Raw genomic sequence first — 255,188 nt, 5'->3', positions numbered from 1 at the left:
ATTAGGGGCCTTTCCCATAATAAGAAGTTATCAAAGATAACATCTTATGACCTATCTATAAGGCAGGGCAAATGTCTATTTACTAAACATTTGCAATGACCCTTTGAAGCCCCCAAGACACCTTGCCTCATCCCTAGCTCAGAACATCTTATATAACTCAATAGCCTTTTCTATATCTAAACCTCTTGTGCATGTGGCATTGCTGACTCCATGTATGTGGGGTTCCCATGCATATGCATGTATTAAATTTGGTTATTTTCTATTGCTAATGTATCTCATGTCTATTTGATTATTTGACCAGCCAGAAGAACCTTGAGAGTAAAGGAAATTTTCTTCCTCCCCAACAGCAACTTCCTTTGAGCCAGAAGAAAATGTGAGATGGACTGGGATCAGGGTCCCCACCATCCCCTATGAACCTAGGCTAGAATCCTTGAGCCAGTCTTGCCCACAGTGAATCTACCTTCCATTGCAATGACTTATTTCTCAGGAGACTCCAATTCATTTAGTACACTTACAAGTGGTTCCCCCTTGCCAAACTCTAGCTGTGCCTCAGAATACCAGATCCTGGGAGACCAACCTCTTCCTCATCCCTCCTTCATTCCCTTTTTCTTCTTCTCATCTTTTTCCCTCCACCTCTCTATTTTGTTTCTGTAAGAGCTTCGTGCTTTCTCCCCTCCATCATTCCTTTATCAGTGATTTCACAGTGGCCACCTATGCCAGGCCCAAGAGACACAATAATAGACCCAGTGAGCAAAGCAAGTCTTAGTTGCTTAGAGTCTAGTAAGAGACATACATGAAACCAATGACCACTAAAAGAGTGAGATAATTTCACTTATGATCAGTGCTGGAAGGTATTTACAGGTCTCTGAGAACCTAAAAAGGGGAAATCTCAGCTTGACTGGGGACTCATGGGAGGCCCTGCTAAGGAGTGATGAATGGGGGAAGCCCAGCAAGAGAAGACATTGGTAGACGTGGTCCAGGCAAGAGAGAGATAATGAGAAAGTACAAATCTCAAGTGGACGGGTTGATTTTGGGGATTAAATCCAGTGTCCCTGCAAAATATGACAAAGGGAACTATTTTGGCAAGGAAAAAAGCTATACAGTCTATTTGATACATAGTTAAACAGATCATCTAACAGATTTCATGTATTTTTACATTCCCCATTGGTTGGGGGTGGCAAAGTCAACAAAATGTGATTTTTCTTAGTGCCAGAAAGCATGAGGTGAATGGAGGCTCACCCAGCTTTAGTTTGCTGTGCTCTGGACTGTGCTCAGAATGGACTCTGAACTGCCCAAGTCACATTCTTGTCTTTTTCTTTTAAATGTTCTAGGTATTTTTTCTTAATTTATTGGGGTGACAATTGTTAATGAAATTACATAATTTCAGGTGTACAATTCTGTATTACATCGTCTATAAATCCCATTGTGTGTTCACCACCCAGAGTCAGTTCTCCTTTCATCACCATATATTTGATCCCCCTTACCCTCATCTCCCACTGCCCACCCCCTTACCCTCTGGTAACCACTAAACTATTGTCTGTGTCTATGAGTTTTTGTTTCTCATTTGTTTGTCTTGTTCTTTTTGGTTTATATACCACATATCAGTGAAATCATAGGGTTCTCTGCGTTTTCTGTCTGACTTATTTCACTTAGCATTATACTCTCATGATCCATCCATGTTGTCACAAATGTTCCTATATCATCTTTCCTTAACGCCAAATAGTATTCCATTGTGTATATATACCACAACTTCTTTATCCATTCATCTATCGAAGGACATTTTGGTTGTTTCCATGTCTTGGCCACTGTAAACAAAGCTGCAATGAACATTGGAGCACACGTGTCTTTATATATACCAAGTCACATTCTTAGACTCAGAGCTAGGGTGACAAATCTAACATTACTTTCAAGAGCAGCATTATAAACACATTGTCCAATCAAAGTCTGCGGGCCTTACCATTTACTGCGGAATTTTGGACAAGCTAGCTAACTCTATGCCTGTCCCCTCAACTCCAAAAAAGGGTGAAGACAATAGACTATTAACTCATTAGGTACCATGAAAATGAAAAAAGCAAAGGCAGGTAAATTGCTTAATACTAGGTCTGGTACTTCATAATATTCAATAAATGATGACTGTTATATAGTAAAACAACACCTATGCTTTGTTGATGGAAGTTTAGGAGAACCAACTTAGGAGAAAGGCTAGGACTTCAAAAGTGGAAACCATGGATACTTAGGGAAAGGATAAAGGTGATAACTCAGGTCCTGGAAGTAGAGCCTGAAACACTGACCCAGAGAAGGTCTAGTAAGAAGTAGGAAGTCATTTTCACTTGTTTCTTCAAGTTTTGTTTCAACATGTAAGTCATATACTGCAAGTATTGTCTGAAGAAAGTGAACGGAGATTGGCATGGTATGTTTGTTTCTGGTGTTCCCACATGTTGCTGAACTGAGAAGGACAGAGTATTTTGTGAAGGAGAAATGGACTCTGCTCTCATGTGGAGATTGGTCATGGTCGGCTGAAAGGATGTGAACCCCTTCCCTGTGTTCTGACGTGGTGGCCAACGTGGAGGGGGACTGGAGAAACCCAAGCCCTTCACGTGCTGAGGAGCAGGAAGCCAACACTCCAAGAGACGTGTGTCTGTGTCAGGGCGCGGTGGCTGGTGCTTGCTTTGCCCTTCTCAATGTTCCAGCTTCCCCGAGGGTGAACGCCTTTGATGGACACCCAGGCCCATGACAGCACTGTCCGAGGGTAGTCACTGTCATTGCAGCTTGAGGAGGACACGTGGACCAAGACTATATCGTGTCATGGGTCTATAAATGGATGACGGGATAAGATGTGGGGCTAGGATTGCTACTTCCTTCTTTGATTGTTCCCCATCCCCAATAAACAAGTTCTCAGGAATGGAAGCAAGAAGGCTTAGGTCAACCGATGCAGGTGAGTGGGTTAGGGGGCGTTGGAATAAGCTGTACTCTCTATTTTCGTTTTTTATCTTAACCCAGAGGCCTTGTGGAAAAGACTTCCTTCTTCCTGACAGGTGACAAATGTCACCTTTTGGTAAACTGCTGGGGGAAATTTTTCACTTGTCCAGAAGAGTCAGTGACCAACCTTGGGAGTGAGCAGACCTTGGGGAGGAAGAGGCAGTGTGCCCAGGACAAAGGATTGGCAGCAGGTTCTTGTTGGGTCTGCGAAGCAACCATATGTAGTGGCAGTACCAACAAAATTTCACATGCAGCTACAGCGCGACTGCTTACTTCTGAGTCAGTTGTCTGAAAGGAGGCTCTCAGTCCCAACAGGAGAGACCTCCAGGGACCTTCTAAGAAAATGATCTTGGAGAGCCTGGTTAAGCCAGTGTAACTTCTTTCTATGGATTTCTGGACTTCTCCATCTGCACCCCAATGTAAGGGACAAGAAAACCAATTTAAAAGGGTGCTTATGTTCATGGGCAGCAGTGGGGGGTGCGATTCAGGAAGAAAGGGATGTCCTGAGGAGACTGTCTTCCTCTAAGCCATCTTGGGATGACAAAAGGAACTGAACAGAGCAGAGAAATGAATGACCAGTGCAAAGGAGGAGAGCTGGCGGGGGTCTTAGAGAGGAAGAAAGGAGAAACCTCGGGGCCTGGACCAGCAGAGGATCGCATGGGGCTCCTTACAGAGCTAACTGCCCACTGGCACACTATCTATGAAAGATAATCACAATGATTTCATTTATATAGAGTAATTAAGTGAGGAGGTTAAAACTGCCAAGTACTACTGTGTGAGGAACACACTGAGATGCCTCACAGAGATCAGACTTCAGTCAAGCTCAGATATGCCACATATGATTACAAAAGAAAGGCAGGTAAGTGATCAGATATGTGGCTGTGCTTCCTTGACAAGAAGATTCTACTGGGGAGGTGCATACAAGACTCTTAAGATCTATTTTCCTCCTTCTTAGAGCCATACTGACATCTTGAGAGGACAGTCAGTAGACAATGGACCGCGGGTGAAGAGAAGCACAGTGTGCTCAGTTGTGAACTCTGGGGTGGCACAATCAAGCTGTATTCATTTCTTGTTCACTTCTCATGTTAACCTTTTATTATCTAAAACTATCAATTCAATAGCACAAAACAAAAAAAAATAAATATATTTGGGACCATTCACAAACGATATAGACCGTAGCTGCACAAAGGAAAAACTAACTAAAGAGAATTTGAAAATAGAATTCTCAAGATCTGCTCAGATCATCATTGGCAAACTGATCTGGTCATCCAGAAGTCACCTCCTCTTCTCCCTCCCCATGCCTGTACCCCCACGCCCAAGGCCGCCAGACACCAGGCTACTAAAATACTGTAGAAGAACATGAAGGGAATTAGGAGCATAACTTAGAAATGCTGGACTCCAGCATTCAGAAGTTCATTCTAATTCTGACCTAACAAGAGTTCAAAACCCTAGGCACAGCTTTCCCTCCCAGGGCATTTTGCCCTCTAGGATATCATCAGTAATTGCAACCATGACCCTCCCTCTTTACCATGTCCTCCTCTTCTTCCTTCTCCAGATCACAAACACAACAATTTTTTTTAAAGCTACAAATCAAGATAAAGAATTATAAAGAATAAAATTCCCTTTCTAAAGAAAATCACTATCAAAAGTCTAATCTTACTTTGCAAACAGGGTAAGATCATGAGCACATGCACCCAATTCCTGGGAAACACTTATGTGAGTAGTAAAGGTGTATTTCTTTTTGAGTGTGGTTCACCATTGTGATAAATTCTCTCACTTCAGATAGGCAGACTGATATCAGCAGGACCTGCAAATAGTTTGGTCTTGACTCTTTAGGGACTTGCATACTTTGAATACGTGCTTTTTTCTGGTTGATTCTGCGATAAAATTGCCTATGGACTATGGGATGAAAGAGATTTCTTTTAGTTTCAAAATGTTACTGTGAGAATCAAGTTTCTAGAAAGTTCCATATCAAGGATTTTTTTTTTAAAGGAGGGCGTAAGTGAGTCAAACATGAGAACTCAAAGAGTTGTAATCTAATGACAGAAATCGTTTGAGAGAAACTTTAATTTTCATCATTAATTTTTTATTTTATTGTGTTTGATTTTATCTTATCTAATTTTATTTTGTTTTGTTTCATTTTATAAGATTAAGTAAAATTTTACTAGACTGAATTTGGTTGGGCAATATCCCATTTCTGAAAACTTGTCTTAAAATGTGTTTTCTAATCTATCTATGTACTTAGGAAACGAATATGCAGATAAGAAGGTACAGCCCTGGTTAACATGCAGGCGATCCCCTTCTAAATGTTAGATTATCTTTTTTGTGATGATTCCAAGTTTGGGGTCACCCGCATGCAAATGCCTTAAATGGAGAGTCTAGCAGAGAGAACTCGGTTTTGGAGAACACTAATTCGAAAAGTGTTTATAATCTGGGTATGGACACAGCATTATTTATATATGTATACTGAAATTTGTGTCCCTCTGTTTTCTTTGTCCCTCTTGGTTTGCATGAATATTTAAATTCTAACTGGATCGGAAGATCAGAAAGTGTTTAGTAGGTGAATTGTGTCAAATGGGATCAGTCAGGGAAAGCTTTCAGGAGAAGGCACAACATGCAGACAGTGATTTTAAGAAAAAAGACACCTGGTTCAGCAGGGAAAAATAGGAACTTTCCAGGACAGATTTGGCCATGGTTGGTGGGTATAGTAGGTTAGTTTGTTGGAATCCAACAGACTTCAGTGGAATGAAGGGCTTTGTTTAAAATCACCACCACTGATGATTAGCCCTTTTCTGTCTTAGCCTGGTTTATAAAAGTGCAGGGGAAGAGTTATTTTAGGAGGACTGCCTTTTGTCTTATTTGATTTGATATCTGCAACATTCTGGTGAAGTACATGGATCAGACAATTACTTCTTCATTTCATTTTCTTTCTATAATGTAAAAACTGAAAGAGTTTTTCATTTTTCTCCAATTAGAAAAATAAAACATGTACTTTTCCCAGATAATATAGAAAGTTATAAAGACAAGTTCAAATACCAGCTGTAATTGCACCACCTTGACAAAACCGCAGTTAACAGTTTCTATTTAGACTTCCGTATTTTTAAATATTGTAGAAAAAATAGGTCATCCGAGGTCTGACAATTAAGTTTGTGAAGTTGTTGCAATGATGTTGCTCACCTTTTTTGATATACAGAGGGATTATTCATTATGAATTTGTACCAACCGGACAGTTAACCAAGTTTACTTTTTGAAAGTGCTGAAAAGGCTGTGTGAAAGTTAGACGACCTGAACTTTTCACCAACAATTCATGGCTCTTGCACCATGACAATGCACCAGCTCCCACAGCACTGTCTGTGAGGGAGTTTTTAGCCAGTAAACAAACAACTGCATGGGAGCACCCTCCCTACTCACCTGATCTGGCCCCCAATGACTTTTTTCTTTACCCGAAGATAAAGGAAATATTGAAAGGAAGACATTTTGATGACATTCAGGACATCAAGGGTAATATGATGAGCGCTCTGATGGCCATTCCAGAAAAAGAGTTCCAACATTCCTTTGACTACGTGGACTAGGTGCTGGATTCCGTGCGTAACTTCCCAAGGGGAGGACTTCGAAGGTGACCGTAGTGACATTCAGCAGTCAGCTATGTAGCTCTTTTTCTAGGATGAGTTCTCGAACTTAAATGTCAGACCTTCATCAGACACTCTGACACTGTACATAGTTTTTCTTTTCACTTTATAAGACGTGTATTTCTCCATGTCAGCAAACACAAACACATTTTTAATGTCTCTCAGTGCTTCATTATATGAATAAGTTATTTGGCCATTTCCTAACTGATGGTTATTTGGTTTGTTTCTAGTCTTTCGCTATTTTGAATACAACTGTTATTATCACCTATATGCAAAAATATTTATTCATTTGCCTGATAATTTTCTTAAGATAATTTCCGAGCTGTGGAACAGCTAGGTCAGATGTTATATAGATTTTAAACTTTTGATACAGGTTGTACATTGACCTTCTGAAAATATTTTTTCAGTTTTGAGCTGTAATTGATGTATAGCATTATACAGCTCCAAGGTATACACCATAATGATTCAACTTGCATGTGTTATAAAATCATTATCACAATAAGTTTAGATAACATCTATTATCTCAACAAATACCACATACACACACACACACACACACACAAAAGGAAAATATTTTTTTCCGTTTTGATGAGAACTTGCAGGGTGTACACTCTGAGCAATTTTCAAACATATCACATAGCAGTGGTAACTATACTCATCCCCTTGTATACTATATCCCCAGCACTATTTTATCTTATAACTGGAAGTTAGTTTCATTTTGATGTTTGTAGTCCCATCAATATTTTCTGAGTGTCTGTCATTCTAACTCTATCCAACACATACTAAGGAATAATATTCTCTTTAGTTCCTTTGTTAATATGAAAGGCATAAAAAGTCTTTTAATGTTATTTAAAGTTTTTTCACATATATTTTTAATTTTATGAGGTTAAATTAGGTTTTGCTTTATACGAGTATGTCACATTTAACACAAGTTGAGAATAAGATTTACTCATTTTCTCTGTAAAATTTCCAATGCAAAATACAAAACTAAAATCTCACTTGACACCTGACAATTCCCAGTCTTCTTCCTAGAAGTAAATACCATTGTCAATTTGGTATACTTTCATGACAGACTTCAGGTGTTATATTTTAATCATTCAGCCATCTGTAGTTCATTTTGTTATAAGTTTTAAAATAGAAAACTCGTCCCCCAAGCTCTGTGGGGTACATCTCCTACCCATTGATCAGAAAAGCCAGTCTTTTACATATACTAAATTCTTATATCAGCTAGTGTCTTTCTCTGTCTTTCCACTCCTTCTGTGGACATTAATTCTCCTCCACTAATCAGGCTCTCACTCTTTTATTATTTATGTTGAATGCCTGCTATGCTCCAGGCACTTGTCTACTATAGTAAAACAAACAGACATCTCTTTTTTTTCAGGGAATTCGTAACAAATGTTCATATGCTTATTTAAAATATATTTTACAAATAATTACTTAAATATAAAATATTCGATACTAAGAAGCCACCATATTTGTCAAGGAAGCACAGCCACATATCTGATCACTTACCTGCCTTTCTTTTGTAATCATAACTGGCATATCTGAGGTTGACTGAAGTCTGATCTCTGTGAGGCATCTCACTGTGTTCCTCACGCAGTAGTACTTGGCAGTTTTAACCTCCTTACTTAATTACTCTATATAAATGAAATTATTTTAATTGTCTTTCATAGATAGTGTGCCAGTGGGCAGTTAGCCCTGTAAAGAGCCCCATGCAGTTGAGCAGACCTTGGGGAGGAAGAGGCAGTGTGCCCAGGACAAAGGATTGGCAGCAGGTTCTTGCTGGGTCTGCGAAGCCACCATATGTAGTGGCAGTACCAACAAGAATTCACATGGAGCTGCTGCAGGACTGCTTACTTCTGAGTCAGTTGTCTGAAAAGAGGCTCTCAGTCCCAACAGGAGAGACCTCCAGGGACCTTCTAAGAAAATGATCTTGGAGAGCCTGGTTAAGCCAGTGTAGCTTCTTTCTATGGATTTCTGGACTTCTCCATCTGCACCCCAATGTAAGGGACAAGAAAACCAATTTAAAAGGGTGCTTATGTTCATGGGCGGCAGTGGGGGGTGCGATTCAGGAAGAAAGGGATGTCCTGAGGAGACTGTCTTCCTCTAAGCCATCTTGGGATGACAAAAGGAACTGAACAGAGCAGAGAAACAAAAGACCAGTGCAAAGGAGGAGAGCTGGAGGGCGCCTTAGAGAGGAAGAAAGGAGAAACCTCGGGGCCTGGACCAGCAGAGGATCGCATGGGGCTCTTTACAGAGCTAACTGCCCACTGGCACACTATCTATGAAAGATAATCACAATGATTTCATTTATATAGAGTAATTAAGTGAGGAGGTTAAAACTGCCAAGTACTACTGCGTGAGGAACACACTGAGATGCCTCACAGAGATCAGACTTCAGTCAAGCTCAGATATGCCAGTTATGATTACAAAAGAAAGGCAGGTAAGTGATCAGATATGTGGCTGTGCTTCCTTGACAGGAAGATTCTACTGGGGAGGTGCATACAAGACTCTTAAGATCTATTTTCCTCCTTCTTAGAGCCATACTGACATCTTGAGAGGACAGTCAGTAGACAATGGACCGAGGGTGAAGAGAAGCACAGTGTGCTCAGTTGTGAACTCTGGGGTGGAACAATCAAGCTGTATTCATTTCTTGTTCACTTCTCATGTTAACCTTTTATTATCTAAAACTATCAATTCAATAGCACAAAACAAAAAAAAATAAATATATTCGGGACCATTCACAAACGATGTAGACCGTAGCTGCACAAAGGAAAAACTAACTAAAGAGAATTTGAAAATAGAATTCTCAAGATCTGCTCAGATCATCATTGGCAAACTGATCTGGTCATCCAGAAGTCACCCCCTCTTCTCCCTCCCCATGCCTGTATTCCCACGCCCAAGGCCGCCAGACACCAGGCTACTAAAATACTGTAGAAGAACATGAAGGGAATTAGGAGCATAACTTAGAAACGTTGGACTCCAGCATTCAGAAGTTCATTCTAATTCTGACCTAACAAGAGTTCAAAACCCTAGGCACAGCTTTCCCTCCCAGGGCATTTTGCCCTCTAGGATATCATCAGTAATTGCAACCATGACCCTCCCTCTTTACCATGTCCTCCTCTTCCTCCTTCTCCAGATAACAAACACAACAATTTTTTTTTAAGCTACAAATCAAGATAAAGAATTATAAAGAATAAAATTCCCTTTCTAAAGAAAATCACTATCAAAAGTCTAATCTTACTTTGCAAACAGGGTAAGATCATGAGCACATGCACCCAATTCCTGGGAAACACTTATGTGAGTAGTAAAGGTGTATTTCTTTTTGAGTGTGGTTCACCATTGTGATAAATCCTCTCACTTCAGATAGGCAGACTGATATCAGCAGGACCTGCAAATAGTTTGGTCTTGACTCTTTAGGGACTTGCATAATTTGAATACGTGCTTTTTTCTGGTTGATTCTGCGATAAAATTGCCTATGGACTATGGGATGAAAGAGATTTCTTTTGGTTTCAAAATGTTACTGTGAGAATAAAGTTTCTAGAAAGTTCCATATCAAGCATTTTTTTTTTTTTAGGGAGGGCGTGAGTCTATGCATGAGGTCTCAAAGAGCTGTGATGTGTTGATAGAAATCCGTTTGAGAGAAACTTTAATTTTCATCACTAATTTTTTATTTTACTGTGTTTGATTTTATCTTATCTAATTTTGTTCTATTTCATTTTATAAGATTAAGTAAAATTTGCTAGACTGAATTTGAATGCTTTCAAATCTTGCTTGCTATGATAGAGATATAGTACTCAGATTTTCTACTGGACAATTTTCCATTTCTGAAACTTGTCTTACAAATACGTTTTCTAATCTGAGTCGTTGGAAGAGGAATACGCAGATAACGAGATACAGTCCTGGTCAACACGCAGGCGATCCCTTTCTAAATGTTAGATTATCTTTTTTGTGATGATTCCAAGTGTTGGGTCACCCACATGCAAATGCCTTAAATGGAGAGTCTAGCAGAGAGAACTCGGTTTTGGAGAACACTAATTCGAAAATGTTGATAATTAGGAGTGTGCACTCAGCATTATTTATAAATCTATCCTGAAATTTGTGTTCCTCTGTTTTTCTTTATCTTTGTTGGTATACTTAAATTCCATCTGGATCAGAAGATTAGAAAGTGTTTAAGTGAATTGTGTCAAATGGGATCAGTCAGGGAAAACTTCTAGGAGGAGTCAAAACATGCAGGCAGTGATTTTAAGAAAAAAGAGACCTGGTTCAGCAAGGAAAAATAAGAAAGAACTTTCCAGGACACAGTAAAGGCCATAGTTGATGGGTAGTAAGTTAGTTTGTTGGAATCTAACAGACTTTGACTTATAAGGGTCCCAAGTCAGTGGAATGAAGGGCTTTAAAAGGGTGATTTTTGTTTAAAATCACCACCGCTGATGATTAGCCCTTTTCTGTCTTAGCCTGGTTTGTAAATGTGCAGGGGAAGAGTTATTTTAGGAGGACTGCCTTTTGTCTTATTTGATTTGATATCTGCAACATTCTGGTGAAGTACATGGATCAGATAATTTCTTCTTCGTTTCATTTTCTTTCTATAATGTGAAAACTGAAAGAATTTTTCATTTTTCTCCAAGTAGAAAAATAAAACATGTACTTTTCCCAGATAATATAGAAAGTTATAAAGACAAGTTCAAATACCAGCTGTAATTGTACCACCTTGACAAAACCACAGTTAACAGTTTCCACATAGACTTCCATATTTTCAAATAGTGTAGAACAAAATAGAAGGTTATACTCAGAAACTGTAAATAGTTTTTCTTCTCACTTTATAAGATGTATATTTCTCCATGTCCGGGAACATAAACACATTTTTAATGGCTCCCAGTGTTCCATTACATGAATAACTCCTTTGGCCCATCTCTGACTGATGATTATTTGGTTTGTTTCTGGTTTTTCCCTATTTGAATAAAACTGTTATGATCACCTATATGCCAAAATATTTATTCATTTGCCTGATAATTTTCTTAAGATAATTTCATAGCTGTGGAACAGCTGGATCAAATGTTATATAGATTTAAAACTTTTGACACAATGTGTACATTGTCCATAGAAAATATTTTTCAGGTTTGAGATATAATTGACATACAGCACTATAAAACTTTAAGGTGTGCATCATAATGAATTGACTTACACATATTATAAAACAACTACCATAGTAAGTTTGGTTAACATGAATTATCTCATATAGATAGAAAAGAAATATTGCTTTCCTTGTGATGAGACCTGGTAGATCTACTCTCTTAGCAACTTTCAAATATATCTTACAGCAATGTTAACTACAGTAATCATCTTGTATAGTGCATCTCCAAAACTTTTCTATCTTATAACTGGACGTTTGTTTCTTTTTTTGATGTTTACAGTCCCATCAATATTTTATGAATGACCCTCATTCTATGCAACATATATTAAAGAGTAATATACTCTTTAATCCTTTGTTAATATGAGAGGCATAAAAAGTCTTTTAATGTTATGTAAAGTTTTTAAACATATGAATATTTTAAATTGTATGAAGTTAAATTAGATTTTGCTTTATACAAGTATGTCAGATTTAACACAAGTTTAGAAAACTATTTACTCATTTTCTCTGTAAAATTTCCAATGAGAAATATAAAATTAAAACCTCCACGGACACCCCTGAACTTCCAGTCTTCTTTCTAGAAGAAACTACCATTGGCAATTTCTTCTAGTTTCATGACATTCTTCAGGTTTTACGTTTAAATCATTAAGCCATCTGTAGTTCATTTTGTTATAAGTTTTAGGCTAGAAAACTCACCCCCCAAACTCTGTGGGGTACAGTACTAACCCATCTCCTACCCATTGATCAGAAACGCCAGTTTTTTACATGTACTAAAGTCTTATATTGGCTGGTGTCTTTCTCTGTCTTTCCACTCCTTCTCTGGATATTTATTCTGTTGTGTTAATCAAGCTCTCATTCATTCATTTATAATTTATATTGAATGTCTACTACGTTGTAGGCACTTGTCTACTGCAGTGAAACAAACAGACATCTCTTCCTTCTCATGGAATTCATAACAATTGTTCATATGGTCATTTAAAATATAATCATGAAGTTACTTAAATATAATTCAATAGTAAGAAGTAAAAGTAGAGGGCACTTGCAGAATTCCTTTTCTTAGTAATACTAACATATTTCAGAAAATAAGGTTTATGATATTTTGTAATGATATTTTATAATGATATTACATATTATTGATATTATGATGATGTTTTATAAACATTATTTCATATTTTGATACTTAGGAAAATAAGTCCTCCTTTATTATGCTTCCTTTTCACAAATGTTTTAACTTATTTATTATGTTTATTCTTTGTTTTTTCCCTAAACATCTGACCTTCACTTTAAACGAGACAACTAAGTCCAGGAGAGCTACGAATCAGTCCAGGACAGTGGTGTGCTGGAGATTGTTCTATCACTCCTGTGAGCCAATCATATACGTCTATTCTCTAGTCCAAGTTCAGTGGTATCACAAGGGTAACTTCAAATCACCCATGAGGGGAGTATTTATACCATGGAAACTGGCAAACTGTACAATCAGGGTTCCTTCCTTCCCATTCCAGAAGCCATCTACTACCACACTACTGGCCCAGGGTTTATAATCTGCCAAAATATGTAGCTAAAAGTTGAGCTCAGATCTTCTGACTAAGTAACTGTGAATTACTTGATTTCCAGAGGTCCTTAAAGGCCTGTGGTTCCAGGCTATGAAAAAATAAGCACATGGAATCCATATTTATATGTATATAAAGTCATCAGACACCCCAAATAATGTATGTGTAAGCTGAGTCTTAAAAAACAATTTAGAAAACACATTGAGAGTCTTAAAAATGCTTACACGAATTGGCCCATATTTTAACTTCTAGCACTCTATACTGAGAGAATCATCCCAACAATAAACAAAAAATTGTGCACATAGTTCATATTCAACTTTTATATGTGCTGTGGTGTTTTATTGTGACAAATTAGGAGAAGTAAAAATATTCAACCATAGAAGATTGGTAGGTAAATATGTGACATGCCCTCTGGGTAATAGTCTGTAGCCATTACAATTAATTTTATGAAGACTGCAGCATGGCATATGTGCATATAGTTTTATAACAGTTATGAAAAAAAAAATAAATAACAACTTAGGAGGTACAAAACAAAAACTAAGTTTTACTTAGGCATTTGGCTGGTAGATAATTTTCCTCCCTATTTTTTTTTTTAATTTTCATTACATATTTCTTCAAGATGAAAACAATTATTTTATTTGTTTTCAAATCAAAGAAGTAGGGGATATAGGAGCTAGGCAGAAGCTTTGAGGTTTAGAAAAGCCCCGAATTTTTAAGGTTTTAGGTATCTGTTGAATTTTGTATACTTACTAATGTCACCTCCTCTATGAACAAACTATAACTTTATACAATAATGCATTTTAATAGGCACTTCCCTTGATTTAATTTAGCTGTGTCCTATTAATAATTGTACATTACCCACTGGAATAACGTATAGCCATTCAAACACACACACACACACACACACACACACACACACACACACACACATTTAAAAATAGTGGGTAATTGGGAAATATAACATGGAGTAAAAAAAAAATCAAAATTATAGAGACAGGTCTATCTAAATTATTCTGCTTGAAGAACACAAACAAATAATATCAGGTCAAGCCCATAAATATAAAGTCACAAAAAGAAAGATTATAAAGAAATATTTCAAAATATAAACACTGATTATCTCTGAATGGTGGTATTATGATGAACCTATTTTCTAGTTCAGACTTTTCTGTATTTTCCAAATTATCCACATGTACATATACTATCTAAAAAATACTGAAAAGATATTCTTGAAATGTTTTTTTTCTGCGTAAAAAATGTTATGGTAGTTTCTCATAATTTAAATACTATATGATCTAGGAATTCCAATTCTGGGTGTATACTCAAAAGAGCTGAAAGACGGGACTCAAACATACTGTATACCCATGTTCACAGAAGTATTATTCACAATAGTCATAAAGTGGAAGCAACCCAAGTGTCTATCAATGGATGAATGGATAAACAAAATGTGACATATACACAAAATGGAATATTACTTAGCCTTAAAAAGGAAGGTAATTCTGACACAAGTTACAACATAAATGAAATTTGAGGTCATTATGCTAAGCGAAATAAGCCAGTCACAAAAGGACAAATACTGTATGATTCCACTCATAGGTGGTAACTGGAGTAGTCAAATTCATAGAGATAGAAAGTAGAATAGATGTTACCAGGGATTTTGGGAGAGGGGGATGGGTAGTCAAAGTTTACTGGGTATGGAGTTTTAATTCTGCAAAATGAAAAGAGTTCTGGAGATGCATGGTGATTATGGTTGCACAACCATATCATGTACATATGAATGTACATAATGTCACTGAACTATACACTTAAAAATGATTACAATGGTACATTTTATGTTATGTATATTTTCCCACAATTTAAAAAATACTTTTTTTTTTATCTCATTTGAGTTAAAATCCAGATCATACTAGAGTCCCAGATAAAGTGATAAAATTGGAAGGCAGTGGGCCAAATTGTGGAGGCCTTAACAGCCCAGTGCAGCTGTTAAGTAAGAGAAGCCATGGGGAAAAGATGTGGAGAGTGGTCCTGCAGGAGAACCAGTCTGGAATCATGCTCAGGCTGAACGAAGCAGGGGTAGCAGGAGAGGGGAAGCAAAGTTATCAAAAGCCTCTTGTATCCTAGATGCTCTACATATACCTCCATATTTATTGTTAAGGAGATTAAGGCTAAGAGAAGTGACTTGCCCAGCGTCCCAGGGCTGGCAGATGGCAGATCCCTGTCCTGAGCTCAAATGTCTCTAACCCTACATCTCTGATCTTTTCTGCATACCATGCTACTTCCATGTATTATAAATGAAAGAAAGGAGGGAGAATGGTAGAAGAGGAGAATAAGACAGAAGGAATGGGCAGAAAGTAGGAAAAGAAAGGAAGGAAAGGGAATGCCGGGAGACAGGAAGATAAGATTCAAAGCTGCAAATAAGAACAAACTTTTAAATAAAGCCTTAAGTTTCCATTGAACTTTTGACAATTATGGTTTGTCAGCATGGTAACTGATTCATAATTATTTTATGGGAGTTTAGCAACTCTATATGTAACTGGCTCAGAGCTGTTGCAGAGCTGTTAATCCTGAATGTTTATTACCCACCATTCAATAAATAGCTTAATAAATCTAAAGAAGTCCAATTTATGGGGATGGTTATGGCATACTATTCAAATTCCAAGCAATTACAATAAAACCATGTCTATTGAGGGTACTGCATTTTTTTTTAATTTGATATTGGAGGATGTGGGAACTTGACATCATTTTGAGCTATTCTTTGCTTTCTATTTGGACCACAGGGGGCCAGAGCAGGACAGAGGACAGAGACTGCCTCTCGGTTGCTGTCTACCAAGGCAATAGAGGGAGATTAGAAACAGGCTTATCATTTTCCATGAGTTTTAGGGATCTAGGTTCCTGGTGATGGTGACATTTCAAATTTTTTTGGTTCCCTATTCAGGGCTCACCTCTGATCCTGATATGGTTGAGTACGCCATAGCCCACGTTGGGAGGACTTTGGGAAACTTCTAGAAGGTGAGTGATTTGGAAGGAGTCAGGAGTGATGACTTCTCTCCTCACACCTCCTGTTAAGATCAGGGACTTCTCTCCTCATTTCCAGGAGCCTAAAGCAGTCACACAGAGGGCTGTAGGCAGAACAGAAAGGACACACACACACACACACACACACACACACACACATGCACACACATACGGGCACACACATACTTCATGGTATTACCTATTGGCCCATGGATTTCCTCTTACTCACATTTTGCCTTCCACTGTCTCCCATTAAGGAAGCAACTGCTTGAAGGTGATGCAAAAAGGGAGCAGAGAGAATTGCCAAGTGGAAAAGATACTGGCCTAAAAGCTCGCAGATCTGGTCCTGACCTTGGCTCTTACCTTTTCTGTGTGGCCTTGGACAAGTCACTTCAACTTGAGCCTCAGTTTCCCTTTTCAGTTCTAACATTCTGGTTCTATGTTTCAATAAAAGAGAATAGCAGGTGAACTAGAAAGAGAGGCAAGAGAGGTACTCTGCAGAGGACAATCCCTGTCCAAATTGGAGACAAGACTCTACGACATCAGAAGGAAGTCTGAATCCATGTTCTTCCAGCTCAAATATTGGTCTATTCAGTGTGAAGTTCAGTGCTTGAAACTGCATATAAGTGAGACTCGTCCCCGTCTCCACTAATAGTTCAAATCTAGTGAAATAGGAGACACATATTTAAATAACTATAGTACAAGGAGATAAATGCTAAACTGGCACTTTAGAGAACATGTTTTAGGGGCACAGAGAAGGAAAGTCACTCATTCTGAATTGGGAAAGGATGTGTGTAGGTGAGACTCAATGGAGAAACTGATATTTGAACTAGGTCTTAGAGATGGATGAATAGACATTCACCACTGAAAAACTGGGGAAGGGCACCCCAGATAAAGGGAATAAGAAAAGTGAAGAAGCATGGAAGTGCATTCACTCACTTGCAATATGCCAGAAATGATTTGGGGGTACTGGGGATACAACAGTAAATAAGACAGAGTCTCTGATTTCATGGAGCTTATAGACAAAGTGGGTGGGGACACGCACTGAACAGTGAAACATACCCATGAATAAGGTAGTCTTAGGAAATGGATAGCCCATGTGCCTGACATGCGGGGGTGCACGGTGAGGAAAAACTGGACGTGAGTTTGAAAAGATACAAGCTTAAGAGATGGTGGAGGGTCATAAGTGCAGTGCTTCAAAGTGCATACTTTGTCCTTAGGTAGTGGAAAACTAACAAAGGTTTCTTTCAGTGGGGAAATATTACCAGATTTATGTTTTAGAACTAAAACCAAGGAAAGAATACATTAGTGGGAAAGAGACTGGGTGCTGTGAAAGCAAACAGAATTTTATTACTATCATCTAAGAAAAAGATGATGAGAATGGATGTAGGTCCATATCTATGGGAATGCAGACATGGAGAGAGATGTGACAGGCATTTCAGAGGCACAAACAAGATCTGGTGACATGAGCAGTGAACGAGAAAGAGACAAAAATGATACCGTTTACAAACTGAGTGACTTGGGAAACATTTATGCCATTGTCGAAGGTAAGTCACACAGAAGAAAGAGGAGTTTAAAGGAAAATCACACAGTTGAATTTGAGATGCCTATGGGATAGCTAGTAACTTGACAGTTAGACGTGTCCACTTGGCTCTCGTGAGGTAAGTGTAGGCTGAAGCTAGTGATTGCAGAATCTTCAATCTAAATGTATAATTGAAGCCAGGAGGATTCATGAAGCCACTCAGAAAAAGAATGGAGAAGAAGACTAAGCCACACTGATGAAACTCATTCCGATGGGGATAAGTGAAGGAATTTAGATAAACACTCAGGGAGAATGATTCCTAGAACCAACGAAAGCAGTATAAAGAGGAAGGGGCTTTACCAGAGAAATGCTGCCTGAAGGCCAACCAAAACCAAGGGGAAAAGGGTGCCATTTAACAATTTGGCAGTGAGAAGGCGATTGGAGTTGGAAACTTTGGGGTAAGCCATGTTACTAAAGGGATCGGAGCAGAAGGCATTATGTAAAAGATTATGAGGAACCAAAAGTCCAGGATGTAAATAAAGCAAGCATAGAAAACACTCCGAAAGAGTACTCCAGCAAAGAAAGACGTGGAATAATTGGATATCAGAGTCATGACATTCATTTACTCATTCAATAAATATTTTATGAGCTCCTAATACATTCCAGATACTAAGTTGGGAGCATTATAGAGACCAGCAAGGTACAATTCCTGCCTTTAAGGTGCTCATAGTCTTGTAAGAGAGACAGATGCGAACACTGCAATAAAAACAACAGTGGAGGTATATAAAGGTGCAGGTGAAGGTAGGAGGGAGAAAAAGAGTTCTATTTGTTGGAGAAGTCGAGGGAACTTCCTACAGAGCTGCCATAAAGCTTTGTTTTGAGAGATTAAAAGGAGTTTGCCACGTGGAAGAAGATGGGAAATTCATTCCAGAGAATGGGAACGGTGCATGCAATAAAATGAAGGCAGGAAAGAGAATGCAATGTATTTTGGGCCTAAAAGGCATGAATGGCTTTAGAAGACTTGGGGTTTTGAAAAATCTCTTTGATTTTAATTTTTCTTTTTATTGATACTTTTCTCTGATTGTTTGGCTTACTTCACTGTTCTTGTAGTTTAAGATGAGCACTTGGTTCCTTTATTTTTCAGTGTCCTTCTTTAATAATTAAATACTACTTTTATAGTGTCTTATGATTTTTGTATGAAGTGTTCTATTTTTCACTGGTATGTAGGTAGTAAGTAATTTCGTTTTTAATTTCCGCTTTGAAATCAATGAAATGGAAACTTAAAAAATAGGAAATATAAATAAATCTAAAATCTGATTCTTTGAGAAAACCAATAACACAATGTACCTCTTGTAAGCTTAATTAAGGGGGGAAAGAAGAAAGCATAAAAATAGACAAGATTAAAAATTAAAAAGGAGACGTGTCACTGTTACATGCTTGAATTGTATACTAGCAAAATTTAAAAGTTAGAGTGAATGTATTAATTCCTGATAAAACATATCCTATTAAAATTGATTTTAGAGGAAATGGAAATCTTGACTTGATCAATTATTAGAGAAAAAATAGACAAACTGATTAGTGAGTTACCATTGAAAAAGTCACCAAGCCTATAGGCTGGGATTTTATATAATTTAAGAACAGGTAATTCCCATTTAACTACTCCAGATAATAGAAAACACCTGACAGAGACAACAAAGAAGAAAACCATATTCTAATATTACTTACATATCTATAGGTACAAAATTCTAAATGAAATATTAGCAAATAGAATCTTGTAATGATCTAAAGAACAATACATTATGATTAAGCAGATTTTTTACTAACAGTGGTTCAATATGAAAGAATCCATTAAAACAATCCATTATATCGTGTATAATTATATCGATATATAACATCAATAAATTGAATATATATGTGTGTGTGCATACACACAAATATGTATACACACAAATACATATATTGTTTGTATTATATACACGTGTATATTTATATATACATATATAATATATATGGTATTAATATATATGGTATTTATCTATATCTTTATATATTAACCCAGGAGAGTTCGATCTAAGGTTGAGGAGATTCTACTAATGAATAGTGGACACTCAGAATTAATAAAATAAAGCACAGACATATTTGACTAAACACAAATTAAGGTAAGCCTTTATATGAAAATACCAATTAAAATAAACTTTTACATGAAAAAAATGATACAACAGAGACATTGGTAAAAATCTCAAGGTAAGGATCTCCAAAAATTCTCTCCTCCATAAAGGCAATAATAATACTAGCAAAAACGGTCAGAATCAACTTTTAGAGAACTCTGAAAGTTAACCAAAGGTTTGCAGAGAATCAATGGGCATTTTATATAAGAAAACTGGCTGAATTTGGTAAAAAATGAAAGCATATGGCATTTTAACTTGTTCTCCCCAGTTTGGCAGTAGCCATAAAAAGTAACAGCTCACAATCACAGTGAAAACCAGCATCCTGGCAGCCATCAGAGCAACTAATTTGAAAATAACTAAAAAATATATAGTAAACAAAGTGACAAAGGAATTAAGGTATATATTAGAAAACATCTATTTAACACAAAAGGATACAGTAATGGAAGAACACAGTAAAACAAAAAACCCATAAGGTATAAACAAATAACATACTAGCAGATATAAGCAATACCTCATTAGTAATTCCATTAAATTCAAATGGATTAAATAGTAGATGTAAATTATTAAACCTAAAGGCAGAGATTAACAGCATGCATAGAAAGTAATCCTACTATATGCTGCCTGTAACAGATACACTTTAGAGGCAAAGATATAAATAGGTTGAAAATATGCAGGCGGAAAAAATATATTATGCAAACAGTAACCAAAAAAAGCTGGAATGACTGTAAGAAAATAGTCTTTAAGACAAAACTGTTACTGAAGACCAAGAAGGCCATCTTACTAGGACAAAGAAGAATAAACAGTATAAACACATATGCCCTTCACAACAAAGCCTCCAAATACATGAAGCAAATTACATGACATATCAAAGGGAAAAATATAGAACTTAACAATAACAGATGGAGTCCTCAATATCCCACTTTTAGTAACGGATAAAGCAACTAGAAAGAAGATCAATAAGAAAATAGAAGACTTCTATATATAGGACAACACTATAAATGAACTAATCCTAGCAGACATCTATAGCACATTCCACCCAACAAAAGCAGAATAGATATTCTGAAGTGCACATGGGATATTTTCCAGGATAGACAATATGTTAGTTCCTAAGACAAGCCTCAATACATTCAAAAAGATTAAAACATACAGAGTATGTTCCCCATCCACAATGGAATAAAATCGAAATCAATAACAGAAAATTTGAGATATTCACAGATATGTGGAATTGAAACAACACACTCCTTAATAACCAATGAATCAAAGAAGAAAGCATAATAAAAACTAGAATATAGTTTGAGAAGAATGAAAATGAAGACATAATTTTCTAAAACTTATGGGATACAGCAAAAGCAGTGCTTGGAGGAAAATTTATAACTGTAAGGTGCTATACTAAAAAAAGAAGGTTTTTAAAAGATTTCAGAACAAAATCTAACCCTACCTTAATTAAGAAATTAGAAAAATAAACGTAAACTAAACCTAAAGCAAGTAGAAGGAAGAAAATAATTAAGGTTAGAATGGAAATAAATATAGAATTTAAAAAATAATAAAAATATCAATAAAACCAAAGTTGGTTCTTTGAAAAAAAATCAACAGAACTGACTAATATTTAAACAGATTGATTAACAAAAGAAAGAAGACTCAAATTAGTAAAATTAAGAATGAAAAAGAGGACATTAATATTGACTTTATAATGAATAGTATTATAAGGAACAATCAAACTAAATGACCAGCAAACTAAATGACCAAGATAAAATGGACACGTTTCTAGAAAGATACACACTGACTCAAGAAGAAATTGAAAATCTCAGAAGACCTATAACCAGTAAACAAATTGACTTAGTAATCAAAAAACTTCCCATGAAGAAAAGTCCAGGAACAAGCGACTTCACTGGTGAATTCTACCAAAGTTTTAGAGAAGAATTAGCACTAATCCTTTCACAAACTCTTCCAAAAAATAGAAGAGGAAAATTGGAACACTCATACAATACTGGTGGGAATGTAAAATGACATAGCTTCTTTGGGAAACAACTAGTTTGGCAATTTCTCAAAAGTTAAACATAGAGTTACCAGATGACCCAGCAATTACACACCTAACTCCTAAGTATAGACCCAAGAGAAATGAAAACATGTTTGCACAAAAACTTGTCCATGAATGTTCACAGCAGCCCTGTTCACAATAGCCCACAGGTGGAAACAACCCAAATGTCCCTCAACTGATGAATGAATAAACAAAATATAGTATCAATACAATGGAGTACTGAGCCATAAAAAGGAATGAAGTTTTGATACATGCTATAACATGGGTGGACCTTGAAAACATTACACTAAGTGAATGGATGGAGCAGACACAAAAGGCCACATATTGTATAATTCCATTTACATAAAATATCAAGAATAGGAAAATCCATAGAGACAGAAAGCAGACTTGTGGTTGTCAGGGACTGGGGGAAGAGGGGAATGAGGAGTGACTGATAATGGGAAGAGGATTTCTTCACACTGATGAATATGTTCTGGAATTAGATAGTGGTGATGGTTGTAAAACCTGTGAATATACTAAACATCAATGAATCGTACATTTAAAAAGGTATTATTTTATGTACGCAAATTATTTCGCAATAAAAATTTAGTTTATGCATATTGGCAAAAAAGATACAACAAAAATAATAGAAATGAAATAGATCCATAAAAATGTTTGTAATTCAGAGAGTAGATAAAGCGTTAATTCTTCTACTAAGCAAAGAGAAATTATAAATTGACTAAAAGACTAAATCACAATAAATAGAACAAATTATAACAAAATATAATTCATAGAAAGTCATATGCAAATGGCATTAAATATACTCAATTCACTGATGATCACAGAAGTCTAAATTAAAATAACAGTAAGATATCATTTTTTTGCACCCATCAAACTGGCAAAAATTGAAAAGAATTATCATATCTATTGCTGGCAGGGATGTCAGGAATAAAGAGTATTCTCATACATTGCAGACTGGGCTACTGATATAGTTACAGCTATTTTGGAAGTTAGCAAGCAACAATTATTACTATTCCAAGCACATATATACTTTGACCTAGCAATTCCACTCCTGTGACTCTATTCTAGTTCAGGACACAGGCACACGTGTGTGTGTGTGTGTGTGTGTGTGTGTGTGTGTGTGTGTGTGTGTATTTTTTCTGAATTCATTATTGGTATTTATAGAGGTGCCAAACTGAATAGACTGTGGTACATCTATACTGTGAAATATTATGTCAACACAAAAAGGTATGAATTAGAGAACCACCAGGAGACTTAGAGGGAATTCCATCGATTTTATTGAATGAGAAAAGAAAGATACAGAAGGGTATGTGTAATATAATCAATCCCCTTTTAATAATACAATTACAAAAAAACTATATATATATATATATATATATACATACATATATTGAATACATAAATCTATATATAATTATACTTTTATATATCAATAAAAACATAAGGGAAAAAATCATTTGGTGGTGGTGTGAGGGGGGAAGATACATAAAAGAAAGCAAAAATGGATGGTACAGAGACCAGCTGAGATGCTCCCTGCAACAGTCCAGGAAAGAAATGACAAAAACTTTGGCTAAATCAACATCAGAGCCCAGGGGATTGAGCCTCTCTCAAAAGTCCTGCTGGGACATCCTCTCTGGGACCTTCTTTTGGATGTTAGAGTTCCTGCTTGACTTTTCTCCTCCAGACTGCTGAGAGGCCCCTGCTGGTTTCCTGCTCCACTGCTAACACCCATTCCCCCATCTTGGATTCTCTTTTCCTCACAAGGCCAGTGCAGAGTGAAAGCACCTTCACAGCTTCTCCCGAACCCCACCCTCGCCCCAGTTTTTGTCTTGAGCATGCCCTCATATCCTTCTGATACTCTCCATAAACTTGGACCATTAAATCTCCCAAAAACAGACAGGGTCAATAAGATGTCTAAAAATGATTTGTTAATGGCCTTTCCCCCCATATTTATCATTGGTCTATATGGATAATAAAGACATATAGCTGTGACCTTCCTTTACCTCTGTTCTGTCCTCTGCATGTTTTCTGCCTTCATCCTTACCCTGGGAGTCAACTCCATTCCTTTCTTCAAAAATTGTCTAGCGCTCCTAAATTCTCCCAGAATTCCATGTATTTCTCCATTCCAACCCAACTCTCTCTTCTTCAGACCTAGACTAGAGATTTTGTGTTGGGAGTGGGTTAATATATCAAACACCTATGGAGAAAGCATTTCAAAATACACGTGGCTTCCACTCTCCATCTTGTTCTTCTCCCCCATCTGTCATAGGTTCTGGAAAAATAAGGGGAGTGTGTGTGTGTGTGTGTGTGTGTGTGTGTGTGTGTGTGTGTGTGTTAGTATTATAATGGTACCACATACTATCTGCACTTTTCAGGTTAGGAAACAATGAGATTAAGGACCAATGAGATGAAGTGATATTCCTAGGACCTTTTGACTCCAGAGTACATGTTACTTCTATTGTACTCCCACCTTTACAGGTACATTTACCAAAGGCTCTGAGGAGGTGACTTTACATCTCGGAAGAACCCCAGGGAGTCTAATGCCCAGGAGCTTATTTTAGTTTTCACTTTTTTGAAAACAATTATTGAGTTTCTAATATGTGCCAGGCATTATGGCAGGTGCTTGGATTTGGGGAGGAGGAAGTTAGAGGAGACACATGGAAATAAAAAGATGGACACAACAGAACATGTGCCTTTGATGAGCTCACAGTAAGGGGATGAGTAGATCGGTGAAAAGAGGCACTTATAATCAACGTGATGGCTACCTCCCCAAGCCACGGGAATTTGGGATCTGTCCTACTTGTGAAGCAGGTGTTCAAAAACCTACTTAAAGTCAATGGATCTATCTAGGCTTACCTGTTTCTAAAAGGGAGTAATCTTTTTTTTTCCACTTTTTTATTAGTTTCAGGTGTACAAAACAATGTAATAGATATTTATCATATATATCTAAAAGGGAGTAATCTTGACCCCCTCTGAACATGTAAAGCCTACCTTCTTGCGGCCGATCATGTTTCACATTTAACTTGGGGGCCACCAAAGTAGAACAAAGTCTACTATTTTCTCTGATCTCTGAGGGCTCTGCACGACCCAGGCTGCCATGAGTGTATAGCAGCACAGTCTTCTACACGTCCTGGCCTCAGGAAGACGAAACAAATGATGAACAAGCACATAAAGGGCGTGGGTCGTTGAAGTATTTAAAGAAGCGAATGTCATCTTAGAGAAAAGAGGAGAGGTTCACCAGGTGAAGAAAAAGGACGGGCAGAGAATTCTAAACAGATGGAGGCATATGAGCAGAGGCAAAAGTTCAAAATGCTTTTCAAGTCATAGACCATGGACTATGGAGCTCAAGTACCCCGCTTGGAGCCCCGGCTCTGCCAACTATGCCATTTCCTAGATGTGTGGTCTTGGGCCATTTATCCAGAAAGAGCAGGATATTTCTGATTCTGAAACAGAGAGAAATGTGGGGGGTGGGTGTGGGAGGCAATGGTGATACTCAAATTGTAGGTTCGTCCAGATTGTAAAGGATCTTACATGAGTTTGGGCTTTCGTTGGGAAAAATTGGGAGCTAGAGTAGATGTTTAAGGTGAGTGTTACAAGGTCAAAAAAATTAGTTTCAATCGTTTCTTCCTAACTCTCTAGTGGCTTTCCTGCCTGGCAGGGATTTCTGCGAAGCATTTGAAGGATGCCTGTAGGTGGAATCAGTCACAGAGAGATGGCAAGAGAAACATATCTGACTGACATGGACTGAATCACGTATCTCTTCAAAGCAGAGTGGAACCCAGGGAAGGGGAGCAGTATCCTACGGTGAGAGAGTGGGAGAGGCCTGCAAAGCCAAATGCTTGTGTAGCTTTTGCCTTTTGAGCCCAAGAACTTCTGAAACATCTGCTCTCCCTCTGTGCTTTCAAGTTATAAAAACTGCCTCTTTGATCTAAAAGAAAAAAAATGGATTCAGCCTCTAGGTTAATGTGGTTGGCTAAGTATTTCAGAAAGGCTGCATAACTTAAGCATGAGCAGAGAGCCAGGCATCAGAAGAAGCAGCTGTGGAAATAAAAGCAATCCATTTAACCTGTGTGAGTCACGGTATTCTCATCTCTAAAATGGGGATGTAACCTCTGTCCCACATTCCTTCCCCAAAAGGGGACACAGGAGGTCATGCCAAACAAGTTTCTTCATCAGATATCTTTTGCCAGATTAGTGATACTTCAAAACTACTTCAAAACTACGATGGCATACAACAGTAAAAACCGAATAAGCTCCTGAATCTGTGGGGTCCAGCAAATCTGGACGTAGCTGTTCCTGACTGTGTCTGCTCATGTGACTGGTCAGTTGTAGGCCCCCAGAATGGTTCTGCTGATATGGGCTGGGCTCACACACATGCTTGGAAATTGGTTAGCTATTGCCAATCTAGAATGGCCTCAGGACAAGAGTGATGCCTTGATTCCGCTCCATGGGCATGTTCTTCTAATGCCAATGGCATAGGACAAGAATGAGTGAAAACATAAAAGTGCTTTTCAAGCCTCTGCTCATGTCACGTCTTCTAACATCCCATTCACTAAAGCAAATCACATGGTTAAGCCCAGCGTCAGTGCGGGAGGGCTTTGCAATGTTCTAATGGCATAAGATGAGAATGCAGGGAGTGGTGTAGAATTGGGGCCATTTTTGCCATCTGCTATGGCTTCTGTAAACTGTACGCTATGCAAGAAAATGTAAGGTAGTGATACTATCCAAAGGCAATTTAATCAGTGGATGCTTGTTGGATTGAGTTACGTGGGCACTGCCCTGTCTCAGACTCATTACTTCCACAAATTTTTCCAATTGCCCCCTACTTTCTTAGAGCTAGAATAAAACTCCATTTAAAAACTATCTGTAAATTTTTCTTGGACAGCCGAAGCTTTCTGCTTTTTCTCTGATAATATAGTGTGTGTGTGTGTGTGTGTGTGTGTGTGTGTGTGTGTTGGGAGGTGGGTATTAGTGGAGATTTTCTGTTTCCATTTAGCTTAAGTCATCAGCAATAACTTTAACTTGGCAGTTTCATCAGGGCTTTTTCTAAATGTGCTGACATTTCAATGAAATGTCAGTGGCATCATTCTGTTTACTAGCTGGAAGATTTGTAATGGGGAATATTGGTAGTGCCAGAGACTAGAGATTTCCACTTGGTGAAATGCCAGCCAATGTCTTTTGTCTCTACTATACCCCGAGGGTCCTCTGCACGTGTGTTTTGACAGATGGATTGTCCCTTCAACATGTCCCTGGTGCTCTAGGTCAAAAATTTTCAAACTGTTCCCTGAATCCTAATGGGGGTGCTTCAGGCATTAGATTATTTATTTATATTTCGTTAGAACATGGAATAAAACTTCGTTTGCCCTCCAAGTTTAATTACACAATAGTCTGAGTTTGCAGGGCAGGCAATTAAAAAGTTATTATTTACAAATACATATTGTTATATATTAGGCTTTTCACTGGGAGTAGCAAAAAGAAAATAGTTATTCTAATCATGGACTCTGGAGCCAGTCTGCCTGGGTTGGAACCCCAGCACCAGCCACTCCCCAGCTGTGTGAACTTATTCAGGTTTCTGCGCCTCCATTTCCATACCTGGGAATTATAATATTATCTGTTCTGAGGCTCTCTGAGCTAAAATGTTGGAAGCACTCAGAACAGTGCTGAAGTATTAGCTGTTATGTATTATTAATACGACACAACCAAAATAAGATACTGATATAAATCAGATGCAGAAGCTGATAAAAAAAATGCAACTGTCATCCAGGGTTCCTCATTTAATCTTATTTGTTCATGAAAACAATCTCATTATCATCACTGACTGATTTTGTAAAAAGGAAATATTGTTAATTAGAAAGTATAAAATAAACACATAAGTTCCAGATGAGATTTCATTTGGGGGGAAAAAGATATTCTGCTGCTTAAAAATTTTGAAAGCCACTGTTTTTAGCCACCTCACAGGATTCGGAACTAAGGGATTAAAAAGTGAATCGGGTAAGGATCCAGGTCCCAACCTGTGTCGCCCTGGAGGACACTTCAGACTGAGTGTTTAGGCATAACAGTGCAGAGCCAGAGTCATTCCACAATGGTTTCCACTAGCACAACTGGTTGAACCAAACAATTTGTAAGAACATTTGGTGACAATAATCTATGGAAATGGCGCATTGACCAGGGTCTGGAAATGTCCTCTGAATGGTTGCTTAAGCCTGAGAAGCCCCAAGTTAAGTGTGGCTATTGCCATCATTGCTGTTAGGGCCAGTTCTAATATTCTGGTTCTGCAGAATCTTCAAGGACAGCAGAACTCCAGGGGGAGAAACAGCAGGTTCTTGCCTCCCCACTCCTGCCACCATGTGGACAGATTGCGGCGAATCGCTTTGGTTCAAGTTAAGGAAAAACCTGGTGCACCTGCGAGTCCAAACAGAGCGGTGGTTGTCCCCTTGTTCTGCCAGGGTGCCGTGGTTAAGCTGCCCTCACCCTGTGCTTGGACAAAGCACGGGATGGTGGCGCTTCCTCACCGAAGGAGCAACGGGGAGACCCACTAGCAGGGGTGCTACCAGCTACCAGTTGTGCTCAACACAGTGGATAGAATCTGTCCAATTCTATAGATGGGCACAGTGAAGTCTCAGTGACTCAGCCGGTCCTAAAACTAATGGTTTCTGACTGCAAGTCCATGGTGGCTTTTCCTCTCCCAGCCACCCCAAGACAACTTCAAGGAGGCACTGGCAAGTGCTGAAGCTTTAACTTATAAATAAATACAAAGCTTAATTAGCCCATATTATCACTAGTTTTGTTGTTATCATTATGATTATGGGGCCATTTCAGCCGTTTCCAGTTTTGCTCAATGCTATATAGGCCCAGGAAGCCTCAGAGAGGTAGACTCTATTTTCCTTTAGCTTTTCCCATTGGGAGAGCCAAATCCTCCCATGTCATGGGCTTCTACTTCCATTTTAGTGACTTTATATGAATCCACAGAATATAAATACTTTATTCTTGACATTTCTGTTATGGTTGACCATGCACGTTGTTTCTACTTTTCACATTTCACTGTTTTGTATATTGCTGTAATAAACATCTTTTGTTTAATGCCAAAACATCTTTGTCAGAATACAGGTATGTAATTTGCTTTTACATATCTTTTCTATCTCAGCAAGAAAAAAGCTCAATTCTGAAAGTGCAGAAGAAACACAAACGTTGGGCTTCCCTTGACTGAGCGGGAATGAGAAACGGTGCAGGGAAGGCTGGCACCAAATTATGGAGGGGCTTGAGTGGCAAGTGAAGGTATTTTGACTCCTTTTCTGGGAAAGAAAATGGGTATTGCTCAAGAGGGAGGAAGGGTTATATGTGCAAGCTGATGGCACTATGTGTAAATCTGAGATCAAAGGATAGAATTGAATGGAGCAAAAAGACATGAAGTGAAGCCCTGACTGCTATAATTATTACAGCTCTCTGTGTCTCTATTTCCTTGTCTGTGAAATGATTGGAAAGCTTAGAGTACAAAGAAAGAGTCCCAGCCTCGGATCCAGATAGGCCTTGATGTAAATTCTAGCTCAGCTACTTATCCATCTGTAAAATGGGGAGAATTTTACATACCCCAGAGGACTGTGGTATTGGCTACAATTATGGTATAGAGAACACAGTCCATTGGTTGCACAAGCTCGGATGAGCACTAACTGTTTCATCCTCATCAGTTTTATGGACTGGAAGTTTCCTAAGCTGTCTTACAGCCCAGATGTACCATGGTTCTATTATGGATGAAAAGATAATTTAGAAGAATAAAAGTCTGGGAATTACATCACTGGCTAATGAATTCATGGCTTAATCTATTTAAAAAAATTTTTTTTTCTCCTGCCTAACCCCCCCCCAAAAAAAAAATAATAGTAAAGATCTAAACATTTCACTGAGAAATAAAAAACTAATGTTGACTAGAGAGGTTTTCTTTAAATTGTGTGTAATTCACATCCCTTGATGCTGTCCAGGCCTTACGGGTCAGTTTCTCCCCATTCCCAGGAGAGGATTGGAATGACATGAGGAATACACCTTGAAATTCTTAGATGATAAAAAAGGATTAAAAATCAATAGTCTTTCTGCTTCAACTCTTTCAATTTTGTTTTCATCTCCCTTGTGTAGAATGAAGCACAACTACTGAAGAATGACTGGTGCATTTGTGGGGACTTGGTATGTTTTGCCAAGGGCTATAGAAAAGTTTTTCTAAGTTTCATTGCCAATTGCCAAATTCTACTGTATCAATGTTTGCAGAAGTTATGGGGCTGGGCCTTGGGGAAGGGAAAATGCTAGAGCTGTGCTGTCCAACATGGCAGCCACTAGCCACAAAAACTGAAAACTCAGTTCCTCAGTCACACTGGCTATGTTCCCAGGGCTCCATAGCTACGTGTGGCCACTGGCTACTGTATTAGCGGAGGTAGAAAGCATTGCATCATTGCAGCAGAAGGTTCTACTGCACAACGCTGGCCTAGAGACGAGTTTGCTGATCCCGAATCTGAGTCTCCAAATATTAGAGAGCACAGAGGGCTATCAGAGACGGTCTAATCTTGCTCCAAATTAGACTAGGAAGCAGAAGACCTAGTTCCAGTCCCAGCTCTGCCATAACTTGTATGCTGCGTTGGTCTGTCAACTAAGGATCATCATATGCTTTGGTTTTCTCATCTATAAAACGGGATTCATCATTCATTCAGTCTGTCAGCTAATTATAATTTTTTAAAAATCTACTAAGATTAGGCACTGTGTTACAGACTGTGAGCAAGAAGACAGGTTCTATTGAGTTTCTAGCAGCATTCCTCAGAGATGACTGAAACACACCACTCTGTCACAGCACTGCCAGCGAGTACCACCCAGATAATACGCATTGTGTACATTTCACCAGGCTTGGCACACAGGAGAGGCTCAATAGGCTGTCTAACTGTGCTGTCAGAAGCCACTGGGGATAAAGAGAACTCCTTTCAGGTTCTCCCTTCACATTTTGCTGGTCTTTTACACATTTTGGCAAACTGAAAATGGCTTAAAGCAGAAGCTGTATGTCTGGGCAAGGTATAATCCCAGGCTCCCGCTCCCCTGCCACACCCATCCATCAAGGTTATAGGATCCAGGATCCAATGGAAAGAAGCAGCCACAGAGGCCCCCACCTTCTCAGGTGAATGTGGAGTATCTTCTCCTGAGGGAGAAGCTGGGGGAACTGTCTTCAGATCTCTTCTTGGCCCTACAGCACCTTAGCCATGCTAGCATCTCCTATTTACAGGACACAGACCAGGAGGTAGACGGAAGAACGTAAGCCCAGGTAGGATAGAAGACCGGCCCACATTCACAGCGGCTGGTTCTCAGGCCACCTGCCGTCGCCAGCACGGCCCTTCCTGCCCACATCAGTGCTGTCTGTGTTTCTGTCATGTGCATGTCCAGGTGAGGGCACCTCAGCCCCACAGCCTGGTGCTCCCAGGAGAGTGTTCTGAGCTAGAGAGCAGACCCAAGATTCTGTCTCAGACCTACCATCAACTTAGCTGTGTGATCTTAGGCAAGGCAACCAACTCCTGAGAAGCATGTGTCAGTAAAATGACCATGATACCTAACTCTTGTGTGTGTTTTAATGAGAACCGGAAATTGAAAGCTAAACAAAAAGAGTATGCACAAATCAAAGCCCCAGGCAAAGTATTTTGTGACTAGGATGGACACTCTGGAGAACTGTTGATGCCTGCAGTGATAGCTCATGTAAGGAATATGAAGCTTCAAGACCATGGAGAAAAACCAAAGACCTAGGACAAAGGCTCTTAAACCCTACCGCTATGGTTAATTGAAGCCTGATCTAATGCCCTCGCGTCCTTCCCTAGCCATCTATAACCACACAGATCTTAGGGACAGTCAGGTCTCAGCCTTCACCTGTGAGCACATCTCCATGACAACATCTCTGTGCATGGATCACACAGCCTGTGCTTGGACACTGCCAGGGACCAAGAGCTCCCTCCTCTTAAGCCTGTCCATTGTATCTTTGGGCAGTCCTGGCTGCTGGGATAGAAGGATGAAAGGTTCTTTTTGAGAGCTGTCTAATTTATTGTTAGTGACTGCCTAGATGACCAAGTTTAGAAGGAAGATGAGGCTGTCCAGGCTCAGTGGTAGAAGGACTGATGAATTAACTATGTCTGCCATTGCTATTAAACTAGGCAGCTATGAAATGAATGCAGCATGTCTGCCCCCCAGTGTCAGAAGCTCTTTCTATGACCTCTCCTTCTAGCTATTGGTCCTTATGTGTAGGACTTGCTCCAAATTGAGTCATGATTATATTCTTAACCAACTAAAATAATTCTACCTTCCAAACCACAATGATTGATTTAGAAATGAACATGTGACCCAATTCCAGCAAGTGAGATGTGACAGGAGATGTTTCCTGAGGGCTTCTAAGGGCTTTCCTCATTTTTCTGAGAGTCATGGGGAGTCAGGTCTTGTATTCCTACCGGATGTGAGCAAGAGAGCGTGCAGCTCTTATTGCTCCTGATGACCATCTGGAGTAACCAATGTCGGATGAGGCTGACACTGGATGGCAGAATGCAGGAATGGAAAGAAACTGAGAGCTAGATGATATCATTGAGCCCCTGCATCAACCAGCCTGAAAACTATCTACTTCAGCACCTTCAGTTACGCAAACTATAAATGCCCTAGTTATTTAAACCTATTAGAGTAGGGTGTTCAGTTGTCTGCATCCTCCCTGACTATGTAGACCTAGTAAGTCCAATTCATCTTGAAATGCCTGGAGATGGCCACGTTCTGCTCCCGTGTCGTCTCTTCTCCGGGTTCCACGTCTTTGGTCTGTTCAACTCGTCCTCACATAGAATGGTTAGGAGTATTTCAGTATTTTGCAGGCTGTCTTCTGACTGCATTCACATTGTTTTAAGTAACTTTCTAACACCTGAATATAGTTTCTGTCCCACATCTAGGCATCTGGTGAAGCCAGCGGAAAAGTGAGCACCAACTGTGTCCTCTGCCACCCTGCCTCCTGACATTGCTCAGGGAACCCATATGCTGCTAGTGGTTGCACAGGGATTCTCTTTCCTCAGCTCGGCCGAGGCAGCCAAGTTCTTCCTGGCTTCTGGGTAAATAACTCATGTTCTCGTCACTGCGCGTCACAGATAGAGAATTTTCAGTGGGGTTCAATGTAATTGCCACCATCTATCACTTTAATAGCCTAATGAAGGTGAGAAGTAATTAGAAAGGGTGTCAGTAGAATATGGAGTTTGTTTTACAATTATCTATACAGCCAGGGGGGACCATCAGCACAGAACATTGGCTTTTAAAAGCCCAAGAAACATGTGGCATCCCGTTCATCACTAAATGTCTTAAAGGGACCCATGGTCAAATTCCACCGTATTTTCTTTTAGCTCCTTTGAATACTGATGCAGGTTTGTTTGCGTTGGGCCACAGATAGGCTCTGAAGAAAGTTACATAAAAACTGAGTTTTTGTAAATCACATCCTCATTTCCTATTGAATTACATTAACATTGCAGAGCTATTTCTCTTCTCTTGTCATGTCTTGAGTGTCTTTGGCTGCCTTCTTTGATGAGTAGTTAATGATTTTTAAGCAAACATTATAATCATCCAAGACTGGCTAGTGAAAATAACTCTGGTAGCATAACATTACTTTTCTTCAAGTGAAGGATTCCTCCCTGAGGGTTTTGGTTTTTTTAATTGTAGTAAAATATACATAACATAACATTTATCATTTTAACCATTTTTAGTGTACAATTCAATGGCACTAAGCATATTTAAAATGTTGTGTAACCATCACCACTATCCGTTTCCAGAACTTTTTCATCATTCCAAACAGAAACTCTGTACACATTAAACACTAACTCCCATTCCTTCCTCTCCTCAGCCCCTGGTAAGCTCCATTCCACTTTCTGTCTTACGAATGTGACTACTCTAGGTACCTCAGATAAGTGGAATCACACCGTATTTGTCCTTTTGTGACTGGCTTATTTTTCTTAGCATAATGACCTCAAGATTCATCCATGTTGTGGCATATCTTAATTTCCTTCCTGTTTGAGGCTGAATACTATTCCATTATGTGTATATACCACATTTTGTTTATTCGTTTATCCATTGATGGACATTTGGGCCATTTCTGCCTTTTGGCCATTGTGAATAATACTATTACGAACATGGGTATACAAATACCTGTTTCAGTCCCTGCTTATAATTCTTTTGGGCCATGTACATGTAACAAGTCTAAGTTGCCTAAGGTCCAAAACTAGGAATGGGTGGAATCTGGACTTGAACCTAGGTCTTCTGATGCCAGGTCCAGGGCTAGTTTGATGGCAGTTCATTCTGAGCTTGACTCAAACCCATTCCAGATTCTGGTCTGATTGTAGAAAGACCAGGAACAGAGGTCAAGAGCTACAAGATCCTTTCACCTTCCTCACACCCAGAGCTTCACCATCCAGGTAATTTACTGGATGCTCTATGTGCATGAAAGTTTGCTGAAGTGGAAATGAAGATTCACTCTGGTATTCTCTTCCATATTCTCCCAATATTTGTACATCAAACATTTGTGAAAATCAAAGCTCAGGAGAGTTTTTCTGACTCAACTGTGGAACACCCATCTGTAACGTCCTTCTCTCTCCATGCTCCCCATGCCTGTGCCTCTGATGCTTTGATTTGAATGTGGTTTATCCCACAGGAAGAAATCAGTGGCTGGCAGACCGCTGGATGGCTAACCCTTATTTAGAAGATACTGTCAGTGGGAAGAACATTGCCACCAGATAACGATCACTTGCTGCTAGATAAATGCCAGGGCTTGTCTTCTGATGGATGCTGTACAAGAAAATAACAATTACTCACTGTAGCTTTGTTGGACTGCTGCAGTACTCACCCTTGCTAATGGACAAAGGCACCTTTTTGGGAACTGAGACACTAGGGACCAAGAACAGCCTCAGTTTAGCACTCAATGCCCAGATCAGGAGGCAGGAGATGCTAAGTGGGCAAGAAGGAGGGAAAGAGGAGACTCTATCTCCAATCAACTGTGTGACTTTTGGGTATCTGTTTTTTTGCCAAGATGCTGGAGAACAAAGCTGTGACTTGTGCAGTGGTGGTGGTGAGGCCATTAGACTGGGAGCCTTAACAGAGGAAGCAATACCTCAACTGGAGTTTCATTTGACCATTCAGGTCACAAATATGCAGTGAGCGCCTACTTTGTATCAGGCATTGTGTTTGGGTCTGCAGTACCACAAAGATGACAGTCAAGTTTCTTCCTTCATGGAGCTTACGTTCTAGCCATGGAGATAGTGAACAAGTAAACAAGATAATTATGGATTGTGGAACATACTCTGGAAGAGGGAAAGAGGGTAGTGTGATTGTTCATATGTGGAGGAGGCCTGTTTTAAATTCAGTGGGTGGACAAGTGTTCTCGGAGGGGCATTTGAGCTGAGACTTACAGGATGATAACAAATCTCTTCCACATGCAGAGCCGGTGGAATCTCCCGATGGAGGAATCAGCGAGTGCAAAGGTCCTGGGATGGTAAAGAGATCATGTGTCCTGGGTACTGAAGTAGGTTGCTGTGTCTAGAGTCTGCTGGGCACTGGGAGAAGCTGCACCAGGATGGTAAATAGCTGTCTTGATGCTTTTGGGAAAAGGGGAGGTATTTAAGCAAGAGAGGGGAACTCAATTGGATTTTAGCATTAACAAGAGGTGCATGGCCTGGGAACAACCTCAGTACTTCCCATCCAGTTCAGGGCAACTCTCCCTATCTGAATGATCCTACTGATCCTGTCTTTATTTACAATTTTCATCTTTGGTTCATGATGAATTTTTATATTAGTTTTGATTTTTTTAATAGTAGTGTATTACAATAGGATTTGTCTTCATTACTGAATTGTTGGTAACCTCCTACATTTTGTGCATGAAGTGCGTGCTTCACTCTTCTCACCACCATTGCAGCGCTGCCTCCCAGGTCCTTACCTTCTTCTTTCAGGTGGGGCTCAGAGGGTAGGGTCTGGGAGATGCCTCAACTTTTATTTTTCTGTCAACAATGTTAGAAGCCTCCTCCCCAAGCCCATACCTTTGTGTGGTACGTTCTCATGTGAGCACGGGCTGTCCTTCATCTAATCTCTCTGGAACGCAGAGGCACTGGGTACCCACAGTCAGCCCCAGAAACTGGTAGCCCAGGAGGGCTTCAAAGCAGATAAGAACGAGAATCCAGACCCTCAAACACTTGGCAGCACAGATCTGGCTGAAATGCCCCATGTCCGATGCAGGGGACAGAAGTCTTAAACGGAGGCTTTGCTTTCTACCTGGAAGGGCTACGGGAACCAACAGAGTCTGGAGAAGGGCAGAGAACAAAGACATTTTAATAAGGGGACTTTGGGAAGCTCTAACCCGGCAAGGTTGTGTCAGGGTGAAATTTGGTGATCAATCATGTAATTAAACTTAGTGAGTTTGCAGTTTGATCCATCCTGATATTCAGCTGTTTCTTCTTTGTCTCTCCTCCCACTGATTAACTGAAGAACTCTGTTCCCTTTTTCAAGGCTACCCATACCTTGTTAATTAACAAACATCCTAACCTGAACAGAGCAGCTTCTTTAATCCTAAGGCGCCTGGACTTGGGGACCCAAGATCACAACTCGGTAGCAGTTTTTCACAACTCCTAGTAGATGGCTATGGACAGTAAGATTTAAGACAACATTGAAGCCGACCTGAGGCCTGCTTTCCTTTGTTCTTTCCCATTTACATGCCTATAAAACCTCTTCATCATTTTGGTTCAGGGGAAGGTAGTTTTACAGACATGAGGTTGCCATCTTCCCTCGCTGCCCGCATCTAGAATAAAAGACGCTTTTCTCCTCACCAACCCTCGTCACTCTAGGGTTTTGGACTCTATGGACGGCAAGTGGCACTGAAGCTGAGTTCAGTAACAGTAGCTGCTGGCACACTAGCCAGGTGCCCATTTTGATGTTTATCTGGCTTCCTCTGAAGCTCTGGGATACTTCCTGATGCTGGGCCAAGTAAGGCACCCCTGTGAAATAAGAGCCCCTGTTTGAAAGGCCCTTTGAGGCAGCCGGTGTGTGGGAGGAACCTCGGCTGGGTCAGAGGATTGGGGCTCAGCTCTAACCTCCACACCAGTTCACACCTGTGCCCTTCTGTGATAAATTCCCCAGAGAGACTCCCTAATTCTCTACTGGACACTGACTCCTCCACGGCTGAAATGTGTCTTAATCAATTTTTAGAATCTTATCTCTAGCACGTGATACGTGCCTGGTACATAGTACCCCCTTAATAAATTGTAGTTGAATGACATGTTGACTGATGTGTAAGATTTTAAAAAATCAGAAATGTGATGTCAAGTCTTATGCTAAAGAGGGAGGGACTGGATGGGTCCTGGGGCCCCTTAAATTGTCCTTAACTCGTCAATCCTTGTCTTCTACGCTTTGCCTTCTCAACTAGATTTATTCTTACTGACAAACTCTTCCTTCCATCAGAAGCTAAATTGGAAAATCCTTCATTGTTCTTGTAGACCTTTTAATCATATTTCAAATATATTTAATATACTGGAGAGAAGACTGGATTTAGGGAAGAATATGGATTTCATGTATAACAGACCTAGGCTTGGAAATTGCTTTTACTTTAAAAAAAAATAAAAGGTTTTTTAAGTGTTATATAATTTTTGAGTACAAAGGGTATGCATTCACAAATTCCGCAAACGCTGGCCACCGTCAATGGTGACTTGTGTATGGGAAATCTGGCGCATAGTATTTTGTGTGAAACCTTTTGCTCTCCTCATTAATACATCGTCTCTGCAGCCTGTGACATCATTAAATGCTCTTCCTGGAATTCTCTCCTCTCCTTTCTTCCACGATTCACTCTGATTCTTCCACTTGAAGGGTTCCTTTTATTTATCTCTCTGTCTTTGCTATCTCCATTTCCTCCTCCTGTCCCTTAAAAATTTAATTCCCTGAGATTCTCTGCCAGAATGAGCTCACTGTCCCCGTGTGCTGGCCTGTCACTTCAGTGGCCTAAAACTTCCACATCTTTCTCTCCACATCTTCACCCTGGGCTCCAGGTTCAATTCCCAACCTCCATGGATAATTCTACTTGGATTCTTATTGTGCCTGAAACTAAATTTGTCTGTGAAAAAAAACGTTTGCTCACTTCTCCCCTGGAATCCTCATCTCAATGAAAGACTTCCCCACCAATTTTGGCATGCTAGAACAATCTTTGAAGCTTCCTGCCTGCTCCTCTCTCATGTAAATGAATGTAAATGCTAAGGGTTGTCTTTGGGAATTTGTCTCCTTTGTCCCTTCCTTTCCATATCCATTAGCTCTGATCTAACCCTCACATCTTTTTTTTTTTCCCTTTTGCAAAAATATTGCAAAAGCCTCACATAAGTTTCCTCTCCTCAGCTTCCTCCTTCTCCAATCTGTCCTCCACACCCTAATTGATGTCATTGCTCTTTCATTGTCAGGCATCTGCTGCTAAAAGCGTTGTCTTCCCCTACCCTATGAGTGGACCTGAGGAGGCCTAGGATGGGCAGGTGGCTGGGACAACACTACCCCCACTGCAGATGGCACCTCCCTCCCCCTGCCTGGGGAGGTGGGACGAGGGTGCAGCCTTCACCTTCCGTCCACACCGGTCTAGGCTTGGCAGGAGCTGACAGTAAAGCCTCCTGTGGTTTTTCTCATTCCCTCTCTAAGCTCCCACTCAATCGGACGCCAAAAGCCAGCTCTTAGATCCAGCTTCAAAACTAGGACTTAAAAAAATATTTTCTTTTAATGTAGGAAAATTTCAAACACATATGGAAATAGAAATGTAAAATAAATCCCAATGAGCCATCACTTAGCTTCAGCCATCAATTTTTAACTAATGGACAATCTTGTTTCTTCTCGACTCCAGGCAATACTCCTCTCTGCACCCTGGGTTATTTTGAAGCAAATCTAAAACGAAGACACTAAGTTCTAACAGAGCAGAAGCACCAGGGGCACAAGCCCTTCAGTCAGTAACAGACTTGGTGCCCGCATTCATCTCTTCTCATCACCTCCCAACGTGGCAGTTCTTGAGAGCAGGGCTCAATGAGGGACGCTAGGACTCAGCTATGGCTAATCATGGCTAATCATAGCTATGACCCTCTGCTCCACTGTCATGGATAGGTGGCACCACCCCTCTCCATGGGAGTGAAGTAGTTGGGACCACATGCTTGGTATCCCTGCACTGTGGCTAGGTTCCCCACCCAAGACCTTCAACTGCCCTCTGCTGGAGGGATCCGGGCAGCTAGTGAAGCACTACCCACTACCTCCCCAAGTGGTATGTCTCACCAGCAGCGCAAAAGTTAGATCCATTCCTGAGCTTAATGAGGAGCTGAGGGAGAAGGAGCAGCAGCAAAACAAAGGGAAGGAACCCAGATTCTAGAGATTCAAAGTAGACAATATGGTATTCATGTTCCTAGGGACCCCGTAGGGTGACCCAACAGTGTAGTTTGGGGCAGGAACAAGGGTGACCATGCCACAGGTGGCACAGCCAGGGGATACTGTGTCCAGGCAGCTGGAAAGGAGGGGGGTGTCAGGCCAAAAATTGCAGTGGTTTGTGTTTCCGAGGGCCTCAGCAGAGCCTTTTTTATAATCAAAAACATTTGCAGGGCTCTGGGCTTAAGATACAAATTTGCATATTGCTTTACATAAGTCAGCATATGGAGTTCGCTCACCCCTAACACCAAGAAAGGGAAATTAAATTCAATTAGATTAATTAGTGCAACTGATTGCAAATTGTTTTCAGGCCTAATATTAAGGGTGCCAAACGCAGGAAATAGAGAATAGATGTTTTAATTGGGATTGGTGGGAGGATGGGAGGAAGGAAGGCAGCTTGGGCAGTTCGGCCAGGCTGGCTAGAGAGGAATGAGGGAGAGAAATAGCGAGGGCCGGAGAAGGGCATGCCTGTGCTTCTGTGGGATTCCTGGATAGCTTAGCAGTGTTCTAGAGACTCTTCTGCCTGACTCAGGTTGAAAAATTCATAAATTCATTCATTCATTCGACGAACACATATCCTCTCTCATGTGTTAGGCCCTGCACTGGTATGAGATGCAGAGTCTAGTAAGGGGGATTATTTGTGGCAGAAATAACCATAAGACAAGACAGAATAGAATAAGCCTTCAAGAAAGGCACAAACAGGTCCAAGGTTGTTTAGAGGGAGCGAGAGCATATCCGGGTGGGTAATCAAGAAAGACTTCAAAACAAAGACCATGCAAACTGGCCTTCCAGACAAGATGAAATGGAAACAGTGAGGGATGGAGGATAGGGTCCAACATGGAGGGACCAGAAGCAGTCACAGGAAGAGGTGGAGGGATCTCAGGCCAAGAACAAGCTGAGCTTAGCCTTGGAGTGTTGGGTAGGGAAGAAATTGACCAGTCTGGAGAGCTTGGTGGGCAAAAGGCAGTCTAAGGGGAAATGAGATGTAGCTAGGAAGGAAGTGGGGGAGGGCAGAAACATGGAGGTGGATATGTCAAAGGTCTCTTGTCCCTTTTCACAAATTCCTCTCCTTTCCTGCTACTCCCAGCTGACAGCCTGGGAGGCTGGAAGACCTCAACTCACTTCCTCCAAAGCTTGGCTCGGCCCAGTCTGTGCAGAGGCCTCCATGCAAGTTTCATCCTAACAGCTGGGGGCTACCCTGGGAGCCCCAGAGTTCTTCAGTTGGGCCTTGGGCTTTCTGGACACCCTGCCTTGGGCATCCAAGGAGGAGCGGGGCTCTCCTTTCAGGCAGTGGCCTGTTGTATGTAATGACGAGCACACCCTTGACATGGCTAACTGATTCTAATAAACCCCATGCTGGTGGGTGCAGCGGGGAGAGGTAATAATCGCTCTTCCTGGTTCACTCACACCGTCGTCTGGATTAGAGACACATGAATCAGAGATGGCAACCTGTAACAACAGCTTTACCTCCAGCTGTTTGTTTCATTTTCTAAACAACCACCGAACATTCCCTCCTGTTCCACCCCTCCCATTTGTTCCTTTGTGTTTGAGATCTATTATCAGCCAAATGCATTTGTCTAAACCTCCAGGCTTATACAACTTGAGGGAGGGAGGACAAAAATATCCAAATCACAGGAAGCTGCCCTGTGTTCTACGGTCACATGCTTTTGCCTCTTCTTGCGGCTGATAATTTCCCACCTAGAAAGGGGATCCTAGGTCCCTCTGTGCCCATCTGGACACAGTTCATCTCTCCTTCTGACTCTGACCCTGACTGGGTCAGAGCTCTCTCCAGGGCTGCACCTGCTCCGGGAGCCCTGACCCTCTATGCTGAGGCTGGACACCAGCCTCTGGCTAATGACTACGCTCCAGCCTCGTACTTGTGCGTGGGCCGCAATCATTTATATTACCTCCATTCATGTACTTGAGAACCTGTCTTGGTCCCTACTTGGTGCCATGCTTGTTCTAAGGTCTCAATTTATTCTTTCTTTTTTTAAAATTGAGGTGAATTTCACATAACATAAAATTCACCATTTTGAATTAAATTTATTGGGGTGACAGTGGTGAACAACATTATACAGGTTTCAAGTGTAAAATTCCATAATACATCATTTGTACATTGCATTGTGGGTTCACCCAAAATCAAATCTCTTTCTGTCACCTTATATTTGACCCCCCTTTACCCTCTTCTACCTCCCCACCTCTCCCTTTTCTCTCTGGTAACCACTAAACTGTTGTCTGTGTCTATGAGTTTTTGTGTTTGTCTTGTTTGTTGCTTTTGTTATCATGCTAAGTAAAATAAGTCAGACAGAAAAAGTCGAGAAATATATGATTTCATTAATACGTGCGATATAAAACTGACAGCAATAAAAATATAAAAAATTCACCATTTTAAAGTGAGCAATTCAGTGGCATTTAGCACATTCACATTGTTGTGCAACCATTACTTCTATCTTGTTCCCACTTTCATCACTCCAAAAGGAAAACCCATATCCATTAGGCAGTTACTTTTTATTTTCTTTTCCCCCAGTCCCTGGCAACCATCAATCTTCTGTCTCTATGGATTTACCTACTCTGGATATTTCACATAAATGGAGTTATTCAACATGAGAACTTTTGTGTCTGGCTTCTTTCACTTAGCATAATGTTTTCAAGGTTCACCCACATTATAGCATGTATTGGTACTTCATTCCTTTTCATATCAGAATAATAACCCATTGTATATATATATATATATATATATATATATATATATATATATATATATATATATATATCACAATTTGTTTATCCATTCTTCCTTTGGTGAACACTTATATTGTTTTCACTTTTGACTATTGTGAGTAGTGCTGTTATGAATATATGTGTGCAAGTATTTGTTTGAGTAGTTTTTATGTGTTTTGGAGAGATACCTATTTCATTTTTTGAGTAACCCCCAAGCTGTTTTCCACAGTGGCTGAACCATTTACATTCCCACCAGCGATGTATTAGTGTTCCGATATTTCCACATCCTTGTTTTCTGTTTTTTTGTTGTTTGTTTTTTTATTATAGCCATCCTAGTGGGTATTAAGTGGCATCTCATGGTAGTTTTGATTTGCATTTTTCTAATGACTAATGATGTTGAGCATTCTTTCATATGCTTGTTGGTCATTTGCACGTCTTCTTTGGGACAATGTCTATTAAGTCTTTCATCCGTTTTTTAATTGGGCTGTTTGTCCTCTTATTGTTCAGTGCTAAGAGTTCTTTATATGTTCTGGATACTAGATTCTTGCTAGATACATGATTTGCAAATATTTTCTCCTATTATATAGGCTGTCTTTTCACTTTCTTGATAAAGTCCTTTGATGCACAAAAGTTTTAAATTCTGATTAAGTTCAATTTGTGTGTGTGTGTGTTGCCTTTGCTTTTTGGTGTCATATCCAAGAAACCATTGCCAAATCTGAGGTCTGGAAGATTTACTCCTATGTCTTCTTCGAACGGCTTTATGCTTTTAGTTCTTATATTTAGGTCACTGATTCATTTTCAGCTAATTTTGATGCATGGTGTGAGATAGGGAGTCTTAATTTACTCTTAACTCCTGCTCCGAAGTCCACCCTAACTTGGGGTCCAACCTGGGTCCCACAGCCTGCTGACAGTTGTCCCTGATGCCTGGACTGTTGAGTGTCTCTTGCGTGATTATCTGTTGGTCTGGGACACCCCTCCATCCTCTGCCGGCCTTAATGATATGAATTGCTAGTCTGGACTGCTACTTCTTGCCCTGGATTGGACTCCATTAGACAGAATTTCCTCTCAGCTAACCAGCAAGATCTATTCCTCTCTACTGTAGATGTAACTCAGACCTTCTCTCCCCTGAGACTGAGCTGTCTTGCTATTGCATCAGGCCACTCCAACAATATCTTGTGACAAAATCAAGTTTCATCAATAAAATGCAGTTGCTAAGGGCATGGACTTTGGAACTGGGGACCAAATCCCAGGTCTGCCACTTACTACAGGGGTGAATACAGAGAATTGTTTCACCTTTCTGTGCCTCAGTTTCCTCACCTGTAAAGTGGGGGAAATTATTACACTTACCTCACAGGGCTGATGTGGCAGTAAAGTTAGTTAATACATAAAAAAGCTTAAGAGGCGTGCCCAACATGTCATAAATCCTCCATGAATATTAGCTCTTCTTAAGGATGTTGAAAAATACCACTGGTCCCTGGGCAGTGGTATTACAACCGACTAGAACAACATTTTGGCATGGATGAGCTTGTTTTCCTAGGTCCAAGATTGGGAGGGGCTCACCTACCAGACCAAGGAGAAGAACAACCTATTCATTCCAATGGCCAAGCCAGCAACTCGACACAGGGAAGAAAGGAAAGGAGGAGAAGGGTACAGGGCTCAGAAACTAATCGTGCTGGTTGCAAAATTCTCTTAATATTTCCAGGTTAGATGAATCTACAGCACAGGCATGATGCCTGTGATCTAATAAAAGCAGCAGAAAGCAGAAATGATTTTGCTGAGGTGTTCTGCTTTTTCCCCCCTGATTTGCCTGCCACTGAGCTCTGGAGTACCTTGTTATTCCTGATGTAATCACTACCGGCAGGTTTGTGTCCTGGAGCCAGAATCACAAAGGTTCCCCCAGAATTTCCTGTAAAGAATTTTGGGAGGAGGACCCCTCCCTGCCATCCCCCCTGTGGTTGTGTCCTTTTCAGAGATGCAGATATTTCATCCCCTGAGGGAGGTGAGCCACCCAAATTTATGGTCTGTCTGAATAGGCTTTGTGCAGTGAGACCAAAATAAAATGGAAAAAATAGAGCTGTCTCAGCAAAATCTGCTGAATCAGAATTAACAAGAAAATTGTGTAACTAATGATCAGAAATTAAAATGTACTCAGGAGCTGCAGTGTTTAACTGACTAGCAGGGCTGCAGGGTGATACTGTGCAGGATATTGGAACTGGAACAGCTCATGTTCTGCTTTGGCAACTAAGCTTATCCAGGTGGGCGGCTGGTCCCTCAACAACCTGGGCCACCACTCCCGGACAGGGGTACAGGGACTTCCTTCTGCCTACGTGCTAGCCCTCTACTTCTTTCATCAAAGGTGTGTTGCCTTTCAATAGTACCTCTCAGCTTACAATATGCATCTCATTGGATTCTCATGGCAGCCTCATGGGACAGGTGAAACAGCTTACTGCGACATCTCCCCATTTTACACAGATGAACACTGAGATGCAGAGAGGTTATGCCCGTAAGTGAGAGGGCATGACCCAGGATTCATGTTTTCGAATTAAGGAATTTCTGTACAAAGGCATCCTGATAAACAAATAATCTCCTCTAATTTAACTTTTGGTAAACCTAGAGTTTCATGTATTATGCACTTAAAGGGCTGTGTACTGCAGTGTGCTGGCAAATATTAAAGTCTGGTGTGCAAAAGTATGGCTGTTTTCTATATTTTAAATGTTAAAAATAGCTTTCATTAGAACAAAGGTCAACTATTTTTTGGCTTGCCTAACTCTGAAAGCATGTAACAAGTTTAAGAAAATAATTCAGATCTGGGGCTGTACAGAAGTCTCTCAGCACATGTCTCTGGAGGCTGTGAGCAATGAAAAAGAAGGGTGCAGGAAGAAACGGGCTTTCAGCCTTGTTATCCCACCTTGCCTTTCAGACAACTCTCACGGCCACCAAATTATCACTATCACAATTAGCCACACTTCACCCACCAGAATAATGAACACCCACGAGGGAGGAGCCTGCTGGTCTACATGCTGGGGGGAGACACCGGGTGATTTGATTTGAGTTTTATTTGCACATGTCTCCATGGGAAGATAGAGAGGAGGCGGCCCCTCCCAGAGGGGCAAGCTGCATTCTTCAATTACAGGGAAGCAGTGGGAGCCTACTGCAGGAGAGAAGAAACCCGTCAGGCTTTCCGGGACGCCAGGCTTCTTTTCAACACTTAGTCTTGAGAGTACACTTCTCTCCACTGTGCCTCATCTTCCATCTCTAAAATGGGGACATACATCCCCATCCCTCCCTTGTAGGGCTGTTGAAGTCTCAAATACGTAAATTATATGCATATACATACATACATATGCAGAGCTTCTCCTAGCCTGGGGATTCAGATAACATATGGTTATCAGTTAGACTAGTAAGAGTAGAATAGCTGTATTGTAATAGCTGGAGGCATTTGGTGAGTAGTTCCTAGATTTGACTTCATTCTCCTCTCTGAATACACGAAAGTACTCTTCCATGAAAAGTCCTGCTGACATCTATTTTAGTGTGACACCTCCCTTGGATGCCAGTCTGAGGTCATCCCTTCCTTCTCAGTGCTTATGTGACCTGGGGCACTAGTACATTTGGATGGTCAGGGCAGAGTGGGACAAAGCAACAGTGGGCGGTGGCATCGTGGGTGTGGGATCAGGATATTTGTCCTGGAAGGGTACGTGAGCCCATAAAGCCAGCCTGAGACCAGGAGGCCAGTGTGAAGACAGAGAAGAGCCAGTGTGGGAAGACCATAGCTGAGAGGTGATGCAAAGCTCGGGGCTGAGTTTTAGGCACGGACCCTGCCCGGCCAGAGCAGTGCGTTGGCAGAAGTTCAAATGGGTGGGTAGCCTGCACCAAGGACATGTGGCCTAGGACATCAGGGCTCCAAAATTCAGGCATTAGCCATGAGAGGCAAGAGTGTACAGACCGCTGTCAACTAGATCACTAAAATCACTTAGGGGATTTCCTCAAAATGCAGATTCTTATGCTTCAGCCACCGAGATTCTGATAGACAAGTTGGATGCACTATCAGAAGAGATTATGCGCTTTCCCACTCTGCGAGTGCATGTTTACCAGGTGATGGGTGCAAAAGGCCCCATAACAGCAGTGACCTTGAAATTTAATCAAAGACTTCAATGTTTATCAAGAGGCAGGAGGTCTTCAAGTCATGTGAACCAGGTGCTCAAAAAGTGTGAGGAACTTACAAACACTTTATGAAGAAAAAATTTCAAAAGGGCAAAACCACCTTGGCGACTAAGAAACCAAGGTCAAATTACAAAAGAAAAAAAAAAAAAGGAAAGCAGTCATCTTCTTTAGAAAGTTCCATGTGGAAATGTCATCACCAAGACCCCAGGTTCTCTCTTCAGGATGTCCTGCATCCGATTTCCCCCCTCCAACAGACCCCCTAAGAATGGTAATGTCAGAGACCACAGTGTAGATCAGTAAGTATTCAAATCACACATCCTGTTGCTTTAATCAATTTGTAGGTATTTCCCTGTACATTATAAGAGGAGTCTCGGGCTCTAAGCTAAGGCTTACCTGGTGAGAGGCTGGGGATGAGGGTAGGACCACCATGAGAACATGAAGGTCAGGAGGCATTGGTTTATCAAATTACTTATTTCTTCTTCATAAAAACACGCTTTCTGAAATGTGGTAGTCTCCATTCTCTTCCCCTGCCTCATGTCCAGAAAGCCAAGTCTGACATTTCCCAAGTAGGAAATCAATATATTGTTTTCTAGAGAAACTAGAGGGACCAGGAGAAAACACCCACCAATACTGACAACTGGATGAAAGGCCCCAATGAAAAGGCCATATCACCTTTGATCACCTTAGGATTCAGCTCACCAGGTGGTATGCTCTGCCCATACACAGAATTTCCAGTTGTTTTAGTCTCTCATTCATAAATACACTCTTACATCCACAGGTAATTGGAAATTTGAGGGAAGTCTTTGAAACTGAATGATAGAGAATGAAGCAAACAAACCCCAAGAAACCTAGAGAATTTCATAGAAGGGTATGAGGGAGAAAGAAACCACCTAACAATCAAAGAAAAATCTCCAGAAATTCAGGATGTAAGAGTTTCCAATTTGCTATTTGGAAATATCAGAAGACCAGGAAAAAGGAGATGGTCAAAGGGCTTCCAGCGAGGAAGAAAAAAAGGCAACTAAATAAGCTGATTAAAGAAACTGACAAACTAAAGGAAATGACTTCATTGACATCAGAGGAAGCTCAGGAGCAACAGTGGAAGCAAGAAGGCAAGCAAACAAATTTGGGCAATTTTCACATGTATCTTGCATTCCTGAATGTCTTGTTGAGAGAGGCACTGACTAACCTCTGGGACTACCTTTCAGACATGTTTGTATAGTGAACAGCTTTGGAAGACAGAAACAGTATTTCCCTCCAGAGCCAAAGGCAGACATGCCCATTATAAAATATTTGGCTTCCCTAAGCCCAGGGTCCCTCTCTTGTAACACAACCCATTGGGTGTGTGTGCAGGTGTTACTTGGCTCTCTATATGTTCCCTGTGAGAATTGGGGTTAGAGAAACGGGTGCAAAAAACGGTGATATTCTGGCATCTTCCACTGTTGTACTAAGCTGTGCTTTGTCTCTGACCCAGGAGCATTGTATCTTCTACCAGCCTCCATGAAACTGGGGCAGGCCAGCTTGTTAGCTCACAAGTAGGGCAAAACCTTACTCTTCACAGTTCTTGACAGCCATGCCTTCAGAATTCTGAAGGCAAGTAATTTTCACCTTAGTATTTCATACATGACCAAAGTAGAAAACAAATGTGAAGTAGACAGTTTTATAATTCAAAATTTTTGCCTCGACAAATTCAAATAATTTACTGGTAATGAATGTACCCATTCTTAGGAATGGATAGTACGATGTTGTCTAGCAATAAATAAATCAAGAAATAAGAAGATGTATGATCTAAAAAAAGAGGAGAACCAAAATTAGAGTTTGAGAAGGAAATTCCCAGAATGTCTGCTATGCAACATGCATTGAAAGCGACCAATAACATTGGGACATTGGGACAGATAATCTCATAAGTGAGGACTCTTAAAGGAAAAAAAAAAAATGAGAACTTGAGATTATGAAAAGTATTATTACGACATGTAGGAAAATTTGGAGAAAGTGGCAAAGATTCACAGAAAACCAAGGAAATGAAAACAATGAAGCAATGAATAATTTTAGGAAAAACAAAAGATGGTACAAGAAAGGAGATTTGGTTGTATGTTAATCATTTGGCTCATTGTGTCAGCACTGACTGTTGATTTTGCCCAAAAATTATTTTATAAATATGTTAACAGGGACAAAAAGAGAGAAATGTGGGTAGTGGTGTTGAAAAACTAAGTCCTTATCTACTATGACACAGAGTTAATAGATAGTCTAAAATTGATATGTCAAGAAACAGCAGTATAATTTTAAATGATAGAAGTAAATGCCGGTGGAAAGCCCTAGAAGCATGAAGGATGTTATCTCTGGGGAGAGGGAGTGCATGTGGAATGAGGGATTCCTATATATAAACATTACTTCAAACAAGGATACTACTTTGATAAAAATATTTAACATTATCATCTCAAAACCTCAGCTTTTCTCCTTATGAGCAGAAAACACAATTTTTTAAATGTGCTACACTTTGAACTTCTTAGTTATACTACATATAATAACAGTTTCATGTTTTTCTTGATTAGATTTTTTTTTTTTTAAGTTAAACTTTCTTGAAAAAAAGGAACGAGATCGGGGCCTGGGATCTGGAGCTGGAAGAAGTGGGTACCAGCCCTGCCTACCCCTATTAGTACTGACTGTGTATCCTCAGACAAGTTACTGCACTGCTCTGCGATGCAGTTTCCTGTGCTGTAGAGGAAGACAATACCAGCTTTCTTACTGGGCAGTTACGGGCAGGGCCCGGGCATTTTATTTCCCGGCTGCCTCAGTAGACCCTGGCTACTTGCATGGAGTAGGCAGCGACTAAGTACTGATTTGATTTAAGTAAATGAACAGTGATTTCTAAAGACGTTTTAAAATAGAAGCAAGTGGCAACCCCACCAAGAAGCTGAGATTGGACTAGACATGCTTTCAAGATTCTGTTCATGCTCAGTATTCCAGACTTTTCTTTCCTTCTACCATAGAAATACAAAATTCAAGGCAATGCAGTGGGGCTGTTACAATGAGAAAGAATGGACAGAGAAGAGGCAGAGGTAATCAAACCTGTGTTTCCAGGAAGATTTCACTTTATAATGGAGGATATATTCGTATGTGGGGCCACGCTGGATTCCCAGCAGATGCAGGGCCTTCATTTTCAAGCCATGCTCCCACATTGGAGCTTCTGGTTCTGGAATCTGAACTACGTCCTGTGGAACACCTCTGCCGGTGCCCACTTTGCCTTCCTGTGGGTTCCCCTCCCAAGCACGGCCTCACAATTCTGCTGTTACCGAGAGCTGAGTTAGTCTGGATGTCCCAAAGCCACCTGTGACGGGGGAGGGCAGTGCTCTGGGCTCTTGACTTATGCCCTGCCATTCTCAGATGGGCCAGTCCTGCTCAGGGAGGCTGAATAACCCCGAGGACAACAGGAGGTCCCTCAAGGCAGTTCTGAAAGCTCTGAAGTTCCTGTTAGCTCTGTTATCAAGTCCTCAGGGCTGCACAGAAGCGCCTACTTATCCATCAACAGATGCTAGGTATGAGTTTTTCATTGCTTCACCATCCAACAGGCAGAATTACTGGAGGTTAGAATGGACTGTGGCTGGTTTGTGCTGCTCAAGTTGCGAGAGCCAGTTCTGAAGAGAAAAATGTGTATGATTCTGGCCTCGCTGATTAGACATGAGGAGAGCATGTGAAGGTGCAGCTGAATCTGAGGGCAGTTCAGTTCAACCAGTACCCTTTGAGGGCCAGCCCCTACCAGATGCAGTGCGGGGCCCATCCTTTGAGAAACTTACAAACAAATGTGGGTAGGAGGACGGACTCATCAATAGAGGAAGTGCAGGTCATGGAGTGCTTAGTGGGCTTAGCAGAGGATACTGTTCCCACCGAAGGCCATGGAGACTCAAAGTGTTCCATGAGGATACAGGGTTACCACTAGGACACAGAGGGAATACCTAGCCTCCTAGTACCCCTCCCGCTGGGGAGTCCAGAAAGGGTTTCCCAGGGGATGGCTCAGCTTTCCTTTAGTCCCACATTCTTCTCTAACCTCAAAACAAATACATGAAAGCCCATAAAGATAATCCCTCCTTTATATTATAGCCAGGATTGAGCCACATACTCAAAGACCGTGTAGAGAAGCAAACATGGGCTCCAGGGTCTGGAATTCCACCTTCTCTTCCTCTTGTCCTCTCAGCCTGACAACTCAGCCGTCCCATTCTCTGCAAAGCGTGTCCATCCCCTCCTCTGTGCCCCTTGTACCCAAGTGGCCTCTATTACAGTTGGGATCACATAAAGCACCTCCCCCGTCCCACCCTGCTCTCCTCCTCTCGCCCGACTCTTCCTAACATAAAATATGTCTCTCTCCTCCGCTTGCTGTCCTTGAAGGACTGCGGCCAGTTCCTGGCACAGTGCCTGTCATGTCACAGGTGCCTAGTAAATATTTATTGCTTAGTGATTTACATGCGCATCTGGGGGGCTGACCTGCCATGTATGTAGAAAGGAATGGTCACTGAGAAGAGGCTGTAATACCTATCAGGTGGGCAACCTCGGCCAGTTATTTAACTTCTCTGAGACTCACGTTCCTCATCTGTAAAATCATGAGGATAAGACCTACCTCATAGGAATGCTGTTAGCATTCCACAGAACAGTGCATGTAAAGCACATAAGCATGTACTTGATACATCACAATGGCTCACTAAATGCTAACTCCCTTCTCCCTTCCTCACCTAATAAATGACTGAGGAGTGAAGGAATCCGAGCCATCAGTGTGGCCAACCAGGTGTTAAAGATGGCGAACTACTTAACTGTAAAGTCAGCCCAAGACGGAGTTCTGCACCAGGTGCTTCCCTGTATTTGCAGCATTTTCCTTCTGGTGAGAACACAAAGTGAGGATTCATTATTGAATCCTCTGTGAGAAGAAGCACAGCCTGGGTTATGAACCCAGAACTTTGGAGTGAACTTCTGGGACGTCAACCTCACTTCTTCTACCAGTCGTATGACTCTGGGCAAGATCCTTAAGTGTTCTCAGCCCCCAAGTTACTTGTAAGGTGGGGGTAACAGCGGTAGCTATTAATACATAGCTACTATTTTCATGACGGTTGGCTAAGTTAAATTCTTTAACGCTCTTAGTACAACGCTGAGCACAGAGTAAGCACAGTGCAAGTGGTTGCTAAGCTACTATTCTTCTTCTTTTGTGTGTCTAAAATGTTTTATAATTAAATAATTAAGCCTGGTTATCAGATATTCAAGTAGAACAATTAAATGTGGGGCTGTGAAGGCACTTGCTCAGTAAGCAGAGCAGGATCCATCTGGCACCAAGGCCATTCTCCCACCTTGCTCCACTGCCTCTCCTTCCTTTTCTCCTGTCCTCCCACGTCCACCATCACAATCTCCCCATAACCATTGTCTATTTCCCACTCTGATTGATAGTGACATAGTCCGGGTCTCATCATCTGTCTTAGACAGGTTCTGGAGTCTCTAGCAAGCCCCTCTTCACAGAACCTCACCTCCAAACCATCTCACTCCCTACTCCTCACTATCCAACCCATCTTCCTCCTCTTACACTTTGGTCAATATTACTCCCTCGCTCCCACACCTTCAGTGGCTCACTACTACTACTCAATTAAGTTCAGAATCTTCTGTCTGGCCTTCAAGGCCCCCTATCTGGCCTTCCCTGACCCCCATTCTCTTCCATGTCCTCTACACTGCAGGCTGGTTGACCTCACGTACCCTGAAAGTCTCATCCTTTCCTGCTTGTGTGCCTTTGCTCAGGCTGTTATTGCCTATGATGTGTGCCCATCTCCATTTTTTTGAAGTCTCACTTATGCTACAAGTTCATTGCACATGTGGCCTTTTCTTCCTTTGAACCTCGGAGTTCTTTATTTGACCATGTCTTCTGATACAGCCCTTCTGGCTGAACAAATTTGGGGCCTTAACATCCTACCTCCTTGCTCAGGACTGAGTGTCCTATTAAACCACCAGTGCATCTAGAACTCCCTCCCACCTCCAGTTTGGTGAGATACAGCAGACCCTATCCCCTGAGCAGGGGACCCCATCGGAAGGCAGGTGGAAGCCCAGGGCACTAGGTGCTGGCACCCAAGCTGGACACGGTGTTCTGAGAGTACCTCTGGGTGACTCCAAAACTGAAAATCATTAGGTGCCAGGATGAGCTAAGCGGGGCACAATTCATGCATGAGAGCAGAAGAGTCAGAGGGTAGGAAGCAGAGCTGGAGACATTTCCTGGGTGTTGGGGTGTGGCGAGACCAAGCCCTATGCGGAGGGAGCTTCCGGGGTGCGGGGCCAGGCTGGACGCCCTCTGCCAGGCCGCCATTACTAGCGTGCTTGTCATCGTTCTCATCTATGACTCCAGCGGCACTGGGCACGGTTTCCCCACAGGGCACACAGGTGACAATCCCGATCAGGGTGTACAGGCAGGGAATAAACACAAAGGCTGAGGAAGCACTCCGTGGGCAAATGGCAGAGAACTGCCGGCAACGAAGGACCAAGACCAGCCAGGGACCGACGTTTCCCTCACTGCTCCTCACCACTCTTTTCTGCTTCCTCTTTCTCCTGGCTCATCACCAATTCAGAACCAAAGAGCAGTGCTGCCAGGCGCTTGGGTCTTCTACCACGCTGGGCAGCCCCACAGAGGAGTCTCAGGCCCCAGCCTGACCTCTACGTGACCTCTGAGGATGGAGGGTCAGCCCTCAACACCAAGCCCTGCCCTGTGCTCTGGAAATGATGTTTAATCCTCACAATAAAACTACAGAGATGACAAACATTTTTAGACATACTATATGCCTGGCTCTGTGCTGAAAACGTGATCATTTTATTTAATCTTACACTAAAATTACGAGATAGGTATGACTCTTAGCCCTACTCAGAGAGGAGGAAATTGAGTTCAGAGAAGTAATTTGCCCCTGGTCACACAGCTAGGAACTGGAGGAGCTAAGATCTGAACCTAAGTCCACGGGACTAACTACTGTAGCGCCTCATGCTGATCAGAGAAAAAGGATCAGGGCAGAAGAAATTGGGACACTATTCAGTTAATGGGGAGGGGTTGGCAGAGGGGGAGGCAAAACTGCAGGAGTGAGAAGGGAGGAGGAGAATCAAGATACAGGTGAGGGGATGGCCTCAGAGGACATTACTGGGGGAAAGAGACAGTACATTCCGGATGGCTTCACAGTCTCCACTAACAGAGGAGAAATGTTATTTTCAGTATATGGCAGGTGAGGAATTTGGGTCAGTCTCCTCACTGGGGGAACAGGCCTGGGCATCCTTGAGCTGAAGGACAGGCCTGAAGAATAGAATAAAAGGCCTGAGCTTACACCTTAGTGCTGTGAATGAGAACAGCTTTGGAAAAGAGCTTTGTCTCTCTGTTGACTCCTAGTAGGTTGGTGCAAAAGTAATTGCATGTTTTGCCTTTATTCTTTTAAACCTCAATCACTTTTGCACCAACCTAATATTTAGTCCCTGGCTGTCAGCTGACCTTGTCACACCAAAGTATCCTGCAGAAGCAGATAGGGACAGGGACCCATTATGTTTCTTCCATCCCAGAGAGAGGTGAAGCCCCACTGGGAAGCTGCTTTGTCTTCTGGAAGGAAGAAATGTGCAGTGCACACCCACAGCCCATCAGCTTGCCCTGCCATCATCAATGGCAGCCCTTCACCCCAGAGTCGTGGCTGGCCCAGGGAGGGCTATGCTTTTGGAGGATGGAATTTCTCAGAAGGCCATCCAGTGAGCCTTTTGCAAGGGGCACTCACAGCACTTGGCTCTGCTGGACAGTGAGTTATTGCAGCCTGTTATCTTCAGCAGCAGGTGGAAGGCATCCTGGGCTCCTTCCTGCAGAGTGAAGCCAGGTAATATTTACTGGCTCAAATGAATAAGGTAGCCAGCTCTGTCACAGCACAGAGGATGTGTCTCTCACCCAAGGGTTTTCTTTTTCTTTTTTTTCTTCATTATGTTTGTAATTTTGTTTTATTATTTCCCATTGGAAAGCTGTGAAATGAAAATGATGCAATCTACTGCTGTGAAATAATGTCGTGCTCGAGTCCTTTTCCAATAAGCCCCGAGGTTTGCACTGTGACGGCTTCATTAAATGAGTCGGCTCCATGGCAAATGAAAAAGCGCTGGGAGCTTTGTATTTTGTTAATCGGTGTTGGGCTGCCTGAGACCTCAGACCACCAGGGAACTCGGGAGGTTAACTCCACAGGCGGGAGGAAGTTCCCACCCACCATGGGCAATGTCCCAGAGGCCACTACGTGTGCATGGCTGCTAAACCCCTCAAATAACCCTCAAACCTTGCTGCATGCCGGATGCTACCCTAGGTGTTGTCACATGCCAAGGAAACAAATATGCAAGTCTGTCTCTCCAGGGGCACAGTGGACAGTGGAGGGGGCTTAACTTTACTGCAGGTAAACTACGGTGAAGTGCGGGTAATAGGCGAGCCTCTCCCTGAAGGCCAGCCAGAACTCAGGTTGCCAGATGCCAGTGAATACGCCTGAAATGCTTGCAGATGAGATGTGAGTGGTCCCCATCTACCCTCCCATCACCGTCCCCCAGAGTTTATGAGAAGAGGTTCTTGCTGGTCTCTACTGCAGTATTAAAGATTCCCACTACTGATAGATCTTTCCAGTTAGCACTTTCACTATTAAACTCTGTCATTATAAAGTAAAATATGCATGATCTCTAAATCTATGTGTGTGATAACGAGATTTCATTGTTATGAATTTGTCTTGCTGGTCCTCCATTTCTGCCTTTGCTGTCTTTTAAAAACGCTAATGTCTGATAGCTGTAGCCAGGGGGTAATTAGGAAGTGGTACTAAAGAATCACAGGCTTATTCTCTCTCTTTTTCACAGAAATGTATTGAGTGTCTACACCGGGATATGGTCCCACAGTCAGTGGGAGAGACAGTGGTGACAGCTAATTACGGCACTGAAGAATTTGGGTCTGAGCTGACATGGAAGCCCCCTCTCCCCCACACACATAAATATTAGATAAAATACAATAAAATACAATAAAACAACTTGACATCACAGCTGCATTCGAAAAACAGGAAGGAACAAATTCCGGATTCCAAAAGTGAGGATTCAAAGCCAGAGTGAGAGTGAGAGCTGAAGGAGAATTGTAGCCAGATGTGTGTAATCAGGACTGGGGTCTTCACACCCAAGCCTCAAGGGTGGCGGGGGTAAGAAATGAGACCTGACACAGAGCTGGGGTGCTTAGAAGGTCTAGACAAACCCCGCTCACCAGCGGGGTGAGTGGTCATGGCATGAAAGCAACACGACGACTTGGGCAGCGATAAGATCATCTGTGAAAGATCAAAATCCAAGCTCGTACCATGCACAGATGTGGGGTCTGAATTTGCATCACTTTCACAGTGTGGAAACCACAAATGGAGAAATCAATGTACAAATTGGTTGGAAATCAATGGAACCCAACAGAGGCGAACTTGAACCTCCCCTGAGGCATGTGTCCATAACCAGGGTGCCCAGAGGAAGTATCTCCTACTGAAGATGAGCTCACACAGAGAAATTACATGGCACATACGGAAACAAACTGCCAAGAGAGTCTCAGGTTCAATATGGCACCTGGCTTGGCCACCTATGCTGACCCCAGAATTACCTAAAAACTCCCATTTCTGCCCACCCACTCAATACCATCATCTCTCCAACTCTAATTCAGACACAAGGGAGTTCCTGAAGCGCCTGCCTCACTTCTTTCCAGTTCACATATACGGGGCCAAAAAGACATATACAAGTGGGCACTTTGGTCCACGTTGCTCAAGCAGTAGTTCACCGTAATCAGAAGTGCCTGGACGCTGATGGTAACCATTCTGAGCACCTCTTGTAATTGCAGAAGTCAAACGTGACTTGTATTCATCTTTTGTTATTGGTATATAGTGAGTATTACAATTTTAATACAGTTTTCCTTTCTTAAAATGTGTGTACATTTTTTTGGCACCCTCTGTGTATGTATAAATTCCCTTTTGTCTAATTTGCACACCACACCATTAAGATACTAGGAGCCCATATTGTTCCGTCTGTTCCCACTAGCCAGATGAGCTCCCGGGTGAGGGGGTTTCTACCATACCTGGCCAGCTCCTCCCCTGGCAGTGTGGCGAGTTCCACGGTGGTGATTCTTCAAGCTCAGTCCGGGGTCTAAATCTTGTGAGCTCTAAACATATGAAGAGTGTAGGTCCTTTTGTTCTCATAAGTTGATGTTATTTGACAAACTTTCACTTTCACCCACAACTACTCGTGGCCCACAAAGTGAGGTATTTATTCTAGGTTCCTGAAATCTGGCATTCAAACTCAATGATGAGAGTTGACCAAGGACTCTAATTCGGCATCCACCAAAAAACCTGACCACCAGGTCACACTCACTTCTCTGCACATGTGCAGGTCCCGGGCGTCCCAGATGGGAGCAGGTTGTTGTCCTATCAGCGTATCACCAGCTCTGGCTTGGATTGGCAGCGGTTTGGAACTGCTTTTAAACCACAGAGTAGTTTTGCTTCAGCTTTTTCACCATCAGCTTAGTGGACAGTGGGCATTTGGATAGCTACACACTTGTAGGACTGTTATTTGCATCATCAGAGTTTTGAACTTGCATTTTCCACTAAGGAGGCCTTAAGATGCATGCCCCCAGACCTGGAACTCATATCATGTTATTTGTCAATTGAACTTCAATTTAAAAAAACAAAAGAGAGAGAGACGCAGGCCCAGCAGCGGACATGTCAGCCATGTCAGCTAGTACATCTCTCTACTAGCAGGTTGCCCTCCACATCCGTCACAGAGCCTCTTCCTTATTACCCCAAGGTCCTTCACTAGTGAGAGAGAGGATTGTGGGATCTCTGAGCGTTAGCTCTTCTGCCACACCCAAGACAGCTGAGAAAAAACATGTTTGTCTCCGAGGCCTCCACTCCTGTTTCCCCATTTCCTCAGGTGTTTGAGACACCTACGGCCGGCCACCTATACTCTGTGACTTTATAGGGGCAGTAAATTGTAATTAAAGTCACTTCTTCTTAGACAAGGAATAGTATTTCCAACTGTTCATTTAGTAAAACATTCACTGAGAGCTTGATGTGTCCATCCCAGTGCTGGGAATAACTCGAGACAAAAGACGGCTTTCCTGCCGTCCAGGGGACTCAAGGACAAGCACGTACACAGGGGAGATGAGGAAACAGAAGAGGACAACGCCGGCTCCTTCAGTTATTATAGTGCAGTGCCCTGTTTCCCCTACTTTGGGGAAATGGGCGCTGGTGAACCTATCTGCTCTTTCTCTGCCCTTTGCAAGGCTGGTTTAAACTCCATGGACACACAGCTTGAGGAGCTGTAAGAACATCTTCCTCTACAGATATCTTTATCCCATGGCTTCTCATTTTCACAGCAGGGAGTGAAATACCCCACTACAGAGCCAAATCATAACTAACAAAGGCAAGAGGAGAATTGTGTAAACAAACACAACCACCAGAGGAGAGTCTGGGCCTGTACACTCAGCCCTTCACGTTCCACGTCTTCAGTCATCCATAATCATGCATTTTTTAACCATGAGCGTGAAGAACTGCCATCACGGAGGCTTTCTGGATGAAGGGGAGACCTGTCTAAAGTATAACAGTTATTGTGGTAGAGGAATTCTAAAAGGGCTTCCTTTGATCCCTACCTCCCAGCATGACCTCTCCTGTGTGATCCTCTCCCCTTGAGTGTGCGCTAGGCCTACTGACTTGCTTCTATTGAAGAGAGGTGGGAAAAGTGATGTGAGGCAACTAGTGAGACTAGGTTATAAAAGACTGACCTCCACTTTCCTGGCACTTGTGCCTTCCTGGCTTGCTTGCTTCGGTGAGGAAGGCTGCTGTGTGGGAGAGGTCTATGTGGCAAGGAACTGAGAGAAGCTTCTGGCCAACAGCCCGCAGGGAACCAAATCCTGCTAACAACCTCTGAGTGAGCTCTGGAATCGATCCTCCCATGTTCAACACTGAGATGACTGTAGCCCCAGCCAGCTCTTTGATCGTAGATTTTAAAGTCACTCTGAAGTAGGGGACCCAGTGAAGCTGTGCTTGGATTATTGACCCATAGAAACCATGAGATAATAAATGAGTGTTGCTTTAAGCTGCTAAATTTTGGGGTAATTTGTTACTCAGCAATAGATAACTGTTTGGCAGATGGTAAACTTACCTTGGCAGAGAATGTACAAGCATGTTTTAGGAACTTGTAAACACTACAGATTGGTTATTCTATTAAACTCTACTTAACAAGAACAGATAACCACTGGACCCAGAGTACACTGGGGATTGATTAGAGTAAGAAATTCTCTGCACTAATAGGCACAGACTACAAAGCCATAAGGGCCCACAGAGCCATCTAGGGCCGTGATTCTAACAGGGTAGGACGTCAGAATCAGCTGAGGAGTCTAGACACTACCCTGGACCTACTGAGGTAGGATCTCCACAGGTGGAACCTAGAGCCCTTGAATAGATACAATTTCCCTGGATGAGATCAACCGTGTATCCCTGGGTAAGAACCACTGCTGAGCTCCTACTCCCCAACTTGACATAACAGGAACTGAGGGGCCAGAGAAATTACAAGTCTTTTCAAAGTCACAGTCTGTCGGTGGCAGCCCAGGATAAGAGCACAGGTCTCCTACCTCCCTGTCCTCTTTTCTGTCCACTCTGCCACAACACCCAAGAGCCCACAGACTCCCAACGCAGTGGAGATCTCAGCCTAGCTCTGAGCTAATGCACGTAGAAACAAAGTAAGAGATACACAGAGAAAACTTCTAAAGTTCCTTTATTAGTTTCGAAAACAACCTCCCTTCTTTACCCTTCAGTTTAGTCCTGGCCTAGAGACAGGAAGGCTTTTCTCTCCGGCCTCTTGTGTAAGAAAGGGAACAACAATAACACTTCCCATTAGATCTCTGTCTCCAGACATCCATCAGGGGCAGACTGGGTCAGGCCTGGAGCTTCGCGGCATTGAGAACACGTGGGATCTGTCTCTGAGCCCCACGTAGCTTGCAATCTTTTCCTCCATCCTCCCTGAGACATCCGCTCCTGGCCTGGGGGGGCTTTGGCTCCACCTCCCAGCTCAGTAGTCACGGGCTGCTTGCAGCCTGATTTCCCGTCTGCTTCTCAATGGGGGAAGTGCCACCCACGGCCCCCGCTGGTTCCAGCCTGGATCCTCAAGAGCTCACCATGTCCCAGTGCTGGCTCATGAGTGAGGTCTCGCACGGGTTGACCACGATTTCCCTGCTATTCTCAGTGCCATCACCAAACATGTCTGTGTCTAGGCAGAGGTGGGATGCCATGTGCTCGATGCGGGAGCCAGTCTTGGTCCATTGCTGAGAACACGGAGAGGAGACAGGATGAACCAGGACTCTCTGGCTAAGGCCCAGGTTCTATCAATAATATCAGGAGTTCCGGTGGCATCAGAAATGTTTCACCACATGGCTAGGGTCACCTCAAGACTTGACTTCAGAGTCTCAGAGAGAAATAAAACTGCAACTAATTGTTTTGCTATGTACTGTTGTTTTTGTTTTCTTTTTTTTTCCCCCATCAGATTAAAAAAAAGTAAAAGCAAAATCAATATGTGTGCTAGGAAAACTCATTAGAAGGGAATAACCTTCCAAGCAATAGGCCAGAAAATGTGAAGCGAGTTAGTCACAGGAGCAAACAAAGAAATGATGTGGACGTGGTGTCTTCATGGTCATGAAGATGTGGGAGCAAGCCGGGGATGGCTATGCGGGACGGCCGGGGGCAGGTGGGCTCCTGGGCAACATGCAAACCTCTGCTTCTGTCATCATCACTCTGGGCGGCCCAAGCAGAAGGGAGGGTCATCCTGCTGCTTCCTAGACGTCACCTCACATGACAAGGAGGGAGGGGATGGCCACCTACTGGGCAACCACCACTGGCCAACTACCATGGACCATCTCAGTTCATTTCTCTAAACAGCTATCCCACGTGGTGGGCATGATCAACTCCACTTTATAGAAGAGCAAACAAGCTCAGAGAGATCTAGTAACCTGTCACGAGTCACACAGCCAGTGATACATAACATGGGCATCTGGATCTCAGTCCCCTAGTGCCAGTGCCCAACTGGCAAGGAACTGAGAGGAGCCAACACCTTGCTGCTAGAGGAATTGGGCACGTGGTGTACCAGAGTGCTATGAACTTGGTGGACATCCAGCTAGAGCCCAAGGCCCCGAAAGGCAAAGGTCCGAGCCTTGCTCATCCTTGTGACCCTGAAGGCTTTGTCCCAATCCTCTCCTGCTCTGGGATCCCAGGTGGGCATTGGAGTAAGGCAGGATAGTACAAGACGCACACGCACGCAGCGGTCCTATGAGATCAACAGGCTTTCATGTGACAAGCTGACCACTGGTGCCGGCACTGCAAGTGATAGCAAGGACAGCACTCTGTCCCTCTCCTGACCATAAGGACCTCTTCCTTATCAACCCTTCCTCTCCTATAGTTTCTCCCTTTTCCTGCACACAGGACTTAGACTTACACAGGCAGTCACATTACAAAGGCGGCCCCTCCCCAGGGCAGACCCCCTGCGCACTTACCTGCTTGTCATCTCCATTCTTGCAAAGGGCAAGAACCACTGGGGCGCCAGGGAAAACGGTGATGACTGACAGGCACAGCTCCTCCTGGATGATCTGCTGAGTGTATGTGAAGGCCCAGATCTAGAGAGGAAGAGGCCAGGAAGGGTCCTATTAGGATCCTTGGAGGTCACCAAGGTGGGATATCACTGTGCCCACGTGTGGGAAAAAGTGCGTGGGGGGGGGTGCTACAGGAATCCACTGTCACCAAGGTCACCTTGGAAATTGCTACTGAAGAGCCAGAGACTCGTAGATCGTGCCCCAGCTGCAGTCTCAGTCCCCACGCTCCATAGAGGGGACTGTCCTGGGGCCCGCAGACCGCCTCAGGGAGGCCTAAACAACACCTCAGCCGAGCTGCGTGGTGTCCAGTCTTTGTTTGGATGGATGTCTGTTCCCGGCACTTGACATTTCTAGCAGCTACCTGGCAGGCCACCCTTTCTTCCCCCCACCAGCTATCTTTAGAATGTCCCTTCTTCTTTGAAAAGGAGTCTAAATTGGAGAACACGAGAGTTATGACAAGAGGCAGATGGTGGGACAAAAGGAACGGAGTGCTCCGAGGGAGGGAGTGGAAGAAGAGAGACGACGGAAAGAGGAAAGTCATGTGAAATAAATTATTCCAAGAGGGTGCATGCACTCCAGCACTCCAGCAGAATACATTATTTGGGCCCTGAGCTCCTGAAGGGAGAGAAGCTGAGAAATGAGACGGACAAGCTGAGTTCTGGTGACAAAAGGAAAAGGGGTTTTCTGTGAGGTTCATTATGAGGAATGTGCCCGAGATCAGGCAGCAACTAATTGCTAAAGAAGCCACACACTTCCCAGTTCTTACATCAGGGGGCGAAAATGCTGACATAATAATGTCAAATTGTGAACGTCCAAGAGGTTTTGCCCAGGCTGAAAAATAGGAATATCTGCCCATTGCCTTCATCATGGGACAAAGAGGATGATTCCTGAATTGGACGCCCTGAGAGAGGCTGGAGAGAGGACCCAATTAAGGTCTGGATCCCTCCTCTTCCACTTTACCTCTGCCTACCAGGTGACCCTCAGCCTCTGGACCAGGCCCTTCCTCGGCTACTTCTCCTTGGCCCAAGAATGACAGAAGGGCAAAAGGGCCTCTTAGCTGGCTAGCCTCTGCTCTAGCACCATGTGTTCTGTGAACTGACACAGTGTTCACCGGTCCCTGGCTTTGTACCTTCTCTAACTCCTGGTAGCCACCACCTGGCCTGGTCCTCTCCTGACCTCCACTGTCTGTCTAGGTCTTTCTGAGACTTGGCCTGTCCCTCCTCCTTTCCCACCAGTTTGGGTCCTTTTGCTGTCCCCACTGGACCACCTGGATGCTGACTGCTGCCTTTTCTGATCTGGGACCTTCCTGTCCCTCACACCTGGATGGGGCCACCAGCCCAGTGGGAACCTCTGTTTCTAAGGGTTGGGTCTAGCCTGTGGATTCCTTTGTCCCTTTTTACCTTTTCAAATTGCTGGTGTTAGGAGAATACCTAGACCAGAAAGTACTCCCTTAGCAGTAGATGGAAAGATAGATGAAAAAAGACTGGCTGGGACATGAGAATTCGTAAAGCCTGGGATGGGTACATGGGGGTTCTTTATACTCCTCCATCTATGTCTGTATCTATATATATATGAATTTTTTTACAGTAAATAGTTGTAAGACGTACTCCCTGGGACATATTATGTTCTCCTCTGGCTTTGTGAATGTCATTGTTCTACACAGATCATTTGCCTTCCTCCAGAATAAGCTGAAAAGGCCAAGATGTCTGTATGCACAGAGGTGATACAAAACCAGGATGATATGGCTAATAATGGCTAACATTTATGGAGAACTCATTGTATGCTAGATACTGCTCTGGGAGCTTTACATAGATTAATTTAATCTTCATGAAAATCCTATTAGGTAGGTATTAATATTATCCCCATTTTTCAGATGGTAAAAGTAAGGCTCAGAGACGTTATCCAGATTCATGTACTAGTAAGTGCCAACTCTATCAGCTCTGCTATGGCTGCTGCTGCCAGAGTCATGGCTGGTTCTGGAGCCCTTTTATTCAAGGTCAATCACAGGCGATGTCTGTCCCTGAGATGCTCTTCCAGGCTGTAAATATTAAAACTGTACATCTACTCCATTTTGACTAGAGAGAGCTGGCAAGTTCTTTTTCTTGGCCAGTTCCCAGTGGCGACCCCTATGAGGAGGGAAACAAAGGCCACACCCCATGTTGGGAATGGGACGGAGCAGACCAGAGAGTAGGCCCCTTCCCTAGCATTGATGGGAACTGGGGCAGCAGTAGGAGTGGAGGCCCCTACTTGGTAGACTCCACACCAGACCAGGGGACGCACATGGTGCTGGTTACTAGCCTGGGCTGCTCTCCTTGTCTTCCCACCCCTGCTCTGTCCTCCACCTTGAACTCCAAGCTTAGTCACTCCCCTCTAAACTGTCCGCCTTGGGCCTTGATGTGTGCTAGGAACACAGACCACCTTGGGAGGACAGACCCAGGTGTGAGATCCACACACATCTGAAATCAGGCTCGGGCCATTTGGGTGGGGGATTCTGGGGTCCTGGATGTCTGGAGTGAAACAGCAGCAGAGGGTGGGAGCCAAGAGCGGAGTTTTGCTTCCAACAGGCCACTCACTGTCCAGGTGGTGCCAGACACAGGGGTGTCCTCTTTACTGAAAAGAGACTATCAGACTCTGTCTGTCCTCTGGCTCTGATGCTGGCTCTCGTCCCTGCCCCACCTCCAGCCCCATCCATCCTTCACCCTGCCTCACCTCCCTTTCTCAGCTTGCTTGTCAACCTCGGAAGCACAATGTTTAATCTGGGTGTGTATTGAAGATGTCAGCAAACTGATACCTTGGGTGGAAGGCAAGAGAAATACATCATCAGTTGGTAAACGTGTGAAGCCCAAGAAACCTCCAGGTTAACAAGTTTCCTCATTTTACTGGATTCCCTAGAAGAATATATGTGAAAGTAGAAGGAAGATACACCAGTCTGGTTGCTATCCCCATTTAAAGGAGGGGAAACCACACAAAAGGTGGTTTCCTTCTCCCTGTATCCCCAGCAATTCAGGCCCCTGGCTTGCGAAGTGTGCATGCCCGCAGTTGGTCACCCTGGGTAGGTGAGATGAAGACAAATGCTCTCCCCCCAACCCTGGACTCACACGGACCTCTCTAGGCGAGCCTGCCCGCGGGACAGGTTGCCAGCACGTCACCTTTCCTGCCAACTACCACCCTTCCTCCCCAGGCTTCTCAACATACCCTTGGGAATGACCCATCACAACTGCCGGCCCAGCATCAGTCCTGGGAGGCAAAGCAAACGCAGTTTCTAAAGGAAGACCTTGAGGGCCTTCTCTCTTCCTATCGGCTTCCTCCGTCGTCATAGTCAATATGCAGACAGGAACTACTCTGTGAGCACTCGCTCTGGGATCAGCACCGTTCCGAACACATATACGTATTAACCCATTTATTCCTTACCGTGATCTTCTGCAGTCAGAACTGATAGTATCTTCGTTTTTCATAGGGGAGAACTGAGGGACGGAGTGAAGTAACTCACCTCGTAAGCAAGGTGAGCCAGGATTCCAGCACCTGGCACTCAGTGCACTTGGCTTGTCCGAAAGCTTCGAGAGTGTGTTCGAGGATCTAACAGCTGCCCAGTGTGGCTGCAGAGGTTCGAGGCCAGCTGGTGGCCCCTCAGCTCAGACCCCATCTCACCAAGGAGGTCCCACATTCACAGTCAAGCCCAGGCTCTGCTCCTGGCGCTGCCCAGAGCAACCACTGACCTCAGTCTCCCCTTCCATAAAACTGTACCTACCTCCCAGGGTCCTACGAGGATTACATAGACAGCGAATGCGATGGACCTAGAACCCAAGCGTCCTTATAAATGAGTTCTTTGGGCCGCTAACCACAGCAGAGCCCCAGTGCTGCCTTGCACTCAGTGTTTCTTCTCTCTTGTTTACTATTCCCCACACGGAAGAATTTTTGAACAGGAAATTCACCACCATCAGCAAATGCTGTGGGCTTCTGTGTTAATGAAAGCGCAGCCCCCTAACTTCTCTCCCTGTGTGAGGGCTTCTCTATTCTCACCCAGCCACTTCTCATGTGTCATAAAATACTATTCATGGAGACGCTACGCCAGGGGCTACACACTGGGCTGTGGGCTCCACATGCATCGTTTTGTTTAATCTTCAAACAACCTCATGAACCATGTCCTGTTATTACCCCCATTTCACAGATGGCGGAGGGGAGGCTTAGAGAAGTTGAGCAACGCTGCCCAGGTCACAAAGAAGTAATGCCCGAGCGGGGTTCAGCCACAGGCCTGCTGCCTCCAGAGACCAAGCCCTTAAAACGAGGAGAGGGTTTCTCAACCTCAGCACTACTGATGCTTTGTGCCAAATAACTCTTTGTGGTGGAGAGTGTCCTGTAGGATGTTTAGCAGCTTCGCTGGCCAACCCACTAGGTGCCAGTAATGTTCCCCCAACCTATCGAAACATGTCTCCAGACACTGTTGTTATAGATAACCCCTGGGTAGGTGGATAGGGGGCCAAACCCCCATATCCCCCAGTTGAGAACCTCTGCCCTAGGCTGAGGATGGCTTCTTGCCTCCTAGAGGTGGCCCTGGACCATTCCAAGATCAGCCCATGTGCCCCCCAACTCATCTTCATGCCTGCCTCTCTCAGAATGTTGCTCCTTCAATTATCTTCTCTTAAGAAAACCTTTGTCTCTGCTTCTCCATGCAGTGCAAGACAGCAAGCCCACAGCTGGGTGCTGTGGCTCATTTCATCCCAGCCTTCACAGCTGTGGCCAGATGTGCATTTATTAGAGAGAAGTCTGCTGCCCCCACGCCCAGGAAGTCCCTTCTCACACCGCAGTGGCTGTCGACAGAGACTTCTTCTCAGCACAGAAGGCTGCAAGGCTGTCCAGCCTGGATCATCTCATCCTTATCATCAGTTCCCCTTTTCCAGGGGAGGAGCCCCTCCTCCTCAGCACCTCACCAGCCTGTCCCAAGGCGGGGGGGGGGGGGGGGAGCGGTGAGGCCATCCCCACCACCTCCAGGATGGCCTCTGGGTTTCCTTCCATGGGTGCCTGTGTGCATTAGGGGTAGAGGCTGTGACTTGGCCAGTCCCCAAATGGAGTCATCAACAGACACCCCAGTGTTCACCAATGAGGCCAGGCCAACCTCAGCAGCCACTGCTGCCTTCCTGAATCCATTTCTGACTCTAGGATTCATTTAATAAACCCATTCATCACCAGCCATTCTGGGAAGTCTGACAGGCTAGAGAGTGGGAATCGGAAAACCCCTCCTTCCTCCCCGCAGCCCCCTCCTGTCTTCTGCTTCCCTCTCCTCTCTCCTCTCCTGCAGATGTGGCCAGAGAGCTATGTTCCTCTGGGAAATTGTGCGGCTGAATTATTGCGATGCCAGTAAAGCAGCAGCTAATAGAGGGTCCACTTAGCGGAAGGGCTTCGATCCTTGCCTTGCTGTGCACATTCTCCCCCTGGGGGTCTTGAGGTGGTTTCCTCAGACCTCCGCCTCCGGGGTGTACCCTGTGCATTCCTTCCCAAAAGGCATTTGTGGATGGGTGTTTCCGATATCAAAAAATCCACTCCTCCCACCTGCCCCCATGCCATCCTTAGCATTTGCAGTTTTTGAAGCCCTTGAAGACATTAAAAAAGAAATGCCAGAATGGGCTATCAGAAATTATGGTATGTTTTCAGTTTTTATGTTTAATCAGTAATGCTTTTAACATAAAAAGCCCGTGTATCATGGTGATCATAAGATAATTGCAGGGTTGATTGTTAAAATGCTAAGGCCTGGTTCACTGCAAGGTGTGTGATGGTATATAATGGAACACAAAAGTGACTATATGTTTAGCCTCATCTCCAGACAATGACAGAAGTCTGAAGTGGAGGCCACTTGTGGTTGGGCCTGGACAAATAGCTCCCTGGCAGCCCTGCCCTTGATATGGGTCCTGGGCCCTTCTCTCCTTTCCCAACAGTGCAAGGAATTCTCTGGGCCAACACCCAGGACCTGTTCCCACCTTCTGGTTCACACTCCAGACGTGATCTAATCTGGGGGACCCCAGAATCCCCCACCCAAATGGCCCGAGCCTGATTTCAGATGTGTGTGGATCTCACACCTGGGTCTGTCCTCCCAAGGTGGTCTGTGTTCCTAGCACACATCAAGGCCCAAGGCGGACAGTTTAGAGGGGAGTGACTAAGCTTGGAGTTCAAGGTGGAAGACAGAGCAGGGGTGGGAAGAAAAGGAGAGCAGCCCAGGCTAGAAGCCAGCACCATGTGCGTCCCCTGGTCTGGTGTGGAGTCTACCAAGTAGGGGCCTCCACTCCTACTGCTGCCCCAGTTCCCATCAATGCTAGGGAAGGGGCCTACTCTCTGGTCTGCTCCGTCCCCAGTCTCAACATCGGGTGTGGCCTTTGTTTCCCTCCTCCTAACGGCTGCCACTGGGAACTAGCCAAGAAGAACTCTTGCCAGCTCTCTCTAGTCAAAATGGAGTGGATGTACAGTTTTAATATTTACAGCCTGGAAGAGCATCTCAGGACAGACATCGCCTGTGACTGAACTTGAATAAAAGGGCTCCAGAACCAGCCATGACTCTGGCAACAGCAGCCATAGCAGAGCTATGGTGCGGCAGCCGGATTTTCCAAATCCTGCCTTCATCACCTATGAGTCTATAACCTTGGATAATCTCTCCAGGACTTGTTTTCATCATCTGTAAAATGAGGATAATAGCAATATAGTAATCCCCCCTTATCCAAGGAGGATGTGTCCCAGGACCCCAGTGGATGCCTGAAAATGCAGGTAGTACCGAACCCTACATACATTTTTTTCCTATACATACACAGCTTTTCACTTACAGGAAGCACTTTAGGCTTCTCTTTGGCATATCCGAATTGCCACCATCATTACTCTTGTGCTTTAGGGCCTTTATTAAGTAAACAAAGGGTCACATGACCACAAGCACAAGCGGGACAGTCAATCTGATAATCGAGACAGGCTACTAAGTGACTAAGTGACTAACGGGTGGGGAGAATATACATGCTGGACAAAAGGATGATTCACGCCCCTTTGGGGGGGGTGTGGCCCGAGATTTCATCCCGCCCCCTTTGCGTCCTGCTGGCGCAAAGAGGTAGTTCTTGGAAACATCTCGGCAAGCTGGAGGCTGCTGGTGAGATACTTCAAATGTGAGGCCAAGAATGTGATTTCTGTGGTAGACAATAGGGAGCCATGGAAGGCTGTCTCGAGATGGGGAGCAATGGTTTGATGTTCACATGCCAGATGGGGGGAGAGGGGGAGGGGCAAGGACTGCAGGCTATGGCCATAATCTAACATAATGGTTCCCAACTGGGGCAGTTTTGTGCCCCAAGGGCATTTGGTAAAGCCTGGGCACAGTTTGATTGTCATGGCTGGTGTGTATGGGGTGCTACTGGCATCGCTAGGCAGAGGCGTGTCTGCTAGACAACCTGCAGAGCACAGGACAAGCTGACCACAAAGAATGAGCCAGCTTAAATTGTCAACAGTGCTGATGCTCAGCAATGCTGACCAGCCATGAAGAAGTGAACGCAGGGTCCAAGAAGAGCTTTCCTGAAGGAAGAAGGGATGGGACTTGCAGAAACAGGGGCGCAGGAGAAAGAAGAGCACAACAGATGTGCAGGGCTGGAAACACAGAGCCTTCTCACCTCTCAGGAGGCAGCTCATTTTCAGGTCCTCTGGGAAGAAGCTCCTGATCCTCGTGCATAAGTTGAATACCATCTCTCAGTGCTTCTATAATGCCCTAGACAAAACCCTGTCCAGGACAGAATTTATATCAGAATGGCTGCTGCCTGCTTATTTCTGCATTAGATCCCCTGAGGGACCGTGGAGGCCCGCGACCTAGCCTTTCACCCCGGCATCTTCACAGTTAGTAGAGAACATAGACATTTGTTGAGTGAAAGAATGAATTCATGGATGGATGGATGAAGATACAAAATTTGTGAATCAATGAGACAGAAGAGGTTGCCAAAACTGGACGCATGGATAAAATCTCTAAGAAACCATTTACAGGGAAAAGAACAGTGACCTGAGAACCTCGGTGAAAACTCAACGTAAGGGTCTAAGAGTTGGGGAGAGGAACCAGCGAAGAAAACAGAAAGAATGGAATTGCAGGAGAATCAACATCATGTAGTACCACCAGAGCCAGGAGGGAAGTTATGAGACGGATGTACCTGAACGCATCCAGCAGGCTGAACGTTATAGAGATTGAGGCAGGCTGTGAATTTGTCAGTGACTTAAACAAACGGTTCTATCCTCAGAGGGGAGAACACAGAACAAAGGGGAGCTATGTTGACAAATCAACTAAGGCACAAGGAAACCTTTCTGAGAAGGGGCGCCATGGTTCCTCCAGACCTGGGGGAAGCAGGAGAGTACAGAGGTGGAGCCCACAAGCCTGCTGAGGGCAAGACAGGGAGGAATAAGAGCCCTGCCCAGAGATGGGAGCGGCAGATGATGTGATGGTTTTACCCAATCTGATGTCACTACCTCGAAATCAGGGTTAAATCAGCAGGGAGATTCACAGAACAGGCATTTCATTCTGGAGCAGCAGCACCCAGCAGCATGCTTTTCTGTTTGCATTTCATATTTGGGAGGGAGCTGTCCTACCTGCCCTGCCTGACCCAGCTCACAGCGGAGGGATGCCGGCGCCGGACTCAAAAACTGCTAATATAAATGGCAATTTCCTATAGGTACAATGATGCCTGGTAAGATGTCTTTCAGAGAATTTCCATGCATTTGGAAACCCGGCAGAGTGAACCCAGTCCCAGAGTGAGGGCAATCATGCTTCTCTTGCTCTGCTGCTGAGATCTGGGTATAACTGGATCTGGTGCCAGGTGACAGAGGCTGAGCCCATGCACACGTCTGTGAATCTCCAGCCAGTTACTTACCTGGGACTTTGTATCCTCGCCTTTGATCTTGACACAAGGTCTTAACTTGAGGCTGGAGAGCTCTTGGTTCTTCTGCCTTTCAGACTCCAGACACTTCTGCCTCTGCCGGATATTGCCCTTCTGGATGGAGGAATCCTGGGGGATTCTAGAGGAGAGCCATAGGAGAAATGAGAATCCCCTAGTCTTTGGATTTTAACACCAGCAGCTGGTAAGGTGGGGCAGTGTTTTGAGCATGGCAGGGGCATTTCTCTCTGGACTGTGTTACAATAACTTGCTCTGCTCTAGAAAGGCGATATCCCTAGGAACAAGGCAGCAAAAAAAACCCCAGGAGCCACAGGGTAGATGGAGCCGGGAATGGAGCCAGATCAGCCCATCCATTTCCTCAGGTTACACCCGGAGGCCCAGGCCCCAGCCATCAAGAAATACTGCTACTGGCTAACCGCAATCCCTCATGTAACTCTTCTGCAGGTTTCAGGGATAAGGAAGCCAACTGGTCTTCTCAGACCTCTGTATACTTAAAAATCCTCATCTAGTTGGCCCTAGGCTGTCCCCTCCCCGATAGCCACCAATGGCTCAAACAGGAGGGCAGATACCTGAGTTCTGGATAGACATTCTCCAGGTACCACTTGAAGCTCTGGCAATGCAGATTCTTCCTCAGGTCCAATCTGCTCTCAATGCTGGGGGCAGACACAAGGACAAAACACAGCTGTGTCAGAGACACGCATCAGCCTGGGAAGCACAGCATACAACCTCTGCCCACATCTCTCTGGAGCGTGCTGGAGAAATTAACCAAGGGAGATTTCTAGAGCTCCAGACAGAGCTGTGGGAACACTTAGCCAAATCTCACAATGGTGCGGTAATGACACCAAGGACTTGGGCTTTTAGTTGAAAATGGATTTTGGGGTGTTTTCACTTTTCATTAAAAAAAAAGGCTCCAAGATCACCCAGTGTGCTATTAATAACTCATGTTGGGGCTGTGAGTCTACCGACTCACAAATCCCTCTGGATTCTGCAGTTGAAACACCACCCCTGACTACCCCAGCCTCAGGGACTCCTCTTTGGCTGGTTCTGGGGTCTGGGCATGAATTTTTTTCATCAAATATGTATTGAGCACCTACTATGTGCCAGGCATTGTGCCTAATGTGGGATATAATGAGCTTTCAAGCAATAGAGAACAGTAATCAAACAAGCAATTACAACCTCATGTGGATGTGGGGTGGGCACGTGGGAGCTGTAGGGGCCACTCAGAGGGGTACCCATGATTGTCGGGTCAGTGGTGCTCAAGGGGGTAATGTTGAAGGAAAAGTGGATGTCATCTAGACAAACCAGGAAGTGGGTGAGGCAGGGGAATAGCATAGAGAGAGTAGAGCACGTGAAGAAGTGAGAGAGTTCTGTTGACAGGAGCAGCACTGTATGAGGTTAACATGTGCATGTGCAAATGTATGTGTGTGGGGAGGTGGAAGAGGGGAAATGAGTGGGATGACAGATGAAGATACGACCACACAGGGTCTTGTGAGGTGAGGCTCTGTGTAATTGATGGTTTCTAAGCAGAGCATGACGTGGTGATGTTTGCATGTTAAGAGCATCTTACTGATGGTGAATTGGTCTGATGGGGCAAAACTGGAGACAGGGAGAGCAGTTATGAGGCAGCTGTAGAAACCTAGGTGATCATGCTTTCAGGTAGAAAATGGGGGTGGGAATGGAGAGAAGTGACAGGTTCAAGTCCCCCCACTTCTCTCCATCTGAACAGCACACCTCCTTTTCCCCCCTAGACTGTACCAGGCATTCTCATGGCACCAAGACTTCTTCTTGAGCACTAACCACATCTCCTCACCAGGCTCTAAGCTCCCCGGGACAGGAATGACATTGTTTTCCCCCCACGCAAAGCGTGGAGACAGGGAGAGCAGTTACAAGGCAGCTGTAACTGCTGAATGCTGAACGTTAAGAACCTGGGTCCTCAGGGCATGAATGTGTCACCAGGGTGTGGTGACTGAAAGTGAGGGGAGAGGAAGAGGGGAGGAGTGAAGGTTGACACCCAGATTTCTGCCCTGGGCAACAGACTGCAAGGAAGAATGTTCACTGAGATGGGGACTATGGGATGATGAGCAAGTTTAGGCGCCAAGTGGATGGGTTGGAGGAGCCTGGGAGAATCCAGGCAGAAACGTCCAGTTGACACTTGGCTATAAGGGACTGGAGTTCAGGAGAGAGGCCCAAGTTGGAGACAGAGATGCAAGTATCTGCAGCACAGAAGTGGTGGTTGATGCCAGGGAGAACGTGCAGTAAGAAGGCTTATGGCAGACCCTGGGGGAAGACCAACATATATGGGTGGAAAGAGGAAACTGAGGCTGCAGATCGGAACAAGAAGCGTGGAGCCTGAGCAGCAGGACAAAAGCAGGACAGTAGTTATGGAAACCCAGAGATTAGAAGCATTCGGTAATGGGGGAGAGGTGGGAGAAGACTCATACTGATGGGGTACCACAGAGAATGCCATGGGTGAGCCAGGTACAAGCAGTTCCAGCGGATGGGGGAACACCGCCTCGCATAACAAAGGAGGAGCTGCAGACAGCCAATGCAGACTGCTGTTTCCCAAAGCTTGGCTCTGAAGGAGCCGCTGAGGACATGAGTAACGAGCAAAGAGTTTTTGTCGTTTTCATTCCTCCTCTTCCTTTTTTTAAATATTTTTTCATTTTAAGGTGTAAGACACTGAATAAGTTCGAGTGCTTATGGGAACCACGCCACAGAGAAGACAGACGAGGAATCAGGGATAGAGCGGAGACACGGCAGGGCAAAGTCCGCTAGAACCATGGTTCCCACACTGTCTGCACATTAGAATCACCTGAGGGAGGCGTCTTTGAAAATTCTACAGCCCAGGCCACACCCCAAACTATATCAACTCTCTGGCAGTGGAATAGAGGCACCAGCAGGTGTTGAAGCTCCCTAGGTGATTGTGACGTAGGAACCATCACCCTGGAACCTTGCTGTGTGAGTGAGGCCCTTGGACCGACAGCATGTGCTCACCTGAGAGCTCATTAGAAACGCAGCCCTACTGAACCAGCATGCCCAGTTTAACAGCTCCCTGCGAGCTCTGTGTGCACATGAAAGTTTGAGAAGCCCTGAGGCAGGAGGCAGGAGGAGATGAATCCAGGCAGTGGGAACTCGATCAATGCTGATTTATGAATGAATGCAGAAATAAAAAGAGCAGCTAGAGTACAGGTGCAGGGCTGGCCTGTCACAGCAGGAGGCCACCTCGTCCTTCGAGATGAAAGAGACAGAGAAGGATGGCGCAGCTACAGTGACGTGTATAGGTTGGTTTGTCTTGGGAAGTGGAGGCCATCTATTTCATCTATAAAACAGAAGGTGTCATCTGCTGTGAGTGAAAGGAGGAGGGGGACTCAGCAGCTGGGGAGAATAGGAAAGGTTTAAACGGAGACGGAGAAGGCTGGCCAGGAAAGGTGGTAGGACCGGTAGACACACGGAGGGCCTCTCTGACTGATGGCTACTAAGTGCTGGCGGTACCAGCTGATAGTATATTTCCTAGGACCATTGGGCAGCATGAATGCAGGGGAGAAAAAAGTACAGAATCGGGTTCATCCAGGATTGAGAAAACTTTGCCTGCGGGTGTTGATGGATGCACAGCAGGACACAAAACCTGAGGACATCTTTTAAGCATTCTCTTTAAGCAAGAGAATAGACTCCAAGCTGGAGAGGGAAGGAAGTGAAGAAAGAGGTCTAAGACAAATGCCTTGGGAGGCTCTGAGAGAGAACTGGAGCAACGGCATGGGTTAATGATTTCAGAGGTGCAAATCATTTTGGCGGGATCCAATTTAATCCTCCTGAACAGAGATGGGCTTGGCCTATGAGGTGTAGGCTGCAAAATCCCATCTGCTCCTCCGCCTTAGTCTGACTGAGTGACATTAGTTGGCAAAAAGCCATTACTGCCACCCCCCCACACCTTCCACCAAAGACAGATAACATAAATGAAGTTGCCCGTTTTCCCCTACCCAAATCAGCTTGGGGTTGGGGAATGCAGCATCATGTAGTTTTAGAATCAGACAGGTTTGAGCCTCATCCCCCTCTGAGAGTGGTATGATCCAGGCAAACACCGTAACCTGGAGAAGGCTCACTCATCTCATCTGTAAAACAGGGGTAATTACACCCACATCTTAGAGTTTGGGGAGGACTAATGAGGTATCTTCTGTAATGGTATCTGGCACTTAATTCTTCTCCCTGTCCTCTTCTACCCCCATGAAGCTGCAGCATTGCTGTATGGGACATTTAAATGGTTACATTCCTCATAGGAAGGAGAATTTAAACCTGGGTGACTGAGAACTAGGAGGAGGGCAGTCAGACCTGGAGGCACTAAGGCTGTTTAGTTCCACATCCTACCTTTGTAAAAAACTGGAAATATCGGTCCACTGTACAAGGACAACCCCACCCATTGAGCTGGTGGTCTGGGTTGCCAGATCGTCATTCCACAAGAGCTGCCTAAAGCCCTTCACGCCCAGAACTGGGCAGGAGCAAGAGGGACTTGAAAGGAGAACAGCTGTAGCCTGGGGCTTGGAGGGGCTTAGCAGCTCAGGAGACCAGCTAAGCGGACAGGCCTGCCAGGACCGTTTTGCCTTGGGCCTATGAGCTGGGGCTTTCCTTGACTTTCTGCACAAATCAACCAGCGGGGTCACTTACTTTCCAAAGGGCCTCTCCAGGGCGAATGGCCGGGCAGCATAATAATACTGCTTGTATTCATCCATCCACACTTCAGCTGTCCGCTTGGTGTTCCTAGGGGGAAAAGGGAGTTGCAGCGAGGGGCTATCGAAGAGGACCTGCGATGTAGCCAGTTAAAATACACACCCTGAGCTAGTTGGCAGCATCACCCAGGTGGCCGAGTAACACTGCTGAGCGCCACCAAATCCCACCCAATCTCCAAAGGCGCCTTCCCCAAGACACAGGATTTTAGTAGTAATGACAACTCTTCCCGAAAAGGTACGCACCAGAAAAATTACCCAGAAATTAAACTTCTGTGACTCTCAAAAAAAAGAAAGGAAGAAATCACGAGAAGAAAAGTGCCAGGAGAGCCTGGGGCATCCGTGTGGTGCCAGGAACCAAGAGGAGAGAGCAAGGCCTACGTTCGCCATCTTGCCTCAGGCCGTCCACGGGCTCCTGCTCCAGGTGGTTCCCCTTTACACAGCAACAGGCTGAGGTCCCAGCTCTCCAAGAGAAAAGCCAATCACACACGGTTTTCCCGTAGCCCAAGCAACTAGCTTGGAGCAGGTGGACAGAATTCAGTAATTAAGCCATCTCTGTGAGACGTTTAGCCACACTTTTTTTTTTTTTTCAGTCAGGTATTTGCTCTGAGTCTGACCCCAAAGGTTGCAGACAAAAAGAGGCAGACACTGAGATTGTCACTGATTCAGCAGTCAGGGAGGCAGAGGCAGCAGGAAGAGCCCCAGAGTAGAGAAATAATATATTGGAAAACAGCCAGAAGCCATGTGCAGTGTGGGAGCAGACTATGCTGAGGCCCTCGGAAGTGAACTCGGGGTCTCACTAAAGATGGTGTGCTCCTCCAGGCATTTGATAGAAGGGCATGGCAAGCCCTTCCAAGCTGATCGACCTGAAATGAGTTATACATATGCAGCCCAGTTCCTGGGGGACTGATGGCAGTTATTACCTTGCTGGCCCTTCCACTGACGGACCCATCAGCAAACTGGAAGCTGCGTAGGAGACAGCTGTACCACATTTCTCTAACTATTCAATGACTCACTGGTGGCATGCAGGATGCCCACTGGCCAGGGCGCAGTCTCAAGGACAACGAATGTTCTGGAGGCCAAGGCTCTGCCCCCTGATTCCCAGGCTGGCTCCCTTCTACAGCACAGCCACACAGCTTTCCTACACCAGATGTCCCCAGCTCCCCTTGCCCTTTAAAAACCTGAGCGCTGAGGCAGCCTACCTTTGTTCCCCCTTTGTTCCTGCCTGCTGGGTTTCTCATTGCCCCACTCTTGCCCACCACTTTGCAGGACAGGTGTTAACTTTCCCATGGCTCAAACCTATACCTCCTCCCAGACTGCTATGTCAGGATGTGCCCGTTTAGATGTGTGAAAAACTGAGTACAGAAGAACACAGAGGAGGAAAGTGACACCCCAAAGGAAGAAAAACAATAAACGAGGTGCTTAGCAATTCCCTCCTCCAAAGGGACCAAATAACAGGAGAAAAAAAGGAAAGGTGGAATAAATGGGTGAGTGAAACTTTCAAATGAGAAAAAGACAAGAGGACTCGGGAAAAGGAGAGAAGTTGCCAGAGGAACAGTGAAAAAAAGGGAAAAAGGAATATACATGAATTCTTTTTAAAGGAAAAGAGAAAGGTTGCAAGAGAAGAAATCAAGCAAAGGGTATCTGGAGGGAGGAGACAGGTACGTGTGCACTCCTGGGTCACCGAGTCCCTGGAATTTGGTCCTTCCCCCGAGCAGGAGAGGAGCCCAGGTCCCAGGCCTGCTTCAGCCTGGACTCCTTCTGTGCACCTGCCAGGCCATGGGGCAGGCATGTGAATCTTTGCACTGTGCCTCCCCATTCCTGAAACTTCCCGAGGACCTTTTCCCTGGTAACCCAGCCTGAGGGTGGGAGCAGTGGATCTTCTAGAACGTAAGGGCATAAAACAGCTTCCCTTCCCTGATGCCAAACAACCCCAAATAGCCAGAGCCTTGAGACCTGCAGGATGGCACTGGCCAGTGACTTAAAGCCCCGAAGTCCTCATTGAGGGCCTTGTCCAGCCTGGGGGCCTGCCTAATGCTGGATGGTCAGGCCTGACCTCCCTGCTTAAGCAGAGGCCTGGAGCGTGTGACACATGGCTCCTGTCCACCCAGAAGACTCAGGCAACCTACCAGAGAACCAGGGATAGCTGCAGCCCTCTGCCACTGCCCTCTGCATGGAGCCCCTGGGACGAGCACTTACTTTATATACGTGTTGGCATTTCCATCCGGGAAAACATATGGGTGCTTCTTCCGGAAGACATGTCCCACTCGGCTGCAGGGGACAATCTCTAGGCTGCCCCCACACATCCACACTCTGAAGGAGATTTCTGCAAGACAGCCATGCGCCCCATCACGGCTCTGCCCCCGGACAGGAGGTGGTCACAGGATGGCAGCTTTGAGGCACCAGGGAACCCCAAGTCCAAGGCAGCAGTGAGGGCCCACTGCACCCAGCCTTGGGTGCGGGGTGAAGAGCTGAGTCAACAGCCAGCCTATGCACTCCACTGGCTGGGCAACCTCAGTTTCCCCATCTGCAAACAGGGATGAAAGTAACTCATACCTGAGAGGGTGGTATGATTTCACATGGGAAGAGTGGCCTGCCCAGAGGAGGACACATTATCTAAATCCACACATAGAACATATGCAGGACCAGCTGCAATGCCTTCGCCTGGAAAGAAGGCTTGGGGCCACGAGAGCTGTGCTTTGGAACACATGGGAGGTTTCGGTGTGGAAGACACTACAGTGGCTCGGAGGAACCCAGAGGTTTAGAACTAGGACCAAGAAGAAAGACTTCCCATTTGAAAATATGGGAGGATTTGCCGACCGTCAAGGTCCAGACGGAAGTGGCTGTCATGGAGTCTCTTCCCCATGTGTCCTCTCTCTCATCTGCTGTCCCTCCCACTTCCTACTCTCTATCTCCCTTCATTCCAACTACCTAAGCAAGTACCTGGACCTCTTCTTTATCCTGATCCTAACCTGCTCTCTCACTCACCAGTCCTCAGCCACCCTTTACCTGTCTGTCCCCTATTGTCTTCTGCCATGTGTCCCTGGAAAAGCCAGAGTTGCAGGCAAGGCTTCCTTGACCCCAAGGCCGCTGTTGCCACCTTCTCCACACCTGCTCCTCTACCTGTCCAGGTGCTATCCAGGACAGGCTATAGTTCATTCTCAGAAGTTCCCTCAGAGTGCAAACAATGTGACTACTAGGATGAAGAAAGAACTTCTCGTGGTTGCTACCGAATGATGGAAAGAACATGGGGTGGGAGAGAAACGGGAAGAGCTTGGCTCTGGGGTCAGCCGCTCCGAGTCTGCAGTATCCGTGGGAAACCCTGCTTGGCCTTGCTAAGGCTGGGTCTCCTCATATGTCAAACAAAGATCATAAAAATACTCCACAGGATTGTTGTCGACAGGAAATCAAATTTTGAGAATACCTGAAAACTCGAAGTGTGATGGAAAGATCAGGGACAGTTATGAAGAGATGGTCCTCTGAAGCCAGTCTCTTTAAAACATGGACACTGATGGCATCGCCCACCTATGCCTACTTCCGACTTCCTTCTTCTGCCACACGGGGCACTTGAAATTCATGGACTTAACATTTCAGAGTTTGATTTTCCATCAAGGTTCACGGTTCACAGCGATCTGGCGTTTGGCGGGGGCACTGCTGGAACCGTGTGCCCCAGGCTGGTGTTTGCAGGAGACATGGAGCAATGAGTGAGCTTAGCCGATGACCAACAACCACCTCTTCGCCTTGCAGTGAGTGCACTGAGAGGCTGAAGGAGTCAGTCCAGAGAATTATGTTAGTACATGTGTGACTTTAGTTTCCGGATGTCTTCTTAACAGGCCTAAGGTCTACTGTGCTCTCCAGGATCTCAAGACAGGGTCTGCTCTTGTTCCCAAAAAAGGAACACGCTCTCATCCCTTAAAACTAGAGATGGAAGCCTTGCTTACTAGATATAACCTACAAACTTTGTGCCAGCTTTCTTCCAAAAATATGCATACATTTCAGCTATGGTCTCTTCCTTTCCATGTATTCAAATGAGACATATGCCCCTCTTCATTTGCAAAGTGAATCCCTCCCTCCAAATTATGCCTCAATCCCCCCCTCACCCCTCCCCCGCCAGACACCACTGCAACCTGCTTCTTTTCCTGTGTTCCTTTTGCCCAGCATTTTTCTTTTCTGACTCCTCTCCCCTCTGCCACAGTCATGCATAGGTCCACACCTTGGAAAACACTGTCCCGACTCGGGTCCTTCTCCACATTCCTTCTGCTCTCCCGGCATTCTTCACTCCTCAAGGCTCTGTCTCTGAGTGTCTTTCTGACATTGCTTCCTCATCTGAATCCAACATTCCCTCGACGCTGAGGACTCACCTCCATCCCGCCATCCGCAGCTCTCCTCTGGGCTCAAGCACCAGCGTCCAGTGGCTGCCTGACACTCTGCCGTGGTGTGCTGGACACCACCAGATGCTGTGTGTCCTCTCCCCCACCAGCATGCTCTCATAGCCTGCCTCCTCTCTCCCACCTCGGAAACCACTTCTCTTCCTCATTTCCTGTGTCTGGTGCTTTAGCCGAAAGCTTCAGAGTACATCAGTTCTGCAGGCATGAGCCATGGGAGGAAAATGACCCCTTCCTTTACCTCTGGGCTGGACTTTGTCTGGTCCTCCCTCAGGTGGCAGCTTATTAGTCACCCCAACACTCTCACCCATGGTTGTGCGTATTCTTCTTTTATGATGCAGAATTAGTTCTGATAGGGCAATGGATAGCAGGTAGCTGGGAACTGAAACACATCTCCCCAACTCCAACACTCATGCTCTTACCTGATTCCACTCTCCCTCAATACTGAACACCCACCATCAGCCAATACAGTTGTGAATACAAAGATACTGACCTTAACATGCTCACAAACTAACAGGAGAGACAGATCTACAATCAGCAGTCTCATTTCTACCCCATGCAGTCATTCCTCCACTCTTGATGAAGGTGTCTTTTTTTCCTCCAGGTCAACTGGTACCGCCCATAGGATTCTACAGCCATTAGATGTGTAATAGCTTCTCTCCTCTGGAATCCAGATCGCGGTCACTGAGCCGATGTAAGACACGCGACCTAAAGTGCATGGCTGCGCTGCTGTCAGAGTCGGGGCAGTCTGGGTGATGCAACTCGGAGTGTCCAGATTAGCGTAAGGATTCCATAGTGTGGCGTATTTAAAACCTAGGACATAGATTTGTTCTTCCCTTATCAGCATCACTGACTTCAAGAAAATGCTGTGTATCCTCCCAGGACTACAAGCCAGGCCCAGTGATTCGCAGATATCCCCTGAAGCCTCTGGGAAAGACTTGTCATTCTGTGGCCCCAGGCAGTGGGGGCTCAGACATCAGAATTGCTGCAGATCAAGGTGGGAGGCAGGGGACCTTCCAGGCACAGACCTAATCCTCACTCTCCAAGTCTGCCGGTCCTGCCAAGTTATCACTTTCCTACATGAAGGAGGACGGAGCAAAACGACAATGTTGGAGGAAAAAGAAAAAGACGAAGGGAGTTTGTAGGGGGTTCTGGGCGAATCGGCACCCACATAATCTCCCTGGCCCTTTGAATTCCAAGCGGGAGATGTGTAATTATTCCGTCCTTACTAGGGGCACTATTATCTTCTGATTTTCTTTAAACTTCAGATTAATATTTGAGAGCAAATTGTCCTTTCCACCCTTCATTTTCACCTCTTTCTATCTCCCCATCCATCCATCAGTTGTTTTACGAGTGCTTAGAAGCTGTGCACCCTGCACCGGAACCAATGTCTATCTCACACGCCCATGATGGTGGACAGGAATTCAGGGGGAAAGGGACAGTTTTCTCCCTAGGGACTAAACCCGCAGCTATTCACATACCACTGGTAGGCCATAATGGGCAAGGTTCTAATTTCATTTTACAGCCTGGTTTCTGTGCAAAGGCAAAAGGAGCATTAGACATGGGCTCCACTCAATGCGATGCCCTCTGTTTTAAATGAAGCCGCATATATTGTCTATAGGTGTCTATTGTATACATAGTAACATTATCCAGTTTACCCTTGGCCAGGTTGAAATCTATTGAGAACAAAGGGAATAGAGAGGAAAGTGGTGGGCAGAAAGAGAGAGTCACCTTGCTATTTTCACTCATAAGTCCACACGTAAATGCGGTGACAGGGACCTTTCCTTTCAATAGTCTTTACGTTCTCAAGGATTCCTGAGCCGGAAAGCTGTTATTATTTTTTAATGAGTGCATGGACTCAAGTAGAGCTAATCTTACGGACCCACAAAAGACAACCTTGAATCTGGGACAATCATGGCTACATCCAGGTCCCCAACTTTTAAACAAGTAGTAACCACAGTCACACCGTGACCACCAAGGGCCATATAATTGTGAGTACCATGGTGGCACCCTTTATCTTAGCATATTCCCAATGGAAAAGGATGGTCTCTAGGGGTCTCACCTGGGCTCGGGACTTAAGCAAGCAGCCCAGACAAGGAACAGAGCAGTGGCCTGCTTTCACTTTACTCTCCACCGTGGGGAAAAGATGACTTTTCCTCAGACTTGAAGGCTTCTCAGACGAGGCCGTTTCACTCATCTTGAGCCACCATGCATGGCAAGGGTGAGGCAGAAAGAGAGAAAGCTGGAGGGATACACTATTCTAGCAGGTCTGATACAATGCTCCTCTAACAAATGTTGCTCCCACAAAGCCTGAAGGGGAAGCAGAGGCAATGCACGTTATCTAATTAATCTTCACAGCAGCCCTGTGATAGGGCGGTATAATTGTTTCTGTTGCTGCCCTAACAAATTACCACACTAACCTGCTATGTGCATGTGGTTGGGCCTCAGCTGAGAGCCTCCCGAGGCCAAAATCAAGGTGTGAGCAGGATCTGTTCCTTTCTGGGGGCTCTGAAGAAGAATCTGCTTATGAGCTCATTGAGGTTGTTTGCAGAACTGAGCTCCTCACGGTTCGGGGCCTGAGCGTCCCTTTCCTCGCTGGCTATAGGCCAGGAAGCTCCCTCAGCTACTTCCATGCTGTCCTCTCCGTCCTCAAACCAGCAGCAGCCAGCCCAGTCCCTCTGGGCTGCCAATCTCTCTGACTTCTCCTTCTCCTCCATGTCTTCTGTCTCCAGCCAGAGAAAGTTCCTTGCTTTTAAACGGGCTATGTGACCAGACTGGGCCCCTAGATAATCCAGGATCACCTCCCAACTTCCTGGATTATATCTGCAGTCCCTTTTGCCATGTAAGATATCACCCTGACAGGTTCTAGATGACACGAAGGTCTGTGACCAAACGTGGGTCAGGCTCCCTCTTCTCGACTAAGTCTTGACCTGGGCTTCTGTCCTTGTTGGGCCTACATTACCCAGCTGTAGCAAGAATTCCGCTAAGCCGCTTAAGAGAGAATCCCCCCACCCTTGATATCTAAGTACCCTGGCAAGAAGCCTGAGGTCACTTTAGCATGAACCCCTCCACCCCTGATGTTCCCTGTTAATAATTTCTATCCACCCACACCCTACCCTGCTCCTTGACTCTAAATCCCCACTTGCTCTTGTTATATTTGGAGTTGAGCCCCATCTCCCTCCTCTATTGCTGTAGTCTTGATACCTATCACAATAGTCCTGAATAAAGTCTTCCTTACCATTTTAACACATCTCAGAATAATGTTTTTCTTTAACACAGGGATTAGGGGTGGATATCTTATGGGGGAACCATTTTCCCTACCACAGGAATCACTTTAAAAACTTGGATACAGGTTCAAGGACGTGAAGTAACTATTCCAAGGACACACGAGTAAAGAGTACAGGATTCAAACTTAGGCCTGTCTGATTCCATAGCCCACGTTCAGAGACATGTGTGCCTGTGCCAAGCTGGACATAGCCTGATGTCCCTGAGTACATTCTGGGGGTGGGGGATGGTGGCTGGTGCTGGTGGCGGCTCTCTGAGCCCCACCTCATCTCTTTTCTCAGCACTGTCTTTTTTGGTATTTGCTATGCTTTAGAAATCCCCCATTCTAAACCCAGAATTCCCATGCTCACACTTCATATATGTGCTAAAGCCTCCTTTTTTGGAAATGTGTACATGCATGTGTGTGCGCGGGCATTCACACACGCACACACACACGGGCACGTGCACACTTTTTACTGGGCAATAGCTTCCATTTATCTCTAAAGACCAAAAGCTAAAAGTGAGTTGCAGCTGGAAGTTGAGTAGATGTATCAGATATATTAGGTGTCCTGTGTTATGCAAATTGGAGTTTAAGCATGCAATTTTAATGCAAAACAACTTCTGGAAAAAAAAGGCTAAAAGCCACATTTCTCTAAAGCCTATTCCTCTGCTGAACTGCAGATGTAATTATCAAAACTATTCAGCCCCTGTTAGAAACATTTGCAGGTATGATGATACCAGGGTCAGGTGGTGGAGTGAGTGGGGGGTGGGCTTTCCCGCGGCAGCTGAGGCTGCTTCCAACAGATGGAAGTGACAAGGGGCGGGCAAGGGCAGCAGGCCACTGAAGACCGTCGTGTTTACCTGGCCAGAGCCTTTTCCGGTAATCCCATGGATGTGTGTGCTGTGAAGTACAATCAATGTGAGGTAGACAAACATGTCTGGAACACACAGACATCCCATTTCTTGGAAAGAAAGAACTGCTGTTGTTATTTTTCTCCGTGGGCTCCATTTACTGCAATGAGACCTGCTTTAAGTGGAGCCTCATAGATTGGACAGATGTTGCCCTTCCCATCCTGACTCCCTTTCCTAGTCAGTCTCTTGCTTTTGAACACACAAGTAGAGAGCAGTTTCCACCGTTCCAGGCCTTGAGGACGAGAAGTTGGATGACTGTTCTTGCCTTGCTCCAGGTTTAGCAGGAAGCCGGCGGCAGGCACAGATGAATAAACACACAAATACACGAGAGGGTTCAGGGCCAGAGTGAAGAGCGAAGCAGGGTGCTGAGGAGCACAGAGTGAGGGAAGGGTAAGGGAGAGAGGGGGCAGGGAAGGCGTCCAAGTCCTGGGGGAGTCGGCCCCAGAGTTGTGTTCCTCAGCTTGGTGGAGAATTGGGGCGAGGTCGTTGGAGTCTCGGCAGTGCCTCTGGACTGAAGGCTGGAGAGCTGGACAAGGCTAAGGAGGGGGCCGGCTGAGGGGTGTGGGCCTCATCCTTAGAACAAGGAGGAGCCACTGGTGGCTGCCAGGCCTGGGAGAGAGGGAGAGATCTGCATTCCAGAGACAGCACTTTGACAGGAGTGTGGGAGGAGTGCTTTGGGGGAAGTAGAATAGTGGTGGAAAGTATTGGAGATGAAGAGAGGGGGGAATGGATGTGAGCAATGCTGAAGGGAGCAGATCTTTAGGACTTGGTGAGTCGGGAGGGGGGGGCATGGGGAGGCCCCTCTTGCCATACCCTGGAGTGGAAACTCCCTCACTCTGACACGCACCTTCCTACCCCGGCTCTGCATCATCTCTCCTTTGCTGCAGTAGTGTCCATCACTCTCCAACCCTATCAAACCCCTGATCATCACCCCATCTTACATGGAGACTTCCAAATTCCCACCTTCATGTACTCAGGTGCCTAACTAGCCTTGCCCGCAGAACCGATGCTATCCACGTGACATATCCACCATTGGAAAAGCACTGCATTTTCTGGCATATAAAATGCTAAGAGAAAAAAAAAATCCAGAAATGGCTTTCAAAGTGCTGGGAGCTGGCTATAACATTATGGGATGCTGGGATAGGAGAAAACCATATGTTTCCTGTGATAGCTGTCTGCAGCATTTTTTTTTTTTTGTGTGTGTGTGTGTGTGTGGTTTAAAAAATTTTATGATGGACTATAAAATGCCTTCCCAAAACTCCGCAGACGCCCCTCCCTACTTCCCTATTCAATCAGTGCTTGCTAATACCAACCGACTCCGATGGAAGCCGACTAGATGAGATTGCCACTTGATTTGAGCAGATATGTGTCAACATTGCTAGAAAGAGAAGGTACTGGGAGTTTGGACCAGAATGCACCATCATTAAAAATAACATGCTGCCTGAGTCCCAATGTGGCAGCCCCGTGGAAGAAGGAACATACTTTGTAAGGTTCAAGAGAACACAACAAAGACCCAACAGACAGAAGCTGGAGGGAGATGGGCTTTGACCTAGAAGAATTTTCTAACACTTCAACACAAACATTCTCAACGACAGAACATGCTGAATTGTGAACCAGCAAATTCATCATAAGTAGCATCTGAGCAGAGACTGGATGACTGCTCTCTATCAAAAGTGTTGCAGAAAGGATTCACTCGGTGTCTGGAAAGAAAAGGGTAGAGCCGTCACTAAGGATCATGAAAAGGTGCTGTGATCATCACGACATCTGACTGGCTTTGCCCGGAAAAAGGGAAATCTTATCCTCATTGAGAACTCCAAGAACGTACCTGGTGCCAAGTCCTCCTAGGGTGGTGCAGGCAGACCTGACCTCAAACCCACACCAAAGACCCCTTCCCGGTCCAGGACTGGGTCCAGGAAGGGGGAGTCAGTGTGGTCCATGGGTGTTGGAGTTTTTTGCTTTGTTTGCAGAGCTTCTAATCCAGCCCCATATGTCCGGAGACAGACTTCCGTGATAGATTTCTCTACACTGCCCAGTTTGGGAGAACAGATGCTGTGGGTCAGGCCAGCGGCCATAAATTTCCGGGAAATAACTCTTAGTGATGGAGGAAGAATCCATAAAACACTCCTGAGGCAGGGACAGGAGAAAACAATGGCAGAGGACAATGCATGGGATTACTGCTAAAGCAGGATGAGACCCATGCATCATTCTTCTGGCCACACACGCTCCCTGGTTCCAAGAGGGCACAGGGCCCTGACACTCTGGGACTCTTCCCCTTTCTTGACTGTGGCGTCTTCCAGAGTTTCACTGAAGCCTCTTTTGTGGCAGGTACTATGTTAAGCACAGGAGACCGATGTGAGTAAAACAGACCCAAACTGCAGCTAACACTCTAGTCATTTCTGAGGTCTCACCTGCTGGAAGGACGGAAGGAAAGCTAACGTCTCTTGTGCTTATAGGATGCCGGGACTTTAACAGACTCAACTGAATGGATTTTCCCAACGACCCATATTACGCTTTTTAAAATTAGTTTCAGGGGTACAAAACCACATAATGATTAGACATTTACATGCTTCATAAAGTGACAACCCCACCAAGTCTACTACCCCTCTGATATCACACCTAGCTATTATAATACCATGGACTCTATTCCCTATGCTGTACTTTACATCCCATGACACATATATATATGTATATATGTAAATGTGTATAAATATATATTTGGCATTCACTATTATTTTACATTAGTTTCAGATGGTTAGGCATTTATATCATCTATGAAGTGATACCCCTACAAGTCCAGTATCCATCTGACAGCCTACATACTCTTTACAACATAATTGATTATATTCCCCATCCTGTATTTGACATTTCCGTGACTATTTTGTGACTACCAATTTGTACTTCCTAATCCCTTCACCTTACTCACCCATCTCCTTAACCCCCCTCCCATCTACCAATCATCAGTTTGTTCTCTGTATTTATGACCCACGTTACGCTTTTAAGACACAAGGAAACTGGAGGGTCGCTCACTGTTGTCAGCCAGATGGAATGAGTCTCTCTGAATGCTCTTTCTGCAAACCGTAGCCTTACACCACGGCGGCCGCACCTGGCCCCTCTGTCTGTACAGTTTCGAAACTTGTTACCTAGCCACTTCCACCTCCACCCTTTTCTCTGCACTAAAAGATAAGGGCAAGACGCCCCCAGGGTGTCTGTAGCAGTCACCCGCAGACCCCCCTCATTAACCCAGTGCTGAGTGCTATATGCACAGAGCAGCCAGCAGATGTGATCCAGATGTTACCAGTGTCACAGTTAATCCTGCTCTTCACTCTCTTTATCCCCAGTCTCATTGCAACTCCAAATCTCCAAGTTCAGTGCTCCTAGCTCGCGCCTGCCCCTGGCCCTTGGACTTCCTGGCTTTCATATCTCAACTTCCCCCTAAGAGGACTGCCTGTCCTCAGCATCCACTTGGTCCCATGGAGCAATTCCCTGGTTGCCTCCATCCTCCCAGCAACCGGTCCTCTGGGGTCCCCACAGCCTTACCCGGAAGCAGTGACTTAGTCCCACTCTCTGGCCCTCTCCGCAGGTAGGTACCTGTGGTCCAAGGACACAGAGACCCCCACCTCAGCCCCAGGAGGCAGCGACAGTAACTTACCAAAGTTCTCCCCACCCCAGATGTCCATGTCCACGTCATATTTCCCCAGGTAATCAAACCAGGACTTGTCCATCACGAAGAGCCCTCCAGCTATGATTGGAGTCCTGCGTGTTTGGAAGAGGGAGGATCGGTTATGGGAGGGGGACCACTGTCACATTCTTTAGCCCTGGTGGTCCAGAACTCAAGGCCATTTTCTTACCACTTCTGTTCCTCTTCAGAAAGGCCAATACATTTTCCAACTTACCTAAAACACAAACATGCTCCAGGGTTTTTCCCTTTGATTGTAAATCCCCTGCCCTTGAAGACAGGCTAATTCACTCACTAGCACACCTTTGTGGGGGGCTCAGAACCCCGGCTGCTCTGAGGGCCTGGGGAGCTTGTGCTGGCCTCCCCCACAGGCCCTGCCAGCACGGCTTTCTTGGGAGCTCACTATTGGGAGCAGGGGCAGTGGGCCACTGACCAGGCAGAGAACAAGGGCTGAAGCAGCACGTGTTAACAGCACATCCATGTTTTGAGACGGGGCTCTCTCTCCCCTTTTCCTCCCTTTACCTCTCTGTTATGGGTTGAGTTATGTCCCCCTACAAGATGTAGGGGTCCTAACCCCAGGACCTCAGGATGTGACCTTTTTTACAGAGGGTCTTTACAGAGGTAATCAAGTTAAAATGAAGTCATCAGGGTGGTCACAACGGGAGTGAAAGAGAGAATGTAGATCAGGACAAAGCCATCTATAGCCTGGCAAAAGCAGCCCAGAAATGATACCATCGTCACGTTCTTACACAGAACGGGGCAGGTGTGTTTGTTACTAAGTAGCATCGCCATGCCTTGATATCAGCCTCCACTTACGTCAATGGCTGCCTCAAGCTGCCTGGGCTATTTCCTGACACTCAAGACCTGGGGGCTCTGCTCCTAGCCCTAAGGAACCATCTTCTTTCTGGTCAGAGGTTCAAACGGGACCTTCCAATGTTTAGCAGAAAAAGTACATCATGACATGTGCGTGGGTGGACAATACTGGGCAATTCCTCAGTGCAGGTCTCCACCAGGCCCCTACCCCTCAGGAGAAGTCTCCATGAGGACAGAAACCTCCTAAAATGAGAGTAAAAGTGGCACTAGCCTGGCACAGGGCTCTCTTGGTCTCTGTCCAACCTTTTGGGCATGTAATGGGGCACGCCTCTCTACACCATGTGACAGCGGGAAGGACCAAGTGGATCAAAGCTGCCCACCCCACTCCTGCCCTGACTTACCTAATGGGCTCAGCGGGGTCCAGGCGCCGAGCCTTCTGATCGGGGGAGAGCTGCTCCCATTGGAAGTGAAGGCTCCAGTCAAACCCTAAAACATAGCACACACGCCGTTGCTTTGGCCTCTCACATGTACCTGCAGAGCTTGCTCATTCTATCCCTTTTTAGAAGTTCATGACACGTTCATTCTGTCCCTTTTCTAGAAGTTTCCCATGGAAATTGTTCCAGGGACAAGTCTCACCCAGGCTGGTCAGCAACGGAGCGCCTTGCCTGATTACCCTTGCACAGCTCCTTCTTTTCCTCTACCCTCTACTGTATGGCTGAGCCCTGTCTGCTGGGTGCAGTGAGGAATAAAGGGTAGAGGATAAAGAGTGTAGGTGACAGAGCCCAGGGAAGACAAGACGGACAGTTATGGGATGTGACCCTTGGCCAGGAGCCGTGGACAGTGTCAGCAGGTTTGCGAGGGGCTGAATGACCTGCAATTGGTCTTGGGGTGGGGATGTGTCCAGCACGAGGTCTGGACAGAGAGCTGTGGTGGGCCTCCAGGACAGCGTGGTGCTCACAGAGGTTCCAGAACAAATCAGGACCCAGGCAGCCAGGGGGCCTCGCTTCCCTCCCAGTCGCAGGCCCTGGAGTGAACGCTGTGCTGGAGCCAGAGCTCCGGGGGCTGGGAATGACCTGCTCACTCCCCCGGCCCTCGCATTCCCAGTGGTAAGGGCCCCACTGGAGCTGCTAACATTCCGGGATGCAGACAAACCACTAGGAGACTCTCCCTCCCGTTCTCCCTGGACATCCATGAGTAGGAGAGAAAGGAAGTCCTCGCGGGGAGAAGGCGTCAGCCCCACTCACCCCCTCGGAGCTCCGAGGCAGACTCGATGTAGTTGAAGGTGTCCAGGTGGATGATGTCAATCACAGGGCACACGACCCGTGTGTAGTCCTGTCAGACAACAGACCTGCACTCAGTCTGCCGTGTCACAGCGCCACGCAGGGAACCGGGGGCTTAGCAGGGCCTCCCCCTGGGAGTGCCAGAGACTGGCTTGGCGGCCTTGACCAAGCACTCTCCTCCCTGTGTCTCAATCTTCTCATCAGTAACCTGGGACCTCTCTAGTTCCAACGCCTAAAATGCTAAGAGCCTCTCCCTGACTCCCAGGCGCCTTCCCGGCCACAGTGGCCATCTAAGCATGGTGGAGACATGGTGTGGTTCCCTGGAGAGTGTGAAAGGGGACAACAGGAAGCAGGGGATTCAGAAGGCCTTCACCATCAGGGGGCTCGCGGAGGCAGAGGACACAGTCATATGGGAAGGGGACCTCAAGCCTGAAAATGCCACACACTCACAGTGGGGTCCTCTTGGAATTTCTGAATTCTTTCATCCTCTGCCTATGTTTATAGGCAAACTGATGAATAGCCTGTCCAGAGATTCCTAACTTCAGATGTTATCTGTGATACTCACACATCTGTACCTCCAGCCCTGACTTTCCTCAGATCGAGGATGCCAGTAGCCGCCTCTATGGCGATGTCACACAGCCTTTCAGTGGTGGCTTTATCACCATCTCCCCCAAATGCTCCCTCCCTTTGGTTCCCAATTTCTGTTACTAGAACCATCGCATCTCCCCCTTCCTCCCCAGCACTAAATTAAGATGCTTTATCACTGCCCATCAACCGGATCAACCCCCCTGATTTCAGCGCTAAAACTGCTTTTGTGAATGAATCCTGCATCTCCTTTATCCCCTCGCACCTGGCGTTACTGCAATGGCCTCCTAGCCCCTCCAGCCCTCAGGTCACCCTTTCCCTTTTATTCTACAGGTGGCTGATGAAGTTGTCTTTCCAATGTGCAAATCTCAGCCTGCAGCTTACCAGCGAAAGACTTGAATTGTTGGAAGATAAGGTTCAAACTCCTTAGTCTGGCCTCCAAGACCATAAAAAAACAGGGGTGTATTTAGCTTTCCAGCCTCCTTGCTTGCTACTTCCCCCAGGCCACCCTGTCCACAGGCATCCAAGTAATCCAGGGACATTTTCAAAATCTGCAAACTTACTAGTTCCTGGGGGCCGCCAAGGCATTGTATATCTTTTTTAAATGTTCTCTAATTCTAAGCAAACACCCCTATACCTGGTGTGCAGGAAGGGAAACTGGCCCCTGTGGGCAGCGTGAACTGTGACCGCGGAGAGTCGATAGCTAAATGGAATCCAGCAGCCAGGGAGAACAGGCAAGACCACTTCTCCAATCCTCTGTACCCACCACCCCTGTCTGGCACAGGCGGGAACCTGTTTCTCCTTGGAGCCATGTAATTTCCTGGTTCACTCTCTCCCCCAGATGAGGCTGTCTTCTTATTTAAAGCTCAGATCCAGTGAATGCCTGCTTTTACGTTCATGGATTTAATTTGGCCCTCAGCCTCCATGTGTGACTCATGCTGACAGTGACAAGGTGCCCCTAAAGCCAGTTGGCCCATGTGGAAAGAAATGCTCATTTGCGATGCACTGCTTCCACCTCTGGGACGTGGACAGATGCTTCCTTCACGGTCAACATGGCATCTGCCCAGCTGCCACAGTTCTCCGGGGCTCCTATCGGGCCACTGTCACCATACACCTGTGTGTGTACACACGCTACATACACACACACACACACACACACACACACACACACACACACATAGCCACCCACACTGGTATCTACAGATGGACACACCCTCAAAGACATTCTCGTGACTTGAATTCTGAAATGTTCTCAGCAGTTCAGAGACTGACCTTCTGTGGGCCTGGTAAAGCCCTCGTTTTGCCTTTGCTTCCTGAGTATTTGGGCCTCTGCAGCTTCACTAAGTCCTACACAGACCTTGTTCAGTAAAGGATTCACCCTACCCAAAGCTATGTTTGGCCGTTGCCCAGCTCCTTCGAAGTAAACGGCTAACCCTTTGGAATGTCCTGCCTGTAAGAATGTCCCTGTTTACCTGGGAACCTTGGGCTACACCAGAAAGTTTATGCTCACAATGGAATTTAGGGTATGGGCCTTGGCCGTGTGGTGCCAATCCAAGATGATCTCTGGAGGAGTATGGACATCATAGAGATGATTAGCCACGCCTATGTGACCGACCCCCAATAAAAATCCTGGACACCGAGGCTCAGGGGGGCTTCCCTGTTTTGCAATACTCTATGTGTGTTGCCACACATCCTTGCTAGAACAAGTAAGTGCTATCCATACAACACCACTGGGAGAGGATAGCTGGAATCTCACGCCTGGAACTCTCCCTGTGCACTTTTTCCTGTGGCTGATTTTAATCCGTATTCTTTTGCTATAATAAACGGTAACGATGAGTGTAACAGCTTTAAGTTTCGAGTATTTCTAGTTAATTACTGAACCTGAGGATGGTCTTGGGGACCCCCAAACTTCAATTCTGTGTTGTAAAAATCTATTTTCAATATTTGGAAACAAAATGAAAACTAAAATGCTGGTTGCTTACCTCATCCATAGGTTTCCCCAGAAGCCACAAATGGGCTCTCTGCCTCCAGACCTGTGACAGGCTGTGGTACACTCTCCCTATACTTTCTGAGGGTTTCTGTCCTTCTGTTATTCCAGTCACAACTCAGTGACAGCATCTTCTTGGAGTCACGGAGGCCAGATAGGCAGTGAGGGCTGTTTGGGGCTAAGGGCTGTGTAGAGCCATAACCTTGAGAAGGGGCTGCAGGAGACTTTCTAAATGACCCATCCAAGCTAGAACACAATCTCTCTGAGTAACCCTGGGAATGGGGGGTCAGTATCTGCTCCATCGTTGTATCCCTTAGCCCCAGCCCAGAGTTAGTGGGCAGCAGGTGTGCAGTCGGCATTGGCTAAAAGAGGCCATCTATTAACTCCCCCTGAGGACACCGTGTCAATGGCTGGCAACAAAGCAGGTGTATTAATTACAGCTCAGCAAGATGGCCTCTCCCCCTGTAGGCTCAGGAATGGAGGGACTCTCCATAAAGATAGGCAGACCTGTCACAGGTCCCTAACTATATGCCCCAGGAGGCTGTATTTTTAAGGCTAGGTCCGCAGGTCGGTCTGGCAGGCAGCTGGGGGAATCCCTAGCAGACTTCCTCTTCTCCCCTCCCCCACACAAATCCAAACCCAAACTGCACACCCCCACTCTCTCCCCACTGGGAGCCAATGGCCATCAATCACCCCTGCAGTCATACCTCTCATTTCTCCACCCATTCACATACTGAAAACCACTTATGAATGGGCAATCAAAAAACTCCTAGAGACTAGCATTCACTCACTTCGTCAACTGGCATTACTGAACACCTACTGTGGTGTAGGAATTGTGGCAGCTACAGAGATGAGTAAGACCTCACAGTCTAGGGAAGGTGGTAAACAGGAGAGGAGAGTTTTATGAAGGATACTCTAAGCTAGCCTGGAGCGAGGTGTCCGGGGGTACAGGAGGGGACCTCAAGGAAGTGACGCTGTAGTAGGAGACCTGGGTTTCTATTCTGGTTCTGCCATCTAGAATACGTTGAGCTTAAGCAAATCAGCACACACTGAGGAAGTCTGTTTCTTCATCGATGAAGTGAGAACAAATTAGTATTTGCAAAACTATTCTGCCTTCCTAACAGGGCCCTTGGAAGGAACAAGAGAGGAAAGCATATGAAAGGCCTTTGAAGCATATGTAAGCCATTATTTATATCAATTTACCAAATGCTACAGAGATTGAAATTTCTTAAAATCTTTTTTTTCTAGTAAAGAAATATGTAGATGAGGGGGATAAAAAAGAAGCCTGCATAAAAAAAAAAAAAAAAAAGCTTAACGTGGTGCTTGTTTCAAGTATCATCATGTAATTGAAGGGGAAAGAAGGGAAATTGAGGAGATTTTCCATGTGGGAAATATCAGCCGGGGACAGCTTCTGACAGCTCAAGCCCAGCCTCTTTCTTATCTCTTTCTATTTTTGAAAATCCCCAACCCGAATTACAGTTTAAAATTTCCACTTCCCCTCAGAAGATCAAATCCTGTTTTACTCTGAGATGAGACACATACAAAGACACTTGGAAACACAGGCGGACACTGGCTCACACTCCTTATCCTGACAGGGATGTCTCGGTGACCCTTTAGTCACCAAGAGACCGGGTCTGGTGACAACCTCTGTAGGGGCAGAGTGGAACTCTGTCTGACCAGCACTCTGCTCTGAAAGCTTTAGGTCAGACAGCGGATGGGGATGGGGAGCTTGGCCTGCGAAGCTGAGCTCAATCTTGGGAATGAATGGCTCCCAGAGAAGGAGTCCTGGGCTGGGCGGCAGGCAGTGCTCACAGGCAGGAAGGAAGAAATGAAGGCTTCCCCCGACTTGCAGGTAAGGCTGGCCACTGATGCAGAAACAAGAACATTTTTCAGAGGGGGCTTCTGAGATGGACTCCAAGGCCGGGAATGGAAAGGGCCTGGCAGGTTCATTAAGGCTGTCTGAGGACAGCAAAGCCCTCTTCACACATCCTACAGGGACACATAGATCAGCCTGCAGGTTCCTATAGGTCAAACACTGAATTACCTCATGACCCAGCAATTCCACCCCTTGGTATATACCCCAAAGAATTGGAAGCAGGCCCTCAAACAACTTGTACATGAATGTTTGTAGCAACACTATTCACAATAGTAAAAAGGTGGAAACGCAAATGCCCATCAGCAGATGACTAGATAAATAAAATGTGGTCTATACTGTGATGCTGTGATATAATAAGAAATATATATTTAACTTTTGTTCCTGGTTCCTGGAACAGAGCTACTGAAACCCTCGTCATTTCCTGAGTGAATGGGGTCAGAGGAGCATTTTTTTTTCGTTATTCCTAACCCCTTTCACTTACCGGAGTTTATGCTAATGAGGGACTCTTGGAGCACAGGGGCTGGTTGTCAAAGGAACCACACAGTGATTAGAGGGCTAGAAGCTTCACCCCCAACCTCTGCCTCCCTCACCTCCCCCTACAAGCTCCCCTAACCCCACTGCAGGGAGAAGAGAGACATTGGAGATAGAATTCAGTCACCAGTGGCCAATGTTTAATCAACTGTGCCTGCGTAGTAAGTCACCCCTGCAGTCACACCTCTATAACACCCCTGAACACAGGGGAGTGCTTCCAGGTTGATGAACTAAGCAGGGTGTGTGCCTAAGATGGGATCTCCCCCACTTACAATGCTACCCAAAATCGGTGCTCAGTAAATGTCTGTCAATTGACAGACAGGAAGTGAGCTGGCTTTCCTCCTATTGCACTTTGCATCTGGTTTCCTATTATTATTTCTGAACACTGAGCATCTTCTCTACAACAGGCAGGATGACCACACAGAGACTGGTGCCCCCAATGGATTGTAGTCTGTTAGGGGAGATAGAGAACTAAACCCAGAAAAAGGAACTGCAAGGCCAAGTGGGCAATTCTTGCCAAGAGTGATCCCAGCTATCCAGGCAATCAGGAAAGGCTTCCTGGAAGAGAGGAGATGTTGGCAAGCCCCTGAAGAGCAGGGGAGTTTGCAGAGAGAAGGGAAAGGGCAACCAGGGAAGGAAGCGCTTGGTCAGAGACGGAGCAGTGGGAATGTGGGGCATGTTCAGGGAAAAGGAGCAGCCGTCTCTCAGCTGAGACTGAGGAGGTGGCACGCTGTGGCTGCAGACTGAGCCCAGAGGGAGGGGAGGATTTGGAAGGGCCTCCAGAGCCAGGCAAAACCCCTCAAATTAGTGGTTTGTTCATAACCTATTCCTCAATCCAGACCTTTTGCCTGGTTTATGTCAAAAAAAGGGGCGAGGGGATTTTTCTAAACAGCACTCAGTATATGAGCTTTGCCTACTTCACTGAAAGAAGCAGTCATGAGATGGGTTCTCACATCTCGGCCCACATGTGAGAACTTTGTAAACCCGCCGAGGTTCTCTCATGGGAATGAATACAGTTGGTAAGGATTTCCTAGCCCTCCCTGGGCAGTCTACACATTCCAGTTCTTTCATCCTCTCAACACCATCATTTCTCAGGTAGGGGTCAGTAGCTACCACGAAGAGTGGAAAGAAATAACTGAGCACAAAGAAGAAGGTGTTGAGGCAACAGTGAGGGTTCTGGTATTGGTGGGATCAGCTAGGGAATATCAGCCCAAGTTACATAATTCCCCCCAAGACTGTGTCCTCATCTGTGAAATGGGTCTGTGAAAACTACCCAACCTCATACTGCACAGAACAGCCGTAGGAGTCAAGAACTCAGGGAGGAAATGAACAGCACAAATGCTAATCATTGACGCTGTCACCTACAACATATGGGACCTTCTGTAGATCAGGGTAAGGTGGGGATCAGAGGATTTTCGGGAATATAAAATAATGACGGGAATTTTTTTAAAATTTTTTTTTTCATTTTTAAGAGAAATAACTGAGACCTGGAGAGAGGAAACGTACAGAATTCTAGAGTAATTTAAGGGCAGAGGCAAAGAATTTGTATCTCAGCATCTAACCTACTTGCTTTGGCCATTGGGTGAGGGAGACATGTAGGTGGAGGTAAGTCCCACAGACTGGGTGACAAGGCCTGGTTAATTCTGCTGCCTTCTTTTCACAGAAGGCACACATCAGGGCTCCCTTTCTGGAAGCTTCTATTGTCTGGGAGAAATAGTTCTGGCCAGTTAGTTCTCTTTCCCGGGAAGCTGTGTGTGACATGTCCCAGCTGCTGGCAGCCTTGCCCGGAGGCCTGCCGTGGGTGACAGTGTGATACAAAGAATAGGCCCTGGGCCTTGCTCTACAACTGCCTGCTGCTGTGTATCCCTGGGAAGGCTGCTCTACCTCAGTTTTCCCATCTATAAGATAGGGACGCCAATCTGTCCCATCCACCTCCCAGAGGAACTGGGGGCCTCTGTGAAGCACTGAGCTTGAGAGCGCCTGGGGAGGGTGGGGGCATGGGATGCCGCTGCTCCGCAGTTGGCCTCGCTCACCTCTTTGACCCTGTGTAGCAGCGGCTGGAGCCAGTCCCTGTTCACCTCGCAGTGGCTGTCAAGGAAAGTCAGAGTGGTGCCCTGGGCAACATCAGCACCCCGGATCCGAGACCGGACAAGACCTGCAGTGGGGAAAAATGGCAAGCGGGTGCCCCTGTCGCTCCATCCTCCAGCAAGCCCATGGTGGAGTCACACAACACTCCCTGCACACCCCCAAACATGCATACATACAATACCAGTCCCCCCTCACACCCCCAGGTCCAGCCTAGCTGCACAGACCTACCTTGCCGCTGGTTATTGCGTAAGCATTTCACCTTGGGCAACTTGATGAGCTCTTTGCAGTCACCAGCTGCAAAGACAAAAGCTTATGTGAAGTGAGCACCTGGGGATGGAGGTGAAGAGTAGGTAAGGCAGCCCTGTCCCCACCCCTGACTGCAGAGCCCTGTCCTAACTCCAGGTTGCTTGTGACCTTTGGAAGGGTCAGGCTAAACATGGCTGTCAGTATACAACGTGGCCCCATCTGTGCAAAATGGCTCAAAGGGGCCTCTTTGAAGCAGGTCCGTCACACAGTGGTACTTGCTAGAAAATACTTCCAGATGGGAATTCTTGGCATTGTCACCTGGGGACATCTCTCCTTTTCTACACAACATTCAAAGCATGAGATAAGAGTCTTATCCATTTTAGTGGGGTCTGGTAAAAACTGCTGGGAGGCGGGAGAATGGACGAGATGAATTTTGGAGCTTCCTTTCCGAGCATGGACTGTTAATACAGAAGACCCTATTTGTGAAGGGTTCCATCCAGAGTGTCTGCATCACACGCAGCTAGTCCTGCTCTCCATCACACAGGGAAATGTGCCAGGATGGACATGGGGCCCTGTTTTGGACAGTTGCCCAGGGTCGTCCTCTAGCCAGCCTGCTGCCCCCGCTCTTCTTTGGCTCACCATCTGTTGGCTCTAAACTCCATATCATGACCCCACCATTTTGGCTTCATCGCTTTACCAACCTTAGCCTCTCTGCTTGGCTCTGGACTCTACAGAGTAACAGAAAAGATTCACAGAGGCTTTCTCGGGGCCAAGAGCTGTTCTAAGCATTTTGAATATGTTCACATAGTTAAATCCTGATGTTATATAAACCATATCTATCATTATTATTATCTCTATTTTATAGTCAAGGAAACCAAAGCACATCAAGGTTAATGATTTGCCCAAGGCACTTAACTAGTAAGAGTAAGTGACAGGTCTAGGATTTGAAGCCAAGCAGTCTGGCTCCAGAGTCTCTGCGCTAACCAGCAGGCCACTCGGCTTCTAAATGAACCTGGCAGCATTCCCTTCTCCAGTCTCAGTGCCAGCCAGCTCCCAGCAGGACGAGTGCCTCCCTGCCTCCAACCCCTTCCCCACTAGGGAAGAGAGATCAGATCACTGAGTTTCAGTACTCAGAGTCCGATCTTATTACCCTGGACCTGGGGCACCACCCAGGCATTACTTCCAAGGTTCTGAGGCTGTGCCACAAATGTGAGTTTCCAATCTTCCTACAGCAGAGCCCAATGTGGTAGTGGCTCCTCTGTGCAGCCTCCAGCATCAGCACTGGTGGGGACAGACTTGGAGTTGTCCCCAGTGGCCCTTGCCTGCTTCCCCTGGTTCGTCACTGAGAAGCAGAGCCTTGTCTGGGTGTGGCTGACTACCTGGTACTGCACCTGGTTGCTGGGCGGATTCTCAGAAGAGGTGTCGGTACTATTAATACTTGAAGTCTAACGATGCGTCTACAATTATTGTACCTGTCAAACTGAACACACAGATGTCTGAAAACGCTTGCGTGCTTTTCTTGGGGAAAGTGGATTTGGAGGGTGAATGGGGGTGGGACCCAGGTTCTTTGATAGGATAAAGATGAGTGGGTTGCGGGCTTGGAAGGCAGCTGCTCATTGTGTCACGGGTAGGTGATGAGATGTCCCACCAGGGATCCCAAAGACAGAGCCCACCCACTTCTCCCATGGTTAGCTTCAGCCTAGGTTAGCAGATTATCACAGCATCCCAGCCAAGAATCTCTAGTGATGTAATTGCTTTTGGGCTCTGGGTCCCAGGGTCAATCCTTTGATAGTTCAGTTCCTTTCCCATGTCCAGGAAGCTAGGTTAGGAGTCAGTGACACACACGCACGTGCACACCCATGCATGCACACACATACACACACCAACCCAGTCAAGAATCTACTAAATTCACCTGCGTAGGTCCTTAAAGACTCACAGGAGAGAACTCAAGAAATTGTTTTAAAAAGGTAAAGTTTATTTCCTTCTTTAGCCCCACATGGACACTCCAAATCTCCATTTCTGCTACAAACCTAGGCTTTCCTCCATCCCAGAGAACCATGGGCTCGCCTCTGCCTGTTACCCAGGAGCTGGAACAGACATTTCTGTCTACAGAGCAACAGAGCGATGTTACTTACGGTCATTGCTGAAGTCATCCACTAATATAATTTCCTGGATCAGGTTCATAGGGGTGCGGTTCAATACGCTGTGAGGTAGAAAGAGGAAAGACCATTATGACTTCTAATGGCAAATACAGGTATTAAGTCGAGTATTAAATGGACACCATTGCATCAGAGGAATGAAAACTGAGCGGCCAAAGGGCTTGTCCAGTCACGCTGCCACTTGTGAGCCACTGCCATCGAACTCTGCTTTCTCTTAGTGAATGCCACCACTGCCCACCTAGCACCCAGACAGAAATACAGGAGTCACCCTCAATGGCCCTCCCTTGCCCTGAAACCCCACACCAAGTCAGTGACCGAGACTGGGCGGTTGAACGTGAAAATGTCTCTCAAATCGCTTTCACCTCATACCTACTCCAGCCTCTTGTTTGGTTTATTACAGTAGCCTCAGGCTGCCCAGGCAGACCTCCGGTGGCCTCCAGAGGGACCTTTCAGAAGCACAGATCTGGTCTGTGTGACTCTCCTCATGGATGTAAATAAATACTTTGACAAAACCCCCGTCAGTGGCTTCCCACTCCCTACACCCCAAACCTCAGCATGCTCTTCAAGGCTTTTCACAACCTGGAGCCAGCCTCCCGTTGCCAGCCTCTTCACAGCCAGGGCCATTATCTGGAGACATCCCGCTCATTCATAACCAAGAGTCTGTTCCCCTACTGCCACCACGGCTGAAAATGCCTGTCCTCTGCCACCAGGACCAGTTCAAATGTCACTTCCTCTGTAACAGCTTTTCAATCCACTTAGTGAGAATTAATTGCTTCCTCCTCTGGGATCCCTCAGCAGTGTGTACCCGAAGCTTCCTGCGGCTTTCTCTGCTGCGTGACTCCGAGGGTGGCTCTTGCCGGCTCCTCTAGATGCTCACCTCCCCAGATGCAGGTGCTCACCTTGCCAAGTCACCTCTGTATTGCCAGAGTCCAGCACAGCGCCCTGGCCCATCACCACCCCCTCCAGGGATATTTAGCACACACCTACTACGTGCTTGGCACTGGGTGTATGATAAAGATACCAGCTCTGCCTTCCAGAAGCTTGTGGTCTAGCAGCTACTTACTACGAAGTGTCATCTTGGGCAAGTTACTTTACTGCTCCATGCGTGGGGATAATAACAGCAGCACACACTTGACACGGCTGTTGGGAGAATTAAAGGTGAAAACGTATCTAACGCATTCAATAGGAGGTCTGGCACTAAATGACTGGAGCGTAGTAGCAATTACAGTAGTACCTGAGTTTTCAAACGTCTCCGTTGACAAACATTTCGGTTTACAAACGCTGTAAATTTTATGGATCTATGGTATCATTAGATAGTAAAATTCATGCTAAGTTTGCAGTTTTAGGGGTTGATTTTAAAAGGTCTGGAACGGGCTAACCCATTTTGCATTACTTTCTACGGGGAAACCGTGCCTTGGGTTTTTGAATGTCTCAGAACTCTAACGGTCTTCCGGAACGGATTCCGTTCAAAAACCGAGGTACCACTGTATTACTATTTCGTGCATCATTAATGATTTCTGAATTGACTTCATTTACCCTCCTGTGCCTTGGATCTATATCCCCAGGGCAAGGCTGGGTTTCGGAGTTCACACTGGTGTCAGGCCTGAGTGAGAGGGCTGGATCCCGCTTCTCCTGAATGCCCCCAAACTACGGGGTTCCTCGGAAACATTCCTGGGCCACACTGCCCACCCTGGGATGCCCAGAGCCCCACGTGTAGAGGGGAGGGGGTTCAGATGGTGCTGACGGCGACATTATATGCGTCCCTCCTCTCAGGTGAACCATTCTGAGCCACTTCTGGTGAGCCACCTTTCTCAGCACGTTGCGCACACTCTCTAGGAGCAAAACCTTGCCTGGAGCTACCTTTATTTATGAAGCCTTAATTCTCACCATGGCAACGGGTGTAAGGTGGAGAGAGGAGCCCCAACATCAAGCCCAGTTGTTGGGATGTGGAGACCAGGAGGGGCAGAAAGTGGTGGGAGGAGACCCTCACCGTGATCTTCCTACAGAAAACACACACAAACGCAACAAGCAGCCCTTCAATCAGAAAGGGAGGGGGAGAGGGAGGCAGAAGGAGAGGGGAAAACCTGCTTGAAGAATACCCTCTAATGAGGTTTGATTACGGCTGCAGCTTCTGCTTGTGATTCCCCAAATCCCTGCCGGCTTTTTGAAATTCAAGAGTTCTCTTCTGAGAACATCAAAAGGTAAATCGCGTGTGGCTCTGCGCTGGTTGAACTGAGAGATGATTAGCGAATAAAAAATGTCCAGGGTTTAAAAAAGAAAAGAAAGAAAGAAATCGTCAGCAGGAAGTGCTAATTAGACCATTTCCTGGTAGCACCTGGCTTGTTTTGCTCCTCTAATCAGAGCAATTGGAGTGATGGCGGGGGCTCCTTAAAAGTGGCTCCAGGCTGCAAGGGCCTGAGCTGGGCAGGTACTCTGGGCTCCTGGGGTGATCAGAGAAGTAGAAAGGTCAAGGCCAGCCCAGGAGGCTTGTCTCCCAGGCCCTACCTTCTGCATACTCCATCACCATTCCCCCTACCAAGCCCCGGGTTCCTCAGGTCTCCCTCCTTTGCTCTCACCACTTCTTCCACCAGGATACCTCATTAACCCCTGCACTGCAAAGCCAACCTTCCCTTTGCCCAGGGCTCAGCTTAGCATATGCTTTTTCCTGGGTTCACTCCCCACGCCACCCCACCTCCGCCCACGGCTGTTTCCTTCCACAGCCTCAGCATGGGAGTGAAGGCTCACTTCAGTGGCATATCCAGGTCCCACTCTGCCTGGGAATTATTCTAGAACTGAGTCTCCTATCCACAGCTCACCTCTCTGCCAGAGGAGGATTGTGCAGGCAGTGTCTACACCTTCTGCTTTCTATCCGCTGCCCTAACCAAGGGGCCCACACAGAGCACCCCAGCAGGTGGAGAGCATAGCAGTTTGGGCAGTGAGGGAGGCCAGGGGGCCTCCACCACCTACGAGCTGTGCAATCCTGAACAAGATGCCAGGCCGCCTTCTTTTCCATCTGTAATTACATTTTCCTTGTAAAGGCAGGCGATATTAATACTTGACCTACTTCACAAGCTTTTGTGCGTGTGAAATGAGGAAATGTATTTGAAATTGCTTTGTGAACTCCACGGTGCAATATGCAGGCAGGGTTTGTCAAACGCTCCATAAGTACCAGTTGAATGAAGACCCAAGTTTGGTTGAGGAGCTGAGCCAGGCTGACTTGGTTTGAGGCTCTCTATCTGTTCATCCTCCATTTACCAGCTGGAGAGCTTCAGGAAGTACTGAGCCCTCAGCTTCATAACTTCCTCAGCAGCATGAAAGGCTCTTAGCATCATGCCTGGCACACAGTGGCTGCTCTCAAAATCTGGTTATTGATAATAATGACATTGGTTCCCAAAGTGTGATCCTGGAACCAGTAGCATCAATGTCACCAGGGGACTGGTTAGAAATGCATATTTGGGGGCCCCACTCCAGACTTACTGAGATAGAATATGTGAGGATGATGGATTTAACAAGCCATCAGGGTGATTCTGATGCCTCCTCAAGTTTGAGACTGCATTAGAACACTGCTGCCTATCTGGCTGGAGGTACATCATAACACCTGTGGCCGCCTGTACAGGCGTACTTGGTGCTAGGCACTGCTTTAAGGCCTTTATCTATCGGAACTAATTCGCTCTTCTCCACAATCATGTGAAGGGGTTATTACCATTAGTCCTTGTTTTGCAGAAATGGAAACTGAGGCAGAGAGGTGAAGGAGCTTGCCCAGGGTCACACAGGTAGTAAGGGCAGAGCAGGCAAATCTGGCCTCAGAGTCCAATGTATGAACCACTTTAACCTGAGGAACAGCTCCTCTAAGTCTCGGACTTGACAAAAACGTAACAGTAAAGAGACTCTGGATATAAACGACCAACTGTGCAGACTCCAGAGCCCCCATGGAAGGTGTAGGGCCAAAGGCCGCCCCAAGAGGAAGGGGACAGCCCTGGGATTCACACATACACAGGGGCCCACCGTCACACAAAAGATAAACCATTCTTTGGGGATTGTTTTCTCTTTCCTTTAGTGAGAAAAGTCACCTAATTCATCTACGTTGTGATTCTCTCTCCCGCCCCCCATCACCACCCCATCATGTCTCTGCAGGGCTCTAAGTGCCCCCATGTGCATCTTTCCAGCCTGCAGCCCCCCAGCTAACTCAGGAGCCCAGGGCCAGAGGGCTTGGGCAGATACGGACAGAGAGGTGAAGGCCTGGCCAAGTGCTGTGCAGGAGGGAGGAGAGAAACAGTCCTCTCCAGTTCCTCAAGCATCTTTCCCTTTTGAGAGCCTGGCACAAGGCCGTCAGAATTGTAGAATGTGAAAGACGAAAGATCCTTAGAGAAGATCCTTTCATCAATGGCTAAGTGAGATAGGAAGTGCTCCTCATTCAGTCCCCTCTCCGTGGCTAGTGACTTATTTGTGCAACAGGGTATGGAGTGGAAGGAGATACAGAATCATCCCACAGCAAATGATACCCAGCCATGGAAGTTTCTAGAAGTACTCTTCCTTGCTTCTACCCCTACAATTCACTTCCACCCACCCTGCTGATGATGTAAACATCCATCTGTTCACATGTGGCTCTCGGGCCCCCATTCTGCTGTTTTCCTGCACCACACCTGGGTCGGAGCTGGGGCCTGGCTCACACCGGAAGTTCCTAAGAGGCAGGAAATAGGTCCACACCTCTTTCAGCAAAGCTCCTAGCAGAGGTTGGTATGTAGTCTGGCACTTCATGGGTTCCTTCTGTAAAGTATGGTGTTGGTGGGCCCCAATCCCCTCCCAGAGTTCACCAGGGCCTTGGGGACAGCTCTCCGCCAGGCTGGTGGACAGAGGCACTGGGCACAGCACCCCTAGCTGCCCCCTCTTCCATCCAGGAAGTCAGCAACCTGAGTCCTGGCTCCTGTGCTTCCTAGCCCGTGGCTCTGGGCCTCCATTCACCATGTGCACCCCAACTTCACAGGCCCTAGATGGGGCCCCAACTGAAGGGAGGTGTTCTGCAGACTTAAAGTTCAGCATATTATGTCATTATTATTATTATTACTATTATTAATTATTACAAAGTATCATTATTACTATTATAAAGAGATTGAGGAGCAGCTGGAAGAGGAGAAATATATCTTAGAGCTGAAAGGGATGAGTCTGAGGGCAGCAGCTAAAGTGCCCCCAAGAACATAAACATAGTATTAGGGAAGTTTGGGGGGCCTGGGGCCTCCATATGATATTATATTACAATGCCCCCCAAATGTTTCAGGATAATGTCTGAGACATTGCTAAGAGGAAAGTTTATTGTGGGAAATGTGATGGGACTTGAAACATCTAATACACTTTTATCGCCATCTTTATAGATATAGTTAGTTACCTGCCCAAGGTCATAAGGCTAGGAAGTGGTAGCTGAGTGACAGCAGGCCTTGATTTAGTATCCCTAAGTCTCAATTTCCTCAGTTGTACAATGGGCATAATGCTGGCTTCCTGGCTCCCCAATGGAGAGCATGAGCTGAGGTGTCGGCACACGAGGGGACTTAGTGACCAGTGGCTGCTGTTACCACCATTACCAAGATGACAATAAGGCTAGAGACTTTAGTGAGGAAGGGTGAGCCAGATGGTTTTGGGGAAAGGGAGCCTGTGGGAGGGGCTCCAGAGGAGAGGAAGGGGCATGGCCTAGAGAAGGGGAGCCAAAACAACCAGGGCAAGGATTCCTGGCCATGTCTCTGCGGTCATCTGTGTTTTAAAGGGAGTTCTGCAGGGAGCTGTTGCTGGGACTTTTGCTTCTCAAAAATCCATGCAGGCCACAGGCCATACAACCAAGGACGTGCCTATGGGAGCAAGGGCACGGCCTAGACACAGAGGCCCAAGTGGCAACAGGGCTGTAACACGGTGGTGGCTGAGAAACCAAATGTTCGCCATTAGCATCAGGTTGCTCTGATTTGCACCATGGGTACTGGTAGGTGTGGGAGGCTGTGGAGAAGCAGGTGCTGGGGTAGGCAGCTCTTGGCAGACACGAGTTTTAATCCCAGTCTGATGATGGGGGAGGGGTGTGCACTCAGCCTCTCAGGACCCCAGCTCCCTTGTCAACTGTGAAAGTAGGACGCATGTTCTAGAGGCAGTCTACACCGGGGGCAAGGGCAAGGGCTCTGGGACAAGGTCCTCTATGACTCTCAGTGACCTTCTGGAAGTCACCCAACACCTCAGGCCTCTGTGTTTCCCCTATAAAATGGAAGCACAGTCGCCCTCACAGGAGTGTGAGGAGCGACTGACGGATGCATGTGGAGTGTCCCACAGTGCCTTGCAGGACGTTAGAAACCCTGATATTCTTATCCCAAGGCTGGTCGCCCCAGCAAGCAGACACACCAAGTTCCGGCCCTGGAAGCTGACCCACCAGGAAGGCTCTTACCTGCGGATGGTCCTGAGCAGGGTGGAGCGGGCTTCGTTGTGGAAGGTGATGATGATGCTGGTGGGAGGGAGGTCCCTGCAATACATCAGCAGGGTGCATCTGGGGAAGGAAGACACAAGGAGACAAGGAGGACCGTTGGGGGCAAAGCAGGCCTCAGGGGCTGGAACCCAAGGCATCGCAGTGATTACCAGTATGGACAAGACAGATGCCTGGTGTCCGTGGGGCGGCCCCAGCCACACAGCACTGGACAAGACCCCAGGACCTCAGCCGGCCCTAAGAGGGACCGGGAAACTCCAAGAATAACTGACGCTGAACTTTCTACCACCTCAGGGGAACATGGGCTTGGAGCCAAATTAAGCTGAGATACAGACCGTAAAAGTGGGATTTCTCGCATGCCCCGGTTAGAGAGCAGTGGTTCCTAGCAGCTGCACAAACTCGCCCCCGAGTCTTGGGCTCTGCTCCCCCGTCCGTGCCCATGCCAGCTAGTGGAGGCCACACCGTGCTCTGGGCCAGCAGCTCCAGGCCACCACACCAAGCTGACGCCTGACCGCTGACCCCACACTGAAACCTGGCAGGTTGAAAGGGGCGGAACCCCCAAACCCCGACATAAACAATAAAACTCCATCTTGAAAAGGCATTCATTTCCACATGTCCACGATCATCTCGTATGGCAATTACATCTAGGGTAATCTCAATTTAATACTTTATTGCAAGTGAAAATTGTAGCCCGCAGCCTGAAAATTACTATAATAACGGAAAATAAACCCACCAAGGGAGGCTGGTGCCACCAGGGGCTGTCCCTGAGTAAATGCATCCTCCTGTTTCATGCTCTTTTTGAGGGCTGTCCAATTATGGGGAGGAGTATTAAATGAGGAAGTAAAGAACAGACGTTTGGTGAGTCAAGCATTTCCTCTCTTCATTTTCCAATTTCTTCTTAGGCCTGGGGCTTCTAAAATGGGGTCCAGAGACCCAAGAATGGACTTCAAGGGGATTGTGAGCCCTCTGAAATTGTCTGCAAAGCCACCTATGCAAATGTGCCTTTTTTTTTTTCCCCAGGAAGATCATTCATTCATGCTTTTCACTAGATTCTCAAAGAAGTCTACGGCCTAAAACACTTCAGAATCTCAATCCTAGGCCAGGTGGCCAGACGTCCCTTTGGCCTCCCTGATAATTCTGAACACTTTTTCCTATGAAAGCAAACCCTGTATAAGAGAATTTATTTCTAGAAAGCTGGGCTGTTCTGCTCAGGACCTGAGCACAGCCTGGGCTTGGGTCACCTACAAGGAGCCAAGAATTAGGGAAGCAAGGTCCCAACGAAAAGTGGAAAAGGTAAGTCATGACCTTCAGACTTTCCTGTGCTGCCCTCATCCTTACCACATCCTGTCAACTCTACCTCCTAATAAAAATGCCCTGAATCCACCCTCCTCTCTTGTTCCCTGGCTCAGAGAGCCGTTACTCCTTTTTGGGATTCCTACGGCAGCTTCCTGACCAGTCTTCCTGCCTCCAGCCTCTGCCCCTGCCAGTTATGTCCTACTGTCCACCACACAGCTCTGCCCAGGCCTTGCTCTGGCTTGAAGCCATCTAGTGGCTATTGATGTCCTAAGTCCAAACTCCCTGTCACAGCCTTCAAGACCTTTCTCAGTTGCTGCTTTATATGCTCCTGTAACTCTCTGCCACTGCTCACATTATTACTTCCACATGGAGCAATGTCCTTCCACCTGTCTCTACCTGATGAGCTTCTACTCATCTTTCAAGACCCAGAGCAAATGCCCCTTCTGCTGTGAAGGTGTTCCATACTCTCCTGGATAGGTAATGACCTGTCCTTTGTGCTCCCATAATTTTGCACATATCTTCCAATACTTCTCAAGATGGGACTGTCTCCCCAAGTTGACTACGAGTTCCTCTAGAGAAGAAGGCTTGTCCATCTCCATGTGCCTAGTATGGGAGTTAAGTAGACCATGTGCTCGTTCATAGAGAAAGGGAAAAAGTCAGGAAATGCATTCCCAGGTCAGCTGATGACGTCGCCTGTAGTGGTTTTAAAAAGATGTGGTAGCCAGCCTCCCAGGTGGCTCCCCATGATTCTTACCTCCTGGTGCTCACGTCTGTGTCGCTCTGTCCATCCCTGAATCAGGGCAGGCTTATATGACCAATAGCATCTGATGGAAGTGACAGTGTGCGACTTCCGAGGCTAAGTCATAAAAGCACTGCCTCGGCCACTTGGAGGGAAGCCAGCTGCCATGAGTGAGGACACTCAAGCAGCCCTGTGGGGAGATGCCCACGGGCAGAGAAAATGAGGCTCCTGCCCACAGCCAGCACCAACGTGCCCACCATGTGAATGAGCCACCCTGAATCCACCAGCTCCAGTCAAGCCCTTAGATGACAGCAGCTCCTACAGTGCCAAGCGGAAACTACCAGTTAAGATGCTCCAAATTCCTGACCCACAAAGTCTATGAAGATAATCAATGATTCCTATTATTTTAAGCCACTAAGTTCTGGGCATGATTTGTTGCACATTAGATAACCATTATAAAAAGGGAAGGAAAATGCCTTGAATAGGCCCCCAGTGAGATGAAGGCTTGCACTTGCCTATCTTTGGACACAGACCCGAGTGGAACAGCAGGTGAGAGGCCCTGGGTGGCTCGAGGAGGAGGAGAGATCAAAAAACATGGCATCGATGTCAGAGAAAGGAACCTGGGCTGTGATATCAATTTGAATCCTGGATCTGCTGAAAACTGTCAGTGTGCCCTTGGGCTCATCATTTACCTTCTCTGAGCCTCATTGTTGTCACCTGTAAAATGCAGACATACCTCCCTTCCAGGCTTGTGAAGACCATAGATAACTTCAGGCAAAACACCTGGTGTTTTGTAGCCGCTGAGTAAATGGTAGCTAGAATTATTATCACAACTATGCAGCGGCTGAACAAACATCCACGCGATGTTCGCTGCTTCTGGATTAGAACCACAAACATCATTCAGAAAAGGAAGGGGCCTTGGAGATGACTCAGTCCAGCCTCCTAAACTGGGCAGAACTTGATGACATAACAGGAGTCAGTTGGAGGCTCAGTTCTTGTGTTCAGGGGCCTCCGCCCCCTCCAGCCTCCTGTGCCTACAGGATAGAGGACAGGAGGCTCTTCCACGAGGCTGGGCACATATCCCATAAGGACCTTTGGCATGCACAGGCCCAGGGAGGGCAGGCAGCAGGGTGGTGCTTTACACCTCAAAGCACACGTACTCTAGCTCATAGGATGTCTCCGTATCTTCCTTCTGCCGCTGCTCACAGCTCATGATACCCAGCGTCATTCTTTGTCTCATGTGACCCTTATGACAGTCTCTGAGAATCTTCGCTCCACAGATGAGGATGGCCGAGGCTCCGAATCTCTCAAGATCACACGCCTGCTAAGTGACTGCGAAGAGCTGAACTGAGGTCCCGTGACTTCTCACCTGGTATTTGTCCCTAGTGTCCCACTGTGAACTCACTCTGGTTATAAGGCCCAGGAGCCCAAAGGGCTGGTGCTGAGTGGTGCCCACCTGCCTGAACCTTGTGCACAAGCTACCTGTCCTCCAAGGCCCAGGGGACACACATAGCCCCGTTTAGAGACAAGCACTGGGCACTGGCAGCAACAAGGCCAAAGGCCGTGAAAAATCCTGAAAACTGGATGCATTGAGGAGAGCCAGCTTTCTGGGAGAGCAATCTAAAAGACTCATCAAACAGCAAGATCTATTAGGGACACGAGGGGAATGAAAAAGCCTGCCAACACTGAGCTCTGGCGCCGGCAGACGGACCAGAAAGCATGTTTATAATTTATTAAAGACTCAGGGGTTTTACTGGAGAGAAGAGCAAGTGAGCAGGCAAGATCCGTGTGGGGGTGAAACCAGGAGGAAGGGCGGGACCGCGGCTGTGTGGGGAGACAGATGCCAGCCCCGGGCTGCTGCCTGATTGCCACAGCAGCTCCTGAATAATGCATGCTCCTCTGAGCTGATTTTCCACGTGTAGTTTCTTTTTTTTTTCCTTTAAAGAAAGATTCAACTAAGATTCTTGATTTTCCTAAATTCAGGTGGGTCTCAAAATGCTTCCTGAACCATCAACTGCTTGAGTGTTCAGTGCCACTTACTTGCAGAGGTTGCTTCCAAGAGAGAGTTCTGAGATGCTGGCCCAGGGTGGGAGCTGCTCCCTCTTTCGTCTCTTTCCATCTGTCCAACCAGCCAATCACTGCTCCCCTGCCCACCCCTATACCGCCCCTGCACCTGAACCTGTGCCAACTTACGCATGTCAGAAATTCACTAAGCGAGGATCCTTGTCAGTTACCACAGAAATGTAATGCTGTGCACATGCCTTTCATTTTATTGCACAAGTTCATTAAACTGACAGCAGCCCGTAGAAAGTGTTACGATGATGATGATGAACGTCCCCATTTCCACAGGGGCCTCTGGTGGCCTGGGGCATGCCTGCTGGAGCACGGACCCAGGTCCTCTAACTCCCAGACATACAGTTTTCCTCCTACAGCATGCTGCCTTTATGGAAGAAAAGACGTGGTCATAAAGTATAAACACTGGGGATTTTATTCTCGAGCATAAAAACAGGAGCGAGTCATGGAGAGAGGCAGCCTCAATAACTTTGAAGCAGAGAGGAGAACTAATCATTATTACTAAAATGTCCAGGTAAAGGGCATCCGCTCTGGCTCCTCCAGAACTGACAATGGCTCCGAGTCCGAAAAAACAAATTCTTGAAGGGGCTCTGGTGTCTCAGAGGGGAGACTGAAGGCAGTCAGAGAAAGGGGAGAGGTCACACAAAGATTACGCACCGTGGTGTAATGGCACTCCAACAGGCCTGGGTGGGTGGGACACACTGGGTCAAGCCTTCGTCACAGGGAGCTCGGCTCCCTGTGTAAAGAAGTGACTTTACTTCTTTCCACCTTAGCTCCCTGGTTTACACAGATGAAAATACAGAACCTGACCTCAGGGAATATTTTTAAACTACTACTTAGAGTTCCCTCCGAGCAGGCACTGCACTGAGCACCTGGCATATGTGATGGTCATAAGAGCCCTATGAGGGGCGATTGTTCAATGGATTCACTCATGAGAAGACTGAGTTTCAGAGAGGCCTCGGTCACGCACTGCAGCTGGTGACCCCACGCTGGCTGGATGTCCTGTCACCAAGCCACATCTCCATGCCAGCCAAGCATGCAGCTGTGACTCAGGTCAACTCTGTGCCCTGTACACCACGTGGACCCATGTGTGCACACTTGAATCACCACCCCAAGAGCAGATTCTATTGAGCTCAGAATCTAGTAGTTGCAGTGACAGGTCCAGAGGGGAGGGACAGGCTGCCTCCCTTGGGTAGTAACAGGAAGACAGGCAAACTTCTGCTGAGCCGTCTGTCACAGGGACATGCTAACAGGCCTAGCCTATTTATTGCCCAGACAGAGCCAGAAAAGGTGAATGGAGGTGTGAATTTCTATGAGGCCTTGGGCAGGAGAGTTAATGAACAATGAAATCTGTTCCTAAACAGAGTTGCAGTCTGTCGTAATCCCCCCCCACGTCCTCCCCCATTCCTGCAGCTCTAGTGCACACTACAGAGGTCAGACCCAGGCAGAGAAGACAAATGGGTTATCTCCTGTGTTCCATTTCCCGAACTCTACGTCCACAAAGGCCAAGGAAAACACAGACATAAGCCATAAAGTGGAGGTAGGACTAGTTTCCTGGGCGAACATTTTCTGTCCCCAAGGGAGTGACAATCTGTGGATTCCCAGATGCAGGGAGGAGGGGTACATCCTCCCTCACTCCCCCACTTCTTCCCATCTCCCGCGTCATTGCTCTAGGCCTGAGATGCCTCATGGAGACCACCGTCTCCTCCCCTCGTTTCCCCTGCCACCAACACCTATCCCAAGGCTGGCATGTGTGAGGAAGAAAGGACAAAGGGGTAAAGCTCTTAGCGCATGGCCTTTTGAGACTGTCAGTTCCCTGAGGACAGACATGGACAGTGACTTGCTGCCAGCTTTAAGAGTCATTTAGAGCTGAGAACACCTAAGGCGTTTTCAGCTCAGTTCTTTGTAAGGAAGCCTGCTCTCAGCTATGAGGAAAAGGAAGACGACTGGAAACTGTAAAATGCCACATCTGTGACTAGCCTCTAGGTTCAAACTCAACTTTTTAGAATTAAAAAAAAAAAACAACAACACAAGAAGGCTAAGACATATGACAACTGTAAAATCAGAAATTCCTTTTAATCTCATTGCATGGGCAACACTGATACACCGTAAGGCATGAAATTTTTATTTCATGTCAATTTCCCTGCGATTTCAGATGCAGATTAATTTGTTCATCCACATAAATGTATACTGCTCCTACTTCTTGCCTCCATAGCCACCCTCACTTAGTATTGCAGAAATCCTGCATCTCCTAAAAGACACCTAAAATAATAGTGGGATCTGTTATTGCATGAGACTGGCACGTTTGGAACTGCTGAACATGTGATTCAATTCCAGGATGCTGGAAAGGGGATAAGTGGGTCAGGGCAGGGACGGAAACTGCTGAGGAATTTCGCTGGGCACTAGGGTGGGCAGCTGATGGCCCCCAAACCCCATCTCCTTGTATAATCTCCTCCCCTTGAGTGGGAGCTGAACCTGGTGACTTATTTCTAAGGGGCAGAATACAGCTAAAATGATGGGTTGTCACTTTTGTGATTAGGTTACAAAAAACTGTGACTTCTTTTCTTTTGGCTGGCATGCTTTAGTGAAGCAAGCTGCTGTGTTGGGGAGCCCCACCCACATGGCAAGAACCTGAGAGTGGCCTCTGGTCAACAGCCTGCGATGAACTGAGTCCTGCCAACAACCACATGAGGGAACTTGGAAGAGGGTCCACCCCAGCCATGCTGAGATGCCTGCGGCCCCGGTTAATATCTTGACTGCTGCCTGTGAGAGACCCTGAAATAAGAACCCAGACGCCATGCCCAAACTTCTGACGCACAGAAACTGTGAGATGATAAACGCTGTTTTAAGCCCCTAAGTTTGCTATAATGTATTATGCAGCAACAGAAAAATGAATACAGCATCCTTAGCTACTGAAAAAACAAGTCCATCAGGGTTTCTCATGCCCCTGGGGTCAAAGCCAAATTCTCTTGGGTACTTGGTGGAAGTGCTATGCAAATGCATCATGATTCTCCCCAAACGGTACTCCCAGATTCCTCAGAGGGTCCCATTTATTCATGCTCTGGTGGCCTCCATTCCACAAGATGATGCTAGGTACGGCATGCCGTGTAGTCCCGACATACAGAGGGAAGCTCTCCAGTAGTATCTTTGGGAGTCACTCTCATCTTCATCTATTCAACTCTCCTAAACGTTCCCAACATGAACCACGATACATAAAAAAATCACTTGAGTAAATCTTCTCACTTCTCCCATGGATGGTGCATAACTAATACCTTTCCACATGCATAGAGGAGAAGTTAATTCATTTCAGATAATGAAAATTGTAAGGCTTTAAGACTTAATTCTCTTGCAGAAGTCCAGGTAAAAAAGGCTGACCTATAAAAATATTGTAATAACTATGTATGGATGGTGTCAGATGGGTACCAAACTTATTGGGGTGATCTCTTCATAGGTACGTAAATGTCTAGTCACTACATTGTACACCCGAAACTGATATAATATCGTATGTCAACTGTAATTGGAAAATAAATTAATTTTTAAAAAGTCAAAAACAAAAAACCCAGTCTAAAAAATTAAAACAAAAAGAAAAAAAATGGCTGACCTAGATGGTATCACAGACATTCCTCCATTCCATGAATACGAGGCCATTTGGCAGGGGACTTGGTCTCAGGGTAAGCCTATTTAGACCAACAAATGCATTCCCTTGTATGAACCATCACAATAGTCTTAGTTGAATCCATAAGTCAGGCCAGCTCGGGGTCTGCAGTTTACTTCTTGCCCCTCAGAGGACCCTCCTGGATTTCTTAGCCATCTACTTGGAGTAGCATCCAATTTCTAAGAAAATCGACACCTTGACGATTCTAGGGCACTTCTCCATCAAATTAATTGTAGGCTGTAGATCAGAATGGTGATCCCAGAAGTCAGCCCTGCAAGCCCATTTTCCTGGTAACATAAGAACGCCCAAAGGGGTCTTTGCTGACAAACTGGGAGGCTAACTAGGGAAGAGGGGCACTATGATATAGGAAGCCACGTTGTTCAGACTTTCCTGAAGGTTCAGTCTCCACCTCTACTTTATTTTGCAGCCCCCAGACGCTGGAGACCTTTCTCTCTTTGGCTCCAGATAAACTCCGGGGTTGCTGCAATCCTGGATTGGAAGGGACCATAGAGATCCTCTGGTCAGGCAGTCCCTACACTCTGAGCTGCTGGCAGTATCTCCAAAAGTCTGCGTACGCTCTGTGAATAAAGTGTGCAACAGTCAAATAAGTTTGCAAATAAAAAATACTGGAAAAATACCAGATTACCTTTTTGGTGATCCACCAATGCACATTACCTTGATAAAGGTTCTGAGACTTCTGCTGGCCTATTGTTTACCAAGCTTTGACCTCTTGACCTGCCCCATCCCCACTCTGGCACATTTTCTTTCTTCCTAGCACACAATTCTTTGCACATCACGGGGACTCAAATATTTACGCAATATATACTGAGCCAAGCCCATTATTTAACATCCTATTTAACAGAATTGTGGGACACAGTTAATCTGTGTGGGTCACAGGTTTATAAAATGTTGGTTCCAGCTCCCTGCTTTTTTACAGATGAGGAAACTGAGGCCCAGAACAGTGAATTAACCTGCCCAAGATCATCGTGGTAGTTAATGACGGAGCTAAGATCTCCTAGTTCTTGGCTATTGAACTTGCTGTTTTCTTCAAGTATTTAGGCTTGGGGGCCTCTGTCAGACGGTACGGAGAGGCCCCAGGCCCCAGTCCACCTAGGGTTACTGGCCACCTCTCTCTTTGACCACTCTTTCCCCCAAAATACTCCCACCAAGGTCCCTACTACTTCTCTATGTTGCTAAATCTAAGGGAATCTTTTAAGTTGTTATCTTGTCATCTCAGTAGCACTTGACATTCAGGGTCATACATTTCATTAAATGATTGGTTCTTTCTCCTTGGCTTTCATGAAATTTAGCACGGCTATCGTCTTCTTAGGCTGTTTCCTCTTGGTTTTCCTTTTCTTTACCTCATCTGAAATTCTGGCATAATTCTCTCCTAAGACATACTCTTTTCTTTTTCTTTCTTTCTTTCTTTCTTTTTCTTTTTTTTTGACATACTCTTTCAATCTTTCTTCTCTTCCAATTATCTAACTTATATCCAAGGCTTCAATTTCCCAATTTCTTGCTAATAACTTCAACCCTAACTCCAATCCTGATGAGCATCTTCTCTTGGATGTTTTCAGGAAATGATTATGGCTCAACACTCACTTCCCCCAGACCTGCACTGTCTGATCCGGTAGTCACTAGCCACAGGTGGTAACTGAGCACTTGAGATGTGTCTAGTTAGAATGGAGATACACTGTGCATGTGAAATACACACAAGATTTCAAAGACTTCATATTAAAAAAAAGATGTAAAGTATCTTTTTTTTTTTACATTGCTTATGTCAAAATAATATTTGGGTGTATAGGGTTAAATATATTATTAAAATTAATTTCACATATTTCTTTTTACTTTTAAAAATGTGACTACTAGAAAATTTGAAACTACATATGAGGCTTACCTCCATTTTTATTGGACATTGTTGCCTTGGGTCATTACTGAACCTTAGCTTGTATATAAGTCAATTGAAAATTTCAACATTAGTATCAGATAATGGTTTCTAGATGTGGCGTTCGTTTGTATAAGTAAAATAAAATTTAAAAAAATCATGAAGACCATTGCTTGCAACATTCTATTGTGCAGGAAAGACTATTATGAGAAACAAAAACTCACAGACACAGACAATAGTTTAGTGGTTACCAGAGGGTAAGGGGGGTGGGGGGAGGGAGATGAGAGTAAGGGGGATCAAATATATGGTGATGGAAGGAGCACTGACTCTGGGTGGTGAATACACAATGGGATTTATAGTTGATGTAATACAGAATTGTACACCTGAAATTATGTAATTTCATTAACAATTGTCACCCCAATAAATAAATTTTTAAAAAAATCCTATCATTTAGCATCATCGTAATTTCATAAAAGAAAGGGTGTTTAAACACTAGGAAAGGCTGCAATCTCAGAACAGCTAAAAGTCCTTTAAATTGTAAAACTTAGCTTTAAGAAAATCTCCTCCAACTCCCTGGTTCAGGTCACCAACTGGCACCTGAAAGTACAGTTCAAGGGTCTGTTCCACTAAACTGTGATGAGCCCGAGTCTGTCTGACCACTTGTTGCAGACAGCATGCATACTGAATGCAAAAGACAGGCCATCTCCACTCTTTGCTCTGGAACCAGCAGCCCCAGTTCTGTTCTTGGTGCTACTGATGCTAACGAGTTGGTATGGTTTTTCCAATTGCTGGCCCTATTTCTCCTCAGGAACTTCTGCTGCCCATGCTGTCACATGCAATCTGGGTTCTCTGCTGATTTGGAGAATGCAGATGGCTCTGGCTACACTGAGACCTCCTAGAAATGACCATTGCTCCACTCTACAGCAGGGCCCTTTTGTTTTCCCAGACAACTCGTTTTAGTCTTTTACGTTGACCAACCCCTTCAAAGTGAGTGGGACACTGACGTTTGGTGAGGCAGCAGTGCCTTCTCTCCAGGAAGATCAGCTGCTCTTGGGAGGCTTCTCTGGGGACACTGCCAGGACTTGCGTTAGGTGGTACCAGGCACCACCACCTGGATATCAGTTGTGTGCATGTGCACGCAGGAGAGAGTGTTCTCAAAAGGCAAATGCAGGGTCTAGCTGGGACCCAAGTATGGGCTGGGCCAAGGCTTATTTTTGCAATGTTCCCTTTAAAAGATTCCTCAGTATCTGGGACTACGGCTCCTTCCAGTCTTGTTTTAGCCCTGCTTGAATCACATTCCACAGTAGTAGTAATAGATACCTTTTACTGAACCCTCAGATATTCTTCAAGAGCTTTAAACCTGCAGTAATTCTCCGAGGTAGGTGCCACGATCCTTCCTCTCACAGAGAAGACTGTGAGGTCCCCCTCAGTGAGCAGCAGAGCCTCGGTGTAAAACCAGATGGTCTGACTCCCAACTCTGTGGCTCTCACACGCTCTACTAGAATGCCCTTTGATGGCCGTCCGACTCACTGGCTCACAAACCTTTTTTTGCATACTGGCCTTTCTCTCTATCTTTGGTCTTGAAGGCTGCATGATGGAAGGTTCAGGAAAGATGGACAATCACAAATCTGGGCTGTTCTGTCCCTCACCTACTAAAACATGCTGTCTCCCCTTGATATTCCCTGAGCTATTTCCTGATTTTTTTCAGACCTTCCAGCTACCAGATTAGAGAAGAGCCATTCCCTCCTTTTACCGAATGGGGGAAACGTTCCTCCAATTGAAGCAGTTGAGATAAGACTTTCAGCCTAGTGCCTTCAAGTATGTTGCCAGACCCCAGCACACTGAGCTCAGCAATGGTCTGGTTGAGGGCCAGTGTCCCAGCACTCTTCTTCTCCAGGGCCTCTCTGGAAGGTCTGAGGTGGGGAGGTAAAAAGCAAAGGCTTCCCACACCTCCCTGTATCCTCCTAGTCAGTCAATCCATCCTTCAGTCAGTCCTGCACCAAACTCAGCTTCCATCCCTTCCTTTTATTCTCACTTCCATGGCCTGGAGCCCCCTGACTATTCTTCCGGCCTGCAGACCCGCCCCTCCCTCTCATTCCTCCCCTCTTCCCTCATTAATCTTCCACACATACTGCTTCCCACATATAACTCTCTCTACCTTCAGTAGTTACCTGAAGCTAAACCTTGACCACATCCCAAGGCCTCCAGCATCGGGTTAACCCTCCAGCCCTGCCCCACAGTTCTCTTGCCTGAGTCTTCTGGCCCTGCAAACCCACTCCACTCACCTCCCTCAGTCCTGCCCTGGTCCACAGGCTCCACACATTTCCCGTCTAGTCACCTTCCATTCTAGATTGTGACTGTTGTGCAATGCTGGGCCTAAGTTGGCTTCCTCCATCGTACTTCTCATGGTCTGCCTGAGTTATAGGCCTTTCTGCATAGTGATGCCTTCCTGTCTGTGGGCAGGGGCCACTTTTCTACTTCTTTATATTCCCCTGGGCAAGTTACTCAACCTACTGGAATCAATGTCCTCATCTCTAAAACCAGGATCACAGCAAAGTGGTTGTGAGGCTTAACAGAGAGAACATATATAAGGAGCCTACCAGGTGTCAGGGGAATAGTTTGATCAATAAATGTTGGCTGATTAAGGTCCTGAATTTATGTGCTAACACAGAGAATTCTTTGTTGAGTGAAGGCAGTTTTAAATTTCCCGTGATTTGGTTTTCTCTCTCTGTTCAGAGGATTCATTCCTATGTCTACTCTCCCAAGTCCTGAAGTTTTCAGGAGACAGTCTGAGAATAAGTGCAGGGAGATACTCTTCGAGTCCATATTCACTGCGCTGACGGTGGTGAAGAGCCTGGCACTGTGTGAGGTTCTAGAGGGAGACAGAAAAGTCAGCATCCCTGCCCCAAGTCGCTCAAGGTCTCGGAGAAGTCACACTGATGCTTGCAATTTGGGGTAACAGGTGCTACTGAGAGGTAAGGGAGTGAGGAGCAGTTACCAAATGCAGCCGGAGCAGGCAAGATGTCTTCCTGGGGAGAGCACCCTCACCCCACCCCACCCACCACCAAGCAGATTCCTGAAAGATGAAAGAGTTTCCCGAGCAGAGAGCAGCCGAGATGAAGAGGTGTGAACCCTGCACAGTCAGGCAGCTCCAAGCCCCAGGCCGGGCTGGGGTGGACGTGCTTTAGGGGAGGGGTGAGCTGAAGTCATCGGAGGGTTTTTAATGAAGCGCGATGTGTCTGCATTTGGAAAGCTCTCATGGAGGAGGTGTGGAAGACCGATTGGTGTGGGGCCAGAACCAAGGAGGTGGGCGGCCAGAGGCTGCTGCGCTTACCCAGGCAAAAGACAGCAGCTGAGCATGGCAGCAAGGTCAAGGACCAAGAGATACCTAGGAGGCCGACGCAACAAAATCAGGGTGAGAGACGAGTAGGACTCCAAGGACTGGGGCTTAAGTCAAAGGGTAATTAGCAGGTCCTGGCCTGACATAAGGCAGGGGAGAGGGAAGTGGACGCGTGTTGCCTTGAGAGGTGGTCTAGGCAGGCCCAGGGAGGCTTGGGTGAGGAACAAATGATGTATCTGTATGATGAATCAAGAAGGAGAGGCAGGGAGGAGCTGGGAAGCAGAACGACGTGCTGATGCCTGCTCTGGCTAACTTCAGGGTCATGGTCAGGGTCAGCTGAGGGCAGACAGTGAAAGCTGTCAGGATATGATAAGCTTCAATCAAACATAAAGGCTTCCTCTTGCTGCAGCAGGGACATCAAGGACAACCACAAGCCTCACAGCTGACCTTCTTGTTAGCCCAGCTGGCACCTGGGCTGGCTACGTGACTCCATGGGACCTGCAGCAGAGCCTTTCTTCTGTGGCATCACACATTCCTCCGCCAGTTTTCCAGCCGCCCCTGGGCCCTGCTGATCACATCGCTCTATCCCACTGTCTGTCACTGCAGCCAGCCTCCTTTCCACAGCTTCTCCCACCCACAGCTGTCATCTCCTCTCTGCTCTTTTCATCTCTTGTCAAACACATTTTGTACTTCCTGGCCACCGGCCCTTAAATCACTCTCTCTACTGGCCTTGGCTCCTATCCTCAGTATCTTAAAAGGACGAATTTCACCAGAGCTGGCATTACAATTGCCTCACTGCTTATTTTGCCTTCCAGTTTTGAAAGTAAGTTAAGAGCAAGTTAAGCGTTGACATTGGAGCAAGTGAAGCGTTCAGTGCCGGGCGCCAAGGCCACGGCTGAAGCTCTGTCTGTGCCCCTTCTAACCCTACCCGACCTTGTTGTTGGAGCACACCCCAACTCAGAGGTGGGGGACAGGGCGCTAAACCAGGACCTCTCCAAATTCACTCACATAGCCCCTTTTCCCTTTGAAGCTATCACCCTCTCTGCCCTGCCTCTCAGACCTGCTTTTCCCCACAGCTGCACAGCAGTAAAAAGACCGCAGGGCCGGTGTGCTAATGCTGATCCTAATTCGAATGCCGATCTGACCACAGCTAACATAGTCACCAAGTACTCACTCGCAGTTACAGACTGTGCTCAGCATTTGACAGGGACTGCAGATTTGCTCACCCTCCCAGCAACCCTGGGTGCCATTATTAGTTCCATTTAATAGATGAGGAAACTGAGGGCCAGGGAGTTTGAGTAACGCACCCAAGAACCAGCTGGTAACTGGCAGAGATGCCTTATCTCAAAGCTCAGAGGACTAGATCTCCTATTCCCCACTTCCCTTGCCCGGGCCTCAGTTTCCTCCCCTGTGAAACGGCAATGACTCCTTCACCCCAAAGGCTACTGAGAATGTCATGTGAAAGAGAGATGAGAGCTCTTCGTAAAGTCTCATCTGAACATAAAGTGTGATTGTTCTTATTCTGAGGACTTACTGCAAGGTTCCGCCTTTGACTCAGGTACTCATTGCCCCAGGTACCCTGAGCCGCCTCAGGATTTCCCAAGCCAATCCTGCCAGCCCTGTTCCTTTCTGGCCTTAGAGGCCCACGTGGCCCATCACACCAATGGTTCTTTAAAGCACTGGGGGGAAATGGTAACTGAACTTGACAGTGTTCTGGGTTTTAAAGGGAAAATGTCTGTATATTCCCACTCCTTATGCTAGGCTGAAAAACCTGAGCAGTTAAGCTGCCACCCACGTGATATGCCAACTCCAGGAGCAAACAGCTTGGCTATTTTGTGTTTAATAGATCCTGGGACCTTTAGATAAGTGCAAAGACTGTGTCACCCCAGCTTACATTTGTGTCTTACGCTGGGAGGGGGTCTGGTGACCTCCATCGCGTGGACGGCACAAGGGGGTGGGGAAGGCATAAGGAAGTGGACGAGGCAGCTTTAATGCTCCTGTAGGTCCTCTCGTCCTGTTGGGAAAGGCAGTGTGTGAGGGGAAAGATTAATGCAGGGCTGTGGGGGAGGGATCTGCTGCTGAGCTGGAGGAGTCACGCATCTGAAAATAGCCTCCAATCCGATTCAGTTCCTAAGTCAGTTTCTGCATGTCCTTACTGGCAGAAGTATTATCAACCAGCAGCCAGAGATGAAAGTGACCTTAATAACCATCTCTGAGCTACTTCTCTCTTCTTACAGGTAGGAAAATGGACGCCAGATTGCTGAAGAGTCAGGCAATATCCTAGATAAGATGCAGGTCTTCTCACGCTCAGTCCGTGTTGCCTCCCTTTTTCTCACGCTGCCGAGATGAGCGACAAAACACCAAAAATAATCAGAAGAAAAGCGAGTCATTGAGGACAGACTAAGAGCCAGGTTTTCTGTTTGGTTCTTGGGCAAAGGGCATAGGAAGTTGAACAGAGAAGGGGCAATACACTTGATTGGGTATTCCAGTGGACAATACACCTATGAAAAGATGTTCCACTTGACTGATCAGAAGGGAAAGACAAATGTAAACACAGTAAGATACCACCACTCCGCCTCTAAAAGGGCTAAAATGAAAAAGACAGACAATAGCATCTAACAGCTAACAAAGATATGGAGCAGCTGGAACCCCCTACACTCCTGGAGGGTGGAACCGGTAAAACCACTTTCTTAGATGTTTGACAGGATCTATAAAAACTTCAAGGGATACATGCTATAGACACACATATGCATGTTCACCAAAAGACAAGTAAAAGGATGATCATAGAAGCTCTATTCATAAGAGCCCCACACTGGAAAAACCCCAAATGAGTATTAATAGTGGAATAGACATATGAATTGATATATATTGATCCAAAGGGATACTATACAGCAACGAGAATGAACATACTGTGTCTTGCAAAATGTGGCTGGATTTCACACATCTAATTTTGAGGGAAGCCAGACTTATAGGAGTATGTACTGTGTCATTCCATTTCCATAAAGTTCAGCCACAAGCAATGCTAGTCTACGGCGTTCGAAGTCTGCACAATGTTAATCGCCGTGGGGAGTAGGGGCAGGGGACAAGGGTGACTTCTCACACACCGAGAATTTTCTTAACCTCGACCAAGGTGCTTGAGGTAGGAACATGGCCGTGTTTTCTCTTTGAAAATCTCTTCACGCTGTACATGAATGAAGTGTGCACTTTCCTGAATGTATGTGATACTGTGATACAAAGGTTCCTTAAGAAAAGATGAAGAGATTCCGGTCTTGGGGCATATTTTAGACTTGCAGCAATATTTCAAAAGCCATGGAACTAGAAGGATTTAATAGAGCCCATGAAATAGGCAAGGGCCACAGTCAAGCGCAACAATGCCTTCTCCTCCTCTGAGAATTCCACAGCCATTCTGGGGCTCCCTGTGGCACTAACGAGAATGTTCCACACCGAAGAGTGAAAATCCAGGGTCTCCTGCTCAGCCTTCTGCCCTCTTAAAAGCGCGCATGCACACACACGCACACACACACACACACACACCCCAAACTACTTATTTTTTAGGAAAGATAATTTAGAGAAGAGAGAAATGATACCATCCTCCTCTTGGTGTTACTGGCCCAGAGTGCATGGGCCTAGGCTTATTTTCAAGGCCAGCTTAGGGAACGTTCTCCCCTTGGGGAGTGACCCACAGGTGAGGAGGTACTGGTGGCCTATGGAGGGTCCCAGGGACTAAGGCAGGTCCCAGTCGCCAGGCTGGGGGATTTGCTCTCTGGGGGAATCTAAGCTCCATGAGAACAAGCGGTTGGAGTGCTTGTTTACTGATATATCGTTAATACCTTATACTCACTAACTTTCAGGATGAAGTTTTCACAGGAATTATTTAATTCCAAATCAGTTTCCCATCCTGGGTGCTGAACATACTTCTCTATCTCTTTCTACATCTTTCTATCATCTCCTTCCTCAGGCAATATGTAATAAAGGAGACAAACCCAAGGAAGAGGTAGGAAGAAGCAGGGAAGTCTGCCCCCCAAACTAAGGCCATTTAGTACCTTTCAAAGGAACACAGGTAACACAGGGTTACCTGCCCATTAGAATTTAGCCTTGGTGACAGAACATCAGAAGAAATAATTGACTCCATTAGCTAATTAATATATGTTATTTCCATGCCTCCAAGCAGGGATAAAATAAATATCAAACTACCTTAACTGGAAAACCCAGAATCCTCATGCATCATCTTTTCTCCTTGCTCCACAAGCACAACACACACACACACAAACACACACACACACTGAACTTGGATTATAACAGAGGCGTTATGTTTGTGACAGAATAAAAAATATATACAGACCTAGAATCTGAAAACTTAACTTTGAGTTTCTGCCAAGCATTGACTAGCTGTGTGACCTTGACAAGTCCCTTAACCTCTCTGAGCCTGGATCTCCTTTCCCAGGTATGTGGTTAATCTGCTAGTCTCATTCTTCTGCCCCACTGTCCACAGCCAGTACTAGTACTCCATCCTACAACCCAGAACTCAGTTTGGGGGTAAAGGACAGACGTGTTTTCTAGGTCCCCACCAGCTCCTTTTCCCTCAGGACCAGTTCTTGCTTCCCATCCCTCCTACTTCACCTCAGAACAAACTCCCCAGTATAAGACCCAGCGCCCCTACCCGGAGGATGCCAGTGCCTTAAAGCCAAGATCCCACATCACGCTTTACCCCCGTGAACTGGCACCCAGCTCAGGTTAAGCTGGTTTTGTACTGTTGCCCACCCTCTCTTGGGGCGGGGGGGGGGGTATCACCGTGGCTTGGCACAGTTCCGCTCAGTCCTTCCATGGTCCCCTTCCAAACCTGGCAGGAGCTCCCAGAACACGGCACCGGCCATGGCTGTGTTGCTTAGGGCATCCCCCGGGTTTGCCATGGTGATGAGGCAATGCCAGCGAGAAAGTGAAAGCACTACAAAGCTACTGAATTGACTCTAAGCTCCTTATCCTGAATTCAAGACTTTGCCACAACATGACCTCACGTTTCCCTTCCAGAATTATCTTCCCCTCACCCCTCTGCTCCATCATCCCACACTCCAAGGAAACTGGGCTGAATTTTACAAAACACTGCGGCTTTCTACCTCCTTATCTTTGGAATGCTGCTCCCTCAACTGGGAACACCTACCACTGGCTAAAATCCTACGTGTCTCTCCCAGTTCCTGTCCAGATGCCATCTCCTTCAAAAAGTCTCTGCCTCCCATCCACGTGCAAATTCCTTCTCCATAGGCTAGCCTGATGCTGTCTTTTTTCCAAGAAAGCTCCTAACCTGTGTGGTTTGCTCCATGGCCAAGGCAGAAATAGCTACGCCCAAACCAAGGACAGGGCAGGAGATGGGTGCTTGGGAATCAAGGGCAGTAAGTCTGGGCATTAACCCCAGAATCAAGGACATGGCCTCATGGCAATCCACAGTTGAGCATCAAGAATCAGTTCGATGTGCATTTCTCCCACTGGACCATGAGCTCCTGGGGTGTAGGGGCCAATTCCTAGCACAGAGCTTGGCATGTGGTTAATGCTTGGAAAATGTGATGAGTGGGTGAATGAACACATGAATGGTGAAAATGAATGAATGAATGAATGAATGAATGAATGAATGAATGAATGAAGTGCACAATGCAATGTCAAAGTTGGTGAGAATTAACTAGAAAGCAAGGTATAAGAAACACTAGCTAAAGCAGTTTGTGCAGATGACTTCCATAAGCAGGTTTTCTTGACTGGTCCCCTTTCAAAGACTACGGAGCTGCCTCTTTGGGACCTGTGCCTGAAACTCACAGAGCAGCCAGTGGTGTGAGGGGCAGCATGCAAGGACCCAGGGGACTGGGAGAGGAAGGAATCCTGGCCCAGAGGCACCTGCTAGCTCAGCCTCTGTGGTTTTTCTTCTTCTACCTGGTGAGGACCCATTCTGAGGCTCTGTAGGTATATTCAGAAGAGCTGCCCATGGCAGCAGACACAGTTCTCCTGCAGAGCCACTTCCAGGATGTTCGGAAAGTCCTCCGGCTGCTCCCTTCCAAAGCTCCCTGAAAGTCTGAGGTGCTCTGGAGTCCAGCGCACTCCGAGCCACTGCCAACAGACTTGCAAACTCCTGTATTGGAAAATGATGCACAGGGGGGACCAGAATGTGGCAGATGGGGACCTTGTTTGCAAAAGCTAAGTGTCTGTGATGGCTTCGCCCTCCCCTCCCTACCACCTGGATGTGAAATCACCAACTCCGTGCTGAGCTCGTGGAACAGCCTTGCCTCTGAGGGAATATGAACATTTTTTATGCTTACCCGTTCTGGCCATAAAGATTTTTATCCTATTACAGCTAAGTGACGAGTACAAGGAGAGAAATGATGATGATCTTTGGCAGCCATTCCAACTGAGTAAATACAAGGAGGGAGAAATGCAAGCCGAAACTGGGCCACTGCCCCTTCATTTCCCAGGATGAAAAGGAGCAAAGGAAAAATGTCTTCCTGGTGAGATGTATCGAAGTGTGGCGTTTTCCCTCTAGGCAAGCAGTGGGCATCCCACTGTCCGAACCATTTAGCACGGCACTGGACACAGACCGGGAGAATGTGCCGAAGGGAACAATCAAACCCAGCCGGGCCAGGAGGAGGTGACCTAATGGGGCTTCCCCACTCTAACTCCTTACAGTCCAGTGCTCACGGGCGCAGTCCTTCCTGCCACCAGCTCCCCCGCAATCAAAGCAACCCCATAAGTATTGCTAGGTAACCATGAAAATATACATTTGCTTTATCAAAATATTTCCCCCTTCTCAAGGGGTATGCCCCTGTTTAAGGGCTTCTCAACTGGCAGATGTTTTATGTGCTACTCGGATGATGGTAAATCCAGCTGTTGTCACCAAGATGTGCGGACAGCGGTGGGGGCAGAACTGGAGAACGAGGACCATTTGTGGGGCCAGGCAATGCTTTATAGAGAGCAGAAGTCCTCTGGGAAATCTTTTCGGACTCACCCCAGCTAGATGTTGCCTCTTCTTCACACTGAAAGTTATTCATGGCACACTACACCCTCTCCTTGACACAGGTGGCCACATTCATCCCTGCGACTCCACAGGACCTAGGCAGTGCCCTGGATAGTAAAGCTTTCATCAGTGTTAGAAGTGTGGGCCTTTGGGAGAAATTTAGGGTTAGGGTGGCCTGACACTAGCACAATCACGTTGTTCACACTGAGGCAGGCTGGGGGAGTGGAGTGTATGTATGTGTACATATCAGGGAGGAGAGGACCAACCACAGGAGAATGAATTGATGAACAATTGTGTGGCGACTTACAGAACGATACAGCTTCGAGTGCAACTATGGATGAGAAAACAAAGCCACAAGAGGAGCAGAGATGTGCGGAAGACCACTGCTAGTTACCTCATCCCCACTCCTGTTACAGGCTGAAATCCAGGACCAGGAGATGGAGCTGTAGCAAAGACGTGTCTCAAGGCTGGTGATAGCAGGTTTCAATCTCAAGATTGTGAAAATATCAAACATTATGTAAAGAGTGGGTTGGGTGGAAGAAGGTTGTTAAACTCAGAGTGAACGAGTAGGGGATGCATTGGAAATGGTAGACACTCACTTTCTAAACTATCCTGGTGTGGGCATCACTCACCCGTGGACCCCACAAACTCCGGGAAAGTGGCATTTGAAGCCTTCCCCAATTTATTTCCTCTTACTCCTCTCCCCAGTTATGCCACACTCCAGGCAAACCCCGCTGCCTCCAAAATACTGTGGGCTCCATGAGGCAAAGGACCAAGAGGGAAATGGCAACTCTGTCCTATTCCATACAGAGAAATTAAGCCCTCGGCCTCTGTGGGGCTTCTTCTGTCGCAGGACGCCATGCCAGGATTTGCTTGTCAGGGGTTCTACACTGCCAGTGCACTAGGCTTTTCAATCAGGACAGCCGCCTGTTGGGTGAAAATTTCCACAGCTTTCCTTCTTTCTTCCTGTCCTCATCACACCAGCTGCATTTTTGGATTCCTAGGCAATTCACCCCAGCACCCGCCCTCTCGGTAGTGATTGTTCTAATGCTCAGCTAATAGTTTTCTGTTTCAGGCGCTGTCCAAACGCGTCCTATAAATCAGAATCCAATTACTGTGGTAAGAAAATTGGAAGCAAATTTAATAAGCTCAGACCCCTCCCACAGGCTGTTTCTTCACTCTTCTCTTATCAGTAATGAGAACTCTTTAAGGGAAAAAGACTTTTTCCTTTAACTGTTCTCCAGATCCCTCATACAAAGCCCCTAAGGATGGAAGGATAACAAGAAGAGACTTCTTCTAGCTCCTCTTTTCCTGTTTGCACATAAGGCAGATGGGAGAAAGTAGTCCATTTCTTTCCAATCTTACTCTCCCATTCATTTGTTCAAGAACATTTATTGAATTGCTATCACCTATCAGAAACCGTATTCGATGCCGCCAAAGGTCACTCCACCTAGAGGGCAATTGGTGTCTTAACTAGTAGAACCTTAGCTGCAAGGCATGATGGGAACACAAAGGACCAATGGGAGGGAAGTCTGTATCGATGGGGTTGGGTCCCACAAAGGAACCAGGAGTCCAGTGTGGGCCAATGGCACCGGGTCCAGGAATGGCCCCACAGTAAGAGCTTCTTGGTAAAGGTGATATTGACTTCCAGGAAGATGGCAGCATATGGATTCTGTGGTTGAAGGAACTAGAAGAGGGAGGGGCAGGAAGAACCAGAGAAGCCAAAGGTTTACACAGGGCCTCAGACAGAAGTCCTGTCACTTTGACGGAGGGAGAATGCCGCAGCATGTAGGCAAGTAGACGGCCTCATTCCAAGGCCTTTCTACTCAAACCCCGATCCTTTTGGCTGAACCAACTCACCCATGGGCTTCATCTGGTCCACAAAAACAAGGCAAGTGCAAGCTGATGCTCTATGGTTTTCAAACTTGAGTGGGCCTCAGAATAACGTGCAGTGCTTGTCAAGACACCGGTTGCTAGTCTCCACCCCCGATGTTTCCGATTCAGTAGTTCTGGGGTGAAGCTTAAGAATCTGCATTTCTACCAAGTTCCCAAGTGCTGCCGCGGGCTGCCAGGCTTCCAGTTTGTGGAACCTGTTTTGAGAACCGTTGTTCTAAGCCCTTGCTATTCAAAATGTGACCCATGAACCAGTGGCACTGGCATTACCTGGGAGCTTGTTAGAAATGCAGAACCTGGGGCACCACCCCAGACCTGCTAAGCAGAGGTTAACAAGATCCTCAGATGATTTATTTGTTTGCCTATTGAAGTTTCAGAAACACTTACCTGGAACAGCAGTTCTTAAGCCTGGCTGCTCATTAGAATCACTTGGGGAGCTTAGAAAAGCAAGATTTCAGCTGGTTGGCATCTGGGCATCACCATTTTTAAAACGCTCCGAAGTGGTTCTCCTACGAGTCCTGGACTGAGAACTGTTGATGTTCATGCTCATGCCTGCACGCCACAGCCACATGTATGGGTTTAATTCTACCATTCCCAATTCTCTAGCATCGAACTTAACCTTGAAACCCCGTCTATCCTTTTTTGCCCCACCACCACTCATGACAATTTAGGGACCTTCCTACTACCTGGAGTTTGGTTGGGTCTCTTGCCTTGAGTATCTTCACATTTCTCAGGAGAGCCCTCCTCTTCTGTTCCAGGCCCTGCAGCGTCAGCCTGACCACGTTACTACCCTATAATAGTAACTACAACAGAAATGCCTTGACTGTTTACTACAGAATAGGTAAGTATTTTACATGTATTTTCTTTGATCCTGACAAAAACTGCATTAGGTAGGTATAATCATTGTTATTTTTATCCCTATTTTTCAAAAGAGAAAACTGCAGTCCAGAGAAGCCAGACAATGACGAGTTCCCTCAGTGCAGTCCGCAGCACAGCCAGGACTGGAAACAGGGTGATCTGATCACAGAGTCCGTATCCTTAACCCCTGGGCTGTCCTGCCTTCTGCTTGATTCTGCCTTTCAGGGAAGATATGGCCTCGTCCCGTTTCTGGGGCTGGTAATGCAGGTTTACATTGAATTCCTGAGAACTCACATAACAAGGGGGGCTGGCTTTACTGCAGTAGCTCTCCTTGCAATCTGGTCCCCAGGGGACATTTGGCAATGTCTGGAGACATTTTTGGTTGTCCCAATTTGGAGGTGCTATTGGCATCTAGTGGGTAGAGGCCAGAGATGCTGCTAAACACCCTATAAGGCACAAGACAGTTCCACAACAAGGTGTTATCCAGCCCAACATGCCAGTTTCTGTTGAGAATCCCTGGTCTACAGAATGTAGGTCACGAGCAGCCACAGCTGGTTGGAGCTAAGGCAGGCCCGGCCCGTGAATGGGCCCTAGGGCTCTGTCAGGCAGGCAGGCAAGCCCCATGCATTACAACAGGATGAAGTCAGGTTACAGCAGAAAGGCCGGAATCACAGATGGATTAAGGAACTTAACTGGGGACTTCAACTCGTGGACACAGATTCCCTGGGCGGCAAGGGCTGGAAGGTCACGCTGCAAGGGGCCCATCTGAGGGAAGAACACCAGGCTTTGCTAGCAGTCTCTGGAACTCTCATCACCACAAGAGTGGCGCACACCAGGCTCAGCCTGGAGATGGCTGATCCAACTGGTGGCCTCTCATGGTGCTGGCCTGGGGCTTTGCACACAGTAGGCGCTCAAGACTCCCGCCATAGCTGCCTGGTCCTCTGTTCTTGCCCTCATTCCCAATCCCCTGTCCTCTACCCTTCCTGCTCTTTTGGATTAAGATCCATAAATCTGAAATGCTCTGAGTAACACAATCCTAGCTCACATAGAGCAAGATTTGTGGCCCGAGGCTGAAAGCACTTTTCCTTTTTGTTTCCAAAGCGTGTCTGTATGTTATCTGAATTCTCTCTTGCTGTAATCCCAGCAAATCACACTTACGGAACAGAAGGATTCCACAAGGTTAGTTGCAGAGCCTGGGACCTCACCAGGTGAACTTGGATCGGTGTGGACAGGCTCACCTCCTCATCCACAACCACCACAGATGTCAGTCTTTCATTTCTGCCTCACAGATCATAAAATAGGGTGAAACAGAAACTCATCCTGCTCAGGGGGTCCCTGTGTACCACCTGCCTCTCGGTGAATTCCCAAAGCCTCCCTACTGCAGGCGGGAGCATTCAGGGGGGTCTCTCTGACAGCTGTTACTCAAGTGCACCAGCATCTTTCCTGGCCAGGAGGCACCTCTTTGTTCCTTTGGAAGGCTCAGATCTGGACTTGGGGCAAGAGAGGCCCTATCAGGATGAGACCCAGTTGGGCTTCTCAGTCTCTGTCTCCTCCCTTTTCACTGTTCTCCTATAGTAATCTCAGGGAACTAAACTAACCTAATATTTAAATAAAATTCTATCAGGCACAAGAACCAGGATCAGTGCAGGAGAATTTTAGTAGGAACAATACAAGACCCTGACTTTGAGAAGCTTTCAGGCCAGCAGCAGAGAATGTTCTGGGGACAGCCTGTCCCCTGGGTCTCTAGTTGCAAGGGACTTCCAGGCTGTGCTGCTAAGGAAGAGTCTCCTGGGTACCTTGAGGGGAGAGTTAAGTTCACAGACTGACAGAGTTAGAAAAAGTCATAGATATGATCTAGTTCATCCTCCTGGTTTTACCCCTGGGGAAACGAGGATTCCAGTCCATTTTCGGAATGATGGTGATTGACAAGGATGGGTTGCGCCCTTCCACAGGTTACATGCTGTATAAGTCGAAGTTTCAAGTTGTACAGCCTAGTTGGGGAAACTGAGTCCACCAGCCTCACGTATTGTCAACATACGCACCACCAGACTGACCAGCCTCATTAGTCAGGAAAATTCTGATCTCCCTGCTCATAAACCCTAGTGTTCACATCCACAATTTGGTGCCGACAGACCCTAATAAATATAGAAATCTAAGAAGCTAACATCAGTCCTACAGCTTCTCCATGTAACACTGCCTTCAAGCCCCTCTACCCAAGCATGCCAGTCTGCTATTCTGGGCTGGTGCAAAGTCAATTTCCTGCAGCAGACAGAAAATACACCCTCTTGGGCCTTTGGCACAGCTGGGCTTCCCAGCTTGGAGGCAGGGAAGCTAGGAGGGGAGTTGCTGGGGCTGAGACTCATCTGCGTACTCAGACCTTGGCCAGAAGAGAAGGGCTGGTAGGACTCTAGGAAGGATTGGTAATGGGACGAAGTGCCTTCACAGAGACTCTTTTGGCTAGGACGTAAAGTTTTCCACATTTGTACCAGGGCTGATCTCTGCAACCCAACTGAAGTGTGCCCTGACCAAAAGGAAGGCAGGACATATGCTGTGTGATGAGCGGCAGCAAAGCAGACAGCAGACCCAATGGCAAGTGAAGAGGCCCCTCTGGCTTCTCTTCTCACATGGCAATATGTGCCTGGGCATCAGAGAAATGACCTCTCCCAGCGACAGAAGACACACTATCCTGACTTCCCAGGGGTCTGCCCATCTTGCCCTGCCCCAGCTTGAAAGCCAGGCCAGGCCATGAGAATCTGCCAGGGGGAAAATGGGCCTTGCTCTAAGGTTTTGAGTGCTCCATGATTTCCTGGCAAGCATCGTCTAGGGTGAGCACGGGTGAGAGAGGCGAGATGCCAGTGAAAGAGGCCTCCCTTCCTCTCCATGAGGTGCTCTGGGGAAGTTGATAACAATGAGCAGCACGGACAGTTAAATTACCACCTCGTAAACCCTCTAGTATCCAATTGGCAGCAAATGGTTTGCCTGCCCCAGTTCTTGGCACTGGGCACTGCACACATCAAGCCTGCTGCTGATCTGTCACGAATGCAGGGAGGTGCGGAGAGGTAGACAGTCGGAGGACGAAGTACCTCAAATGGCGAGTGTCCGGGATGGCCCGATTGCTGGAGATCCGCTCGCTCTCCCGCTGGTTGAAAGCATACAGCTTATAGGGATCGTCTCCCACGCGCCACTTTTTGGCATTCAGATACCGCCGCTCATCAAACTGGTCCCACAGGTCATCCCAGTCAGCATCCAACACCTGTGTGACACAAACGGGAAGTCTGTGAGAGTGGCTCCCGGTCCTCCTGTGTCCGTCTCTCAGTGCTCAAGCACAGAGACCAGGCTTGTTCTGGCAAGGTTTAGCCCAAAGACGGGCCAGAGGTAGGACGTTAATAAAACCACCGGCAACAAAAATAACAAACAGAACAACGGCAATAAAGACAGCTACCATTGACTGAGGGCTACAGGCCACCGAGTGCTGTGCTAGGACTCATAGGAGTAGCTGCATGAGATGGATATTGCTCACATTCCCATTATGCAGACAGAAAAACAGCCTCAGTAGGCTAAGTAACTTGCTCAAGATCCCACAATGAGGAAGTAGATTCTAGAATCCCAACCCCGGAGACCTCTGGGTAATTTGAGAACGTGTGGCCAAAACTACCTGCACAGTTCACTGGCACATAGTAGGTACACAATGACTGGCATTCCCTCCTCTGCCATAGGAAGACAGCGATGGGAAGTGGGTGATCCGTCTATAATGGTGTGCCACCCACCAGACAGACGTCCTCTATGTTCCTTTCTTCCACCAACCTAGGAGCCTGTGATTATTTTTAAGCATCAATGAGGGAGCAGGTAATAACCCTCACCACACGTGGCAACAGCACTTTAGAAGGGATAAGGCAGTTGATTTCTTCATGATCTCATTTCATCCTCCCCAAAGCCCTCTGCGCTGAGTCGGAATCAACGTTTCACAAAGGTGACTGGCTTATCAGAGGTCACGCAGGTGGGCAGTGGCAGCCCAAAGCAGAGCTCATTCTCCAGAAGCCTCCAGGGCATTCACACAGCAGACACAGCAGAGGACGCGAGAGCATTTCCACAGGGAGGATTTCCAGAGGCCAGGCTGCCTCCCCTGCCCGGCCCACACCAGCACTACAGCAAGTGGAGCCTCTCGGCACAGCTGGCAGGTGGGGCTTCAGGGCCTCACCAGCTGGCTGCTTCCACTGCGGGGTGGATTCTAGCCCCGTCACCCCAGGGAGAGCCAGTCTGTATGCAACGGAGCTCAGACCTCGAGCTTCACCAAAGCCAAAAGAATGCTGGGTCTCTGGGAAGAAGCTATTGACCAGGCTCTGACCTGGAAGGTGAGGGTTGGGGCCCCGGGTCTGACCCTAGACGCAATGCAAGAATCTAAAGCTGCCTGGGGACCGCCCCTCCCATCATTGACCAGGATACCCTTTTACACTTACAGACCCAACGGGAAGGCCCAGGGGGACCCTGCAGACAGCAGTGCAGGTGCTTGGCCCACAGAGGATAGGCTGGGGGGGGGAGGGGCTCGCCAGTGTGCACCACTCGATCTTATCTTGTAATTGATCTCTTTCTCTCTCTGTTATCTCCTTTTGAAACAGCATTCTCCTGCTAATAGCACAAAATGGAGCTTTAGCAACAGTGAGTTTTATCCAATAATTGATTTTTATTACTGGCCTGTGATACTGCTGCTACACAGGGGAAATCAGAGTGGGGGTGTGAAACCCCCAGCCTGCGCTGTACAATGTCACGGCCTGACAGCTGTCACCTATGCTTGGAACATCACCCACGGCAGGGCAACCCTGAACTCCTATTCTCTAGGGAAGGACCATGAGGCCCTAAACCACCTCTCTCTGACTCATTCCCAATTTAATTCACCGCAATTCTCTAAATAAGCTATGAGCCCCTACAGTGTTCTGTGCTATGAAGGGAAGAAGCAGAGATGGGAGGCTTCTGCCCTGGGGAGGGGGGTTAGTTGGGGGTTGGGTAGCAGTCTTGCTGACATGCACGAGACACCTCTAACACCTCTAAAAGACGCATGAGGGAAGTGGGAACCTTCTAGAAGAAGTGTCAAATGGGTTAGAGCTTGAAGGATGAGTGGGGATTTTACTTCGCTTAAAGGGAGGTGGGGAGAGGATCCACATGTGTAGTGAAAATCCAGAGGAGAATCTGTTCAGAGAGTGGCTAGTTCAGGAACGGGGAGGCCAGACTGTGGACTGCAAAGACAGCATGACTGAAAGAAAATTCTGGAACCCAGCTGGGCCTGTCATGAAGCAGATCAGGGGGGAAACGTCTCCGGCTACATGAGCAGGATAGAGTGAGTGTGGGGACAGAGCCAGGAGTGCAGTTTCCAGGCTCTCGGCCTCACGTAGAAAGGTGCTGGCTCAGGTAGTCAATGGCCATCAACTGTGATTGCATGGCCATCAGCTGTGGCTAGTTGGCCGTCAGCTGTAACCAGTGAGCCACTGGCTACTAATATAACTGCTGTGGCTACGCTAGCAGAAAATGGGGACCAGCAAGAAGATGGTGGCTTAGCTAGCAAGCGCAGATTGCAGTTAGCACGGTGGATTGCAGCTAGCAAGCTGCAATGTGGATTGCAGATTCTATGGCTCCTGCTTCCTGTGTCTCCAACCCAGCCGCCAACGAGACTGTAGTGAGATGACTCCCCTATCTATGGCTCCGTGGGTGTTCCTTTTTGGCCTCACCATGTCCTGCGTTCTTATGTGGGGAGCGGGAGCTGAGACCCCGCAGGCCGCCCCGCACTACAGTGGAGGGAAGGGAACTACTGCAAGGAGGCCAAGAGGGAGGTGACCTTAGTAGTCTAAGCTGGTGAGAAGGACGGCCTGGACTGGGTCCTGCTGGGGCCCAGATGGATGGTTCCAGCATCAGCGGGAGAAGCAGGTGGAGGGGCAGGCACCCGTGGAGACAGGCAGGTGGCCAACCTCTTCTCCTCATCCTCTCCTCTCTATTCCCACCAGACCGGGCCCACGGCCAAGAGAGCACCCAGCTGGGTGATCTGCTCAGCATGGCAATTGCCATCCTAAGGGCAATTAAGCATCTTTGGCAGAATCTGACTCCTTGGAGATGGTGCCATGAGAACTCAGTGGAATTCTGGACCCTAGAAAGCCTAAAGTCAGAGCAGCAGCTAAGCTGGTGAGAGAAATCGTCCAAATAGTCAGTTGAGTATGGTCTGAGAGGGGGCTTCTCCCTCACATGGTCACATGCACAGAGCTGGTCTACACTTTTCTGCTCTGAGATCCACTGCGGAGAACGTCCTGCATTGGGAGCTTGGCTTTCTTACCATGATATCTGGATGTAGTAAATCGTGGTGAAGATGTGTTTAAAATGATAGCAGTGCCATTTGAATGCAACTTCTGTTTTACAAATCAGCTTGCACAACTGTCACAGAATCTGCATAAACCCCATTTGTACAGAGAGGGATTGGCTTGAGAGGCCCAGTGGCTTGCCTGAGCTTGATAACTAGTAAGTGAAGGGACTGCTGATTAAATCCTCCCCTGAGCCTCCAAGGCCACGGTCTGCTCTGTCTTCTCATGGAGACAAACAAGGGGCATCGCCTCCGCTGAGGGAGAGTGGGCAGAGAAAGTGGAGTGGGGGGCATGCGTACAGGAAGGGCCACCCACTCTTTGCCTGCTTGCCCCCAGAATAGGCTGGCTACGCGCCTCCCAGGATTTCTGAAGGGTCATTGACTCCCCGGGTACTTCGGTACTCATGTGGGGTTGGCTTCCTAGCCGTATAATTGGAGTCCCCATGTCCAGCCTCGGATGGTCCAGAGTGCAGTACATTGTACCCACGGTTTGGATTCCTCGCTTCCTGGCTCACGTGACTATCTGGGGTAGCCTCTGAACACACACTTTCACCTTCACAAACCGTCCTCGTATATATAGGAAGTGATGCTCCTCTCAGAAACAAGAATACACACCCAGGAGCCCCCACATGGACCCCGCCCCAGTATGGTGCCCACTCTTGGCTGGCCCTTACCACCACCCACAGCCCTCACTCGATTTTCTGACCAGAATTTATTCAATCTAGAGTGGGAGTGTTTCCAACGATAAGTACGACGCCACAAACAGAAAACAAAGACAATCTTTTAAATAGAAAATATGTGATTAAGTCAGCCAAACCCCTGGCAAAGACCAGTGCTTAAATAATTTGGCACCCAAAAGGAAAGCTCAAAAGCACATCTGTTAAGTCCCTGAATAATATCTTTTCCCCCACCATGCTTCCATGAGAAATCTTGAATTCCCTTTCCTCCATCCTTTCCTGGCCTGCTTCCTCTCACTCCGGTTTCAAGCTGATATTTGGCTCAGAAACCACGGGTGTAAGCCTTCCCTTCTGTTCAGTTTTGGAGCTGCCTCCATTTTCCACTAATGCATTTGTCTCCCTCCCTTCTTTCCCCAACTACTAGTTCTCTCTTATTGTCCTAATTATCTTCTTTTTTACTTTTAATATAAGGAAATCTCTATCTCTTTATAAGGTGTCCATCCTATTCTGAATTATGCGGATCCTGAATTTAACTTCTCAAGCATACCCTATAATAAAACAGCTAGCACTTGGGGAGGGTACCTATCATGTGTCATAAATATTTACATTTAATCCCCTCAATAATAGATGTTGATGTTACCATTCCCGTTTTACAACTGGGGAAACCGAGACACAGAGAGAGATGGAGTAATTTGCCCAATGTCACTGAGGTAGTAAGTATGTGCTAGAGCCAGGATTTGAACCAGGTAGCGTAGCCTGGTTCTAGCTCCCATGCGCTCCACCATTAGGTGATACTGCTTAATCATCATTAGGTGACACTGCCTATCACAGCCTTACTGTCATTTTCTTGGGTCATCTTCAAAGACTACATGTTTCCCATCATTTTCCTCAGTCAAGTTCTTTCTTTGTCTAGGGATCTTTCTTCCACAAAAGATGTCTGTATCCCCTTTCACCATCATCCCACCTGCTCTTTACTCTCTTTTCTGGATAGTCATTCCCTTCCAGCAGCGGGCTTCTTCCTGACAGCCAAAGCAAGAAAAGATGGAACTCGGCAGGCACATTCCTGCAGAAAGGTGGGAATATGCTAGGCTAACACATGGGAGAAGGTCATGATTGAACAACAACAAAAATGATATAACATTATTCAGAGATGATATCATTTATCTATGCATTCAATGTTTGATATTCCAGCATAACATTTCATTGTCTAATAGACATCCCTCCTGGGTCCAGCCAAGAGACACAGAGGTCCCAAGTAGCCCACTCCAAGCTTCAAAGGACTGCAACCTCTCAAAGTTTCCTCCTAATATTGACCCAAAATCTGTCTCCTGGTTATCTCTCCCCTTTGGGCCTGGTTTTATCACTGAGGCTATTTGATACAAGTCTAATCTTCCTCATACCTTTCAGATATTTCGTAGCAACTATCTGTCTCCCAGGTCTACCATCAGATGAGACTTACAACTCAGAAAAAAATGACGGAGAGGAGTACCAAACAAATACCAGAAGTTCAAGGAGAACAGGACCAACTGAAGTTAGATGGGATTCATCGAGGAATTCAAACGCCCTGAAAACCCTTCCATACATGTAGTGTGAAGGGCGACCTCGCTCACAATAGAGTCTAACTTGATACCCAGCTTTCCTAGATGGAAGCTGGTATGTGAAAATGCTGTCCCTATGACACTGCCTGCCGTTTATGGGGCAAACAAATGTACCACCACAGCTCCCCTGGTCAGAACCTCAGAGAGAAGTAGTGAATGAAGGATGCCTCAAATTATTTCTAATTCTCACAAACCTAACATACAACAGAACATTGCATTCCCAATTTCCAGATGAGGAAACTGAGGCACAGAAAGGTAAACGATTTGCTCAAGTTCACACAGCTGAGAAGTGTCTGTCTCACAGCCAGGTTCTAAGCCAGCTGTGCAGCCCTGGAGTTCACACCCACAGGCGTCCATCGCCTCTGGCTTCCCAAGAGACCCTGTTTTCCACTTGTTGGGGCTTCTGCTTCTAGCACCAGGGCAGACCAGATACTCCGGGGAACTCATCCTAAACTACAGCTAGATCCTGCATAAATGACAACAAATGTGTTTTGTTAATGCATTGCTGGGTTTTCTAGAAGGAGAATCTTCAGCATGAGAGGAGGGATGAAGCCAGGGAAAAATACAGGGTGCTGAATCTAGAGCTGGGAGAGTTAAATGGTAAATAAAGGTACATGAGGCTGCCCTGAGGAGAAAGGCCATTTGAGAAAGATGGATAGCTGAATATGAGTCTTCCATAATGAAGGGGGACAAAATGGTCCCAGAACAACTGTACCCAGGGCTCCCAGCAGAAGTGAATGTAAAGCCTCTCTGGAGGAAAGCATGTCTAACTCACGTGCCCAGCATTCCCAGAAAGCTCACCAAAAGATGGAAAAAAAAATTGTCAGACACACAAGGAAACAAGTCACTATAAGGGAGAGTTAGTGGAAATGACAAACAGCAGATTTAGATCCTCCAAGGACTTCAGATACAGGAATTACAGACACAAATAAAGCATAACTATAGATAAAATGGTTAAAACATGGGGTAGAAAATTAGCAAAGAACAAGTTCTTTGAAAAAGAACCAAGCATGACTTTTAGAAACAAACTGCAAGTCTGATAATGATTGAAAGTCAATACCAAACCAGCCAAGTGGAAACGTATCAAGTCTGCAAAGGATTTCCCTGGAATATCTCATTTGTATTATCCCCATGAGGGAGGCAGGCTAGTTATATTGTTCCCATTTCACAGTTAAGAAAAATGAGGCTCTAGGAAGCCAAAGAGCTTGCTGGAGACTACATAGAGTGTGAGGTTTACCTAACTTTCGGCTTTTGCCTTCAAAGGCTGAGTATCTTCCACATCACCAGATGGTTCACTCATCCACAGGGCCACAATTTCCCCTGCCGGGCAGTCATAAGAATGCAGAAATATCTGCTCATCACTGTACTGTTATATTGTCCACCCAACTGGGGAGTGACCTTATTTTTCCCAGGCCCAGTCAAAAGAGTGAAGAAGACAGCATATCCTTCATTGCACTTACACTGCTCTCTAAGTCCTCCCTAGGTTGATGGGTTTGGGAAAGGAATGACCACTGGTAACAGACTCCCCCAGTGTGCAAGGCAAACTCAAACAAAGAAGAATGGGCAAGCCAGCCCTTCGCTCCCCTGGGCTCATGACAAAGGAAAGAGCTGGAAAATCCCACCCCCTCCTCTGGGGACAGAACATCAATTATGGATTATTAGATAAGGTCTTCATTTTCATATTTCCACCGTGTATTATCACCTCTTCCTCTCACTGCAATTCTGTCTTGGGAGTTATTTAACTGACGTGCAGAAATCTAAATTTAATTTATTATGATCTAACTCACTTTAGAAGCCAAATTACTCTGCACTGGAGAAGGATCAAGTCAATATCCCACTTGGCTTTCTATTTATCTTCTGCAGGGTTTTCTCTCCTTCTCTTTAGTATTCGTTTTATCTCGAGTGCTGCTAATAAATTTAAATTTTCCTCAGAATTAGGCAATTGCTCCTTCAATGCTGTAATTTAATGGTTAGTATTAATTATATGAAAGCCACTCCCTAAAGAGTTTGACAGATGGAATGGACATATAATAGAGGGAGAAAGGGCTATTTCTCAAACCAAATGAGGTAGCATATAATCAGCGGGGCTGGGTTTACTCTTCTATTCGACCTCCTTTGTCTCTTTCCCCCATTTTCCTTCTCACCTCACCCTACCCCCTCTCAAAAGCCAGGTGCCTAGAAAATGGGTCTCCTGGAAGCAGCTGGCTATGATTTCTCTGAGTCCCTGGAAGATCTGACCACCTGGACACCTCATCTAGTGCCCTCTAGGATGCCGGCTCCTTTCTCCATCCAGTTTCAGTCTCATTTAGTCTCTGACAAGATCCGCCACTGCCTTGCTCTCTCCTCCCTGCCACTGCTCCAATATCCACGCTCACCACCTATATCCCAGCTGCACACCACATGCAAACACAGCTTTGGGGGATACTTCAAGCTTTCTGGAAGAAGAAAAGTTCTGATAATTGTAATTGCCTGAAAGCTCCAACTGTGAAATATAATGTGATTAACAGAATGGACAGAAGCCTGGCTTTTGTTTCTGGAATAGAAATATAAAGAAACTCACACCATTTGGACCCTATATGGAGATTAATTTGCTTGCTAATTAGCATGAGAGGAAGGTGCCAGGGAAGTATGTCAGCGTGGCTGAGGAAGATGGCTGGCTGCCCTGCACATACATGCCAGAGTGCATGAGTACTAATGCTGATGTATCTGCTCCCTTCCTACCCAAAACCCTACAAATCCCATCGTCAGAGGCTAAATCCAGAGCTCTGTTATGGAGACAGGCACCTCAGCTCGCTTATTGCTTGATTGAAGAACACTTCCCAGTTGCTGGTGAGCACGAGGACAGAGCGAGAACTGACCCCACCCACACCATTTATTTCTGTACTCTCTTCCATCTCTGTGTTCAAACAATGGAGCTGATCAATGGACCGTGAGCAGCCTCTGTCCTTCCCAGCTCTGGAACCCAGACTGCAAGAGATCAAGGAGGGAGGGAGCCAGGTGCCCACAGGGAGTTCGGGAGAAAGAGATTTGGTGGTCTGCGTGGTGGCAAAGAAGGGTGTATTTGCTTATAACCAAGAGGGTGACACTGGAGGATGCACTGAGAGATGGAACCAGTGCCCGGGAGAGACCAAGGACAGGGCTGGACTTAGGAAGAAAAGAACCAGAAATAGGCTCAGAAAGGGAGGCCTCCAGCTAGACAGAGATGGACACTAAAATACCTTGTCTCCGGTGTGGGCAGCTGAGCTGTCCTGGGTGCAGGGTCAGCTTATCAGAGTGAGGACAGGTCTGCAAGGTTGATGCTGTGGCATCTCCCAGGGCAGGGTCTCAAGAAAAGGGGAGGCCAACCCCTCCTTCAGTGGCCCAACAACGTGGCCTCCAGCCGGACAGTCATGGGATCTTGTAGTCAGAGGCTCACCCCACTGGAAGCCACTTCTAGAAGGAGGAAAAAGAAAAAAAAAACTAAAAATAAGATTTGAATTTCTAAGGGACAGGACCGGTCTCCCTCCACAAGTCAGACTCTTCTCTCCTCCTTTGCCTGTACAGGGCCGGGGAATGTCTTCAGGCATCATCAGAAAGCTCTTTAGCCTCAAGAAGTAGCTATGGAGGCAAGCAATTTTCAAGGGGCCCTACTGATCCCTGTCTCGCAGGGGTCACAAATGAACATGCTTTCAGGGTCACTGAAAACTGAAATGGAAGCGAGGACCTTGTAGGTACTGCGTGCACACTCTCTGCCTAGTTACACTGCTTTAAAGCTCCCTGTGGGTGAAACAAAGTATGCCCATAGGCCACAATGGCCTGCAGGTCACCAAACTGTGACCCCAGGGACCGTAATGGAATAAGAGGTGATGGGGAAAGAAAGACAAAGGACAGAAAAATGATATCAAAGGGAAAGTGCTCATACTGAGTGTTGTTTCTGTGACTTCTTTTCTCTTTCCAGAGGGTCCCTTCTATATTTCAACCCAATTTCACGTGGAATTAATGCAGCCACAAAGGTGTTTTTGTATGGGACAGTGGAGATAGGCAGAGAAGGGAAAGCACAACACGAGGGTGATCCTGTAATTCTTCTCAACCTTTCTGTAGATGCCATAAGAGAAGGGGAATCGGAAAAGCTGGTCCCGAGCCTGGCTCTGTTCTGTCCATCCTTTCAACCTCTTGTGGTCCATTTCTTTCTCCATCCAAAGGACAATACCCATCTTTACCCCACACAATTTTACAGAATTAGATCTCAGAAATGGGTTAAGACATGAAAAGCTGCTTGGCAAATCATAATGTATGTGTTAACATATTACTGTCAACATCGCTGTGGTTACCATTATTTGGGGGACAAAATGCTAATGGAGAGAAAATGCAATTTACAGTTAGCCAATTTATGTTTAGCTTCGTCCTTCCCCGTGGCAGAAATGGGGACTCTGATAGCATCTACGGCAACTGGCTGCATCGCCTTCCTGTCTGGCTGCGATGAAAGCAATAGGTCATTGTCAACACCGATGTTTCCTGGGACTCAGCAGGGCTTTTTGATCCAAAAGTTCCATCTCCAACGTGGGTTTGAGCACAGTGCCATGCATATGATCAGACAAGGAAACTACTTTAATAAGTGTAATATGTAAGGTTATCACCAGCTCAGGAGGCTAGACATCGAGCTTTGTGTAGCCTCTGTGCTACCCTCTTTTTTGCCTGTGGAGGTGGGGCCAGTACCTGTGCAAGGTGATTCTATAGAGACCTGGGCATTTCAGAAATGAGGTCAGAAGCCTGAACCCGCTTGAGACTCCAAGTCTCCCATCGGGTCAAGGAGCCTGGATGTCTGGGCCCCCAGTTCGACCGCTGGCCCCTTTCTTCCACCTTTACGCCAGCCCCAGAGGGTCTTCTCCATGTCTCTAGGGCTTGGCTTCCAAGGCTGGGGTGGCCATTCCTGCAGCTAAGATCACAAAGAATGTGTTAGGAAGGTTTGCCGCTTGCCCAAATCTCTCTCTAGATTCTTCTCAGGCAAAGAGGGCTGTGGAGAAGCCAAGATGGAGATGGCTGTGGGAAGCCAAGGGAAAGGACCAACTTGAAAAGGTGATCAATCCTCCCACTGGACACAATCATGCAGAACAACAACCACAACTAATGGTTCTGTAGTGTTTCCTGCATGCCAGGCTCTGTCCTAAAATGTCACTCATTGAATACTGTGGACAATCCTGAAGCAGGTGCTATTATGAACCCTATTTTACTGAAGGAAAAAACTGAGGTTTGTGGACCTAAAGCGACTTGGCAAAGGTTACACAACTAGTAAGCGGAGATGCTGGGATTAAACCCAGGCGGGTGGGCTCCATCACCTCCTTAATTAGGACCTCCAATGGCAGAGGGGTACGGGTGGAATGAGGTTTCCAAACCCAGCACCTGCCTAGAGAAGCACAAAGGAAGGAGGACAGAGGAGGCACCAGCCAACTCAGTCGTACACTTCTGCTAAAGTTATCCTGAAACATCGCCCCTAATCCACACACCGAGAGGTGCTACACTGCAATCTGGCTACAGAGAGAGTTTTAGAGTCAAGGGTCCCCTAAACCTGTCATTCATCCCCCCAAGGTGACATTAGTAAGAAGCCTCGAGCTCTCAGCTGAGGAGCGTTTGTCCTCCTCTCTCCTACGCCTCTGAGGTACAGGCGAGATCTCCCCAGACACTGTGCAGTGAGGGCCCACAGCTTAGCGCATTTTCTATCTGCTCTGTAAATAAGGTGACATCCACATATCCTCTAGCTCCCTCAAAACTAGGTCAGTTGCTGAATGTTGTAGGTGTGGGGTGGGAGTGAATGACTTTGAAATGACTTTATCTCACAGGACTCCATGGGGGCCATGGGCTGGCTTTTAATGAAAGGGGCTCTTTTCATGTCAAAAGCAGACCCAGAGTACCTGGACGTCATGCTGGCTTAATCTGGGTGGGGGTGAGATGCCCTCCTTTGGCAAGGGCAAATTCAGTGCTGCAGGCGGCACAGCAAGTGATGATGGCAGAGAGCCGAAAAGCTGGGAGCAATCCTTCTGAGTCTGCCCTAGATACTGGCCATCTTTACGACACAGCAGGAACCTATCCCAGGGTGTCTTGCATGAACTATAAAAGAAGGGTTTACAATGAACTTGCACTGTAAACAAGACCTACGGGGGCATTTCCCTTACCCTAGGAACCACCAATAATTCCTCCCCAAATGATGTGCTTGTCATCAACTGTTCTTGTCTATTCATTAAGCACCTGTGACATGATCCCCTCTGCGGGTTAATCCTGAATTGTTACAGGGTGCCCGAGTGATGTTTCAAACATCTCCTACACTTGCATTCAACTTCTTTTAACCCACGGTGGCCTTCTCTGCTTCTTCAGAATTAGTCGTACTCTCGCTTTCATCAAGGCTGGGACTACAGGGGAATCCAGATTTGCAATTCAGATACATTGGGAGGAGATTAATCACTTTGCCAGAGCTGTTTTGGTTTATGTTTTACTTCATAGGAGCCCTCACTACAAGATTCCTTTAAGGACTCCATTTCCTTAGTGCATTCAAATTAGATGCTGGTGACAAAGGAAATTCAGTATCTGAACTTTGCAGAGCACTATGCTGGGAATCACAAGCTCTACTGCCTCATGTCTCTCCACCCACCTACATTCTCACCTTGGGCTCACAGCAACAGAGATCCCACCTCTGGACTACAGCCCCAGGGCAGGACACTAGCCTCCTGCTGGCGTTATGCCACGGGAATGACCACTAGGTCTCAGGTTCAATCTCTTCCCAAAAGGGGCGAGTTAAAGCCCGTGGCCAGAATCTGTCACTCAGATTTTTCAACCCCTTCCTGTTTCTTTCGTTTCCCAAGGACCAGATTCTCTCTGAGGCCTCTTCCACCATCAGGACCTTACATCTGCCTGTGTGTCGCCTCCTCTCATCTCATTCCCTAAGTGGCTCAGTGCTGGGCTCCCCCGGGCCTGGATGTCTTTGGCCCCGTCAAGGAACCTCTCCCAGCACATTAAACATCAAGGCTTTCCAGGCAGCAAAAACGACTGTACCTTCTGGTCTGTCTCTGAAAGTAAAACTGGAGAAAGAGGCAGCTGGGGGGGGGGGGGGAGGAATGTGGGGGGGAAGGTGCGATGTGTAGAAAAAGTAGGTCATTAGTGGTAAAAGACCACAATTTTCAAGCGGTTGTTAATGTTTTGTTTATATGGATTTCTCCAAATGTGACATTTTAATGGCATCATAATTGTGTGATTACAGTGTAGTCGACTCCGCTTGGGGAGGAAAGGCGACAGGGACTCTGATGACCTGCTGAGAAAGGCGGCTCCGTGCACAGGCAGCCAAGGGGACTGTCTCCATCCTGCTCAGGCTGGGATACCTGACAGGCCTGAGAAGTGGCTCCCCAGAGGTCCCTCTGCTAGACAGGAGCCATCAGTGTCCAGGAAATTTGCACGCAATCTAGGCCTTGGACAAAATCAATGCCCAGGGCTACAAAAGGAGAGATGAGGGTAGTTATATCCCACCTTGGAGGCCCACTGATAACAGCTGCACTTGTCATGAACTTCACTCATCTTCTGCCTGCATGCATTCATTCATTTGTTCATTATTCCTTGAGCTCTTACTGTAATCTGAGGGAAAAGGCCATTCTCAGAAATAAGAACAAATTCAGGAGACATTGGCAAAGAAAAGGATCCCAAATCTATGGGCACCTACTAAATGCCCAACACTAAGCTACAATGTGGCTCATTTGCACCACTGGGGAAGCCCCTTCCAGTGTCTTGTGTCGTAGCTTCCATGAGCCCTCTCCACTGGGCTTTCCCACAAAGTCTGGCCTCTTCTCCATCTGCAGCTAGCTTCTCCTCCTCCCAGGCCTCTAAATGTTGTAATTGCTCCTGGATTTAACCCTGGTCCTTTCTCTCTTCTCATGACATGCTCACCACAGGTGACTCCCTCCATTCCTATGTCTTCAAAACCTTCTTCTTCTTTCTTTTTTTCTTTTATTAAAATTTATTGGGATGACTGGTTAGTAAAGTTACATAGGTTTCAGACGTACAATTCTGTATTACATCATCTACAAATCCCATTGTGTGTTCACCACCCAGAGTCAGTTCTCCTTCCATCACCACATATTGGACCCCCTTTACCCACAGGCAGATAATTCCCCACATGTCTTTCTAGCTTGGCTCTCTTTTCCGTGCTTCACATCTACAGTCAATACACTCCTCCCTGACATGTGCATTTGGGAGTCTCACAAGCATCTCACCCTGAGTAGGTTACAGATGGAAGTCGTCATCTTCCTGTCACAATGGCGCCTCCTCCAGTCTTTCCCACGTGAGGAAATGGCACCACCACCCCTGCAGTCACTGAACCAGGAATCTGAGAGTCATCCTTCACATGCCTGTCTCTCTCACCCACACCTTCACCCAAACCCCACACACATATGTAACCCATCAGCACGTCCTGTTGATTCTATCTGCAATGCATGTCTCCATCCACCCACACCCATCTGTACAAGTAGGTCCAACCACCTGTGACTCCTTTCTGGAACACTGACTGTCATAGGCCCCAACTCTGTATTACAACTCCGTATTACCCATATTACCACCCAACAATTCATTTCCCAGAGGCACCTTCTTAAAATGGCACGTGATCCTCTCTCTCTCCCATTCTGAATCAAAACCCCCGCAGTGGCTCCCCACGGCGCTCAGAATGCCTCCCCACTCTGCACCATGGCCTTTCAGGCCCCGCAAACTCTCCAGCCTCACCACACTCTCCCTTCCTCTTTGTTCATTACGCTCCAGCCACACTGGCCTCTCTTCAGCTTATAACACAAGACAAGCTCTTTCCCATCTGTTATGGGCTGACTTGTGTCTCCCCAAGATTCATCAGTTGAAGTCTCCAGTACCTCAAAACATAACTGTAGTTAAAGACAGGGCCTTTAAAGAAGTACTTAAGGTTAAATAAGGTCACACGGGTGGGCCCTAATCTATGTGACTGTATTTGGAGATAAGAACCTCAAAGAGGTGATTAAGTTAAAGTGAGGCCCCCCAGGGTACAGCCATAATCCCATATGACTGGTGTCCTTATAAAAGAGGGGGAGACAGCAGGGGTGTCCTTGCACAGAGAAAAGGCCATGTGAGGACACACGAGAAGGTAGCCATCCACAAGTCAAAGAGATCTGGATATGACTATTTCCATGTCATATCTAAACAGAAGCTAGGGGAGGAGAAAGGCAGCCCTCAAGGAAGCAGCCCTCCAAGGAAGGACTGGGAGCTGAACCAGGGCCATCTGCCTATGAAGGACTTGCCATGGCCCCATCTACCCAGAGAAGACAAGGCCAGCAAGGGCTGAGTGGGTCAGAGAATGCTTAGGAGGAGGCAAGTCCTGACGTGGGCCTATAAGGATGGATCAGACTGAGACAGGAATCCAAAACGGAGGGATGGGTAGAGTGGAGGCCCAAAACTGATACCCACAACTTGCCACTTCTCTCTTCCAGTTCCTGTCTCTGTGACCTTGGGCAAGTGATTTAACCTCTCCCCCACAGCTGCCTATTCTGTAAAAGCAGAATACGGTTTTATGAACTAATGGGCTAATATAAGTAATGCACTGAGCACTATGCCACGTACATGCCAAGCACTCAGTAAACAGTAGCTATAAGTTTATTTGTTAGAGAAAGAAAGACAACGCTGTGTGTCCACGAGGCAGGAGATGATCTCACCAGTGATGCCGTAAGGAGTTCTGAAAGCAGACCGGAGATCTGGCGTTTACATTCGCCTCCGTCTCCACCTCCTATCCCTGAGTAATCACTTCGGCTCGCTGGGTCTGTGGTTAGTTAGTTTCCTCACTGATCAAATATAGGGGTTAGATAGAGCAGGCCTTCTTAACTATTTTGAGAAGACATGGCCCCCTTTTCAATGTGATGGAAGCCGTGGCCCTTTTCTCTAGAGAAATGTCCTTGTAGAAGTAGATACGAATTTCTGCTTACAGTATCAAGCATCCAGTCCCACCCTGGAGCCCCAGGAGGCGCCTGGCTGTCAACTCCGGTATAGAGGAGCGGGTGACTCTCTGAAAAGGTGAGTCACATAGGCACACCTGTCCGACAGGGAGGAAATCAATGATGTCCTTCCGCCTCTCTCAGCTATCCTTTAGAGGGCCGAAGCTGGTTGCCCAACTCTGACAGCCTCTGCCCAGCCCGTGCTGAGCATAGTAATGAGGCATGCTGTGCAGAGTGACCCCATAATTGGTCCCTGCTCGGTGCTGTGCTGAAAAAAGACAACAACCTTGAGATATATTACCCAGATGTACAGTCCCCAGCCCTGGCTGCCATCTGAGTGGCTCTCAAAAACATGTCCAGAGGTCCAGCAGGGAACAGTTCTGAAGGAAAAGCTGGGTGTTCTTCAGCTGCTGCCCAGAGGCTGAGGGTGTTTGAAATGGGGCAGCGATGAAGAAGGGTGGGGTTTTCAACCTGTGTTAGAAACCTCTCTATTCCTTGGTGCTCCAATTCTGAGCTCACAAAAGATATTTCCTTGGCCCTTTTGCAGAGCTGAGCAACAGATATGGTGCCAGGACTTAAAAGTCTTTAGATCTGCATTTTGTTTTCTCACACTGCTGCTAGAGTGTCTTTTCTAAAATACAGCTGGATCCCACCGACAGAATAAAGGCCAAGTTCCTTACCATGGCCTGTAAGTCCTTCTCTGGACCTCTAGCCTCATCTAGCTTAATCCTGGTCCCCACACACTGGTATCCTTACATTAAACTGCCACCACCCGTACTGGAAGTAAGCTGAGAAAATCTGTTCCCTGCCATCTAAAAGTGTCCCCTTCTCTTATGTCGAGGCACTTATTATAATTACTTGTTTATTGGGCCACCTTCCCTAAATGGCATATGCCTTAAAGGTAGGAGCATGGGTTTTCTCTGATTCCCTAGAGACTGAGTATCCTAAGGAAGGGACCACTCACAGCCTCAGGCCAGCTCTCTTTTTCCACCCTCACCTTGGCCAAGGCTCTCCGGCTGCAGAAAAGTAGACAGAACACAGAACTCTCAACCTAAAACTATGCCTTGTGGAGGATATGAACAGGCTTAGACATGCAGGGCAAGGAGTCACCCTAAATCAGGGTCAGTAGGTCTGGCAAGGTGCAAAAACGCTCCCTGGCAATGATGCAAACACATCAATGGGGGGGAAAAAAAAGCCAAGAAATAAAACAGAGCATGAAAAAATGATTAAAAAAACCACCGAGCGCGCGCGCGCGCACACACACACACATAAAACAAAAACTATCAGTCTTAAAAGAAAACATAAACTAAGGAACAGGAAGAAATTACCCAAACATGCTTCGTGTTATAGAACAACTTAAGAACATGAATTTAATAAAATAAGAGCTAAAAGATGAGATGGTAAAGCAAAGAAATGAAATAAAGGATCATAAAATTGAGAACCGCTAAACACTGTTACATAACCAATAAATAAATGTAGAGACTGTTTCCCCAAAAATAAGACGTAGTCGGACCATCAGCTCTAATGCATTTTTTGGAGCAAAAATTAATATAAGACCCAGTCTTATTTTAATATAAGACCAGGTAATATAACATAACATAACATAACATAACATAACATAACATAACATAACATAATACAATATAATACAACATAATACCAGGTCTTCTATTAACTTTTGCTCCAAAAGACACATTAGAGCTGATGGTCCGGCTAGGTCTTATTTTCGGGGAAACATGGTAGTAGGTCTGTAGTTTAGGGTTACGTAGCAAGGTTATATATGCCATCTGGGGCAGAAAATTCTTCACCAGGGCATGTTGCTAGGTCCTGGGAGAGACAATACATTAACACACACACACACACACACACACACACACACACACACACACACCCCTAACCTGGGACAGCAAGTAAAAGAGGAGCATTGAAAAAAAATCTAACCATGGGACATCCAGCAACGATGTAGCCAGAACAACCCAAAATGAACTGAATAGTGCCACACCTACTAAGTTCTAAGGTTGAGTAGGCCTGGGAGCAAGCCATCATGAAATAGAAACGGAATATCCAGAATTGGGCTGGAGTAGATCCGGAGAGCCCAAGAAGGCTGTACAGACAGGTGGCCCAGACCCTTCCTCTTCCAGTGATTGCGGCATGGGCTCCCTCTCGCCAAGTCTGATCCAGCCACTGGCACAATCACATGCCAACCTGCCAACAACAGAGGCCAACACTAAGCCCCATACAGTACCACCCACTGAGGAGACCAAACAGCCATTGGGTGACAGTGGATTACACGGGACCCTACCATAACGGAAAAGGCAGCAGTTCATCCTTCCCAGATGAAGATATTCCAGGTATGTGTTCAGGTTTCTTGACCGCAGAGCCCCAGCTAGTACCACCATTTGAGGGCTCACAAAAGGTCTGACCTCTCAGCAGGAGACTCTTCATAACACCATCTTGTACCGAGGGACCCATGTGTCAAAGGGGAGAAAGCGGAGGGCACACAGCTACAGACCCACTGGCCCTAAAACATACTATGGCATCCAGAAACCACCAGCCTATGAGAGCACTGCTGAGGCACCAGCATGGAGATGCTGCCGAGGGGACAGGACACCACCCTTATCACGCCTGCTGGCTCTGTGCTAGGTGCATGATACTCATCATTCACTGACTCCTCCTAGCAACCCTGCAATGTGAATGAACAATGACTGTTGCAGAGATGAGCAAAGGCCTCAAAGCTAGCTGTGGCAGACTTCTAATTTGAATTCCAGGCTATCTGGCCCCATGGTCATTCTGTTAATACCATTTCTGTTTCATATGTCGATTCTGCCTCCACGTTTTCATAAAGGCTCGCATCTCCCTCCATCCCCGTGGCCCTCAGCAGGGATGACCTGACCCCTGGTACCTTGCAAGCTGGGATTTACCCTCCCACAAGCCATAAGACCTGCCAGGAGTGACACTGGGCCCCCAGCGTCCACCTCCTATCTCCTTTTCCTCTGCCAACACGAGTATTTCTGATGGGTCCCAGCAATTTGAATTCTCCTAACTCTATTACAACCTTAATGACATTTGAACTTACTGTAAGTAAAACCCTGTTTCCCTGAAAATAAGACCTAGCCTGACAATCAGCTCCTATGTATCTTTTGGAGCAAAAATTAATTTAAGACCCGGTCTTATATTATATTATATTAAAAACCCAGTCTTATAATAAAATAAGACCATGTGTTATATTAATTTTTGCTCCAAAAGATGCATTAGAGCTGATTGTCTGGCTAGGTCTTATCTTCGGGAAAACACGGTATACATAATACACTATCCACTTTTTATAAATATTTCTATTTCTGCTGAGAAAGCTCAAGATTTTACTTCTTATCTACAGGAGACCCAGGTTCTTGGACAGACTGATGAAGCAAAGGGTTTAAAGACTGGAATCTTCTCCTGCAGGCACTGATTCACAGGTGAGTGAAAAGGAAACAAAACCAAATAACCTTTTCACAGCACCGGGAGGGGCCCACCCTGCAGGGAGAGGACCTTGCTGTCCACAGAGACCACCGGGGGAAGACCCAGGAAGCCATCTCCTCTCAGCTAGGGGAATACGTCCAGCAGTGCTGCTGCACCAAACACAATGGAATGGTTGAGAAAGAGGGCACTTGATGAAATGAAAAGGCAACCAATTTAAAAGAGATTAAGCAGGGAAAGGGGGTTTTAATGATCAGCTTTTGCCACTGTGAACTAAGTGAACCCACTGGCATGGAGACTAATGATTTAATATGTTGTTAAACAAGGATGAGCTGTCTGTGTGAATAATAAGGGCATCTGTAGTTATAGCGACAAGGGTAGAATTATCCTCCAACAGGCCCTCGGTCTTGAAGGCTGCACTCCACTCATTTCCTAAGGTCAGGGCCAACCACTCAGCAGCTTCCCCGCCCCAAGAGACACAATTTTCCTGAGAAGAAAGGGGACCTAGAGAAGTGTGAAAGGAAGGAAGCGGTAAGAGAACAAGTGGTAAGAGGAGGAGACCAGCAGCTTGTGGATTTAACTCAAGTAGGCCTACAAGGCCTCTGGGCCTGCCTCTGCCGGTGGAAAGGAGACCACCTGTCTCGGGCACGAGGTAGTGTCACCTTCCAAGGACCTGAAAGGAATAACTACACGTAATGTTCATTCTTGCTAAAGAGGCTAGAGGGTGGACTCTTTTTTTTTTTAATAACATATTAAAGGCAACATCTGCAACAGTGAGGGCTTCTGGGGATGGACAGAGTGAATAGTAAGGCAATTCGTGCAGGTTCTATGGGATGTGGGAGCATGATGTCAGGGATGGTGACAAGAAAACACAAAACCTTCCTCAGCATGAAGCCCTCATGACCTCGTGGCCTCTCCCTGTGGCCTGCAGGCTCTGTGGTCGTATGGTGTATGCTGGGGGCCTCCTGCCCAGCCCAGGCCCTACAGGGAAGACAGCTTCTCAGTGAGTGGTCATCAAACGGGTGAATGGCAGTGCGATGGAGGCTCATGTTAGCCTCTGCAGCACTATGCTTAATGCTTTATTGGGCATCTCCTATGATCCTGAGAACAATTCCATGAGGTAGGAAAGATTAAGTCATGTCCCCAAAGCCACAGGCTGGTAGAAGGCAGTGAGGATTCCAATACAGGTATCCTAAACCACTACCCCAGGTGCTTCCAGCCACGGCGGGAAGGATGGAAACCCAAGGGCCAGGTCCCTCATAGAAAGGGTGGAAGCTCTTATGCCTTCACTTGAACTTCAGCTGTATTCAATGTCAATACCAAATAGTGTAGTCTTGATTTGGAGACTTGGGTTGAGACTTGACTTGGGTTGAGAATTTGTTGACATCAGACCTTATTTTGAATGGGCTTTACTTTAATTTTCATCCATAAAGAACCCCTCCTTCTGAAACTGGAGAGCCTGGTGTCTGACGCCTAATTCAACTGGCCATCACACTGTCATGTGTGAGGGCCCCATGGTCACTTGTTCATTCACTCATTTAATGACCACTCACTGAGAATCCATCAGTGCCCTGCAGGGCCTGGGCTGAACGGCAGGCCATGGGCGTGCACCACATAAACACACAACACGGTCCTACATCAGGAGACTGCAGTTGACAAGGAAAGGTCATGAGGGTTATGACAGGCCAGTCCCAGAGGGTGCAAGGATTTCTCACGGAGGTTAAGAATCTATTGCTCCCTTTCCAGAGGCTGGTACCTGGGATTCAGTCTAGAATCTAGACCCTCGTGAGAATGGCAGCTTGGAGCACAGGAAAGAATACAGGAATCTAGCTCCATCTCCGCATTTAATCCCTGTGTGACCCAAAAAGCCAAGCTTGGAGACTCCCTTTGTCTCTCTGTAAAATGGGAATCGTGATACTTGGTCTGCCTAGGTCATGAGGCCATTGTGGGAATTATGTAAAAAGATGCACGTAAAAGTGCCTTGACAGCCTAAGAGGCCTCCACAAATGTAACAGATTATGATTGTGCCAGAATTTAAATATAGAATTGTATGGAGTAGGGGCAAGAGGTCTACCTTATGAACCGCACCTCTGCGGAACAGACAAGGGCTCATGGATCAGGAATTTGGGAACATACCTGTTAGATAGATGTGTTTTGCTGCTATAATACAGCAAATACAGTGTTGGATCATTATCCGGGACATGAAAATAGACTCCATCTATAAAACCGTACATTTTAATTGTGTTCATTAAAAGGGGTTTGAACCTAAAGTGAACCTAAAGGGAAAGCTGGTTTTCCTATAACTCTTCTATCAAAAACATGGTTACAGTTTTTAATACCTTCATGTAGGTCAATGATGCCCAGAGAGCAGAAAGGCATAGAAAGAAACAGGGGCACTCCAGCAGCTCCTGATTTCCCCCTTCACAGATGGTCAGAGCACCCTCTCTGGGCAGCTCTAAGCTGGGAGTAGACTTGGAGTTCTAGGTGGTCTCAGGGATCACATAAGGATGGTCTCATCTCTAGGCCCAAAGCTCCTGCTACCCTGAAGAAGCTACTTAATTCTCTACTCCTCACCAGTCATACTGGGTCTGGGACTGGCCCTACCAGGCTCACTTCTGCCCCCTTGGGGTGGGGAAGTGTGCTGCTGGTGGCAACAACCTACCTGTTTTGTCCTAATCTGCCTCCTGGATCCCAAACACAGTTTATAGTGATTATATGGGACAAGGTGGCTGCCACCTGCTGATCCAAAATTCATCTGGCTCATCCTCGCTCTGTGTAAGCCAGGCTCAGCCGCTCCGAAGAGCATAGTGTGCGGGAGAAACCGGCTTGCCATCAGCTTGCACATTTCTGAAAAGCCAATTACATGCTTACTATTCTTCTCCAGGAACGAAACCCACGTCGCACGTGGCCAGTCCCCTTCCCCGGCACACACTTGCTTATCTCAGCCATGCGGTTCCTTCTGCCAGCCATTGCTGTCAGAAACATATAACTGGGCTCTTAATCACCTGCCGATGGATCTGGAGGGAAGGCAGGAGAAAAAATGCCCATCCTGGAACCAAGAGACATTCACGCAAGAGCTGGAAAAGCCAGCAGGAGCTACACAAATGGGCCAGTTTGCAGGTGAGGAAGGGACATTATGAATGCCATGTGAAGCTGTGGTCACAAAAGGGCATCAGGCTTTGAAGGATGTCTGGGGTCTGTCTCTCACCCTGTAAGCCAAATCCACTTAGCTACCAGCTCTGATAAATAGCTTTAGGAAAATAGTCACATCTACTCATTGACACACGGTGGCTGCTTCCTCACTATGACAGCAGAGCTGAGACCATACAGCCACAAAGTCTAAAATATTTACTACCTGGCCTGTTAGAGAAGACATTTGCCAACCCTGGCGTAGTCGAAAGAACACTGGAGCTGGAGCCAGGAAGTCAGGAGACTTGAAATTAAATGTGCTCTGTCCTGTCCCAGTTGTGTGACGTTGGATAGAATTCACTTCTCCAGACATCAGTTTTTCTCATCTGTAAAATGGGGATATAATATCAACTTTACAGGGTTGTTGTCATAATTAGTGAAAATGAGACGTGCTGTGTGTGCAGTGAAGGCCTCCAAGGCAGATGTATCAATAAGTAATTAGAACAGAGATTCTTGCTTCCTCAAAGGTTCTGAAATGTATTTTTACATCCCACTCTTCATGGGCTGGAATATTTCCAGAGACCCTGCATGAATTTTGCAAATATATGTATGGGTGGGAGTTGTGGGTTAGAAAGGGGAGACAAGAAGGGAGAGCGGTACTCGATTTTCCCAGGAGAAATACTGATGTCTAAAGCAGTCTAATCAAAACCTGTCTTCTTTTTTAATCTGAACACTGCCGTACCCAAAATATGGCCATGCAGTCTCTCAGTGGGGGATAGTGGGATGCTGGGCCCATCATAATACCGGGCTTAAGGTCAGGCTCCACTTGGGTTGAGTATTATGTATCTTGACCCCATACTCAGCCCTGCAGTTCCCCTCTCCTCCAAGTTCTGGAATAAGGCCACTTCTTACCAACACCTTACCTTCATCAAAGTCAGAATACCAGCCCACACAGGGCCTCATATAACTAGGTCACCCTTCTACAAAGCAGTGTCATCACACTTCGCAAATGTGTATTTAGGAGCTAAGTAGGTGCTGCAGGGGTCCAAGACTGGTGGGGTACAATGTCTGCTCAAAGTGTTATCGCCTCCTTAGGGAAGAAGGGGGCAGGCTGGACCAGGTAAAAATCTTTAGGGATCTTTGGGATCTAAGTACAAGAAATTGTGGTGCCCTCCTCAGCCCCGGCCATATATAATTCTAAATAAAAACAATATGCCACATTAAAGCACAAGATTTGCAAATGCACTAAAATGAACAGAGATTCTTTGTAGCTTTCCCCAGAATTCTGGGTAAGTTCCTGGACACTGACTTCCTTCTCTGACTCCCTCCCCCATCCCTCCATGGGTGTCCCTGCTATGCTGTTGCCCTCCCCACGCACTTACTTACTGAAGAAGTCAGCACTGACAGTAAGTGCTCTGGAGAGCCCAAGAGAAGGACACAGATGGTCAAGACGGACCACTTCCAGGAAGGGTTCTGTGGGAATGCTACTTAGGGTAGGGGTAAGGGGAAGGGGAACATCTCAGACAGGCCTTGAAGAATAGATACAATTTCACCAGATTGAGACACAAAAGAAAGTGTCCTAAGAGTCTGACCAAACAGACGTATGAAAGGAAAAACAAACATAGGATGTTTGAAAGAAGGGAAAATTTTTAAATTTTGCCTCGAGTAAAGTACTACGGTAGTGAGAAAACATCCGGGCTTATTGGCCAACTGGACTTAGGTGGAGGAAGGAAGAAGAGGGCAGAGTTGAGGTCCGCTCAGAGAGCTCTAACCTGGCTGGGGATGAGGCTGAAGGTACCTGTTACATGGAAGAGAAGTGGAGATGAGATGCTGCGTGTAATAGTCAGGGTTTCCCAGAGAAATAGAACCAATCGGGGAGAGTATGAGCATCACTGATTTTAAGGAATGGGCTCCAGCAAGAATTGAAGTTGCAGTCTTGAGAAAAATTCCTTCTTCCTTGGGAAACCTCACTCTTTGCCCTGAAGGCCTTCAACTGATGGGATGAGATCCATCCACATTATGAAGGGTAATCTGCTTGACTGAAAGTCTACTGATTAAATGTTAATCTTTACTAAAGGCTACTGATTTAAATGTCTATCCCATGTTTAAAGTACCTTCATGGCAACATCTAGATTGGTGTTGACCAAGCAACTGGGCCCCATAGCCTTGCCCAGTTGACACATATCAGGAAATATCACAGTGAGCTTGTCCTCAGATGTGTTGAGTATGCAGAGCCTGCTGGAGATCCAGGTGGCTGTCTGGCACTTTCAGGACGCCATTTCTCTCCAGCCAGGGGCTGGGCCACTGGCTTTTCTGCAGGAGGTTTGCAAAGGTCAGAGTGTCCATCTTGATTTCCCCTTCTCCTCTTATTACTTTGCCAGGTCCCTGAGGCCTTGTAGAAGCTTTCTTTCTTCCCACTATTATGGCTGTTATTATTATCCTTCTTAATGTTGGCATGAGGATGCCCTGGCTGGCTGCCAAGAAGAATTACTTTCTGTCTCCCTAACACACTCCTGTTGCTTTTAATTGGATGCAAAGTATCTTGTCTTCTTTCCCCAGACAGACACTGGAGGATGGCCTGGGATAGTTTAAGTGGCTTCCCTGCTCGGGCTCAGAGATGAACAAGGCCTAGAATGGGGTGACACCTGGCTGCTACATAGAGATGTTTGCTTCTAAGAAGATTCCAGAGGCTCTTGTGCATATCACTTATCAGAAGGGGGGTTGCCCCAAGAATTATAATGATCCCAGTCCTGCCTCTACCACTAATGTGCCAGGTGACCATGGACCAGCCTTTCCTGATCTCTGGCCTTGAGTTTCCCTGCAGACTGGCTAATCTCCAAGGTGTCTTGCAGATCTAACATTTCTACCGTGCCATCATGGTGGGTCATTTCTGTCAGGTTCATATACAAAGAAAGGGGCCTGGCCTAAGTCAGGTTGTATAAACATGTGCTCAAGGATTTAAGGGGCACAGCTGGGAATCAAACCGACGACCTTCAACTTGAAGTCCAGAGCTCTTTTCTGTCCAATCTTCCCCAGGCTGCCCACTTGTTTGAGTGCAAGCCAAGGTAAGAAATACATTTCCTAATGTGGCACCTACACAGTCCATACAGCTACAAACACAACACAGACTAACACTCGATGAATGGAACCCTCCTTTTCTGCTGGTAATACTTTCTTGTTCTGTCCCATGCCTTTCAAAAATACAATTAATTAATGCATCATAGTGTGTATTAAAAAACAACAACACTCTGGTCCACCTGATACTACCCAGGCATAGGGAAGAACCGAGATATCCACATGCTCTCACCGGGCCATAAGGACAGTCTCTGCTCTGCATTATCTTACTCTGAGAAGTCGTGGGTCCCAGTCAAAGATTGAACCTTCAGCCTTGGGGGTCCTAACACCGTGCACACAGATCCCAAACAATGGGGTTCATGTGTGAAATCAGCCCACCTTAGCAACTGTAAGAAGAAACCTACTGGCACATGGATACCAGTGGGTTAGTAGTAGTATATCCCAAGCATTCCTTTGGGGACTTGTATATAGTATTAGTTTCCCAGTATCTGTGCTTCTGTTTTCCACCACAATTTCATGTGCCCACCCTATACAGTTAAATAGGAATCTAAATGAAATTCACATTCACCATCGTGTACCTATGTGGACTGTACACCTCTATAAACAACAGTTTTTGCCTCTGGAAGGCTTTAGGCAACAATCGCTGCCTGGGGTATATGATATGCTAAGAGGTCCCTGGTGTGTATGTGTGTGTGTGTGTGTGTGTGTGTGTATGTGTGTGAGTGTGTGAGTGTGCGTATGTGTATGTGTGTGTGAGTGTGTGTATGTGTGTGTGCATGTGTGAGTGTATGTGTGTGTGGGTGTGTGTGTGTATGTGCGTGTATGTGTATGTGTGTGTGTGTGTGATCTTCCTCAGGTAAACAAGGTTTGCTGATTTCATTGGTTATGAGTAGCAAGGCACATAATGTATATAAATACACTTACAAACTCTATCTAACTCCTTCTTCAGTGTTAAATGTTTCTGTTAACGATTCTTGTTGCCACCAGCATGAACTCTCTCTCGTTTTCTTCCTATTGCTCAGCGCCAGAAGTCTGATGCTCTCACCTATGAGGTTGCCCAGGGAGACAGGTGTGAGGGTGCTTGGCCTCTCCGAGGGGGGCCCAGCATTAAACGTGTCCTTTACTGGCCAGCACTTACCTTGCCAAGGGCTCTACCATACTATAGCCTGAGGTGGTGGTCCTCACCCCAGGCCAGAGCAGGCTGAAGCTGCCACTTGCCCCAGGTCATCGTCCTCCTCGCCACCTCGACTTGGAGCCAGGTCAGAACTCTCAGCCCATCGAGGGCCAGTTCTGGGCTGAACACTGCACAGCCCCTAAGTCAACCCTGCTGGATGGTGATGTCCACATCAGGGCTTCAGGGCCACTGCCCGCAGCCAGGTCCAGTGAACGGGCCATCTCCACCCAGGTTATGGCCGCCTCTGTCTGTCCTTCTCCCCAGAGTCTCCCACACATAATAATAGTCTGTGTCAGAAATACTGCTCCTGTATTATAAATATGCAAAGCTTGGGAGGCAGCAGGCGATGGGGATAAAATGCCAGGAATTATTTACGAGTCTCCCACTCTCACGCTGGGGCTTTATTTGCTTAATGAATGGCCGGGGCCAACCATCAGCCCAGGGATTTATTTGTCACCGGGAGCAGAAGACACTAGAATGTGGAGATGTAAAAATGACAAATTCTCCGACTCAGCCAAGGTGGTATTTCATTGCCACCATATCTAGCGGGAAAGGGAAGGTGAGGAGAGGGGAAGGATGGCTCACAAGCAAAGTAGCAGTGGCTGAGAGGGGTTTACAGTGAAGGGATTGGCTGCGTTAAACAACAAAATGTAAAAACAAAAGCACTGCTTTCCAGGATAAAAGCTGAGGGCCAGGATGAGGGCATTTATTAGCAGTTCTCAAATGCTTGTGTTACCCTCAGCGCTCAGGGTGCTCCTTGGGCTCTCCTTTATCAAGCTGCCCCACTCCCCCAAAATTCTAATGTGTGTAGAGGGAAGAGTATTGACCCAGGAGAGTGAAGGCTTGGGACTGAGTTTCTATTCAGCCACTCACTAGTGGTGTGAGCTTGAGTACCTCACTTCAACTCTCTGGACCTGTTTTGTTACTTGTAAAATAAAAGGTTAGCCAAACTCCATGACTCTTGTACATAGAACAGAAGTCAGGACTAGCCAGCCTTCACACACATTTTGCCACTCACTGCCACCTCCACATTCACTGTCACTTGCTGTGATGACCTTGTGTCACCTCTGCCACCAGCTTCAGCCCCACTGCCTCCCCACCATCACGTCCAAACAGCTGGTCTTCACCCCCAGTATCTGATCATTTGGCCTTGCACAGAGCCAGTCTCACACGGGCAGCAGCAGTTCCTGCGTCCCCTCCCGGTGAAGCCATCTGGGCACCGACTGACCTCTGTCTCCTTCAATCTGTCCCCACGTCACCCATTTGGTAACAGAACCCCTCCCTGAGTTTTAGATGTGCATGACTACCCAGCTAGTGACTGTATATCCCGGCCTGCCTTGCAGCCAGATGGAACCACATAACGAATGGAAGGTGAGCGGAAGGTATGTGTACAACATACAGGTCACCTTTAGAAAACAAATCACTCCTCTCTTTCCCGCTCCTGTGGACTGGGACATGAATGTTATTCCGATGGCCAGTCTCAGCCATGAGGACGTGGACAACACTCTCCGACATGGAGAAACAAGGCAGAGCTAGACGTTCCCCATGGCCTCACCTTGCACAGCATTACCGGCCCTGGACCAGCTTTGGGCTGTTTCAAGAGAAAAGAAGAAGTTTCTATCTTGGTCAAACCACTATAGTTTTTGGTATCTTTGTTACAGCAGCATAGCCTATATCCTAACCGGTATACCACCCACTGTCCTTCTAGGAAGCATGAGTCCTTCTCTGTGGCACACAGCCATAGAATTTCATCTCAATGGTAGCACTCTATGAGAGCATACCATACAAACTTATTTGGTTATTACATGTGTGTCTTCTAGACAGTGAACAGCTGGACAGCAGGGCTGATATCTTCATTCTGACATCACCGGAGCCTAAAAAGGTGTTCAGCACAGCAGGTCCTCTAATAACATCATTTGGTTATAATGTAGACAAGATGCCATAGGAACTCATTTATCTTATTTTTATCATTGTGTGTCATTTCACTTAAAGTCACAGAACCTACTGATGAAGTTAAGGGAGGACCTACTGTAGTAGGTGCTCATAAAATTACAGTTAAATAAATGAATAAATTCCATATCAGACTTCCCCATGACGTCTCTAAGGGTCCTCGTTACTTACTGCACAACTTTGTCAGGAATCAATGTGGTATGGAATGCCCTGACCTTTTTGAGTTTTCAGAACAGCACCAGAGGAGGCCATGGGACCTCTAGGACTTAACTGACATGCTAAGAGTGACGCCAACAAGATTGGTGACGACGGCTGCCATTCCTAGTGACCAGTGTAAGAAATGCTCTCTGACACGGCAGCATTCGTCCACTCACCTCCGAGAAATCAGAGAAACCTTGGGCTGGGCACCAGGGTTGGACGGAATCAGGGAAACACAAAGTGTTTCCCCTCCAGGTATTTTCAGCAAGAGGAATTGAACAGAAGGAACCGAGAAGCTTGTAGAATTGTTGAAAAGGCTGAGGGAGCAAAAAAGTTAGGGGAGTCACTACTAGTGTTCAGGAAATCAGAAAATGCACAGCAGGAATTGTAGGAGATGGCTACCAATGGTCTCAGCTGCCTACAGCACCGGGTGGGCGACACTTCTGTCACCAATCACAGCAGGGCACCCAGAAGCGCTGGTCAAGTCTCATGTCTACCATCCGCTGAAGTCCATGTGCCTTCCCACTTAGCTGCTGGGGCAACAGTGGCTTCTGCCTGTCTCCTACCTTGTCAATTTCAGGCAAATGCTCTTTTCTGTTAGAATGCTTATATCAAGAGAGTCTGAGAAATGCAGTTAGCGGGCTTCTAGCCCCTGAACTACAGGAGAGAGCCAAGAAGGACAGAGAGAGTGCTCATCACCAACAGTCAGTATCTGTCACAGCCTGGATTTAGATACAGTTTAAGGTACAGATCCAATAGCAACTCTTTTTCTTGAGATGCCTATCACTGTATTTTGGATTCACTGGAGGCGGAAAGACCTTGATAGTCCCACTTTTAGACCAAAAAAGCCACTAATATTCAAGCATCATGAGAAAGCATGTACACACCCCCAAACCAGCAAGCTCCAATTGTACAATTCTAATGTAAGAATGGAGTTTCCTATAATGGAGATAATCTGTGTTCTGAGAATTTAATGTTGTAACTGTTAAGTGACTACAAGCCCTTTTTCAAAACTGTTTACATCTCAAGTCCTGTCTTGACATCATGAGATCACTTAACAGGTGCATGTCTGGATGGCCACTGGTGTCCCATCAGGCGACCCTAGGGTACAAGCAGCCCCAAGGTTGTGGAGCAAGTGCATTTTCCCCCTGCCTAACATGACCTCAAGTGGGTGACTAGAAACATTTACACAAGAAAACACATGACTTGGGCACATTTTCACTCTCAGGTTATTGGACCATCATTTTCAACAATCACTATGAGATGAAATACAGTATCACAAGTCGTAATGAGGAAATTACATCTAGACTCGCCGAAGTGATTGAATCATACTTTTGATCCAGTCCCCCTTTGCACTGCCCTGAAAAATGCTTTGATTAGCCTCTCATCTACCAATGCCACCTGCACCTCCTCCAACTTTGCTAGTCACTTCCTGTCCCCCACCCCCAACTCACCAAGTTAAAGAAACCATCCCCAGTTACAGCTTGTTGGCACACATTCACTTTAGGATCCACCCAAACAAGATTGTGTGGAGAACAAGGAAGCCTTTACATGCTTTGCCTAAGCCTTGAAAATAGCTGCCACCCTTAGAATCCTATAAAGAAATGGGCTTTGGGTACAGGATCATTCCAACTTGTAAGGAGAGGTGGAGGCTTCCCCCTGGCCCCTCCACACCCCTGTGTGTGTGTCACAACACATGGGTCGCACACAAAATATTGGGGAAACATGTTCTCTCTCCAAGTGTCTTCCTGTTTAGAGCCTCTGTGTCTGGCATTGCCCTGCACCCTCTGCCTTCTCCTCAAGGGACTCTTTGCAGCTGCCACACGAATCTGCGAGAGACCTTCCTTTGCTTGGAAGGAGGCATCTTTGTCCTTCAGGAAGGCCATACAGGAACCATGGTGGGATTTGGGGAAGAATACCCAAGAACCAGACTCATGGATACGAAGAAGCCCTTGAGGCCCATGGTGATGAGGCAGGCTCCCCAAGGTAGGTGGCCAATCAGGTTTGAGCCCAAAGCCCTAACCTATGAGAGAAGGATTTTCTTCTGAAAGTCCTCTGTGCCCATGGTCCCTAGAAAACTAGTAGGGATGGCTAGATGAGAACTCACCTACTCAAGATACCTCCCAGCCACCAACATCCCAGAACTTTCATCCCCACCTGAGTGAACCCAGGGTTGGGAATGAGAAAGTGAGCGGGGAGAGGCGGGTGGACGGGGAGAGTGGCAGGGAGACCACAGTGCAGGGCTCCAGAATGTCCTGGACAGCAGGAAGGGCAACTTTCATTTCCGGGCTGTAAGAAATAGATGAAGTCAGCAGTGTAGGGTAGCTGGGCCCGACTTCTACTGCTTCTACTTTTCCAGTGCCTTCCAAGGTCAAGCATCTTAAGCAGCATCCTAAGGGTCATTGCAAGCCAGTGCACAACTTGAGTCTGCAATCTTCCTGCCAGGAAAGCTGCTGAGAATATTCCCCGCACCACCTCCACCCCCAATTATCTCTTTCCCGCCCAGGAAGCCCCTTCGCAGCACAGCTTAGCAGCACTGATGAGCCACTGAGGTCCTATCAACCTCCCACAGATCTGCTGTGAAGAGCAGAAGATGAGTCCTACACTCAGAACCCAGGAAGCGCTGCCTCGGGCTGCACTTGGCTCAATGCTGGAAAAACAGCTGGGCTCTGTGGGAGAAATGCCAGGAAAGGCTGCATCCATGCCCTAAGCGGACCCCTGCATCAGGGCTCCCCAAACAGCCCTGAGTTTGGGGGGACCTGGAGTCACATCCCACCCCAAGTGTATGCCATACTGTGATCTATGAACACCCTTGGGCTGCGGAACAGACTGGGTATAATCTGGCTGGTGGCACATGGGTAAGGGGACAGATGGCAGTGCAAGAATCAGGTCTCCAAAATGAGCTCTGCTGGCTCAAGGGAGCTGCTCCCTTAGGTGCTCAGGCTGAGTCACTGAGAAGCAAATGAGCTCTTGAGGCTGTAGGGTACCTCTGATCTGCCGAGCATTTTCCACCTGCTTCCTGGACAGGGTTTCCTACCAATTTGTCACATGTGGCACGGCTCCTACTTGCAAAACCCAATGTACCAGAGGCGTGACAAGACGGGTTCCCCGTCCTTCCTGGTGGCCTCCCTCATGATCCTGCCACTCCTAGCAGCAGAAGCACAACAGAGTTTCTATTTCATAATGAAGAACAAAGAAATCTCAATGCAAGAGTGAAATTGTCCCAGTTCTCTCTTTCAAAGCCAATCGTTTAAAATGAACAGTTGCCTACATTTCCTTACTAGTGAATTTCCAGTTAAATTCTGATAATGCTGTTTTGTTTCCTTCATTTTCTAAGGGAATTCCTGTGTACAGTTCACAGATATACCCTCATCTCCCGTCCTCCTATCTTCTCTCTCTTTTCAGGGGTAATGAGTGCAACTCTGGGAAACCCTATCCTGATTCCTGGTACCTTCACACCCTGGCCTTCCTCTGCCCCTAACCATTTTGATTTCTCCACTGGCTGAGGCCTTGCCCATCCAACCCTCATCCCGCTTCTCTCCCTCAGACAGGCAAGTGATGCCCAGATGTTAGTTCTGGCACTAATTTCTCTCCAGTGCTGCCTCCCGTGTTTCCAACTATCTGCTCAACATCTCCGTTTAAATGTTCTCACTGTTGAAAATGCATGTCAGAAACTGAGCTCATTATGTTACTAGCAAACAAACCCTCATACTCGTCAACAGTTGAGTATTCACAGGGGGATTTTATGCTTATTTTACACCCATTATCCCATTTAAATCATACTCCAAATCCTGAAATGGAGGCCAGGCAAGCACTGCTATTCTCATTTCATGGATGAGGGAAGTGGGGGCTCAGAACTGTCTAAGATCAAATAGCTAGTAAAGTATGGAGCCAAGACTAAAGTCCTTTTTCATGCTTTCTAACTTCTCAGATCAAAGATCCAAACAGTCATCGAACCCTACAAAGTCTTCTTTGCTTCCTAATCCCTTTTATACTGAACCTGTCCTTCCATTGCCATGACTAGACTTCCATCCCTAGCTGGCTGGGTCATTGCAGTGGGCTCCTGCTTCACCCTACCAACTTTTTCTTTAGTCTTTATAGTAATGCACAGAACACTGCCTCCAAATAATGCCCACTAACACCAAATAACCTTTTAGTGCACATTTCATTTTGTGACTCTTCTAGGAGAAAGTTTCAAGGACCCCTCCAGGCCCACACTTCCAAACAGAGTGCAGGGCCGAGCACCAAGGCCCTTCACAAAAGGTCCCAATGTCCTTTGCAGCCTTGCCTGGCCAGTTCCCTGAGCTCTGTGTGGCCATTCCAGTGACTGACTTTTGATCTTTTTCTAAGTCTTTTGATGGTTTTTATATCCTCTATTTTATTTATTTCTGTTCTAATCTATATTAATTTCCTTCCGTTTGATCTGCTTTTTCTAATTTCTTAAGGTGGAAGTTTAGGTTACTGATTTGAGATCTTCTTTTTAAAAATAGGATGGATCTTGAGATTATTACGCTAAGCGAAATAAGTCAGACAGAAAAAGTTGAGAATCATATGATTTCACTGATATATGGGATATAAAACTGAAAATAACAAAGGAACAAGACAATAAAATAAAAAAACAAAAACTCATAGACACCGACAATAATTTAGTGGTTACCAGAGGGTAAGTGGGGAGGAGGATGGTACATGAGGGTAAATGGGGTCAAATATATGGTGATGGAAGGAGAACTAGCTCTGGGTAGTGAATACACCATGTGATATATAGATAATGTATTATAGAATTGCATTATCTGAAACCTATGTAATTTTACTAATCATTGTCACCCCAATAAACTTCAATTAAAAATATAATAAAATAGATGTATACAGCCATAAATTTCTCTCTAAGCAATGATTCAGCAGTGTCCCATAAGCTTCAGTTGTGTTTTTACTTTCATGCTTCTCAAAGTATTTTCTAGTTTCCCTGTGATTTCTTCTTCTAATTCACTGGTTACTAAGGAATATATTGTTTAATTTCCACATATGTGTTAATTTCCCAAATTTCCTTCTATAACTGATTTCCAGTTTCACTCCGCTGTGGTTGGAGACACTACTTTGTATAATTCCAATCCTTTTAAATGTATTGAGATTGTTTTATGACCTAACATGAGGCCCATCCTGGAGAAAGTCCTCTGTGCACTTGAGAAAAATGGGTGTTCTGCTACTGTTGGGTAGTGTTCTATGGATGTCTGTTTATAGTTGGTTTATAGTGTTCAAGTATTCTGTTTTCTTGTTGTTCATCTGCCGAGATCTTCAATTCTTTATTGAAAGTGGGGTACTGAAGTCTCCAACTATTATTGTTGAATGCCTATTTTTCTTCCTTCAGTTCTGTTAGTTATTGTTTTATGTATTTTGAAGCTCTGTTACTGTTTTATGTCTTTTGAAGCTCTGCTGTTAGGTGTTATATGCTTATTTTTGTTATACCTGCCTGAAAAGTTGACCTTTTATCATTATAAAATGTTCTTGGTCTCTACTAAAAATGTTGTTTCAAAGTCTATTATGTCTGGTATTCGTAAAACTTCTTTTGGTTATTGTTTGCATGTTATATCTTTAACCATTCTTTTAGTCCCAATCTATCTGTGTCTTTGAATCTAAAATGTGTCTCTTGTAGATAGCATATAGTTGGATTGTTTCTTTAAATCCATTTGCCAATCTCTCTGCCTTTTGATTGGAGTATTTAGTCTATTTAAATATAATGTATAATTGGTGATAAGGTAGAATTTATGTCTACCATTTTGCTATTTGTTTTCTATGCATCTTATTGTTTTGTTCCTCTATTTTTCTTCTACTGTCTTTTGTGTTAAATGGATGTTTGCTAGTGTACCATTTTATTCCTTACTGTTTCTTTCTTTCCTTTTATTATTTTCTTAGGGGTTTCCCTGGAGATTATAATTAACATCTTAATTTATAACAATCTAGTTCAGATTAATTCTAATTTATTTTCGACAGTATATAAAAACTTTGCTCCAGTATAGCTCTATCCTTTCCCCGTTTCATGCTATTATTGCCATATAAATTACATCTTTATGCATTATAAGTCTATCAACACAGTTTTATAATTATTGCTCTGTATAGTTATTTTTTTAATCAAATAGGAAAAGTAAAGAGTAACACATAAAAATACATTTACACTGTAGTTATTTTTACTACTGCTCTTTATACCTTTGTGGATTTGAGTTACATCTAGTATTCTTTCATTTTAGCCTGAAAGAACGCTCTTTAGTATTTGTTGTAGGGCAGGTCTTCTACCAACAAATTCTCTCAGTTTCTGTTTATCTGAGAATGTCTTAATTTCTCCTTCACTATTTTTTTTAAATTACAGTCAACATTCAATGTTGTAATAGTTTCAGGAGTACAGCATAATGCTTAGATATTTATATAACTTATGAAATGATCCCTCCAAAAAGCCTAGTACCCACTAGGAACCATATATAGTTATTACAGTACTATTGACTATGCTGTACTTTATATCCCCATGACTATTTTGTAACTACCAATTTGTACTTCTTAATCCCTTTATCTTTTTCAACCAGTCCCCCAATCCCTCTTCCATCTAGCAATCATCAGTTTGTCCTCTGTATGTATGAGTCTGTTTCTGTTCTGTTTGTTCATTTATTTTGTTTTTTTAGATTTCACATGAAATATAGTTTTCACTGAATATGAAATGCTTGATTGACAGTCTTTCTCTTTTAGCATTTTAAATATATCATACCACTGACTTCTGGTCTCCAAGCTTTCTGGTGAGAAGTCAGCTGTTAATCTTATTGAGTATCCTTTATATGTGATAAGTCTCTTTTCTCTTGCAGCTTTAAAGATTCTCTGTCTTTGACTTTCGACCGTTTAACAATGGTGTGTCTGAGGATTTCTCTGAGTTAATTCCACTGAGAATGAATTGAGCTTCTTGCATGTGTAGATTACCATTTTTCATAAATTTGGGGAGATTTTGGACATTATTTCTTCAAATAGTCTTTCTGTCACTTTCTCTTCTCTCTTTCTGGGATTCCTATTATGCATGTGTTGGTATATTTTATGTTGTCCCATAGGTTTCGGATGTTTTGTCCATTCTTCGTTCTTTTTACGTCCTGGTCCTCAGAATGGATAATGTTAATTGATTTCTTTTTAAGTTTGTTGACTACTTCTTCTGCCAACCCAAATATGTTATGACTATACTTTTAAACTCCAAAATGTCTATTTGGTTCGTATATATATTTCTAACTCATTATTGATATTCTCTATTTAAAGAAACAATGTTCTCGTACTTTCCTTTAATTCTCAGATCTCCCCTAACTCACTGATGGACCCTCAGGCCTATTTCCTTAGTCCTGTCATATACGAGGTGGAGAAGGGTCTGTCTTGGAGGAACTCTTCTCATTTAGCTCTACATTATTCCTGAAACACAGGAGGGTAACTTAAAAGATCACGTTTCAGGTATGAAATAGAGGGAAAAGCAAGCATATCAATTCAACAATGATTTCTTTGCCTGTTAAATGCCAAGAACCACATTTGGCATCGTGATTCAATGATACATACAGAGTCCTAGAACCCTGTACTAAACGAGACTTCAGTAGGAGAAACAGCCAGGACCATCAAGAAGCAAAGGCTACATCTGGAGCAGAACCCACCTGCCCAGACTGGCCATACTTTTATGTCACTTAGGTTATGCACTTAGTAGATGTTTATTTCAGTCTCTGTTCTGTTTTGACTATAGTGCAATGGTAATATCAACACTATCTGGCCACAGTTAGGAGTTTGAACAGCAGATAAAGGTAGCCAAAGAAGGGACCAACGTCCGTGGTCAGTTCTCTGAGGGGCAGGCGCTCAGGCACAGCTAGCCTCCTACGTAGTTATCAGGAGGCACAAGCTTCAAGAAACAGAGACCCATATGAATACTTAAAAGACTTTACTTGATATTCCCTTTATAAAGCATCACATGAAAAATTTATTTTAGAACCAAGTAATAGAAAAATCTTTGCTTCTCTTAAAAAACTGATTGTGTCTACTTTTCTGATAATACAGTTATGAAACCACATCTCCCTTTTCATTTTGACAAGCAGAAAGCTTAGAGTCAAACGTGAAGCTTAACTGTAGCAATTATACTTACTGCCACTTCGGGTGCTTTCCCTGGTCCAAATTCTTTATTTCTATTTCTATACTGTCATGAATTTATGACATGTGTACTTAGCATAAATCCCTTTATTAAGATGTGTGACAAGAAAATCATTCTGATATCAATTATTTTTTGGAAATACTGAAAAAGGCTAAAAGAACAAGAATTATTTTCCCTCTCATCTAGAGGAAGTTTGAGAATGTTCCCTGAAACTGAGGTGGGGGCTGATTTCTGAAGGTACCGTGAGGAGTGGAGGTGGAATCTCTTCTCCTTGCAGTGCCCTGGAACTATGGAGGATCTCAGAAAGGACCTCCAGCCCAGGCCCTTGAGCTCTCTTAATGAGAAAGCAGAGGAGCCATTGGTCTACACAGATCATCTGGGCTATGATGTGACCAGTATGGCCCCCAAATGAAAGAATCCTTCCCCAGCCCTTCAGAACTGGTGAGAAGCCTGAGGCATTTGTACAATCCTCAGGGAGTGGTTGGAGTGGGGCGTTCTCAAAAGACAGATTGAATTTCCTGCCAGCTCATCAGGTAGAAGCTTGGCACTGGTTAAATTTTACAGAAATTTTTAAAATGTGACATTTCTTGCACCCTATTTTGGTGGCCTGAAATTCATACCTGCCACATGGGATGTAAATAATTGAATGAGTAAATAAACAAACCAAAGGCCACAGTGCCTGGGATGAACTCCCAGTTTGCTGTGTTTCCACCATTAGGGCTGTGAAACCTTGAAACACAAGAGTTAATGGAAAACTCAGCACTGAGCACAATAAACACCATCTATGGGGACTACATGGTAAGGAATGGAGGTAGAAAGCCAAGGATAGTTTCAGCCTTCACAAAACTTACAATTTAATGTATGCAGCACATGTCAACAATAAAACATTAATAAGAAAAAGGACAGCCATACAGTTGTGCAGGATAATTTTATCACACGCTCACTACACATCAGGCATGAGAGAGAGGTGAGGAGGAAGACAGCAGGCAAGGAACGTATAGGCTGGTGACGAAGATATGAGCAGTAGAATGATATACTAGAAGAGGGAGACACATTACAAAAATGATTTGCATGAAGTGTTACGGAAGGTCATTTCTGCCAGAAAAAAAGAGAAGGCTTCAAAGAGGAAGAGGCACTTGGGCTGGTCTCTGAAAATGGAAAGGATTTGAGCAGAATAAGGAAGACTGAGGTGCACTGCAGGCCAAGGGTGAAGAAGGTGCAGGCCCACACCTGCTCATGCTCAGGGCTACAGGGGAGTGGTGAATATTTCATCATGGATGCCCCTCATGGTGCATGGGGATGAATGGATAAGTGGTGGTGAAAATGCCAGAGAAGTACATGCAGGTCGGTCAGACAGGGTGTTAGATACCGTGCTCAGGTATTTAGATTGTAAGTTCTAGCTAGACAAGTTGATGGAGAGATTACAGATCTTCGAGCAGAGAAGGCTCATGAGAATAAAAATGTTCTTGGTAGCTTACTTGAATAGCTGAATGTGGAATGAATTAGAGAACACGGATACAGTAGTTACAGAGAGAAGGGTTAAGAAGTCCAATAAAATGTCTTGGGCACTTCAATAGAGGCAGAGGGTTATAACAGAGGCAGAGGGTTATGGAACGAATGTGGGAGATGCAAGAGACTTTACAGATGTGAAGAAGTGACAAGCTAGGGGGAGGGGAGGGGAGAATGAGAAGGACAGATATCAAGAGCTGACTCTGAGATTTCAGGCCTGTGTGAAACAGGGAGTACAGGAAGACAAGGATTTAGGAGGGAAATGATAAGCTCAGATGAGAAAACACTGAGCCTGAGGTCTCAGTGGGCCCTCTGGTGAGATGCTTAGCAGGTATCTCTTGTAGAGAGACATATTATACTAGTGTGCACTCAGTTTTATATGTTTATAATCTGATATTACAAAACTGATAAATTAGTGGAGCTCCATAGTCATCTAACAGAAAGATTCTTCACCTTACAAAAGCATTAATAACAGGGTACTTTAAATAGTTAGCTCCCCTGGTGAATAAAAAATAGGCTTTAATATTTTTTTGAAAGGTGACTTACACCTCTCTTTTCAAAAACTCATCTATTGTGTTAAGTAAAGCATATCTAGGTATGAATATGGAATGAACTGGGATACTCAGCCAGGTAAAATTAATCAAGTTAGATGTCATGAACGAGGTGATCAATCTTAAAGGGAATACTGAAAAAGTGGCATTTGAATTGGGGAAGAAAGAAGATCGAGGGCTCAAAAGGGGTGTGGTATAGTCCCACTGGGATGGATAGCTTCCCATATTCTCCTCACCCCTCTCCCATCCCAGGGCTGGAACCAGTGGGGCTGGTTGGGTGGTGGGGAATCCAGTTCCACCTACAGCCTTCTCCCATCTCTGTTGATGGCAACTCTATCCATCCGTTGAGGTGAAAACCTTGGGATATCCTTCCCTCCCTTCCTCTTTCCTACACCCTGTGCCCAATCTACCAGGAAATCCTGGGGGCTCTCATTGGAAATATATCTAGTATCAGCGTCTTCTCAACACCTCCTCTGCTACAACCATCTTGATCCAAGCCACCATCATCTTTGACCTGGATTATTTCAGTAGCTTCCTCATAGATTCATTGCTTCTGCCCTTGCCCTCCCAAAGTCTATTTTCAATATGACAGCTAGAATGATCCTTTTTAAAGGACAAGTCATATCATGCCATTCCTTTCCTCAAAACTCACCAATGGCTCTCCATTTCCTTCTGAATCTAAGCCGAAGTCCTTTTTTATGGCTTACAAGGCTGTGCGTGATCCAGTTCTGGTTACTGGTCTCACCTCAACTCTTCCTTCTCCCCACTACCCTCACCCAGCCCACTCCATTACACTCTGCTGGCCTCTTGTTCAAGCACTCCAAACACACTCTCATCTTGGAGTCTTTGCTCTAGTTCTTTCCTCTGCCTGGAACACATTTCCGCAGATACCTGCAAAACTAAATCCCTCCCTTTCTTCAAGGCTTTGCTCAAACCTCACTTTCTCTTTCTCACTCTGTGAAATACCATTGCCGGCCCCTCTTCAATACTTCCAATCCCCACCCCCCACTCTCCTATTTATTTTTTACAGAGCACCTATTTCCTTGGGACATACTAAATCCTTCCCCTATTGATTATGTTTGTTATTTATTGGCTAACTTCCCCTGCTAAAATAAAAGCTCCATTAGCGTTCTTTATCTGTTTTGTTTTGTACCTAGCCCATTGTAGCTGTTTGATAAATAACGTAGGAATGAGTCAATGAATGAATAAGTAAAGAAGAAAACAATGATGTACACAGTCAAGGGGGTGGGGAACCACAACTCAACTACTCCAGCCAAAAATGCTGCACTTGGTGATGGAAGACAGAGGACCTAATCCCTGCGGGGGCCACAATCTGTCTGTGTGGCTCCAGACAACGTGGGGAAACTCTCTGGGATCCTCCACTTATTAGGAAGGGATGGACCTGGTGACTTTGTTTTTTTTAGTGCTTCTGCAAAATTACTTAATTCATTCAACAAATATATATTGAGGGCCAACCACATGGTAGGTCCTTCGTATGTAAAGGTTAATAAGACAATACACCACACTGGTCCCTCCCCACAGCCCAGAGAGATCAACCTGTAAACAATATGATATCAGACGTCTATGCCACGGAATCATAGATACCACAGTGATGAGATCAGTGGTGGGGGTGGGTCAGGGTAAGGGATGGCCAGGGAACGGGCCTACAAGGCTATCGGGTGCCTTCCTGTATCTTGGAAAACAGCACCAGACCCACTCTCTCTGAGTGCTGTCAAGTTTCCTGACTGCCAACTTTAGGTACTGTCCTCTCTAACAACAAAGAAGTAGCAACGTATTATTATAAGACCATTTAATCACTCAAAGATCAATTTTTTTCATGTAATTGTTTCTTCACGTTCCCATTAGGAAGCCTTTTAGAGGCACACATTGTTGGGAAAAGACAAGCCTTTTGTCCTGAAACATCAGCGTTCCCAGAAATATTTGGAAGGGCTGAGCAATAAAATAATGCACTGCTCATTTTATCCTGCGATGGCATTGTGCTTGCAAACTCAACACACTGCCCTCCTAAAATAAACACACTGCACAGAGCTTGCTTTCCCTGAAAACGCAAGGTTCACATTCCAATCAAGTAACGTTGTCCTCTTTTGCATTCCCGATTATTATCACTTACTGACAATACCACCATCTTCATCAGGACATTGATTTATTAAGCGTCCTTTGGTGCCTAGGATGTAATTCAGAGCAAGATAAACAGATGTGTGGTCTCTCCACTCTCGAAACATGTACTTTGATACTTCCTATTAACAGTGCACAAACCCGAAAGTGTTCTTCTAGAAAGTACATACTGGCTACACCCTATCGCAAGGGCATTTCACTAGTCAGAGATATGGGGTGTCATATCCATCAAAGGCATTGGGAATTTAAACCACCATCTAGAAATCCATCTAAAAGGGCTTCCTGTTGGGAGGTGGGGAGGCAGATGTCAGGAGCCTTCTGCATCCTGGGAGGAGAATGATGACCAGGAGAGGAATAGAAACATGGTGCAGGCAACGATGGGACTACTGAAATGTCTGAGCAGCCCCCATGATCGGGCACATTCAAGAAGACGAGAAAACTGGCCCACAACTTGAACTTGGAAGCCATAGCTATGAGGGGACCATTCTATGTCTCAGAATACAGGGCCAGTTGAGGTTTAACGACCACCAAGGTGCCATGCTGAGCTCAGACATGCCAGTGAGGAAATACTAGCTTCCAAACGCCACACACCTGAGTTATCCAGTTACACTCGAAGCCCATTAACCAAGAATGAAAATCTTTCCTACTTCTTTTCTTGGAAAAAAAAAAATACAAACACGAATCCAGGAGGAACTTCCATGATCCTTCCTCCATTTTGATAAGAGGCTTGTCATTGGCCATTTCTCCCTGTCCCCCGTGGTTAGTTTATGGTTTCCAGGCATGAATTCCTGTCCGTTTTCAGGAATTTTTTTCGCTTCCCCATTCCCGAATCCCGAGAAAAGTTGGTCGGGAAATCGGGAAAATCGGCTCCTTGAGCCCAGGTGATTGGCAGTATCAGCCCTCACTTTGTGGAAACGATTCATCATGGAGAACAGAAAACAATGTATATCTTGGGATTTGGGAACAGGAAAACGAAAAAAATTCCTAAGAACGGCCGAGAATTCCCCCCTGGAAACCCTACCTGTGGTTATCAGGAAACTCAAAGCAAAATGTGAAACTTTCCAACAGAAACCACATAAGACCTTTGACGGCCATCTTTGTCTGCTCTTAAATTCTGACTCTTCTTACCTCCATCTCTTATTTTGTATTATCATCATGTTTTTATTGCTATATACGTCCCCCCTATACTTTGTGCAATAGAGCAGAGAATAATAATAACACAACAAAAATAATATTAAATTCTTATCGAGCAAGTTAAGTTATGAGCAGTCTTTGGGTTGAACTTCTCATGGATTCTCACAGGATTTCATTCTTCTCGTTTAATTCTTCTCATTTAATTCTCACAGGATTCCAATGAGGTAGGTGCTATTATTATCCACGTTAAACACATAAAGAAAAGAATAAGAGCAGAGAAAGTTGAAATAACATGCCTAAGCATCAGACACCAGGTTTGGACCTCAGACCAGGTTTGACTCTGGAGCCTGTACTCGTAGAGTCCCTGTACATATACACATCCAGGGATAAAATATTTCATAGGGCATTGTTTGGAAAGCTGCCATATTGATGAATGTACTATGGAAACTAAGGATAGCTACCTAGCGTTTGAACACTTTATAATAAAGGTTAATTGTTGGCCTACAAGCCAAATTTGGCCCTTAGATATGTGTTAGTCAGAGCCTACAGTATTTATTTTTTTTCTAGGCGAATCTAATTTTGTTCTCCAGTTGTCCACAGGTCCCGCCATTCCTCACTGCCCAGCTCTGAGTCATTTATGTCACACATTTTAAGTTCACAAGCCTTGTTTGGAATTTTCAAAATTTCTCCTATCTCTCAGCAGTCTTAAATGTCTCTATGAGGGAGGCAAGAACACAAATGAAAACCCCCTTTTGCAAATGGAGAAATGAAGCCTCAGGGAGGTTGAGCCCCTCACCTGGGCTGGGATGCTGGGAAGGGGCATGGCTGGAAATAAACTCCATTCGGGTCTTCTGCTTCCTGGTGCGAAGCTAAACCTCACAGCATAGGTCACCCTCCCCAGCAGAGCCCCAAAGGACACAGGGTGCACAAGTGCCATCAGCACCTCTAATGAGGAGCCCTTCTCCAGAAGACAATAGCAGGGCCTGACCATAGGCAGGAGTCTGAGCCGTGGGCACAGGATCTGAGAGGGGCAGAGAGGAGGCCTATCTCGCAGCCCCGTCTCCCCTGCCACCTCCAATCAGACCAAGCAATGCCAGGAGGGAAGGCAGGTGGGAACATGTGATGTGAAATCAGCATGTGGGCTGTTTTCATGCTCCTGCTGGGGAAATCCTAAGTCATCACATCCTAGAGCCCCTCATTCTCTCATACCTCTCCTCACCTTCCCACTTTACTCTAAGGCAGGGGGTCTACCCTAGTAGCTCAGATTCCCACATGTAGCTACTGACTGGGCTGTGAATAGCTTCAGAATTGGCTCTTCCCAAGGACTCTGTACTCTGAGATCTGATGGGCACTAGAGATAACATTTCTTACCTTTGTATAACTATTATAAAACCAAGGGTCAGAGAGACCCAAGGTATTCCCCAGTCTCCCTTCCATCTCCAAATCCACGAGAGCCTGGACTTTGAAGGGATTCTTCCTAGAAGAGGAAGGTGGACTCAAGCAAGGGTTCCCAAATCTGGCTGCACATCAGGATGACCCAGGAGAGATGTGTCGAAATGCAGATTCCAGAGCCATACTCCAGACATAATGCATCATAAGCTCGGCAAGCAGGCCCTGGAATCGGCATGTTAACTACCTCTGCAGATGAGTCTGGTGCCATAAAGGGACAAAGCTGTGATAGAGCCTTCTTACGATCCGCGACCAGAAAGAGGACACTGACAGCTGGAGACATGCTGCAGAAGCCGAGGCTTGCTCATCCACCTCATATCCAGGTGTCATTTCCCTGCCAGTGCCCAACCTATTCTGGGAGTTGGCTCACAGCCAAGCACCAACCCCTTGGGGCTCCAGCTTAAGGATCATAATAGGTGGATTTAGAACATTTTAATCCAAAGCTGCTGAGCATGTGGGATGCCTCCAAAAACCTGACAGCCAGCTCCCAGTTGCCTGGAAGAAACAGCCCTGACACATGGGCCATGAAACATCTGCCCTGGGCCCAGAGGGGCACACTTAGAGTCAGAGATAACCGCATCACCACCAAGCAGGACTCCTGGGCATACATGCCACTCACCTAAGGTCAGAGGGTGGGGGGCAGAAAACCCGTACTGGTCCGTTTCTCTTACTTTCTATTAGGGACCACAGGTCTGGGGCCCTGCTGGCTCTGTGGCTTTCGGCTGGGGGACACAAGAATGCCAAGTTTTCTCAGAAACCTCCACAGTCCAATCAAAGACTCCTGAATGTTCCAGGACAGAGCAGAGCTGGCCTCACTGCTTGGCTCCCAGGTTCCCGGGGGTCAGCCAGGCCGGTGCAGCTTCTGGGCCCAGGTGCCAGGGAACCACACGGGCAGCACCCTCTCTGGCCCTCAGGTCCTGGAGTATCCCAGAACTGTGGGGTGTATGGCAGGGGCTGCGACAGGGGCATGAGTGAAGGCACAGAACAGATGATAGGATGGAGGTAGGTGCGCAGGCTGCAAGGAGGCAGCAAAGGCCGTGGGTAAACAGGGAGGAGCAAGGCAGACAGCGCTCTCCTGAGGGTGGCATGCAAGAAGGGGACTGGCGTGCAGACCTGCGGGTCTAGAAAATCCATTTCCTCTTCACTCAAGATTCTGCTCAGACCCCCTTCACTGATTCCCTTCTGACTTCACCTTAAACTGTATTACAACACACAGCTTGTAAATGGCTTCAAAACAATTTACTACAACCTTTTCTGCCTTGGTTTAAATAATACACATTTTATTTCACTCTTCTGTGAAATGAAACTCTTGGGGTGCAAAGTATGAAAAAGTAGAGGTGGGACCCAGAGGTGGGGAGGTGGGACAGGAGCAGATAAATGCAGCACGCAGCACTGTGGGATTTCCTGGCCTCTCAAGCACCACGAGCAGTGCTGTTCACTCTGTCTTGGGGCCATGTCTTGAGCTCCTCCCTTCCTATTCTAGACAAGAAAGCCAGGTCCCACGGGCGAGGGGCCATGTCCACGGGCACAGACATGACAGGCTCGGGATGTGGTCCACGGCTCCACTGGGACATCCCCAGAGGGCACAGGCTGGGAGAGTCAAACAAGGTCCCCAGTGAGCCTGAGGCTGCAGGCAGCCTAACTCCCAATCCTGGCCCCTAACGGGTCTGGTGGCCAGGGCGCCACCCCAAGAAGCAGCAGAAGTCAATCTCTTCTGGGATGTTCTAGTTGCCAGGTAGCACTAAAACTCCTTAAGTAGAAATCATTCAGCCTCCCAGGCCTCTCACTAAACCTGAAGAGTCAGCAACCAGCCAGCTTGTTACTTTCTTTAACTAATGCCTTTCTATTTCCTGCAGAGTAAACAACTTGATTCCATTAGAGGTTGTAAAATATTTACCAAGCGGCCAGAGTGGCTTTCTTCCTTCCAGCATGCAAGAGGAGGAAAGCTCTGAGTTAGGATCAACAGTCATCGGCAGGGGCTTCCAGTCAGTGGCCGTTCAACCAGAGACATGAGACTGAGGAGAGAGCAGGGGAGAACTACAAGAGGTGTGGGAGAAGGAGCCAGGGGCAGACAAAGCCTGCCTGACAAGTGAAGGAGCACTAAATGCAATGTGGTATCCTGGGCTGGACCCTGGAGCAGAAAAGCTAGTGAAAGCCAGATAGAGTCTGGAGTTAACAGTCATGTAGTACCCATGTTGGTTTCTTAATTGTGACAAATGTTTCTTGTAATATAAGATGATAACCGCTAGGGGAAACTGGATGAAGGGTAGACAGGAACTCGCTGTACTCTTTGCAACTTCTGTGAATCTGAAATTATTCTAAACTAAAAAGTTCACTTTTGAAAAAGTAAATGTGTGTCCCTTTTGGAGGTGAGGGGTTCTCCATCATGGATGGTGGGGTCTGGGGGTAGCCTTATACCAACAGGGAGCTGCCCCAGAGAGAGCCTGTAATCACAGGCAGGTTATAACAGGAGAAGGGCAAAGGGGCAAAAGAGAGGGGCAATCTTCTCACAGAGATGGAAGTAAAGAAATCAGGCAGGAAGATGCTTCAGAGAACCACCTTCATTTCCAGAAAAGTCTGCTGGACAGAAGCAGGGAAACAAATCAGTTAGAAAGTCTCACACCATGCAAAATACTCTGGATTCGCATCAGGCAGCCCATTGCTGGAATTCTTTTGAACCTGCCTCATGTGGGGTGTATGAGACCCTCTACCTAGCTGGGCATGTTTGGAATTATCACAGGCCAAGGTGGGGGTGTGTAATCTACCTGAGCAAGGAAGGGAAAGCTGGCAGTGATCACAGCACAGCTGAACAAGCCTTTTCTAATCTCTCTTATCTTGTGCCAGCCTTCCGGGCCTTTGTCTGAACCTCCGCTCTCACCTCTACAGGAGAGGGGCGGTGGGTTAGGCGAATATAACCACTGAGGTGTGTACCCTCCCGCTCTCCTGAGCTCCTGGCCTGCTCCCACCCAATGCCACATTTCTGCTCTGAACTCAGGTATTCACACTGTTCCTTGGCTCTCTTCTCATCTAAGTCAACAGCAGAGTTTCCCAACTATCAGGATGGTCAGAGGAAAGGTGTGGCAGTTAATTTTATGTGTCAACTGGGCTAGGCTACAGTGCCCATTTGGTCAAACAACAGATGTTGTATTTTTTTAGATGTGATTAACATTTACAATCAGTAGACTCTGACTCAAGCAGATGACTCTCCATGTAAGTGAGCCTCGTCCACGTTGAAGGTCTTAAGAGAACAAAGACTGGTCTCCTCCAATCGAAAAGGAATTTGGCATAGTAATAAGAGGAGAAGGGGAAATCGAGATGGACACTCTGACCTTGCAAACCTCCTGTAGAAAAGCCAGTGAGTGGCTCAGGCCCTTGCTGGAGAGAAAAATCCTCCTGAAAGCGCCTGACATTCCTCCTGGGTCTCCAGCCAGCTCTACATACTTGGCACATCTGGAGACAAGCTCACTCCGGGCAAAGCTATGGGACCCCATTGTTTGGTCAACACTTGCCTAGATGTTGCTGTGAAGGTGTTTTATATATTTATATGTTATATATATATATATATATATATATATATATATATATATATATATATATATGAGATTAACATTTAAATCAGTAGGCTTTGAACAGAGATTAACATTTAACTCAACAGACTTCGCGTCAAGCCAGTTACCCTCCATAATGTGGGTGGGCATCATCTAATCGGCTGACAGTTTTACGAACAAAAGTGATGTTTTCCAAAGAAGGAATTCTCCTCAAGACTGCAATATAGAAACACTGCCTGAGTTTCCATCCTGCCTGGCCTGCCCAGTGGATTCTGAACTCAAGACTGCAACATGAGCTTGTGCCTGAATTTCCAGCCCTGCAGATTTTGGACTTGCCAGCCCCCATAATCACAGAGCCAATACCTTAAAGCCTTAAAAGTTAATCCAGATGACAGACAAATAGGTAGACAGATAGATGTGAGACATGATAGAGCTAGAGATGATAGATAGATAGATAGATAGATAGATAGATAGATAGATAGATAAGATAGACAGACAGACAGACAGACAGACAGACAGAGCTGAGACAGACAGAGACAAAGACATGCACATATACCACCTCTGCTTTTCTGGAGAACCCTGACTACTACAAGGAAAGCAGAGGGTCAGAGACACCCGCTCCATTTACTGTCCTGTTGACACCCCTCTGTGTGACACCCCATCACCGGTGAGTCCACAGCGTCACCATTCAGTCACTGAAATAAAGAGTTCATATTGATTGTCTTAAGAGGATGTCTTTCTCTATACTCAAAAGTGACAGTAAGTGACAAACATTTCAGAAATAGCTTAGTGGACATTCCCCCCACTGCCTCTCATTTTCAACTCAAAAGTAACAACACATCACTCGGCTTCCCACTCCTGCCCCCCCAGTCACATGTGCCCTGGGCTGGTATGAATTTCCTCAGTAAAGAGAACAAATGTGCCACCTGCCAAGGAGATGCACTCATCAAGGTGCTGAGTTAATCTAACACAACAGCACTACCCTCCCTAGGCCAGGATGCTAGCCCTTCTAAGTTGTCCTTCTGCCCACAATTCTCTCAGCATCAGGAAAGGAACAGCATCCATGAAGCTGCCCGGGGCCTCTGGGCTCTAAACTGACCAGCAGTCCACAGATCTGGGTTACGTCCTCAGCACCCACACCATACTGGGTCCTGTCCCCCACCTCCCTGTGCTCCTGCGAGCCCCAGGTCCCTGCTATGTGAAGCAGAGAACCCTCACCTGCAGAGAACCCTCACCTGACAGAACTGCTGGTGACCTGTATAGTTGGGTAGGTAACATCCTAGAGGTCACACCCTAGGTGTCACTGAGGACATCCTCAAGTCAAATAACACAGTGGGAAGTTGGGCACTTTCACTTTGGACACTTGCAGGGAGGGGCAGCAAAGAGCAACAGTCTGCTCTTCCTAGAAGCCTGGCCCCTGGGAGACAGGTCCCCAGGGCATCCTTCCTCCACTCAGCCAAGATACTTCTTCCATCTGCATCCACCCCAGACACTCTGGCTCCTTCCCTCAGCTCAACAGCCGACCCAGAGGAGCGTGTGCTCAGGGAGGTGGAAGAGAAACGGAAGCTCCATCAGCCTTGACTGCAGAGAATGGGCCGGGCAGCTGACACTTCAGAAATCAGTGGCCTCTTTTGGAGCTTCTGTGCCTTTTGCCTTCAAATTAGGCTTGCCAGACTCAGCAAATAACAATACAGGATGTCCTATTCCATTTGAATTTCAGATCAACTACAAATACATCTCATGTAATAGTTAGCACATACGAGGTGTGATCACAAAATACGGTGAATGTTTCAATTAAAAAATTATTGTAGTGAAAGACATAGTGCCATTGACCCACCTCAAAATACTTACCCTTGCTTGGAACAGATTTATCCCATCGTTCTTGCCACTTTCTGAAGCAGCTCCGGAAGTCCTCTTTTGTGAGTGTCTTTAGTTGCGCTGTCGTGGCTGCCTTGATGTCCTGAATCATTTTGACTTTGGGGAAGAGCCCGAAGTCGCACGGTGCCAGATCCAGTGAATAAAGTGGATGAGGACACACCATAATGTTTTTATTTGACAGAAATTGCAGTACCAGAAGTGACGTGTGCCACGGAGTGTTGTCGTGATGGAGGACGAAAAGAGGACTTCCAGAATTGCTTCAGAAAGTGGCAAGAATGATGGGATAAGTGTGTTTGAAGCGAGGGGGAGTAGTTTGAGGGGGATTGATGGCAATGTGTCTTTTACTGTAATACATTTTTTAATTTAAACATTCACTGTATTTTTTAAATCACACCTCGTACGTATCATTTATAAAGTTATTCATTGTTCCTCTGAAATTCAAATATAACTGTATCCTATCTGGCACCCCCACTTCCAATGGGGGCGATCCATGACAGCGACACCACCAGTGCCTACTTAGTCACCAGCATCTGCGCCTCTCCTTCCTGTTCCTCACAGCTGAACCCACTTACTCAGCTGAGACAAGAGGGTATAACCAGCTCCCGACAAACACCAAAGCCAAGCCCTGGTGCTCCCAGCAGCCCTCACTTGGCCCCGGGCCCCAGGCTTGCATTCCACTTCTTATACCACATGCCTGTGCTGTGTTCTGCCTGGCACCCCCACTTTGAGTCTTGGGGACCTGCCTGGTATCAGGCCCTTTGCCCATCCTCAGGTCCAGAGCCTAAACCCCACATAATGGGTGAAGGGACTTGACTGCCAGGACAGCTGGCCACTTTATCTTGGATACCACCATATTCCCTGCCGGGTCTGTGACTGAAGACAACTACAGCCCCAACCCTGTGCTGGTTGTAAGTGTAAACTCACCCACTAACAAGTCAGTGTCCCTGCCTTCAAGGAGATCACACATTACTTAGGGAGAGAGACAGGTAAACTTTCCTCTTCAAAGAAGTGTGACAAATCCTTCAATCCCCTAGAGTGAGCACTCTTAATGAAGGAACTTAACGACTATTCTGATATTTTTTTTAATGGTCTAAGACTGAAGTCACATTGACATATGCGTGGACTTACTCTGGCCTTTCTGTCAGTGTGATCAAAGATAATCTCGGTGTAGCTGGCTCCTTCTTACCATTCTGGTCTCACTTTAAATGCCCCTTCCTCTGACAAGTTTTCCCCAACTGCCTTATCTAAAGAGGCCCCAGTCACTCTCCCTCCCATCATCCTGTTTTATTGTTATCACGGCATTTATCTCTCCCTGGCCTCTTGTTTGTTCATCCTAATTCTGCCTACAGCAGATTCCTCTCTGTCTCATTCGATGCTACACCCGCAGCATCCAGCAAAGCACCACTGACGTTCACTGCACAAATGAATGAACAAATGAATGAACAGAAAGAACAACAACCCACTGGTTTCCAACCTCCAGAGGCCCTGGAAGGTAATAAAAAGGCGCTGCGAGCTATTCTAATATATTCCAAAGCCTAATAGACTTCATCTGTTTGCTTACCCTTGATAAAGCCCCACAGGAGAAATAAAATGTCACATTTCTCTGCCTTTGACTAGAATGATATCAACTCAGTTAGAATTACTGGCTCCCATGCTAATCAGAAACTCTAATTAGTAAATATATTGTGGTTATTAAAAGTGGGAAAACAAAAGCATCATAACATCAGCGCCATTTATTCATGGATAACATCTTTCAGGACTGGACGCCACAGAGCAAAATAAAAAGCACTAGAGGGTACTCATGGTGGAGGAGAAACTGGAGAATTCTGCCTAATTTCTGGATAGCGAGACTGAGACCTGAGGCCTTATAGAGCCACAAGCAGGAAACTGGGCCAGAGTTCTGCCTAGTAAACTGTCTGAGCAAAAAAGGATGAGATTCAGCCGTGAAAATACTGCTCGTGAAAGAAACCATGCTCTGGAAAAGGAGTAATTTAAATGAAAGTGGAAATTATTATTCACAGCACAGAACCTGCGTATCTTCAGGCTCACTGCTATCAAATGGATTGTCCGCATAACACTGGCAATCTTCAAAAGGGCTCATGAAAATTTGGAAAGTGTACACCCATTAGCAAGGCACCAGCACACTGCTTTTTCATTATCCTAATATTTTAAAAGCATGGATGACATGGGCACTTACCCCTTGAAAACTGACCTTTAAATAGCACTTTAAATGCTGGGACTAAAGGTGCTGGATAAACCAGACTTGTCATTGCACTTGATCAACTGCTTGGCAAAGTTTCAGGGTCGAAACAGAATAGTCCAGGGCAGCTAAGACTCCAGCTGCTGGAGGCCAGAGGGGCCATCCTGCCATTATCTGCTCTCTGAGCCCTGGCCTTCCCCTGCCACCCGCGTGTCTGTGCCGCCTATCAGCAGTGTGCTGGGTCCCGGAAGGGCCTCCTGTTGTAATGAGGGCTGTGAGCTGGCTCACGGCAGAGGAGACAGGCTCCCCAAGGGCCAGGCCGTGGCTAACAGTGACCACTGAAAGGACTTTCCGATGGATCTGCTACTTCTCCTGACTACCAGCAGCACAGGATGAGACCCTGCTCACACAGTGACTGGCTGCCTTATTTCTCTTATGAAAAGTGGCCCAGCCAGAGAGGAGAGCCTCTAGTTCTGCTGGACAGGAGTGAGAAGAGACCTATATGTGAGACCTATAGAGACCTATACCATGTGAAAAGCTAGGAGTCTCCTCGTTTGCATGCTTTCATCCAAACCAAGGGTAGCTTGGCTTAAAAATTAGAGGTATTCTTGAAAATTCAATCAAAAATTTGAACTTCAGGTCTAATTAAAAGCCCCAAGGTACAAGCAATCTAAAGCAATGGTTCTGGGTCTCAAATATCAGTGTGTCCCCAAGGAGCTCATAAAACACAGATCTCCAGGCCTTGCTCCCAAAATTCTGATTCAGTAGGTCTGGGGTGGGGTCCTGGGAGTCTACGTTTTAATCAGCTCCCCAAGTGATCCTGAGGTAGGCAGGGGGTGGACGGATCACACTTTGAAGAAACTGAGTGGAAGGTGATGGTTTCTGGTTTACCCTTATCTACTTGGTAGATTCAGGCTTCTCTGTCCCACTGTTCTTTCCAGGAGACTACTCTCAGAAGTGCAATCTTGAGAAAGGATCAGTGTTTAGGTCACTGAATCCAGAGGTCGAAATTGCTGGAAGTATCCCAGGGACACTCCTGGAGGCTCATCCGGGGACCCTAACCTCAGGGCCTGGGCAGCCACTAGCCAGGCCCTTTGACCCAGATGTTGGAGGAGTGGCTGCAGCAACAGAGGTAGGGTCAAGACCGTCCAGTCTCGGGGTTCAGAACCTTCTGTGTGTGTGTGTGTGCCACGGGGAAGCCCTTCTCAGAATGCATACGATAAAATGCATAGTATCACAAAGAAAACAAATTCAAAGACAGATTTTCAAAACAAAAAATTTTAATTTGATATAATAATATACATGTTTATTAATATATTCAACAACAATATCTAGCAGTGGTCTAATAACTGCTATAATTTCAAGGTAGTAACAAGATAAAAAAAAAACCACATTTCAAAATACCTCTACAGGCTGCATGTATAACCGTAATCCAGTTTAAGAACCCAGCTTAACCGCTGAGGCAGGCACTGGGCCTGGCTTTAGCACCAAAGGAGAGGCAAGGGCCCTCTGTACAGTCACCAGGAAGCACAATCACTAGGTGCTTCACTTTTTTGTCCTTGAGCCTTAGGTGACCACAGGACACATTACTGTACATGAGAGCCTGTGAGCAACACTAGTTCAGCTTCGTGTAGTATGAACGAGCCCTGATGTTGAGCTCAGAGACTTGGGTTCACATCCTAATTATTCTCCGTTTGTCCCCCCGCCCCCCCAGATATACTGTCGCTGACCTTTTTCACCCCATTATGCATTCCATGAGCTGACCACAGACAGCCGTCCTCTGCCAGGGCTGCAAAGTGGCTCCTTGCTCCAGTAACACCATCTGTCCTGGTCCCTCCACTCCGCTGAGGGGCTCTCTGTCCCCTGCTGGCTCCCTTACCCCTGCCACAGATCTTTAAAAGTCCCCTCCATTAAGGTCCCCTTGGCTACACTCTCTGTGTGTTGGCTGTTTCTTGCCAGAGCCCCACTCCCTAGCTATGTGACCTTGAGCAAGGTGACCCACCCATCTGAGCTTCCTAATCCATGGAAGGGGAAACACAGCACCTCTCTTATCATAGGGGGCTGTGAGGATTTAGCAGGACACTGTGTACGGAGGGTTTAGCAGGGTGTCTGTCCCCTGGAAGCTCTCAGTGAGAACAGCCCTAGTATAACCTGTCCACAATGGCCATAACCACTCTAAGGGAGGTCTTTTGGTGCCACAAAGGCTCAGAGGCCTCCTGCCCTATAGAAGCACTCAGCAGCCAGGGGTCACACCCTGAAGGGGCAGGGAGGCCAGGCTGGCCCCGGGAGCCATCTGCTTTAGCGGACGATGCCCTCTAGATTTTCTCTTCATTTCCCTCCTCTTTCCCACTTTGGCAGTAAATCCCCACACCTGACAGCTGCACAGAGCTTTCAGAGATGACGTCCCATTTGATCTTCACGACACTATGAAGTGGACCTTATTACACTACTAAGTTTTTGGATGAGACAAAGTTCAGAGATATTAAGAGACTTATCCAGAGCTGTACATCTACTAAGTACCAGAACCAGGCCTAGTTCTCAAATTTCCTCAAATTCTTTCTCAACAAAATGACCTAAGAGAGCAGATATAAACGACTCAACAAAACACTCACCCTTCATTAGTCATAGGGCTGAAAACACAGGCCCTTTTACTGAGAAGCAAAAATGGCATCCAAGAGGTAAAGTCATCTGTCTACTAGTCATTGAGCACTCCTACTTAAATTGTATAATCTAGTGAAAATAATTTCAGAGAAAAGCAGAGATAAAGAAGAATCTTACGTTTAAGTTGAAGAGTTGAAAATCTTAACCTCTTTATTTCCCAAGGGACATTTTCTTAACCTTTGTTTGAAAAAGGAAAGCCAGCTTGGTGGCTTTGCCTGCCCCCTCACCTGTCCAGCTTTAATGAAAAAAAGTCTTCTTTGAATTGAAAACCGATATCACAGCTTACTTCCATTCTGAACAGAAGTAGTCCGACACTTTATGTACCTATCCGAAAACATTACTTGTCCTGAACAAACACTTTCAGAAATTCAATTTCATGTATGATTATTATTTCCCCTTCCGTCAGTGGGAATTCCCAACTCTCCTCGAATTAGTGTGGACGCATTCCAAGCCCTTTCCCCTCCCCAACTTCATGGCCATTCATTCCCATAATACACCTCAGTGGAAGAGAGGTGTTATTAGCTGCACTTCACAGATGAAGAGACGGGAGGCAGAAAGGTTAAATGGCTTGTCTAAGGGTGATAAGGAAACCAGTGTTCCAGCCAGGACCAGAACCAAGGAGGTCCCAAGTCAGGGGATTTTCCTGACAGTCAGGGAAGAATCTATTAGGACCGCACAGCTTTTCCAGAATGCCTTTCTCCGTCCACCATACAACAGTCACTCAGGTCCCCGCTTTGCCAACAATCCACACAAGACCCCTAGACACACATGCCGACCACCCAGGGCCTCCCACTGAACCTAAGTAGGACCAATGTTAAACAGGTTCCACTCGTGCCAGAAAGAAAGCCCATGGTTGGAGGAAAGGAGCTGATTATACACTCCTGAGCTTAATAGGGGAAAGCAAATCCATTCTGAATAAATTGAATCTGCCTTCTCGGAGCACGAGGAACCTGTTCATAAAACATTTGCTAACCATTAACTACAGTCCTGCTATTAAATGCCGTTAATAGCAGCTCCTCAGAACTGTGCCTCACCAGTCTAGCTGCACCTTTAACGGGCCAGTGGCTGTCAACGTGACACCCGGGGCCCCAGCAGCACAGCCGGGGTGATATGTTTAAGTTAAACAGCTCTCTCGATTAGTTTCAGTGCTTTGGGCCCAGCGGGTCACCTCTCTCCAAGGGAAGCCGGTGCAGCCCAGAAGACACATAATTCTGCAGGGCCACTGGCTCTGCTGTGTCCTATGTCTTACCCAGCCAGGACCTTTGCAGGGAAGCCCCAGGGCATAGCAGGATGATGGGCTTCTATTGCCACAGGACAGGTCTCTGAGAAACAGAGGTGTCTGCTGTAGGAATTGCAGACTTTCTTCAGAAAGGGCAGGCCTTCCTCTGGCTCTCCTTTCTGTATTTCTTCTCATTTTCTTTTCCCTTTCCTTCAAGTGTTGGTGTTTCTCTTCCCACCCTTCAAGCGGTTCCCCATCGCTCATCCACACCCAGGCCATCAACCATCAGCCATAGACTAAGGGTTCCAAACTCCACCAGGCCTTGTTCCTAAGCTCTAGACTTCCTACCGGGCATCCCACCTGAATGCCCCATAGGCCCTTTAAGCTCAGCGCAGCTTGAGGCCTTATCTCTACCTTCCACAGCCAAGGTACTCCTTCTCCACCCAACTTGAATCTCAAAAGCAAGTTCCTTTCTCCACCCCGTTTCTGGAAACCAAACATTTGGCCTCTTCCTTCTGTCTTAACCCTCCAGTCCGTTGATGGGCTTATTAATTCTACTTCCAAATATCTCTGATATCCACCTCCTTCCCCTCTCTCATTTTATATGAAATCATATCATTTCAGTTGGGGCTTCCATCATGACTCCCAAGGGCAACTGAGCCCCCCTTCTCCATACTCCAACATGTATCCTCTAAAATATCATCAGGGTAATTTTCCTAAAACTGAGAAATGACCATAAATGTCCCCTCCTGGAAATCAACTCTTCATCCTGGAGCTTATATGGAAATTCCCACTTGGGATCCAAATGCTCTGGCCGGTCTCACCTTGAGCGACACCAAACCTGATACTCCAACTAGCCCAGACTACCACGCAACCTCAGCAGAACAGGCATCCCATTGCCTGCAGTGTTTGCCCGTGCTTTACCCCTGCTAGAATGTTCTTTCCTTTATTTCTCATCCTTTAAGCCAGGTGCCCTGGCCCTTTCAGGATAAAGTCTTGCAACTTAGTCTACACTTGCCTCTTTTCTGAGTACTCGTCACTACACTTTTAGCACCCTGTCATCTGTCCTCTGTCACTAACCACACTGGACAGCCCTAGAAGACAGGATCACAGTTTAAACTTACTCAGACCCCCAGCATTCAATGCAGTGCTGGAACCAAGTGGTTTCAATAAAACCTTGAAAATGAATTGAATTCCTGACTGATGGTACGTAAGAATAATTTTTTTTTAATTTAAATTTATTTATTGGGGTGACAATTGTTAATGAAATTACAGAATAATTTTGCTCGGAAAGAAAAGATCTGAAAAGACAATTCTACTGGGAGGGGACTTCCAAAATGAGGATTTCCTTCTCATTGCATCCCTGTTGGGCAGAACTCTCTTTACTGAGGGCAAGAGGATAAGTGGGCAGGCTGCAGGCCAACTCCACAGGAACTCAGAATGGATGTCAGACGTAGACAGGTGGGAAGCGGCTCTTTCCCTCGGATAACCTGCTGCTAACACTTGATGTTAGTGGGACTAGAGTGAAGCTCAACTGTGTACAAATCTGCCTTAATGTTCCTACGATATTTGAGGACACAAGTGTAAGATAGTGTCTCTGCCATCACAGCTTTCAGGGGCTCCCTGGAGAGTCTAGACCCAGGTACAAAACTGAGAGGAGAATAAAATAAGACAGCAGATTTCTAGAATATTAGATCTGGAAACCCCCAGGGCCAACTCCTCCAGTGTTTTCCTGACCTCCCTCAGGGCCCCCCAAGCCTATGGTGGTGCAGAGAGAAGACGAAGGCAGTAAAGTCTGTCCCAAACCCTGCTCCCCCAAAACCAGAGCCCCACTTTCACCCAGTTCATATATGGGACCTGGCATAGATTTCAATCAACTGGAAGGATTCCACTGGGGGCAATGTTTGAAATTTAACGTCTATTCTGACTCCCTAGGTCATTCAACTGGCTTATAGAATAGCTAACACTGTATGTTTACATGTTAAAATAGATACCTCAGAGGACACTCATCTCTACTGGATTGGCAGACTTTAGATTGTCCTATTGGATCTTGCCAGACACCCCGACACCTTGAGATCTGAAGCCAGGAGGTCACTTACATCTCCTTCCCGACCTATCACAGGTCCTCTCGCCTCTGAAGGCCAGCCTTCTCCTGCAAAGGCTTCTGGCTCAGGAAGCCAACGTTTCTGTCTAAAAGAAAGGAATGGGTTTCACGTGTCAGGTGCCCATGCAGCCGGGGCAGCTGGGTCCTCCATGGGCCCTGCGAAGCACCAGGCTGTGGCAGCTAGAGCTCTTCAGTTCAACCCCATTCCCCAGTGTCACTTCTCAGAAATGGCTCTGGTCTAAATAAATATAGAACTAGGGAAGAAGGACGAAGGATATTTTCAAAAACGACATAGCCAGGCCCTCTCCTGGGAATAACTTTTCCTTTGTATCGATCTCCAGAATAAACAGGGACAAGGAGGGAGAGATCAGTAAAAAACTGTTCGCACGGTTAAAGAGATTCATCTTTTCCTGGGTTGCCAGCAGATTAAGTGCTCACACCTCCAGCCTGGCTACTCTTCTGGAGGGATGACAAGTGGTAGCGACAGAGGACTGGCTGGAAGCAAGGCCCAAACTGACCTCTGCTTTCCAGCCCTGGAGTCAGCCCTGGAGCCAGCCCTGGAGCCAGCCCTGGAGCCAGCCCTGAAGACCTCCCAGAGAGAATTTGCAGTCTATGCGTCCATCTTAGTCCTTTATCCACTCTTTCGTTTTGTTATTTTAACTGTTGTATGGCTGTACTAAGGCCCTAGCCCCTTGAGGGCAGCGATGACACCTGACGGGTTACACTGTCGGTAAGCAGCCCACTTCCTCTCTCCTCCCTCCACGGAAGGACTGGATGACCATGGGGAAAGCATCACTGTGAGTCAGTCCAAAGCCCTCCCTTCCATCTCACAGCTGCGTGATTTTGGCAAGTCACCAACTCCCTCTGAGTTGTTTCCTGCATTGGAAAATTAGGGAGAATACTTTTCAGGAGAGCGATGAGAATTAAGGCAAAGGTGATGCTCTCAGTAAACCACACGGCTCGGTGCCTGGCAAATCCCAGGAGACGAGACAAGGAGGCAATCAGCATAGCGTTGGGTGGGGTTAGCCAGACCAGTTTGGGGTCAGGAGGAAGGCCCTGGGGTGAGTGCATGCTGCTGCACCCCTTCCAGCCCCATCAACCTGGTAATGGCCTCTCTAGGGTTTCAGATGGACAGGTCCTGCTCACCACATGGGACTTAAAGTACAATGTGAATTGAAGCATCGTAAAAGAAATCACCTTCCAATTGCACCGGGGAGCTTCCTGCTTTGAGAATGACTAGAACAAACACTCTTACAAGTCCTTCCTAGGTGCCCAACACATCCTGGGTGTCCATCAAGTCCTTCCCCGGGTGCCCAGGGACAGCAGAACTGCAGGGCAGAAGGCAGAAGGCAGACATGGGTTTGAGTTGCAGCTTTGACACCTTCATGCCTTGTAACTTACTAAATATCCCCCACAAACTTCCCCAAAACTCAATGCATGGGAAGGCAGTAGAGCACAAGGACCAGAGCATAAGCCTTCAGCTCAGGTTTCAAAACCCTGCCCCATCGTCTCCCGAGCATTGTGACCTAGAGCAAGTGGCTCAACTTCTCTGAGCCTTACTTTCCTTATCTTGCTTACAGGATTGATATGTGGGAGAAAGAGGGTCATAGCTGCAAGGTGCTGAGCCCAGAGCAGGCCACCACCCGGAAGGTGCCCCCTTCCCAGGACCCCTTTTCCCCTTTCTCATCAATCTGGAGGTTCCATTCTCTGTGAGCCCACTGTTAGATGCTTTCCACTGGCTCCTCGGCTGAGCTGTTTTTAGGCCACCCAGGGGCCAGAGCACCACTGTTAAAGGGAGACAGAAGAAGAATTCTTAACACCCTTTCCCGCTATAAAGTACCCAGGAGCCTGTCAGAAGCTAGAGGAGCAAGGCTGTGGCTTGGACAGCAGCGGTTATTCACCTGCTCTGCCCAAGGACTCCCAGTGGCTGCGAGGGGGAGGGGGTGGGGAGGTGGCGTCCCGCCACCTTAAAGGGTCTCAGTTTGCTTGTGAAAGAGAAACTAGGGGCTTATTTATATCACTGGGGCTGAACAAGCAGGGAGGGGGGCGTGTAGGGAAGCCTTTAATTAGAGCTCTTCCCCGCAGAAATGCTGACATGGGTTGCACAAGAACTACATCTTGGCCAAAACATCGTCATTCCAGTGATCCCCGTGGAAACATAATATTGGTTTCTGTGAAGAGCACAAAGCAGCCTGCAGAGCTCAGCTGTCGGTGGGCAGGGGGCCACCCTGCTGCTGCCACAGACCCCTGCTCGTGAGCACCTGGCCCTCCCCAGGCCAGCCTAGCTGCTGGTGGCACACAGCGCCAGCCCCCCAGCCACTCTCCAGCCAGAAAAGGAAAATCAGGTCATAGAAGGAAGCTGCTGAGCCTGTGGAAAACCCACGTCCCAGGCCCAGTCAGGCTGAGACGGGGCGAGTTTGAGAGGGGCACTGGCTGCAGGCCCACCTCACCCTCGTCCCTGCTCAGGGTACTCGGACACCAGCCCTGACCTCTCAGGGCAGGGTATGCCACACCAGTGGTGCAGTGGCATGGTGCCCGCCTCCCGCTCAGCCAAGCTTCTCCTCTTTCTGCGCCCAGCTGCTGTGGCACCACTGTTCCCTCAGGGACGCCATCTGCCCTGACACTACCCCTCTCTCCGGCCCCAGGCCAGCGGGTGCACCCTGTGCCCCTCAGCCAGTCACCAGGCGTCCCGGGCCTTGGTACCTCACCTATCACCGGGGAGAGGGCAGGGGAGGCGAGCAGGGAGATGCCCTCCAGATCGGCTGTTCCATGCTAAGGGGAGGAAGAGCAGCAGGGTGCTCAGGCCTTGCAGCCGCACAGCCAGTCCAGAGGCAGGAGGAGCACACGTCTCCAGTGGGACCAACAAGAGGGTGCAGAGGCCCACCCTGAAATCCCCAGAGAAGGCGCACAATCACACACAGGGTCCCGTCTGTCTTCACCCCATCCTAACACCTTTACAGACAATAGAGCTTCTCCTCGAGAGTCCTCCTCCCCGTGGTGGGTTTTTTGGAAGCCAGACAGCACATGTAAGTGGGGTGTCCTCAGGACACTGGATCTGTTGGGAAACCGGGCTGGGTCCCTGGCTCTGTCCCTTCTCGCTTTGAGACTAAGGTTACTTGCCATGCCTCAGTTTCCTCAGCTTCACTCACAGAAGAGCCTATCTGTATTGCAGATGGAGCACTCAGGAGTCCAGCCTGCTCATGCGATAAAAATGACCCTTTGTACTGAGGCTCTGTTTCTAGTACCATCCGCTCACTACATTTCCATTAACATTTTATGACGTGGGCATGTCGCATCCCATTTTTCAGATGAGGTCTGGGGCTCAGAGGTGCTCAGGGACCTGCTCAATGTCATCCTGTGACTGAGCCAAATCCAAGCAGTCTGGACATGCACATCTGTGGGGATAGATTCCAAGACTCCCAGTGGATGCCTGAAACCGCCGATGGTACTGAACCCTGTATGTGTTAGGATTTTTCATATATATATATATATATATATATATATATATATATATATATATGTATATATGTATATATGAGATAAAGTTTAATATATAAATTAGGCACAGTAAGAGATTATCAACTAATGATAATAAAATAATTATAACCAGATATTGTAATAAAAGTCATATGATTTCTCTCTCTCTCTTTCTCTCTCTCTCTCTCTCTCTCTCAAAACCAATTTGATAACCGAGCCAGCTACTAAGTGACTGTCGAGCAGGGAGCGTATGCACTGTAGATACGCTGGACAAGAGGATGATTCACTTCTGAGTGGGAGGGAGCCGGACGGCACAAGATTTCATCATGCTACTCAGAACAACGCATAATTTGAAACTTAAGAATTATTTCTTGAATTTTCCATTTAATGTTTTTGGACTGCAGTTCACTGCAGGGAACCGAAACCATGGCAAAGTGAAGCTATGAATAAGGAAGGACTACTACTATTCTCATGAGCCACAACCTGGGGGAGACACAAGCAGAAAGCCTGGGGATGCCGCCCCTAGACCCCGAGTCTGTCCTTCCCTCCTGTGGGTGCAGATTCTCCCAGCCTACACTAGCAACAAAGCTGCCTCCACTTCCCATCCTGCCCCCAGCTTTGCCTAGGAAGGGACTCCAAGTCATTCCCCAAGCTGGAACTTCTGCTCAGGAACTTGGGGCCCAAGAAAGGTCCCTAACTGATGCTAAACTCAGTTCAAATAGTAACACAAGGTGCAGAGCGACCCCTGTTAGGTCCATCCCAACAGGACCCAAACTAGAGTAGAGACAAGCAGGGTGACCCAGCACACAGCAGCACCACCAGCCCCTGGCCCCGGACCCACTGGCTGTTGAAGATGACACTAGATTATTCATGACAATGTGGAAACAACTCAAACTTCCACCAGCTGATAAGGGGTGGACAAAATGAGGTACAGCCAGGCAAGGGAATATTATTTGCCATAAAAGGAATGAAGCATTGATGTATGCTATAACAAGGAAGGCCTGGAAAACATTATGTTATGAAAGAAGCCAGACACAAAGGGCTGCAACAGCGTATGAGCCCGTGTATATGAAATGTCCACAACAGGCAAACATAGAGACAGAAAGTAGATTTGTGATTGCCAGGGGCTAGGTGAGGAGCATGGGGCGTAGATGCTAACGGGTAAGGGGTTTCTTCTGGGAGTTGAAGGCACTCTAAAAATCAGGTTATGGTGACAATTGTACAACCCTCTGAACACACTAAAACCACTGAGCTGTACACTGTATACGGGTGGATTTTATGGTATGTAAATGATATCTCAATAAAGCTATTTTGAAACAAATAAGAAGATGCTAGGATCCCCCCCTTTATCTTCCTTTCTGGAGAGGGCCAGGGGAGAAGGCCAATATCTCAGAAATACCAGGAAACATTCTCATTGTTATTTACCACAAGGCCACCTGAGGAAGGCAAGAAGGTCTATGTTTATTAGTGTGCATTTGTCTATGGACAGGTCAGACAGCCTGCTTCTGCCTTCTGATCACCACACTTACCGTTTATTGCATCCTAGTTTTGTTCTAAGCACTTTGCTTGTATCCTCTCATTTATTCTTCACAATAGCTCTATAAAGTAAATGCTTTTATTATCCCCACTTTACAAAGGAGGAAATGGACTCACTAAGAGGTGAAATGTGATTCCTTGTCTGAGGCCAAGCAGATCCTGAGTGCTGGCGCTGGGATGGGAACCCAGGCAGTTTGTCTCCAGAACATTCCCTCTTCCCCCTGACCCTGGGAAAGTTCACTTGAGGCAATCCAGGGCCGTTCCACCTGCAGGAGCAGGGCCCAAACTTCCTGGAGGCTGACCCCTGGTATTAAAACCTGAACTTGCAATAGGAAGATGTCTGTTTCTTTCCACAAGGCCTCGGGCAACAACGAGATGGATTTCCTTTTAAATGACTGTCCACTGTGGTGTGTGATAGCTCTTTGATTTTATCTCATCCTCCTCAGTTCCCGTTACTGCTGTCATTTGTCTCCCCATCCGATGGGGTGATGAACTGCCTCACTCAGTGAGAAGCAGGCCATATGACAGAGAGGAGAGGAAACCATCCACGCTGGCCCAAATCATGGTGAAGAAGAGGCCATAATCTTCCCTCCAAATGCAACACCTCCTCTCTGAGTTCTAAAAAGCATCCTCCAAGAACCTCTGGGAGGAAAGAGACAAACTGTACGCCACCACCCGGTAAACTCCCAGAAAGGCCTTGCCACCACATAGCAGAACACACAGTCTAACCCTAAATTCTTTTGCTCCACATATATCCGCTCATTCACCAAGCGGCTGTTATAAATTCAGTTTGGCCCCAGCATTGTCCAGTGTCCTGAAAGGAGCCCCTAAACAAACCTAAGAGATCAGTTTCGGTGTTATAAAGAGGACTATTTAGGTCCCAACAGTCTTCTGAAGACGGAAGGATCCTAGAAATGGGAAGACGACAAAGGCCTTGCCCAGGCTGCCCTAGCCTCAGAAACAGATACTTATGTAAACCTGGTGGGCGCCTGTCTCGAAGGCCACCTTCTTCCACCTGCCCATTTCACACTGAACTTGAACAAGCTTGCAGATAGGCTCCGGAAGCCCTGTGATTCATCCATTTTCTACCAGTCTGAGAAAAGCAGTGGTTTACCAGTGTGCTGGAGGGGAGGCGGCTACCAGGCACGAGCCAACGCAGACAAAATAAGCAATGTTGTGAACCATGCTTCTCATTTTAATTTGAAATCCTATATTCCAAAGTCTGAATTTTTTTCCAGTGCATCCAAATTCCAGGATGTAGCAATTGCCCAAATCACTTGAGTTGGTGGGGCAATCCAAGCTCCTCGGTCCATTGCCAAAAATGCAGATTTGGAAGTTTGGGCAACTTGATGTCTGAGGGATGGACAGAGGCTGTTCCTACTCTGGGCTGGGCACTGTGCAGTCTTTATCAGCACAGATACCAGGGCATCATTGGACTTGGAGAAAGGTGGAACTGGGGTCAACCTAGGATGCCCGTCCTGAGTCCGAGCTCTCCCTGGACTTGACCTTATACACCTATTCCTTGAACGAAGTCCAGAGGACATCAGAGCACAATGGAGAGCCAATGGCTCTGAGGACAGCCACTTGGATCTGAAATGAAGAGTGGACACACAAGCTTCGTTGAGAAACTGGTGTCAGGTGACATTATCTCCCTCATTGCAGCTGTCCCAGCTCCTTTCCCTGCCCACGCAGACAGAGAGGGGTCCATGCAGCCAGACCCAAAGCAGCAGCGCTGCCTCACTGGTTGAGACCTCGAAGGCTCTACGTAGCCCCAGCTGGCCTCTCCTGCCTCCCAGGATCCCCTGGCTCACCTGGCCCCAGGAATCTTCCCCACAGCTCCCAAGCTGCAGCCCAGTCCACTTTCTCCTGACCTGACCTGTCTTGTCTGGGCCTCCCTTCCTCTCTCACCCCTGCCCTTCTATGAATTTTGGAATCTCCCTCTTCCTTCTGACCCCTCCCTGGGTTTCTGGGCTCTGAGGCAGCACTGGTTACATAACTGATAGGATTCAGTGCAAAATGTGCTTGTTCAAAACTCACTAGGAATTTCAAGTCGGCAACAGCAGACATGAGACCAAGCAGAGTGCCCTGTGCAACTGCAGAAGCTGCCTGCCCAGGAAAGCGGCCATGCTCTGGGGGCTGACCTGACACCGAGGTCTGGACTAGAGGTGCTGATCAGCCACCACCAGCGGAGAGAGCCCGCAGGCGACAGCAAGGGCTGCAGTCTGGTGACCCCATGTGTGGGAGAGAGGAGAAGGAATTGGGGAGGAGGCAGGAAGGGAGATGGATGTGACAGACCCGTGGGAGAACCTGGGCAGAGGAACATTTAGGTTCGCAGGACTGAAGGCGGGCCTCCAACCTGTGCTGTGCGGAGGGACTGGGGGAGAAGGGGAGCAGAGCGGGGGGCGGGGGGGGGGCCTTCCCCTCCCTTCACTTCCAGTCCAGTCTCCTTGCTCAACCATGTTTTTTCACATGTGCGCGCTCACACACTCACACACAGTCCGACATATATGTCAAATATACGTATATACATTTTTCCCTTCCCGCTCCCATTCTTTTTTCCTTTTGTTTCTTCATTGCTTTACTCTCTTTCCATCTCATCCTCTTCCAGTCCCCTGGGCTGGCCTCTCTTTGTTCTCTCTCTCCCCTGCTTCTTTCCTTCTCTCTTTTCCTTTCTGTGTCACAAGTCCTTGCTTTGGTTTGCTTTGGGAAATCCTGCCTTTCCTTTGCTTCTCCCTTACTGGACTCACAGACTCGGACTTGTGGAGCTGAAAGAGACCGAGAACCCCCGTCCTCCAACAGGAGCCCTCACCTCAGCTCACAGGAACAAAAGGACTTCCTTATCAGGCCTCTAGATGGGGCAAGAGGGCGAGAGAAGCTACCACACTAGGACGCCATGCAGACCGGTGCCTGCTGGACAGCGGGGCGCCGAGCCACCAGACTCTGTGGAGCCCAGTGCTCCGGCCACCACCCCACATAGCACTGCCCTGCACTGGGCGTGCTAATTGTCTACATACCTTATTTGAGCCCAAAATTCTCGACACACAGGGACAAACTGGCTTTTGCACTTAAACAGCAAAGTGTTGGGAAGGAAAATAGTCAAGTTCAGGGAAAATACCGGGAACCTCAGGGGCCAGCCAACCCTTGCTGGGAAAGCCCCTCCCCAAATTGCTTGAGTGATGGCAACGCGTGTTCACCCAAAAATAGACATCTAGGAGCTTCCGATCAGGAGTCAACCAGCCCCGGCTCCCACACTAACCAGCTGTGGGATCTTGGACACACTACTTAACCACTCTGTGCTCCAGACTCCTCACCTGCCAAACAGGTATATTAATAGGACTCAATCCATGGGGTTTTTATGAGGTTTACATAACACAAATAACTCTGCTCTATGCCTGGCATATTATATACACTCAAAACATGTTAGTTATAAAGATGGGACTTAAATAAATGCACCTGTTGCATGCCAGCTGTGTGCAGGTGTCGAACCAGGCACAAGGGAAACAGTGGTCAAGAAAACTCGACAAAGACTTTGCATTCCAGTGGAGGAGAGAGACAAATCATAGGCAAATTCCTCTGCTATGAAGAAAAATAAAGCAAATGTGGAGACTAGAGAGCAAGAGAGGAATCACATCTGGGGTGGAACCCCTGCTTCCTTTGTCCCATGGGCGATCTGCCTTATTCCAGGCTGGCTTCTCATTTACCTGTATATTATTTGAGCTCTGAGTTCTTGTCACATAATAATCAACTGAGTTTTACCTTGCAAACAGCTTCCTGTGAGTTGAGGACTCGAAAGAAGCAAATGTGGATGAGGAATGACACCCAGCTGCAAGGGAAGTAGACAAGGGAGGGCCATAGGTCACTGCAAGAGAGGACACAGTCTAACGGAGATGTTCAGCTCCTAGTATACGGAGCAGAGAACACAACCCGCAGTCAGCCCTGGATCCAACCCTCAGCTGGGTGACCTTGGAGAAGCCACTTGACCTCCCAAACTACAAGGGACAGCTGCCGTGAGCATTAATGATTGCACATAGGCAAAGCGCAGCCGTAATAGGGGTTCCACTGTCCCCACACATCTTTCACTTGCAAATGTGTTTCACAGAATCCTTGAGCCTCCACCCCCCACCCACCTAGAAGCTGCACCAAAAAGGCTCATTGATTGATATGCAAACTTCAGAAACAATCTCTGGCCCTAGAGACACAATTTGAAAAGTGTTTCTTGACTGATGCAGAAGGTGTGTCAGAGCTGGCTCTTGCGGTGTTTCAGAGAAATAGCAATGAACATCAGGGAAAGGTTTGAGCTGGACTGTGCCCAGCCCTGAGAGTGACAGCATGTTTACAAGAGCCATTAGGGGCTGCTGCTACTCACATGCTTCCAGGATGATTTACTCCACCGGGACTGGCAGGCTGCTCCTTTGCCTTCACTGTTGAATTGATTATTGAATCACAAATATCACATTTGAATAACATGATTTAACTTCAAGGCCAGGCAGGAAGTTCAAAGCCCATGGCAGGAAGGCCTCTCTCCAACAATGCTGAGCTCTGTGACTATGGCAGGTTCTACACACGCTTTTATGAGATGGGGAGAGAAATCTTCCTCAAGCCCCTTACAAACAGCTCCAACAGCCACGAGTTCCCTAAGACCAAGGACTGCATCTGGCATTCGCCAAGGAATTCACATGCCTGGCACTCAATAACTACTTACTGAATGAATGACTTGGCCTATCCATCGAAACCTGGCCAGAAGCTGTCTTACCTCGAGCATACCCAAGTCACGAAACGGACCTGAAAAGCACAGTGTGTAAAGAAAGAACAGCTAGAAGAACTGGAGAAAGGAGTTGAGTAGGGACAGGCAGGGACGTGGCGATGCCCACATCTACTTAGAGGGCTGTCCTGCTCAATGCTCCCATTTATTGAGCACCACACAATGCAGTCCTTCTAACAAGACTTCCAAGTCTATTTTGTTACTCACTTTTCTGTACAAGCAAATGGAGATTCAAAGAAGTTCACTGACTGGCCCAGGAGCATGTAACTCCGAGATGACAGGTGAGGACGCAAACTCAGGGTCTATCTGCAGCTCCACACTTTAGAACCACCCCTGCTCCTGTGGATACCCTATACTCATGTCTCCTCTTGGCCCACCATCCTCTGATGACCCCCTTTCTGTGAGAAGCCTATCAGGCAGCAAACGGGGAGGGGATGGGTTCTGTGGAGATGACCACATCGGAGGAGGTCACCATATCTCCTTATGATGAGCACTTTTGCAAAAGCCAAAGAAGTACTAGATGTGTGTGTGTGTGTGTGTGTGTGTGTGTGTGTGTGTGCGCGCATGCGCACGCGTATACATAGAGTTACACAAACACATACATATAGTGGCCTCAAGAAACTCAATCTATTTGAGAAAATAGGAAACAATAAATAATGCAATAACGCTGTCCTAGTGATTTAGACAGTAAGAACCATATGTCAGGTAACTGTATGATTTGTCATCCAAACTGGAACGCTCTTAAGAAGGAAAGGAGGCGCTGGGACAATAGATGGAAATGGAACTGGCCAAGGTGAGCCAGGACAATAGGTCGCCTAAGGTAGCTAGATGGTCATAAGCCCCAGCCAAACTTATACAGACTTGGCTTTCAAGTGCTGGCTTTTGCACAGTGTTACCCTACCCCTTGTGACATCGGGACTAATGATTACTGTTGCTTATTTGTATTATAAACAATATAGTAACGATCCCATATAGTAACAATCCTTAATTGCAGCTTCTATTGATTGGTTATGCCAGATACTGTAGTAAGCCGTTAAAAACATCACCTCATTTGATTCTCATGATGATAAGAGATAGGCATGATTAAACCTGTTTTACAGATGAGTAAAACAGGGTACAAAGAATTTAGGTTAGGAGACATGCTCAATGGCCACAAAAGTGAGTATTCAAACCTAGGAGCGAATTTAAAGGGCCTTATCTTAATTACAAACTGTAGGTTCTCCCATTGTTTATTTTCACCCGGATTCTCCAAGCAGGCCATAAAATCCAACATACACCTGTCTTTTACCATTCACAGCTCATCTCCTGCCACCTCTGGCAGTTTCCTTCTCTCCATTTTAACATGTGTCTCCCTCTTTAACATCTGTCCTCTTTGGCCTTCAATTATCTCAGAAAACACTTTTTCCTTCTCTCTAAATATTTCTTTCCTCATCTCCATTCTTGTTACAAACCTCCAGAGATGCTAGCTAATCCTGTTTGATAAGTCTAAGAGCTCCTTTATGAAGGCAAATGAAAGTCTAAGTTGTAAAATAAAATTTAAAATAATAAAGTTATATCACTCAGTAATGACATTAAAAGTACCCAGCAGTCCCCTTTCACAATCCCCAGAAGTCTTTATTTACCTCCTTATCTGTCTTTAATTAAACCGACTTTTCCCTGAATAACCAGCAAAATACACACATTTCTCACTCAATTTCATCATCTTTTGTTTTCATCCCATAATTAGCAGGGTAGCTGCCTCACTGCCTCTTTCCCATTGCACATGCATCGTATTTCAGTTATAGTCCAGGTGGAAAGGCAATGGTGGACTGGCCAAGGAAAGTGACCAAGATTTATCATGTTGTGCCCATGGGGAAATGCGTACTGGGCCACAAATGGAGTTGTGGGGCCCAACTCTGGGTTCAGGGGTATGGAGACACCAGGGTGGATCATGAGGTTGGGGCAGTTTGGAAGGAAACAGCTCATGTTGGGAGTTGAGGACCTTGCTCTGCCATGCCAAGGGTGACAACACAGGAGAAAAAGTGAAGGGGCAACGGTAATCCTGAGAAAAGACTTGGAGACCAAGCTTGTTCTGAAATGAGGAGGCTGGAAAAAAGTCCAGGACCAATCGTGTTCATTAATCAATAGACATACTCGCCAAAAAGTATCGGGCATAAGCTACGGCAGGAAAGTTGTGGCTCATTAGGAGGAGAGAACTTGAATGGTCATGATCTTACTGGACAACTTTCAGTTTCAGCAAGGCTCTGAAAATGGTAATTAGGTATGATAACATTAGACAATCATACGTTCCCCTGGTCTGCGCCCTACTCCCATCTTAATCAGCCTTTCCCTTGTGAAAGGAACACAAATTGATAAGAAAACCTTATGGTTTTAAAAGTTGCCAGAAAATTGCATCCAGTTAAAGCCAATTAAATGACTTTAGAATAGAAGTCTGAATTTTTCATCAAAGCAATCCTTATTTGGCCCACTAAAGATTTCTCTTCCCACTCCTTGGACTCCATTCAAATCAGTCCCACTCACCCAGCACCACGCCTAGATGACACAAGCTTACAGGTGTGCCAGAACCAGGGAGATAACAGGCCCTGGCTCCTGGGGACCACGCTGGCCACTAGGACAGCGTTCACTCATGGCAAAGGTTAAGAAGCTGGACAGAGTGGTGAGACCATCAAGATAAGCAACAGGCAAGGACACAGGCCCATGACATCAAGACATGGAAGACACGGGCCTGAGAGAACGTGGTGTGGAGAGCACAGTTGGTTCACAGACCAGGGGAGCTCAGGACTGCAAACCTAGGTACCTTTGTTCCACTGGAGCAGGAAGCTGCTTACGCAGGTCCCCTGCTGCACAAGCCCATCTCAGGGCCTAAGAGGGAGAGCAGAGGAGTTAAACTAGGGGACTGGGGTTGGATTCCAAGTGAGATGGGAGGGCCCAGACTGCAGCTGCAGACCATTGTCAATTTGAGAAAACATAAAGAAATAATAAACAGAAATGCATACCATGATATTTGGCTCAAGTAACCACACCTTTGGGAAACCAGTTCGTCTGAACCAAGAGCCATAGCCCAGGCTCGATGTCAGGAAGGAAGACAACAGACAGGAAGAGCGGCTCCACCAATTAGAAAGCACTTGCCTAGGGATAATTGGCTTCTGGGTGAGGTTCCCATCACTGGCAAAGTGGCTGTGTTAGCATGAGCTTTGCATAGGCTCCAAAAATCACACAGGGTCTAGAACTCCCATTCTGGGCACAGTGAGCTTCAAGCCATTCAGCTCCCATCACAGACGCTCCCTCTGCTAGCCACCCAGACACTGGGCGCTCGGGGTGCTCCCGGGAACACCAGGCTGGGCACTCAGCGCGCCACTCTGACCTCCAGCAGCATGGGATTTGGCTAGTGCCCTGCAACCTGGTGGCGCACAGGTCGGCTTAGGCAGGCATGAGCTCTGCAAGCACAGGGTCCCTTCTTGAAGGGATGCAGTGGTACACGTCAATGAAAATGGTACATGGGTGAATCAGAGCTGATCACAATCAAACGCATTACCCTGAATAACACGGAGAATAAAATCGCCAGATAAAATCCAGACTGCCCGGTTACGTTTTTTTGTATAAATATGTGTCACGCAATATTTGGGACATATTTATACTAAAAAGGTATTCATTGTTTATCTGAAATTCAAATTTAACTGGCCATCCTCTAGTTTTATTTGCTTAATCTGGCATTCCTGCTAGAAAACCAGGTGGTGCCTGTTCCATACGTAGACTCTAAGCACAGTTATGAAAGTCCAGCAAAGGACAGTTATAAAGGAATAAAAGTTAGATGTTTGTATATGGAGAACAGTTTTTTAAAAATCATTACGTTCCAGAAGAGGAGAAAATTCCCAAATGCAAGGCATGACTTATTACAGGAAACACTTGTTGTGGGAGACTCAGATAATACGTTTCTCATCCCAGACTTTGACCTGTGCAAGTCACTTAATTTTTGCATTAAAAAGCTAGTTTAAGGATGGGACTAGGAAATCACTGTGTTCTTTCCAACCTCAAATATTATGATTCTATTCTATTAGAACTATATGATCAGGGTGAAATGTATTTATATTCCGAGTCCTAGTAAAACAAAACTAGAGGGCACCTCTAAGATGCAGGGGTTTTTTTTTTCTTTTTTCATCGTATCTGTCACCTCACAGTTTTTCTTTCTTTCCTTCTTTCCTTCTTCCCTTCTTCCCTTCCTTTCTTTCCTTCCCTTCCTTCCTTCCTTCCTTCCTTCCTTCCTTCCTTCCTTCCTTCCTTCCTCTCTCTTTTCTTTCTTTCTTTCCTTTTTCTTTTTTCTTTTCTCTTCTTTTTTTAATGAGAACAATAAAGGTCTACTCCCTTAGCAAATTCCAAGTATACAATACGGCATTATAACAAGTCACTATACTGTACATTATATCTCCAGAATTTATTCATCCTTTGTAATTGAAACTTTGTAATCTTTAGCCAATATCAGCCCATTTTCTCCTCCCCTTAGCCCCTGGCAACCACCATTCTACTCTCTGCTTCTCAGTTTGACTATTTTAGATTCCACATACAAGTGAGATAATGCAGTATTTCTCTTTCTGTGTCTGGTTTATCTCACTTAGCATAATGTCCTACCATTGTCACAAATAGCAAGATTTCCTTGTTTTCTAAGGCTGAATAATATTCCATCACATATGTGTGTGTGTGTGTGATGGAATATTATACAGATAGATAGATAGATAGATAGATAGATAGATAGATAGATAGATAGATAGATAGAAAGACAGATAGATATAGATGTAGATATACCACATTTTCTTTATCCATTCATCTACAGACAGATACTTGACTTCCCAACAAGCATGGGATATATGTGGCTATGTTCTAAAAAACGATGTCATGGGTTGAAGCCAGAGACAGGCTCAGAAAAGAGAGACATAAAACCATACACCCAAGTAAGTTATTTGGGCCTCTGATGCTAGATGGGGTCCATGCCAAACATTCTGAGACTGACAGAAGGGAAGAGAAGCAGCACTTCCATAAGACAGCCCTAGCTAACACTACTCATATGTCTTGATTCCAAATGAGTGGCTTAAAATGTTTTGTTGTGAAAATACTTTCTGAAAATGAAATCTCCTGATCCCCGTGAAGACAATTTGCTTCAGATGTACTAACGCGCAATTAATCACCACAGATGCTGATAAGGCTTTATGAAGGTAACACCAAAGGCTGGTGCATAGATGCCCAACAACGGTGAAGAGGAACATCAAGTTTGTGTGATCACATCTATTTCTTCTGCAGGTATACAAGAGGGTCTTCCAAAGACTAATTCAGTCTAAATTTAAAGATCATTTGGGAATACAAAAGTAGAAAAGCTTATCTTTCGCTTCTAATATATAAATAGGCAAAAAGAAAAGGTCAAGACTCTTGTTAATTCTAAAATATAAGTGTTTGGGGCTGGACCTGCCCAAAACAGTCTAATTCATTGCAGCAAAAACATAGTTTTACATGGATAGCAAAAAAAAAAAAAATAGTTAAGCATTCAAAAGTGTACCTGCTTATTTTCTTGGGAAAATTATACACATTTGTTTGATTAGCTTTGGTAAATAAAATAACCAAGTCATCACTCAAGACTCGTACATGGCTGCAACATTGATTCAACGAAATGTCAAAATAAATCACAGCTTAAAAATGCATGGTATGTAACTCCTAAAAATGAAAACCACATCTATCTCTGTCAGAGTTGTGAAGCCAGTGCATTAAAATTATATAAAAAATGAATGCGGTTTTGAAGGGAAAATATTGATTTCATCGACTCTTCCTGACTAGTGATTCAAATCATGATTTGAATCAATTTGATTTTAATCGACTCCACCCTATCCAAAAGTCACGGATACGTGCCTTCTGACTGCATGACGTTACTTTCGGTGGTCTGTTTGTCTCCCTAGTTACAGGATGATCAGACTGACATGAAAAGGACTGTGTTCCCCATGCCGCGCCAACAGAGCAAGGAGCAGAGGGTTCTGCAGACTTAGACCAGTTGCAGACAACCCTGGTAAGGCCCCCCAAGCACCAACTACGATTACTAAGCGACTGAGCAGCCAGGAGGGGTGCAGAGCGCAAGGGTAAAGGCCAAGGCTCAGCGACATAAGTTCAAGTGCGACATTCCATGCTCTGGAATTCTGGAATGGAGGTCAGGAATAAGGCTGACCTCAGTCACGGGGTACTTCTGTACTCAGTGGGTCCCAGCTATAGGAGAGGCTGAGAGCCAGAGACGAGGACAAAGCACATGCATGGAGGAAAAGTGTTTAGAACCAGAGGATTAGAGGCGCTCCCCCAGCCGGAGGCTGACCTATCCCGAAAACATAAGTTGGGGGTTCAGGGACATCGAGTTGTGCAGAGGTTGACCAGATGAATTAACCGTAACCTCAGCCTCGGCTTCCCAGAGGACCGGCGGCCTTCTAAGCATTTACAGTGTGTGGCCCAGGTGAACTTGGCACGTGGGAAGTGCTCAGTATTGGTTATTACAGATGGTGGTGATGATGAAGAAGAAGAAATGTCCCCTGCTAGCAGAACCGCTGTCCAGTCTGCCCAGCACTGACGCGTTTTCTAGGAGGCAGAAATTCAGTACTAAAGCTAGAAAGAGCCAGGCAAACGGGGATGGATGGTCCTTCTCTCCCTGCATTGTGCCCAGACTGACCCCAGAGCCTGGGGGCTGGACAGACCCAGCAGGCGAGCCTAAGTGCCTTTACCTGCGGGGATCAGAAGCCAGTAGCAGTACTGGGCCAGGCACCACATCCTCTTGGATGGAAAGCTGTTTCCTTATTTGAGGACCGTGCTCTGGCTTTTCTCTCAAGGCACCTAGTGAAGGGAATGTAGTGAATCGATGATCGTTAACGAGCTGCCCAGTCTAATCATTTCCTCCCGTCGGTTCCAGTTAAAGAAAACAGAACACGGAGGCAGGAGGGGATGGTGAGGAGGCCATGTCTGGCCGTGCCTGGGCTCACTGAGTTTCAGCTGGTCTCCCCACCCTTCAACGAGTTTTAACCTCCACCCCAGGGCCTCACTCAGGAGCCTGGCAGGTGGTATGCACTCAGCTCACGTGCATAGCCTCTGAATAAGCCAGGTGGTAGGGCTGGGATTCCAATCTGCCACATCCTTAGAAGTGTCGTTGTGGAAAGGCCAAGCGTTTGGCTCGAGTTACTATCAGGGAGCCATGGTTCAGTGGGAAGGTGCCGCTCCACGTGCCAGGCCCATGACCTGTCACCAAACTCCATGTGTGACCTGAGGAAACTGCAGGTACACAACTTGGGTTCCTACTCCATCTCCTGCTGCTGGTGAATCTTAAAACTGGGAGCAAGGAGGGCCCGAAGAACTCCTGGTCAGAGGCTGTTGGCGGGGGAGTGATTCAGGGACATTTTGAGGAACATGGTTTCTAGAGGCTGCGGATATAGAACAGATGGAGCAGGGCAGAAAATGCTCTGGATTCATGGTCAGAACCCATGTGCTTAGCACCCTCCAATTTCACCCTCAGTCAACACATGCTGGCCGGGCCCTGACTGGGAACAGCCACCGCACGAGGCACCTTCTCAATGTTTGTCCTCATTTAATCCTCAAAAAAATAAGCATTACTATTGCTCCCTCCTTTTCTTTGATGAGGAAACAGTCTCAGGGGGTGGAATCTGAGGCTGAGAAGTGAGCTGTTAAGACAATGAAGCTGTTTCATTGGTGGTTCTATGTGTTGGTTGAAGCTGAAATAGCTGATTCTGGGACCTTGAAGACCTGGATCAGGATGGGCATTGGCAGCATGCACCAATGATGATGATGGCTGGTGCAAGAAACTGGGGACCTCAGACCAGAGGAGCCTTTGGGCGAGCCGTCCGGTGTGGCATCTGAAGCCCTCAGTTGATGTGCCCAGCTCCTCCACGCTTATTCAGGGCTTCAACGCCCTAACCCGATGCTCTGCTCTTCTGGGTCATGGGGGTGGGGTCCTTGGAAACACTGCTGAGGAAGGGCAGTGAAAGAGAAGCGTGGGTTCAGACACCGCACAAATCGGGGCTGGAATGACAACTCTGCTCCAGGGTAACTCAGCAGCCTTAAAAAAAGTCGCTTCACTTTCACCTCCCTGAACCTCAGTCTCTTCATCTATAACCTGGCTCACCCACAGCTGGGATGAGTATTAGAGATTGCAGGAGTGACACGCTTAGCACTGCATGGGGTACATTATAGCCCTCCATACATGGAGCACGTTATTTGGACCAGACATTTGTTAGCCTGCCTGGGTGCCAGGCCCACACGCCTAACGGAAGCCTGTGTACTCCCCCATTAATGGCACTTAACCACGCCAGGCTGAATTGTCTAACTAGGAGCCTGACTCCAAGTCTCCACTTCTTACTCTTTGTCTTCCAGGCATCCATCAAGGTAGGCCAGGATCATGGAAAATGAGAAGGGCTTCCAGAGAGGGAGGAGACAGTGCTCAAGGATGACCTTCAGGCCATCAAAAAGATGCTCCCACAAGAACAGCCACAGGTGAGTTCAACTCCGAGCCAGGAGATACGGGGGCTTAACCCCAGGAAGGCAGCAGGGAGGGTGCAGGAGGCCCCTGGGTGAGGTGGGGAAGTCAGCTTCTGCAGCTCCCTGGCCTGGGCCCCCAATGTGCTCACCAGAGATGCCCAAGACCCACACTGACTTCTGCCACTCCTGTCACATTGTTCCCTCCTCCCTGTCATCACTCCTCTGCCCCAGGGGATTCATTAGAAGTCACTCCATTTCTTTTCTGTGCATTGCTATGACCCCTCAGCTCTCTTATACTTTCTCAATGCCTCTCTAATTGAAATGCTCAGTTCCTGCCCACATGTGACACTTGCTCTGCCACTGTCACTCCCACTCTGGCCATCAGGCCTTCACTATATCCCAACATGTCTGGACTGGGGTACATTCTCCAAGCTAAACCGTGGTTCTCAGGCACACAGAGTTGCTAGCTCTCCACCCTTACACCTGCCACTGGCCTCCAAGTTACAGCTGTTCAACCCCACAAATCAGCTCAGGCCCACTGACATGGGACTGCCCCTCTGTAGCAGGTATTTCAGGGTCTGCTTCACACCCATGCTCTTAATCACCAGGCCTTATGGCTTCCCAGTCCCCTGACCTTCCCTGCCCATCCCCCTCCAGGCCTTGCTCAGCTGAAGAATCTGACTATAAGTACTTTCACCCCTCTGGAGCTGTGTTTACACCATGATGATAAAAGTTATACAAATTATGTTAACAGGTGAGATAAAAAGGCCCCTGAATTTAGTAATACCTGCAAATGAATTTGTATTTTATTCATTACAACACCATCATTTGAAAAATTGTGGTATACATATGCATGGGATTTATTTAGTTCTCCAACAGAGAAGCAATTTATTTAGTTCTCCAATAGAGAAGTCCAGTGGACTCTTTGGACCCAGGGTAATGATTCCACAGTCCCCCAGGATCCAAAGCCTGCAGGCTGGCAAATAGTGGACTAGAAATTTCCAAGGGCCTTTCAAGGTCATTCATTCAACAAACATTACTGAATGCCTGCTAAGAACCATATATTCTAGTTAAGGAGACAGAAAACATCCAAGAGAACTAGTAAAAGAATGACCAGTTATGGTAACTAGTAGAAAACATATGACTGACATAAAAATAGAGACATCACATGGGGAATATGGCCTCCTTTAAAGAGAATGGTTAAGGAAGGCTTCTCAGTCTCTGGGTTGGTAACATTGAACCATATGACCTGGATGATGGCAAGATACTTGCCATAGACAGGGGTGGGGTGAGGAGAAGAAGGGCCAAAAGCATTCCAGGCAGAAGAAACAACCTTTCCAAAGGCTCTGAGGCAGGTGCCAACGTGGCCTGTTTAGGACCATTATGGCTGAGCGTGGGAACACTGAAGGGGCAAATTATAGAGTGAAATACAATTCCACTTGGTTGTATTAAGTTTGGGAGTTATCACAATATCCAAATGGCAATGTCAAGACAGCTGAATGGAAGAGGAAACTAAAACTCACTTCCCTGTACTAGAGATACACTTTCAGGAGTCATCACCTTAGAGACGATATTTCCAACTCTGTGAACAGTGATGGAGTTTAGAGAAAGAAGAGGAGAGGACCTCTGGACCAAGTCCTTGGCAACACCACCACTGAGTGGAGGAAGATGAGAAGAGACAGGAGGAGCAGTCAAAGAGGGGTGAAGGAAAACCAGGACCGAGGGAAGTTGTAAATCCAAAAGAGAAAGGAATTCCAGAAAGAGGGAGTGGCCCACTGGGTAGAATGCTACTGAGAGATGAAGGTAAGATGAAGATGGAAACACATCCATTGGTTTTGACAATATGGATGATGTCGGTGACCTTACCAAGAGAGTCCTAGATGGAGTGGTTGTGGCAGAAGCCACTAAAGATAAAGAGAGTGGTAGGTGAGAAACTGGGGACCTCATTTGTAGGTAAGCCCTTCTAGAAGTCTGGCGATCAAGAGAAACAGAACAAAAGGCACTGAAGATGGAAGAATATGGTATACTATGTTCAGCAAGTTGAGTCCCTCTTCCTTAATCTCCACGAGAGGAGTGTCCCACCTCACTGATGGTGGGCTTGGACACCTGACATGCACAATGCAATGGGAGATTGCCCTGAAGAAAGGCTTCAAATGCTCATGCCTGACTCAGCTTGCTCTCTTTGGTTCCTGCCTTTCTTCGTGAGAAGAACCTACCTTGGGGAGCCTCTGAATGAAGGAATGAATGATAATGTGGTACCAGACTAGAACACAACCCACAACTTGGAGCCCAGCTTAGATCGGTGGAACCCTAGACAATCCACAGACCAGTGAGGAAAAAGAAAAAAAACACACAATGTTTGTTGTATGTCCCTGAAATGCTGTGGTTATTTGTTATTCAACACGATTATGGATATGGCTGACTGATACAAGGGGAAATGTGTAGTCAGGGCTATTTTTAAGGCAGGTGATACTAGAGTATGTTTGTATTCTAACAGGAAAACAATCTACTGAAGTGAAAGAGGATGCCTTGGAGAGGTGAGATAGCTTTGGAAAGGCAACGTCTATGAAAAGAGCAAGAGGGGATGGGGCAAATGGAGGAGTTGGCCTTAGATGAAAGGAGGGGTGCATCCTCCACTATAATAAGAGGGGAAAAGGTGGGTGCAGATGCCAGGAAGTTTAAAAGCGTCGTAGAGAAAAGATTGAATGGACTTGAACTTCTTAAGGAATGGTGAAGCAAGATCATCAGGAGAATGTTGGCAATGGTTAAGGGGACCTTGTTGCCTGCTGTTTGTCCCTCCTTAAATGTCTTTCCAATTTTCTCCACCTAATTAAATTCTAATATGGTGTTTCCCCGAAAATAAGACCAGGTCTTATATTAATTTTTGCTCCAAAAAAAAAACGCATTAGGGCTTATGCTCAGGGGATGTCATCCTGAAAAATCATGCTAGGGCTTATTTTCCGGTTAGGTCTTATTTTTAGGGAAACATGTCTCACTTTCTCCTTGAAAGCCTTTGCTAAGTAGCCCAACCTACCATGATCCCGCTTTTTCCTCCATCCCAGTCCAATACTTGATTAGCCTTCTCACTGTTAGATGCAAGACTTACTCATCCCTTCCCTCTGCTGGACTTGAGCTTGATGAGGCATGGGGACCATGCCAGCTGCTTCTTTTGAATCCCCCACATTTCCAATGACATAGTGATGGTTATGCTGAGGAGGCTTGATACCTATGTGTTAACTGGTTCAACAAGAAAACGTATTTGTCTGTCACTGTTTCCTCCTATAGACTAGCTGACTTGGACCAAAACAAAAAAGGCCAGACCAGCTGTGAAGAGTTAGCCACCAGAACTACTGCTTTCAGAGAAAGACACGTTTTCTGGTGTAGGGTTTTTTTCTTACTTCTTATGACAACTTCCCTGAAGCCTGATTCATTTTCTTTTCTGAGTGCTTCAACAATTCTTTCATCAATCCTGCCTTGGACATACTGACATCTTCCCTGGGAAAGCAGAAGGGTTGTTTTCCAGATGTTCTTTAATGCCATCGCTTCGAGGGCTTTCTGTTTTATTTTTAATGAAACAGAAAGTGCCAGATCTGACAGGTGACGCTAAGGAGCCTGTGTTTCATGAAAGGGGTCCCAGGAATAACAAGCAGCCCGCATGCTCTCTCCATTCCAACTATGCGGATCTTGTTTATTTGTATACCTGAAAGAGAGTGGAGGGAGCTCTCGAGGGACTCCCCAGCCTGAGCCGGGGTGGCTGAGTGCACCCTGAAGTCTCAGTTCAAGGAACCTGACAGTTTCAGAAGGTCCCGCACCACCATCTTTAACACCCACCAGTTACATGTGAAGACAGGACTGGTCCAGAGAACACTTGCTTGGCGACAGGGTGGCCACTGGCAAACTGGTGAGGCAGCTGAGGGCCCTCACCTTCCCTCCTCTTGAGGGCTCTGATCCACTCTCCCAAGTTCTCATCATTTCCAGACACCAGAATCATCTAGTCAGCCCAGTCTTTCTGCTCTGTTGGCACAAAGCCCCCCCAAAAGCCGAGTCTACGGTCGGGCTGAGTGAGGGCCCCCTCCTCTGAGCTCCCAGAAGCATGGCTACTCTCACCTTCCAGCCAAGTACTGACATAACCTTAGGTATTTCCCCCACGAGACTGAGCAGTCTGTGACTGGGGCTGTATCTTATCCATCTGTAGCAGTGTGCCAGGCACAAGCGGGTGCCCACCAAATGGTTTGTTATATTCCAACAGCATAGGTAAGAGAACTTGACCCATCTATGATAAGCCTCCGCTCTGCCTGAACTGTGGAAACCGAGGCAGTCACTTCATCTTTAAAGGACTTTCTCCTCATTTGTGAAGGTAATATTAAAATATCTACCTCACAGGTACTGTAAGGACAGAATTAAATAATACATATTTTTACAAACTGGCAGGTGTTTTACAAAGGTAAGTCATTAGTACTAATTCATACTAAAGTTATAAAGGCTATATTATTTCTCCCAAAGTATTTTCGTTTTAAAAACAGACCCTCTTGACCTCCTTTCCGCTCTCCTGTGGAGGGCAGTGTTTTCCTCCTTCAGCAGTGGTGGTGTTTCGGGCATGAGTGAAAGGAATTGTACTTGTTTTGACTGAGGGAGGTGCTAAAGGCCCTTAATTACAGCATCTAGACCAGCGGTCAGCAAACCATGGCCCACTACCCAAATCTGACCCACCACTTGTCTCTGTATGACAAGTGAACTAAGAACAGTTTAACGTTTCTAAGTGGTTAAAAAGAAAAAAAGTCAAAAGAGGAGTATTCTGTAACACATGAAAATTATCTGAAATTCAAATTACAGTATCCATAAATAAAGTTTTATTGAAACACAGCCATGCTCACTGTTTACATATTGTCTCGGCTGCTTTCATACTACACCGGCAAAGCTGAGTAGCTGCGACAGAAACCATCTGGCCTGTAAGGCCAAATTATTTACTAATTGGTTCTTCAATGAAAAAAGTTTGCCAACCCCAGGTGTAGACCATTTCTCTACTTGCCTCAAGGCTGCTCCTGGAAAAGGATCTAGCATGAGTCAGGATTTCATTCTGAGAATCCCATTTTAAGAGAGATAGAGACAAAATGGATCCTATTCAGGAGGGCAACCAGGAAGGTGCTGTGACTCAGACATATCATGGGAAGAATGGTTAGAGAAATAACTCAGGGGGTGACTTCAATGATCCAAAGAGCTGTCATGAAGAAAGAAGACAAGAATAATTCTCTGTGGCTGCAAGAGCTCGATGTAAAGAAGTACCCTGGCTGTCTGAGCTGTCTCAGTGATGAGTTCCCTGTCACTACATACATTCAAAGTAGTGAATGTACCAATGTCATGATGATAAAATGTAGTGATCAATGACCAGCATCTGCTTATCTTTCAGAAGACTTCTTGTCTTGCAAAGACCTCCTTAACTCCACCACAAGCATCCACAAAGGAGGATGCTCCTGTAGGCCATGTGTGTACACTGAGATTCAACCACAGTTTATTCTCCCAGGAATGGCTGCTGTCTGGGGCTGGGCGCATGGGGGTCTCTTCCCTTAGAACCTGAGAGCAGGTCAGGGTGGGGACGAGAGAGAAGACAAGGACGCTCTGTGTGGCTGGGAGGGTAACCTTTCTGTCTGCGGGAGGAGGAGCAGAGAAGGTTGGTCTGCTAGGAAAGAAGGATAAAGCAGTTACACGCATTCAGAGAGGAGGAGAGGGATAAAATGCAGAAACAGGCTCCAAACTCTTCGTGCAACCTGGCTTCCCTGACCACACCTAAGGGTCACTACCAGAGTCTCATTTTTCAGAAGTCAGCTTGAGATGGAGCCTCTCACTTACAGCTCAAAAAAAATAATAATGTAGTTTAGGGGGAAGGGAGACTCAAGCCCTGGCAGCCTGGCCAGCTTCATCCAGTACTGGGGATCGAAGATGCTACTGGGCAACCTAGAGGAGAGGCCACGTCACCTGTAGACGCAGTCAGTCCCTGGGACGTCTGCGACCGCACACCCCAAGCAGGGACCACCGACATGGTAGGTCGATTCCCACACCCGGGCTTGTGTCTCTCCTCTTTAGGAAGAGGATAATGTGAATCTATCACACCATGCTGCTGTGAAGAATAATGAATAGCACTGTTAACAAATGACAAGTGCTACATTTCTTATTATTATCTATCATGTCTACATCACTTTATTTCTGTAAGATCCAGAAGGCGTTGAATGCAAATGGACTGAAAAACGTTTTTGCAGACTTGCAGCCTCCTGTAAAGAAAAACATCTGTGAGCACAAAGCAGCAAAGCTGCCAGGTTCTTGCACGGCCTAGACTGAATAACCCTGAGCCGGATTTGAGAAGTCCCTCTCAAGCATGTTGATTGGCTGGAAAACCCACTGAATCCAGGTCGTTCACATTTGTTTGGGTGCAATAAGATCTACTGCAGCTGCAGGCTTTGACCTGGCCCCATCTGGAGGCCAAAGCTACTTCTGTGATCAGAGAGCCGTATAAGCTGGACATGGGCGATATGTGGCCAAACGCCCCCCAACACTCTCTTTGCTATGGCCACAGGATGGCCTTGATTCAATTTATTCCAAATGCCAGACTTGACGCAGAGACACCTGGGAAATGGGATCGTCTCTATTCTTTCCATTTTGCATATGGAGAATAGAAGCTTATGTTTAAGTAATTTTCCCAGAGAACACGAGGCTGTTCTTAAGATGAGAAGGCACGGGCTTCGTCCGGTCCAGCAATGATGCCCCTGGGGAGAGTCACTGTGAGGGATCTGCTGGGTGGAAGGCAAGAAATGGAGTAGGAGAAACTGGACTCTGGTCTCATTGCTGCCCCAGTGGTACTGGGCCCTTTGCGGGTCATTTCTCCTCTCTGACCTTAGTGGCTCATCTGTCCAATGTGTAGATTGGACCGGGAGCCAGGTCAGAGCCACAAGGTAGGAGTATTAAGATCAAAATGATAAAAAGGCCAGGAGCTGGTACAAAAGAACAGCGAGGAAAAGGTCAGGTCTGGAGTGGAAGCAATGAGCATATTTTAACTCTCACTAATAGTGCAAATAATGTGCTGAGTTAAAGAGGTTATCGACAGCAGAATGGAAGTCATGGAAGCAACAGTGGGAGTGGTTTCTGAAGATAACGTAGGTCCCTGGGTCTCCCATTTTGGATTCCTGTCCTCTGTCAGGTTGTGTTCCATTGAAAGTATCCTCTTAAAATCGTATTCTTCCTTTCTTGCTATGAGGCTGTCAACATGGTTCTTGTTCTAAATCAAAGAGAAATCATGAGCCTCTAGCTGGAATTGGGGGAGAGTCTCATGTCCTCTGTGCAGTGCTGGGTGGTCTCAAGGACCCTTGGCCTGGGTGAGACAGAATAATCACCACTGGGGAAGTGTCTCCCTGTTCTCCTGAGTCAAATCCAATGCAAGGGAAAACAGGAACAGTGAAGATGTTTTCTAAGAAACAAGGAAGAAAGAGGGAGCTGAAAAAGCTTACATGAAAGTCTTTGAGGTGCAGTAGACATTTGTTATTTTTTGGCCCCTGGGGTCCACTGTCACATCAATGCCTTTGGGAGACAATCTGTCTCCCTCCTTTCAGGCCGTGTGCTTGATCCATCCTCCACTCTCCACCCCAAGGGTGGGAAATTAACTCCTTCTACAAGTATTTATTGAGCACCTAATATGTACTCTAGACATGGGAGATACAAGAGTAGACCAGGCCCCTGCTGTCACGGAGCTACCAAACAAACAAAGTGGCAAAAAACATCCAAGGAGATACTTTTCAAGAATGCTATGGGCTATGAAAAAATAAAACAGCGTTTTTGTTACAGAGAGAGACCAAGGGTGTTATCTGGCCTTTCAATGATGTTAGCTAATTCTTCTTTTGTTTTAGCCCATTTGGGGCAGGTTTCCTGTTGTTCATACCCAAACATCCTAAAATACAAGCCGTATTCTCTGATCACGGTACAATTAAGCTAGAAATCAATACTGAATCAGAAAACCAAAAAACCATTCCCCAGGTGGCACTCGCCCCCTACTACCAAGCCCCCCTACTACTGTACTGACTGTCCATAGTGTCACACTACAGTGACTTGGCCAAGACCTTTGTGATCATAAGAAATGGGTGATGGGAAAGAACCCAGAACTGGCAGGTTCCAGTTCAAAAGCTCAGGTTCTATCCAGTTCTAGCTCAGTACCGACAAGCCGAGTACCCTCTACCTGGGCCGTACTATTTCCTCACCTGTGAAATGGAGGAGTTTCACGAGTCAATCTCTACAACACTCTCCACTCCCATCATTTTCTGTCCAATGCTCTACAGTCGGAGCTGCTCAGACTTTCATTATAATAGGTCACTGAGTAATCTCACGCTGGTATCAATCACCAGTGTATGTCTCTATTAAAAAGCTGCAAAACAAGCATCTAACACTTGATCCAGATCCATGCCCAATTGTCAGGGGAGATGCAAACCACATACTCAGCAAAGGCACTGCGTTCTGCAAACAAACACTCCAGTGCCTAATAAAAGTCAGTGATTCGAGAAGATGCTGATTTTACCTGCGAAACTCACAGTGGACGCTGAGAAGCTCTGCCTCTACCCTTCACGGCTTATTAAGGGGGGAAAGGCTTTGAGCAAATTACATTTGGTTGGAGTAGAACATTTGTACCCTTTTCTGTAGGTGGGGGATAAAGACGTGTGCATCATCTTGTGACATAAATATATCAGTGAATATGTCATAATCTTGTTAGTATAATCATCTCTTTACAAAATAAATGGATTTACATGGTTAAAAAAAGGCATATAATAAATTTTCCCTTCTACCCTGTCCATCCCTAGTTCACATCATGAGCCCTAAAGGCAAACCACTGTCAGTTTGTTGTGTATCCTTCCAGAATTTCTTATGCATATAGATGCAAATATAAGTATACATTCTAACTCTGCACCTACCCCCACTCCACCACCTCTTATATAAAATTAGTATCGTACACATGCTATTCTGCATCTTGTGTTTTTTTAATGTGGCAAGCTGAAGAAATTTTATAGTATTTATATATGGTTTTAATTTGATTTTTTTATGAGGTGAGGTTGAGCACATTTTTCTTAACACATTTAGGACCATTCACAGTTCTTTTTCTGTGGATTTTCTGATTATATCCTTTATTTATTTTTTTTCTTTTGGATTGAAATTATCTTATTGACTCTTTGGAGCTCTTTATCTATTAAAGTGACTAGTCCTTCGTCATTTGTCTTTTCAGTTTACGTAGATTCTTTAAGCTATTCAGGTGATTCTGTTGTTTCTTTTTTCATTTTTATCTAGTCAAATATATCATATTTTTCCTTTATGTCTTCTGGATTTAACTCTTGGTTAGAAAGGCCTCCTCTGTGTTTTCTTCTGGTACGTTTATAGTTTTCTTTTTTACATTTAACTCTTATTTTCATTTGGTGTTTATCCTGGTGGTACATACGGTATGAAGTATGGATCCAATTTTATTTTCCCCCTAGGTCACATATTTAAACTTTTCCTATGGTAACTTGAGATTACACTTTTATCACTACTAAATGATTATATACATTTTAGTTTATTTCTGGACTATCCATTCTATTCCTTTCAACTATTTGTGCATGTTCCTGTAACAATACATTTCAATAAATGAGGCACTGCAATAAGGTAGGGTCAGTCTCCCCCATAGTTTTTCTTTTTTCAGAATTTCCCTGACTATTCTTATTTATTTTTATGTGAACTTTAAAATAAACTTACCTAATTTAAAAAGAGGACCTACTGGTACTTTTATTTAGATTGTATTAAATTTCTAAATTAAGAGAATGACACCTATTGCTTTTCCATCCATGAACGTGACGTTTTGCTAAACATCCATTTGCTAAAGGCTCCTTTTCTGTCCTTCAGTAGTGTTTTTAAATCTTCTTATAGATCCTATATTTTTTCCTAAGTTTATTATTAATTGTTTTACATTTTTGTTGTTATTGTAACTGAGCACTTTTCTTCCTATGCATATTCTGCTGGTGTCTGTATTCTCCTATATGAAAGGTACTGATTTCTGTTTGCTTATTTTTGTACATTGTTACTTTATGGGATTATTTTATTGTTTGAAAGGGTTTTCCAGGGATTTCTCTTATGTTCTCCAGCCATACAACCACGGTATCTGCACAGTAACGATTACATCCTTTCCATTTCTCTCTTCTAATTATTTTCTCTTGTCTAATCGCATTGGTAAGTATCATGAGTACAATGGTGAGTAATAGTACCAATAGTGTAGATCCTTGTTTTTTACTTCAGTGAGAACTGCTTTAGTGTTTCCCCACAGAGGAACCTTTCAATCTGAGGTAAATGTAGTATTGAGTATGTTAAGAAAGTACCTAGCTGTTCCTGTACTTTTTAAATAAAACATGATTACTGAACTTTCTTCGAGGCCTTTTCAGCATCTATGAAGAGAACCATATCATTCTTCCTACTAATGTCCACGAGTGTAGAACCATATCTGCATTCCAGGAATAAAACCTTCTTGATTATGATGTATTAGTCTTCAAACATATTGCTGAAACTGTTTTGTTAATTTCCTAAGGATTTTTGAATTGATATTTATAATTATGATTAGGCGTGTTGGTTTTCTATTTGTGCCTTCTTTGTCAGATTTTAGTAACTATTTCTCTTCTTTGTCTATGCTCTAGAACATATTAGAATTGTCTGTTCCTTAGAAGTTTGATAAGACTTTTCCCTGTAAAACCATCTGTAGTTTTCTTCTTTGGTGCAGAATATTCCTGTTTGAAAATATTTTTGTTGTTGTTGTTTTAAATTTCCACCTTGGAAATTTTGGATTCTTTTCTGGGGTCAATTGAGTGAGTTTTATTTTCTTGGAAAGTAATCTAGTTCATTCAGGATTTCAAATGTATTTGCATAAGGCTGAGCAAAGTAGTCTCTTGAGTCCTTTAATTTTCTGTTTATATCACTATTTCCCACATATAATTTCTTATTTATGTATCTACACTTGCTCCCACATTTCTTGATTTGGTCAATTAGTAGCTTATCTATTTCATTGTTTTTTTCCCCAAAATTAGATTGAAATTTAACTGCTTTGTTTTCTACACTTGATCTTAGCCAAAAGGCCGAGAAGCGATCTCTGCTTTGTTTTCTAATTCATTAATTTTTACTTTTATCTAATTCTTCCTTCTGCTTTCCCTTTATTATAATCTGGTTTATTGTTATAACTCCTTGACTTTACATGCCTAATTCATGTGTTATCATTCTGTGTGTAAATATTTACGGCCATCATTTTTCCTCTGAGCACTGCTTTACCTATGTTACATCTGTTCTAATAGTGTTTTCATTAATCATGGTTTTCCAGAAAATCTGCAATTTCCGTTTTTATATTCCTCTTTGAACCATGCATTGAGTGGTGTGTTGTTGTTGTTGTTTTGATTCGATTTGATTTTACTTTCAATGGAATGGTCTTTTAGTTTTCTGATTCAGTATTAATTTCTAGCTTAATTGTACTGTAACCAGAAAATACTGCTTGCATTCTTTTCTACCTTTTGTGATTTATTGGGGTTATCTTTGTCCCCTAATAGATGGTCAATATTTGTGACTGTTTCATGGGACCTTGAAAGATGCATTTTCTTTATTCCGATTACAGGGTTTGGTATTTACTGATCAGATCTGCTTTATTACTTACGTTAATTAGGTCTTCATTATTGAATTTTATTCTTTGTCCAGTTATCTGGAGACTGAAACATGTAAATTAAAGTGACCTGTTACTATTGTGCCTTGGTCTATTTCTCCTTGCAACTCCTGAAATTTGTTTTTCCTATATTGCTGCTATGTTTTTGGTTTTTTTCATTGTGAAACATACACTTTAGCATTATAAAGGTTGGGATTTTTTAAAGCATTTTCCTGCTATTTCTTACCTTTCCTGTATTTTCAAGTTTCCTATATCACTTTCCTTTTAGGGATATTTCTGTAAACAAGAAAGAATTGGGTTGTAATTTGTGGTCCAATCTCAAAATCTTTTTAAAAGGTGAGTTAAATTCACTTATATTTAGCAATATGACAAATGGACTTGTTCCTAGTTCTCATATTTTATGTCATGTTTTCTGGTTTCAAGGCATTATTTTTAGTCTTTCTGTAATTGTTTCTCCTGTGTGGTTCTTCTAGGAAGGTTCATGTTTTTATTCTAGCGGTTCTGTTCAGAACTACAATGTTATATAATAATCGTAACCTATGTCTTTACACGTTATTATTAATCCTATACTACAAGCAAAGATAAAACTGGTATATTTTCTCTTCTTCCCTTTACTTCCTTTTCTGCTGAGACACAGCAAAGGCTTGATTGGGTTGGGGAGAGAAAGAGACACACGTCCCTGGATGCCAGTTATGAAAGTGCACGGCGACGTTAACACAGTAGCAGCTGCATGCAGGGAGATGACAAACACATTACATAGCCCCTGGGTACCACTTACTCTGGTTATGCAGCATCTCTCTTCTACCACCTGATGTCAGTCAACAATGTTATCTTTCTTAATGTTCACCATTTACTTTTAAATATAATTATACGTATACGTATAGTACCTCATTTTCGAGCTCTGAACTATATCCTTTGACTTCCTGCTCTTATAGAATGAGGCATTCAGAGAATTTCCTCTTTTTCTTCCTTCCCCTTTCAGTGTTTGTTGATTGTATCCTTTCTACATCATTAGGGCGAAGAATGTTTACATTCTCCTCTGTTGCTCTAATCCTTGTATTTGTTTTAGTTGTAATTTTAGTTTACTTTGACAGTTGGAATTATTCAGTGTACACCGTCAGTCTTCTCTTTGTTAGCTGAAGTTCATCCCCTACTAGTTTGCTCAGGAAGGGCTCCTGGGAACAATATTCCCTGAGTTTTCGCATGCTCAAAGCTCTTTATACTTAAAAGATGGCTAGGATGGATATAAATCTTTTGTTTACACTTTCTCTCCTTGCTTCTCTTGTAGATGTTTCAACTGTCTTCTGGCTGTTGAATTTTGCTGCAGAGGAAACCAGGGCTGACCTGATATTTTTCTCCTCGTAAGTGACTTGATTTCTTGGCCTGGATTCCCAGTGAATTATTTCTTTCTTTTTTATTTATTGTTCTTTCTTGTGACCCTTTTATTAATTTGGAAGTAATTTCAAACCTAAGACAAAGTTGCAAGAATAGTACAAACTCTTATACTCCCCCCCCACAAATTGCCTAGATAATACGTTGCTGAGATGTTAGAGAGAGTTTTTCTTTTCACATGATGTCTATCACCTCTAAATACTCCAGTGGATGCCTCCCTTCTCTTATGTAACCACCTATAGGAGAAGACAAGCACCCTTCTCCTATAGGTGGTTAAATAACTATCACATAACCCTCCTGTTGAAAAAAATCCATCCGGACACAGCACAGACCTGATCCGCAGACCCATTCAAATTTCTCCAACTGTCTCAATAATATCTCTTTTCCCTTCTTGATCCACTAACTATCCACCAACACATGTTGCATTTAGTTATCATGTCTCATCAGACTCCTTCAACCTGAAAGAGTGCCTCCGTCTTTCTCCCTGTTTCTCAAAGTCTCAAAGAGTTACAGACCTTTCATCCTGTAGGGCCTGAGTCCATCTAATGTTTCCTCATGACCAGACACAAACCGAGCATTCTTGGCAGGACTACAATGAAATGACATCATGTTCTCAGTGCAGCACATGCAGGGGGCACCCTAGGTCAGCCCATGCCACCACTAGTGATGCAACTTTGATCATCTGGCCAAGGTGGTGTTTGCCAGGTTTTGCCACTGACAATTCACCACGTCTCTATTGTATTCGATTACAATTTTGTGGGAAGTTATTCCAATATGGTGCCAATACACTGATCCTTACGAAACTTCCACCCACAAAACATACTCGTGGCACCCATTGGAAGGCTCCTCCCTGTATCAGCCACCAATGTGATGGTTGGTAAGTGGTGAATGTCTATTTCCATCATTCTCTCTACATTTATCAGCTGGTACTCCACTGTAAGGAAGAGTTTTCCTTTCTCCCTCACTCATTTATTTATATATGTATTGATTCATTTATTCATTCATTCATCCATCCATTTATAATAGTATGGATTCTTATGTTCTTCAATAGGTTGTAATCTGGTACTCATTATTTATTTTGATGCTCATATTAGCACAGGGAACTGCTTCAAGTTGGCTTCTGTGTCCTTTTGATCTGTTCCAATCTTTTCCTGATTTTCTGGCAAAATAAAATATCTCAGGTTTATTTTACACTTTCTCTGCCCCATTGCTTAAGTCAGCCATTTCTCTGAGGAGCCCCAGTAACTTTTAGTGGAGGATAGTATTTAGAAATCAAGATCTGAGTATTTAGCGTGTTCTCATTGTTTCTGCAGTTCCACTGCTTCCAGACCATCTCAACAGGATGAGTTAGGAAATGCGTGTGTGTGTGTGTGTGTGTGTGTGTGTGTGTGTACTGATACTTCTAATCCACACTAACAGCCCAGGTTCTTTCTAGCCTTCCTTCTGGCCACATTTATAAATCTCTTCTCAAACAGTTGAAAACATGGCTCCTATTATCCTCTATATTATTTATTTACTTGCTCAATAAATTAACCTATTTGCCCCCTGTAACTAATCTCCCAGTCATTCTAGCCACTTTCTGTGCCTGTTACCTGCATGCCCACCCTCTACCTTGCTGGGAAGAGGAGAGGAAGGGAGAGGAAGAGAGGACAAGCAGGGAAGGGGAGGGGAGAAGTGGAGAGAGGATGAGAGAAGAGGGGAGACGGGAGAGAAGAAGGGAAGAGACAGGAGAGGAAGAGAGGACCAGAGAGAGAAGAAGAATTATTCCCTATCTTCAACGTCTAAAACTTTACAAGGCTATATCTTCGTACTAACTGTTCTGGGTAATGTTCCCCCAACATCCAAATTGTGTTCTTTCAACATTTAGATTTAAGTCTTCTTTACATCATGAAAGCTTTTCTAATTTGTATTTTAAGTATTTGTTATATTCAATTATTTTGTGTTTTTTCCTTCAAGGACTAAAATTATGTTTATGTTGGATTTCCATTGCCTGTCTTCTATATCTATCGTTTTTGCTCTAATTTTATGAATGCTTTCCTTATGTCAATTACACTTATTCAACTTTCTCAATTCTGTTGTCTAAGTCCCATACTGTATTTTCCAGTGTCTATTTTCCCTTGAGATCCTTCCCACTTTATCTTCATTTCTGAGAAAGATTTGCCTTTTTTCTCCCATTTCCTCCTTGAGTTCTGACAGCTCAGGTTTCACCACCTCTTGTCATCCTGTCATCCCTTCCAGAATTATTTTTTCTGCATTGTAGTTTTCCTTCACAGAAGTTATTGCTTCATTGATTTCTTTAAATTCACTATGAAATACTTGATGACAATTTTCATCTGCTTCCTAAGAACATTTTCCTGGGAATGTTCCTTATTTGGGGGTAATTTACGGTTGACATTTTTCACTATATCTTTGCTTTTATTCTACCAATACTGTCGATTTCTCTTTTATTACGTATCATTGTATGAGATGGACTTTCTCAGACCAGCTCTTTCCAGGAAGTTCCTGTAGGATGGAAAGGGGGAACAGGACAGCCTTTCATTATTTTAAAAACATTCTCTTTGTGGAAAGGGGTAATGACTGGGAGCAGGCACAGGGAGATTTCTAGGTGTTGAAAATGCTCTAGATCTTGATCTGAGTGGTGCACACATATGTAAGCTTGTCAAGCTAAAAAATATTTGTGTACTTTACTGTATGTATGTTATTCCTCAAGAAAAACATTAAGAAAGAAGAAGAGAGGGAGGGAGAAGAAGAGGACTTTGTCTCTGCTGCCACAGACATTACTTCCTGAAAACAGGTCTCTTTGGAGGATCCTTTGTATGAACCCACTGCCTCTGCTTCTCTGCAGGAAAACAAGCCCAGGAGGCACCTTCCTTCAGTTCTACCCATGCCAGGCCCCTGCCCAATGTTTGCAAACGAGGGATAGAGCTGGGCTCTTCAAAATGCCCCTGCACCTCTGGGACACACACTTTGCTCCCACTCTCTGCCATCTGCTGCCTGGACGCCCTTCTGCCACTCTTCTAGACCTCTTCACATCCCCCTAGTGGCCTCTCCCAAACCTAGTCGATTGGGCAGCTTCTGTACATAGTGCAAACTCCACAGTTTGTATCTATTCTCCAATTCCACTGAAAATGACATTTAATTTTTTTAATTGCCCTCTCTGTTGCTTTTGTATAATATACAAGAACAGAAAGCAGAAGAGGTTGTCTTACACAGACAACCATATCACACCGGCATTCCTGTTTACCACAATCTCAAACCAGTCACCGTTTGAGCCTCAGTCTCCCAGTCAGCAGAATGGACAGAAGGAACTTCTGTCCTCCTACATCCTTCTGAAGATGATCAAAGCAGAGTACGGGAGGCACCGACATAAGGCAAATCTCATTGCTGTTAGAAAGCCTTTCCTAAATGGCAAGAAACACGGTGCTTTCCATGGTGCTGATCTCATCCTATTTCTCCCTTAGCGCCTGCTCTTCTCAAGACCACCAGCCAGGAAACAGCTGGTTCTTTAGGACAAAATCATACCCTACGCCTCAAATGCTCACCACCTCCCCAACAACACCCACCCACACTGACACTCAAAGACAGAGCAGATTCTTCCAAATACCAATTTGCTGGCTGCTCTGTCTCATTTCTCTTGCTGGCTGCAAAGTAGCAGTAGGAATGTGCCACTACTTGGCACCAAGCGCCTGGCTGTAAGCAAACACAAGCTCCCTCAGCCAGGCAGTGTGATTCAGAAAACACCAAGCCCAGAGTCCTGCCTCTGACCCCATGCGAACCACAAAGTTTCAGGCTGTATATGGGCGACATTAAACCAGCAAGGCCCCAGGACTCCATCAGCACCACATCAGTCGCAGACACCATCCTTACTAATAGAAGTGGCAGATGGGAACATAAATTCTTCAAAAGCAATTCATTTGCCAAGAACTAAAGAACATATGAATAAAGTGTGAACAGTCCATATTTCCAAGTTTAGAAGGCTGGACACATCACCTACTCAACCATACAAACCGGCTCTAGAAGACCCAACCTAGTTTTCCATCCGGCTGAAAAACGTTTCTGGCTGACTTAAAGGCAAACACAAAGGTTTGTTCTCTCTCCCTTCTGCTCCCTCTTCAAAGAAGGCACAGATTACAAGAGCAACACGGAAGAAAGACAGCACAGGTAGATTTATTGGGCATTCAGTTTTTCCAAAAGAATGAAGATAAAACCAATCCTTTGATTAAATAAGCCTTTGAAATGATATGCCCTCTCTGCAGAATGGAGTTTCCCTCGGCATGAGCGTGACACAAGTGTTAACCACTTGCATGCTCTGATGGTTTTCATGGCGGAGAGTCTACAGGCCCCCAATATCCCTGTTGGCAGATCCCAGCTCCCTAGTGGGTTCTGCTTTTTAGAGGCAAACACAGCCTGCTTGGAACAGGCAGAATGCAAAGAGCTTGAACTAGGGGCCAACAGGCCAGGGTCCAGAAAAGTTCTGTCACTAACCAGCCGAACAGTCTTGAAAAGGTAACGTCCTCTCCCTATCGTCAGCATCCTCAGCTGTAGAGAGAGAATGCGGGTCTGAGACACTCAAAGGCTTCCTGCCTCAACAAGTCAAGATGCTGGTTTAGCCCCCCAAGCCTGGTTGTTTTCTCATTCCCAGATCCCGTAACCCTAACACTGTAAGGGAGAGCCTTGTGCTTTGTAAATCAGCCACCACTTCACCTGGGCCTGGAACGTAGCTGTTACTGTGGCAAAATACAGTCATTACTTCAAAACCAATGGCAATGGCAAATTGCCGAAAAGATAAAATTCAGCAAACTCTTACTGCAAAACCAAACAAGCAGATGAAAGAATGGAAGTGACAGCCTAAGTAATATTTCTCTAAATTGCCCACCTTTTTGCCTCTCCATGAGAAACAGATAACAGAAGGAAGCCACCCATTGAGTCGGAAAATGCATCATCCCTTGTTCTCAGATAAATTCAGGCTGCTAATAGCTCCGATACTTTCAGAAAACCAAAGACAAGGAATCTCGGCTTAACAGGAGCCTGCCAGAATGTGAAATGATGCACTTTTTCCTTTCCTGAAAAGTGTAAACTGGTTTGGCTCGAATTATGTCTAATTAGGACACAGTGACAATGAAATGCACATAAACACACATGCCCAGAGACACTCACACCCAGGAACTGGTCCCTCTGTCCTACGGCAGTGTGGCCAGATTGTAATGGACGTGGTGCAGTACAATCATTAAACATGTCTCCAGCTTATTTGCGTGCAGTGTGTCTCAATAATGTGTTATGAGGTGTGTTTGTAATTGGCTACTGCTGATAGTGGTCCTTGAAAGGGAAATGGAGTGTGTCTAAATGCAGACAAAGCTACTTAGTGCGCCCGGAGAAGATGAGATGCTCCTTGCAAGGTCCAAATGGCATGCTCAGGGCTTCTTCCACCCAGAGCTTGGGAGAGAGAAAAAGGAATAATCTGTCTCCATTTCCTCAGCTCCAGAAACAATATTTATAAAATAGAAGGCGATTTCAGAGCTCATTTATTTTCCTGGTTCACAATCCCCGCTCTCTGCTGACATCATTTTCTAACCAATTTTATTTCCAACAATCACAGGAACAGCCTCAATTCTACTTGAAATCGTTAAAAACAAATCCATTCTTTCCTTGTCTTTGAGTACCATCTTACCAAAGAAAATGGTTTAATTTCTGCATGGCCCTTCTTTGAAGCAATCTTCCAGATCTCTGAAGAGCCAGACTAGATCCTTCTTTCTTTCTTACCTCCTAAATCTCTGCATTCCCTATAAATGCAAGAAGCACACAGATTCCTCCTACCCCCCACTTCTGGGCACTCGATTCACTAGCTCATCACGTCAAAGGTTGTCCTCCCTGTAGTGATGCCACGGGACACATCTTCCAAACACTAGGCATCTTGGAAATTGAACAGGTCAAGGATTTTAAAAGTCACGAAAAGAAAGACCCCTGTCTCTTATCCTAAAGGCAAACTTTAGCAAACGAAATCAAAGCATAACAGGAAATACCAAGCATGTTGGCTACCATGAAAACTGTGGACATAAGCTGGCACAAGCGATAATTCATGACACCTTTCTTGGAGTGCCAGCACATGAACTAGGTATTGGCTACCCTCTGTTATGTCCTTCCCTTGACATCCCAGTGAAGAGACCACAGGAAAGAAGACATGCTTTGTTCTTAGGGGAGCCTGGCCATCACCACATTTTTTTTCTAACTGCTCAGGAAACAATCTGTTCTAAAACTTGAAGGAATTCATGTCAAGCTGATTGGTCTGTTTCTCTGAGTAGGAAAAATAGACTCTGCAAAATATATTTGAACTCTCACATAATGACAACATTCATGTGAAAAAAATTTGTAAAGTCAGATTTTCAGAGGTATGACTCAACCTGAGTCATGTGGTTTAAGGGAACAGGTGCAACTTGGACTCAAACTCTAAATCCCTGGATGACTTGGGGGTCACTCTACTTTAGCCTTCATTCACGTGCCTCATTTGTAAGACAGACAAACCATGCCTCAACCCTGTGGTCTTCCTGCAGAGCCAGTAGAATTAAAACAGCAGGCACTTCCCAAGCCTCAAAGACAGCAAGCTGGAGCAGAGCAAGCAGATAACCGTCCAGCTATGGAAGCTGTGGCAGGAGAAATACCTCCGCTGAACTGCCCAGCCAACTGACCCAGGGTTCTGCATTAGCAAGCCCCCAGGAGGGGGCATTCTGGGGTGGCTACCCTGCAAGACTTCACAAGTGTCCAGGGCATAGGACCAGGGCTTATACTTTTATTCTCATGATGCTGAGTTCAGTGCTGGACATACAGGAGATACTAGCTAAACATTTACAGAATTTAATTTGTTCACAGAATCGACAGCAGGCAAGCCCCTATCTGCCTGTTTCCCGGGTAGGTTTGGCTAGCACAGCTGTCGTGTAGGCTCCCTATGTGGCTTTCATTAGTACTTCAAACTACAACCTACCAAACCGAAAATAAATTATAACAAACACCACTAACTGCACAAGGCTCACCCCTGAACCCACACACAACTCTGGAGAATCCTGGCTCCATCACTGTGAGTCGGAGGTGCGCCCCAAGTGCTTTTTGCCCTTTAAAATAAAGTGTAATGATGGAGTAGAATAGATATTCAATTACAACTTTTTTTCAGACAAAGGTCCTTCTCCGATTTCAGTCACTTTTGCTATGCAAGATGACAAAACCTGCAAATTTTCTATGACCATAGCATGTCAATGAAGGGAATTTTTCTATGCAAATTTTCAATTTGGCCCTTTTACTACATCTATTTTGCTTCTTTCTCATATCATATTTACCTTTTCATTTTTTAAATAGGCCACCAGAAGTCCCATTGCCAACAGGATAATCCCACAGACAGCTGTTACCTCCAACCACTGGCCTAGGTACCTTTCCTCTCTGAAGCTCGGTGTATTTGCTGCTATTTTCTTCTTTGTACCCCTCCTTGTTCCACAGAGGACCTGAGCTCCTATTTCAGTTACCAATTCCATAAAAGTTGCCCGTGTCCTTTGGAGAAGGCCAATGGTCACACCCCTGCCCATTCAGCAGAGTGCCCTCCACGAGAGCAGTAAGGTGGCGCCAGGGCACAGGAGAGCAAACACACCACTGTAGCTTTCTTACTTTCAGCACCGTCTGAGCAAGTCCTGGACAGAAACCAATGCTTTCCACAACGCTATCCTACCTGAGTCAGACCTCCAAATCAGCTCATAAAGACATGCCACAGGCATTTATTGTTTGCAAATGGACCTGAGCTCCTTGTACAGGAGTCTTGGGAAGGGACATAGCCTGAGGGGTGTTCCTAAATTCCAAAGACAAGGAGAAAATCTCACAAGCCCCCAAACAAAAAGAACAAGTTATTTACAAAGGAAAGTAATTAGCCTTTAAGTATACCTGCCATCTGCAAAAATGGAATCTAGAAGACAGTAGAAAACCATGCACAGACTGCCAGATATCCAAGCCGGATGTTATTCACCTGTCCATTTGTAGACTATTTGTGGACATACGAGGGTTCATAGAAAATATAACACACCTGAAACTACTGTAATATTATAAATCAACTATATAACTGAACATTTTAAAGAAAATTTCAAAAAAGAAAACATAACCCACATATCCCATCTGAGAAAAATACTCAGATCAAAAAAAAGAGAATGAATTCAAACAGAAATCTCGAGATGAGTGAGATGAAGAGAAAGCAGTGGTGAGTGATGAAACTTACAATTTGCACAGTTGACTCCAAATACATAGTATTAAAGTGCTGGAAACATGTAATGTAAGTGACACATAAGAATACTTCAAAAGAAGAGGCATTCAGCAAAGAAAAACTTCAAATTTAGTTCTAGAAGTGTTCAATTATCTTAGCAAAACCTACAAATTAGGAGTGGTGGAAGGTGGAGTAAGTCTTGTAAAGGTCCACCTGCTTTCAGTATATGAAAGAATAAGGAAGTAAAAATACTCCCAAAAGGCTCAGTTTCTTAGGTTGATAATGAATGGGTAAGTAAAACATCTTGGCAGGGAAAAATCACTGATATCTTGTTATTTACAGAAATACCTATTTGAACGTCTTGAAAAGGAAGGTAACAGTCAGTGTTGATGTTACAGTAAGATGTCCAAATTTTAAAAAGAAAGAGGAGGTAAATTAGTAATTGGCCAAACCAGTGAAAATAATAAAAAGGAGAAAGATAAAAATGAAGGAAAATAGTAAATATTCAATATATCAATTATTTCACTAATTATGATATGCTGAATACATAAAATACAAAAATCATCAGGTTGGATAGAAACATAAAAACAGGTATTCAAGACAGTCAGGGCTACTATTGGAGAAGTCAATAAAACCAAGTAATTTCAGAGCTGAGTTTTATGTGGCCATTAAAGAACAGATAAGCCAAAGTTATTTGAACTGTTCCTATATGTTAAAAAAAACAACAACCCAAATCTCCTGAATTCATCCATTCTCCCCATTACAGTAGCAGTATATACTGTTAAATCTAATCTCTGATAGAATACGAAAAAAACTCCTATAAATCAATCCAATTTATGAATATAGATGTTAAAATTCCAAATAAATGACAACAAACAAAATACGGCTGGAAAATAAATTATAACTGAATAGGATTTATTCTAAGAATGTAAGTTTGGTTCAAAATAAGAAAATCAAAATAATACACTATATCAATAAAAAAGAAAAACTATATAATTCAATCAAAATATGATAATAATCCAAAATTTTTTCTAATAAAAACTTGAAGTAAAACAGGAAAAGGAAACTACCAAAATATGATAAATAACATTTCATAAAAATTAGCATTAAATAGTGAAACACTACAGCCATTTTCATAAAAATAAGAGTCCTGTATTGCCATGGTATTTCATTTTGAACTTTTTTATGAATATGAGAAAACAAGATAATCAAGACAAATATTCAAAAAGGAGAAGTAAATTTAATTCATTTTGTTAATGATATGATTTTGTACCTAGTAAATCCAATGGACTAATTAAGAAGTAACCACTGGATTTAATTAAGAAAATCTAGTAAAAAGTATGATATCGGCATAGGAAGAAATAGGTCAACAAAATACAGTGGAGCTTCCAGAACTAAAATCCAATGTTTATGAGAAATAAATATATTAGAAGTGGTATTTCAGTTAGTGGAGGAAAAGATGGTTTACTTAATTAATGATATTGACGCAAATAAATTAAATCCTTACCTCAAACTAGACATAAAAATAAAATCCAGATAGAATTAAGATTTAAAAGTTTTTTTTAAAGTCATATAGAAGAGGAAATTTAGGATGTTATATATACAACCTAGGGGTTAAGAAGATCTTTTTAATAAAACAGAACACTCATTAGCTATTTTTAAAAAGAAATATTTAACTATACAAAAACAAGCAAAAAAAATTGCATGGCAATATATACCATAAACAAAGTCGACAGTATAACAATTAATTAGAAAAAAATCCACAATACATATGACCAATAAAGAGCTATCGATAACATAGAAAGTTCTCTTATAATTGACAATAAAAAGATAAACAGCCCAGTGGGGAAGAAAATGGGCGGAAGCTATGAATAAACACTTCACAGAATAGCAAATCCTTTAAGGGCAATAAACATATGAAAACATACTCAACCTCGAGGGTAGTCAGAGGAATATGAAATCACACTAGGATTCCATTGTATACTCTAGATTGACAAAATGAAAATGACACTTACACTAAAGGGGATACTGGGGAAAGAGTACTCTCACACTTCGCCAGTGGAAATGTGGATTACTACACTGTTTTAAAAGCAATCTTTATTATATATGTTTGACTCCCTCTGACTCAGAACTCCCACTCCTCAAAATCTATCCTATAGAAGTAAAAGCACCAACATGTAAGAATGTGTGTACATAGATACTTACTGTAGTACGATGTGCCGTGACAAGAGATAAGAGACAAGGTGGAGACTGATCAAAAGGAAATGGTTAAATACAGTATGTCACATCCATACTGTAGAATATTATGCAGTCGTTAAAAATAATGGGCTAGCTGACCTGAGGATTTCCAGGATCGTGATTAAATGAAGAGTAAGACGCGAAGTATATAGAATATGATCAATCTCCTTCTCTTCTTTGTAATAATGACCAAAACAGATCTGTAAATATTTATATATGTTTATGTATTGATTACAGGGTCCACAGAGAAAGATATGTAAGTTTACATACCCAGGTTGTTATGTTGCTTAACTAAAAGTGGAGGGAGAGCTGAGCGGAGGGAGTTAGGGAAAAGATAACCCTAAATCAATCAATCAATCAATCAGCAGCAATGAGAAATATAACATAAACAATACCCACTTATGTAAATCACCTATTTTGATGTTCTGAGATTTTTTCAATATATACCTTGTTTTAAACAAAATAGGATTCTACGATGGACACAATTTTGAATCCCACTTTCTTTTTAACTTTTTTTTTTTAAACTTCTCCGGGAGTATATTTCCATGTCCACTGCGTTAGGCCCTTTCCTAGTCTAACTACATATGAACTACACCCCTCAACTACTACACATCTCAGTTAACAGTGGTGGGTCGTCAGCCTTGGGGCTACCTGATATATATAAGAAGAAGGGAATCTTCCAAGCCCTTATCCTGATTCAGCCTCCTGATAACACCAGCTCGAATGTCTTCCCATTTAAATTCTTCCAACTAACGTGCGTGAACTCAGGCTCCCTGAACCCCGATGCCCAGCACACCCCTCAGAGGACGTGACTAGGTGACTTTTGGCCATGGCCTTGCCAAGCCGTCACTCAAGGGAATGTAGACAGGCAAGATGACTTTTCGATAGGGCATTTCTCTAAGAGCAGCTAGATGAATTAAAGATGAAAATAGGTGGTCCAAAAAAAAGCAAGCATTAACCTTAGTGAGAAAGAGAGAACATACACCACAACTCATTGAGGCCAGAGGGGTAAGAGAAAGGGAATGACAAGTTCAAATTTCACTGGATTGTCCCTTTAAGAAAGCAACTGGCATACTCTGAGCAGTTAAAACCCTTAAACCCAAAACATTTACTCAACAAAGTCCCCAGGGAGAAGACTACAGTATTCTGAACTGGGGGGATCTGTTCACTTTCAGACACATTCGCATCTTAGAACAAAAATAAGCAAGTGGCTTTATTTTCAGACTCTCCCACAATCTGGCCCGCTCCTGGTTTCCACTGACCTCTTATCACTCTTGCTGAGTCCTGCTGCCTCCCTCACCCCTGCCGCCCACGTCAGCTCCCTTTCTTTAAACTCCTGCAGACTTTGCTCTTATTCCACAGGAAGAGATCCTAGATTTATGACTGGCCTGGATCGTGCTGGTCACGTCCCCTCTACTGCATCAACATGCTATAGGGGGGGTAGGATAATGTACCGGGATAGCCGTCTGTATTTGTTCTCACTGCATCCTACCCACTCACTCTCATCCAGGCCCTGCCCTGACCCCTAACCTCAGTACACAACCAGGACTGATGTGCTCGTTTCCAGGGAGGTAGTTTGCAAAAACCAGTGGTATACTAGAAAGAATACACAGCCCCGAGGGTGATGGGAAAAGGCAATTCCTCCAGCTGGAAAGATAATGGAGGTAGCAGGTCCTGAGAGTGGTGGGTGCTCCAGGGGGTAGCAGGGTCCCAAAGGAATGACTCTATACCTCCAGGGATGTGGGCACAGGGGCTCCCAGCGTCACCAAGAACCCACTAGCCTGGGAGCAGCAGAATGACGAGGGCTTGCTCAATGGTGTTACAGCTGTGACCACAATGCCCAGAACATTCGAGGCTCTTCCCATGTGCCCCCGCATTGAGAAAGCCTACTGAATCCTAGTGAAGCTCTACGAAGAGGAATGCCCACCCCAATCCAGGGCCAGGGGAGCTAAGAACAGAACGGAATTCAATAAACAGGGAGATGTGGCACCAACTGTGGAGGCCTGGTTGTGAAGCACAATTCACAACTAGCTTTTTGTGAGGAAGTTATCTGTCATCTACTGCAGCACTTCTCAGACTTTAATTGCACAGGAACCACCTTGTTAAGGTGCAGATTTTGGATCAGTTGGAGTGGAGTAGCCTGAGTTTCAGCATTTCTAACAAACTTCTAGGTGGTGCCAATACCCCTCGCCCAGGAACTGTGAGAGGCAAAGGTCTAGGGAGGTAGTTAGCAAACATTTTCTACAAGGGGCCAGCTAAAATTTTGGCTTTATAGGTCAGCTGGTCCCCATCACAATTATTCACCTCTGCCACTGTAGTGTAAAAGCAGCCACAGACAGTACATAAAGAATGAGCACGACAGTGTTCTCATAAAACATTCTTTATGGACACTGAAATCTGAATTTCATATAATTCTCATGTGTCACAAAATATTTTTCTTTCTAGTTTTTTTCCAACCATTAAAAAATGTAAAACACCATTCTTAGCCCACAGGCCATATACATACACAGCAGGAAAAGGGTCTGGATTTGGCCTATGGGTGTACCCTGCTGGTCTAAGGTGCCCAAAACAGTACAGAACCCACAATAGGCCTTCCTGACTAATTAAATTAAAGTCAGTTGCTCAGTCAGCCTATTTCCTATCCTGAAGTTGGTTTTCCTTTCCCATTATCCTTCTACTAGTGCTACGCTTTTCAAACAGCAGACACTTTGGGGACAAGTGGATTCTAGCAAATGTACTTCCTCAAAAGTCAGTAAAATGACTCTAAAAGACCACCCTAAATCCTTCTTCTTCTAATAAGAGGCCCTGTGGAATAACAAGTTGTTTTACTGAAACAGCTTTCAGAATGAGATTAAACTTCTACCACAGTTTTCTGAGCTAACAGAAGAGTGACATGATCAGAGGAAGAAACTCAACCTTGCAGAACAGCTCGTAAGAAATTCAACAGCAATCGGTCTCAAACTTTTATCCCATGAACCCACGTAAAGATTTCCTCCATCCCCTCAGCCTCACATTCCACTATGACTCAAAAGAGAAAAAAGACTTCTATCCATCTTCAGTCCCTTTCACCATTAAACAGCCATCCGAGCGACACAGTTTCATCTTTCTAAGAATAAAGCAATACATCTTAAAGTCCAAAAGGGAAACAGAGTTCTAGAGACAGAAGTGGCCAGGCGCCAGCAGAAAGCCACTGCTCCACGCTCCACTACTCCTGCAGAATTCACCCTGGGCAAGGAGGGCAGAACCCAGCACAAGCATACCCTGCACAGAGCTTTCCACATGGCAATGCCCATTATCAGTTTGCTGGATGAACTAATAAGCTTGACCCAGCGGCCAGGTATAGGGGAATTTGCCCACTCTATCTCCCCATGCTGGGTAGGCACTCAAAGGGAGAAACTCCTTCAAGGAGCTCACTATCTTTCTCTCTTGCCAATGACTACTCCCTGCCCCGCCCCATGGTAGCCCAGCACAGACTCCAGCATCAAACAGACCTGTTTTAGTTCCACCACTGATTAGCTCAACAGACTTGGGCAAATTATTGGACATTTATAAGCCTCAGGTACCGCATTGGTAAAATAAGGATCATCCAGAGATAATATTCATCAGACAACATTTTGACAACCTGTATGGCTTTAATCAGAAAGGTGTCAGCCTTAAACACCCAGTACGACTATCCTGGCAAGCACTAGCTAAATTTCAGCCTGCCTACCTCGAAGGGTGGTTATAAAGAATGACTGACTTAACACACATAAAGCACCTAGCATTTTTCCCAAAAGGCAGTCGCACGCCCCTCTCCTTTCTACACAGACTCCTGGTATATAATGGTGGCTACAAACAAGTTTCATTGCTAGCACTTCCTTGCAGGATACCTGACAGTCACTTGTACCACTTAATCAAAGGCATGGTCAGAGGTGCCCTCTGGCTCCTGCTAGAGCTGTCTTCTCTCTCCAGACAACCCAGGGAGCTCCCAAGGGCTCATCTAGGTGGTCCTAACCACTGAACTAACTCAGGGCCACACTGGGCAGGAAGACAGCTGGACTCTCACACTGCTGGGGACCCATAATCTACCTACTTGTAGGAAGATGATCGACCTGGTGAGAAAGGAGGGGAGGTACAGACACATGAAGCGCTGAAGTACCCATCCCATCCTCCTTAAATCCAGGATAAGGACCTAACCACAAAGTGCTACCAAAAAAAAGCAACCAGGTCATTTCTTTGGTAATTAACTCCAGCACCGATTTCCCCAGGAAAACCCTTAGTTCCCTTACCCTTAACAAAGACTGTGTCCATGGGAAAGACCTGGATGCCGCTCTGGAATTGTCCTTCTTCCCTAAGAAGACCTAACACAGTTCACATAGGCCTGCCATGGTGGCGCTCAATACATGTCAGCTCTCTCAACCCCTTGTGAGACTGGAAGGAAACAAGAAGAAGTCCTGATTACAACTCATTACATAAATGTGCTTAGTATGACTGCAGAAAATGAGGAAGTTGTAGCACAGAAAAAGAAGAAAATTGCACATTATAAAAAGGAATATGCATTAAAAAGTAGAAAATATCATAAACGCAGCGCATTTATGACTAATAGCAGGTATTTGTTTTGGGTGCTAATAATCTAATTAGCAGTCAATCCAATGCAGCCTTTATCATCAGCTGATCCATAATTACTGCTCCATGCTGAGTATTTTCCTGGCACATGATAGCTTTCAACTCCTCAGCACAAACAACCAAATAATTGGTGCTATTATACTAGATACAAGACTATTCCTCTGCGAAGGGTAACGTGGGGCGGGAGTGCTTATATCTACTATAATAGCCTTTGCATTTTCTGCATCTGTTGATTGATTCCTCTGTTCCATTTAATCAGTCTTGAAGTGTGTGCCTAAAGCCCCTTAACACTCCCCAGAATATGATACCATGGAGACTTCCTTTTTGAAAGTTTACCCCGAGACCAGATACACTCCTAGTCATCCGTAGGAGGGAAGTATTCATAAGGGATGTCAAATAGTGTTGACAGCCCAATATATTTCTCTTTGAAAATGCTGTCAAGTTTCCTCTTTGGCGATTGTTTAAGTGATTTGTCCTGGAAGAGATAGCTTCTGATATAAAACTATTGCGCTGAACAGCTTCTCATCTAAACAAGTGTATGCAATTCTGGGAATCAGGCCTATAAAGCCTGGTTGTTCAGGGGAAATACATTCAAATCATCACTTTCAAGAGACCAGATTCAGTGGGACTGTGAGGGGAGAGGAGGACGTGTGGGGTGAGCAGGGTGAAGTGGAAAGACGGTGACTCTGGAGCCAGACATATCTGGTGTGGAATCCAGCTTCTCTGCATGAGTGGCATGACCTCGGGAGTGAAGTCACTTCACTTCCTTGTGCCTTGATATTCCTCACCTGGAAAAATGAAGTAAATAATGCCTGTTGCCCAGGGTCGTTATGAAGAATAGATGACTGACAAACAAATGAAGCCCCTGGCACTAGGGACTCAGATTTTTAGTACTCTTTTTTCCCTTTCCCCAGCTTCAAAAAAAAAAAAAAATAGAAGCTGGTTTTCTAAAAGCCAGTAGCTTGTGCCCTATAATTCCATTCTCTGCAATGAAACCTCCACCTCTTACCTATAAACATAGGAAGATTTCAGCCCAGATGCACTATGGGGCAGCTATACCAGCCAAAGTCCTACTCATGGTTCCCAGTGTCCTGACAGCCCTCCCACTGCCCCCCGTCCCATTTTCCTGTGGTCCAGCAACTAAAAGATTAACACTCAGCACCATACTTGTACTTTGGTTGGCTGATGCCTGTACACACCAGTTGTAAAATGTCTCCCTGTCTATAAAAGGGAGTAAGATTTGGGACATCAGAAAGACATATCAACATCTTTCTCCAAAGTTTCTCTTATTCAGGAAACAAATCAGTGGCTAAAAAAGAATGAAAACTGCCACACTCTAACCCCAAACGAGGTGCTAAACCCTGGAGTCAGTCACAAGTCACACTCAGTTCAGATTCTTTTCTTTTTGAAATTTTTATTAAAGTGGCATATACAAACAGGAAAGAGCATGCCATCAATGAATGTTCACGAAGCAAGCACACCCAAGTAACCAGCACCCAGATTAAGGAACTGCACAGTCCCCGTTCCCCCAAAATGCCCCCCTGCCCCCTTCTAGTCATTAATCCCAACCAGGGATCACCACGAAACTCACTTCTAACACCACAGCTTAGTGTTGTCTGTTCTCATTCGTTACATAAATGGAATCTCACAGCCCTCAGGCCAAATCTGGCCTGCCACCTGTTTTAGTACACCCTGCAAACTAAGAATGAATTTTACATTTATAAATATTTGAAAATAACACCAAAAGAAGAATATTTCACGAGACATGAAAAATATATGAAATTCAAATTTCAGTGCCCATAAATAAAGCTTTATTGAAACACAGCCGCTCTCATTCATTTGCATGTCGTCTTTCACTCTACAACAGCAGAGAAGAGTATTTACAGAAACTGTATACCCTAAAAACCCCAAAATACTTACTATCTGGCCATTTACAGAAAAAGTGTGCCGACTCCAATTTGAGTGAATGACATTCACTGGGACACATCTGCATTTCTGTTGGGTTTATAGCTAGAAGTGAATTGCAGGGTCACAGATATATATATGTATGTTCAGCTTTAGCAGACAGTGCCAAGAAGTTTTCCCCAAAATATGCTCAGTTTAAGAGAAAAGCTAAAACCTGGAGCAGAAACCATAATTCACTCAACAGTAAACAGGAAGGATTACAAGGAGTTCTGATCCGAATCAAGCATATGATTAGAAAACCATCAGGGCCTCTGAATGGAGGGAAAATATCAGAGTTATCGAGGTTTCTATTTCTTTCGTTCTTACTTCAAGCACACTCTTTAAAGTTCCCTTTACTGTTGCCATGTTCAGAAGAAGTGATCAGGAGTGAAAAAGTCACGTTTCTGCTGGGGATCTGCCAGGAAAGACTGTCATTCTGGCCCTGTAACAAAAGCAACACCAGGAGCCTTCCAGTAGTCTACCTGAATTGCAGGCAACATATCCAGGAAGACATTAGCAGCCTCCTGATTTTATGTTTTCGTAGGTTTAAACATATACATGAGCAGCAACTATATTACTCACACACAACCTCCAAAGCAGCTATAAAGCGGCTGAGCCCTGCACTTGGCAGAATCAGCAGTCCCTCTACACAGAATGAACTGAATTGAGTAGTCATCAATGGGCCTTCAAGGCGAAACAGCAAGAACCAAGCACAGCGCCCTCTGTCGTCGAGATGGGAGGATCTCAGGTGGTGCTGTGTGTCTTCTAAAGGCCCTTCCCTGGAGTCACTCCCCTACCACACCTGCCTTGCATTTCAAATAGGCTGCATCAGGTTCTTTCAAATGACATTTTTCCTCTTAGAGGAGACTTGCTTCTGATTCTTTAAGGACCACATTCATCACGAAAGGGATTCCAATCCACAGTTTCTGCGTTAACTGCACAATCCTGTTGACTTCTGAGTTGAGCAGCCTCGTGAATGACAGCAGAGCCTCATTTCCTGCTGTCAAACCCCACCGGCCAGGCGGGATGTACTGTGTTTCCCCAAAAATAAGATCTAACCAGAAAATAAGCCCTAGCATGAATTTTCAGGATGACATCCCTTGAACATAAGCCCTAATGCACCGTTTGGAGCAAAAATTAATATAAGACCCGGTCTTATTTTCGGGGAAACACGGTAGCTGGCCAGCTAGGGCTCATCACATAAGGACAGAGCCAGTGCCGACTATGGGACGAAGAGGTTGGGAGAGCGTCTCTCCACTTTTCCTGCGACCCTGAGTCAGCCACTCAAGTCCAGCACCTCCCCACAGCAGAAGGCAGTGTCCTGTGGAACATTTCTCCAGGGCCTGCAGGTGGTTTCAACTTGGGCTATCCTGGAAGAACACTGAAAGTCTTCCTGACCCCCCAATGGCCCTCTAGAAGCAGGCTCTATATTTCCCTTAATCCACTCCCTCAGTTCCCTTCTGTGTGAAGAAAAGCAATGCTGGTGTAAAACCACAGGTAGGAATCATTTCTCAGCAAGAGCACTAGATTTCTGTCCATATGAAAATATATGTGTAATATACACATAGATAAAATAGGTTTCACTTCCCCTGGAAAAGGAAGCTACACGGAAACTGAGCGTGGCCAAAATATAATATCATCAGCACATGCTTTATAGTCAAAAGAGTGAGTTCAAGGCCACTTATGGGTTAGATGAGCTTGCCAGTCTCCTCCCCTTATCACTTCCACTTCATCACATTCCAGAAAACGAGAATAATAATAACATCCACCTCACAGGGTTGCAGGAAGGATCAAATAAAGCATTTGTGAAGAAAAAAAGCTTTGTAAACTGTAAAACATCACACAAAGTGGTGGATGAGAGACACTACCTCTTCCCTCCCTGTTCCTAACTCACCTTTAATCAGTCATGTTTTTCGGCCTGTTCTTCCTTTAATGAAGACCACAAGGACCATAGTCAATTCAGCACCCAGCTGGCAGCCATCTACTGGCCATCTATTAACAGCCAATTATCTGGGTGGCTTAATTAATCCATGGACCACATGGTCTGATCTCCCCAAGATCCTGGAAAACAATGAGCCTGAAATATAGGCACCAGCTAATTTTTCAATGGCCATCAAGGAATTTGGCATCCATTATGTCTGCATGTTGCAGCTGCAAGTGCTAGGCGCATAAATATTGATTAGATGAGTTTCTGTGGCTGGTGGGGGGGGGGTGAATGATTAGAAGGTTCTCAGAGGAATAAGAGAAGCTACATAAATCTTCAGCCGGGACCATAGGGAAGGAAATCTTCATTGCTAAACCTTATTGAGGACAAAGAAAAGGCATCGTTGCCTCTTTGGAGAGGGCCGGTCAAGATGGGGTGGTCATACCAGTACTGTAGCTGTTTCCCACTCTCTCCTCCTCTGGAATGAAATGTAAATTGGGTTTAGGTTTCAACAAGGGGATCATTAGAAAGCAGGCAGCTGTGGGGTGGTGTTCCTTTCTTCCTGGCATTCAAATCCAAAGGCAAAAACATGTATGTCACTCTCTCCTGCAGTTCCTTGAAAGATCCTGGTAGTGCTTACTGTTAAGAAGACAAGTGACACGAGGAGAATTTAATTGTTTTTTTTAAGTGCCTCATCTTTTCTCCCAGAAATGTTATGCAGAAGAAACTTTGTAATTGAAAATTGGCATGGCCCTGGAGGCAGTGGGTCAAATGGCTCCTTAATGCCTACAAAATGGGCTCCTGCTGATCTAAAGGCATCTGAGCTCAAGGTGGTCCAAAACGGCTCAAGGTGGCTTAGAGAGACTACCTTCCTTCTTTAGAAAGAACTGCCTTTGGGTCCACAGGAGCAGCAAGGCAGGCTGTTCCTGGCCTTGGTGGAAGTCAGCAGAGTAAGCTCCTGTTCCTCCAGACTTCTTCTGGAGCTCCTGATCAACGGCTCTAGACCCTACCAGGTTGTCAAGAGATGTGACTAAGAGAAGAATGTGGTGAAGAAAAGAAGGGAGTGATGGAAAGAAAAGCAGGAGGAAAGACGACTCCTTAGGTGGCACATAAATTCCTCACACCATAGAGATCTCTTCCTCTCTCTCCCTATCAGCTTCCTAGTTTTCATTAGGTCCTGTGATGGCAGCAGCTGCTGCCAAATGCAAAGACTGCTGCCCCAGAAGGTCGTATCAGGCCATTTATTCTGAAATACCAAAATACCAGAGCCAGCAAATTTCAGTAGCTTCTGCAGAATTCCCCAGGGTATCAGTGTGTGTGTGTGTGTGTGTGTGTGTGTGTGTGTGTGTGTGTGTGTTCTTAAGTATCCCAAAGGGATTCTTAATCAGTTCAACATCTGAGGACTCAGAGATTGATTTATTTTTTGGTTAATTTAGCATTTCTGGTAAAATAATTAAAAGTAATAGACACAGAGTATCTGTGGTATAATTATTTATAGCCATGAGGTCTCACTTCAGAGTTATTCACAAGTAACCCGAAACGACTCAGCTTGCTGGCAAAGCAAGTGGGAGACAGGCAGTGCTGTAGCACTCTGCTTCCATTTCACAGTTGAGGAGACCAAGCCCAGAAGAGAGGATCTGCATTATCCCTGGCATTGCCAATGCCAGACACAGACACCCGGGCTACCACCTGTGTAAAAAAAAAAAAAAAAAACCCAGAAGGTAAAAGCATACTTGATTAGGACATGATGAGAGTCACCAGGAGAGGGTCAGGCTCTCTACCTCTTGAGTAGTGAACAGTGTGCGTCTCTGAGGACCATAGGAGGTGGAAGGCTGACCACCCAGCTCCGGGTCACTGCATGCAAGTGAGAAGAGTCTGCAGCCAGCTGTGGAGGGCGCGGCGCATGGCGGGACTCACTTCCTCAAACAGATGGCAGGTCTATAATGCTGGTCTCTGGGGTGGAATGTGCAAAAGCCATGGCAGGGTTCACAGACTCTCCCCTAAGAGAGGAGCTGGGAATTTGTCCCTGCTTTCTAATTCAGATTCTCCTCCAAAAAAAATCCATGGGGGACTTGGAGATGCTCTGGAAGAGTGACAAAACTGTAAACATTAGAAACTAAGCAAGGGCACAGCGACACATTTCTTCAAAATGTGTTCCTGGCTGTCTGCTAATGGATAAGACTGAGAAATTTAAGATGGGAGAGGTGTGGGAAGGCATACAGGCAAAAGAAGGTAGATGAGATGGTATGTGAACCAGGCTGTGTAGAAATCCTGGGCCTGAGGCATCAGCCAACGCAGTCTCATTGGTCCCTGTTCAGTTTATAAATGACCTCTGATGAGTGGAAATTAACACTTTTAAATGATACAAACAGATGAGCAACCTTGGAAAGAGGCAGTCCCTAGACAGGCTAAAGAGGCTTGTGACAGGAACATTAATTCTCTTTCTTTCCTGGTTTTGCCCCTTTGTCTTCTCTGATTTGAGCAGGTATCATTCTGTGCCTCCAGAAACATTTGAGACAGGGGTTCCTGGTCTTTGTTTCCAAAAACACCAGGCCACTTAGGGGAACAAGGGTTTAGGAAGAGAGAGAAAAGCTCCCCAGCCTGACTCAAAGAGACTCCCCTAAAATAGATCCATGGGTTCCTGGAACAGGGCCTCCCACGGGGACCTGGGGACAGGGTCCCACGGGGACCTGGGGGAGAGTCCTGGCTGGGAAAGTGATCTGGGACATGGGTACAACTCAGGGTTGCCAAAAGTGGCCCAGGGAGGAGAAATTCCCACCAACTTGACAGGATTGGAAAGTCAGGGGGGAGGAGGGTAAGCTCAAAGTTGTTTAAAAAAAAAACAAAAACTGTTGATATCTAGAAAGCAAAGGCATGCTATTTCTTGAATATCTGAGGTTCCAACCCGCTATTGTCATATTTCCCAGACTTTCATAGCAGCTGCTGCTGGGCCACCAGGCAACCATCCCCCACCCTACCCCCCACTCTCCACCTGCTCCAGGAACCTGCTAGAGGGGAAAACAGCACAGCGCCCCACTCAGACACCAGCACACACAGAAGCCAATGAAAGGATAAACACTCTTCTGATAATGGGCTACTTCTGATCATGCTGGAGTCAAAATTCTCTGGACAGAATCCAATATGCATGCACTAAGCATCAGCAGATTAATAGGGTCTCTCTCTAAAATTCATGATTTTTTTAATGGGAGAAATTATCTACTAAATGGGGAATAAAATAACAGTGTCACATACTTAAGGCTTTTGTGGTATGCAAATATTACCGAAAGACAAGCTCTTTTCTAATGGTGTTTGCTATATTTCTAGTACAACACAAATACTATTACATGGGCCCAAGGCGCTTTGTTCAAAGTCTTTACATTTCCAATACTTTCCTCAAAAAGTACCCTTAGGCCTCAAATTCTTTTGCTTTTCCTAAACCCTAAGCTCCAGGACTAAATTTAGTTTCTAGAAAATAGGAGACAAATTTGCTGGGTTTGGGGGTTTTTGTTGTTGTTGTTGTTGTTGCTGCTGCTGCTGTTGTTTTATTTTACTTCTGTCATTTATTGTATAATTCTCCAAATGGCAAACAAATTACAGAGGAGAGAATAAAGGAAAACATTTTTGGGGTAGTTTTTAGTGGTACCATATTTATCGTCAAAATACAGTTCGAATTAAGACATCAAATTTGTTAACATGATTTTCAACTAGGAATTAGAGTTTTGCTGAATTTGGGGATAGGGACCCAGGTGAAAAAGTAGAATCAACATTAAAAAGTCAAAGTTAAAGAAATCCTCACTTGCGCTATTAATAGAACCAGCCCTTAATTTTCTTGAAATTAAGAAAAAAAATTCATATCCTTCAACCAAGAGGGCTGCGTGCCTGTTCCATATCACTTGGATTGTGACTGGGCGTAGGTTTTATTTTATTATCAGTCCCACTTTGGAGATCCCATCACAAGATGAACGAGGATGTTTCCCAGTACTGCAGGGAAAGGAGAACAGGGTCTGGGAGCGCAGAACTGGAACCTGTAGCGGACCCCAGTGAAGGTAATTTGCTGCATGGGATTTAAGAGTTGGGAGGTCCCCCGCCCAGAAGCCCTGGCCACAGCCCTCTGCTCTCCAATTCCCTCCACCACTCCCCACTTCTCTAAATATTTTAAGGGAAGGGAGCCCACAGATTTTGCTTTGGAAAATAAGTTGACCCCTCCACCACAGTGAGAAGAGGTCTAGGCAGGATAAAACTTCCCTGAGGTTTCAACATGTCTGAGGCAATTGTTCTCTGCATGACTATACATGGGCATTTTCTAGAAAAACCTAAGATACTGAACTCATTCGAAAACTGAGATTTTTCCCTACAACAGACAAATGTCCCAGGGAATGTCCAAATTCCGACTGTTGAAGAAACAATCTCTGCCCTGGCAAATGATTTCTAAACCAAAGGTGCTGCAACCGCCCAGAGCCATGGGGTGCCACCTCACACGGGACCCTCCCCAGCAGGGTGTGCTCTGTCCAGCCAGAGAAGCCTCCTGTGCTCCAGATGGCCTCCTCCAAGGGCAGAGCGGGATTTCTGTCTATGGTGGTTCCCCCACAAATCACACCAATTCCCCTGGAGCTCTCCAAAGGTAAATGTCTAGGGATGAGCCATGGGAAAGTGGGTTGGGAGCACGTGCTGTAAACATCCCTAAACTCACCCCATCACCCACAAGTGCAGACCCAGGTAGTCCACGAGGCACAGTGGCAGGGAAGGAGCATGTGGCTGGTCAGTTCCCAGAATGATCTTATTCCATTCTTGTCCTAATGCTGCCACTTAATAATAGCCTTGTCCTCATGGGCCAACTGTGGAACTTCACTCAATCTTATCTGCGTAAAAGTATTGTCTGTCTTACGTGGTGGTTGTAGAGATTAAATGAGCTAATAGATGTGAAATAGTTTGTGAATTTGAAAAGCACTATACAAGTGCTAGTGTTACTTCACATGAGTGTGCACTCTCACACAAGGGTGGTCCACCAGGAACTGAAGAAGAATGAAATCATTCAGGCATATTTACATGGGGCCACCAGCAACAACAAAAATCAACAGACTTGGTGTTCTTTACCAAGCTCCCAAATGCCATCCATGAATAGGCTGCTTCAGACTTACATGGAACACTTGTAAAGATACTGATTCTGGGACCTTCTCCCAAACCTATAGAATCATATTCTCTGCAATAAACCCCAAAACATGTATGGGAAACCAGCTCTCCAGATGATTCTGACATGCAGTCAGGTTTGGGAACCAACTCTACTCCTTCAGACAAGACATGCAAATATCCTATACTACCAATTGGTCATGGGAATAAAATTGTTCTGGTGCTAAGATGGAATCTCTCTTTGTCCACCTCTCTTGTCAGATACATATACACTAAGATACAGAGGGGTACTCAACCACCAGACACAAACACATCCACGAATACACACACAACACACACACAGTCATACATATAAGTGCAAAATAGGAAGGAAAAATATACTAACAAAAAAGAAGAGCAGCTAATAATAAAAGGTGCAAGATTTTAAAAGTCTATGGTGTTCGTGGTTATATAGATTACAGAAAAAGGGGGGAGACAAAAAAATAAAACATTAAGACAAAGAGCAAGTGGTCAAAACTAGAAGCCCCCTGTTCTGTGATCACACAGCACAATGTCTGGACTTCGGATATTAGACCCCTCCCAACAGCCCACCCCACTACTTGTTTGTAATTCTGCCTCAGCCAAGAACTTGTGCGAGTGAACTCATCGCGGCAGCCCCTGAAGCTAGCAGAGCCTGTCATGTAGCTGTGTTCATTCCATAAATGTGTGCTCAGCGCACACCAGGATGAGAAGAGGCAGGTAAGGAAGAAGCACGAAGTGCACAGAGAAGGAAACATCTCTTGTCCCAGATCCCTCATGGAAATCCAGAATAAGTAAGCTTCAGGTAATGAGGTTCAATGCCAAACAGAGAGAGAGTCTGTGTCCCTACAGGCGTCATTAACTGCATCACAAAGAACAGAACTATCCAGGGAAAAAGAAGAAAAGCTCTCCAGACCCATGGGCAGGTGTGAGGTGAGCGAGAAAACTGATCCTGTGCCACAAAGGCTGTTTGAGGTCAACAGTCTGACCTCTTCACTCCCCTGCTTAGTACCCCAGGCCTCCTAGTACCCACAAGGCGCTACCCAACGTGACCGATACACCTCTGCAGCCTCATGCCTGAGGTCTGCTACCTGCTTTACAGTCCATTTATGCCAAACTCACACAACGTGCTGTGTCATTCCTCTGAGCCTGTTTGGTGCAGTTAACCTCTACCTGGAATGCCCTCCCTGCCTCCTGGCAAACCTACTCCTCATCCTTCTCAGTTCTTTAAGTCGTCCTCCACCAGGAAGTCCCCAGGCTCCCATGACACACGTGCAATGAGACCCATTTGGCCCTCAGCACACTATACGGTTCTGCTCCATTGATGAGCAAATCCCCTTCCCCAGAGAAACTTCCACATTTCTGTACCCATAGCACCTAGCACAGTGCCTGCCACATGGGCGACCATAAAAAACTGCTTGTGGAACTTAACTGAGTCAGGATTCCAAAATGTACATGCCAGAAGATTTAGTTACAAGGGGCTCTACGAGGTATCTGGATATAGCGGAAAGATTCTGAAGATCCAAAGTCTGAGTTCAAATCAGTTGCGTGACCTAAAGCAAGGTACATACTTAAGACTGAACCTGTTTCCTAACCTATGAAATAAGGATAGTACCACCCAACTCATAGAACTACTTAGGACCATGCACCCACTATGTTTTCTGGCACATAGTGAGTCCTCTGCACTGTACTTACTGGGGACACTCCTCTCTTCCCCTTACCCCCCTGTTTCCAGTATTCTGCTTTGGACCTTAAACTCCCCCAAGGGCTTTTGCGCGGTCTGGACCCAGTTCATAAACGTTCCTGGCCGGTCAGGAAACCCGGAGGCCTCTTTCTGTGTCCCACTGTGAGGTCTGTATTAAAGGAGACTGAGGAACGCGGGCTCTGAATTAGCGTGAAGAGTAAGGCTGTAAGGAGAATCTTCTGACGCTGCTCTGATGAACCAACTGGGCAGAAGTTGGAAAAGCCACTTGGATTCTCATTTCCCCAGCTCCCCACCAATACCAAGGCGTCTGTTTTTAGACTCTTTAGTGGTGTTCAGGTCACAATTTCCAATGCAGCTGAAGGGCTCGGGGACAATTATAAAGCAGGGATGGCGACAGGCCAGATGGGGGAGGCTGCAGGGCGCTCGCCAGAGGCAGACACATGCGGCGCACGCCGGGGGCTCGGGCCTCCCGTGGTCGGGCCTGGCAACTGCGGGATGGAAGGAGGTCAGAGAAGCCTCCAGACTTCTAGCGGGCTCCTGCACGGGTGGGCCCTGCCATCAGACCCAAACACCCACGACTCTCTCGAAGAGTCCACAGACCGCCACCCTCTGTTCGGCTCGCCCGCAGCGCCCCCTCCGCCCCGGGACCGCGGCGCGCTGCCCAAGTTGCGAGTCCCGCTCTGCCCGCGAGCGCGCGCCCACACCCACTCCCACTCCCACTTACCCACACTGCGGGTCCGGAGATGCCCCCGAGCTTTTTTAAACCCAGAAATATCACACTGTAGCCGCATCCGGCGCCCGGTTACCTGCTCGCAGCACCCAGACCCCCCGCCCTGGCTTCCCGAGAGCCTGCAAACACCGCGCGCGAGCTGCGCGCCCTCCTGCAAACCGCTGCCCCACGCCCGGCGCGTCGCCAAACCCCGTACCTTGGGGGTCTGCACTTCAGGTCCCGTCGACACCTCCAAGTTCTTCTTGGTTACCCAGAAGAACAGCAGCACGGTGATCCAGAACACCCCGAAGATCGGCAGCACCAGGCGGCGAGACAGGCGCCGCATGGTCCTCTCTGACTTCTCTCCGCGGAGCTACGCCCCTGGGGCACCCCCTGGCGGTCAGGGTCGGCGGGGCAGGAGTCCGGGAGCTCGGCTTGCTGCGGGATGCGCGAGCCCGGGATCGCGGTGCTGCTGCTGGAGCGTCAGGATCTTTCAAGGCGCCCCGCCCGCTTCGCAGAGAAGCGGGCAGGAGTCCTGGCGCGGGGCGCCCCGAGGCGCAGCAGGAAAAGGCCGAGGGGCTGCCAAGCCGGGTGCCCGCTCAAGCTGGAGAAGCGCGGTGGCTGCCCAGATGCTCCCCGCGCCGCCGCCACCTCGCCCGCCGCCGCTGCGAGGGAAACTGACTCGAGCTGCGAGGAGGGAGGAATCAGAGTCTGTGCCCGGCACCCCGGGAGGAACACGAGGGAGGAAGGGGAGGGGAGAGCGGAGGGGGAGGGTAGACACGACAGACAGGCCGACTCCGAGGGAGCCCCGGCGGGAACTAGGGGTCTGAGAGGGGGCGCTACCGCCGCCCTCCGACCGAGGCGCACGGTGCTGTTCTGGGTCCCCCTGCGCCGAGCCCTGGGCGCAGCTCTGGGGCCATCCTGCGTTGGGTTGGGGCGGGGCGGGAACGGTGCGTCCGCAAGGTAGCCACCGCCATCTCCTTGTTGGGACCCAAGGGGCAGCCCGCGCCTGGAGGGGCTGTGCCCGCGAGGACTTTATCGCTCGCCGCGGGGGCTGCACGTGGCGCTCACACCCGGTACCGCCCTCCAGGCGCCGGCCCCACCCCCCCTCAGCTTCCCGGAGCCGACACTGGGAGCGTGGGAAGTTGGAGGTGCCCCTTGCAGATCGGGGCCCCGGCTGAATTCAGCCGACTCCCCAGGGTGTTTGCCTGCATAGGTGTCTGGCAACTTTTTCTACTTAATGGAACACTGAGCTGGTCTAAATTTAACTTTCAAGAAATTCTTTTACAAATTAAGGCGTCGTTATCTCCCTTAAGGGTTTTTCTTTCCCTCTACTTGCACATCAGGGCTCTTTGCTTGCAACAAAGGGAGGGGATCCAAAGTTGGGACAACCACATGGGGTTCTTGGAATGTGACCCTGGACAGGGGAATACTGGGTGCATCTTTCCAAAGGCCCTCCCCTTAGTCTTGCAGATTAAAACTACTTAGGTCTAGAGACAGAGCAAATTCTGAATTGGATTCCCATGTAGGCCTCAGCTAGGCTGGAACAATGGTGCGTTAACTGACTAGGGGTTCCTGACCTGGCTCAGCTGTGTGAATCTTGGGCAGAGAGTTTACCTTCCCCCAGCCTTAGATTCCTCATCTGTAAATGGGGACGATAATACACGTACCTCCTGTGGTACAAGTGGATAGTTTTTAAAGCTGAATGTGAGGTGCTGGTGTTATCTGATCATTTGACAGCTCAAAGAGGGGAAGAAAAAAACCTGCTCTGCCTGGGAACAGTGGCTGCCAGAACTGTGCCGTTTGAATATCTGCAGCCTTAGTTAGAGGGAGGCTTATCTCATCAAGTAGCTTGGGGGAAGTGAGGATGATGTACCTACTACTGTAGCTACCATTCTCTCGGCCTCTCCCCACGCAGCGCAGCATTGGGGAAGCCCTCATACACTGTGGGAAGTGGAGCTCCAGAATTCATTCTCTAGTGAGAAAGAGCCTTTAAGAAGTAGAGTCAGAAATGGAGGAATCTGGTGAAAGCCACTGTGTTTGGTACCTTGTCTTTCAGACACAGGGCAGTCCTGCCTCAAGCCCCCAAAGAGTTCTTGGCCAGGCTGTAGATAAGACATTTTGGCTTGGAAACAGAGGTGGAACTCAAACAGCCCAGACAAACTGAACACACTTGCCAGTCCATCTCAAGATGCAGCTGATTTCTCAGCCCACCACGCAGAATCCTGGGGCTGATCCAGGATTCACCTGCATTAAAACTCTGTACTCTGAAAGGTTGGGGTAGACTCCCGAGCCATCACTGGCCAGACAAAAGACCAAGTAGATCACCATCATGGGGGTGGCAGGGTGGGAAGCAAGAGAACCCATTCCTACAGCATCTCGAGCTGCCTGGATCTCTTCCAGGAGCCTCAGCCTGCACTTGCATGCAGGCTTGGGCATGCAAGGTGTTCTGAGGCAGACTTTGCAGAGGACCCCAAGGCAAGGCGCTCAGACGCCATCAGCTCCAGGCAGGAGCTGCAGCACCATAGTCCATTGCTCAGCACTTTGTGGTACTGCTTCTGTGTAACAGATGGCAGGCAGTTACACAACACCACCGCCAAGCTTTCGAGATGGAGCAGCACCACATTGCCTGCTGCTGTGGGGCTAGGTGAGTCATTCTAACTTCATTCGCACTGTTTGGCATCTGGGGAAACTGAGGCCCTGGGTTTCCCAAGGCAGCTCTATGCAGGGCCTACAATGCCCGGGAGAGCAGGGATTGCCTTCCAACGTGCTGCCTCTTGAATCACTATTTTGTCCTCCAGCCAAGTGGAGAAGATTCCCTGGGCCTCTGGAAGCTGTCAAGGGAATCCATTTTTGCCAACTGTCCAGCCAAGAGGCGTGTTAGTTTGGGTTGTCAAACTGGTAATTGGCATTAAGATTGAAATCGATTTTAGGTGGGACTTCAAACATCTGGAAGCCAGGTGAGTCTCCACATAGGACCCAACACTGTAGGTCTCTCCCAGGACAGTCTACCCAAGGGTCCCCCATGCTCTGGTGGATATTTAAAACTTTAATAATCAGCTTAAGTAATGCAGAGCACAGTTGATCCCAGTGGAGGATTAGCTATCATTGGCGATTAATCCAACTTACCTTTTTCTCATCATAGCCTATATGGGGAGGAAAAGCTCCCAGCCAAAGATTTAACATGGCAGGAAATAAGAAAAAAATAAGTACGCTTTGATTTAGCTATATCCTGGTGCCCTTAAAAGTATTACCTCCCTGGTCTTGATATTCTTGAGCAAGTTCCTCATTTCTCTGGGTCTCAGTTTCCCCATCCATCATGTAATGCCCTCTCAAAGACCCTTCCAGCTCACACATACAGGGTTCTAACCTTCCTTGTCCCTGAATTAGGATTCCTTTGCCTGTCATTAGCAAGTTCTGTGTGAGCTGTTCTCTCCTCACAGCCGAAGACATTAGAGAGCGAATGGGTATTGGAGCAGATGTGAGTCATTCATGTTAGTATAAAAACTATGGAATAAAACCCATTATGGCCCTGGAAAGCTGTGTAAAGCAGCATATGGAGCAAATGTAAGCTGGAACCGGGAGGAAGCTGTGAAGTCCAATGCATATGCTCTCCAGCGGCTTTTGCTGTGGGTTTTCACACTTTGCTTCTCGTTTCTTTTCGCTGCCCTATCACTCTCGCTCAGCTCACTGCAGAAGCTGCAGCCTTTTGTTCCTTTCAGATTCCCTATATCCCGACTCTCTGCCCACTGCATGGTGACTTCAGTGAGAGTGTGTGTGCGCGTGTGTGTCTGCCGTCTGCCTGCTTATTAGAACTGTCACCACCAGCAAGATGCCCTATGTGCCAACCTAAGGAAATTTCACCCACAGAGGTTCAAACAGCTTTCTGTTGAGGTTTTTACCCTTCTGGGCCATAGGTAACCAGTAGCAGGACAGGCGGTAGCACAGTGATGAGATGATACACACACAGGCTGGCCCAGCACCACCAGGGGTACCCAGCAGCAAAAGGAGTGACAGCAAGAATTCAGGCATGTCTGTCTTTATTCCACAGTCATACAGATACGAGTCTTTGGACCAACCCCTGCGGTCTACTCTGTTTAAGTTCTCCGGCTGTAAATAATACATCAGCCCCCTTTCCATCTGTGTTCCTCTCCCTTTTCCTTGACACTGTAGATTCTGTCAAGGCCACATGTCCCGAATCTCCTGCAAGGTCTTATAAAGTAACTGATAGAATAGTTTAGGCTGTGTGGCAAATGAAAAGGTGCTATTACCAACCTTCTAACCTCCTCTCTCTGCCGCATCAGTGCATCTTTGTCAAAAGAATAAAGCCAGCCAGCTTTTCCTCTTATTTTTGATGAGTAGCTGAGTGGCTTTATCTAAGGAATCTGAAAGCTCCTTCTGGATCTTTCTCTTTTCATTAAACAACTTCTTTCACCATCCCACTATCCTCTACCCCTCCTCCCTTATTTCTCTTAGGTACCACGGTGTAATTTGCTTCCTGGAAAGGGACTCATATCTTTGCATTTCAAAAGACTGCTTCTTTCTTTCATTATTCAAAATGCCCTCGAACTTTCTTTGTCCTTCCCCCAAGTGCCAAGTGTAAAACTTATTATTGCTGCAATGACATGACTTTGTTGGTTGTGGAAAGTGTTTTGATCTTCAGTGGCAGTGTCCTGCAGTACCTGAGCCACGCCCCTCCCATAGGAAATGCAAATTTTTAAGTAACAGGTAGGGGTGACCCAATTAGCTTAAAGAAAAGTAGAGGAAAATTCTTTAACCTGAATCATCTGGAAGGGTCACTGAAAGAGGAGAGTACACACATAAGAAGAAACGGAGGGATCCAAAGACAGATGTTATTTACTCCCTAGGTCCCAAATTTCAGACAACCAAGTCTGACAGGCCCCTGCATCATGTGAGTCAAAAGCAGTCCTTCTTGACAGATTTAAGCTTAGTGACATGGGTGAAAGGTAGAAAGGGGCAGGAGAGCTCAAATCCTGGAAGGAACAGAAGTGTGATGGGTTCTCTTCAATCTGGTAGGAACTTCATCAGTGAAAGGAGTCAAGCATGCCCCTAGGGGTGAAAATGGGACAAAGCTGGGTCCAGGGACAACCTCCTGTGGCCAAAGGCAAACTTTGTAATCAAATCATTAGTAGGTGTCGCATGTGGAGCAGGATGACCACATGCCCCAGTTTGCTTGGGACAATCTTGATTTATTCCTGTTTTCTTGGCATTATTAATAATGCCCCTTTTGACTTTAAGAAATTTCTATCTTAGACAATAAATTAAGGGGCCATTCAAATGTACAGGAGGACTTTCCAGTGATGTTGCTAAAAGGAAGATTGGTTTTCTGAGGTGACTGAAAACGTGGGTCTTTGCTGTTAAAAGTTCTTTTGAGTGTGCAGAATTTGGGATAGCCTACATGTTCATGTGGGGCACTATTCTGAGTAAATGACATTCAAGACATTTATTCAAAGAAGAGATTCCATGGATAAAGTGAACTAGCTTTAAATACTAAGTAATTGTGTTGCCCACAACAATCAATTGCTGTCTGAGCCAATTCCACCCAACTGAAGGCATTTTACCCACCGGCAGCTCACACAGCCCAGGAAGCAGCCGGGCTCCTAGCACAGATGTCTCTTCATAGGCCAGGGGGCTCGTGACATCAGACTCTAATGATCTCTCCAACCATCTCTTCCTCATACCACATATCTATATAGATACCTATATAGACACCACATACCTATGTGGATCATGAAAGTCACATGAGCGAGTGAAATGAGATAGGGTCAGAGAACCAACAGCGTAAGCACAATGATTAGAATGGAACTGACATTCAGCCTTCCTGTTGTGGACAGCCAGGAGTGGGGAGGCCGTGGAGGACTTGCGACGATCAGTTCCAGCTGATCATTGCAGTGTGGATAAAGGGGTGCCCGAGTTTTCTGACTTCCCAACAGAAGCAGAAGTCCAGATAACCATGTGAAATCACCTGGATTTTAACTGTTAACTTATTCCTACCCCCCAACCCCCAAAATCAGGTGGGCTAAACACATCTGCTGCTTGCCAGGTGACAACCCATACTTCAGCCACAAATGTTTCAATAAGCACGGAGATTTCCCGTGGACCATCATTCTACTAACAGAACAGATATACCCAACTAAGACAAAGGGGAAATAGTGGATCGGACTATATTAGATCAGAAGGAGTCTTGGAGACCACCTAGTTCAGTCCTCCTTATTTTGTAATTGAGGAACATGGAGCTCAGAGAAACTACATGCTCGACCTCCAGCAATACGACAAGTTCATTAGCAAAGACAGTTATAATTCATCTACCCAGACCCCCGACTTCTCCAACCGACGTTCCTCACTCGGTTTAACAGACAAGTGAAATGGGAGCTGAGACATTTTGGGGGGCTATTAAGCCCAGAAGTTTTCAGGGAATCAGCAAAGCAATCAACAATTCATTGTAAGCACAGAGTCTGGCCAACTTGCTGTGAGGAATACAGATAAATGTAAGGCTTGTTTCCTATATGCAACAGAGAGGAAGGGCCAGATCTTGTAACACTCTCTGACCCGGCCCCTCCTCTCTGTCGAAGTTCCATTGAGTAATTATCTGAGTCCCAGGTGGAGGCGCTTCAGTCCACCTGGGGAAAAACTACATTGCAACGGGAAAGTCATTCTTTTCTTTTTTTTTTTTTTAATTTATTAGTTTTAGGTGTACAAGACAAGGTAATACTTAGACGTTCATCATTTATATCCCTCACACTGTGGACCCCCCTCCCCCCATCCGCTATCCCACCGACCTTGCACCGAGCCATCACATTATATATATAAAATTATAGTTGGCATTCATTATTGTTCAGCTGCAGGTGTACAGTGCTATGGTCAGGCATCCACAGTATCCCTGAGGTGGGAAAGCCATTCTTGTAACCATTCTCTGTATCTGTCTTCCGTTTCCCTCTCTAAGTGCTGTACAAATATTAATTAAACATAGATTATTTGAAAGGTGACTTTTAGCATTTGAACTCAACTGGGCTGCATGAGAGGGTGATATTAATATCATTGCCCATTGGCAAAATGCTGCTTTTTAAAAAAAAAAAAACACCTTCCCTTTTCAGGTTCCCCTCCCCCCCATGCAGACAATTTGTTTTGCCCATCCTCTGGCTGTTTCACCTTTTGTGTCATCATTTTCATGAGACAAGTGAAAATAATATTTCTCTTGTGCTCCAAAGAGCCAAATCCCTTTTCCTGGCGTGAGCTGAAGAAGGCGGGTTTGAGTGGTAATGGAAAGAAGCGTGATGTACAGTCCCAGCACAAATCCTCAGGGAGAAATAATGCATCTCTTTGAAAAAAAAAATAGCTTATACACACGAGGTAGGAGATTTTCAATTTATAAAGGTTTTCTATTTCCTTTGATTGCCAGGATAACTGCATTCCAGAAAGGTTAGGCTTCTCATATGTAAGGCAGACCTGCCTCTGGGATCCGAAATGTAGATTCAAAGTGATGAGTGATAAGCCTGCTCTCGATCCCCTGTACCACTGCCCCAGGGGTTTGGAGGCAATGTAGAGCAAAGGGTTAAAATCCCTTACCGGAGAGATGGCAAAGTTCCCCTCTGTGATTTCTTCCCCCATCACTGCTCTCAGGCCTGAATTCCAAATTGATTTCCTTAATAACTATTAAAGATCTTTTTAATTAAACCAGGCATCCTCTCCCTTGGCAAACTTTTCTTGATGGCATCTCTGGTTAATTAAAGGTTTAAGCTGCAAAGATGTATATTACATAAGAATAAGGGAAGCTGCTTTATGGCATGCCAGTGAAGGACCCTGCTGGTTCCTGCTGCAGTAAGAAGCTCCAGGAAGTGTTAATAATAAAGATGGTTGAGTGAGGGGGGAGTGGTTCATTTTTCTGTTTCCTGAGCTTCAATTTCTCCTTTCAGTCTTGCCTGGTAAATGCTCATCAAGTGTTTTTCATTAAAAGCATCTTTCACTTTGATCATAATTCACTGATGCTGACAAAACATTTTTGCCTTTGCATCCAAAATTCTTGAGGTAGTTGATATATTTCGTAATCAGAGAACAACAAACAAAGGCCTTTTTTCCCACGTCAATAAAATGCAGCCACTTTGACAATAGAAGGTAGCAGGTTCTCATAAGAAGGAAGTGGAAATCATATCTGTGTATGCAATAGTAAATTGCTCTGATCCATATACCTTCTTTCTCCTGGTTCGTTTTCCCCCTTTTTTTTTCTTTTACCAGAACTCCTATTTGTGGTCATGATGGTTGAAAACAATGGGTCTCAAACCTAGATGTACATGAGAATTACCTCGAATTCCTGTTACATCAGATGGCTGTGTCTCACACTAAGCCTGCTGAAAGTCCATGGATGACGTTTCTAGGCACCCAAGTTTGGGAACCACTAGTCTAATAAAGTTGTGTCAGTGTCACCTCTAGGCCAGCCTGGAAACAAGAAAGGTAGTCTACTATGTCAATATTTTGGTCTTCTAGATGACTTAGGCAAATCAAAGCAAGGGGAAATAGAATCTCACCAGTACTGCAAAAAAAGAGGCTCCAATTCTTACAAGATATCAAAGAGGGGATTAAAACAATTTCCCACTCACATGTTGTCATTGGTCAGTGGCTCACAGCTCCAGATTAGTGGTTCTCAAACCATTACACAGACTCAGAATCACCTGCAGAACTTGTTTTCATAATAATTTTGTTATAAACATTTTGAAACACACAGATAGAACGATATCTATTCAACAGCCACACATGTTATATACCTACCACCTAGATTCAAAACTTAATACTTTGCCATATGTGTGAGTGTGCATGTGCACATGCGGCTGTAATTGCTGAACCATTAAAAAGTAAATTACGAACGTCACGATACATAATGCCTAAACAATAACCCTAAGTAACACAGAAATACTTCAGCACACATTCCCCAAAATTAATGACCTCCTGGACATAACCACAATGCCGTTATCACACCTAATTGAAAACACAATTTCCCAAGATCATATAACTCTCAACCCATAATCAAGTTTCTAGGGAACTTAAAAAGACAAAGGAAAACAAAAACCCAAATCTTTCTGGCCAGCTTCCCAAAAAATATTTGTTGTTAGGTAATGATCGTGCTTTGAGAAATGCTACTGTAGATGACTGACTAATTAAGAGTGCTTGTCTTTCCAATAACTGAAATGCAGTTCACTTTTTGTTCTTGGAAATTGCTTGGTGATTTGCATGGCACTTAACAGTCATTATTTCATTGGATGCTTTTAGCAATGCAACTCTAAGGTAGACAGGAGCGATGAGGCAACTGGGGCCAAAAATTCCTGTGACCTGTAGGTAGGTCACAGTGGCAGCTTGGATTCCAACTCTGGTGTAATGGATGGTGTGCTGAGCTGGGAGTCTGCGAATGGGAATGCTGGTTCTTACTCTGCTTATAGCTCGGCCTATGTGACTTGCATTGGACCAAACTTCCCTGGTCTTCTATGTCTTCACTTGTGAAGTGAAAGACTAAACTGAGGGTCTCTAAAATCTTTTCCACTTCAGTTTTTGTTTTTGTTTTTTTTTCCCCAGTGCATTTCTGACTCTTCCTCCAAAACCCTTTATTCATCTCCATTTGAATTGGCAGCAAA

General features: G+C 45.7%; 1 protein-coding gene across 2 annotated transcripts; it reads right to left on the bottom strand.

The window, feature by feature from the left end:
* Positions 1-59,116: 59,116 nt before the first annotated feature.
* On the bottom strand, positions 59,117-246,044 carry GALNT14 (polypeptide N-acetylgalactosaminyltransferase 14). Of its 2 annotated transcripts, XM_081069400.1 has the most exons (16): positions 245,765-245,911; positions 139,423-139,636; positions 130,673-130,842; positions 104,824-104,922; positions 98,385-98,452; positions 96,232-96,297; positions 95,949-96,070; positions 88,901-88,988; positions 88,058-88,142; positions 86,817-86,920; positions 76,806-76,932; positions 74,548-74,640; positions 70,458-70,541; positions 69,865-70,009; positions 60,902-61,021; positions 59,117-59,680 (listed from the first exon to the last, which is right to left on the bottom strand). In XM_081069400.1, the coding sequence occupies exons 4-16, from the start codon at positions 104,907-104,909 to the stop codon at positions 59,522-59,524; spliced, it is 1,347 nt and encodes a 448-aa protein (XP_080925526.1). In that variant the 5' UTR covers positions 104,910-104,922; positions 130,673-130,842; positions 139,423-139,636; positions 245,765-245,911; the 3' UTR covers positions 59,117-59,521. The 2 variants fall into 2 exon arrangements, with proteins under 2 accessions (XP_080925526.1, XP_080925525.1); XM_081069399.1 differs by lacking the exon at positions 139,423-139,636 and having other exon boundaries at positions 245,765-246,044.
* Positions 246,045-255,188: the final 9,144 nt, after the last annotated feature.

This window comes from Rhinolophus hipposideros (genome assembly GCF_964194185.1).
Source record: "Rhinolophus hipposideros genome assembly, chromosome: 12".
Lineage (NCBI taxonomy): Eukaryota > Metazoa > Chordata > Mammalia > Chiroptera > Rhinolophidae > Rhinolophus > Rhinolophus hipposideros.
This window is presented reverse-complemented; position numbering and strand designations above follow the sequence as displayed.

Bases quoted from the DNA above. Each gene is read 5' to 3' on its own strand.
- GALNT14 (XM_081069399.1), bottom strand. From the start codon at position 245,893: ATGCGGCGCCTGTCTCGCCGCCTGGTGCTGCCGATCTTCGGGGTGTTC. The intron at 86,921-88,057 runs GTAAGTCAGGGC...CCAAACACGCAG, and splicing joins GACCCCGCTGAGCCCATTAG to GACTCCAATCATAGCTGGAG. The intron at 59,681-60,901 runs GTAAGTGCGCAG...CCGTGTTCTCAG, and splicing joins AGAATGGAGATGACAAGCAG to CAATGGACCAAGACTGGCTC.